Raw genomic sequence first — 271747 nt, 5'->3', positions numbered from 1 at the left:
GCTTCCCCCTCACCTCCCCCCATCCCCCCAGGTTGAAGCTGGTTCCTTCCTCCTCCCTCTAAGGCACGTGTGGGGCGGGGCCGGGCGGGGGAGAGCTGGCAGGTGGGTCAGCACCACAGTGCGAGAATTTGTGGGGAGGACCTTAGAGTTCCCCCTTCAAACACAGGCAGGGGTGAGGGGTGGGCTGAGAAAGTTACTCATCTTTCAGCCTCTTCCTGATCTGTGTGGCCAAGGAGAGGTCTGTGCTAGGAGAGACTGGAAAATCCCCAGCCTTGGTTCCCCCCTCAGCAACCCCAGTTACATTAGGCCTGGCTGGGTCACCACTCTTGCAGGTCCTGTGGGACCAACGTTTTCTCAACCCCATCCTACCTTCACCCAGGGGTGTCAGCGACACCCCCTCCTCCTTTCTTTCCCCCCACCCCAACTCACTTGCTGCTCTGCAGGGAGTTCTTACATCTGGTTTCCTCCACCAGGCTGGACTCCACCCCCAAGCACTCTCCTAGGCCCTAGGACCTGATGGGTGTGGTGATTCAGCTCTTTGCTGTCCCCTCCCAGTACTTGGGCACCCCATTTGATTGTTCTGCTGGGTCTCAGGAGCCTGGGATTGTTAGATACCACTGACTGCCCCTCCTCCCTTCCAGGGTATCCCACCTGTAAATGGTGAATGGGTGAGAGGGTTTGGAGTTCCAAAGATTTGGAGAATTGGAGTAGATTTTGAAGCATTGGGAGGGGGTGGGGGGTCTCAGAAGGGGCCATGGCTGAGCTGCTTATAGGTTTGTTTTGTTCTGGATTTTTTTTTTTTTTTTTTTTTTTTTTTTCAGAACTGGGAAGCTCCAGACCTGATTTAAAGAGATAGGCTCCCGAGAAGGGAGCATTCCTTGCCTTGACATGAATTATTCAGGCCGGAGAGGCTGACACTTGATCCACAGGCCATTCTGGTATCAGCAGAGCTGGTTGGGATGGAGGCTCCACCCTCCCCCCCATAGGAATCAGTTAGTCTTTCTCCTGAATTAGGGACAGTTGTTGGATTGACTTCTTCCCTGAGGTTATATTTAACAGATTGGCCAACAGATCAATACCACTTAAGGAGAAGAGGCAGACCCTGCGGTGGCTGGGTCCCAGGCAAAGACCAACAACATCAAGGACCAGGTCTGTTGATGCTGGCGTGGGGGGTGGGAGCTCCCCTCCCCCTTCCATCTCTCTCCCCATTCCCATAATCGCTCCCAGCTTTTAGCAGATGAGAACAAGAAGTTGCATGTGCAGGATTGGACATGTCTATAAGATGTACACACATGTGTACTTGTACATGTAGAAGCAAGTTTGACACATGAACAGCCCAAGGTACATCCACATGTGAGGAAATACAGACTCATGCTTACTTGAGTGTGCATACACATGTATAGGAAGGTGTGCACAAGCTTGCACATGGTTGCAGGCAGGCTCAGATAAAACTCATGCGAGTACATGCAAGCTCATTCATACATGTAACATACATACATGTTAACATAGATTTGAGTACATCCTGGTATGTGTCCATACATTCATAAGCACATACACACTTGAATATTCATTTTTCTGTTATGTAGGTTCCTGGGTACATTCTCTGAGGGGTAAGCTTACAGACCCATGCATGCAAGCACATGCATCCAGAGATTGGACAACACACCCTGAGCCCATTCCTGCCCTCCACCATGCCCTCGGTCTGTATAAGTAACAGGCTGAGATGTCTTTTCTCATATGGGCACAGGTGCTCAAACAGCCATTGGGGCTGTGCCCTCAGCTACTGTACTCCCGCCACTCCTGGCCCATATCAACGCTAAGCCCTAGCTCTGACATCTCCCTGGTGAGAGGCACTGGCTCTTCTTCCTATTGTGTTTCCAGTACAGGAACTAGCACCAGTGAGTGTGCAGTAACTGTAGGTGGGTGGATGGAAGGATGGATGGAAAGGTCTCTGCTTCCCTGTCCCACTGCATAGAACCCTTTCTGCCTCCAGCCTCTGAGGAATTACAAACCAACTGCCAAGGCCAGAGCCCCCTCTCTAGGACCCCATGGTGGCTGGTTCCTGGTGTGCTGATGGACTCCTTGAGAAGGGGCTGTAGGACAGCAGGCAGCCTTAGGGGGGAAAGGGGGAGCTAGACATCTCAATTGAAGATGGAGGCCCAGAGAGAACCTAGAAACATCAGGTACCAGAGAATAAAGCAATGACCATGTTTCATAAGTGGGGAGTCTGAGGCCAGAGGGCCAGGGACTTGCCTCAAAGCCAGTGGCTGTCTGGGCTTAGCCTAGGACCTGGCCCCAGGCTCCTTGCCCAGGCCTTTGTCCAAGGTATTGGCCGCATCTTTGCGGGACCAGTGCAACAGGGAATCTCATCCTGCCCCCAGGAAACTGAAGCCGGCTACAGACGCCAGGATGGGTATGGTGTGACCTTGGACCTCTCTCCGCCTCTGTCAACTTCTGGAAAGTAGATGGGCTTCTGAATTCCTATCCTTCTTAGTCTTCTCAGAGCTGTTGTGACAATGTGAATGGAAAGTGATTTGCAACAAGAAAAGCCTTATCAACCAGGGCCCGGGGGCCTTGTCTCCTCTGTGACAGGACATGGCATTGTCCTTTTCTGGGACTAATTAGCTCCCATGTCATTTTGCCCTGTTTCGTCTTCCTTCTGCCCCCAGCATAGCAAATTCATGATAGGTGGTAAAAGGAATGAATCTCTACTTGCAGTCTCTGTGAATGTCCCTACCCAACCTCCTCCTCCCCTCCCCTCTCCTCTTTATGCAGGTGTTCCCCTTTTCTGTTCAAGTTTCCCTGGAACCAAGTCTGTGAGCTATTTTGGGGTCTCTCTTCTCTGGAGGAACTTCTCTGTCCATGTTGCCATGCATTCAGCACGCAGTAGGTGTTCAATAAATGTAAATCCAATTGTGTCTGGGGCTGTATTCATTCTCTGATGTATCCGGTGGAAGTATCTTAGCTCATACATTTTTCCCCACTTGGGGTGCTCTCTCCCCTTGACTCTCTTCCTTCAGCACAGCCCAGTCAGAGCTCAGCTTGGGTTCTGTCCCCTCCAGGAAGCCTTCATGGCTTCCTTTTCTCTCCTTTGAATTTCACTTGCAGTCAGAGGGCTGACGATCCTCTGAGCCCCCTGACTGTCAGCAACTGAGCTCAGGACTGGTCTGGTCTCCTGTGGTGTCATCTCAGAGCTCAGCATGGAGAACGGACCAATGGATGAAATAATGATTTAAAAATCTCTTGCTGATCCTGAGACAGGCAAGATGAGGAGCCCCCATCTACACTTCACACAGCCTCCCAGAAAGGTGAAGTGCTTTCCCCAAGGTTGCACAGCTGACCCAAGCCTGACAGTAGCTCGGGTTTCCTGCTCATCTTCTATGCTGCAGCCCTCCCAATCCTAGGCTCTCTCTCTGTAGAGTGTGACTAGGTTAGATCCCAGGGGACCCTGTGGGCAAAGAGTTCAAGCGTTCAGGGTTTCCTTAGGACTCAGCAAATGAGTCATCCCAGCCCCACCCAAGCAGAGTGACTGCCCTTTGCAGGTTGAGAATCCCCCCATGTCAGCTTCACTGGACCTAGTTCTTGAATTTATTACCACACTAGGCTCCAGAGCCCCTCTCTGAGCCTTCCAAGGCACGCTCCTCTCCAAAGGCCTTGCCCTCTGTAAGGTCCACTGAGCCTTGGCAGGGAGCCTGCAGAGGTTTGGCAATTTCCCTGAGGTCACCCACCAGGCAGTCCCTTCCCCACCTGCCTCCAGCTCCATTTGTCCATCAGAGGTGTCTCAGTGTTCCAGAAGTCTTTAGGCAAGTCTGCCTTCCCAGATCTCAGTTTCCCTGTCTGCAAAAAATGTGTGCGTGTAGACAGGATGATCTTGGAGGGCTTTCAGTGCTGTGCCCCTTGACCTTTTAGGGATGCGGGTCATGGAAGGGAAGGTAATACTGTGATTTGCCCAAGTTGGTGAGCCCACCTTGATGTGTGACCTTGAACTTGGCCCCATCCCAACTATATAGTGCTGGTGTGTGACCTTGAACTTGGCTCCATCCCAGCTATATAGTGCTGTAGCATAGTCTGGTGGGGGAGGACGGTCTTCCTAGCAGCCTGTGATATCTAGGGCCCCTTTATCTTGGCAGACTCCCTTTTCGTCTGTTCCCCCCTTCCTCTGAGGCAAGTGGAGGAGCAGCTGGGCAGGGCTGACATGACGAAGCTCAGTCATTAGGTAGTGGGGGAGGCCCCAGGTTCTCTCCTCTACTGTAGCTTCTGCACTGGCAGGGAGGGGAAAACTCCACTACAGGCTTTGCTGTTCCCATTTTTCACTCCCCTTCCCCCCACCGCCCCCCCCCCCCACTGACTATGAGACACAGGAAAATCCATAGGCCCAAGATTCATTTTCTCCATTGAGTCAGCAGAGGCCACGCTCTGCTTTTGAGGGGCCAGCAACTGGCTTTTAAATAACTCTCTGATATTTAATACCCTCCTCCTCCACTCTGCAGCCTGGGCCTCTGGGGAAAGGCTAGAATAAATGAGCTGGATGAGTCCTCTCAAAGTCGTAAGTGTTCCTGCCTCCACCTCAACCCACCCTCCCCCACCCAGACTCCCAGGCCATTGGGGAAAACCTGATTCTTTATTAGCCTTGCACTGTGCTTTACAGTTTTTAAGTGGTGTCCCAGTCTGGGTTTGTTACCCCCAGGTTAGAATTGAAACCTGAAGTTTAGAGAAGGGAAGTGACCCCATTTTGCTTTTGGTCTTGGTCTACTAGTGGCTGGCTGTGTGACTGTGAGCAGGTTCATGTCCTTCTCTGGGCTTCTAATCCCTTCACTGTGCTACAAGGTGGTTCAGCCGGTGAGTTGCTGCTGGTCCCTCTAGCTGTAAAGTTTTCATGAGTTGCTGCCCTGACCTAGGTCTCCTCTCACGGAACTACTTTTTGCCTCCACACTCTTCTTCCTGGGGAAGCTGAAAGGCAGAGCAGACTTAGGCTCAAGGCCAGCCAGGGTTCCGGTATAAACTCAGTTGAGTCAGGGGCAGGAGTTGGTAGGGGGAAGGGGAAGGAGCAGGGTTGGGTGTTTTCCTCTCCTCCCCTCCCCTCCCTTCCCATTTCCTTTCCTCCCCTTTTCTTCCTATGTTTTGCAGGTAGAGGTTAGGACAGGTCAAGGGCAGTAGCCTATTTAAATCTTGATGTCCTTAAAGCTCAAGGTCTCTTCAGCTATAGATGCACTTCGAGGAGGTGAGAGCTAAACTCTCTAAGCTGCACCAGGTTCGGGCTCCTGATAATGGAAGTTAGTGAGACAGTTCTCCTGGCTTCACCACTGTTCTGTGTCATTCGGAAAATAGGAATTGATACCTCTGTTGGTTGTAAGAGTGATGCTTGGGGGCCACCCCAAATTAATGATGCAACAAGCCTATTTTATAGGTTTTCTGATTCCCAGTTTGGTGCTCATGCCACTGCCTTGCCGTATGCAGGAAGTTGGGGGCTGAGGAATGGGAATGGGAGAGGCAAATGGGTTCTTGCTTAGATCTAGGAGTGACCTTAGTTTGTTTGGCTTCCTTGTTAACTCGGGTCCTCATGATCCTCCTCAGCTACTCCAAGCCTTCTACTTCTAGAATTATAGGATCTTGGAATCAAAGCACTGAATTATAAGAACCACAGAGTTTGAAGGCCATAGAACCATGGTCTGTTTGAATCAGAATGTAAGACTCTTATGGTGGTAAATGAAACACTTAGAACTTGTGGAAGGTTGTTATATTAATGTTCCCCTGCAATGAATCCTGCCTATTTCTATCTATACTTTTATGATGTCCCTTCCCACACTGACTAGTTTGGCCAGTTGAACTCCTTTGGCTATTGAGACATCGTGATGCAAGCAGAGGATTTAAAAGTGCTTGTGCATTGGGGCTTTCCTTCTCCTGGTCCCCTGAGATCTCCATGTGTAGATACCCAGGCAAGCTTCTTAGGGGAAGAAACCAGAAATGAGCCACCCCAGCTGAAGCCCTCTAGACCAACTGGCTCCCAAGTGATCTTCCAGCCAGCTGCCTGAGTGACCCTAGAGAAGACCAGGAGAACTATCCAGCTGACCCAAGCCCAAAATTGCTGACTCACAGAATTGTGAACAAATAAAGTCGATGCTGTTTTAAGTCATTATGTTTTGGAGGGGGGTGGTTTGTTACACAGCAGTAAATAACTGACTCAGAGGCTTAGAATTAGAATTGTAGAGTCTTAGTCACAGATTCCATATACCCCTACAAGCATGTATCTTGGTTCCTGGCAGCAGAGACTGGAATCTTTGATGTAGTAACTGAGGACTAGAAGGGCCCTGACACCTCTAACCAGTGAGACCCACTCCTTTTCTTTATCGACCGACGGGGAGACCAGTTGACCCGCTCACCCTCTTACAACCTGGAGCCTTCCCTCCACCCACAAGGTCTTTTATTCTTTGGCATTTTGTTCATTCTGTCACAAGGTCTTCTTGTCCTACCCCTGGGCTGGCTTCTCAATCCCTTCCCTCTGCTTTAGGAAGCTGTCTCATGCTGATCTGCTTGTTTTGGTCTTGGGGGCTAAATGTGTATGTGGTGGAAACTCGTCTTGGTATTTATCCCAGTGCCTGGTACAGTGTGAGTTAATGAACATGTATGTCCTGAAGAAAACTACCACCACTACCACCAACCTTCTCTCCTTTCCCTGCTGTGTCCCCTTACTACAGTGTTCCTGGATCTGTCCACGGTGCTGAATGTCTTTATCCTTCTTGCCACTGCCTGCCTCAGAATGGCTACTTCTAGAAGGTAAGAATCATTTCTGTGTCCTAGAATTAAATTTCTCAATCAATGCCCACCTCTGTCTCCGTCCCTCCCTCTCCCTCCTTCCCTGTCTTCCTCTCCTTACCTCTGTCCCTCCTCTCTCCATCTCCTCCTCCCTGCCCAACCCCATCACTCATACAGATCATTAGGCTGCAGTATTTAATGAAAACTAATATGTGGTGATGTATACTAATTAGGATTAGGTTAAGTGGTATGCATCAGAATGCCCAAAAACAAGGGTCTCTTAAAGGATAAAAAAATAAAAGTTCATTTTTCATTAAAAAAAAGTCCAGATGTAGACAGTCCAGAGTCTGAATGGTTTCTCCACATTCATGAGAACCAACACTCCTTCTAGCCCCCCACTCTGCCTTCCCTAGGGTATAGTCCTCATTCTTTGGTACAAAATGGCTGCTAGAGCACCAGCCATCACATCAGATAGCAAGTGGAGACAGAAGATAAATAAGGGGGCCACTTCCCTTACTTTTATCCAGCACTTTCACTTACATGGCCACATGTAACTAGCTTCAAAGAGCATGGTAAATAAGTCTTTTAACTTGGAGGCAATGTGCCCAGCAAAAGGTTGTAGTCATTACTATTGAAAACAAAGGAAAAATAGCTATTAAAAAGTAACTGGATATCTCTGACAGTGGTATTGATGGCGACAGTGACTGTGGCATCCTAGTTGTGGTGTTGACGGTGGTAATGCAACGGTAATGGTGGTGGTAATGGTAGTAGAAGGGGTGATAATGGTGATGGCGGTCATGATAATAGTGATGGTGATGAACAAAGAGATAATGGCGAGGATGGTGATAATAAAGCTGGTGGCCAATATAAGCTTTGGTCCAGGAACACAGACTCACTCAAGCATCAGCCTGGCCCAGGAGAATACCAGAAGATGGACCCAAGAGACTGCAAGGCATCTGGAGCTTGGAGTCTGCTCCAAGCCACAGGGGCACTGCTACTTTTCAGTGCATCAGCCGTGAACCTCTTGCCTTCTTAAGGCCAAGTCACCCCCGAGCAAAGCATGAATCAGATTCCTCCCATTTAGGCTGGAAATAACTCTGGAATGAAAACTTAAGGCCTCAGGGAAATGAAGCAGCAAGAGTGATACTGGACTTTCATTTATTAGACAATAAACACTGATGGAATTTGTTGTTGCAGTCAGAGTTGGCTTTGCTGTGAAGTACACAGGGAAACACGTGGATATGTAGTCTCAAAAACAGGAATAAACGGTTCCAAGGACAGACATACAGAGAGAGTTACAGATTTGCAGAAAGAAACAGCCCATAGTCCTGGAGACGCACAGACACATTTAGTATCCTAAGGAGGCACGAGGCCGACCCCTCTCCCCAGAGACACAGGCCGTCCAGCCATCTTATTCCATGGGACAACTTTCATTTTACCCCTGGGTCCCTTGCACTGAAGGTACCAGGGACCAGAAGTGACCTTGATGAGGGGGCTCAGAGCTCAGCAGCCAATCAGAGAAGGAAACAGTGTGACCTTTGATACCCATCCCACCTGCAGTGAGGTTGCGCCGGTGTTCCAAGGCCTGCCCCAGGCCGGCCCAGGTTCTGTGGCTGAAGGTGACCAGAGCAGTGGGACTTGGGTTGGAGGGGGTGTGTCCTCCAGGATGTCTCCCCCAGGGGCCCAAGGACACACCTGGAAGCCATTAGCAGAGGAGCCATCAGGCAGCAGGCTCTGGCTCCAGGTGAGAAGGCGTGATGAAAACATGTGGCAGCCTCCTGCCCGCTGGAGATGGAGGGCGGAGGACACCTTGGCCTGAGTAATTCCAGCATCACTCCCCTGGCACCCACCTAGAACGTAAAGGTCACCACAGGCTTTGGTTCTCAAGACGGTTGGTGAGCCCACCTCCTGAACCTTTGACACCATATTTCTTGACCATTCACGGTGACACTTCTCTTCTAGGAAGCCTTCCTAATGACTCCTCTGCCCTCTGCCTCCTTTGTCTCTTTCTCTGCTTCTGCTCAGGGCTCCTCCATGACATCCCCTGACCTGCCTACCCTTTCCACTGATGTGTGATTCCTTATAAGTGGCAGCCCTGCCTGGCTCTAGCTACTGTGGCCCTTCTCCTCTCCGTCCACTGGGAGCAGCTTTACTTCACCGTGGTTTCCGTTGTTTCTTAGTGATTGAAGATGTTCAGGTCCCACCTTGGGTCTTGGCCCCATTTGCTGCTAATCCCTGGCCCTGGGACTCCTGACTCACTCATTTCCCATCTCTGGTGTGCTGGAGCTCCCAGCTCATGAAGGAGCCTACAGAGAGCCCTGCTCTTTGCAGTTAGACCATCTATTACCACGAGACTAGGCCCCCAAAACTGGAGGTTCTTGCCACCCCAGAGCCGCTTCTGCCTTTCTAGTCTTACGTTGGTCTTTTATCAGGATGGTCTAGTGCTGGTTTCCCCCAGTAGGTCAGGTTCTAAGTCCCTAGATTTCCCTAACTGTGTCCCAAAATGATAGAGAAAGTGTTCAGCTTCAGGTGCGCTGGGTAGCTTCCCCCAGCTCTATAAGGGCACAATATCCCTGGGGATCTTTAGGAGCTCGTCACTCTCTGGAAGTCTGTGGGTGGGCAGGAAGACCTTGAAAGCTGGCCAGAACACTGATTCCTGGACGCCCCACATATTCCTGGACTTAAGACAGGAACCTCAGGACAGATGGGTGGACAGCAGCCTGCAGAGTTCCCTGTTGGGCCAACCCCAAAGTCTGTGCCTCAGCAGCTCCCATGACACACCCAGGATAAACAGCTCTCACCCCTCCTTAGTGCATTGCCTGCCTATGGTGGGGGCTTCAGCTTGGCTCTGCCAGTATGTCCCCAGCACTGCCCTGGGAAAGGAAAAAAGAAGCCAGTTGGAAGTTCAGAAAAGGAAAGGCTAAAAAGGAGCCCACAATCGGCCCTAATTAGCCACTGGGAGAGTGAAAAGGAGGTCAGAGGCCTGAGTCTACTTCTGAAAGAAAGCACCTGGCAGGCAGAGGCATGGATGGTCTGTACCCCCACACTACACAGCACGGGGCTTGGCCCCACGCAAGCCCATCCAACCCTGGCTCTTAGGACCCCCAGCTGGGGAAGGTCTCGACATCTACACACCTACCCGTAGAACTGTCATGGCCCACTCCTCTGAAAGAAGCAGCTGGCTATGGGGAAAGAGGGAGGGAGACGGGAGGGAGGGAGGGAGGGAAGGCATTCAGACATGAGTGAGCATCCACTGTATGCAGTGCGCTGAGTTGAGAGGTTTACATACATGATTGTATTTAATTTTCACAGTGGTCCTGAAATGGAGGTACTTTGGCCTCAAGTTTTAAATAAAGAAGTGGACCCTCAGGTTAAGTAGTTGACCCAAGATCACACAGCTTAAAAGGGGCCGAGTGGAGAGTCCAGCTTAGGCCTGTGCTCGGCAGCCTGTGCTCTTGGTGCTATAAAATGAGTGCTTGGAGGGCAGAGCCCTCGCCTGCATCATCTCCTATGCCCCAGTGCTCGGCCCGGGGAGGGGCAGGCACGTGGCAAGTGCAGAGAAGAGCTGTTGTACTCAACAGGCAGGACAGGCTGAACCAGGGAAGGACATAAAAAGGCGGGGAGGGAGGGATGTTGGAGGCAGTACAGAGACAGATCACTTCCATCCCCTGGGACATCATGCAGGGGACCCCTGGGGCAGCTTTCCTGGGGCTGAGGACAGTGCCGGACTGAACACAGCTTGTGCCTGGCCATGGGGGAGGCAGGGGAGGAAGAAGTGAGGGAACAGTGCATTTCTCTTTCCCTCTTTGCCACTCCTCCTACCCTCCCGCCCACCCCAGATGGTTAAGCTGAAGCAGAAAACAAAATGAAGAACCTTTAGCCCCTGCTGGAGCCAAGCCACCTCTGCTTAGCTCGGGCAGATCACCAGCAGACCAGCTGGGCCAGGGCCAGGCTGTGGTCCAGAGCGGGCTGGGGGGCATTGAGGAGAGGATACACTAGGCCTCAGGGCAGGGCCACTGTGGGCACAGCACCTTTCCATGCAGGCTGAATGTTCTGGCAGCGGCTGAATGTTCCTAACAGAGGGGAGGGGCAGCAGGATGGGGAGACGGAAGAGGACCCTCCTTTGGCCCCGCCTGTGAGCACCCCAGCAGTAACTGGGGAGTAGGAGAGAACACATATTGGGTGAGGCAGACCTCACATAGCTGCTGTCTTTGCAGCTCTTTACAGCTGTCTTCACGGCTTTACATCCTCAAAGGTAGTGCCTCTCAGTCCTGATTTTAAAGATGAGGAAACTGAGGCCCAGAGAGGGTAAGTAACTTGTCCAAGGCCACAGCGTGAGTAGGAGGAGGGCTGAGATTCCACCCCCAGCCGTTTGGCTCCAGGCCTGCTTTTAATCATCATCATCTCCTGAGAGGAACAGCAGAAGCTTGCCTGTCTGCACCCACCAGCAATTAGGGGCCCCTCGGTATTGTGAAAAATGTCAGTGGAGTGTGTCTGATTAGGCTCATCAGTGCCCAGCATGGGACACATGTGTTTTTAAGATGGATCACCATTATCCTTGGCTGAAGAATTGCGTGGGGTTTTCTAATTACAAATTATTCCTGCTGGATTTCATTATGCTCCCTCTTGTCTGGCTTTTTATGTTCTCCATCTTACAAAACTTTGAAAATCATAGTTGGCTAAGCTTATTTTCTTGGTCTTAAAATATACAGCTAAGCTTTTATTAAGGCACAATGTTGTTATATTTTTAACAAGTGAATGTTTGACTCAATATTACAAGAAGGCAGCGATTATTTGAAATTCACCATTCTACATTTATAACAAGTCGAAAGAGCAGGATGGAAATTTACCTTCCTGTAGAAAACCTTCATTCATTTGGAAGGCAGATTTCCACCTCCCTGTGGTAGAGGGAGGTTCTCATTTAAGTGTTTTGCACTGCTTTCAGCCAACGGCCAACTGTTGTAGGCAAGTGGCCTGTGTTAGATCATTTCTAAGTGAGACTTTTCACTGAAGACTAAAAATTCTTCAGACTTAACAGCATTAACAAAGACAGAAAAAGAATGGCTTGTATCATTGAAAAAAGAAGACGAAAATGCAGTGCTCACCAGGACCCAGCAGAAGTTTACTTAAAGGAAGTCAGGCTAATCTCCCCTCTCTCCTCCTTTGGGAGACCCTGAGTGATGAATCAGGGGTCTGTCAGAGTCCTAAGAATCTTGATTTCAAAAAGGCATTTGGGACATCTCCCAAGGTGTTTTTATGGCAAGACAAGGGGCGGGATCAAATAGTGATACTCTAGGGGAATCCCTAGCTGCTTGGACAGCTGGTGGAGGAAAATTGATTAGTGGATCAATGGCAGTCTGGAGGGCAGACTGTAGCCCTGCCCATGGCTTAGTCTTCCGTGCTGACATGCTTGGTCTGATGTATTTTTGAAGGACTTAGATGAAACCAAATAAAACGTGTATCAGATCTGCAGGCAGAAGGGTGACGATGTCAGGTGGCAGGACTGGGTTTCAAAATGATTTGGATTGACTTGATATGTAGGTGACAGCCATAGGTTCAAGTTCATGGAAGTAAATGCTAGGTTCCTATTAGGGCTCAAAGGTTGGGGTGGGGAGAGGGAAAGGAATTATTGAGCACATACTGTGCTCACATACTGTGCCATAACTTTTGCATAAGGTAGCTCACTTAGTTATGAAAACTCTCGAAGGAGGACATTGCTCTCATTTTTTTAAACATTTTAAACATTTTATAAAATTTTTTTTTTCAACGTTTATTTATTTTTGGGACAGAGAGAGGCAGAGCATGAACGGGGGAGGGGCAGAGAGAGAGGGAGACACAGAATCGGAAACAGGCTCCAGGCTCCGAGCCATCAGCCCAGAGCCTGACGCGGGGCTCGAACTCCCGGACCGCGAGATCGTGACCTGGCTGAAGTCGGACGCTTAACCGACTGTGCCACCCAGGCGCCCCTAAACATTTTAAACATTTCTTAAGTTTATTTATTTTGAGAGCGAGAGAGTGTGAGAGTGCCACCGGGAGAGGGACAGAAAGAGAGAGAATCCCAAGCAGGCTCCATGCTGTCAGCGCAGAGCCTGATGTGGGCCTTGAACTCAGGAACTGGGAGATCATGGCCTGAGCCGAAGTTAAGAATCCAATGCTTAACTGACTGAGCCACCCAGGTGCCCCTGTTCTCGTTTTATAGGGGAAGAAACTGAGGCCCCGAGAGGTTGAGCGTTTGCTTGAGGTCACAGCTAATAAGCAGAGGAGCTGAGGCTGGTCAGACTCATAGGCCCACCTTCTCACAAAATGTCGAAGACAAAGGAGACGGAGCTTAATGGCAATTATGTGCAAAGAAAAGAAAAACACACGTTTATGTGATGTTAGTCCCATATTGTAATGCTGAGCCTTTTCTGAGCCTCTCTTTTGGGGCCACCCTGGACCCGGGCTTGGGGCGCAGAGGAAAAAACATGTCCCTCCTAAGCAAGTAGAGCTGTTAGGGGAGGAGAACCCAACACAACAACAGGCAAATTGGTAGCGCCGGGTGTCTTCCATGCCACGGGAGCCCTGGGAAAACGGGACTCCTGCTTCAGGGAGTCCTGGCACACTGCACAGAGGAGGCAGTACCTGGCCTGAGGCCTGAGGATGACTGGCTTGTCTGGGAGCCCAGGGAGCACATGGCTTGCAGGTCCAGATGGAGTGTACCAGTCTGGGCACTTCATTTCTTTCATCCTTCAGCTCTGAGCCCCACTGTAAGGCCCAGGAAGAATCTGGGCTGAGGAGATGGGGAGGTTTGCCCATTCTCCACCCCCAGCTCCCAGACCAGGAATGGAAGAAGAGAGCAGGAGGGGAGCGGGAGATCTGGAAGGCATCTGGGAGCCAGAGTCAGGGCTTTCCCTCTGGGAACACTGGGAGGTTCTGGGACCTTGGGCTCCAAACCTGCCGGTTACTTTGTAACCATAGGCTATCTCCACAGCTGTTCCTTCAAGGGCCAGAGATTGGTGCTCAGGGCCAGGGAACGTGCAAAGAACAGATGTCCTGGGTGTCATTTGGAAGAGAAAAGGAGGGCAACCCAAGTCTTTGAACCCATGGGGCATCCATGTGAATAGCACGTGCAGAGGCCTGAGGTCAGGGGACAAGGCTTGATGGGCCAGAGATGGGAGGGCAGGAGATGGAGGAGGGGGGTTGCTGAGATACAGTTGGCGAGGTCTGCAAAGGCCAGGCCTTGCAGATCTTGTCAAGATTTTAACCTTTATCCCAAAGGCAAGGAGAAGCCACTGAAGGCTTTTAAGTGGAGAGGTGATCTTTCAGGATCTTTCAGGATCTTTCCTTTCAGGAAAGATCACTGTCACTTTGTGATTGGAGGGGGCTGACTGCGAGAAGACAAATGAGGTGCTTGGGGTACAGGTGGGTGACAACAGCACTGGAGCTGGGTGATAGTGTGGAGGCAGGAGGGGTGGTAGGCTTGTCACTCGGGGCCTGGTGACCAGATAGTGAGGCAGAGGAGGGATGGCTCCAGGATGTCTGGCCTGTGGATGATGGGACCATCCATTGTGAGCAGAAAGACCAGGAAAGGGGTGGGCAGAGAGCGTGAATTCGGCCTTGGTGCTGATGAATTAGAGATACTGAGGCATCCAAGTGGAGATGTTGAATGGACAGTGGGATATTTGTCTGGAGTTCAGGAGCTGTGTCAGGGCTGGAAATGCGAAGCTGGCATTGTCAGTATTTAGGTGGAATTGAAGCTGCCTGCTTACTGAGAGCCCCCATGGGTCCGTTGTCTGCTCTGAGAGGCAGACCCCCCCCACCCAACCCTGCCCCAAAGCTAGCTCAGGACTGCCTCTGGGCTTCCACCGCTTTTCCCTGCAGCGTTTGGTCGTGTCTGTCTCCCCACTTCAACGGCAAGCTCCATGAGGGCAGGAACCAGATGTATCTCTGCATCCCCATCAGCACAGATCCTGGCATAGAGGAGGGATCAGTGGCAATTTGATAGTTGATGCATGAAGCAGCTCTCAGAGGAATAGACTGCCATAGAAGGGAATGAGCTTCCTGCCCCAGAAGGCACATGAGCAGGGGTTCTATGGGGCTGTGGGGAGTAAGGGAGATTCCTATACCCAGCAGGTGTCCTCTGGGGACCCTCTCTGCCCTGGATTCTAGCTTCCCAGGACCTGAGTCATTTCCCCTAGGGAGTAAGGAGTGTCATTTCCTCTTATCCCTGAGTCCAGAGTTTGGGCTGGGACTCTCTGTGGTTTCCTCCTCCTCTGGAGAGGTTTCTGGAGGCTGTGCTGACCTCAGCAGGTGCTCCCCTCCCCCACGAGCCTCTCAAATCTGGAGCTCCACCCAAGCGTAGATGCCTTGCTGGGGTTTGCAGAAGCTGCTGAGGTAGCTTTGGCCTCGGCTGCTAGGACTGGCCGCCTGCCCTGCCCAGGCTCCTCGACCTCAGCCTTGGCCTGAGCCCTCCTCCCTCCCTAGCCACCTCTGCTCTACCCCACTGCATTCTTTACTGCAGCAGCTTGGTCACTGCAAGAGCCAGAGTGGGTCTTAGCCTGGAGATCCTGGGAGCTTTATAGGAAGGAGGCATACCTGGAACCTGGAGGAAAGGGAACAGATTAGTTAAGAAGCTGGGAAGGGAGGGGTGCCTGGGTGGCTCAGTCGATTGAGCGTCCAACTTCGGCTCAGGTCATGATCTCACGGTCCGTGAGTTCGAGCCCCGCGTCGGGCTCTGTGCTGACAGCTCAGAGCCTGGAGCCTGCTTCCGATTCTGTGTCTCCCTCTCTCTCTGACCCTCCCCCATTCATGCTCTGTCTCTCTCTGTCTCAAAAATAAATCAACATTAAAAAAAAATTAAAAAAAAAAAAAAAAGAAGCTGGGAAGGGAGTGGGAAGGGGGGGGGTCTGGAAAGGGGCTAAGGAGACACAGAATGTCTCCATTGCTTTGGAGCACCTTTAAGAGTATCTGGCTCCCTCATTTGGCTCCCTCATTTCTCAGAGAGAAACTGAGGTGCAGGGGAGGCAGGTGGAAAGACTCCTCGTGGGGGAGATTGGAGTGGAGGATGCATCGGGCATAAGGAAGCTCCATATGATTGGGGAGGTGGAGAAGGGGAGGGAGCAGAGGGCCCTGGAGGCCAGGGAAGGCCATGGTAGTTGACTGTTCCACCTGGAGTAGGTGTTGGAAAGGTATGGGAGTCCTGGGACAGAACTTTCTGGAGTCAAGGCTGGCTGAGACTGATTTCCTCCTGTATGAGAATCAGCCCTGCTCTCCTGTCTTTTCTTCCCATCTCACTGGGAACTTCTGTAAAATAAGGACCCCCTCTTCCATCTGATTGAGACATTCCTAAGGTAGGGAATAGTCTGGAGGCTCCCTGAGATTGGAGGACTGCCTCCCTCACCAGACTGGGGCCAGGACAGGACTGAACATCCATCCTCTGTCCATCCACAGCACTGGGAGCTGGAGCAGTGCAGGGAAGAGAGGGGACTGGGGGCTTGCCCCTCAGATACGGAGACGCAGAAGGCACCTCAGAGGGGCTTAAATTTGACACAACTGACCAGCACTGCCCCATTCAGAGAGGAGAAGGTGAACCTTAAAGCCTGTGAGATGAGAGATAAAACCAACAGAGAGAATTTCAGCTCCGGGGGCTAAGTCCTTACCTTACAGCGTAGCAGGGCCTGATAAGGTACATGTTGTTAGAAGAGGTGGGAATGTTGAGTTATTCCCACCCTGGCTTGGAGCGCTCAGCCTGAGATGACTGTGGTGACCGTGGTCCATGCCAGCTGGGCTAGCTCTGGCAGCAGACACTGCAGGGGACTGCCAGGCTGCCCCAGAAAACCCAGAACTACGTTGACTTCCAAACAACTACAGGACAGGACTACAGGAACTTAAAGAACCAAAGCACGGCCTTGCCATCTCTTTGTTAATATAATTTTATGCCTGTTTTTTTTCAAAGTTATTTTGCTTTTTTTTCCCAGAGTGTGCTCACTATAGAAAATTTGAAAAATGGAAGGTAAAAATAAACACACCTATGATCCCACTATCCAGAGACATTTTTGACAAATTTCCTTCCCGTCTTTTTTCTAAGCGTATGTTCTCCATAATTGTGTTAACACTGCTCTAATCTTTAAAACTTTTACTTTTATTTTTTTCTTATGATTATTAAGGGGAAGCATGCTGTTAGTTTAAATCTTTTTTTAATGTTTATTTGCTCTTGAAAGAGAGAGAGAAACAGAGCATGAACGGGGGAGGGGCAGAGAGCGAGGGAGACAGAATCCAAAGCAGGCTCCAGGCTCTGAGCTGTCAGCACAGAGCCTGATGTGGGGTGAGATCATGACCTGAGTCCAAGTCGGACCCTTAACCTACTGAGCCACCGAGGCGCCCCTAGCATGCTCTTAGTTAAAAAAAAAAAAAAAAAGTATAGGAAAACATGAAAAAGGAGGAAAAAAAAAAAAACTACTCAATAATCCCATTATCCCATCAATCATTTTGTGAAGACATTGGAGTATTTACTTCTTGACATTTTTCTGTGCCCCCACATGTTTTTGTTTTTGTTTTTGTTTTTGTTTTTGTTTTACATGTTAGGAGCCATAAGTATAGCGATTGGTTTACAGTTTGGGAGACAGCATGATGTCTTTATAACAACAACAAAAACCCACCTGTATTCAAATCCTGGCTCTATCACTCATTAGCTGAGTGGCTTTGGAAGTTACTTTCACCTCTAAAACCTTAGTTTCCTCGGCTATCAAATGAGATCAACCATTATCCAGTTAGAGAATTGCCTTGCAGATCTGTGTATATGAAACATCTGGCAGTGCATCCCATACTCAGTGAGTCCTCAATAAAAATGTAGTGGACACTTGTCACATTTTTTGCTGCCTAAAACGAATCCATTTTTATATTTTGAATGAATTCCCCAGGAGGTGAAGCCTTTGGGAACTAGGACCCCACCTCCCATTTCAAAGCCGAAGGGGGCCAGATAACTCTCCCACTGTCACCCCCTGGCAGTTTGGCCAGCCATTCCTGGCTCAGGACTTCGATGTGACAGTTAGTGAGGCTGGGAGGAAGATTCATTAGAATATATCTGTGCTCATGCCATGCAGCAGTGCAACATCTGGAGGTGTAGTGCTGTGGAGATGTTCAAAGGCCATGCCAGTAGAGGTGTTGGGACCAGCTGTTCCTATTGTATGACCTTGGCTGTGAATTCAGGTGCCCACTCTTTTGATTCTCCAGCTTTCTCATCCACTCTGAGATGCCCAGTGGAACTGCTAATAATTTTTTTCTGTTTTGCTTCATGTGAGTCCATTGCTGTTGCTTGCGACCACAAAGGTTAGTTCCTAGATCTTTCAACAGTGAAATAAATTTCAGGCACTGGCTTTAACTACCAGCCAAAGTTTTAACGCAGACAATTCCTGGATATGCTAGAAGTGTTGGGCTTACTGTTGGCCCTTTGGACAATGAACAGGGTGATCCTAGATCTGTGCCTCACTGCTCAGCCCAGAGCCTGCCTGGAGAGAGGAGTTACTCAGAGCTGCTGAAGGCAAGAATGAAGGAAAGGAGGGATTGCTACATGCCCGCTTCCTACAGGCAGCGTGTGTGTGGTTCACTTGGATTCCTAAGGCTCTTTGGACCTCCACTGCTTTATCCTGTGACTTAAGCAGCCTGAAACCTTTGCAGCTCATTTTCTTCCCCTCCAGACCTGGGTTTCCCGTAGGATGGCATGTTGGAGGTAAAAACCCTGGCTGTGTCCTTCCAGTCCAACCTCCTGAACATTTCTTAATCCATACCTTAGCTCCGTCTGCAGGATATCATCTCAGCCCACCCTTATGGGGCCCTTACTCACCATTGGGCTGGTCTTCAGGAGGCCAGTTAGGTATCAGGAGCAGGCCCCCAGGGGCCAGCTCAAATTTAACCAGTAAGACTGCTTGTCTGGGTATCTTAGGCAAGGGGCTGCAGGCAGGCCCAGCCCACAAGTGGAACTCCAGAGATATCAGCCAGGCCTGAATGACACCTGGAGCCTGGCATACTGTCAGTGTTTAGGAAGCGTGGATTGATCAGAGACTCTGGGATTATTGCTTCTGTCCTTTCTTGGCATGCCATCGGCAGTGAGACCTGGACCTGGCTATCTCTCCTGCCTCATCTCCCCCATTCCTGCCTTATGCTGTAGGCTCCATCCACATCAACTAGTTCCCTGAGTGTATGCCAAGCTGTCTCACTGCCGTGCCTTTGTACATGCTGTTCCCTCTACCCAAGGCCCTCCCTTAACCAGGTCAGCCTGAAGAACTCCCACTAATCCATCCTTCTTATCAGGCACACTGAATGCAAGTATTGCCTCCTCTAGGGAGCTTTCTGGAACTGACCCTGGGAGGCCTCCCTCACTGTGCCCCCTCTGGACCCTGCCCCTGCAGTCCTCTGTTATACTGCTTGGCACAGAGTGTTGCAGGTATATGTCTTCCTCAGAAGGCAACACTTATGAGGGAACTGGACTTGTTTCTCTCTGTACCTTCAGTGCCTAGCCAGGATCTGGCACAGAGGGAAATCCAGGACGTGTTTGTTTCCTTTCTACACACCCCCACTGCCTTGGAGGTAGGAGATGCGGTGGGAGAGGCTGCAGGACCTTAAATGCCAGCTAAGGAGAGAGGCGTGGTCAGATTTTCACTGTTGAATGATTCTAGTGGCTGGGACCCCTCTCATTTGGGGTAAGAAGAGTAATTTTTCAATTTGGCTCTCTCTCAGCCCAGAAAACAGGGGGTTAGTTCTCAGCAGGAACACGAAAGATGGGCCTTTACCTGGGGTCATCACTCCTTCTTTCCCTGGACCCCCTTGCCCTTTCTGCATTCACTTTTAACTCTTGAAGTCTCTCCCCAAAGGCCTGGGGTCTAGGACCCACACCCACTACTCAAGGGCCAAGTGCAAACCCCAATCCCCTGTTATGTAAGTGAATTATCCTCTGTTCCCAACCAGCGCCAGCCAGATCTCCTCCTCCTAATTGATTTAATCTTCTCATACCAGAGAGTTGGGCGGGGCTGGGGAGACAGCACTGATCAGAAGCCAACACGTCAGTGACGTAGGCTCATTAATTACAGGGAATCTAGGTCATGGATTGGCTCTGCGTGGCTCTGATCCTCCCCCTCCCCAGTCATTTGGGTCTCTGAAAGGACATTTTCACCTCCTCCTCATTTCTCAAACCCAGTCCTACAGGGACAGAAAGTTGAGGGTCCCATAAGCACTACCTTTCTCTCAAATCTCCCCAAACTCTCAGCTCTGGCCAGCATTCCAATCTGAGCACAGGGCACAGCCTAACATAATTTATTGAGAAATGAAGAGATGAACAGATGATATAATTTGGGGGTGGGAAGAGACCTTGGCGTTGCCTTTTTAAAAAAATTTTTTAACGTTTATTCATTTTTTGAGAGACAAAAGAAAGAGTGTGAGTGGGGGAGGGGCAGAGAAAGAGGGAGACACAGAATGGGAAGCAAGCTCCAGGCTCTGAGCTGTCAGCATAGAGCCCAACATGAGGCCTGAAGTCACAGACCATGAGATGATGACCTGAGTCAAAGTCAGATGCTTAACCAACTGAGCCACCCAGGTGCCCCGGCGTTATCTTTATTTACTTTCTACACCAAGCAAATCTTCACTTTGCAGCTTCTCTGATAGCGGATGTCCAGATCTTACTTGTGTACCCCCAGCGATGGGGGGCTCACTCCCCTGAGATAGCCCTTCCCTTGTATGATGGCCTTTCTCAAATGGGGCTGAGACATCAGCCTTGTGACTTCTGAGACCCAGCTTTGCCTCTGGGGCTACAGGGCCTGCCCCAGAACAGACAGCCAGATCCTGAGACACGGTGATTGCTCTTCTTCAGGCTGAACACTCCTGGCTGTTTCACTAGTTCTTTATTTGGTAGACTTTACATATTACTCCCCACTGTATCTCTTCTGTGGACAAGGCATGGAGATCATCATCTCCCCAGATGCACAGAGCAGAACAAAGACTTCAGGACAGTGTGAACAGGTCAGGGCAGGACTGTCACCTTTTCTGATGTTGATATTAGATTTCCATTGATAGAGCCTGAAATTGATGGAAATCTTTTGAGGCTGGATAGCACACTTTTGACTCAGCTTACACACAGAGTCAGCAAATCCCCATCATCATTTTTTTTTCTGACATTAGCAATGGAAAGTCTCCGTGAAAATGATCTTTGTGATAATTAGGAACATCTCCATGTTTCTTTCCCATAATTCTTAACATCCACCCTGACATTTCTCATACAATCATGCAATTATCCATCTACCCATTCACCCACACTACTATCTATATATTCATCCATCCATTCACCAACCTCACTCTCTGCCTACATACTGTTCTACTCAGCTGCCCATAGATTCATTCATGCACTCATTCACCCGTCCATCCACCTACCTACGAACCAGCTCATTTACCCATTTATACATTTCTATCCACCTGTCTGATCATCTACTTAACTGTTCATCCATCCATTCACCATCTACCAATATAAACCTCCTATCCATCCACACATCCATCTCTTCATCTACTCCCTCTCCCAGTCACTCATACATCTATATTCATCATCCATCTGTCCATCCACCCAGTACTTACTGGGGCTCTATTATATTTTAAATCTGTGTTGAGCATTCTGAGTGATTCAAAACTGAGTAAAATACAGGTGCTCATTCTTTGGGAGCAGTTAAAGCAGATGATGATGAGTACTGTAAAACAGGAACAATGAAAATGCTTTGGGGATTCAGAGGAGGGAGAAGGGGTATCTGGATAAGGCTATGGATATCTTCTTGCCAGGGTAAACTTTCGGGTTGGGCCTTAGTAGAACAACAGTATGTGGACATACATAAATGCATTGGAAGTAATTCCAAGTAAAAGAAGCAGCATATCAAAGATACAGAGAACAGAATTCATGTCTTACTCCTTATGCCCCAACTAAAGTACCAAATACAGAGCTGGGCACACTTTAGTAACCTGATACATATGCAGTGATTCATATTGTTCCTTCTCTGACAGGGATACCCCCAGTAGTTAATCAAGAGTTTAGTCTTTCTCTTTAAGAGGATTCTACAGTTGCCTTGCTGGATGGCCTTGGAGAAGTAACAAAGCCTCCATGGGATTCTCTGAGTTTGGAGTTGAATTTCTGTCTCTATCAGGTGGTCCTTTCCCCCTAATTTTAACTATTTCTACTATGTCCTCTGCTCTCTTCAGAGACATCAGCATTTCCACATACCTTAAATTTTATTTTCTTTTGTTGGCACCAATAATCTCAACCCCACCCCTCTTCAGCTGCCTCAGCCACATCCCCAGGCAAGAAATTCTGTAATATGGAGGAAGGGAGAAGTTCTGTGTAAAGGAAATAGCACTGAAGTAGAAGCCAGGAGTCATGAATTCAAAACCAGCTTTGCCACGAGCTTGCTTTGTGACCTTAGGCAAGCCTCTTTCCCTCTGTTTTAATCCTCCCCATAGAATCTAAGCACTGAACATAGCATTTGAGATCCTCTCATCCAATATCCTCATCTTATAAATGGAAAAAACAGGCTCATAAAGAGCATGTGACTTGTTCTAGATCCTATCTGGATTAGTGGCAAGGCCAGAACAAACTTAAGATTTCCTGACTTTTGGCTCAAGGTTTTCTTTACCCAACCACAATTTTTCAGTCTCCAGTCACAGCCCCTGTATATCTCAGGAAGAGCTTCCTCTCCCACTTCCATTCCCCAGGAAAGAACGTGTATCTTCAAATGTTTTGACTGTGTATTATTGACGCATGCCTGGGTGGGGGCTGGAAAGGCACTATTTAAGAGCAAGTATTCCCAGCCTGACGGAGTTAATTATGTTCATCAGGAAGAGAGAAGAGAAAGGAACAATGCGCTCTGCTTATCTACTGGGCTTTAATCAAATTGAGAAACGAGGAAATCCATCACCCAGAGGCTAAGGGAGTTGGAGAGCTTGGCTTCCGCTGGCTCTGAGAACTGTAATGGGTTGGGCGCTGTCCAAGGTGCTGACATCTTCACTTACTGCTTTGAGTTGCTAGGAGAGGCAGAGGGACAGCAGCTTTTAGAAGATGGACCAGGATAGAGTAAGAAAAGGTCTGGACCTGCTGGGGACAGGCTTGAGTTCCTATTCTGTCTTCTGAATCTTCCCTTTTCCATTTATTTGTTTATCATCTTTAGGAAAAATATCTCTTATGGCTAGAGTCCTCGGCTGGGATTGAAGAAATAGGAAGAGAGGGAAGAGCCCTAGACGCTTTGCTGTCAGGGAGATGGACCCCAGTATGAGGGTGGAAGCCCTTTCTTGGCCTTGAGGACTTTCCCATATTAAAGGGAGATGTGAGTTTGCTTTTATAAAATCCTCAGTCCAATGATAGTTATGAACTACCTTTGAGAATTTGTTAAAGTGGTGGAGAAACATCACTGTGTCTTTAACTCTAACTCAAGTATGATATAAGGGAGGCATGGACCATGTCTACATGGAGCCTCCAGTCTTATGAGGAAGACCTGGTCTTCCTCTGGAAAGTCTCAGTTCAGCTGAGGAGACATGTTCTTGATTTAGAGGGAACCCTCAGTTATAATCAGGGAGACGATGGACAGAGACATTAAAATGTGCACAATAACCTACCAAAGAACTCAGATCTTCACACTTCTGATTGAGGTTTTTGGTGCTAGATATTTTGTGTTAATAAAGGAAAATTTGCTGGTAGAGGTGAGCTTGAGCTGAACTTAAAGGAAAGCAAGAGACTTGGGTCTCTAAATCTTAGGCCTCCTGAGAGTCATGACCATGCCTTCTCCTTCCCTTATATCCCCTTTAGAGTAAGCACAAGTCTTGACATGGAGCGGATCCTTGTTCAATGTATAATTGCCAGCAGATAGAGAGTGAATGTACTTCCTCAGTGTTTGGGGAGATAGCAGAGTGAGGATGGTATAGAGATCAAGGAGGAGGGTTGGTTGGAATGAAGAGCCCGAGGCTAGGGTGGGGGGATAGTGGTGGAGTGATAAGATGGACATAGGGAGTAGCCCAATGTATGTCCTGGTCACTGAAGTACAGCATTTGGAACAACTCCTTCATATTTCTCGAGCTTCTGAGAGACACTTTATTGAATCTTGGACTGTTAAAACTAGAGACTATTAAGGTACAAAATCATAGACTGCTCAGCTTCTAGAGCCACATGACCATGGATAGTTGGAATATTAAAACCGTACCAACTTAGCAGGGCAGAACACAGTGTGTTGAAGTTATAGAAATACTATAGGATACTAGAGCCAAAGAACCAAAAGTCCATATTAGGGAATATTAAAATCCAAGAATCTCAGTGTCAAAAGGGAAAAGAAACCCCAGTTTATCGACTCCCACTATTTTATCAGTTATGGTGCTGAGAGTATTCTAGTATATTTTCCCATTTAATTTCTACTATAAGGTTTAAGCCATTTATTCCCATACCTACTCAATGGAGTACTTCTGTCAAAAGTTTATCAAACATATACTTGCATAAGTTTCATGACAGGGGAGTCATTATCTGTGTGCATACCTCTACTCCCTGCTGAATGGCAGATAGAAAGTTCTCTCTTATGTAAGCTGCACTCTCTTCCTGTAGTGTCCCCACATTGGTCCAGTTCACGTCCTCTGAGCTACACTGAGAAAGTCTAATCTCCCACTCACATGACAGCTTTTCATATGGCTAAAGACAGTCTTTATTTCTTTCTTCTCTAGGATAAGCTGGTTTGTTCATCATGTAGCTAGAAATGGGACAGCAAATCAAAGAATATCTGAGCTGGAAAGGCCCTTAGAGGTCATTTTGTCCAGAGACTTCCTTTTACCGCTGGGTGGTAGAGCATCATGGTCAGGAGCCTCGGTTTTAGAGAGAGATGAGCCTGAATTCAGAATCCAGAGATCCAGCACTAATTTCGTGTGTAACCTTGGGTAAATTACATAATATGTCTGGATCTCAGTCTCCTTATCCATAAAATAGAGAGAATAATAATATTGACACACTATAGTTGATGTGAGCATTGAATGAGATAATGCAAGGGAAGCTCTTAGCGGAGTGCTTGGCACAGAGTAAGCAGTCAATAAATATTAGCTATAATTATTGGAGGTCCAGAGGGGCAGGGACTTGCTCAAGATCACAGGGCAACTCAGAGGCAGAGCTAGGGTTAGACCAAGGCCGCCTGCCTCCAAGGCCAAGTCACTTTACCATTTACATTTCCACTCTATCTGCCTTGGGAAGAGGAAATAACTCCAGAGGGAATTGGAATACTTTGCTCACTGAATCAGTTAGAATGCAAGTAAGAGAATACCTGATTTAGAGGCTTAAACCTTTTGTTTCCTTAACAAGGAGAGGGGGGGAAGGTAGGTCCAGGTTTGTCTGGTGACTCAACCATGTTTAATGATCAAGGCTTTTCCAATTCGAAGCTCTGAGAGGGACTCCTCTGTGATCACAAAATGGCTGATATGGCACCAAGCACCATGTCCTCCCAAGCAGGAAGAAAGGGAATGGGAGCATAAAAGTTCTTCTTCTCTCATGCCTGTGTCATCCAGGAGGAGATTTTTCCAAGCGGATCATCCCCTTACATCTTATTGACCAAAATGAAGCCACATGTCTACTCTTAGCCTACTCACTGGTGAAGAGGAAGGCATTTCCATGAATGGTTTGGATTATCCCTGTGGCTAGGTACCTTGCTACTAAAACAAGGAAAGGGAATTGGCTATAGGAAGGCAACCAGTAGTTCTTGCCATACTTAACTCTGTCTCCTCTCTGGATTGGCCTCTCCTGTCCCTTTCACCTCTGCTAGGGATCCTGCCCTGGTTTCCACCCTTGTCCAGCACACCCTCTTCTACCACATAATTGAGCATCACCCAATTCAAGTCTACTTTGCCAAGCTCTTTCATCTGTTCATGTTCAAGTCTTGTTGTCCCACGCAGTCTGTGAGCATTGGGAAACTAACAGCAGCTACTAATGAATAATTGTGTGCCAGACACTCCTCTGGCCACTTGTAACCAGCTTCCAATGGCTGGTTCCAATGCTCCATATCTGCTGGTGTTTACAACTTTTGTGTTCCCCTCCCACATTGTACCAGGGTTAGTCTGTGTGACCAATAGAATATGAAAAAGTTATGGCATATCACTTCCAAGATTGTATTAGAAAAGACACCATGGCTTCCATCTTGGTAGCACACATTCTCTTGGATCATTCATTCCAGGGGAAGTTAGCCACCATGGCAAGAGTACCCTTATGGAGAGGCTTGCGTAAAAACTAAACCCTTTGACCAACTGCCAGCAAAAAATGGTTGCCTGACAACAACCACAGAGTGAGACTGGAAGTGGATCCCTGTTAAGCCTTCTGATGACTGCAGCCCTGGCTGACACTTGACTGCAACCTCATGAGAGATCCCGAGCCACAATCTCACAGTCAGTCCACTTCTGGGTTCTCAATCCTCAGAAATTGTGTGAGATAATAAACATGCGTCATTTTAAGCTGCTTCTGGGTTTTAAATCCTCAGAAATTGTGTGAGATAATAAATATGTGTTATTTTAAGCTGCTAAGTTTTGGGGTAGTTTCTTACTCAGCAGTAGTTAACTGCTGTAGTGCTATATTGTCACATTACACCCTCACAACAACCCTGAAAGGTGGAGTTTGTGTCTTCCATAGTGTGTGTGTGTGTGTGTGTGTGTGTGAGAGAGAGAGAGAGAGAGAGAGGGAGGGAGGGAGGGAGAGAGGGAGAGAGAGACAGAAAGAGAGAGAGAGAGACAGACAGCAAGCATATGCATACACAGAGGGAGAGTGAGAGAGAATCTTAAGCAGGCTCCATGCCCAGCACAGAGCCCAATGCGGGATTCCATCCTACAACTGCAAGATCATGACCTGAGTCCAAATCAAGAATTGGATACTTAACTGACTGAGTCACCCAGGTGCCCCATTCCTTCCATTTTTAAGATTAGAAAACCAATGCTGAGTGCAGTGACCCCTCACACCTGGAAAGTGGCACAGCTGGAATTTGCCCTCATGTTTATTGGATTCCAGAGCAGAGGGAGAACCTGGTTCTGTTTTCTCAGCTGGAATGTCTGCAGGGTGAAGTTTAAGGAACAGAACAGGAGGAGGAGGTCTCTCTGATGTGTCTCCTCTCATTTTTTTTTTTTATTCCATCACATTAGTTAGCAGCCACTACATCATCTAGTGTGTATTTGTGATTCTGTGGCAAGAAGTTTTATTAGAACAAACAGTGGAATTTTGAGAGGCTCTTGAGTAACCTTGGACAAATGTTTGTGCTTTTCTAGGCCTTAGTTTATTTGTCCACTATATGGGAAATATAACCCTTGTCCCACATGCCTCACCAGGAAACCGTGAAGATCAAGTGTGAAGGGATTTTGTAAAATGTGAAGTGTTGTTGAGTATGGAAAGGTCTGCTTTGAGTACAGAGCACCCCTGACCCAGGGCCCTCCCAGTCCCACACAGCTACCTCTGCACAGGTGGCCAGCGCTCCCCCTCTTCTCTCCCACCTGAGTTTTGCTTCCAGAGACAGAATATTGAGAGAAGTTTAAGGCCCCGATTCACTTCTTTAGCCTCATCCCTCACCATGACCCCTCTCTTAGGCCACACTGCAGCCATGCTGAACTAGTGGAAATTCCCCAAGCCTGCCAGGAGCTTTCTGTATGCTGAGACTTTATCTGTGCCCTTTCTTTTCCCTGGACACCGTTCCCAGCTTCTCCACCTGGTGTGTTCCTACTCATCTTTCAAGGCTCAGCTTAGATGTCCCCACTTCTAGGATGCCTCTCTTGACCCGGTTCAGGACCTCCTAATTCTCCCCTTGATTAGCGCACCAGCCTCCTGCCTGAGCTCTTGGCCTCCAGCTTCCCTTTACCACTCAAAGCCCCCATGGTGCAGCCAGCAGCCTTTCTAAAACACAAATCTTGTCATGTCACTCCACTTAAAATAACCAGTCAATGGAATTATCCATCAATCAATGCTTCAAGGGCTTCTCCTTGCCCTCCGGAAGATATCCAAAGCCTTCTGCTGGAACTCAAGGCTTAGTCCCCAGTGGTGTCTCCAGCCTCAGCTCTCCTGTCTCTCCTGATTGCCCCACCCAGCACAGTACACCCCTGCCACATTGCTCTTGTGTCATATCTCAGACGCACCTTGCTCTCTCATGTCTCCCTATCTTTGTGCATCCCAGTGTTTCTCATGCCCAATCCCTTCATCTTACCTGGGGACTTCCTGCCTAATCTCCTAAACCAGCTCTGATCTAACCTGTTCTGGAAGACTTTCCTGATGGCCCCAGGAAGAGTTTGTGGCTTCCTCTTCTTTATTCCCTATATGACTACTCATGCTTTTGTCACTGTGTGTCAGCTTGTCTGCTTACACTAGGAGTTTGCTGTATCTGACACGTGACTGTGTCCCCAGCAGTGCCAGCACAGGTGCATAGAGCAGCCATGTAGGATTTGTTGGTCGGGTGGGTGGTTGAACAAACAAACGAATGAATGAATGGTGAATGAATCCATCCTTGAACCATCACTTCTTGGTCAGCCCCAGAACTACTGTTTCCCAGGGTAAGCCCATTTTATAGCAAAAGGGGCAGCAGGGGAAGGGACTGCTCTAGAAGGGAGAAAGAAAATCAATAAAAATGTAAATCTAGTTGAGAAAAGCTGTCCCAGGCTGGCTGTGGGGAGAGATAAGGCTGGGCAGGCTGAGCCCTGGCTGACAGTGGAAGAGAGATTAGGGGACAAACAGAGCTGCAGCCAGGGCAGTGTGTCTCCCTCCTTGGTGGCTCCTCCCTCTGTCTTCACCTCGATCCTGCCCCCATGTTCTATGTGTGCCTTAAATTCTTTCAGGGACAGGAGAAGGAAACGTACAAATATTGGTCATCAGGTGCACTGCCTGTATGTTATTATTTGGTTTTCACAACTTTTGGGAGACAGGAAAGAGGAAGGATCAGCCTCACAAGTGAAGAAACAGATGCAGAGAAGTTAAATCACTTGTTCAGGGTCACATTGTGAGTAAGTGGCAGTCAGGATTTGAACCCAAAGCTCACTGACTCTAAAACTGTTCTTTTCACTCCACTCCACCAGAGGTCTACAGCCAGACTTCAGATGGTCCCCAGCCTCTGAAATCAGATGCACAAGTGTTTATATGACTGTGTGCAATTTTAATGGAGATGTATCTTTTTATCAGTGTCTTTAAGGTGGTTGTCATCCACCCTCCATTACCTCTACCAGGCTTTCTCTGTAGAGGTGGTGGCCTTTGAGTTGAGTCTGGAAGATTGGGTAGGACTTCATGAGGTGGTATGGAAAGCCAAGCAGTGGGGTGGGGATGAAGCAGGCCTACTAGGTAGCGGGAAGTGCCCGTGTTGGGGAATGTTAGGGGGAAAGAATTCAACGTGGCCAAAGAATGTCAAAGGTGCTGTGGGTTCTTGCTCTTCATTTATTTGCACTCCAATCATGGCTCCTGGCTCCCAGCTCGAGAGAGGCATCTGCCTGACCTGCAACTTTCCAGGGTGGGTCTGCCAAAGGGCCTCTAGGCCAGGCATCAAGATGTTCGTTCTGGTCCCAGGAGAAACTGCTAGATTTTACCACCAGTTGACTCGAGCATGGAGACTTTAATGACTTCTCCCAACTTCTAACGGCAGGGTGAGAAGAAAGTGAGTTCACAGATGCAATAGCTTGTGGCTCCTCATTGGCCAGAGGCCATAAGAGCATGGCTCCCTGGAATTCATCAGTCCCTGGGAACCCCTCCAGCCCTGACCTGTTCCACCCCTGGCTCTCAGCCCCATGTCTCTCTTGCGATGACTCCTGGAGTCTCCTCACCCTGACCAGCCTGGGAGATTTTAAACACAAGGACCTCATTTTCTCCTTCAAAGCTGAGCTTGACCCAGAGGCAGATTCAGCATGAAGCTAATGCTGCTTGAGTATCCGGGTCTCTCTCTAGGCCCAGGAAGGGGCCTCTGCAATGTGTTCAGGTTGTCATATCCTTGGGAAATCTGCAAAAGTAAGATGCTTTAACCACAGCAGTTAAGATTGCTAGTTCCTTTTACTCCAGCTACTCGTGTCCCAGTTTCTCTTTATGTGAGGTGGTTGGAGGGGCCATGGGCATTTCTGGGATCTGGATAAGGGGCAGTTGAATTGGGGATCACCTTAATTTGGGCTCATTGGGATATATTTATGTGATTCTCAGTCCCCTCTGTATATAGATAAATCATTGCTAGCTACCTCTGTATAGAGAATGGCCTCTAAGAATCTTCCTCCTCACTGTCCAACTCAGCATTGTGACATCAAGATATCATATCCAGAGGTCATCTCATAGCATGAATGTGTTTTATGCTACCTGGCCCTGGAAGTACATGGGCACTAGAGAAGAAACAGGTTTGCAGTGACAGAACCAGAAGCGAGGCTGCAGAAATTCCTTCCAATCGTCAGGGGGGAAAATGTATTTTAGAGGTGTGCACGAGAGTTAGTAAAAAGTATGCTATTTTCCTGAATTGTGTGATGTATTTTTTTTACTTCTTTTCTCATTATAGGTAAATTTTCACTCTTTCTTACCAATTTTGTGTTCTTTTTTCTTTTAAAGAGGGCTCCCCAAAGTTTATAAGCTTCGATTTGCACAAAACCCTGGCTTCACCATTTATGTTCTGTCTGATCTTGGCAAGTTGCTTAATTTTTCTGAACTGTTTCCTTTTCTGTAAAACGTGAATGACAATTTGGACAGGTGAAGCCTCACAAACTTCATGACCTGATCCCATTTCTGAAACCATGACTAGAGGAAGTAACCCAGTCAAATGAAAATTAGACCAGAATATACAGACAGGGAAAGATGTCATATATAAGAAATAATAGTGAATAATGAATCCGGTAAAACTTAAATCTAAATAGCTGGAAGTAATGTGGTTGTTGCAAACTCTAATGCAGTTTGTAAGAAAGGAATTTTGTAATAGAAGAGACATTATGCAAGAACAAATTTAATAATAAGCTGTATCTATAACTCCAAATTATTTCTGCAAAACCTGGGAAAAGGAATATAAAACGTAAACAGCCTCCTCTTGTTGGAGGAGAATTTGAAATTCTTGGCATTGATAACAGGCTCAGATAGATGTTAAACATTTAAAGATACCAGCCAATAGAATCAAAATGGGAGTGAGAACTTCTGTACCTTCCCCTTCGTCTTTCACATGGGAGAGCCTCAAAGCCCTGCCACAGGGAGATGCTCAGAGGGTCAGAGCTGCATTGCCCTCCTGCCCCCCACCTGCCTCCCAGCTTCTCCCCTGCCTCCAGCACAGGGCTTGGGAAGCTGCTGCTGACAGATCTGCCTCTTGCCTCCCAAGCAGCAGGTCCCAGCCAGGTCAGGTATGTGGTGGCAACAGAATGGGCTGGAGTAGATGGGGGAAACTCTCTCCCCCTCTCAGGGAGATAACCAGGCCAGATAAGACTAGCCATAAAACAAGACAAGGCCACTGAAGATAAGGACCAGTTGGTTCAGACACAAGCATTCCACAGACCTGCTCATTACATAGAGCCTGACATTAACAAGTCCCAGCATTCTAGGCCTGCGCCTTACAAAGAACAGGTGCTTACACCAACTCAGGCATCACAGAGAACCAGATGTTACCCCCCAAAACATGGTTATCACAGAACCAGGCATCTATACAGCCCCAGGCCACAAAGAGTTAGGCACCAGGAAGGAAATGTTGAAATTAGGATCTAGTCACAAAAGTAACAGTGACTTTGGTGGGCCCTGGTCAGAGTGAAATCTTGGCAATGCATAAGTACCAGTGAATGTGTGCAGAGTGTGTTTGGTCTTTGAAGTCAGAAAATGCCCAAGTGTGGGACCTGGGTCTCCCTCCCCACTGGAGCCCTGAAGGCAGAGACTAGGCCACACCCAGACTGTGGTTCCCTGAGGGCAAGGACTGGGACTTCCTGAGTCCAGAGAGCGAGCCTCCGCCTCAGCTAACTCCCCAGGGGCCCTCACACCAGGTTTGCTGGAGGCCCCGACCAGCCTGGATGTCTTGTGAGGCCCGCTCCCTCCCTAGTAGGTCCCGCTCAGAGTTCAGGGCTCTGCCTCCAGGGGGCGCCAAATGGACACTTCTTGCCGGAGGCTGTCCTGGCCCCACCTCCAGGCTGAGTGGGGCTGGAGATGAGACTCGAGTCCATACTGACCACACAGATGGTCATAGCTGGAAGAGGCCTGAAAGCTGGCAAGTCCATTTCCACCTGACAGAGGTGGTGGCTGAGGCCCAGAGAGGGTGCTCCTGGTGAGTGGCAAAGCTAGACTAGGACCAGGTGTGCAGGGCAGCCTGGCCTACTGTTGTCTACTTCTGTATCTTAGGACCTGGGAGAAAGATATGCAGTCCTTCCACCAGGAAAGCCTGGTCAGGTCAGCCTGTCTGGCTGGGGGAGGAAGGGGGAAGACCATCTTGCGTTAGAAGTGGCCAACACACCAAAACCCTAGACAACTCTTTGGTTCAGATGAGTCACAAAAGCCCAGAGAGGGTCAAACTTGCTCAAAGTTACATAGCAAGTTAGCAGAGGAGTCTGAATTAGAAAATGGGGTTCCTGACACCCAATATTGGGCAAAGAGCCCAGAGGAGGTATTCCCAGTGGCAGCCACTCTGGGACCAGCTCACGCTCTGAATTCCTCAGGCTTCTTTTCTGGCCCTGACACTAATGGCTGCTGTTGCTGTAGGCCAGGGATGGATACGGTGACCTGGGTCCTCTCCTCTTTGTCCTGCTGCCTTAGGATGGCCAAAATCAAGGCAAAGCAGGCCAGGGAGCCTGTCTTGAAGAAGAACTGGAGGCCGACAAACCTGGAAAAGAGCAAGGGACCTGTCAACTCAGGACCTCCCTTGTCTAGGGCTTGGATGGCCTTGGCCTGGGGCAGAGTAGGGTCAGCAATCATCACCCATTGTGTGATCAGAGACATTGAGACCTTGCGGGTGGAAAAGAGGCTTCCAGCCCCAGGGCAATGGACCCTATCACCATGGCCTTGGTTGGGGAGATGGGGAAGCCCCTGGAATTAGCCCCTTCCCTGGAAAAGGGGGAGATGCTCTGCAGAAGGAGTCCTGAACAGGGAGGCAGAAGCCTGGGCATCCTCCCTGCCCTGTCCCCAGCTGGCTTATAGCCTGGGACAGTCCTCTCTGTCTAAGGGCTCAGGGGGCCTGATAGTTGCAACTTGGGATCACCCCACCGGCCACAAGAGGATTCCCTCTCCACTCTTTCCCTAACTCACCAAAGCTCTTATTTGATCTTTCTTCCTATAGAATGGGCACTAGTCAGTCCCAGCCCACAGGAGCCATGCCCTCCTCAGAGCTGGAAGTGACCAACTCCCTGCTCCCAGCCCTGTTAGCGAGTCCCCTTCAACCGCCTATCCCATCCCAGCAGCTCTCTGCCTTCAGGTTTCTTTGGGTTCCCCATTGCACAGATGGGAAGACTGAGTTCCAGAAAAGACAGGTCTCCCAATGAAAGAGACAGAGCTGGGCTGGATCCCAAGCCTCCTGTGTCCTAAATTGGCCTTCTCCCAACCCCACCTCAACTCCCCATCTTTCTCACAGCTGGGCTGCTCCCCTAATCCTCCCCCATGGTCCGCCACGGTGACACATGTTCCTGCACAGACCATGGTTAGACCATTTGAGTTTGAGGCCCAGCTTTGTGTGTTATCAGTTGTGTGACCTTGGGCTACTTTAATGGGTCACTTTCCTCATCCAGAAGAGTGGGGGGACAGTGGCCAGCTCACAGGACTGGTGAGCTCAGTACTGGATATAGCACCTGCTGCCTAGCAGGGGGATATCAATGGGCCTCTCGTCCCTGCTGCTGTCCCAGCTGAGACCCCAAGAGTATTTCCAGCAGCCTCCCCATGGGGGCCCCTGGCACCCCCCACCTCAGGTCTCACCGGTTTCGGAGCAGGTCGTGGTCATAGTAGCGACAAACGGCCCGCCGCCCACAGCTCTGGGCCCAGTACACACAGGTGGTGTCGATGGCGCTGCCGTGGATCACTGGGCTGGGCATCCAGGCTGGAGGAGGACATGCTCAGGGGACAACAGGCCTGGCATCCTGCATTACCCAACCCCCCTACTCCCTGGCATATGCAACCCCCCCAGAGCCACTGGGGCCTCTTGTCCCATAAGTCTTTGGCCCTCAAGCCCACCCCTCACCATGGTGTGAGATGCTGACTCCCTGGATGGCCCTCTAGCTGCTTGCACACCCACCTCCAGGGTACCAGGTCCAGTTTGCCCAATGAGCCTGTGAACCCTAAGGTCAGGAACTGGGTCCCACTCATCCCTGTGCCACAGGCCCAGCACACAGTGGGTGTCTAAGGGTCCCAGGAAAGTTCTTTACCCAAAACTCTCAGGAGCATGAACTGGATCCCCACAGCCAGCGTCTTGTCTTCTTTCTTCACTCCCCTAAGAAGCAGAAACACGGTGACATGAGGATTGAGAGGGTCTCGGCCCTCAAGGGGCTCTCACCATCCCCTGCTCTCTCACCACCCAGGGGCCAGCCTTCCCCCAGTCTGAAGGTCTGTGGGTTTGGGGTTGGGTGGGCTCAGGTTCCATATTCCATTTCCCTTCAACCTGTCGAGCCCAGCACCCAGTTCCAGGCACCCCCACTGGCCATCAGGGTCCTGTGCTGGCCTCCCTGTGTTCCTGGCCACAGACACCTCCCCTCTCCCTACCCCTGGGCCCACCAGATTCCTCTCTCCTCCTACACTTGGCAAAGCCAGCCAGACATGGCTTCCAACTTCCCCAAGTGCCGGGAAGCCCCAGCCTAGTTTGCCCTGGAAATCACTGGCTCCTCCTTTGTAGTAATACCAGCAGCTGGTGTTTTGGGAGTGCTCCCTATGAGCTCATTTTGTACTGCAACCCCCGCCTCACCCCCATGAGGTCGTTTATGCCATCAGGCCCATTTTACAGATAAGGAAACTGATGAATGTTTAGACAGGTTGACTTGGCCAAGACCTCACAGCTGGTGGGCGTCAGGGGGTCAGAATCTGTGAGGGGCGCCTGGGTGGCTCAGTCGGTTAAGCGTCCGACTTCGGCTCAGGTCATGATCTCACGGTCCGTGATTTCGAGCGTCGCGTCAGGCTCTGTGCTGACAGCTCAGAGCCTGGAGCCTGTTTCAGATTCTGTGTCTCCCTCTCTCTCTGACCCTCCCCCGTTCATGCTCTGTCTCTCCCTGTCTCAAAAATAAATAAACGTTAAAAAAAAAAAAAAAAAAAAAAAAAAAAGAATCTGTGAGCACACCGCCTGCCGTAACTCTTCTTAAACGGGCTGCCTTGCCGGAGCATCTGATTCCTCTACCTTCTCTCTTTTGGCCAGGCTGCTTTACAGATCTACATGTCTTGTCGTGTTTATGAGGGTCTCCATCCCCCTTCTAATTTTCTAGGAAACAGATGGGGAACCAAAATAATCCCAACATGATGAAAATTTAGAATTGTCCTGCTCTGAGGTCCCCTTATTCCAGCCCCCACCCTAGGAATGCCGACTTTGGCCTTAGGTAACAATTTGTCGGTCCCAGCAGGCACCCTCAGGACAAAGGCCAGAAAGAACATGAACCAAGAAGCAGTGCTCTGCGTGGGCTGGGTCCACAGTGGACACACAAGTGCTTATTGACTTGAAGGCTCATGAGCCACAACTTACAGGGCTTGGTTTTCTGGATGTACCTCCTGTGGCCCACTCATCACAGGTAGGGTGGGGGCGGGGAGTCGGGGGACACTCCACTTTCTCCTTGCTGTGACTGGGTGGCCAGGGCAGGGCCTTAGGTGTGGCCTCCCATCCCCTGAGGCAAGTGAGGACCTGGGCTCTGGTGCTGGCACCAGTACTATTCCGCCCAGCGGCTGTGACAAGACCTGGGGCTGACATCTGACTCTCTCTGAGCCTCGGTTTTCCTATCTGTAAATGGGGAGGAAACTTCACTTTAGCAGGTTGCCGTGAGGACGAAGACGGGGCAGCGAGAGCCTGGCCTGTTGCGGGGGGCCCAGCACACCCGAGTGGCCTCCTTCTTGGAACCCCTCCCTCAGGATTCCTTGTCCTGCCTAGGGTTAAGGACTTCTTGGTATCCACCAGGTGTGGCCTGCCCCCACTTTCACCTTAGGATGAGCATGAAGGAGGGTGTGTGGGTGAGACTGGCCAGTGCCGCACCCAGGCTGACCAGGAACATGAAGGGCAGCACCAGGTGGCTGCAGGCGGAGTCGCAGGAGCCCGCGGGCACAGGGCCTCCCCCTACCACGCAGCTGCAGTTGGCGTAGAAAACCTAGGGTGGGGAGGGGGCAGAGAAAAGCCTTCAGGAGCCTCCAAGGGCAAACAGCTGGCCCAGGCCCCAGAAGGCCCCAGAAGGCCCCAGAAGGCCCCAGAAGGCCCCAAGGGCACGAGCCAGCTGGGGTGGAGCTGGCTGGAGGCTGGGATTTCTGACCCCTGCAGCCAAGCACGACCCTGGACACGCATGGTTCACACACACATGGGCTGAGGCTGCCGGGAGAGGGAAGTGGTGAACAGAAAAGAGAGAGGGGCCTGGAAGAGCATCAGCCCCACCACACCACACTCACACATTCACACACACTCACATACACCCACACTCACACAATCATACACATACACACCACACACTCTCTCTCCCACACACCACAGTCCCACAACATACACTCACACACCCACCCACACACATACATCCACACTCACCCAGTCACATACACACATGCACATGTGCACACACGCTCTTTCTTTCACCTGGTAATGCCAGAGTGTTCCAAATTCCCGACTGGCTGCACAAGGAATCAAAGTAACAGAGTGTTTTGGGGAAGGAACTCGGATTTTCCAGCTCAGGGTTCCTCTTCCAGGGCACTGGGTTCCAGACTAGACTCTCAAGAAAATGGAGATTTCTTCTCTCCAAAAGGATGGAGAGATGCAGGCAGCACAGTGGGCATCCTGGCTCAGCACGTGAAGGGCAAGGAAGGCTTCTTGGAAGAGGGGCGTTGGATTTGGGTCTTGAGGAATGAATAGGAGTTTTCCGAGAGGAAAACTGAAATGAGCAGAGGGAAGGTCAAATGCAAAATCCCATGAAAGTGGAAGGAAAGAACCTAGCAAATCTTTCAGTGAGCCTGGAGCAGAGCGTGCACGCAGGAGAGGGCAGAGGGGAGGCGCTCCAGGATTGCGTTGGGAAGACAAGGTGAACAGCTTGGGACACAAAAGAGGAACCTGGACTGCTGTTTCCAGAAACACAGTGCACCAGCACCCTGCCAATCATACTGCCAACAACTTAAAATGCTGGATGAAGTATTGAAAACATTGTCTTGAGTGCATCCATGAGCTGGCAGAAAGTGAAAAACTCGGGTTAGTACTAAGAGCCTGGAATCCAGGGAGGTGAGCAGAATCCGGAAATAAGCTTTGGCCGCGATATGTTTGCGGAACTTGTACTAGGGAGTACAGCTTTCTGAGGTCTGGGGGCTTCAGGGCCAGAGGATAAATCTTAGCCCTCCCTCCTGCCAGGGTGAAGTCTACTAGGAGACCCCCAGAAAACTGGGACCCCTCCAGAGGCTGAGGTCTGAGTAAAAGCTGACTCCTTTTCAAACTGTAAGGAATGGCCCCTAGGCTGGCCCAAGGGTGTGTCTGACTGTAGCTCAAATTCCCACCCCCTACCGTGGCCTGGAAAACTTCCAGCCTAGGATTCTTTCAGAAGTGGTCTAGACTGCCAGTCCCCTCAGGCGCCTCACAGGAGCAAAGCAAGCCAGGAAGCCTAGGCTTCTCTTCCCCATAGATCAGAGTTTCTGACCGGGTGCCCCAGGGACCCTCGGGCTCTGCTGGGAGACAGGTGTGCAGGGATGGGTCCCATCAGCCCTTGAGGGGGTCTGGTCGGCCTGGGGCAGCCTCTCACCTTCAACCCTGGCGGCCTCAGACACTTCCCATTGTGGAAAGGGTTGGGAGGCCCTGAGCTGGACCCTGGGAGCCTTGGGAAGATTGTAAGCTTGGAAGGGACAAGACCTGACAGTACAAAAGCTGCTCTGGCCCCTGGGAGGGGACGGCCCGGGGAGGGGGAGGGTGGGGGGCACGAAGACAGGCCAAGATGCCCAATGTGGAGAGAGTGGTAGGGAGGCAGGAGGAGGGGGCGGGGAATACAGAAAAGGGTTTTGATTTGAGAGATATTTAATAGATAAAATTAGGGCAAGGCAAAATGAGGAAGAGAGAGGCCTGGGATTCAGGCTTGGGTAACTGGGTGCTCTTTCCATTGCCTCGCAGAGCGCCTGCACACGCTAAGGCTGAGCACACACCATTTGGACCTTTGCCTACAGGCTAAGCAGCCCACCCGGTTCAATGGAAGGACAGGTAAGGAGAGAAATATGCGAAGGCAAGATTACTGGAAGAGAAATCACCTGCCCCCGTGCCTTTTCTGGGGAGCAGAAGATTGCAGGGGTGGACACAAAGTGAGAGGCCTTTCTCTTGGGGTTTTCCCAGCCCTCATTCACATTCATCTAATTCTGGCAGGAAGTTCTTCCTATGGATGACTTCAGTCTCTCCAGCTGCCTCTGATTCTCACTCCCCAGGGGGATTCAGCCTTACCCCCTGAGCCCCAGATCCCACCAAGCACCCACCTCTTTCCATCTTTCTCCTGGTCCTTTACGTGTTCATAAATGGTTACTGAGTGCAGCCATGCTGGGCGCTGACTGACCCAGCCCTGAGCCCATGAGCTCACCATCGACCTGGAGAGGCAGGCCAGAGACTATTCCAGGCCAGGGCGACAGTTCCTGATGCTGACCAGGGCCCAGCTGCACCTTCCCCCCAATACTATACCCAGACACAACCTCTGAGGATGCTCTGGGGAGGGGGCTGGGCTGGGAGGCCAGAACCCTGGGTTTTAATCCCAGCTCTGGCACTAAGTCTTTGGGCAATGCCGAATCCTTCCCTGGGCCTCCATTTCTCATCTGTATAATGGACATAGCAGGAGTGTGTATCACCAAGTGCTTAAAATGTCCCAGCCACTAGGCACGCTAAGTGCTTTTTGTAGGTTATGTCAATATGGCTCTTCACTTGCTATTCAATGAATTCAGCTGAGGCAAGCATTTGGCACAGTGGCTAGTATACAGTGGGTACTCATTATGATCACCTACATTTTATAGACCAGGAAACTGAGGCACAGATCAAATAATTTGCCTAAGGTAACAGAGCCAGTTATAGGTAGAATAGGGATTTGAACTGGGTGGCCTGGCCTTAGTGCTCAGGGGCCCATATCCACAAACGTTTACTGTTCTCTTGGGGATCTTGCCTCAGCTGGCAGGGCCTGGGGTCCTCTGGAAGGGTCTTAGGGAGATCAAACCCGGCAAGAACAGTGAGTGCTAAGGAGGCCCAAGGCCTGGGATTATGATTATTGCAAATACGGTTTGGTTTGCACAGCCCAAGTGGCTCCTGTTGGTTCTGAAACCCCATTGACCAGGTGCTTTACTCTGCACTAGCCGTGGGGTCCAGGTCTCTCTACCTGGAGGAACGTTGGGCTTAGATGCTGATACCCAGCAGGATGCAAAGGCAGGGGTTCCGCATGACAAAGGTGGGGAGCCCTGGAGAGAGGGACATGGTGTCCTAATGACCAGCCTGACACTGTACCCCCCCCAGCACCTCCCCCCCCCCACACATACACACATGTTAATCTACAGCCTGGGGGCCTGAGGAAGGCTGATATTATCCTCATTTGTCATTGGGGGGGACTGAGGAGAAAGGGAAAGAGGAGTGGCTAGTCTCGATGACCTTTTTAAGGTTCACAGAGTGCACGCTGCTGATTATTCTGCCCTCTCTTCCCTGCTGGGAGTCCCTTGAGGGTAAGGCCTCTTGCCTCTGGGTCTTCAGTCCCCAGCACAGGGCCTGGCACAGAGGAGGGATTCTGCGAAGGTTTGTTGACTGACTTGTTGACCGACCGGGCTCACTGTGCCAGCCTCCCCACCGTCTCCCTGTCTCCTAGCCTGCACTCTGCTCACCTTCCTCCACACTGTGGTCTCAAGTGTGATCAGACACAGATCAGACCCTGTCACTTGCCTGCTTAAAACCTATCCAAGGCTCCCCATCACTCTCTTGATACGGTCCCTACTGGTGGCCTGGCATTCAAGGTTCTTCTTTGCCTGGGCCTCGCTTTCCCTCTTTGAAACCTTATGCTTCTGTTCCAATAAGTTCTTTGCAGTTTCTTGAAACGCTGTGTGCGTGTGCCATGTGCACGTGCTCGCTCTCAGACTCTGCTTCTGCTGCTCCCCCTGCCTGGAAAGCCCTTTCTTAGTTTGCTCACTCATCCTTGAAGATCCAGCTCAAAGGCCACTTCCCAGAAAGCCTTCCAGGACCCTTCCAGGCAGGATGTATCTTCTTCTATCCTTGTCTGTACTTGTGGGGACCCTTTGTCCTGCCTACCACCAGCCCTGGAATTCCTGACTTGTTTCCTTTTGCCTCTCCCCTGCACAGACAGCTGGAGCCAGATCTGGTTCACCCCTGTGCTCTGGGGCCTGGCCCATGGCTGGGCCCAGACTGGCGATAAAAGTTTATTGTGAGAATAATGTTCTACATCGGCCAACAGAAGGAGACAGACTGGCCAACAGATAGACGGAAAAGCCACAGAATGAGAATGTTCAAAGATGGAGAGTGTGATGGGTGCACAAAGACAGGGAGGGGCGGAGAGCCCCAGGGAGGCAGAGGGAGCCGTCAGAGGCCGGACCCACCTGGCTTTTGTCCAGAGCCTCCTGGACCACCCGGCTTGTGCAGCCTGCCTGGCAGGGTGTGAGGTACTCCACATGGGTGCTGGGGTCGCAGATAGGGTTAAAGTCGTCTAATGGACAGGAGCAATTCCCTCTGCAGGCTGGAAACTGTTCTAGTCCAGGCAAGTTGCTGGGGGGAGAGAAAGCCGGCAGAGTTAGCCTGGCTTCCTGGCCGCCTCACCCCTTGTAGCCCAGCTCCCCACCCCAAGAGCAATGCCCCCATGTTTCAACTCCACACAGAGATTTGTTCACTGTCAGGGCTGTTCCATGAAGGTGCAGTGGTGGGCACCTTGCAATGGAGATGTGCAAGCAGGGAGATGAACTAGAAGCTGCGGGAGGCCTCCCAATGGGAGAAGCAGGGAGCACAGTCGGATGGAGGCCTCTGAGACCCCTTCTAGCCCCAACAGCCTACAAGCCTTTGAATTTTTGCAAGCATCTCCACTCTTCAGTGGCCCTTCTTTAGGGAGCACAAGATAAACTCATCCCAGAATTTAGTCTCAGATGAAAAGTGCTTTTTTCTTGATGAGCTGGATTGCTTCCTCTTCTTAGAAAATTCGAGTTATGTGTGTTGGGACCAGTCAGGGCACCTGACTAGCTGCAGGATCACTGACCTGTCCCTGCCTCTCACTGGGCCTCAGTGTCTCCCTTAGCTCAGCTGGGGACCCCCTCCCATCGCCATCCTGTAGTTTCACAACCTCTCAGCTCACATCACTACCCTGTTCAGTGTGGCTACTGCAGGACTTAGTCCTGCCAATTCCCTCTGGAGGGCCTGCCCCCAAGTCCCAGGAGTGCCCCCACTCTAGTCAGCTGGGGCAACATGGGGTGGACAGGGGCAGGAGATCAGAAGAGAGGATGAGTTCAAGGGGTAAGTCACCCTGGGAGAGGTGCAGAGGGGGCCCCTGGGACTCAGAATGTGACCTGACTTCATAACTAAGAGGGAGAAAACCTGCCAGGGAGCCTATGGCCAGGCTACAGAGGAGGCCAGAGTGGCCAGCTGAGGGTCCTGTGGACTTAGGGTGGGTATGGACAGAGTGGCAGGCCTGGCCAGCTTTGTGCCATCCCGGTTCCCTGGAGAAGAGGCCCAGCAGGGGCAGGGGAAGTGAGTAGGACAACTGTTGAGTCAGCCAGCCTGTAGCCAGAGTTGGGAGTGGGGTGGGAGAGCATAGGGGCAGAGGTGAGTTCTACTCCTTCTCCTTCCCTCAGAGGAGTCTCCCCCCAACAGTGTGTGTGGGGGGGGGGTAGAGATCATCTCTCCCTCCTTTTCTGCCAGGCAGCGGAGGGAATGGGCTGGCACTGCTGGAACTGAAGCTGCACCAGGGGACTCCATCCAGGGGCAGACCCTCGTCAGGAAGGCCGAGTGGATGAGAGCTGGGGGCTCTTCCTCGGCCCCTTGCTCCTGTGGGGAGAGCCCTGGCATCAGGCTCGGCCCCTCCCAGCTGGACAGCCCTGGGTGGGTGACTTCACCTCTCTGAGCCTCTCTATCCTCATCTGTGAAATGGGGATAATGGTAGGACCCATCTCAGAGATCCTGTGACGATTCAATGAGACAGAATATGGGAAGAACTGGGCAGGACGCTGGGAGCACGGGAGACCCTCAGTTCTTGGCGGCTGTAAGTATCATTAGTTGGGCTGGAATATGAGAAATTCTCCTTAATTTGCTCAGTTTGTCCCAAAAGGCTTCTTCACTGAATTAGAGCCCAAAGCTCAGTTGAGTGAATTGCACAAAGAGGAGAACACAGTGAGATGAGATGTCAGAGTCAAGGTAAGAGGCAGAAGGGAAGGGAAATTGGCATGTGTGCTAGGTGACTTTTTTCCATTTCCTTTTTGCAAAACTGGTGCTAAAATATCTATTTGCTCTTTACAAATCATTTAAAGGCTCTGGCTCGCTCCTCAAACAGGGGACTTTAGAGGGCCTGGCTAAAGCTCCACCAGCAATGCCTTGAACAAGGGCTCTGCAGACAGGAGGCAGCAGAGTCGCCTCAATGGGAAAAGAAGGGAGAAGGAAGGAGGGGAAGGGAAAGGGAGATGGGGGAGAGGTTTTATTGTGGGACCAGGGACAGAGGGAAGAGCTGAGCATTTCTGGGCCCTGAGCTGTGCCTCCTGCAGGTGGGGAGAGCTGGCATGTGGGTGGAGAGAGGAAGTGCCCAGAGAGAGGCGGGCACGGAGACAACTGGGGAATTCTAGCTGCATCTTGGGCCAGCCTGAGCCTGGAGCAGTTCCCGGGAAAAGTGAAATCATTCTGAAGAGGCAGCAATGTATCTTCCAACATCCTCTCGAAGACAGACCCCACTGGGAGAGGGCATTTGCCTGAGGCAGGGTGGGGGGACAAAGAGATGGAGAAGGGAGATAGGCATCAGAGGCTTTCCTCCTGGTACTGCCCAGATGTGGAAAAAGAACTCTATAAAGGTTTAAGGTCGTGGGACAACAGAATTTTTGTTGCCAGGCTCTAAAAACCCCAAATCTTTGAGGTCTGTAAGCCAAATCTTTCCTAGAGCTTAAGCCCCTTCTGCAGCATCCATGATACATGGCTTCCAGCCCTCTGCTCACCCCCTCTCTCTATACTCCTGCCCCCCCTCCCCCAGGGATGGAGAGTATGCAGGCTCCCAGGCCAGCCTTTCTTCTGGCCAGAAACTAAGTGTTCCTTAGGCTGAGCTGGGTCCTGCTCTCTGACGTGGCCTCTGTCTCACCTCCCCTTGGCTCACAGGGCTTGGCCACTCTGGAGATGCCATCCCCACGAGTGGCTTTGCCCTGCCTTGGCTTCCATCTTTCCGCAGACCCAAACTGTCCTGTCTGTGATGTTCCCTGCCCCTTCTAGTGATGTCTGACACCTTCACCGGAGACCCGGAGACAGAAGTCCCACTGCTCTGAAGGTAGGTGGGGAGGGGAGGAGAAGGTGCTGGTGGAAAGTGAGATTTGAGGTAGATGGGTCCCCTAATTCATCTGGCCTTGTCTTGGCCCCCTCCCTGACACGTCTCCCCGCCTGCTTATGCTCACGCGCTCTCACACACACTCACCCAGGCTCGTGGGTGACGCCTGCAATCCGGTGGGTAGGGCAGCCCATGAAAAAGAGGGGCAGGCTGAGAAGTAGGCAGAACAGCGCCCCCAGCAGGCAGAGGGCTCCACAGCGCATGGGGCCCAGGTGGAGGCGCTTGACCAGCATGCCCCCCACCACGATGCCTATAATGGCCGATGGGATGGTGAGGCCGCCTATGAGCAGGTTGGCGTAGGACGCTGTGACGGAAAACTGGCGCTCCAGGAACTTGGGCAAGAAGGTGGCCATGCCTGCCACCATGGATGACATGCACACCTGAGACAGGACCACCAGCAGGAAGATGGGGTGGCGCAGGGTCCGCAGCAGCACCCTGGGGAACACTGTTGGGGAAGTGGGGAGAAGGTCAGAGTGGGCAGGCCAGCCATTCTTTCATTTCTGTCCCATCCTGCCCTGTTCAGTTTAGACAGATCTATTCCTTCCATCCCATCTCATTTAATTCTACTGCATTCGCTTCTATCCCATTACAATGGACTCCTGTCCGTTTAATTCTATTCTGCTTTTGAAACTGTTTCATTACATTCCATTGAGTTAGATTGCACACTATTTAATCATGCTTCTTTCCGTTTGATTCTATCCAAACTTTGATTCCATGTAGTTCTATTTGATTCTAGTTCATTCATCTCATCCCACCTCATTCCATTTCTACCCATTCACATCGTAGTTTTCCCACTTAGTCCTTTTCATCCTGTCCTGCTCTAGCTCTTTCCAAGCCAACCTGGCCCTTCGTCTTCCCTCTGGTGTCCCCAGCACAAAACAGAAATAGTTTATATTTCTCCATAGCACTTTACCTAACATACCACATGTTTCACTCACTCAGCCATTTTCTAGTCGCTCCACTAGAATATAAACTTCTTTTAGAGCAGGGGAGATTTTTGACTGTTATGTTATTTGCTGAATCTCCAGAGCCTGGGGCATAGCAGACGCTCAATAAATATTTATGGAATAAATGAGGGAATGAACAAATGGACAAACAGGCCCATATATGATCAACTATCAAGATGCTGGAGCAGGACCAAGACCTCCAGAGAAGGTGAACACTGAGCAGGCTCAGTGCTGGGTGGCTTCTCAAGGCAGGACAGGGGTAGGGCCTGAAGAATGGGTCTGAAGGAAAAGGAATCCCTATAGGGACGCAGCAGGGACAAAGGCACGGAGAAAGGCATAGAAGTGACGGGTCTGGCTTTGACGACCTCCCCGGTCTCCTTTTAGCTCCTAAACTGATGTCCAGCATACAGGTTTCCTCACTGCAGATCTGCTAACCCAAAGGGCATGTAACATGGGGTAAGTCTGAAAGAGCTTCAGGGCCTTCATCAGCTGGGGCAGCCAGGGTGACAGCCAAGAATGCTTCCTGTTCTAACATGCGCAACTCTCTCTCCACTAACATCAAAAGAGAAAAGACGTGTTTCTGCCCGCAGGAGGGGAGGTGGAAGTTAACTGGAGGCGTAGGGGAGAGAGGAGGAAAGGCCTTTCCAAGATCAGAGGAGCAAACCACCTGGCAGTCGGGACTGGTAGGGAAAGACAGCCATGGGGCTCTTCTGGGCCAAGTGGGGGGTCCCTTTTGTTCCTGCAGTGGCAGGACCAGGGCCTCTGTCACTTGAGATCTCCATCTGTCCTTAGAGCATGGCCAGAGCCCAGTCAGCTGGCCCTCTGGCCCTCTGGCCCTCTGGGCCAGGCCAGGAACTGTTTCCTTAGGCGCCAGAAAATAAAGACAAATAGTCTAGGCAGGGTGGGTAGGAGCTGGGGCTGTGGAATCCCCCTTCCTTGTCCCAGGCCTGCTTCCTGTCCTGAGTCCCTGCCATGCAGCGCATTCAGCCAGCACTTGGAATGAGAAGGTATCACATGTGGCCTTTACCCCAGACAGCTGCTCTGGCCTCCTTCCCTCCCATGAGCTACCCTGGCCAGGACTGGCCTCATTGTACAGACGGGTACCATAGAACTCACCCAAGTTCCCCTAGAGAGGCTGGGCCATGGCCAGGAGTTTCCAGAGGTTTCCTAACTCCGAATGTAAAGGTCATTCTGTCTGCTATTACCTCCCCTGCCTCTCCCACATTCCTGTGCCCCTCTGGTTGCCTGACTCCAGAGGTCTGTCTCCTTGTTTCTATCCCATTCTCCTGTGCTAATCATTGCAGTGCACTTTGTACCCATTCTCTATCTCTCTTCAACATCTTCAGCCTATCCCTACAACAGATGGAAAATTCCTAGAGGCAGGGCTATGCCTTTCACTTAGATAGGGGTACCTAAAGGGGAACTCCAGGGGCACCTCCATTAGGTAGCTACCTCCCTTAGCTTAGTACAGTGTCTCCTCTATCACATAAGCTAGGGCTTCTCCCCATTCAGAGACCATGTCTTTCTTATCAGACAGGAGCCTCTCACAGCTCAGAGGCCATGTCTTCCCTCACTTTAGGGACTATGTTTCTTCCATTTGTCAAGGGCCTCCCTTAACTCAACAATAGTATCTCTCCCATCAGACAGGGGCCTCCTCCAGCACAGAGGCCACCTCTCCTCCATTAGACAAAGCATTTTCTCCCTCCATTCAGGGTCTATGTATCCTCCATTAGACAGCAACCCCCCCCCCCACCCCCCCAGCACAGAGATTGTGTCTCTCTCATTGAATAGGATCTCTCCCAGCACAGGGACTATGTTTCCCCCAGACAAGGACCTTCTCTAACTCAGGGACTGTTTTCCCCTAAGAGTTTAGGCCTCCTGCAGCTAAGGGCCATGATTCATCCTCCCTCTGGCTCCCCCATGGTCCCATGTGGTCAAGGCCAAACCTCAGGTCCCCAGAAATCAGCAGTAAAACTTAGAAGTCAAGCTTGCTGACCAACTTCAGGGCCTATGGCTAGCCCTGCCTCAGTCTCCTCTAGGCTCATGGAGAAGCTGAAACAGCCAGAGACTATCTGCCCAGGACACCCGCTCCAGGATCCAATTTCAGTGATTGGCCCCAGCTTCCCTCTGGGCAGAAGCCAAAGCAGTGATTAATAAACTCTCCTATGGAGAGTGTGCTGGGGCCTTCCAGCAGCTGTGGGTGATCTGAGGTTAGGAAGTCAAAGCCCCTCCTGTCTCTAGGTCCAGCCCCCTCCCCCCCCCCCCCCACCCACATTCCCTGGGGATACTGAAGAACTGGGGGCTGGATTACTGGCATCCCAACAACAAGTCTTAGGACACACTTCCAAGAATTGGGCCTAATTTACTTCCTGTTTCAAAAGTCCTCAGTGGGGGCAGGGATGGGTGTTGAAGCAAACCCTGTGGTTATCACCCTCCTAAACCATAGGCAGCTCACCTTACTGTCCCAGGACATGGTCAGAATAATAGCAATAGGGCACGGGTGGTAATCGAAATAATAATTGCACCTTATATAAGTAAAGTTGTTTTTTTTTTTTTATATTATACAAAAGGCTTTCCATTCATCACCCCATTTGCTTCTCCTAATAGTCCTTGAGAGAAGCAGAGCAAGGATTATTGGCCCTGAGGGTTCAGAGAGCTGAGAGGAGGGAGAGCCAGGCTTGTTGGGGGAAGGAGAGGAGTAGCACTTGAGCTTGACCTAGAGGGACAAGGGAGATTTTGATAGATAGCAATAAAAACTGATGTTCCAGCCAGAGGGGATCATATAAGCAAAGACTTACAGGAGCGTATGGTGCTCATGAGGGGCCTGTAGGTGTGAAAGATAAATCAAGAAGGGCAGGAAGGGGCTGGGTCCCGTGCAGCCTCAAATGCCCCTCTGGTCCCCCTTCCCCATATCCTGGCCTGAGCTCTCTTACCTTTGATAAACTGGATCACAGTCAGGTCTGGTGCAATCTGGACTAGGCCATCCTGCTTCTCTAGAGGTTCCCGCAGACTCTGCTCAGAGGGAGAATCTTCACCCTGGAAGACACACAACCCAGGCAGTCAGCTGGATGCCAGACATTCTGCCCAGATATGCCTGTGGGTGTGGAAACACTCTGAAAGAGAAGAGGGTATGGGGCTGTCACCTCATCGGGAGCAATAGGGGCCAGCAGTGTTCCATTTGTTCTTGGCTCCGAACAGGCCAGAATGGATTGTTGCTGATGCCTGCTGGCTGGGGGTGAGACCTCTCTGGTGCCTCAACACCCTGTAAGACCTCAGGACCTTTGCTTCACCTTGGTGGGGGAACCCTAAGAAAGGCTGAAGTTGGGTGTCTTGCTAATCCAGCAAGATGGGCATTCAGAGTAGAAGGTAAGTTGATTTGAAGAGAAAATAACGATCTTACATATACATGTACGTCCAAGTCAAACCTTGTTCAGGGTCTCTCCTCTGCTGGGCTCTGAGCTCTGCAAGAGCTCAGGGATCATCTTTATCTTATTCTCTGTTGAAACCTTGGTGCCTAGCATAGGGCCTGAGGTAAAATAGTGGGCATCTGATAAATATCCATGAAAAGAAGAAACGCAACAGATGTCTCTAACAGGCAACGGGTGCGGCCAATGCTGGCCTCTTGGAAGAAAAATGAGATCAAAAGGAGATGCTAATGTGATGCAGGCAAGCTTGTACACTGCTCAGAAGTGGGTTCAGTTTGGTTCGGAATAGGGCAAAACGTCCACACTGAGTACCCCAGGGGCCTAGCAGAATGGGGGTTCCAGGATATGCCAGGCCACCAGTATGTGGGCTCCTGCTCCATCCTCCCTGGGACCTGCAAAGGAAGGGGTCTTACACTTCACACCTGAGCAAAGAAGCTGCGAAGTGAGGTAACTTGCTCAACATTGCACAGAACTATGATCTGAGCTCAAGCTTACCTGAGTAGAAAACTCATGCTTTATCCACTAAGCCCTGTGAGTTGGAGGCCCTGATGCAAGACAGGCAGAATTGGGAGGCACCTTTGTGGTGTTATGTGGAGGGGCCTGAGAGCCCACACTTTGGGTCTTACCCACTCTGGGTAAGTTACCGGGGGTCTGTTATTCATTTATACCTTCGAGTTGTGCTGACACAGCAGCCACCGGCCATGTGTGGTCCCTGAGCACCAGGATTGTGTCTTGTCCAAACTGAGATGTGCCATGAATACCAAATACAGGCTGCATTTCAAAGACTTCGTATGAAAAAGATGGGAAAATACCTCATCATTAGTTTTTTTCATATTTATGATGTGCTAAAATGAGAATATTTTAGATATAGTGGGTTAACTTAATTATTAAAATTAATGTCTTTAACTTTCGAATGTGCTGCCAGAACATTTAGAATTACATATGTGGTTCACATAATATTTCTTTTGGACACACTGTCTTCAAGAAAATCAGGGAATCTCCTTACGCCTTTCTTAGTCCTAGCTAAGCTATGGAGGGCGGTGCAGGAAGGTCCTGGGACCCCAGGGAGGGGTACTAGGCCTGGGGTACTTCCCAGAAACAGAAGCAGGAGGGGCTAAGGTAAACTATTAACTTCCCAGCATTTCTTATCAGGGATGGAAGGACAGGCTCGACCTTTGGACGAGACAGAACCTTGGACAGGCAGAACCTTGTGAGTTCCTTGTTTTCATGTAAACAGTAAAGTCAACCACAGTGTCTGCATGTACAACCCTATATGGTCTACCCAGCACTTTCACATCCACTGTGTCATCTGATTCCCGTAGCAGTCTGGTGAAGGGGTTATTACCGCACCTATTTCACAGAAAAGGAAACTGAGGCCCCAGAAAGGGAAGTGTCACCTAGGGAGCAATGGGCAGAGCAGGTTCTCAAATGTGGGTCCTATAGTACCACACTGTCTCATGCTGTGAAAAAGAGCATGGGGTTTGGAGACAAGAGGGGAGGGGCAGACCTTCAGGAGCCGGGAGGCCAGGGAAGGCATCCAGGAGAAGTGAGGTTTGAGATTTGTGGACTGGAAGGAAGAGGTTATTTGAAGCAAGGACATAGTCTAGCAGGAGTGTGGCTGGGGGAAGGGGTCTCTCAGTGCAGAAAGTGATGGGGAAGTCATCCTGACTATGGGTAAGAGTTGCTGGGGCAGGAGCTGGGCGGTTGGGAGGGCCATGCTAAGGGACTTTACTTGGGCCTTATCTGGTAGGTACTGGGAGCACTGACCTAGCTCCAGTCCTATGTTCTCCACAAGTTCCTGCCTCTCTCTCCAGATCTGTTCGGAGGACTCCTGACTAAGAGCCAGCTCCTGAAACCGAAAGCCTTGTGATTTGGAGTTGGACACATCTGGTTGTGGTTTGCCCAGGTCAGCAGGTTAGAACTTCCCCTCTCGGGGCCGTGTGTTGACTGCTGCAAGCCTGCGGGACACCGGACACCATGTGTGGTCCCCCACATGAAAGGACCCTGTCTGCCGGGCCTCCAGGGAGTCATCCTCAGAGGAAGCTGGGTTCCTGGAAAGCTCTATGTGGAGCTGTGACCCCACGGAGCCACGCTGACCCTGGCAGGTGATGCCCTCAGCTTCCATCACAGGTGGCCACGGCAAGCGGCCACAGGGAATGGGGTTATCTGCTAGACTTCCTACCTGCTGCGGGAGGGAGGTCGTGTTTCTAGCAGAGTGCCTAGAGATCTGAACTTCACAGAAGATTGTGACATGCTTCGGGCTTTCTCGTATTGAGATCCGTGCAACAGGCCATGCCTCTCTTTTCCCTTTGACTACCAGAAAGCTCAGAACCAAATACGTGGTTCAGTTATAACAATTGACTTCATCTTTGTGGTCCATGCACCTATGTTTCTCTCTCTCATTCTGACAAACTTTTGCTGCTGTTTCTATTTTCCCACTTCTTGGTCTCGGCTGAGTGATTCAGCCCAGGTCCTGCAATGCTCTTCCTGGGTCTGAATCCCAGCGCCACCATTCACTAGCCATGTGGTCGGGTTATTTAATCTTTCTGTAACTCGGCACCTCAGGTGTTAAATGGGGGTAATAGCTGCATCTACTTCATGGGTGGATTACAAGGATTAAATGAGATAATACATACCAAGGGCTTAGAACAATGCATGGTACAGAGTAGGCAATAGATGTCAGCCTAATTCCCCACTCTTTTATTAGCACTGTACGTGAATTTGGTGCGAGCTGTAAGAAGAATATTAGGGAAAAAAAAGATAATTTTTCCATTATTTTTCAAAACTCTAAAGAGCTGGCTGGAGCAGAGAAAGATACTAAGAACAAGCATTCCTGGTTGTCAGGCATTGAACAACCCACTTCACACTTTGTTTCATTCTTACAAAACCCCCAAGATGTGAACGTTGTGATTATACCCATTTTATGGATTTCAGAATTGTAAGTGCAGAGGCAGGATTCATACCCAGGCTGGTTTGGTACAGACACCATATGTCTAACTCCTGTTGCTGGCCTCCCGCTAGGCCGGCACTCAGACACCTCAGGCACCAAGGAAACTCTTGGGCCAGATCAGCTTCCAGTCAGCTCTCTTCTTTAGCCTCAGTCTCCTCGGCAGTCAAACGGAGGTACTGGACTAGATCGGTGTTTTGAAAACTGGGTTTTTAGCAGCAAAACCCTTTCCCCAATTGAAACCTCACTCCAAAGACTGGTATCAAAACACATAAAAGTAGAATCTGTCTGATTGAAGTGTGTGTGTGTGTGTGTGTGTGTGTGTGTGTGTGTGTATGCACGCGTGCGTGTGCACGTGTGTGTTCAGGGAGGTGGAAGGCCCTTAGTTCTACTGCGGACACCTCTCTTCAATCTCCATATGGTGGCACCCTTGGGGTTCTCCCTATGGTGGCACCTTTGGGGCTCTGTTGAAACCACTCAAGCAGGTCATCCCAAAGTGCCTTCCAGCCCCAGTGTTTGAGGAAGTTCTGATCTACACCAGGCCATGAAGAGGGGAGGACTCACTTTAGCCCTTTGGGGCCAAGGACTCACTTCAGCCCTTTGGGGCCAAGACCTGGCCTTATATAGACTGGTGCAAGGTGGGGTGGTACTGGTCCAGCTCTGGGAACAACCTTGACCCTCTCTGGGCCTGAATCCCTCCATCTGTAAGATAGAGTGGGGGTTGAACTGGATGATCACACAAGACCGTCTACTTTAGAGAGTTGAGGAGGGGTGGGGGGGGGTGGGTAGTCACAAGGCCTGGGTTGCTAGGGACATGAGCCAGCCTAGGCTGCTGGCAGTTACTGCAAGGGAGAGGTACCAGGCATAAGAGAGACACAAGTCACCTTGGACCTCACAAGGGCTGTAAAATGAGCACAAAGTCCAAAGGGAACAGAAGCCTCCAGCTGGCCGTAAGTCCTAGGCTTTAAGGGCCATTGCCACTGCCCACTCCTGTCCCCATCCTTGACCATTCTCCCAAAGAAGCACATCAGGTTAACAATTGGGAGGAAACATATTTCACAGACTCCTAGGCCCAAATTGTAACCATGTAGAAATATGAATTTTTGGAGTCACAGACCATATGAGGCATAGAATCTTAGAATAATAGAACACAAGTACTTGAGAATCTTTACTAGAAATACAAAATTTAGAACTTTATAATATTAGAATCCCAGACTCTGAGAGACAGCCTAGAATGACAGACATGGAGACTCCTGGAAAATTGGAACCGAGAGAAGGTGACAGAAGCCAGCGGTGCTCAGAGGCTGGGCAGGGACAGGGGATCTCGAAGGATGAGGTCTTTGTCAGCCCCTTGCCTAGACCCAAGGGTAGGCACTAAGAGGGACCTGAGGGTGTGGAGGGCAAAGGAGTGTTGCTGATTGAATGGGGTCCTAATGGGACCGGATGACTTGCTGGGGAGCCCCTGAGAGGCCATTTCTACTCCACAGGCTCTAGAGAGCCATCTGCCAGGAGTCCTGGGGCTTGACTTAGAGACTGTCTGGTTATAGACAGGGTGACTGTGGCTTGCAGAAAGGTAAGACCTGCCCTGGTTCACTTTGAGAAGGATGTCTGGTAGCCACCAGGAAGCCACAGACACATGGGCAGAATCAAAGGCAGGAAAGCAGAGCTTTTGCCCCTTCACGTCCGTGTAGCCTCCCCCACCTACCATCTTATAGTCTTCTCTGTGGAGACTGTTCATGCTCCCCTCCCTGTAGGCAGAGAACTCTAAGCACCGACCCTGGAGAAACCTGAGCTGTCAGTCAGTCTGTCTGAGTCTGGCCTTCCTTCATTACCTGAGAGCTTCTTGGGGCAGAGGCTGTGGACGGCACCGTTTTCTCCCACAGGGAAAGGGCTCATGTACTGCTCCAGAGATAGGGAGCCATTTAGAGAAGACGTCCTTGAATCTGGTAAACCCTTGTCCAATCTTCTGCCCGTTTTAGAGATAAGGAGACTGAGGTCAGAGACCTTCGCCGGGTCACACGACCCTTATATTACATACCATGACACCACCTTTAAAAACTGCATTTACTATAGGAGGGTATTTAGGGGACCCCTGAGCCTGGGAGAAGATGCTTGAAGGGATGTGAGAAATAGCCTCCCTTCACTTTTCCCCCTGCCTGTTCCCGCTGTCTACAGAAGCTACACTTCCCATGTCTGTGGGCCTGGACTTTCTGGCTGCCAGTTCTGCCTAATTGGGCCCTTCCTCTTCGTCCATCTACCTCCTCTTCAGTGGCCTGAGTGGGCTGGGCCAGTCTGAGTAACTGCGAGCAGAGCTGGCCAAGGCAGCTTCAAGGAGGCGGGGGAACAATTCCTCCCACATCAATATTTATTGCCTGAGAGCGGCTGGAAGCAGATCATCATGTTCTCAGCCTTCGGTTCTTTTTTAAGAACCTCTCACCCCCTTCCTTCCTCACTCCCCATCCCCAATGTGCTGACAGAATGAATCCAGACAGCCAGACAGGTTCACAGCCGGGGAGCCAGGGTTTCAAAGCATCACAGAGATGCAGCTCTGAAAACCCAAATCCCTGCATCACAGCAGCTTCAACTCCAAAAACTGTGCCTTCTTAGACTTCGAGGCACACAGAATATTGCTCCAGGAATCCAACCTCAGTGTCTTCCATGACAGAACAGAATGGGGAAGTGACTGGCTCAAGGTCACACAACTGACACATGCCTCACCCTTGCTTCTCCCACAGATGCCACCCCATGGCTCAAGTGGTTGTTCTCTGCTCAGATTTAAGGCCCAACTTGGAGACTGCCCATAACCAAAAACCCAGGTTCTTCTCTTTCTCTATGACTACCCCTACTTCTAAGAACTCACCTCCAAGTTCTAGGAATCCTTACCTCGTTCAAATTCTGACCTGAGCTAGGCAGAACCAGTAAGTGCCATCTGTGATTTCAAGCTGCCTTCTTCCCATGATACTGGTCCCTCTGCAGGGCCTGCCTTCCCCTGCCTCCAAGCCCAGCATCAGCCCAGCCCTGCACTATCCTGGATGCCCCATAGCAAAGCAGCATCGGGGCCCAAGCAGTCTGCCTCCTGGGAGGCTCCTGGACTCCTCCCTTTGGCCTGCCTCACTGCCAATGCACCGGTTCCCACCTGGACCACAGCCATGGCTGCTGCATCAGTCTCCCCACCCCCAGCCACGCCCACACACTTCCTCTGTCCCTTTCTCAGCTTAGAACCTAGTGATAGAGCCACGGGACCCCTGTTTACCCTCCTTTCAGGGCTGCCTGCTGCTCTTGAAGGTGGCAGGCAAGGCCTTTCCTGTTCTGGCCCCTATTGGCTGTTCTAATATCAATTCTCGTTGGTGTCCCATGTATATACCCTCTGATCCAGTGGTGGTGGTGAGGGTGGTGCTGGTGGGGGCAGAGGGAGATGTGTCATGAGGGTCATAGAACAGCCAAGTTTGGGGTCAGACAGACTTGGGCTCAAATTCTAGCCTTTCTAGGTGAAGACATTTTCAGCCCTCTCTCCAAGGCCCAAACTTTCTTGCTCACATCACAGCAAGCATATTCAAATGCACCGACCTGCCTCATGAAATAGAATTATTCTTGTTGCAAAATATTCAACAGTCTTTTTTACAGATCATCTCTTTGAAATTAGAACTACATAGCAACAAATAATTTATGATTGTGATTTCTCCACAATTACTAATAAGAAATATATAAACATAAATAAGCAAATATATATATGTGTGTGTATATATATATATATATATATATATATATATATATACCTGACACAGAGCTCCTAAAACTCTTGTAAATAAGAGTGCTTAGGAGAATCTTCTAATAGTCTTTGACCCCAGTTCCTGACATGGAGCCCTAAGATCTGTATAATTTCCTAAGTGCTGGGAGCATCTATCACCAAGCTCCTAAATCCCTTGGAATTTCCTGGATGAGAGGAACATCTTTTGTTCTAATGAGATGACTCTCAGTGGGCTCCTGGATGGGAAGTGGTCACCAGAAAGACCAAACCATGATTATAAGCTTAGAACTTTCAGGCCCTCCACCCCCACCCCCAATTCTTCAGGGAGGGGAGAGGGGCTGGTAATGGAGTTAAGGACAATCATGTCTATATGGAGAAAGCCCCCACAAAATCCTAATAGTATGGGGTTTGAAGTTGGTGAACACATCCACGTGCCAGGAGTGTGACACACCCCAACTCCACTAGGGACAGAAGCTCCTGCATTGGGGACCCTCCCAGACCCTGCCCTATGTAATCTCATCTGGCTGTTCAGCAATGCCCTTTATCATATCCCTTGTTACATAATTAGCTGGTAAATGTAAGTCCTTTCCTGAGTTCTGTGAGCTGTTAGTCTAGAAAATCATGGAATCCAAGAAGGGGGCTGTGGGAACCTGATTTGCAGCCAAGTAGGACAGAAGTTGTGGGTAACCAGGGGGTGAGCCTATTGTCTGCAAATGAAGTGGGACTTCAACTGTGAGTCTGAGCCCTAACCTGTGGGATCAGATGCTACCTCCAGGTAGACAGTGTCAGGGTTGAGTGGGACACCTTGTGGGTATCGCCGAGAATTGATCGGCATGAAGAACTCCACACATTTGGTCACAGAAACGTTGTGTGTGTGAGAACTTGGGAAACAAGAAAATCAAATGTACAGATTTTCAGAATGTCATGAAATGTGTGTGAGTATTAAAGAAAACCTGATCAAGCTGACATTACTTGTATATTGAACTTTTATGAAACGTTTCTATTTCGTCATTTTCTTTTGTACTTTGGAGCCAATGTATTGTTTTTAGGGCCTCGTGTGTTGGTGAGTCTGTGGAAAACAGGGAGACCCCCCGACCAGTCATCTGATCTGCCCAGTGGGTCTCTTCTGAGGAAAGACCACCTGCCCCACAGCCAAGCAGGGGTTTCAGCGAGATGTCCTCTAGCACCTCATGGCCTGTTACTTATCTATGAATCTCTGTCCCCACTAGGCCATGCCTATTTTAAGGGTAGAGGCCATGTGCTGAGCTCCAGTGTCGGCCTGACATCTGGCCTAGAGGAGGCACTCAATGTGTGTTTGTCCCCTCACTGCTTCTAAAAAGGCCAGATTCATTTCAACAGCTGAACTCTTTGACCTACTGTGTCCACACCTAGAACGCCCTTCTCTAGGCTCCCACCATCCTTCAAAGTCCAGCTCAATTTCCACCCCTTCAGAGAAGTCTTCTCAGGCCCTCCCACCCATTCTCCCCTCCCCCTAGCTCTCAATATTGCTCCGGCACAGCACAGTTAGAACTCACAAAAACCATGAAGTGATGAGCAAAGAGGTGGAAAGTGTAATGTTTAGAGACAGGGCATGGGATCAGAGAGGCTGGGGTTCTCATCCCAGTGATGCCCTCAGTGGCCTTGTGGCCTTGGGAAGGTCATTTCCTCCTCTGGCCCCTAATCTCCTCAGCTGTGGAAGGGGCCAGACATACTCATTGTGTGGGGCTGTAGGCAGATGCTGTGGAGCCTGGACAGGAATGGATTTGCAAGTTGTGAAGTGCAGTGCCGGGGAGGGATGAAGTTTAAGGTTACAAAGGAGAACAAGTGGGTGGGGCTGGAGCCTGGACTAGGGTGGGGATGTGAAGGGGGCTTACTTTGCTAACAGGTGAGTCTGAGACCGTCAAGACCTTTCGCCAAAAGCGAAGTTCATGCTTCTCCTTGGGCATCTCCCTGGGGAAGAAGAAGTAGGGGATGGCAGCCAGGGCCACCGCACCAGCAGAGATGAGGAAGCCCAGCCACCAGGCACCCACCCATCGGGGGTCCTTTGAGGTCAGGCTGATACCACCTGAAAGAGAAGACCATAGTGATGTTAGGATCAGGATCCCACCATCGTGGGACTGGCTTCTGAGACGTGAGGTGACTTGGACCAAGAGTCAGGGGACCTGGGCTTGAGTGGTGGCTTTGCCAGTTACATCGCATCTGACCTTGACCCTTCTTGGACCTCAGCTTTTTCAACTACCCAGGCATTGGGTGTAGTGGTCGATGTTATGGACCTTGGAAATGGACCGTTGAGTCTGAATTCCTATTACTAACATAACAACCTTGGGCAAATTACTTAACGTTTTTGTGCCTCAGTGTCTTCCTCTGTAAAATACAGACAGTAGTACCTATATCACAGGTGATGAATCACAGAAACGGACTCATGTAAAGCATTTAGAATAGTGCCAGCACAGAGTATGTGCTGTATAGGAGTTTGCTCATCTTCCTCATCTTACTGTTACTGTTGTGATTTATTATCATTATTATTATTATTATTATTATTATTATTATTGTTATGGTCAGGGCTACTCCTGTGCTTCTCAGCACAAGATTCTCATCAAAATCACCAGAGTGCTTGTCAAAAATACCCAAGGCCAACTTAAAACTACCACGGGGTGGGGTGGGAAGGTGACCCAGGAGTCTTACCTTTAACAAGTTCCCCAGGTGTAATCAGGACTAGACTATTCCAGATGTGCCTCCTGGCTGGAACGCCCACATCCCCCATCCAAGCCCTGACCTCAAGGCTGAGTCAGATACCTCCTCCTTCAATTGCTATAGCATCCGCAAACACTTTATAAAGACACAGATGCATAATGACACCAACCCCATGAGCGGGGCTGGTTCCCAGGTGATTGGTCCTGAGCTTACCTGGCCAGGGGCCAGAGTACACAACTGGCACTCAGCAAATGTATCTGTAAAGCTGGGAATGAAGTTGGTTTTTGCACTAAATCCCTCCTCCACCTATTATTTCCCCTGCTTCTGTGCCAGCCTGGTGAGCGTCAGCACACGTATCTCCCTGACTCCTCCGCTTCTCACACACCCAGCTGTGCCTGCAGCAGACACGCCACACCCACCCCTGAAATCCCCCATAGAGAAAGTGTAGGGAGGTCAGTCCACAGGAACACCATATCTGCCTGTGAAGGTGCCACATCTGCCAGGATGATGTCAACAGAGCCAGAAAACACACACCGCCCTTCCCTGGCATTGGGACGTGTCTGGGAAACCTAAGGACAATAACCAGAGCTCACGCTTGGCTCCTGGGCCCAGCTTTCTAGAAGAGAGGAAGGTGGGGCAGGACTATTCCTAGCGAGACCTGTTCAGAGCTGCCCAGACCTGTCCTGGAGGCACCCTTGTGCAAAAACCAGAGAACAAGAAGCAGCATCTGCGTGTCCATTCATTCATACGTGTGTGACCTTGAGCTTTCTAGAGCTTGCTGAAAATCTCCAGGTGAGGGATGGGACTTCTGAGTAGCAGGAGGTAGAAGGCATAGGTTGGGGCTTAGAGCTGCTTAGATGTGACAATCAGGCAGCTGAGATGCTGCAGTAGTAACCTGTTCTAAAAGGAATCTTCTCCTATTCCCTGTAGGGTGCCAGAGCACGGGGACCCCCACCACTGCCCTCTCCTGGTGCCTTCAGGCCAAGCTTCCATCCTACTCCTCGGCCCACCCCAGCTACTACCTGGAGTAGTGACTGAGGTTCCCTAAATGGTGCCCTCGGCACAGGTTTCCAGACCCTTAAGTGGTCAGAACTAGAAGGGTCCTTAGAGGTCAACCCAGTAAGTTTCCATCTGAGGTAGGCCCAAGGTAACTGAGTCCTGCTCCAGAACTTCTCTCCTGCGTGCTTCTCCATTCCCCTGTCTGATGGCGCTTTACAGCTTATCTTCAGCTTTCATTGGATTCTGATTGCAGCTCTGGGAGGTGGACAGGACAGAGAGTATCTCAAAGATGAAGAAGCTGAGGCTCAGAGAGGTTAAGAGGCATGTCCAAGGTCAGTGAGGTTGCTGGGATTTGAACCTGAGTCCCCTGGCTCATTGTCTCCTATTAGACCAGCAATCCATAAGCTAGCTAGCATCTGTGTGCCCCCAGGGACAACTGTGCGCTCCTGAGGCTCACCTTCTGGCATCCGGTCGATGTCTACATAAAGGCGCAGCATGAGACCGCCCAGCCCATAGGCCATGCCTGGCCCCATCATGGTTACTGCAAACAGGATCCCTGCAACACAAAGGCTGGGTTAGTCTTCTCTGGCCCTGGCTTCCCTCAGCAGATCAGTGCCCACCCAGTCTCTAATAGGCAAGAGCAGTTGGTTAGGCCCAGGAAACTCTGGGTCTTCTCTGGACCTTTACTGGTCACATGGAGCAGAGGTCAGGGACTCATGCCCAGCCCCTATCTGGGCCTCTCATCCCCCTTCCTCTGAGCCTGGCCCTCCCTCAGACCCCGGTTCTCACCAAGGTAGAGGGGCGAATTGCTGTTGTGGGCAAAATCATCGATGTAGGAGATGCCGAAGGGCTGAATGGGCACACTGCCCACGCCGAGCAGGGTCTGTGCCGTGAACATTATCCCCACCACAGCCAGATGTTGGGTCTCCGTGTAGCTTGAGCAGCTGCTGTTGGAGGGAGCTGGGGTTGGGTCTGGGACCAAGGTTTTGGACTGGCACAGAGAAGCCTCAAAATCCTGTGGCATGTCCACTAAGAGATGATAAACAAATATTATGGCAATAGCTAAGACTTACAGAGCATGCACCAGATGCAAGGTAGCATTTTAAGTGATGTGTGTATAAATCATTTGACTCCCTCCCCCAACAAACCTAGAGGATGGTTGCCCTCATTACTCCCATTGTACAGATGAGGAAACTGATGCTCAGGCAGCAACTGGCAAAGGCAGAGCTGAGATTGGAACCCAGGAAGCTCAACTTAGAGTCTATGTCCTAAAACAACCCTATGCCACCTTTTCGAGCAGAGGTATATAGAAATACCATGGCGACCATGGCTCTTGGGTAGGGAGGAGCTGTCAAAGGAAGTAGAATTTGAACAAGGCCAAGAAGAACAAACAAGATTTTCCAGAAAGAGAAGGTGGAAGGGGTGTTCCAGGGAGAGGTCACAGCATATGCAAACCCAGGGGCTTGAGAAATTCAGCATGGCTGGCTCACAGAGGGTGAGGGGCAAAGCCAGGGCTGAGGGCAGGGCTGGGCAGGGGAGGGATGCTGGGCCTGGACTGTGGAGGGCTCTAGTGCCCTTGGCCTTCATTTTGGGTGGGCTCAGTGTCAGCTCAGGACACAGATGCAGAGTTCAGTAAAGGGGAATTTCTTAATTTAGTACCAGACAGTTGTTCCCTGTAGCTCACCAATATTTGGTGAGCAAACTTAAAGAGACCCTCATGCTATTATTGTCCCAAATGTGGGTGTAGAAGTGGCTTTCTCTCTGTGGCAGGCCCAGCCCTTTATAGAAGCCAGGACTCTGAGAAAAAGCCACGTGAACCAGGGTCAAGGACCCTGACCTTCAACCAAGGTTACCTGGGTAGAAGACTGGGAGACTTTGACAAGAGGCCCTCAGCCCATCTGGGCCTCAGTTTCCTCATCTGTCAAAAGAGTCTCCTAGAATGGAAATTCTACAGAAACTCAGAAGCACAATAATTCAGTGGCTCAGGGACTCTAGAGCCAAGCTACCTGGACATGTCACGGCTCCACTAGCTGTGGGCCTTCGGGAAATCCCTGTCTCTGAACATTGGTTTCCTTATCTGTAAAACGGGCTACTGAGAGAATACCTGCTATAAGGCTGTAAATGTTAAGAGTGGTGAGTGGTGCCCACACACAGCACCTACTAGCCATTAAATGTGATGATTGTCATAGAGCCCTGTCTTCTTTGGCCACCCCTAGTAACGCTAGTGCCTATCAGGGGGCCTGGCACATAAGTATTAAAAATAAATTAAGGGGAGAAGGAGAGGGAAGATGGCGGCGTAGGAGGACGCTGGGCTCACCGCGCGTCCTGCTGATCACTTAGATTCCACCTACACCTGCCTAAATAACCCAGAAAACCGCCAGAGGATTAGCAGAACGGAGTCGCCGGAGCCAAGCGCAGACGAGAGGCCCACGGAAGAGGGTAGGAAGGGCGGCGAGGCGGTGCGCGCGCTCCACGGACTGGCGGGAGGGAGCCGGGGCGGAGGGGCGGCTCGCCGGCCAAGCAGAGCCCCCGAGTCTGGCTTGCAAAAAGCGGAGGGGACTGACGGACTGTGTTCCGACAGCAAGCGCAACTTAGCGGCTGGGAGGTCATAAGTTAACAGCTCTGCTCAGAAAGCGGGAAGGCTGGAGGACAAAGGGAAGGAGAGCTGCTGAGCCCCCTGACGACAGAGTTCAGTTTGGTGGGGAACAAAGGCGCTCGCCAGCGCCATCTCCCCCGCCCATCCCCCAGCCAAAATCCCAAAGAGAACCAGTTCCTGCCAGGGAACTTGCTCGCTCCGCGCAAACACCCAACTCTGCGCTTCTGCGGAGCCAAACCTCCGGCAGCGGATCTGACTCCCTCCTGCTGCCACAGGGCCTCTCCTGAAGTGGATCACCTAAGGAGAAGCAAGCTAAGCCTGCCCCTCCTGCCCCTGTGCACCTTGCCTACCCACCCCAGCTAAGACGCCAGATCCCCAGCATCACAAGCCTGGCAGTGTGCAAGTAGCCCAGACAGGCCACCCCACCCCACAGTGAATCCCGCCCCTAGGAAAGGGGAAGAGAAGGCACACACCAGTCTGACTGTGGACACAGCGGTGGGCTGGGGGCAGACATCAGGTCTGACTGCGGCTCCACCCACCAACTCCAGTTATACACCACAGCACAGGGGAAGTACCCTGCAGGTCCTCACCACGCCAGGGACTATCCAAAATGACCAAGCGGAAGAATTCCCCTCAGAAGAATCTCCAGGAAATAACAACAGCTAATGAGCTGATCAAAAAGGATTTAAATAATATAACAGAAAGTGAATTTAGAATAAGAGTCATAAAATTAATCGCTGGGCTTGAAAACAGTATAGCTGACAGCAGAGAATCTCTTGCTACAGAGATCAAGGGACTAAGGAACAGTCACGAGGAGCTGAAAAACGCTTTAAACGAAATGCATAACAAAATGGAAACCACCACGGCTCGGATTGAAGAGGCAGAGGAGAGAATAGGTGAACTAGAAGATAAAGTTATGGAAAAAGAGGAAGCTGAGAAAAAGAGAGATAAAAAAATCCAGGAGTATGAGGGGAAAATTAGAGAACTAAGTGATACACTAAAAAGAAATAATATACGCATAATTGGTATCCCAGAGGAGGAAGAGAGAGGGAAAGTTGCTGAAGGGGTACTTGAAGAAATAATAGCTGAGAACTTCCCTGAACTGGGGAAGGAAAAAGGCATTGAAATCCAAGAGGCACAGAGAACTCCCTTCAGACGTAACTTGAATCGATCTTCTGCACGACATATCATAGTGAAACTGGCAAAATACAAGGATAAAGAGAAAATTCTGAAAGCAGCAAGGGGTAAACGTGCCCTCACATATAAAGGGAGACCTATAAGACTCGTGACTGATCTCTCTTTTGAAACTTGGCAGGCCAGAAAGAATTGGCACGAGATTTTCAGTGTGCTAGACAGAAAAAATATGCAGCCGAGAATCCTTTATCCAGCAAGTCTGTCATTTAGAATAGAAGGAGAGATAAAGGTCTTCCCAAACAAACAAAAACTGAAGGAATTTGTCACCACTAAACCAGCCCTCCAAGAGATCCTAAGGGGGACCCTGTGAGACAAAGTACCAGAGACATCACTACAAGCATAAAACATACAGACATCACAATGACTCTAAACCCATATCTTTCTATAATAACACTGAATGTAAATGGATTCAATGCCCCAACCAAAAGACATAGGGTATCAGAATGGATAAAAAAACAAGACCCATCTATTTGCTGTCTACAAGAGACTCATTTTAGACCTGAGGACACCTTTAGATTGAGAGTGAGGGGATGGAGAACTATTTATCATGCTACTGGAAGCCAAAAGAAAGCTGGAGTAGCCATCCTTATATCAGACAAACTAGACTTTAAATTAAAGGCTGTAACAAGAGATGAAGAAGGACGTTATATAATAGTGACAGGGTCTATCCATCAGGAAGAACTAACAATTATAAATGTCTATGCGCCGAATACCAGAGCGCCCAAATATATAAAACAATTACTCATAAACATAAGCAACCTTATTGATAAGAATGTGGTAATTGCAGAGGACTTTAACACCCCACTTACAGAAATGGATAGATCATCTAGACACACGGTCAATAAAGAAACAAGGGCCCTGAATGAGACATTGGATCAGATGGACTTGACAGATATATTTAGAACTCTGCATCCCAAAGCAACAGAATATACTTTCTTCTCGAGTGCACATGGGACATTCTCCAAGATAGATCATATACTGGGTCACAAAACAGCCCTTCATAAGTTTACAAGAATTGAAATCATACCATGCATACTTTCAGACCACAATGCTATGAAGCTTGAAATCAACCACAGAAAAAAGTCTGGAAAACCTCCAAAAGCATGGAGGTTAAAGAACACCCTACTAACGAATGAGTGGGTCAACCAGGCAATTAGAGAAGAAATTAAAAAATATATGGAAACAAACGAAAATGAAAATACAACAATCCAAACGCTTTGGGACGCAGCGAAGGCAGTCCTGAGAGGAAAATACATTGCAATCCAGGCCTATCTCAAGAAACAAGAAAAATCCCAAATACAAAATCTAACAGCACACCTAAAGGAAATAGAAGCAGAACAGCAAAGGCAGCCTAAACCCAGCAGAAGAAGAGAAATAATAAAGATCAGAGCAGAAATAAACAATATAGAATCTAAAAAAACTGTAGAGCAGATCAACGAAACCAAGAGTTGGTTTTTTGAAAAAATAAACAAAATTGACAAACCTCTAGCCAGGCTTCTCAAAAAGAAAAGGGAGATGACCCAAATAGATAAAATCATGAATGAAAATGGAATTATTACAACCAATCCCTCAGAGATACAAACAATTATCAGGGAATACTATGAAAAATTATATGCCAACAAATTGGACAACCTGGAAGAAATGGACAAATTCCTGAACACCCACACTCTTCCAAAACTCAATCAGGAGGAAATAGAAAGCTTGAACAGACCCATCACCAGCGAAGAAATTGAATCGGTTATCAAAAATCTCCCAACAAATAAGAGTCCAGGACCAGATGGCTTCCCAGGGGAGTTCTACCAGACGTTTAAAGCAGAGATAATACCTATCCTTCTCAAGCTATTCCAAGAAATAGAAAGTGAAGGAAAACTTCCAGACTCATTCTATGAAGCCAGTATTACTTTGATTCCTAAACCAGACAGAGACCCAGTAAAAAAAGAGAACTACAGGCCAATATCCCTGATGAATATGGATGCAAAAATTCTCAATAAGATACTAGCAAATCGAATTCAACGGCATATAAAAAGGATTATTCACCATGATCAAGTGGGATTCATTCCTGGGATGCAGGGCTGGTTCAACATTCGCAAATCAATCAACGTGATACATCACATTAACAAAAAAAAAGAGAAGAACCATATGATCCTGTCAATCGATGCAGAAAAGGCCTTTGACAAAATCCAGCACCCTTTCTTAATAAAAACCCTTGAGAAAGTCGGGATAGAAGGAACATACTTAAAGATCATAAAAGCCATTTATGAAAAGCCCACAGCAAACATCATCCTCAACGGGGAAAAACTGAGAGCTTTTTCCCTGAGATCAGGAACACGACAGGGATGCCCACTCTCACCGCTGTTGTTTAACATAGTGCTGGAAGTTCTAGCATCAGCAATCAGACAACAAAAGGAAATCAAAGGCATCAAAATTGGCAAAGATGAAGTCAAGCTTTCACTTTTTGCAGATGACATGATATTATACATGGAAAATCCGATAGACTCCACCAAAAGTCTGCTAGAACTGATACATGAATTCAGCAAAGTTGCAGGATACAAAATCAATGTACAGAAATCAGTTGCATTCTTATACACTAACAATGAAGCAACAGAAAGACAAATAAAGAAACTGATCCCATTCACAATTGCACCAAGAAGCATAAAATACCTAGGAATAAATCTAACCAAAGATGTAAAGGATCTGTATGCTGAAAACTATAGAAAGCTTATGAAGGTAATTGAAGAAGATTTAAAGAAATGGAAAGACATTCCCTGCTCATGGATTGGAAGAATAAATATTGTCAAAATGTCAATACTACCCAAAGCTATCTACACATTCAATGCAATCCCAATCAAAATTGCACCAGCATTCTTCTCGAAACTAGAACAAGCAATCCTAAAATTCATATGGAACCACAAAAGGCCCCGAATAGCCAAAGTAATTTTGAAGAAGAAGACCAAAGCAGGAGGCATCACAATCCCAGACTTTAGCCTCTACTACAAAGCTGTCATCATCAAGACAGCATGGTATTGGCACAAAAACAGACACATAGACCAATGGAACAGAATAGAAACCCCAGAACTAGACCCACAAACGTATGGCCAACTCATCTTTGACAAAGCAGGAAAGAACATCCAATGGAAAAAAGACAGTCTCTTTAACAAATGGTGCTGGGAGAACTGGACAGCAACATGCAGAAGGTTGAAACTAGACCACTTTCTCACACCATTCACAAAAATAAACTCAAAATGGATAAAGGACCTGAATGTGAGACAGGAAACCATCAAAACCTTAGAGGAGAAAGCAGGAAAAGACCTCTCTGACCTCAGCCGTAGCAATCTCTTACTCGACACATCCCCAAAGGCAAGGGAATTAAAAGCAAAAGTGAATTACTGGGACCTTATGAAGATGAAAAGCTTCTGCACAGCAAAGGAAACAACCAACAAAACTAAAAGGCAACCAACGGAATGGGAAAAGATATTTGCAAATGACATATCGGACAAAGGGCTAGTATCCAAAATCTATAAAGAGCTCACCAAACTCCACACCCGAAAAGCAAATAACCCAGTGAAGAAATGGGCAGAAAACATGAATAGACACTTCTCTAAAGAAGACATCCGGATGGCCAACAGGCACATGAAAAGATGTTCAGCGTCGCTCCTTATCAGGGAAATACAAATCAAAACCACACTCAGGTATCACCTCATGCCAGTCAGAGTGGCCAAAATGAACAAATCAGGAGACTAGAGATGCTGGAGAGGATGTGGAGAAATGGGAACCCTCTTGCACTGTTGGTGGGAGTGCAAATTGGTGCAGCCGCTCTGGAAAGCAGTGTGGAGGTTCCTCAGAAAATTAAAAATAGACCTACCCTATGACCCAGCAATAGCACTGCTAGGAATTTATCCAAGGGACACAGGAGTACTGATGCATAGGGGCACTTGTACCCCAATGTTCATAGCAGCACTCTCAACAATAGCCAAATGATGGAAAGAGCCTAAATGTCCATCAACTGATGAATGGATAAAGAAATTGTGGTTTATAGACACAATGGAATACTACGTGGCAATGAGAAAAAATGAAATATGGCCTTTTGTAGCAACGTGGATGGAACTGGAGAGTGTGATGCTAAGTGAAATAAGCCATACAGAGAAAGACAGATACCATATGGTTTCACTCTTATGTGGATCCTGAGAAACTTAACAGGAACCCATGGGGGAGGGGAAGGAAAAAAAAAAAAAAGAGGTTAGAGTGGGAGAGAGCCAAAGCATAAGAGACTGTTGAGAACTGAGAACAAACTAAGGGTTGATGGGGGGTGGGAGGGAGGAGAGGGTGGGTGATGGGCATTGAGGAGGGCACCTTTTGGGATGAGCACTGGGTGTTGTATGGAAACCAATTTGACAATAAATTTCATATATAAATAAAAAAATAAATAAAAAAAATAAAAATAAATTAATTAATGTTGGGTGAAGAATGAGTGAATGAAATAGCCTGGAATACCAGAGCAGGAGGGGGCTCAGAGGTCACTGAGCCTAGTCTCTCATCGAAGACTGAGGCTCAGGCAGGAGAAGGCTTTACTCAGGGTTTCACAGGGCTCCTGTGGCAGAGGGGTATTGTATGGCAGGGAGGATGAAGAAGAACGTGTATGACCCTGTACAGAAAAAGCTCTGTGAAAGTGGAAATTCTGGACACAGAAATTTTTTTTTTCAGCCTTCCAATCAAGCCTCTTGACCGCTTTCCACTCAGGCCTAGATAACAGCTCTGAGCTCTTCATGCACGCTATCTACTTCTCTACTTCCCTTGCCATTGCCCTTGTGGTTCCTTCCACTCGAAATGCCCTCCTTCCCCCACACTGCAGTCCACTCAGGGCTCTAGTGGCTCTCTCTGGCTGACTCCCAAGGAGTTGGACTCTTTCCTAGGGCTGGTGCTACAGAGTGGGAGCCCCAGGATGTGAGCTGATGAGAAGGCAGGGGAGGGAGGGAGGGAGGAAGAATGCTCTTTGAGACACTCCTCCCCTGGAAGCCTTCCATGATGCTAGGCTGGGGCATGGGCTCCTTCAGTCCCTGTGCTTCCCTTCTCACACAAGGGACACACTGTAGGGTTTTTCTTTGCCCGTCTCCTGTCCCAGACTGGGAACCCCCTGGAGGCAATACTGAGTCCCCTGAGAGGGCCTGACACAAAGTCTGCAGCACGAAGGGTTTCTTGGGTGGATCACTGGATGGATGGATGGATGGATGATGGATAGATGGATAGATGGATAGATGGAAGGGTGGATAGATGGGTGGGTAGTTAGATGGGTGAATGGATCGAAGGGTAGATAGATGGGTGAATGGATTGATAGGTAGATAGATGGGTGAATGGATTGATGGGTAGATGGGTGAAGGGATCGATGGGTAAATACATGGGTGGATGGGAGAGAGAAGGAATAAAGCTCAGGCTTCTTAGGTTGTTCTCCAAGGGATGGGCATCTATCTGTTCAATAGGCCCTCAACAAAATCTCACTGGGCTAAACAGGGGCTTCACTACTCCTCTCTAAAATTCTTTCATTTTTTAATTTGTTCATTCACTCATTCATTCTTTCATTAACATCTTGGCTTCTTGTGAGGACTAAATAAGTGCATGAAGGGGCGCCTGGGTGGCGCAGTCAGTTAAGCGTCCGACTTCAGCCAGGTCACGATCTCGCGGTCCGTGAGTTCGAGCCCCGCGTCAGGCTCTGGGCTGATGGCTCAGAGCCTGGAGCCTGTTTCCGATTCTGTGTCTCCCTCTCTCTCTGCCCCTCCCCCGTTCATGCTCTGTCTCTCTCTGTCCCAAAAATAAATAAACGTTGAAAAAAAAAATTTAAAATAAATGCATGAATACACCTAAATACTCAGAACAGTGTCTGGTACACCATAAGTGGTATGTGACACCGTTATTACTATTTCGCAAACATTTCCCGAGGACTTACTACGTGCCAGGCCCTGACGGAGGCTGTGTTGTAATTCACCCCACCTCAAAAATACAGTGACATACAAGCAGGCCCTCACTAAGAGATGACCAGAGGGTTTCAGCCCTCCATCCCAAGACAACCCCACTCTCCAGGACTGCCAGAAGGACCCACCCGGACTGGGACTGAGAGAGTGGAGAGGAACAGAAAATGCCCGTTCTGACCAACAGGCCTGGGGATGGGCCCTGGTGCATGGTAATGTGGCTCCTCACGTACATCTCCAGCCCAGCCCTTCCTGGTCTTACCGGGGCTGGCACGGTCGTGGCGGTATGGCTCCGAGATGAAGTGTGGGAGACTCATGAGCAGGCCTGCCAGGGCCACAAGGACAGCCCCATAGCCGATCAGTCGGGGCCGGTGGACTCGGCTGCCAAAGTAGCTCACAAACACAATCAGGGCTGTGTTTCCCACCTGCCGAGGGATGAGGGGACCCATTCGAATGGAGCAGAGCTGCCAGAGGCCAGCACCACCCTCACTTCTGTCACCAATCTGGGGTTCCCATCCGAATAAAGGACTAGCTGGCTGAATGAGAATCATCTGGGCCCCTCTTATGCAGATTCTGGGTCCCCCTAGGAGGGTCCCCACTGTCCCATTAGGGGAGAGAAATGAGGGCAGAGCGGACAAGGCTAGCAGTTCAATTTCATTCTGGAAAATGGGTTGGACCCCATGTTAGAACACGGAAGAGGGGGGACAGTTAAGGAAAGGGTTGTTAAGTTTCTGGGATATCACAATTGAGGCAAACAAATAAAATCTAAAGCCAGAGGACTAAGAATTTCTTGGAATTTCAAGCCTTAGAATAAAAAACTTAGGATGTGGGCACTGGAGGGGACTTGAGAGCTTGCAGCGATGGGGCAGGCTCTACGACCAGAAGCTGAAATGTGCTGACCATTGCTTTTTGGCTGTGACACTCGCCCTGAGCCCCAGGCTCCTCGCTGCTGGTGGGGGGGGGGGGGGGGCGGTGCTGAGGCAGTATCTGCAAGAGAGTTGGTAGGTGGACCAAGTCTGAGAAGGTAGCCACTCTCCATTTTATAGACAGGACACTGAGGCTCTGGGGGGTTGGGGGGGCGGGGTGAGTGGTGGAGTGGCTTCCCTAAGGTCCCAGAGCTAGGTAGTGACCTTTCCTTCCCACCTCTGACATCTGGAGGTGGGGTCTGAGAGATATCTGAGGGTGCCGTGTAGTCGGCAGGCCTTGGGTTGAATGTGACACATCACCCCAGGGGGAGACAACTGCACAGAAATCTGCTGTGGGGAGGGGAGAAAGGGTACTGTGGACAGTGGCCCTTCTCTGAGGTGGAAAACATCTGGTGGAGGGGGGGGCTGGGGCACAGCTGGACCCTGATCTCTAAATCCCCCCAAAGTAGCTTGTCCCCTCCTCATCGCTTGGCTGTCGGCCCCAGACTTGTGGATCTCTGGGCAACTCTGAGGAGACACTCATCCCATGATATGGCTCCCTTCCCCCACCACCCACTGGTCCACAGTTCTGCCTTTGATCTAATTTAAATCTCTCCCTCTACTATTGAAGTGACTTCCTCTGAGTCCTTCCTGGGACAGGCAACAGCCAGGTCCCTGGAAAGGTAAAGGAACCAAAGGGAGAGTGGGTGGACACGGGAATTCTGACTAGCTCTAAAATACCCCATACCCCCCGTTAGAGTGCCCCTGAGGGCAGGACTGCCAGTGCTCTGACGCTACAGGGAGGCAGAGGTCAGTTTCTCTACCGGAACATGAGGAAGGAGCTGGCTGAGGAGAAAATCTTAGGGGAGGAAGCTGTAATGGGGTCGCCTGTGGGCACCAGGAGGGGAAGGGCCTATGTCAGGGTGGTGAGAGAGGAGGATGAGGAGGCCAGGTGAGAGTCGCCCTCAACGCCCACCCCTGTGACTGCTCCAGGGCCAGTACCTCATTGAAGGCAGCCAGCAGCCCTGAGGTCTGACTGGAGAGGCCGAAGCGCTTCTCCACTGTGGAGATGGAGCTCTTGAGGTAGCCGGAGATCATGAGCTGTGCCAGCTGCAGCAGGCTGTGGCACAGGACGAAGAACTGCCGGAGGGGCCAAGGCGGTGGCAGCCGGCGGGGCAGCAGGGAGACAGGTGGGGATGCAGTTAGAGAGGGTGGTGGTTGGGAGACAGAGACGGAGTTGGGGGAAGGGAGGAGCAAGGAATAAAGATGGGGAAATAGAGTCAGAGGAGATAGACACACAGGAGAGAGAGAGAGTAAGGGTGGGAGGGCCAAGAACAAGAGGGGCGAGAGAAAGAGAGAGAGAGTTATTGGAGTAGCCCATGGCTTCTCACACAGGCCTAAAAACTACACAAGCTGTCCTGGGTGCACCTCAGACCCACATGACTGAGAGTAGGGTCTTTGTGGGGCCAAGAATGATGGGAGTCACTCTGACCCTCAGAGCCCACCTGGGCTAGACTGGACCGTCCTCCCTATTCCACCACCCTGTCGCCTTTCTCCAGGAAGTTCTCCCGGATCCTTCCCTGCTCACTCCACCTGGTTCTCCCCTTAGAGCTCCTCTGGGAGACCATGTGCACACACCGAATCCCCAAACTGCCCACCCCACCCAACTCCACCCTAAACGTCTGGCCTCCCTCCTGGTGAACTGGCAGTATTCCCAGGAGAAGGAAAACTTGCTTCAAAGAAGGGTGTTTATTCCAGAGCTTAAAAACAGTCTCTCTGTTCCTGAGTCTTGGTTTCCTCTTGCACACAGCAAGGACAACATCCCTGCCACTCAGGGTGACTGTGAGGACTAAACAAGACGTCACTCGGCACAGGCCCCGGCACCCAGGGGTCACTTGCATTTTTAGGGCTGCCCTTGGTGGAGCCAGAGCTCCCCGATATTCATACAGATAGAATCTCTGGGGTCCCTCTCTTTCCTTGCAGGGACATGGGGAGGCAAGGAGACTGGTGCCCCACTGCCTCCGGGGCAGCCCTTGTTTCTTCTCAGGAAGGAGGGAACACATGCCCAAAACTAAGCTAAATGCTTTGGTAGATTGTCCCTTTGATTCTCACAGCCACCCATTCTACAGACGAGGAAACTGAGACTCAGAGAAAAGCAGCAGCTTGCTTGGAGTTACACGGCCTTCTTTGCCAGGTCCGGACACCCCTGCTCCTGGCAGGCCCTGAGAGATACCTTGATGCTATAGAACACACTTCGTTGCAAGTCCTGAGAGTTTGGGCTGGCCTTGCCTTCAGGTATGTCTTCTGTGCTCATCATGGCCTTGGTGTCCTTGTCTGACATCCGGGGCTCCTCACCCACTGGACCTGTGGGACAGACATCCAGGAGGTGAGGGTAGAGATGGAATCCCAGAGGATGTCCCTGACTCAGGTCGCCCAAGGTATTCCAGGCGTTGGTGAGAATCTGAGAGTCTGAGCACCTTCAGCCTCCCTGAGTCCCAGTGATGGGAGGGCCCTTCCTAAGAGGGTATGTGCCCCACGTGCCCATGCTGGCCAGATCCTAACAGGAACCACCTATCTCACAGTGACTTCATTCCTTTCCCAGCATAAACCTTCCTTCTAGGGAGGCATTGCTGGCCACACTACATAAGTTTCAAGCAAGGTCTCCAGGAGTAAGAATGTGCAGACTTAGACCCCCTTGGGCCTGCAGCTGTGAGGCATTGGTGCTCATAGAGGCTGAGCGGCTGTGGGTCTGTCTGGCTCGGTGTGGGATCACAGGTTCAGGGTCAGGTGCAGGGTCAAGGCTTGGTCCACGGTCAGGTAAAGGCTTTTCCTGGGAGTAGTTCAAAACAGTTACCAACACCCCCACAGGGCACTACCCTGCATGTAATCATAGAGCTAACTAGCCCAATCTCTAACTCATGAATCAAACCATATTGCTAGTTGGTGCAGAAATGGCCCTCAGAGGTCATCCCATTTAACTACCTCCCTCACCCTGGACAAACTGAACTCCCCAAGTGTTGTGATGACTCAGGAAGCAGAGCTATGGTTAGAACCTGGACCCTTGGCCCCATCAGGCATGTCTGGGTTTTTCCACGGAAACCGGTAACATGTCAGCATTTTACTCACTGCAGTGAGAGGAAAGCTGAACCCCCACAAGGGCATCTCCTGGGGCCTCCTGACGTTCTTTTGTTTTGTTTTTTAATTTTTTAATGTTTATTTATTTTTGAGAGAGAGAGAGTGCAAGCAGGGGAGGGGCAGAGAGAGGGAGACACAGAATCTGAAGCAGGCTCCAGGCTCTGAGCTGTCAGCACAGAGCCCGACGCAGGGCTCTGACCCACAAACCATGAGATCATGACCTGAGCCCAGGCGCCCCTCCTGATGTTTAATCTCAGTGAGGAGCTTGAAGTCCAGCCTTGGGAAACTCCATGCCTCCACCTAGATGGAAACCCCCACCACCTTGGCCTTCCTCCTTTCTTGGGGCCCCACTTCCTGCGGAAGCCTCCTCCATTGTTTCTTATGTTTCTCAACCTGGCAGGAGTTTCCCCTCATTCAACAAGCTCCTTCTAGAGTCTGGAAATGGACTCAGGACACCTCTGACCCAGGTAGGGGGGTAGGGACTCTCCATCTCCAGACCCAGAAGGCAGAATCAGGGAGGGGCTACAGAGGCCTGGAAGCACCACAGCCAAGGGTTTGTGCTCCTCACACGAGGTACCTGAGAGCCTGAGGAATTTCTTTTTAATTGGGATATAACTCATATACCATAAAACTCACCCTTTTAAAGTACACAATTCAGTGCTTTTTGGTATATTCAAAAAGCTATACATCATCACCACTAATTCCAGAACGTTTTCATCATCCCGATAAAGAACCACATACCTGTTAGCAGTCCTGCCTCCCCTCCAGCTCCTGGCAACCACTAATCTATTTTCTGGCTCTCTGGGTTTGCCTATTCTGGATATTTCATATAAATTCATATACACAAAATAGTACAATATGTAATTATTTTGCGCCTTGCTGCTTTCACGTAGCGTAATGTGTAAGGTGCCTCCATGTTGTTGCACTTATGAGTACCTCCTTTCTTTTTATGGCTGGACAACATTCTATTTTGTGGATGTAAATCGCATTTTGTTTATCCATTCATCTGTTGAAGGACATCTGGATTGTATCAGGTGTTGTGAACATTCATATATCGTACACATTTTTGTGTCAACATGTGTTCTCAGTTCCCTTGGGTATGTAGCCAGGAGCGGAATTCCTGGGTCATGTGGCAACTCTGTTCAACTTTTTAAGAAACTACCAAACTGTTTTCCGAAGTGACTGCGCTGTTTTATACTCCCACCCTCAGCATAGGATGGTTCTAATTTCTCCACATCCTTGTTAAGACTTACTATCATGTCTCTTTGAGGATAGCCATCGTAGTGGGCATGAAGTGATATCTTGTATGGTTTTGATTAACATTTCCCTAATGACTAATGATGTTGAGTCTTTTCACTTACTTCTTGGCCATTTGTTTATCTTCTTTGGAGAAATGTCTATTCAGATAGCTTGAGGAATTTGAGGAAATGAAAGTGTGTGTGGCTGGGGAGGAGTCCCGATGGGGGATGTAAGTATTCAGAGGAAACAAGGAGATATTGAAACAAAAGTGACACCTGACCGGGAGGAGATAAGGGGCTGGCCCAGTGAAGCGGGGGTGGGATGGGCTCTGCGGAGGTCACCGAGGAGAAAAGGAGGTGAGGGGCTCCAGGTGAACTTGCCCAGAGGAGGCTGATAGGACGTTTGCAAGCCCTGGTTCCACTCCCCAGCATAGACGGTCACCTACTACAGCAGAGATTCTGGGCTACACACTTTACATGCAACTCAGCCTTCACATGCATGCAAACCTCTCCATAGCTCTGTGCCTTTGGTGCTTTCGTTATCTCTGTATCTGACGAGGACAGAGGCTCAGCAGTAGCTAGCTCTGCTGATTAATGCTGGTGCAGGGACTCAAGCCCAGGTGTTAACCTCAACATCACTCCATGTTCCTTGCACAGTATGGATGAGGGGGAGATGCTCTTCTCTGTCTGAGCCCAACCAAGCCTAACCAGGCCACCAGGCCAGTGCCCACCCAATAACATCAAGGGGTCAGGCCAGCCAGATGATGAGGCTGGAGCTGAGTTGGGGGGCGGGCAGAAGTCGCTGACCAGGAGCCCCAGCTCTGAAAGAAGTCCAGGATATGGATGAGGGAGGGGGACAGAAGATCAGTGGACCAGCTTAGAATGTTCCACCTTCCTGTGGTCTAGTAGAGGGAAGCTGTGGCCCCTGGGATCTGAAAGCAGCCACCAGTTAGTGCGCAGGGTGGTCAGTTGATCACTGAACACTGAACGGGGCTGGTCAGGCAGGTAGCCAGACCTCTCCAAGCTCTTCCTGTGGGCTGAGGCCTCTGAATGAGCTGGCAGGAAACAGTCCAACTCTGTGAATAAGGACAAAGCTCCACTCGACAGGAGGATCCTGAGACCAGGAAAGTAGGTCCTCATCATGTGATATCTCTGAGGACCTTCCCATCCGGTGAAAACTTTGTCAGGGGTCATCCCTGACAGAAGAGCGGGCAGCTGTGGAGTTGAACCTGGGCTGGGACTGGGTATCCTGTGGGAATGAGGGGAGAGGCAGGAAGTCAGGCTCCAGGAAAAAATTGGAGTCTGTTTCTCTCCCAGGTGAGCAACCAGGTTTGGGGGCTTTAGGTAGGCCAGGTGGTTCCCAGGGCTGGAGCCCACGCCCCTAGAGTGGCAGGCAAGGGGTCTGTGTGTCTGTCAGTTGGTTACATGGCTGGCCACGCACAGGCCAACTCATGTCCACCAGCTGGTAAGTCATTGGTCTGGCTGTCTCTCAGAAGACTTGTCTGTTCAGACAAGCTAAACTAGCTAGCTAGCCAGTCAGACAGTCACCTTGAATGTCTGTCAGAGACCTTCAGTTCACTGAAGGATAAACTCTGAATGTCTGCAAGGCAGAGGCAGAGCCTCTGGGCTCTGGCCTGGGGTCTCGCTGCCCCCTCCATGACAAGAGTCAGTATTCTTCACACCAGCTGGATCCATGGTGATGGGGACGAAGGTTTCAGAGAGTAGCCTGACAGAGAGGACTACTTTTCTCTGCCTGTTCTTTGCTGGAAAGGCTCAAAGTCTGGCCTCCTCCAGCCACCTCCCAGCTGCAAAAAAGAAAATTCCAGGCAGGTGTGGGGCTGAGTGTAGGTTTCAAAGTCCTCAGACCTAGGCTCGAACCCCAGCTCTGCCACCGGCAGCTGTGTGAGCCTGGACATGCCCTTTCATCTCAGAGGAAACATCTGAGCAGTTTCCTCATCTAAGTGAGGCATCTAGGGGGGCTGGCTCAGGCCTGGGATACAGTAGGCCCCACTGAGGACGATTGCCCTCCCCTCTCCTTATAACCTTCAAGTGCTTCCGAGGCCACAAGGTCAAACTGAACCCATTCCCTTCCATGTGCACCTGACCCCTCCAAGTTAACACCTCCTTCTTCCATCCCTAGATTGTCTCTCCCTTTCATCCAGGCCCCAATTTACCACAAGACCTGAGGACCTGAACCCCTTCCCTCCATGCACGCTCACTGGCTTTAGAAGCAATTGCCCAGGTTTCAATCCCCACTGGCTGCAATCCTGCTGTGTGGTTTTGGACCAGTGGCCCCTTTGCTTTCTCATCTGTGACAGGGCCTGTAATCCCTACATCCCAGTACACAAAGCACCCACCGACAATCAGATCCTTCTACCCCATGTTTAGCCTGGACACTGAAAGCCTGGAACCACATCTTATGGTCTGCACTAACTTCACCTTGCAATTCCACTGTCTTCATTAGCGTTTTTTCTTCTTACTCTTCCCAGACTGACCAGCTCAAGCAAATGGCTTGATTGTTCATTACAGGAACTTCCTGAAAGACTGCTCGACTGTTCAAGGGAAACCATCAACAGAGTGTGTGCCTCTGATTCTTTGAATCTCTGTGCACAAAATCCTTATCTTCTGTTTCCACCAACAAACTGTTGTATCATGATTCTTACCCAATCCCAGTCAAGGCTCCCTCTTCCACCTCCCTCCCCATACTAAAGGACCTGCCTTAAAACAAACTTTCAATTCTCAACAAATATTGACCTTGCCTCCCCACTCTGAATCGTGCCAAAGCTTTGAGAAGTGGTATTATCCCTTATCATGGTAAACTTGGTCTTACCAACAGGTTATGTCAGTAATATGTGGGGAGCCAGCATGGATACAATACATAGCAGATGTTCAGTAAATGTTGTTTTATTCCCCATCAGGCAGCCAGTCTTTCCGTTAGCTGTCTATCCTGACACAAACTCCCAACAGGCCTCCATACTTGCTTTGTGACTGCAAGGAACATTACCACATCTGGAACTTGAAAATTCAGAAAAAGTTCAACCCAGGAAGGCTGGAAAGTTGGGAGGCTGGGAGACTCAGCTCTCTGGCTCACCCTAATCCTCTACAAGAAGGGACTTAGAGGAGCTTGTCTGAGGGGCTATCACAGACCAAGCAATACTATGTGCTGTGCTTGGCTAGGCTGGGCTCCCTCACCAATCCTCCAGACAACCCTTTGAGACAGCTGTTGTGACCCCATGATATAGAAGAGGAAACTGAGGCACAGAGGGAAAGCAACTTACCCAGAGTCCTGGGGCTGGTAAATGGGAAAGCCTGGACCAGAACCTGGATCTATCTGACTCCTGGGCCCCCAACAGCAACCATAATGAGGGAAGGGGGACATGTGGGGATCTAAGTCCTATACTCTGGGGGACCTAAGTATGGTGGGAGTTCAGGACTCACCACCAAGGCCCAGAATTGAACTTTCAGGAGGGATCTGCTGAGAAATGTGACAGTTCCCACATCCTGAGAACTAAGGGGGGGTGGGGTCAGGGCAATGACTCTTTCTCTCAAGAAAGAGCCTGTCTCCAGCAGAGAGAGCAAGATCAAAGATCACTTAGACCCAGTATGGCCTTGGGCCAGCAAGTAGACTTCACTGAGCCTCTGCAAGATAGGAATACTAAACCTTGTCTCTGAAGCCTGTGTGAGGGTCACACAGGATAACACCCTTTGTCAATATCAGGATGTCCCACAAGTAGCAATTTCGTCAGCCTCTGCCCCAAACTCACTAGGGAATCTATTTCCAGGTGTGGTCACCAGGCCCCAGAATAACTCATACTCCTTCCTGTGGGAGACTCAGCCCTGGTGTCACTCTCTCACCTCCTTCTGATCCCTGAAGCAATACAGACCCCTCTGGATGCCTCCCTCTGCCATTTCTTGTCCTCTCCCCAACCCATCTCACCAGCTGCATTCAAACGTCTTTTTTTTTTCCTAATAACTTCCCTGTGCAAGAGAACGAAAGTTCTCTCCTCCACACTCTTTGCCAAAGCCACCAAAGGAACTAGCAGAGATAGAGTATAGGGCAGAGTTTACAATGGGGAGGCCCTGGCCAAAGGCCCATGTACAGTTGTGTGGGCTGTGCACCACAAAGGGAATGGTGCCCTCTGGAGTGGCGCGGCACATGGCAGTCCTGCCTGGGGGGTACATCTGACTTCTAGACATTTTGGGGGGCTTGCACAATGCTTGCTTTCTCAGTGTTTTTAAGCTGGTTGCCAACATTTAAAAACAGGAAACTTGGCATAAACTCCAGGTTTTTTTGCTTCTTTTTGAAAGATTAGCGGATCTGGCAATACTGGGCCCACATTCTCATATGCCAACACTCAGCTGGTCCAAGCTTCTGGGCCTGCATGTGGCAATTTGCCCTGTTGGAGTCTCTTTGGGGGGGGGGGTGACTGTCTGGTCTGTTTGATGGACCCTCTTCACCTGCTTGTGACTTCACAGCAACACTGGGCCTGGGGAGTCTACTGGACAGGAAGCCAGGGCTAGGTTAACACTTTGAGGAATGAGGAAACAGGACCAGAGAGTGCTATGATTTGCCCAGGGTCACCATATGGGAAGAACTGGTCTCTGCTGGTTCTAGATGTCACAACGAAGATTTATTCCACACATCCTGACAGCAACGTGAGGCAGGCCTCTGGGGACCCAGAGGCCAGAAGCCCCAGTCCCTGTCCTCAGGGAGCTCCCAGTGTATGTATGGGGTGGGGGGAGGGAGGCAGACATCTAACACAGAATCACAGTGAAATGTGCTCACTGATGTGATACAAGGAGTTTCAAGCCTACAGAAACAGAGCAGAGGCCCCAGCCTAGACTGCAAGTTTCTGGAAAGCTTCCTAAAGGAAGAAACATCAGAGAAAAGGGCAGAAGTATCAAAGCACAAAGAATGCTCAGGGAACAAACAGTCTGACAAAGCTGGAGCCCCGGTGCCAAGGTTGAGGGGGTGAGACTAGAGCGCTTGGAGGAGCCAGACTTGACAAGCCTTGAATGCCAGACTGTAGGGCTGGGCTTTGTTCTGAGCCCAAGGATGAGGTCCGATTTGGCCTCCTGGGAAGACCTCCATGTCTCTGCGGGGAAAGTGGAGAAGTCAGGTGGTGGGCAGGGATTAGGGCAAAGGCAGGGGTGGGGTCCAGAGCAGCAAGGGACTCTGGGGCCTGGGTCAGGTAGTGGCAGTGGGAATGGAGAGTAACAAGCCAAGGTACCACAGTGGGAAGTAGGATGGGCAGGGCTTCTTGGAAAATCAGCTATGGGGGTTGCAGGAGGCTGAGAAATCCTGGGGGCAGGGGTGGAGTGGGGACAGGCACAGCTCTGCATCTGGACATGCCAACATTGAAGGCCAGGATTATAGGGTGGTACTGAGTGGTGAGCTCAGCCTTGGCCATGGTGAGCTTGGGGTGGCCAGGGGGCACCAAGGGAGAAATGCCTAGGAGGCCACGGGCTCCAGGAGAGCCCATGAGGGGATATGGGCTGGAGCCAGATCTCTGGCTGTCTGGAGACATGAGTGGAGAGAAGGTAACAGAAACCACAAGTGGGCAACTTGCCCAGTAAGAGTGAGACGCCTCTGCCATGTGCCCCATCTGAAGAGAACAGAGCGAAAGAGAAACCCGCCCTGGAACTGTGGTCAGATGCCAAGGTCAGGGGAGGGGACAGTGTTCCAAAGGCGCCAAGATGTTTTTGGAAAATCCACCAGCCTCCAGCACTAATGCACACACAGCCCCCACAGCCCAAGCCTGGGAAGGGAAATATCTCCCGCGGCAAGTATTGGGCAATCTGTCCCTCATAACAATGGCAGACAGCTCTCTCTGGAAGTGCTGGGGTAGAAGGAGGCCAGTGTGGCCAACCCCTGCGTCGAGCCCTTCTTACCTCCTTGCTTTGTATTCCCTCGGCTTGCTGGTCCTCCTTGCCTAGCTCCTACAGCCCATACCAGCTGTCTTTCCTTCCATAAAACCCCTTCCTGGGCCAATTCCCTAAGCCCTTGCTCTGGGCCACAGGGCTGGTCAGTCTCCTGCACTACTTATGTCCCCCTGATTAAGCAGTGAACTCCCTAGGGCAGAGCTTGTCCCGTCCTGTGTCCCGAGGGATCATGTCAAGTGCCTGCTGAAACCCTCTGGGTCAGAAGACTTTGGATTCAAATATTTGCTTTGCTACATTGTAGCTATGTGACCTAGGGCAGTTTATGTAACCCCTGTAAGCCTCATTTTCCTTCTCTGGAAGCGAGAGAAGAGTGCCCGTCTCGTGGCGTATTTGTAGGACTGAAGGAAAATGCTGTGCCGGGTACACTGCAGTCCTCAACAACAGTTAGCCCCCTCCTCCTTTCCCACCCCATCCGCAACATGTGAGTACAGATACCTCAGCCTCAAGAGGGCAAGGCCCCCAGGAACTGTTCCCGCTTCATCTACCCACCCCTAGCGAACATTATTCTCTGGCCCCGTAGATGCTTGCCCTTCCCCAAATTCATCCTGTTCTTTTCACCCCTCAGCCTTTGCACGTACTGTACCCTCAGCCTGGAGTGTCCTTCCTCCCCAGCAAACCACTTCTTATCTTTCAAGACCTGGCTCAGCTTCAAAACATGGTTGTTGAATTCAGCTAAGCTGGGTGAGGGCGAAGGGAAGGCCAGGGCCTGGAGAGGAGGGGCCCAGGTTAGGGTGGGGGTGGAGTGGGCCCCCTTAGTGCTCCAGTTCCCAGCATGGCCTGGTGGGCTCCTGGAGGAGGAAGAGTCAAAGCCACGAAGGGCTTGGCTGCCATCTTTGGGAAATTCCTGCTAGCAGGACTTTGGGTGGTCTGTTGGGAGGACAATAGCATGCTTGATGTCCAGCTACTGCAAGCCTTCCAGCTGTTGCTTCTTGAAGGAGATCCGTGCAGGGTGGGGGAGGAGGCCAAGCACTTTCTGGTGGTTTCCAAGCTGGGTCAGGCACTCTGTGCTGGGACTTTCTGTTTCCAGTTCTGGCCCTGGCTATCCTATCTGAACCCAAGATGACCTTAAAAATAATGAGGAGGGCCTGGGGGGAGGGCGAGCCTTGAGCCCACAGGGAATTCAGGTCAGTCTCCTTCAGCTTAAAACACTGAGCATGAGGCTCAGAGACAGGTAGCCACTGACTTTGGCCATGCTCGGTCCCCTAACCGTGAGTCCCAGCTCATTTCTCCATGCTTGCATTTACTCCTTGGAGCCCTATCATACCCAACCTCACTCCATATCATGAGTCTCCTGTCCTCAAGGAGAGTAGGCTTTCACAACAGGTTGGAGGGAAGGAAGGAATGTCATGGGGGGAGGCATGGAGTGAAGGAGGACAGTCTATGTACCGTGACTTTCCCAATGCCCCGCCTCTGCCCAGCCTGTGCTCAGATCTGGGCCCTCAAGAAGGGAATCAAATGTGGCCCCACCTCCAGGGAGCCCCCAGTCTGGTGGGACTGACATTGTTCTCCATTGTTTCCAGCATTAGTGCTTAGGGCTCTGGGCTGTAGCAAATGAGGGGTGGCTGGAACCAAGTTTATGTCTTTACTTCTTCTTGATCCCCAGGGTACAGCTGAAGTTCAATTTGGCACCCTGGAAATAGCCAGGCTCCCTTAACACTGATGGGGAGATCTCTTCCCCTACAGAGAGGCCCTTGCTGCACTGCTCCTTGCAGACACAGAAGATTGAGCTTCTCAGTACAGGAAGAGACCAAACGACCACCTTGGCCAACCCCCTCCATCTACTGCACAGAGACAGTGGGTCTCAGAAAGCAGACTGGGCATTGAATGCTTGGCACCCAATTGTAGGCTCTAGGCTAGTTTGACATCTGGTTCACAGCTACCTGAGATCTGGCCCAGTAGGCAAGGCCTAGCCTGGGATGAAATAATCATCCCCAACCCTGCCTACTCCCCAGTCACTAGCACAGAGAATAGTTTGCTTTGTCTGGAACCAGTGGAGAAATGCCCAAGTGGGTGGAGTCTCACTAGTGTGGGGTCTGTGGAAGGGAGGTGGGAGCCCTGAGGGTAATGGCAGAGAAAGGAAAGAGCTTTGGCATCAAGACAACCTGGGTTCTGGCCCCCACTCTGCTGCTCCTTTGGTGGGTGACCTTGGGTGAGTCACTTGCCCTCTCTGAGCATCTGTTTCCTCAACTATCAGAAAGGTTGAGAGATTATCACTTCATTCTCATAAAGCCAGTGATACAGAGTTCAAATTTTAACCCAGGACTGCTGGTTCTTTCCCTTGCCCTACCTGTCTGCCCTAGATTGGCTCACTTTGAACCCAGGGGGGTTCAAAAGCAACAGAAACAATATTAGGAACAAGAAAAGATGAACCTCAAAAAAGAAAAGTGAAACAGCATATATGAGAAAGGTTACTTCCAGCTGGGAGAATTGGTCTGGAAGGCTTCCTGGAGGAGTTGGCATTTGGAGAGTTGGCAAATTTGAAGGAGGAAAATAGCAAATTTCACCAGAATGGGTGAAGAAAAATGGACAAATACCTTCCTGGTGGAGGTAAAAGCTGAGCAAAGGGGCAGAAGTAGGAAAGTGGCTTCTCTGAAACCACAAAATGGGAATGGCCTTGGAAGATCATTTTCTCCAACTCCTCCCCCACAGATGGGGAAGCTCTGCATGTTGCCTAAGGACATGTGGTGAGTTGGTGGTGGGGCTAGGCCAAGAGCCAGATCTGACCCTGACTGCTCTTTGTGTGTCAGCCCCTGGCTGGTAGAGCTGCCTCCCTCCCTCAGGAAAGCTGGTCCCTGCTCTTTTCCCAGGATCCAGGCTTTGTACCCAGCCCCACCTGAATTCCCACATCCCTCAGAGTGCCCTCAGACCAGAAAGAGAGCATGGAGGAAGACTAGCCTCTCAGCTTAAGTTAGAGCTCGGGAAGCAAGACTTTTGGTGGCCCAGTGGGTAGATGCTGGGGTCAGCCTCTACTGTATGTGTGGGATGTGGGGGCAGCTAGAGAATATTCCAGAACTGAGCCCTGCAGGGGTCAGAATAACAGTGGGGCAGGGGGCAAGCGCAGTACAGCCAAAGTCTCTAGTTTCTTCCCATACCTATAAGATCACCAACCCTCCCATCCTGCCATGAGCCAAGGCTGAGGGGGAATTTGGTTTGTCAGTGACCCATCTCCAAACCAATCCGTCCAACTCTGATCTCACTGTCATCTCTCCTGTGAGGTCCCTAGAGGAAGCATCCATCCCACCCTTCCTGCCATGCCATGGTCCCCAGGTGCGTCAGCTTGCCCACAAAGCCCTTACTGTCGCGTGCACGAGACAGGGAGCAAGTTCAGTCTTGCCTGAGTGGGGGTGAGGCTAACACAGCTGGAGGAGGACAGACAGCTAGAAAGAGGCCAGAAGTGATCACCACAGGGCAGCCAGCCCGGAGGGCCACCCCGTCTGAAGAACCCTTTGTTTCCTCCTCCTCCTTTGCCTGCCCAAGAAATGCTCAACTGGGTGCTCTGTTCACAGAACCGCCACCGTCTCCACGTGGTGCTTCAGTCACACTCCAGGCTTGGCTCTGCAGGTCCCTCTCTGAACCTGTTTCTCTTCTCTGCTGATCTTTCAGATTCTTCGTGGCAGGTCTCCTGTCTCTCTCCTGTCTCTGTCTCTGGTTCTCTCTCCCACATGATCTCTGCTTCTCTTCATTTCTCCCTGTCTCTTCTGCAGCCAGCTCTCTGGGGCTGACCTCCCTCCCTTTCCCTGCATGCTCCTGCAGACACCTGCTGGTCTTTGTCTTCTCCTCTGTCCTGTCGCCCTTCTGTCCCAGCCTTTGTCTGACTGCATATCTCTGGACTTGCTCTGTCTCTGACTACACTTTTATCTGTGTTTTTCTCTGCTTTGTCTGTATCTCTGCTTACTTCAGAGGGAGAACAGGGCTCAGCTCGGTGAGGGGCTCAGTGGCCTGAATTTGCACCGCCCTTTCAACATCCTTGTGTCATCAGGGAGCATAGGCTGGGTTCCCTGCCTCCAGCTGAGCAAACAGTATCCCTTCCTGCCCCTTTGGTTATTCACTCATTCATTCAATACACTTTCACTATATCTCCTTATGTCTGGCTCTGCATGGGGAACGCCAAGCCCCCCATCCCACCCGACTTCACCCCAGTTTACCCATTTTGGCTCTACAACCTCCTCACCCTCCACACTGGGAACATAGCCCCCAGACTCCCTCCCAATGCCCCTTCCTTACGTCATCTAGACTTACCTATCCTGGGTCCCATGATTTTTGGGGTGCAGTGAATTCCAGCCCGTATTTCAATTTCAAGAGTGGAGCTGAGCAGGAGAGAGGGAGTGAGACCTTATCGGGAGGCCCCCGGAGACAGCAGTCGCGAGCCACTTCTAGAAGGGAGGCGCTAATGTGGAGACTCCAGGCACCAGGCTGATGCCGCCTGGGCCACACTGGACCGCAGCCACCTCTTCCAAGATGGGTTAGGAATTCCTGCAAAACTTGACCCCACTCTCCAAGTGCCTGCCTCATGCAGCCACTTGTTCCTTCTGTCTCTGTCTCTCTGAATTCCTCTGATTCCTGGCTGGGACAGCCCAGGGCCAGAGTTCTGTGGGAGGCTGGGTTTGTTTAGATCCAGCCCTACTGATGGGAGGAGGCTGCTCTGTCGCCTCCCCTCAGCCTCATGCCTCAGCATTCCCCTGGATATTTTCACTTCCTCTGTTAGCAGGAGAGAGATGGCAGGGAGAGGGAATTTCAATGATCCCCATGCCCTGGGATCATTCAGTCCCGATTCTCCAGTCTCTTCTTATACTCCCATTCTCAGTCTGTCCCTGACCAAGCTCTTGTCCCTCCCTCACAGAAATTTTGTCACCCTCCATGAGCCCCATCTAGAGCCCTTGTTCTCCCCCACTGGCCCCCTTCCTGGAATCCCTGTCTCCCGCAAGATCTCATCCCCTCTCACCAAACCCCCATCTCCTCTCTGAGCTCTGAGGATCCAGAGCCAAGAGGAAGTCCATTCACCAGGAATCACAATGGCTAGCCCACCTTGGGGAACTCATGGTAGCAGCTCCATAAAGTACAGGCATCTTGGTGGAGGGGGTTGGGGAGCAGAAGGGTAAACATGACATTTCCAGAGTTTTCTGGACTGAAGGCTGAAGATGGAGACCTTGGAGCCAGACAGACCTGGGCCTCTTTCTCAGTCCTGTCATTCACTGGCCGTGTGGCCTCAGGCAGGTTTCTGCACCTCTCTGAGTGTCATTTCCCTCATCCATAAAGAAGGGACAGCTGGCCCCTCACTTGTAGGGGCTGTGCAAGTTCAGTGAGTGAGAAAAAAAAAAAGACCTGAAGGTCTGGAGCTCAGAGAAGGAAGCCAGGGCTCAGAACAGGACAGCAAGAGAAAACATACCTGTTTGCCTTTTCCAGCTAGTTCAGCATTCTCACACATGAGACCCCATTAGGTCCTCCTATTGACCTCATAGGCCAAGCATTTATTCTCCCATTTTACAGATGAGGCATTGAGTCTCAGCAACTGCCCAGATACCACCCAGCTAGTAGGTGGTGGGGCCATGCATTGAAATAGGCTTTTTCCTCTACCCAGGCAGCATTTTCTGAGGAAGACCTCTGGGTTTCCCCAAATCCAAGATACAGAAGTGAACTTGAGCCAATTCCAGGAATAGGGTCTTGGCATGAAATGGGGATGGAGGTTTGGAATCCAAGTTTTAGGGTGCAATGATAGAGAAATAGACATCAGTCCCACTTGGCTCTGGGGGCTATATGAAGGAGCTAGTGGGAAGTGGGGAGTATTTGAAATAATCAATGTGCATCCTGACACAGAGTGGCGCTCAATAGGTACTTGTGGCATGACTGAGTCTTTAAGAAACCAGAAATGTGAATGCATGACCACTATACTGGGAAAGGTCAATAGTTGACTCAGATTGATATAAAGACCAGGCCCCGTTCAGCTTGAGGCTCCTGCTTGAGAAAACCAATTGGGTCTATTTCTCTAAATCCTTCAGACTGAAAGCGCTGTGAGTCCTCACAGAGACCAGCAGAGGTGCCACCTTCAGATTCCAAACTGCAGGTGCATAGTTAAGAAAGAGAAGGTCCCTTTAGACTTTCTGGAAGCTCAGGTGCCTCCATGTTGGTTTCAGAGGTTTGAAAAACTTCTATACATGGATTGGTCTGGGAATATGCTGGGACCAGCTTGGCAGGCTACATTCATGTCATCAATCTTTGAGTGAGACAATGTACAACACACAACACCCCACAAGGCATGGAACATACAGGAACCTCAGACATGAGTGTTCTTCATTCATCACTTCAGCCTGCACAGGCTGACGCAGTCTGGTCCAAGAATATTCCTGAACTCAGTTTGGAATTGGAGCAAGGGTCAGGTACCCAGGAGCTTCTCAGAGGTAGGCTAACAGGTCTTCAGATGGCTCTTGGGCTAATCCTGCAGTGAGGCCCCATTGTGGGTGGTCCCAGCTTGTTCAGCCAACCTGGTTGGCACCCCAGCTTTACTACTTGCCAGCCATGGGGTTTGCTGAGCCCTGTGCATTTTACAGAGCCCCATGGTGTGTGTAGATGGCAACACCATCTGTGGATTCCCACAGTTTGCAAAACTTGTTGCCTTTTTTAGAGTCCCATGCTGTTGGCATAGCCCAGCACAGTTTGCAGAGCTCTGAGGCTTCTGGGGCCCCATGATGTGTGCACAGTCCTATGTCTCATGCCAAGCCTGATGCTGTTTCACAAACCCTGGGCTGTTTGCAGAACCCAGGCCTTTCCCTTCTTTAAGCCAACCCATGTTGGAGGTTTGCAAACCCAGAAAAATAGAGCACACTTCATTTTATATAACTATCTGACTTTGGGTGTAAGGGAATAGTCCTGAGTCCTCGACTGGAGACTCCAGTTCCAGTCCCAGCTCTGTCACTAATTAGCTATGGGACTTGCAGCAAGTCCTTTCCCCTTTCTGGGTCTCAGTCTTCTCCTATGTTAAATGGAGATCGTGACATCCAACCATCCCCCTTTGGGACTGTTATTAATATCAGTGTGAGAATGTCCAGAAGATGGGGGGCAGGGGTGGGAAGGGGAAGGATAGCCAGTGCCTCCTTCCTGAAAAAGGCTCCAAACTGCTATTTCAGCACCTCTGCTCCCACTTCCCTTCTGGCCTGGCAGCCAGGGAGCGGATGTCTATAAATGAGCCCTTGGCTGGGCAGACAAGTGAGGACCTCAGTCAGAGTCTCAGCCTTTCCTGCCCCTGGACGCTGCCTGGAGTCAAAACCCAAGCTACACAGACATGCTCCCATGCATGGCTCATTTAATCTGCCCAAGGAAGGCTGTGTCATACTTATCTCACCACGAAGACCCTGACACTCAGAGAGTCCATGTGATTTGCCCAGAGTTACAAGTCAAATATACAGCCTGGGCTGGGATCAGAGCCAAGGACGGCAAGGATGGACGCATGGTGCTTAGAAGGTCAGAGTGGGAAGAAACTGGGACCTCATTTAATCTATCCCTTTCCTTTTTCAGACTGGGAGACTGAGGCCTGGTGAGATGACAAGGAAGTCACTCACTCTCCTTAGGCCTCAGTTTCTCTTTCTGGTGGATGAGAAACAGACCCCTTCCTGCCAACAGTTCAGGATCTTATCCCTCTTTGTTGGCACAGCTCTTAGATCAGAACATAGGAAATTCCCCAATCATCTGAGGAGAAGGATAGGCCTACAGACAGGTGGGTACTTGGTCTCTGGCCATGCAGCCCCACCGGCCCTGGCTCAGCACAGCCAGCTTTGCACAGCCCATGCTGTGGGCTCTTTACAGCTTACACCACCCTGGAGGTTCCTCCCCGGGAAGACTTTTTGCCCCAACAACAACCTTCCCTGGGTCCAATTGCATCCACCTCCCACCAGGTTCCCCCTTCAGCCTGGCGAGAATACTATGCTAGAAACTCTGCATCCCTCCCTGAAAGTGGCAGCCCCAAGCCCCAGAAAGAGCATGAGCTTGGCCATCAGATAGTTCAAAACTGACCCAGTAAGAAGATTTCAAAGACTCAGTTTCCTTATCTGAGATAACAGGAAACCTCCAGGCAAATCTGCAATAAACCCAACCATCTCACCCTCTCTTCAACTTGGTACATGCATAGCCTCCCTATCCCAGCAGACTATAAACTCTCCCAAGACCTGGCTGGGTGACCAGGGCTGTCATAAGGCTCAGATGAGCTAATGGATGGATTAGCACTTGCTAAGTTCTAAGAGCTGAGCAGACGAGAGCCATTATTAATATGGTGACGATGGTAATGGGATGACTCTTGTAATTCTGGAAACAGAGGATGAGGAGGAAGTAAATCATGGCAGGTGCGTGCCAGGTCAGTCTGACCTGACTGACAAACCCCATGGGAATAAATCACCGAGAAGGCCCCCTGAGGTGGGAGGGAACTGCAGGGCAAAATTGGGGTGCAGGCAGGCAGGCTGGGTGACCATTGTGAGCAGCTATGGGCGCTGTGGGGTGGTGCCCTCTCACAGGCTCTAGACCAGGCACTGGCTGGCCCGTGGCTCCTAGCCCTGGTTCTGCCACTAACACACTTCCATTGGTCAGATCCCATTTCCTGCCTGTCCCCAGTTTCCTTAGTATAAAATGGTGGTGGAGGGATAAAAAGAAGGGTCTCACTCCCCACTCTTGTCTTTGGGGAAGAACCACGTGAGTTTATCGATGTATCACTGTTTTTGTAAAGTGTCAAGTGTGGGGCATGAGGGATTACGGTTATTAATAATTTGGCTCCTGGAAAAAAGGACGTGGGGGAAGGGTGCAGCCAAGGCTGGGAGGAGAGACAGAGGGGAGCCAGCATCTGCCCCCCACTGCAGGTAGTTTGAAGCAAGGGCCAACTCTCAGAAGGCTTTGCAACACTGCCCCCTGGGGACCAGAGAGGAGGCTGCGCCCTGAGCTTTTCCTCCCAGAGACTCCAGTCAGGGAAAGGGAGTGGAAGGACGGCTGTCAGAGGAGGCTGAAGTGGGCAGGCCAGGAGGAGCCCAGTGAGAGCAGTCACAGCTTGCTTCTGCCTCTCTCCCTCCCCTCCACAACTTTCTATTTTGCTTCACAAGTCTTTCAAACTGGCCCACTTCGTCCCATTCCTCTGTCCCCACCCTAGTTCAGACCACCAACAGCTCTTGGCTGGGCCCTGCCCTAGCTTCCTCCCCACCTCCAGCCCCTCCTCCTAAAAGCCTGAGGGATCTTTCCAATCCTTAAATCTAATGCTATCCCTCCCTGCTTAAAACCCTGCCCTGCCCTGCTCTCCCCAGCGGCCCTCAGGATAAACCCATCTTTCCCAGCCTGATGGCCAGTGCCCCAGTCTCTCTGTAGTCTTCGGCCAGGTCAGTATCTCTACTTGCAGATGAGACAAAATGGCAAATGGTCAAGAACAAGGCCTTGGGGCAGGACTTCAGGGTGTGACTCCTAGCTTCTCTACTTGGTAGCTGTGTTACTTAATTCTTTGCTTGTTTGTAAGTTGTTTTGTATCATGGTAAAATACACATAGCGTAAGATTTACCATTGTTACCACTGTAAGTGTACAATCCAGTGGCATTAAGTACGTTCACATTTTGGGGCAGCCACCACCACTACCCGTCTCCACAACTTTTTCATCTCCCCAGACTGAAACTCCCTATCCTTGTGTGACTTTATGCCTCTGTTTTCTCATCTGTAGGATGGGACTAATAAGGGGATGTCTTTGCACAGGGCCTGGTAGGTGGGTAATAGGTACTCAGTCAACATTACTTGTTATTTTATCCTCTTGAGGCAACTGCTCTGGAAAGTACATGCAGCAGCACCGCATGGGTTATCTACAGAAACCCAAGGGCCCATTACTCCCCAGGATTCATTTCTGTGACTCGGGCAGAGTTTACGCCAGCTGCCAGGGAAGCATGCCGCATGCTTCATCTAGGAAGATGAGTCACTTCCTCCCTGATGGGGTTGTAAGCCTGCAGATAGGGAAGACAGGAAGCAGAGCAGCACAGGCAGCTGATCTCTGCCAGGCTGGCCCTCCGCAGATGCTCCGGTGAGAATTGCTGGGGCAAATAGAATTCTGTCTGGCATTAGGGCCCAGTCTGGGCCAGGGCAGGACTCCCAACTTGCCTCTGTTCTAACTCTCAGGAGCAGCTGGAACAGGCTAGCTGGTTCCATCAGTGCTGTTTATTTGGAGCATTGTCAGTTTGCATTTTGTTCAATTCTCTCCTTCTCACGTTCCACCCCAAACACACCTACTTCTCCCACTCGGCATACACTCTTCCTAGATTTGCTCACTCTGACTGTTCTGGCACTCATGCCTAGAACACTCTCACTAGCAAAGTGGTGCTGTACTTATTTAAAGGCCTGCCCTTCTTTTTGTCCTCTGGGTGAAACACACATGAGTCTTACTGGAAGAAGGGAGAGACCAGGCCTGAGATGTCCCAAATAGAGCAGACCGGGTCTCTGGCAAGGGCGGGGTGAATCTCTCTACCAAATCTGAGCAGGGCCCAGAATCAGAGCCCAGGACCACAGAATCTCTTCCTCGAGGGTCCTTAGGCTGGGGACTCCTGTCTCTTGAGTTAAAAACATCAACCGTCTTCCAGAAATAGCCACAAGGGAAGGAAGTTCAGCATAAGCAAACCAATCCAGTCTTTGGAGCCACGTAGGCCTGAGCTCTGCCCACAGCTAGCTATGTGGCCCTGGGTGGCTACTTCATTTTTCTAAGCCTCAGTTTCCCCAACTATACAACTGATATAATAAATATGGCTGGTATTCATTACATGCCAAACACTGTTCTAAGTTCTTTACATGCATTGACTCAGCTAATGTTCCCAATCACCCATTATAACCCCCACTTTACAGATGAGGAATCTGAGGCACCGAGACATTAGAGACTCGCCCACAGCTGCTAAGAGGCAGAACCAGTATTTAACCTATACAGTCTGACTCCAGATTTTGTGTCCTGAATCATGGCACTTAACTATGTCAGAGAGCTAGTTTGAGGACTCAGTCATCTGTCTACCTGTCCTTAAGCCGTGGGGTTGAATAGAGTTGAGTACTGAGTTAAGCACCTTTGACAGGGGTCCAGGCCTATTCTACTGATGACCATCTGAATGAGTTTGGGTGTGTCACTTTCCTCCTCAAATCTCAGGTTTCCCTTTCACAGCAGAAAGGGCTTAAATTCCAGCAGATTCCTAGATTCTGTTCCTCCTGATGTCCACCTGTTTCTGGGGGTCACCCAGGTACCTCCAGCTCAGCAAGAGCTCATCATTGGCTTGGAGACTTGCGCCTGCCAGGCCCCTGTTAAGCGCCCAGTCTCATTGGAGTCAGGCCCATCCCTGACTCCCTCCCCACAGCAAGTCTCTGCCCTCATATTCTTGTCTCCTTCTCCCCAACCACCTTAGCTGACTCCACTCCTAATTCCTCCAGACTCTTGCAGTCCCTTTGCTCTTCTGTGATTCCAGTTTCTCTGTTCTAATTCATTCCCCCCATTCTCCCAGAGTCATCTCTAAACCCCAATCTCATGGCACCCAGCCTTGCTCCTCAGAGCAAAGTTTATTTTTTAGCCTAAAATTGATGTTTGTCATTTCGTACCTACAACCTACCTTACCAGCCTCCCCACCTGCAATGGTCCCCTGCCCAGAGCTTACCAGACACACTTACGTCTTGGTACTTGTACATGTGCAGTGCCCCCCTGGACAAATGTCCTTCCTCCCTTTGTTGCAGGATTAGCACTCACCCTTCAAGGACCACTGCCAACCGCCACCCCCCCGGCCCCAAGTGTTCCTTCTGACTCTTCCAGGAAGAAAATGGACAAGGTCAGAATCATATCCTAGTTCTCTACACAGACCTTGGTCTGTGAGCATTGAACAGCCTGGCCATACCCTCAGGGAGGTTTCCACAGCCAGTGCTTCTGCCTCCAGCCTTCCAAGGTGAAAAACCTTAGAAGAGAAGACATCCAGGGGAGTGGCCTCTCTGTGGCTATGGTGGTGATGGCAATAGAAAACTTCCTCACAGCCCTTCAGCTTGCAAAATACTCTCACCTAGAGTATCTCGCTAGACTTTCACTGCAGCCACTGTTGCTGGTGCTTTTACTGGTGCTCCCCATTCCCTCAGGGGAGACAGAGGCAAAGAGACCGTGAAGTCATTTGCCCAAGTGGAGTGATAAGTGAAAGAGCTAGGGTTTGAACCCCCAAAGCTGGTGCCACCCTGCCTCCTGGTGGCAGGAGGATGGTGACAGGGATGAGAATGCTAGAGGCCCCACCCACGTGGGCCCTGATTCTGGACTCTCTTCCCTGGAACTCCATGGCCTCCTGCCCACAGCTGGAAAGGCAGCCTAGGCTCTCCCTGAATGTATTTATAACTTCCCTTTCCCCCTTGGCACCTTCCTTTTCCAGCCTCTCGAGTCTGTCAGAGCGTTGTGTCAGTGAGGGGGAAGAGCGGTAGGGGCGAGACAGAGAGACAGAGCGTCATGGGCTTTCCGGGGTGAGGTGGCACAGGCAGCTGGCCTCTGCTTGGGTGGGAACTTCAGAGGGCCAGGTTGTTTTCTCTTCTGAGCTCAGAAAAGCTCCTGAGATGCACAGGGTCCTCCTGGAGACATATCTGGACCTCCGCCCTTTCTAAGGAGCAAGAGGCCTGGACTGTGAGAGTTACCAGCCTTCCCACGGCCCCAGGTGAGAGGCCAGGCAAGAGGGACAGGGCTTGTGCGATTTGGGTGGAAAATGCTTATGACAACAGCTCGCACCATTCACCTCTTCTCAACCCGCACCGCACGAACACAGAGCTTGCACTCTAGAGATACTTACTCAATGAGCAAACCCCCATTTTACACAAGAGGAAACTCAGTCTCAAGAAGCTAAATGCCAGGCTTGAGCCCAATCAGTCTGGCACCAAGATCTGAGCACAGACCTCTATAAGAGGCTCCAGCTCCCATTGCGTGGAGAACAAACTCCCCACAGCCCCTACAGCTTCACAAAATTTTCCCACCACTCTTGTCTGAAATCAGACTCCCCCCCCCTACCGACACTGCTAAATCTGCAAACTGGCTTTTACCCCCTTCTTTTTTTAACCACCACCTCCCACCTTCCCAACTCCCCCACCACACCTGACTCACCAGGAGTCCAGACCTTGGACCCTGAAGCTCCTCTTCTCCTCTGTTGACCATCCTTCCCTGTCCCATTTTTTTTCCCTCCTCTCCCTCTCTACTGGCTTATTTCCACCAACAAATGCTGGGAAATCTGCTCAAATATCTCCAATTAAAAAATACAAAATCCTCCATGACCCCTCATTGCCCTCCAACCACATGCTTCTCTTCACAGCCAAACATCTTGAAAATGCTGTCTATCCCTCTCTGCACTTACTCAGTCCCCAACCTTCCACACCCACGGTTCCCCTGGGCCTGTTCATTCCAACGTCACCAGCAGCCTCTTCCTCGCTGGGCCCCTGGACAGTCTCTACTTCTCATCCTTTGGTCCCATCAGCGGCTTTACTGCTGCTGGCCACATGTGCCCTTTGGAACTCCTCTGTGATATCACTGTGGCTTCATGTTCTCTGGGCATTTTTTTCTCAGCAACTTTTACAGATTTTTCTTGTTCTTCTGCCCCTGTCTCATGCTGGTTTCTTCCAAGGTTCTGTCCCCCTCACTTCACACTCTCCTTAGCTCCATAAAACAAAGGCCTCCTCCGGTCCTTGTCCGCAACTCAGCTCTTTCCTGGGCTCCAGGCTTAATCCCTCAAATATTTGCTGGACATCTCCACTTGAATGTCTCATTGGCTCTTCAAATGCAACATGTCCAAAACCAAACTCATTATCTTCCTCCAAAACTATCTTCCCACCTGCACTGCCCACCACCATGTCCCATGTCTCAACATCACCACTATCTGCCTTGTCACCCAAGCCAGAATGCTTGGATTCTTCCATGCACAGTTATCAAATTTTGGCCATTCAGTCCCTTGATGGTTTCTCTAATCCTTGGAGATGGATAGAATTCTAACAGTGACTCACTGTCAGCCCAGAGGAGAGACAAGAGCAGGTTTAGTTACTTAACCTTTCTGAGCTTTCTCATCTATAAAGCCAGGGTAATGAAAACCAACACTCAGATGAACTGCGATGAAGCATGTGACCACCCAGGCACATCATTAACACAAGTTAGCACTCAGGAACATCAGCGGTTTCTGCCATCAGGAATGCTGTTACTTCTCCCCATTCCTTTTCTCATCAATCAGCTCCCCAGCTGGCCTCCCTGCCTCTAGCCACTCTAGACAGCTAGTATCTGCTCTCCACCTGGCAGTGGGGGTGATCTTTCTGGAACAGGCAGCTGACTGGTAGTCCCCTGCCTGAAAACTGGCCCTGGCTCTCCAGTGTCTCATGCTGAGTTCTTATTCTGTGGTCTGGAATTTGAGCTCTTCTCTCTCTGGCCCCTGCCAACTTTTGTAGCTTCACTTTTTGAGATTCCCAGTCTTCCCCTCTGTACTGCACCCCAAATTCTCTTCTATCTGCCCCTCAAACACACCTCTGCTTTTTCAGCCCTTCCTGACTTTGTCTCTGCCTCATTGGCCTGAAGGGCTCTCTTCACCTGCTTATAATTCACAACCAGCCCAAAAGATGTGTTCCATGATACAAGCCTGCTTTGTTCCCTCCTCTGAGCCCTCCAACTCTATAGTAGTATACATCACACTGGATATGATTGCTTGTCAGTGTTGCCATTGACTACCCCCACTAGACTGTGTCGATTCACTGTGGTCAGGCAGCCAGAACACAGCCAACTTCATTCAATATGGAATGAGTGGTGATCCTCAGTTCTCTTTATTTTTAAAATGATCAGCATAGGTAGCCAGGCCTAGTTAATCCAGAGGAATGCAAGAGCCCTGGGAGCTGGAGGAAATGAAATCACAGAGGGCTTCCTGGAGGAAGTTGGACTGAGTTATAAAGTGTCTGACAAAGAGCAAGATTGAGCAAGAGAGGGCAGGTGAGTGTGAAAGAGTGAAGATCTTGGAAACTGAGTGGCTTCCTGCTGTCACACTTGTTTCTCTAGCTTCAAAACACTCAAGGCCCTACCCCCATCCCCTGGCCACTAGCACAGGACTGGTTTCACATTTACATAGAGAGTTTTCACAAATTTTTCCTCATTTGTGTGGTTGGTTGGCTCAGAGACTAGTCTGAGAGTTAGCAAATGTAAGACCTCAGATCCCCCCTTTGCCCTGGGCTTGCTGTGTGACTTGGAAAACCCCTTTCACCTCTGATCCCCAGTTTCCTCATCCATCACACAGGGATACGAGTTATTGGTGAATAGCTGGGAAAATGTCCACAGACCACACAGTTCTGAGCCCCGGTGAAGACAGTTACTCTTGTTGTTCTCATATCAGCAAAGCCCAGTGGTGGCTACTAATTAGCCACTTGGGAGTCTCCAGAAAAACCTTACTCAGGGCCCCAGCAGAGTGGGATCTCAAGGGGGAGAGCCTCCAGAAGGCTAGTGATGGGCAGGGCTGGGAGGTTTAATGGGACCAGGACCAGCCCCACATGGTTCTCTCCATCAAGGCAGCGCTGACCTGGGGAGAGAAGGGGGCAGCTGAAGTGGCCTGGGTTGCAGGAGAACTGGGCCACCCTGCAGAGATCTCAGGTATGAAGGCCACAAAGGAAGAGTCCAGAGCTGGTCAGAGCCCAAGAAGGGACAAGGTTTTAAGAGGTCAGGCTTTAGGCGGGCAGGCAGGTAGAGACTCTCACCCTATTATGAGAAGGGCTCTAAGAGAAGGGAGATGGGTTAAAATCTTTCTGCCCCAATTTATAGCATTCTGGATGGGCTGGTTCTGATTTGCTAACTGTGCGATTTTAGCCAGGTCATAGCCCCTCTCTGGGCCTCTCCCTCACTATCAGCAACAATAAGGGAACAGGATCATAAGGTCTCCATAAAGCCAAGTGTTGTCTGATTCTGCAGGAATGCTGGAGAGAAAGCCTTGAGGTTGTGGGTGTCGACAGCCATGCTCCAGTGTCTGTCTGTGGAAACACCGGGAAGCAAGATGGGTCCCACTGAGAGGCTGGTTTTGTAGGAGATGAGTCAGAGCCAATCTCCAGCCCTAAGGAACTCCCAATGAGGGAAACAAGAATGACAATTCCCGGAATGATGTTGGCCTCCAGACAGGGGAGCTTCAGTGCCTCTCCCAAAGTAGAGAGGCAAGGTGGCCCCTGAGTGGCTCAGGGCTCTGTTAAGCATCCAACTCTTGGTTTTGGCTCAGGTAATGATCTCATGGTTCGTGAGTTCGAGCCCCACATTGGGCTCCACACTGACAGTGCAGAGCCTGCTTGAGATTTTCTCTCTCCCTCTTTCTCTGTCCCTCCCCTGCTCACTCTTTCAGTCTCTCTCAAAATAAATAAATAAACTTTAAAAAAAAAAAAAAAGGTGGAGAGGCAAGGAGCCAGGAATATGGCTTCCAGTACAGCTCTGCCTTCAACCCTTGTGCGACCTTGAGCAAGCCACTCCTTTTTATTTGAAATATTGGGAGAAATGGGGATTGGACTATATTGCTTGCTTTTAAGTGCGCTTCTGTCTCTGATGTTCTGTGGTTGCCCAGCAAACCTCGTATGACCAGCTTACATGGGCCTAGTCAGTGGAGGGGATAGCCTCTCAGAATTGTGGCAACTTTGAGGGAAATATGGTTTGTATCAATCTAAATGCTAAAATAAAAGAAAATAGAAAACCCTGTGGACTAGTCCATTGTGGGAAAAAGTGGAGTTTGACTCAGGTTTACCCTTTCATTCATTAATTCATTCATTAAAAAATATTTGTTTTGGGTGCCTGGGTGGTTCAGTCACTTAAGCGTCCGACTTCGATTTCGGCTCACATCATGATCTCATGGTCCATGAGTTCAAGCCCTTATCAGGCTCTGCGCTGACAGTTTGGAGACTGCTTGGGATTCTCTCTCTCTCCCTCTCTGCCCTTACCCTGCACATGCTCTCTCTCTCTCTCTCTCTCTCAAAATAAATAATTAAAAAAATATATCTTTGTTGAGGTTTTCTGAGGAGCTGGTTTTACCAGGCACGAGGTGTATAACTTTTCTGCTCAGGACACGGGGCTTGGCTGCCATGACCTTTTCCATGCAGATGTGTGCCCAGCCCATCTCTTCCTTAAGTCATGACTTGAAAAGAGCATTTTTCTAGCCACGTAGAGCCTCTGTTTGGTAACCAGTCCATCTGAAACTGTTAGAAAATGCCCTCAAAAGAAAATAGAAGTTTAGAGCTGTCTCTGACATCAACCTAAGAAATGGAGAGAGGAAAAATAAACCTTTAGCCTGATTTTCCCCTAGGTGGAAAGCAGTTTCCCAATTCTCCAGCTGTCCTGGCTTTGCTGAGCCAAGTCCAAGGCCAGAGCCAGGAGGCCTGCTTCACAGGACTAACTCTGGCACCAACCTGCTGTTGACCTGGGACTGTTTCCCATCCCATTCCCGCCCGATTCTTCCTTTGTGAAGAAAGGATCAGGGACTCACCTATCTGCAGTGCCATTTCCACTCTTACATATTCTGTGACCTCAGGAGGGTTTTGTTAAAAGAGAAGGAAGCTGGAGGCGGTCTGGGAAAACAGAGTGGAACTGCTCAAGTGGCGGTTGGGGCAGAGAAGCAGTGATTTGAATGTCGGCGTAACCTGGCCCTGGATCATTTAGTCCAGGTAAAGGGCGAACCAACACTTCCCTCAGCTCAGTTCTGGGGGTTGCAAAGTCTCACTTGGGTCTTGGGTGGCCAGAGTTGTGTGGGACCTTATTCAACAGCTTCCAGAGAGCACAGTCACTGAAGAGTGCTCACTCGGCCATCTCTCCTCTCCGGGTTCTGAGTCTTCTCAATTCTCTGCAGCGCCCTCTGCAGCGCCCACTGCACAAGAAAGGAAGGCTCGGGTTATTTTGATTGGGATGGCATTTGAATGTGTAGATTGCTGTGGATAGTATCCGCATTTTATCAATATTTGTTCTTCCAATCCACAAACACAGAATGTTTTCCATTTCTTTGTGTTTTCTTCAATTTCTTTCATAAGATTTCTATAGTTTTCAGCAAACAGATCTTTTACCTCTTTGGTTAGTTTATTCATAGGTATTTTATGGGTTTTGGCACAATTATAAATGGGATCGATTCCTTGATATCATTTTCTGTTGCTTCGTTATTGGTGTATAGAAATGCAACTGATTTTTGTACATTGATTTTATATCCTGCGACTTTGCTGAATTCATGGATCAGTTCTAGCAGTTTTTTGGTGGAGTCTTTTGGGTTTTCCATGTAGAGTATCATGTCATCTGTGAAGAGTGAGAGTTTGACTTCTTTGCCAGTTTGGATGCCTTTTATTTCATTTTGTTGTCTGACTGCTGAGGCTAGGACTTCCAACATTATGTTGAACACAGTGGTGAGAGTGGACATTCCTGCCACCTTGCTGATCTTAGGGGGAAAGCTCTCAGTTTTTCCCCACTGAGGATGGTATTAGCTGTGGGTCTTTCATATATGGCTTTTATGATGTTGAGATATGATCCTTCTTTCCCGACTTTCTTGAGGGTTTTTTTTTTTTTTAATCAAGAAAGGATGCTGCATTTTGTCAAATGCTTTTTGTGCATCTATTGACAAGATCATATGGTTCTTATCTTTTCTTCTATTAATGTGGCGTATCACGTTGATTAATTTGTGAATATTGAAACAACCCTGCAGCCCAGGAATGAATCCCACTTGAATAATTCTTTCAATGTATTGTTGAATTCGACTTGCTAGTATCTTGTTGAGAATTTTTGCATCCACTTTCATCAGGGATATTTGCCTGTAATTCTCCTTTTTAGTGGGGTCTTTGTCTGGTTTTGTAAACAAGGTAATTCTGGCTTCATAGAATGAGTTTGGAAGCTTTCTTTCCATTCCTATCAAAATAACACCAGCATTCTTCAGAGCTAGAACAAACAGTCCTAAAATTTGTATGGAACCACGAAAGACCCTGAGTAGCCACAGTAATGTTGAAAAAGAAAACCAAAGCTGGAGGCATCACAATCCCAGACTTTAACCTGTATTACAAAGCTGTAGTCATCAAGACAGTATAGTGTTGGTACAAAAACAGACATATATCAGTGGAACAGAATAGACAACCCAGAAATGGACCCACAAATATATGGTCAACTAATCTTTGACAAGGTAGGAAAGAGGATCCAATGGAAAAAACTCTCTTTAGCAAATGGTGCTGGGAGAACTGGACAGCAACATGCAGAAGAATGAACCCAGACCACCTTCTTACACCATACACAAAAATAAATTCAAAATGGATAAAATACCTAAATGTGAGACAGGAAACCATCAAAATCCTACAGGAGAAAACAGGCAGCAACCTCTTTGACTTCAGCCACAGCAACTTCATACTTGACATGTCTCCAGAGGCAAGTGAAATAAAAGCAAAAATGAACTATGGGGATCTCATCAAGATAAAAAATCTTCTGCACAGCAAAGGAAACAATCAAAAAAACTAAAAGGCAATGGATGGAATTGGAGAAGATATTTGCAAATGACATATTGGATAAAGGGTTAGTATTCAATCTATAAAGAACTTACCAAACTCAACACCAAACTCAACACCCAAAAAACAAATAATTCAGTGAAGAAATGATAGACACTTTTACAAATAAGACATTCAGATGGCTAACGGACACAAGAAAGATGCTCAACATTATTCGTCATCAGGGAAACACAAATAAAACCACAATGAGATATCACCTCACACCTGTCAGAATGGCTAAAATTAGGAAACTCAGGAAAGAACAAATGTTGGTGAGGATGTGGAGAAAGGGGAACCCTCTTGCACTGTTGGTGGGAATGCAAAATGGTGCAGCCACCCTGGAAAACAGTATGGAGGTTATAAAAAAATTAAAAATAGAACTACCCTACAACCCAGCAATTGCACTACTAGGAATTTACCCAAAGGACACAAAAATGCTAATTCAAAGGGGCACATGCACCCCCAATGTTTATAGCAGTGCTATCAAGAATAGCCAAATTATAGAAAAGCCCAAATTTCCATCAACTGATGACTGGATAAAGAAATGTGGTATATATACATATACAATGGAGTATTACTCAGCAATAAAAAAAAATGAAATCTTACTTGTTGCAACAATGTGGATGAAACTAGAGTGTATTATGCTAAGCAAAAGAAGTCAGTCAGAGAAAGATAAATATTATATGATTTCACTCATTTGTGGAATTTAAGAAACAAAACAAATGAATATAGGGGAAGGGAAGGCAAAGTAAGATAAAAACAGAGTGAGGCAAACCATAAAAGACTCTTAAATACAGAGAACAAACTGAGGGCTGCTGGAGGGAGGTGGTGGGGTGGGTTAAACTGGTGACAGGCATTAAGGAGGGCACTTTTCAGGATGAGAACTGGGTGTCATATGTAAGAGATAAATCACTGAGTTCTACACCTGAAGCCAAGACAATACTGTATGTTAACTAACTTGAAAATAAATTAATAAAAAATAAGTAAATAAATAAGTAGAATTTTGTAACTTAAAAGAAAAAAAAAGAAAGAAAGGAAGGGTCGGGGTTACTGGGCATAAAATACTTAAGCAGTAACAACACCTGTCAAGCTACAGCAGCTAGGAAGAGGGAAGACATATGGAAGTTCCCTGGAGTCTGTTTTTTTTCCCACTGGGGGAGAATTCATCTCCAACTCAGATTCCATTCGGAAAATGACTCCTTCGACCAAAGGCACATACAGTACCTCTACCCTTGTGGGGTAACCAACATTTGATTTGCTGTGGATGGAGCTATTTCCTGGGACATGAGAATTTCAGTGCTAACACGAGGAAGTTCTGGGAAAATCAGTTCTTGTTGCTCCATGGAAAGACAGGTCACAGGTACCCAGTTTGGAGACAGACAGAGGCCCACAGCCCCAGCTACACAGAAAGGGCAACTGTTCCTGAGTTAGGCAGACAGCAGTCTGTAGTGCTCCGTGGAGCAAGCAGCCCTCCCAACGATATCACAGTAAGATATCATAGAAAGGGAGTCCTCAAGCAAATGGAAGCGTAGAAACAAGGGACACTGATTCAAGAGACAACGTCCCAATCCAGATGGTGTGAGATGAGAATGGGGTGGGACGTGGGGTGTAGAAGAGGAATTGAATCCAGAGCTATATAGAAATGGTTCTCTCAGTGTCTCTGAAGAAGGCTTCCCACCAGTCTCATAGAGCTTATGAGTTGAAAGCCTTTATCAGAATCCACTGACAACCCTTAGGCTCAGAGGTATGTAAGTAGGGTCAAGGGAACCTTAGAGTAAGGTATGTAGGTTTTTACCACAGACTTTAGCTTCGTTGTTCTCTCTGTCTCTCTTTTCATATGTTTTATTTTATTTCTGAGGGAGAGAGAGAGAGCAAAAGCAGGGGAGGGGCAGAGAGTGAGGAGGCGAGGAGAGGATCCCAAGCAGGCTCCACACTAACAACAGGGAACCTGATACAGGACTCCAACTCACCAACCATGAGATCACAACCTGAGCCAAAGTCAGATGCTCAAGTGACTGAGTCACCCAGGCCCTTGCTTTGTCATTATCAACCAGTGATCCCATTGTCCTTACGAGGTCTCAGGTTAAAGAACTCCACCAGGAACTGCTATGTAGATATCTCTGGACCGGATGGGCTTGTGACAAATGACTGCACTCAAGACTCTAGTGCTGACAGCAAAATCCAATGAGGGGCTCATCCACATTTCATACCCAGAATATTCCTTCACCCACGGTGGCAGGAGGTAGGCTACCACACAAGACAGCCTTAAAGGAGCTACTGAACTAACAAAGTAGCTACTTGATTTTTAATTGACATTTGAACTGAAATGGATGCTTCCCAAGACTTATTCTCTTGGATGGAATATGTCTGCCCATGAAACTCCACAATCTGATTGATGTGATTCACTTATGTTACTTTTTTTTTTTTTTTAAGAACCAATGGATCTAGGGTTAGAAGGCTGCATAAAAGTTTTGTAATCTAGCTCTTACCCAGATATTAAAACCTCTCTGTATCATTTCAGCCAAAAAGCCCCCAGCCTGCATACCTCTAGTTATATGGAATCTACTAATTTTCAGGCCAAATTTGTACCTAATGGGATAGTTCTAACTGTAAGAAACTTATTCCATGTGTGGGGCTGAACTCTGGGATCCTGGAGCTACTAACACTAGCACTAGTTCTTGGTAAGCATGGCTGCCCTTTAACAGCCCTTCAGGTGTTTGTATCCACTTTTCTTCCCCCAGACAGGACCAGCTCTTTCAAGCATTGCTCATTAGACACCTCATCATTATGGGCATCTTAGATGTGAAATGAAATTCTAGACTCAAAGAAACTATTGGGATTGAGATCTATGGTTGAAAAGGGAAAGATGAATGTTCTAGCTAATGTTTCCCTGATTGTTCTGGTTTCCAGATATGTGCTGATGGAAGCCATCTGTAATGGATCAGAGAACTACTCACTGGTCTTCTACCTGGTAGGCATCCTGTCTCTGCATGAATCTTTCTTCCTCCCTGTCTTCTTGATTTTCCTCTTAATTTACCTGCTCATCCTGCTGGGAAATGCCTGATCCTGTTGGCTGTGGTGGCAGAGCCCAGCCTCCACAAGCCCATGTACTTCTTCCTGATCAGCTCTGAGCCTTGGACATTCTACTGCAACCGTCGTCCCCAAAATGTCATCCTTATTCTTACTTGGGGACCACTTCCTCAGCTTCCCTGCCTGCTTCCTGCAGATGTACCTCTTCCATAGCTTCTCCTGCTCAGAAGCCTTCATCCTGGTGGTCATGGCCTATGACCGCTATGTGGCTGTCTGCCACCCACTGCACTACCCTGTCCTCATGACTCCACAGACCAATGCTGCACTGGCAGCCTGTGCCTGGCTCACTGCCCTCCTCCTGCCCACCCCAGTGGTGGTGCAGACTTCCCACATGGCTTTTGACAACACTGCTCACATCTATCACTGCTTCTGTGACCATCTGGCTGTGGTCCAGGCCTCCTGCTCGGACACCATGCCTCATGGGCTTCTGTATCGCCATGGCAGTATCCTTCCTGCCCCTTGTCCTGGTGCTTCTCTCCTATGCCCACATCCTGGCCTCGGTGCTTCACATCAGCTCCCGAGAAGGATGCTCAGAAGTCTTCTCCACCTACAGCTCCCACCTCCTGGTGGTTGGCACCTACTACTTATCCATTGCCATAGCCTATGTGGCCTACAGCGCTAACCTGCCACTCGACTTCCACATCATGGGCAATGTGGTATATGCTATTCTCACACCTGTCCTCAACCCTCTCATCTATGCGCTGAGGAACAAGGATGTCAAAGCAGCCATCACCAGAATGGCATGTCCCCGGGACCCAGGGCATTGGAGGGACCCTTGATTCTTAGATGTAGTTAATTTTGTTCCCAGGATACCGGTGTGCTAAAAATAAATTATGTCATCAAAAATGTTTTTTGAAGGGAAGAGTGCCTTAGAGTAGGGCCCAAAATATACCATTGAGACTTCCATTTCCATTAATGATATATTGGCTATGAAATCAACCCTTCTGTGGAAAGAAAAAGGTCAGATAAAACAGAAGAAGTATTTTCTTAAAAGTATCAAAATTATCACCTTCTTAACACGCTGGGCAGTGAGTCAGTCTCATAAAAGTATCAAATAGATTTTTTAATATAATAATGCTAAACTAGTAATAAATATGAGAACACAGAAAAGTTAGTTATTAAGACATGAGTAGAATGTAGATCAATAGAACAGAATAGAGAGCCCAGAATCAGACCCTTAAATATATGAACATGACACAGCAGAGTGGTGTGAAAGATGGACATATAATAAATGGTATTAATACCATCAGGTATCCACATGAAATTTGTCCCTTACCTCAAGCAAGCATTAAATAATCATTAAATATCTAAATATGAAAGGCAAAACTATAAAAATATATAGAAGAGTATAGCTCTCATCTTGGGATGGGGAGGTATTTCTCTTTTTTTTAATGTTTTTATTTTTATTATTTTTGAGAGAGAGAGAGAGAGTGCGAGCAGCGGGGGAGCAGAGAGAGAGGGAGAGAGGGAGACACAGAATCCAAAGCAGGCTCCAGGCTCTGAGCTGTCAGCACAGAGCCCAGTGAGGGGCTTAAACTAATGAACTGTGAGATCATGACCCGAGCCAAAGTCAAACGCTTAACTGACTGAGCCACCCAGGCGCCCCAGGGAGGTATTTCTTAAGCAAGATTTTTCAAAAACTCTAGACCCAGGGAAAAAAAATGATAAATTTGACTGCTTTTAAAATGTAGAATTTCTGTTCATCAAAAGGCACCAAAGAGAGAGTGGAATGCTGAGCTCCAGAACAGAAAAAGTTATTTGCAATGCATATCACCAAGGAAAGGACCCAGGATTCATCCAGAATACAGAGAGAATTAATTCAGGTCAATTTTTAGAAATAGTCAAGTCATAAGGAAAATTAGCAAGATGCTTCACAATCAGGTGACCAGTAAATCTAAGAAAACACACTCAACCTAGTAGTAACAGGAGAAGTGCAAATTACAACAACAAATAGTTACCACTAGAAAACCCATCAGATGGGTTAAAATGTCCAAGTCTGACAATATCCAATATAGGGAGCATATGGGTTGATGGAACCCTCACACTTTGATAGTGGGAGTGTTCATAAGTACAACCACTTTGGAAAACACTTCGTCACTGTCTTATCATGTTGAAGATCCACATACTTTATTATCTGGCATGGCAGCATTTCTATAACTTGTAAAATTTTCCTAAGATGTAACACTGGATGCCAATAAAATATGGCATACATATGAACTACGTATATGCACGACAACATGTGGAATCTCACAAAGTGTTGAGCAAAAAAATTATGACTCAAAAAGATATATATGATATGATGCCACTTATATAAAGTTTAAAGACAGGCAAGGCTAAACTACATTTTTTTATATTAAATATAATTCATTGTCGAATTGGTTTCCATACAACACCCAATGCTCATCCCAAGAGGTGCTCTCCTCAATGTCCATCACCCACTTTTCCCTCTCCCCAACCCCCCCTCAACCCTCAGTTTGTTCTCAGTATTTAAGAGTCTCTTATGGTTTGTCTCCCTCCCTCTCTGTAACTTTTTTTTCCCCCTTCCCCTCCCCATGGTCTTCTGTTAAGTTTCTGAGGATTCACATGAGTGAAAACATTTGGTATCTTAAACTACATTTTTTTATAAATACATACAGATGGCATACATTGTGAAGAGAAGGCATATTTCTTATAAAAATGAAAAGTGGGGTTCTTTTTTTTTTAATTTTTTTAATCTTTATTTACTTTTGAGAGAGAGAGAGAGAGACAAACAGCATGAACAGGGGAGGGGCAGAGAGAGAGGGAGACACAGAATCTGAAGCAGACTCCCAGCTCTGAGCTGTCAGCACAGAGCCCGAAGCGGGGCTTGAACTCACCGACCGTAAGATCACGACCTGAGCTGACGTCAGATGCTTAACCGAGCCACCCAGGCGCCCCTGGGGTTCTTTTTTAAAAAATTATCTTGTTTATTTATTTGTTTAAGCTTACTTATTTTGTGAGAGAGAATGTGCAAGCACGGGAGGGGCAGAGAGAGGATCCCAAGCAAGCTCCTTGCTACCAGCACAGAGCCCGACCCAGCCAAGAGCTCCACGCAGGGCTCGAACTTACAAACCACGAGATCATGACCTGAGCTGAAACCAAGAGTCAGATGGGCTTAACCGAATGAGCCACTCAGGTGCCCCAGGGTTATTTCTGTAAGAGAGGGAGAGGGTTGTAATCAAGGAGGAGCACCTGGGGCCTTATGAGGTGTTGCCAATGTTTCATTCTCCCATGGATGGTGATGACATGGTGTTTACTTTACAATTAAACTGTATATTAGACTTTGTATATGTTTGTTCTATGTGAATATTGTATTTTATAATAAACTCTTACAAGGCATCATTCCATTGGGCAGAGGCTGCCAAAGTATTTCTCAAAGTTCACTCCAAGTCTTTCCGTGGGTATGGTGACTTGAGGTGGTTTTCACATTCACAGTAAGCATCAAGCTGCTGAATACAATTTTCCCCATTTGTCCATTCACTTAAGAAAATTTTAATTGGCAGGGTGCCTGGGTGGCTCAGTTGGTTAAGCATCCGACTTTGGCTCAGGTCATGATCTCACAGTTCGTGAGTTCGAGCCCCATGTCAGGATCTGTGCTCACAGCTCAGAGCCTGGAGCCTGCCTCAGATTCTGTGTCTCCCTCTCTCTCTGCCTCATCCCTACTTATGCTCTGTCTTCTCTCTGTCTTAAAAATAAATAAAACATTAAAAAAAATTTTTTTTTAAAGAAAATTTTAATTAGCCTTTGGAAGGTGCTAGACCATGCTAATAGAAGCTAGAGATGCAGAGAGAAATCAGGACAGTCGCTGCCCTCAATTTGTTTACCATATCTAGTGAGGAAGACAGACAAGGGCAGAAATAGCACAGTGTGGTTTGGGAGTCCTCATGGAGTTAACAACATGGTGGATGTGGACTGATTGAACGGAAGCCCTGAGCTGCTCCCATCAGAGAAAGAGAGGTCTCATTCTAGAGCTGGCCAGGAGGCTGTGTGGCATGCCGGTTGCTTCTGTCATGGGGTGTTGATTTTTAGCTTGGACCCCCTCAGTCAAGAAACGGAGTTCACAATCAAACCCAAAAGACTTTGCCACTCAGTTTTCTTCAGGAATCACACAGGTCAAAAAAAAAGTCTCTGGAATGGGCAGAACCACAGCGCCCCCCAAAAAGGCAGGAAGGAAGACTATTCTCAGAAAAGTGAGTGGCACAGACAGTGACATTTTTGTTGCATGTGTTAAAGGGAAGAAAACCTTCCTTAGAAAATTGTGATAAAGATGCAGCATGTGATTTAGGCAAGGGCATTAACAGAGAGTGAGAATTTCAGTAAATAGCAAATAGTAAATAGTAAATAAGCAAAGAGTCTTTAATAGACTTTTAAAGTCACAATGATAAAAATTTTAAGTCAAAATTATGAAACAAGGCATCGTTAGTGAATTCTCCCCTCCATTTCTACTCCCTCCATCTGTTTGCATGCCCTTTACATAAATTGTTTTTATTCATATTTTTTCTTTCTCATTTTAATAGAAGCAAATCTGTATGCTTACACACATATGTATAATATATAAATATGGCTATATTATCTCTTCCTTAGGGAAATAGTAGCATTAGCATACTATAAGACCGTTCTGCACTTTGATTTTGAAACTTTAATCAACAGTTTGCAGAGATGAAGTTTTTATTCAAGGTAAGCAAAAAAATGGGTGGTGAGAGAGGGAGGGGGCATTGCTGGAGTGACCAGCTTTACGTAGGAACATGAAGAATTAGTCCATGGGAATAGGTGGGAAGACAAACTGTGGGCATGGATGCTGGCAGGTGGGCGGGTGTGCAAAGGGACTCTATGCATTTCCTTCCTGTTTGCTGGAGGGACAATGGGAAGAGGTATTGTGGATCATGGAGAGAAGAGAAGGTTTGAAAAAGTCATCTGGAAGAGGAGAGGAGGGAACAAACCAGGGACATATTGAATGACCTGTCAGAATCAAGGTCTGTGGAGCCCTTTTACATTAAGCTCAGATAAGGTACACCTACATCAGGAAAATACTTTCTTAAAATCCACCTCACTTTTTCCTAAGGGTGCAGGGCTCATCCTGAGTCAGGGTATGTATGACTGATATCCCAATGTTATGGATTCTTCCCAGTGGAGTTTTTCTGTTTTTGTTTTTGGTTTTTTTTTTTTTTTAACATTTATTTATTTTTGAGACAGAGAGAGAGAGAGAGCATGAACGGGGGAGGGTCAGAGAGAGAGGGAGACACAGAATCGGAAACAGGCTCCAGGCTCTGAGCCATCAGCCCAGAGCCTGACGCGGGGCTCGAACTCACGGACCGCGAGATCGTGACCTGAGCTGAAGTCGGACGCTCAACCGACTGAGCCACCCAGGCGCCCCTGTTTTTGTTTTTTTTTTAACCAATCATTAGGATAATTACATAGGCCAATTTGTTTTACAGGCAGCAACGATTTGATTTTTTTAAAAATCTGATCGTTTATCTGTCCTCACCAATGGCTACCTATGCTTCTTGTCAAGATAATAAAATCCGTCAGCTAAAAGACATAAGGTCATTTATATAGTAACTATATATGTCATGAGTGTACTATGTGCTATATTGTATATCTCAATGTTACAGGGAGAAGAAGGAAGAAAAAACACTAAAAAATGAATTCTAAGATTTCAAAAGCTAGTTTAAATCACTTCTAAACTCAATTACAAGGTTAAGCTCTAAAGCTGGCTCCACTTATCAGTTACACATGGTGAAAATACTTAGGTAGTCATGAGATTATGACTCCATTATAAGAACGATATTTATGGTAATACCATTTCCTCTGCATTAATTCCATATATTCTTGATGGTAAGTAAAATGCTCCTAGTATGCTAAATTCTTATTTGGGGCTGTTTATATTTCCAGCAGCGTGGTTCAGTTTAATCTCTTTTATCTTCCTCTTATGTGTTCTTCAAATATATTCTGAGAATTGTCTGTGCTACCTTGTCTAGTTTCAACTTTGAAGCCGTCATTATTTCTAAACTAGATTTTTTGGTTCCAAGCCCTATGTGTTTTAAATAACCTGCCCATTTTTTTCTGTGCTATCTTTAAAATAATAAACTCTATCACTGAACGCTACTTCCACAAATATTTGGAAATTAAAGAGCACACCCCTGAATAACCAATGGGTCAAGAAAGAAATCACGAGGAAAATTGGAAAATATCTTGAGCTAAGTAAAATGAAAACACAGCATACAAAAATCATAGGATGTAGCTAAAACAAGTGCTTTGAGGAAAATGTAGAACTGGAAATGCTCATTAGAAAAAGAATAAAAATTTCAAATTAATAGCCTATTTTTTTCAAGTTTTTATTTTAATTCCAGTTAGTTAACACATAGTGTAGTATTAGTTTTGGGAGTAGAATATAGTGATTCATCACTTACATACAACACCCGGTGCTCATCCCAACAAGTGCCATCCTTAATCCCCATCACCCATTTCAACCAATAGTTAATAGCCTAATTTTTAACTTTAAGAACTTATAAAAGAGGGGCACCTGGGTGGCTCCATCCGTTAAGCATCCGACTTTGGCTCAGGTTATGATCTTGCCGTCTGTGGGTTCGAGCCCCGCATCAGGCTCTGTGCTGACAGCTCAGAGCCTGGAGCCTGCTTCGAATTCTGTGTTCCCGTCTCTCTCTGCACCTTCCCTGCTCTCTCTCTCTCTCCAAAATAAATAAACATAAAAAATTTTAAAAAAAGAACTTAGAAAAGCAAACTAAATTCAAAGCAAGCAGTAGGCAGAAGATAACAATATAGATTAGAGTGGAAATAAATGAAAAGAGAATGGAAAGAACAAAACTAAAATTTGTTCTTTGAATACATCAACACAATTGACACACATTTAGGTAGAGTGACTAAGAAAAAAGAGAGAAGATCCCCAATTACCAAAATAAAAAATGAGAGAACATTACTATGAACCAAAGAGAAATAATTACAAAATGTTAAAGGAAGAGACCACCACGCCAACTCAGAAACAAAAGGCTGAACCTAATCATTAGCTTAAGCATGGGAATGCTATCATTCATGGCACAGTCTCGTTTGGAGCAACATGGCGAGCTGATCTTACACAGGGTTGTGGACAACACGGAGATTAGAGGCTGCTGGACCTTCAGGGGTGCCAGCATCGAGGGAATGGTTTGCATGTAGTGGTGGAAGTGTGGTTTGCTGGAGTGAAGCTGTTGCTGGGTGGCTGATTTTTCAACTGGCTGGCTTTCAGGAGCTTGCATGCTGGTGGGAAGCAGTCATTAAACAATACAACAGGTTTATGGGGTGCCTGGGTGGCGCAGTCGGTTAAGCGCCCGACTTCAGCCAGGTCACTATCTCGCGGTCCGTGAGTTCGAGCCCCGCATCGGGCTCTGGGCTGATGGCTCGGAGCCTGGAGCCTGTTTCCGATTCTGTGTCTCCCTCTCTCTCTGCCCCTGCCCCGTTCATGCTCTGTCTCTCTCTGTCCCCAAAATAAAATAAACGTTGAAAAAAAAAATACAACAGGTTTAAAACAAGTTCTGAGGACTATGTGTTACCATGGCTATAGAACAGCCTGTCATTTCCTAGAAGCCTGAGAACACTTTTCTTCTCAGAGGTAATGAAGTAAATCATATTTTATCCCGTGATGTTATACTAGTAAGTCTTAAAATGTTGGCTTTTTACAAAGAAATCCCAGCCAACAGTTTGGCTCTCCTGTTTTGGGCTCACTTTTGTAAGTAAAACAAAAGAAAATTGGGAACCTAAAAGGAAGCTAAGTCTTGGTTTTTGTTTGTTTTCTCCTACCTACTGCAGTTCTACTGACCGTTGGGCTCCATGTGACCGCTTTCCTCCAAGAAATCACGCCCCTTCGTTAGTTTCATCGGGGACATCCTGGAAAGCCCTTAGTCCTTCTCATGCTGCCAAAAGCTGGCTCTGGGTGGTTTTTTGTTTTGTTTTGTACAGACCTGGTTAAAAAAAAATTTTTTTTGAAGTATAGTTAACACACAATGTTATAACATAGTGATTTGGCAAAGTCTACACGTTATGCTATGCTCCCAAGTGCAGCTACCATCTGTCGCTATACAACACTACCATGGTTCTGGGTGTTTGTTAAGGAGCTCTGTAATGTCTGAACAAAACAGAACAGAACAAAAGAATCCACCTAACAGTCCGGTGGTTCTGCGGGATTCTTTGCCTTTAACTTAAGAGTGGTTAGATCTTCTCCTCCAGAAAAACCTTCAGCATTTACCTTTATGGCACTGAAGCAAAGATCCACATATACAAATTTATCCCAAACCAAAATTCCTCTCTTCAGTTGGAAGGAGAAGATCTGGAGAGGACAAAATAGCACAAAAAGTTCTGGTTTGTTATTCAAAGAAATTTCCAAAACCATCTTCAGTCCCATTGTGACATTGGTTATATCAGAAGGGGCTGTAGCCTCTGCTGTATCATTCTTTTGGTTTCCATCAAGCTGCCAATGGCTTAGTAATCTTGCGTCCTGCAGTTGTGTATCTACAGTCGACATCTATTATGCAGGTCCTTTCTGTGGGCTGAAATGAATCGCTCGTGCATGGTCTTCCTCTGTTCTGGGCAGCAGCATCAGGCGCAGCAAGGTCATCTCAGTCATTTCTGAGGTTCGTGGTCTCGAAGCCTCTATGTTTGAAACCGGGACAGTCCCTGCACATGCACACCCTATTATTATTCCATTTTAAAATGTGCTTGCTGCTTGGCCCAGAAGTTCTACTTCTAAGGATCTGAGACAAATATCTGGGTGCCCATCCCCCAGATTCATGTTAAAAGGACATTAATAATAATATTGTTCATAATAGCAATAATTGTGCACAACCTAGATGTTCGTTGGCAGAGAAATGAACAGTCTATGTCATATCCATATTATGAAATACCAAACATCAGATAAAAAGAATGAAGTATGTCAGATGGAAAGGTTCCAAAACTTAGTAATTTGGAATATAAATGATGCCATCAAGAGCAAAATGATTCTATTTATGTTAAAAGAAAAACAAAACAACCCCCTCCCCCCAAAAGAAAAACAAAACAACTCGCCCCCCCCCCCCCATGCTTAGAAAAGATCTGGAAGGAACACACCAAATCATTACCTCTGGGGAGGGGAGGGGAGAGGAAATATGAGGAAGGGCTGGTGTGAAGAAAACATTCACTTTTTACTCCATAAATAAATCTCCATATTGATTAAGATATTTTACAATAGGATCTATTTATTACTTGTGAAATTTTAAAAAAATGTTTAAATTTTATACAGATTAGTAAAAGAATGACAAGAGTCAGAAACTGAGAGCAATGGAGCTAAAGGAAGGAATCTGAAAGACTGAGGTACAAAGGGTTGGCCTGGCACTGGCTGGGGCTAGGGCACAGACCCCCACCTCACATTCTTCCCACAGAACCCCCAAGATCCTCATTGCGCCCGAGGAGTAGTGTGCTCCAATCACACAACAGGGTTTTACTATTTTGGTTGGTCAAAATCTCAGCTCTCACTTACTGGTTTACTGTGTGGGAGGCACTGAGCTAAGTACCGAAAGCTTCCCAGAAGCCTGTGGGTTAGGCAGCATTTTTATATACCCTTTTCACAGGAAAGGAAGTAAAGGCCCAGTGAGGCTAAGGGATTTGTTCAAGGTGACATCACTGGAAAGAACTCAGGTGTCAGCCATTAATTGATGTGCTGCTGAACCACTCAACAGGAATTGGGTCCAAATCCCAGCTCTACCAGCTGTCACTCCTGTGACCTTGGGCTAGTAAGTCACTTCACTTCTCTAGATCTGTTTCCTCAAACGTCTGATAGTAGGGACAATCCTGGCTCTGCTTGTCTTCCCTGGCTGTTGTGAGGCCTGATGGAAAAACAAGAATTAAACTGTTCCGTTGCTGATAAAGTTCTGGGACCCATGAGGGTTGTTAATGATGTTGTTTCCATTACCTGCAAAGCCCAGGGCCAAGTCCCCTGCTCCACCGAGGAAGTTGTTCCCAGCTGGCGGGCGTGGGGTCTCTTAGAGGGAACAAACTTGAGGGAGGGGCCCCAGCAGGCCCTGACTCCAGGGTTTAATGGGCCATGCGTGGCCCAGCTCCTACCTGGCTCTTCCCCCAGGGCCAAGTGTGATGACTACACAGAAGACACCAAGCACCAAGGTGGATCAGCCTTGAAGGTGAGCTGAGCCGGGGATGGAGTGTCCAGAAGCAGGCAAAGGGTGGGGTGAACGGACAGCCTCAGAGTGGCCAGGGATGTGTACAACCACAGTGAGGAGCCCAGGGACATGTACTGATGGGTGAACATCAGGATCCCAGTGTGCACACATGGTCTGTGTGGCCCTGGGCTAGACACCCTGATGGGACAAGCAGGGTTATGCAGTCACAAGCAAGAGGCTGATGATCTCGTAAGAGAGCTTCTCACAGAGAGGCAAGGTCGATGACAGTGAAGGAAATGGAAATATTTAGTGAGGCATCTGTAACACTATGAGTCACAGAGGAGGGAATTACAGTGCAGAGAGAGAAAGTGGAAAGTGCTGAAGCCAAAACTGAAACCCAGGACTTTCTAACTCCAGTTAATGAACACAAACTCTGTCATGCACACATACCCTGCTCCTCGGCTATGGGAATGACAGAGGATACTGGAAATATTGTGAGAGGATGGTGTGGCTTCGGGAGTTGTAGTGAAGCACAATGACACAATGGCTGTAAAGATCAAACATGCCACAGGGCCCTTGCTTTCCTTCCTTAGAGGCTGGCGGCACGAGATGGCCATTCTGACCCCTCACTGGGCCAAACACAGAGGGCACACACCAAAATGCTAGCTGAGCTGGAGGAGACCATCTCTTCCAAAGCCCTCCTTTTACAGGTGGGAAAACTGAGGATTGAGGGTCCAAAGTCACAGCAGGCTTGTGCAGAGCTGGTCCAGGAGCCAGCACTCTTGGTTGCCAGACAGGGCTCAGTCCTTTGCAGCAGGCTGGCTCCAGAACTCCTTCTGCTCTCCCCCTCCCCAGCCCTGACCTCAGACTGACCCTCAGTTTCTCCTTTGTTCAAGGGGCATAACCACTCCCTGGCAGGCCTGGAGGATGAGAGGAGAGGGTGTTTGTGAAGTGCAGCATCACATTGGACATTCCAGTAATAGGTTTTTCTGTCCTTCTCTGTCCCCTGCCAGCACTGTAACTCGTGGCCCACAGATAATCCCGACCAAGGAAATGTCCCCCAACAATACCTTTGGTGCCCTTAAGCACTGAAAACACCCCTGTGATATATATTCAAAATAAGTCCCTCAATCTAAACTACAAAATAAAAGTAAGGAAGTCCAGAAAGTTCCTGATTATTACCATGATGCTACACCAGTGTTTTTGAAAACTATCAAATACTAAATTCTGTCAAAAACCTTTTTCAGCGCTCCTATCTAGTTCGCACCTAAGCACATGTTTGTTTGTTTGTTTTTAATGTTTATTTATTTTTGAGACAGAGAGAGACAGAGCATGAATGGGGGAGGGGCAGAGAGAGAGCGAGACACAGAATCGGAAGCAGGCTCCAGGCTCCGAGCCATCAGCACAGAGTCCGACGCGGGGCTCGAAATCACAGACCGGACCGTCAGACCGGACCGTGAGAATGTGACCTGAGTCGAAGTCGGACGCTTAACCGACTGAGCCACCCAGGCGCCCCCCCAAGCACCTGTTTTATCTGTTGCATGGATGCACTCTGACAAAATGAAAGTTTAGGGAAGTGCTTCAGTGCCTTTGGGGTGACCAAATAAATCACTTGGTTGGTCTTGCCTCTGGCCCCAGTCTGGAGGGCAGGCAGAGCTTCTGCTGAGGCTCCAGGTGATAATCCGCCCCTCCCCCACCCAATAGTCTAGTTCTGGTTCTGTCACCCACTTACTGTGTAGCCTTGGGCAAATCACAGCCCGTTTCTGACTCTCCCTTTTGTGTGCCCTCTGTGTATAAGAAAAGGGTTAAACTAAAACTATTTAATTGCTAACGACCCCTTCTTTCCGGTTGTCTGATTCAGCAAGCAACAGAAGGCCTACTGGGAAAGCTGCCTTCTGGCTCCTGTCTCTGGAGCACTGAGCTCCTGGTAAGGGTGGGGTTCACTTTTCAATAGAAACAATCAGGCTCCATGACAGCCCTCCCAGGGCTGCCAGTCTGATGGAGCCATGGACACACAAAGTAGACAGAGACAACCCAGTATGATCGTAGTGATGACAAAGGAAGGCACAGTAACTGTGAAAGCCCAGAAAAGAGGGCCCGAGACAGCCAAGCCCAGCCAACCCTCTTGGAAGAGGGAATATTTGAGCTAAGTTAGGCAGAAAAACAAGGCAAGAGCAAGGATTTGCCATTTGACCAAAGTAAGAAGAAATAAGGCTGCAAGAAGATAGACTTTGGATGGCAGGCTAGGGAGTCATCTTTCCTCAGGAAAAATCCTTAGGAACACTGGATAGGAGCCAGAAAACTGGGTTCAAGACCCATCTTTGCTGTGAACTTGTTGGTTGACCTTGAGAAGACACTTTGTTACTCGACTTCAGACTCTGAATTCATCCTCCCTACCCCCACATTGTTGAATAAAAGTGGGACAGAGGAGGAATGACAGGGGTACAAATAGATTTATGGCTCTGAACTTGAGCACCTCAAACCACAATTCAGCTTAACTCAGTGATAATCAATCCAAAGTCAATTCCTCTGAGCTATAACATCATGTAGGAAAATGCAGTTGGCATCAATTTGGGTGTGAGGAAAACCTGGTGAGTGGCTCAGACAGGTTGTGTCTGGTTGTCTGGTCAGCTGAGAATTAACTTTTTAGTTGGGGGCAGCAGGTTTGCTTTCCTGGCTGGGTACTGGGGCACTGACCTTCAGCACACTTTTTTATCTTTCAAGGAAGCATTCATAATGGAGTGGTTTGTTCCATGCATCTTTCAGAAAGACGTTTATTCAGCCTTCACTCCCTAATGAGGAACCAGGCCACCCATCACACTTAAGAGACACTTAAGAACAAACTGAAATTTCTGATTGTTGCTGACAATTTCAGCTTAGAAATGGAGAAGAAAAGAGAAAACCTTTTTCCCAATCTCTTCCCACATGAACACTTAAGCTTCCAGATGATCTAGAGAAAGAGCCTGTGTCTGGAAGTCAGAGGCCTGGGTTCTGGTCCTAGCTCTGTGGCTGACTGATCCCATGTGATCTTGGGTAAGCCCTTGACCTTCTTGTCTATAAAGAAGAAAGCTGGCTGGACATTTCCAGGTTTGGTATTTTTATGATTTAATGACATAAGAGAGGTTTTGTCACAAATAAGAGAAACCGCACAGTTCTGGGAAAATCAGGGAGGGAGTAGTTTTAGAATCATCAGAGTTGATAAAGCAATGATATAAACGTGACCATGGATTTGCTCATGGGTCGTTTATTCAGAGGGACATCCCAATGTATGAGAGGAGTCATTAGATCCCCTCAGTTGAAGATCTCCAATTCTGTGGGTGCTTGGAAGCACACATCCCCCCTTGCTTGATGAAGGGAGCCTCTGGGGTAGGGACTTATGCCTTTGGCACTGTCACAAGAATACAGTGTTCTTCTCTGCAGCAGTGGCTCCTAAGACCCTAAGTTTCTAGTTTACTGTAATACCGCCTTAGCTGGAGCTAGGGAAGCCTACAGGCTAGTAGACATGAAGTGACTCATCAGGAACATCTGCTCTGCAGCAGTACCAGCTAGGAGGGAGGGAAAAAATCATATTACACAGGAATGTTGTCCAATCTCTGGTTCTGCCGTTGGTTAGAGTATACCTGTAACTTTGACTCCTATCAGGAAGTGACTCCAACAAAAGGCATCCTCTGCCATTCCTTTCATTGAAGGAGGACAAAAAGCTATACCTTGTTTATTCAAGGTATAACTCAGGTATAATAAAGCCTACAAATATTAGGTACAGATATAGGTCTAGCTGTAAATATAGATAAAGATATAGACATCATAGACATCCACAGATATTGGTATAGATACATAGATATATAGATATAGATATAGATAGATCAGCTAAAGATATGGCACATTTCCAGCAACCCAGAAGATTCCCTTGTGCCCAGCCCAGTCAAATAAATCCCTCCACAGAATTTAGTCACTGTTAGGACTTATATCACCATAGATTAATTTTTTTCTATCTTTGTTCTTCAACTAAATACAATATGTAGTCTTTTGGATATGGTCTCTCTCATTCGAAACTGGACTGTGAGCTTCACACATCTTGTTGCATGTAACAATAGTTCATCCTTTTTCCTTGCTATGCAATATGGATGAATATACCATAATTTGTCCATTCTACTGATAATGGACATTTGGGTTGTTTCCATTTGGGGATTATAAGTAAAAGCTGTAATGAACATTTTTTATCAAAGCAGAATTCACCAATCATAAAATTCATGACTTTAACCCTTTGAAAGTGTGCAATTCAATGGCTTTCCATGCATTTACAGTGTTGTTCAGCAGTTACCACCATCTAACTCCAGTAGCTTTTCATCACTCCTCAAATAAACCCCGTATCCATTAAGCAGTTACTTCCCATTCTCTCCTTCCCTAGTCCCTGGGGATCACTAATCTTTCTGCCTCTGTAGATTTGTCTATTCTGGACATTTCATCCAAATGGAATCATACAATATGTGACTTTTTTTATCTGACTTCTTTCACTTAACATAATATTTTCAGAGATTACCCACATTGTAGCATGGATTAGTGTTCCATTCCATTTTTGAATAATATTCCATTGCATGAATATACTGCATTGTGTTTATCCATTCATTAGCTAATGGGCATTTAGGATGTTCTGCTTTTTGGCTATTATAAATAATGCTACTATGAATATTCATGTATAAGTCTTTGTGTGACATATGTTTTTAATTCTTCTGGGTTTATATTTAGAACAATGCACATTTTTATACATGTATCTTGGTGGACACAAGCAGTCCTATCTCTTGGCTTTGTGTCCATATGTGTAATTCCTGGGTCACAGGTTTTAGAAGGTTTACCGAACAGCTATCCAAAGTGGTTGTATCATCTGCATACTCATGAGCAATGTATTGGAGTACCCCTTGCTCCGTACCTCACCAACACTTGGCAATCCTTTTCACTTTAGCCTTTCTGGTGAGTATGTAATGGTATCATTTTATTTTAATTTACATTTCTATGACGAAAAATAATGTTGAGCACTCTTTATATACTTTTTGGTCATTTGGATGTTCTCTTTTGTGAAATGCCTATTCAAGTCTGTTGCTCCTTTTCCTGAAGGGTCATCTATCTTTTTTTCTTAATTTATGGAAAGCTTTTATATGGATATATGCTGGATACACATTCTTTGATATATGTATTAAAAATATGGAAATATCTTCTCCAAGTCTGTGTCTTACCTCCTCATCTCTTCATGTTGTATTTTGAAATTGAGGTAAAATTTACACAGAAGGTAATTCACAGATCTTAAGTGTATGACTCAATAAGTTTTCATAAGCATAAACACCCATGTGACCACCACTCCACTCAATACAGAAATGTAGAACATTTCCATCACAACAGGAAGCATACTTTTGCCTATAACTTGCCAATCCTCACCTCCATAGACAACCACTGTTTTGATTTATAACACTATAAATTAGTTTTGCCTGTCCATAAATTTAATATTAATTAAATCATATAGTATATATTCTTTTATCTTTCTCTGGGCTTTACTTTTGATATTTTCTACTGATCTATTTTCCAGGTTTCTAATCCTATCCTCTTCTGTGTCTTCTTGATTGTTGGTCACATTTTCCTGCCTTTTTGCATGTCTAACAATTTTTTTATTATGGGATGAACATGTTTATAATAGGTTCATAGAGGCCCTCAATGATATCTTTCACCAGATCAAATTTTCCCTTGCTTTTATTTATTTATTTTAATTTTTTAAATGTTTATTTTCTGAGAGAGACAGAGTGTGAGTGGGAGAGAGACAGAAGAGAGAGAGGGAGACACAGAATCTAAGCAGGCTCCAGGCTCCGAGATGTCAGCACAGAGCCTGACACAGGGCTTGAACTCATGAACTGTGAAATCATGACCTGAGCTGAAGTCAGCTGCTTAACTGACTGAGCCACCCAGGCACCCCTCTCCCTTTGTTAGGAAACAGGGTAAGGGCTGATCACCTTGAGCTAATCAAGGCTTGAATTAGGCTTGGTTTTAGTTTTCATAAGATTTAGTCTAACTTTGGTTCTCCTGGGCCTTGGGTTGATAGCTTGGCTGGTCTCTGTCTCCTCAGCCCTTAAAGATTGTGGAAGATCTGTTCCTATCCTTTGGAGGTTTTGAACTTATGTCTTTAGCAAGCTTACCACCCACCTTCTCAACACACACACACACACACACACACACACACACACACACACACACAAACACACAGCTTCAAAAATTTTGAAAATGTTTTAAGGTAAGACTATTGTATATTTAAGGGAGGGTCTTTCTCTCTAACCTCTTAAGCATTGTGAGATTTGTCTTTTAGAAGCCTTCAGTCTAGCTTCCTAGCCTCTTTTGTATGGCCCCCAAATTCAGAAGCTGTCCCACAGGGAAAACTTGTTATGCATTTAGAGAGTGCTTTACATTTCCAATATGTTTTGCAAATCCTTTTTGATTGCCAAAAAGCATTGCTGAGCTTTCCTTCTCTCATCTGCGTCCCTCTGCCTGGGCCAAGTCCAAGCTGCACAATGGTCCCCAGATCAAATATTCCCAGAGAAGAAAAGAGCTGGCGATTGGCCGTTCACTTGGAGGGCCCTCCTCCCTGGAGTTCTATTCATCTCGTCCTTATTGTAGCCATGTTTCTCTAACTTATTATTTTTAAAAAAGTGTGATTTGTGTAATTTATCCAGGTTTTCCTAGTTGTTGCAGCACAAGTGTTGGGCTTTCACGACCTATTATATCCTATACAGGAGTAGAGGTCCAGACACATAGCTAAAGAGGTATATGGAAGAACCACTGGTCAAGGCATACAAGCAAGAAATAGGTTTAATAAGTATGTGAGCAGCAGCATGTTGCAGAAAGCTTGGAGAAAGCAGCCTTTACAAAGCAAAATGGTAGAACTTTGAGTGAGTGCAAAAGAAGAAACACAAGCTTAAGGACTTGATTTGGGAGATCTGACATCCCAAACCAAACAACATGGAACCTAAGATGAAGGTCAGAAGAAATCTTTCCAAGTACTTTTCACAATTATGATTCAATAATCAACTGTTTAGATCCGACTTTCCCAGTAAAATGTAAACTCTAAGAAGGTAGGAATTTTGCCTGCCTTCTATACTTTCACCACTGTATCACCTGAACATAAGCGTAATGATTTCCATTTGGTAGGTTATTAGTTAAGTAGTAATTAATATTTGTCCAAAGAATAAAGGTAGGAATTTTGGATTCACATGGTAGAAATCAACACCACAGCCTACCATCAGTCTTCTAGAGTTGGTTGTAAATAATTGTGATTATATTAACTATATATATATATATGTGTATATATATATATATATATATATATATATATATATATACATTTATATTAACATTATAAAATCTCATTCCAGAATCCTTTGTTTCTATGATTTCCAGATATTCCATTGTCCAGATGTTCCAGCTGCCTATCCCCCAGAAATCCAGATCTGCCTTACTATGGAGGCCACAACTTGTAATGGATCAGTGGATGGATCACCAGTCTTCTATCTGGTGGGAATCCCCTCTTTGCCAGAGACCTTCTTCCTCCCTATGTTTTTTATTTTCCTCCTCTTCTATCTTCTCATCCTTATGGGAAATGCCCTGATCCTGGTGGCTGTGGTGGCAGAGCCCAGCCTCCACAAGCCCATGTACTTCTTCCTGATCAATCTCTCTACTCTGGACATTCTCTTCACCACAACCACTGTCCCCAAGATGCTGTCCTTATTCCTGCTTGGAGACCACTTCCTCAGCTTCCCTGCTTGCTTATTGCAAATGTACCTCTTCCAAGGCTTCACATGTTCAGAAGCCTTCATCTTGGTGGTCATGGCCTATGACCGCTATGTGGCTATCTGCCGCCCACTGCACTACCCTGTCCACATGACCCCACAGACCAATGCTTCACTGGCAGCCTGTGCCTGGCTTACCGCCCTCCTCCTGCCCATCCCAGCAGTAGTCAAGACCTCCCAGATGGCATATAACAACATTGCTCAGATCTACCATTGTTTCTGTGATCATTTAGCTCTGGTTCAGGCTTCCTGCTCTGACACCATGCCCCAGACCCTCATGGGCTTCTGTATTGCTATGGTGGTATCCTTCCTGCCCCTTCTCCTGGTGCTTCTTTCCTATGCCCACATCCTGGCCTTGGTGCTTCGCATCAGCTCCCAAGAAGGACGCTCAAAAGCCTTCTCCACCTGCAGCTCCCACCTCCTGGTGGTGGGCACCTACTATTCATCCATCGCCATAGCCTATGTGGCCTACAGGGCTGACTTGCCGCTCGACTTCCACATCATGGGCAACGTAGCATATTCTATTCTCACACCAATCCTCAACCCTCTCATTTACACTCTGAGAAACAAGGATGTCAAGGCAGCCATTACGAAAATCACATCTCTCAAGACTCAGTCCGGGATAAGAGCCCTTGAGCTTTAGATGCAGCTAATTCTGCCCTCAGGACACCAAATAACTATGCCCAGAACAGATTAGGAACTCCGTAAATACTGCTGAATAAATAAATTAATGCATACAGAATAGTAAAAGAGAATGAAACTGAACAGACACTTCCAACAGGCAAAGTCAGGTAGACAAGATGATCCATCCATGGATTTCAGTCAAACTTTTAATGAAAATAAAGTCTAACCATTGGAATAAAGTGCTGAGTCCTTCAGGACTGTTAATGATGCTCTTCTTATTATCAGCAAAGTCTACGAACAAATCCTACCCTCCCTCATATATGTTCTAAGAGATGCCAGGGAATTGATCTCTGCAGGGTGGTGGGTACAGTGCCAACAGGAGTACCATCTTGAGGGGAAGCATCCCAGGAGACCTGCCTAGAAGCAAAAAGCTGAGGGTTTAGTGGACCATGGCTCACCTCCCAACAAGGCCTTGTATGGAGACACCGCAGGAGCACCAGTGTGGACCAGGTTTAACAGGTGAGTAGGGCTAGGGATAAAGTGCTCCAAGACAGGCAGAGAATGCTGGGGTAGGGAAACAGGGTAGGTAGTCCAGAGCCTATAAAGGAGGACCAGGGATCAAGAAGACACTAGACACAGGCAACCAGGATCCAGGTTGACTGTGCACATGTAGTCTGTGGGAACTTGGACCACATATCCTGGCGGAGCTGGGCAAGGGGGTGCACTTAATGGGTGGGATTCAAATAATCTTGACCAAGGCTTTCCCACAGGAAAGCAAGGCTGATGATAGCAGCTACCACTGGACACACTAGCAAGCCCTGAGTCCTACGTGTTCTAGGCTTGTGTAAATGATGTCTGAGCGTTCTTTCTGTAAGCATCACAACAACCCAGGAGGTCACAGGTGAGGAAAATGAGCTCTAGGAAGGGGAAGTGACTTGCCTAAGGTCACACTGCTAGAAATAAGAGCAAGGATTGGAATCAGGTCCTTTCTGACTCACACCTGACCACTAAGGTCCATGTGATAAGATGAAGGGAAAGAACCCAGCTGGCAACAGGTGCTCATGAGGCAAGATAGTCCCTGATCTCTCCCTTTGGGGCATGGGCCATTGTGCCATCTGATCAGCCAACCACAGAAGGGACCCTCAGAAGAGGGCTCATGGAATTGGAAACCCCCCAGAGATATTTTCCTCCAAAGCTGTCACTGTCCAGATGAGAAAACCAAGGCTCAGGGGCCCAAAGTCATAGCAGGCGGGTGGCAGAGCTGGTCCAGGAGCCAGCACTCTTGGTTGCCAGGTAGGGCTCAGTTTTTTGCAGCAGGCTGGCTCCAGAACACCTTCTGCTCTCACCCTCCCCAGCCATGGCCTTGAATGGACTCTCAGATTCTTGCTGGCTGAAGGGCATAGCCACTCCCTGGCAGGCTTGGATGATGAGAGGAGAAGATATACGTGAATGTGGCATCAGGTTATGTGTTCCAGTGACTGATTTTTTTGTCCTTCTCTGTAACTGGCTGGCGGACAATGCAGAAAGGGAGCACCTGCCAGGGCAAGTTCTGTGCCCTGCCTGAGAAACAGCAACTTTTGGGCCCTGAGCACACGACTGCAACACTCAGATATACTGTGCAATTCAGAGTAAAACAAGGACCCTAACCTGTAACTTAAGTGTAAGAGGGTCCAGTCAAACTTGGATATTTCCTAGGATGGGCTAGTTGAACGATGCTTTGAAATACCAAAAGTGAAATTCTTTCAGAAATGATTATTGGTGCCCCTGCTGGTGCCAGGTGGTGGCCCAGCACCTGCCTGGTGTGTGTATTGGACAGTCCAGCTCCGCGTGGCAGTGAGAAGCCACGTGCCACCTGTCCTCCCAGGTCATAGCATCTGTGCTTCCATTTGCACAGCGGTGGAGCAGAGGAGGGAAGAGAAAACAGCTGGAGTTAATGGCCCCTTAGGACCCCTTTGGCCTTGGCTCTCTGTGTTCCTACCTCTCTGATGCCCTACTCTGCCTCATCTGGGACTGTCAGCCACAGCTGCCTGAGGACAAAGGTGCCCAGGGCAATGCGGTTTACATCCATTTGGGTCTGAGAAAATCCCAGTGGGCTATCATCTCAGGATGGGGTTAGATATCAAGGGATAGCCCTCTCAATTTGGGACAAAGAATTTTCACTCTTTTGCTAGATCCTTGGGTCTGACTTCTGGAACATTTCAAAGGTGGCTTTGAATTGACAGATACCAGGTCTTGATTTAGCACTCATCATATAGAACTCAGATAAAAATTTGAAATATAGAGTGCTTGGGTGGTTCAGTTGGTTAAGCGTCGCGATCAGGTCATGATCTCACAGTTCATGGGTTTGAGCCCTGCATCAAGCTCTCTGCTGTTAGCTCAGGAGCCTGCTTCGGATCCCCTGTCCCCCTCTTTCTGCCTCTCCCTCACTTGCATGCTCTTTCTCTCTTTCTCTCTCTCAAAAATAAAGTAAACATTTAAAAATATGAAATATATTGGGGCGCCTGGGTGGCGCAGTCGGTTAAGCGTCCGACTTCGGCCAGGTCACGATCTCGCGGTCCGTGAGTTCGAGCCCCGCATCAGGCTCTGGGCTGATGGCTCAGAGCCTGGAGCCTGTTTCCGATTCTGTGTCTCCCTCTCTCTCTGCTCCTCCCCCGTTCATGCTCTGTCTCTCTCTGTCCCAAAAATAAATAAACGTTGAAAAAAAAATTTTTTAAAAATATGAAATATAGATTTATCTGTTATCAATGAAAAAAAAAACAAAAAGGGAAATAGAAAACCTTAGTCCTAGTATTTTTCTCCCTCTGAAAAGTTGAACTTCTGGATCTCAGGAAACAAGGCATAGAAGAAAGAGCCCTGTTTTGGGAAACAAAGGCCTGAGCTCTGGTGGGGCCTTTGCAACTTGCCTGTGGCACCTGGGAAAGCCCCTGCCCTTTCTGTGCTCAGTCTCTGGCCTGTGGGGGGAAGTGGTGGGACTTGAAAATAAAAGTGTTTTTTCCAGTTTTTATATTGGTGGTCTTACGCATGAGAGGTGTTTTAAGAAGAGGGGCATCTGGGTGGTTCAGTCGGTTAAGCGTCTTCGCTTCAGCTCAGGTCATGATCTCATGGTTCAAGAGTTTGAGCCCCACGTCGTCAGACTCTGTGCTAACAGCTCAGAGCCTGGAGCCTGCTTCAGATTCTGTGTCTCCCTGTCTCTCTGCCCCTCCTCTGCTCATGCTCTGTCTCTCTCTGTCCCTCAAAAAATAAATAAACATTAAAGAGGTGTTTTAAGAAGAGAGAGAATTTAGAAGTGACTCCAGAAAAATCATGGGGACACCACTCATGGAGTCACCAGGATCAACCAGACAGGAATACCAGTTATCAACATGGATTTCTCAGGGTCGCTTAGTCCAAAGTGGAGGGTGAATCAGTATTTCTTTTAGCTCAACCCCCCAGATCTGTGGCTTGAAAACATTCCCTTCTGATTCCTCTGAAAGGGATTCTTTTTTCCTTTGAGGTGCTACTGCAAACCAGTTTCTCTTTATGGACAATGCCTCCCAGGGCACATGACAACTTCTGCCCAGGCACGAGTCAGCCTGCTGGGTGGGGGGCGGGGGGCAGGGGGCATGCAATGGTTAAACAGGAGCACCTGCTGAGCTGAGGCAGCCAGTGGGAAGGTAAGTTCAATGGAGTCACACAGATATTGTCTTGGATTCTTTGTTGCTGCCCAATTGCGGGAGAATCCACTATCTGTTCCGACTCAGGAATGATTCTTCCCATCAAGAGCATTTTCAGCATTTCCCTTCACTGTAACCTAACAAAGAGCCCCACACCCAGAGACAGGATATGGAGACAGGCAGAACCACTGCACCAAGCGGCTGAGAGAGAAAGGAGTGATTCCCTGGTTAGTAATTATGGTGGGAAGACAGCATGTTGCTATAAACCTTGGAGAAATCAGTTCTCCCTAGCAACTTGGTAACAAAGATGTCACTTTTTATTTTTAATTAATTAATTAATTAATTAAACAGTTTATTTATTTATTTTGCAGGAGAGAGAGGGAGAGAGAGAGAGAGAGAGAGAGAGAAAGGGAGGGGAGGGGTAGAGAGAGAGAGAGAGAGAGAGAGAGAGAGAGACAGAATCCCAAGCAGGCTTAGCACAGAGCCTGACTCAGGACTTGATCCCACGAATCATGAGATCATGACCTGAGCTGAAATCACGAGTCAGATGCTCAGCCAACTGAGTCATGCAGGTGCCCCAAAGATGTTACTTTTTAAAAACTTAAAGCAAATGCTGGGGCACCTGGGTGGCCCAGTTGGTTAAGTGTCTGACTTCGGCTCAGGTCAGGATCTCATGGTTTGTGAGTTTGAGCCCCACGTGGGGCTCTGTGCTGACAGCTCAGAGTCTGGAGCCTGCTTCGAATTCTGTCTCTCCCTCTCTCTCTGCCCCTCCCCCACTTGTGCTTGCTCTCTCTCTCTCTCTCTCTCTCTCTCTCTCTCTCAGAAAAAAATAAACAATAAAATAAACATTAAAAAAGCAAATGCCAAAAGAAAAAGGAGCTTAGGGACATGGTTTAAGAGATCTGTTATCCCCAAAAAGGATGATATGGGACATGGGAAAGAGAACCAGTTCTTCCATAACACTTAACCCAACTACAATTAAATTATGTGATTCAGGGGTGCCTGGGTGGCTCAGTGGATTAAGCATCCAACTTCAGCTCAGGTCGTGATCTCATGGTCTGTGAGTTTGAGCCCTGAGTCAGGCTCTGTGTCAACAGCTCAGAGCCTGGAGCCTGCTTCGGATTCTGTGTCTCCATCTCTCTCTGCCCCTCCCCTTCTCTCTCTCTCTCTCTCTCTCTCGCTCTTCCCCTCAAAAATAAATAAACATTAAATAATTGTGTGATTCATTGCTTAATGTCTCTACCACTAGAATTAGCTCTATGACATTGGAGACTGTCTCTGTCTTATTCAACTGTCTACTATATACCCAGCATGTAACACACGGTTTTGTATATTGTAGATATTTTTCCATACTTTACTATAAAAGAAAAGAGGGTTTCCTTAATTATATAGTAACCATCACATAATTATCATTCCAGAATCACTGATTGTTCTGGTTTCCAGATATGCCTGGTTCCCAGATGTTTCCCCTACCCACTTTCTTGGCATCCAGATTAACCCACCATGGAGACTAGAGCCTATAATGGATCAGAGGACTCCTCAACCATCTTCTACCTGGTGGGAATTCCGTCTCTACCCAAATCTTTCTTTCTTCCTATCTTCTTTGTCTTTCTCCTACTCTACTTACTCATCCTGCTGGGAAATGCCCTGATCCTGGTGGCTGTGGTGGCAGAGCCCAGCCTCCACATGCCCATGTACTTCTTCCTGATCAATCTCTCAGCCTTGCACATCCTTTTCACCACCATCTCCAAGATACTGTCCCTCCTCTTACTGGGGGACTGCTTCCTCAGCTTCCCTGCCTGCTTCCTGCAGATGTACCTCTTCCATAGCTTCTCCTGCTCAGAAGCCTTCATCCTGGTGGTCATGGCCTATGACCGCTATGTGGCTGTCTGCCACCCACTCCACTACCCTGTCCTCATGACTCCACAGACCAATGCTGCACTGGCAGCCTGTGCCTGGCTCACTGCCCTCCTCCTGGCCAACCCAGCAGTGGTGCAGACTTCCCACATGGCTTTTGACAACACTGCTCACATCTATCACTGCTTCTGTGACCACCTGGCTGTGGTCCAGGCCTCTTGCTCGGACACCATGCCTCATGGGCTTCTGTATCGCCATGGCAGTATCCTTCCTGCCCCTTGTCCTGGTGCTTCTCTCCTATGCCCACGTCCTGGCCTCAGTGCTTCACATCAGCTCCCGAGAAGGACGCTCAGAAGTCTTCTCCACCTACAGCTCCCACCTCCTGGTGGTTGGCACCTACTGCTTATCCATTGCCATAGCCTATGTGGCCTACAGCGCTAACCTGCCACTCGACTTCCACATCATGGGCAATGTGGTATATGCTATTCTCACACCTGTCCTCAACCCTCTCATCTATGCTGAGGAACAAGGATGTCAAAGCAGCCATCACCAGAACGGAATGTCCCCAGGACCCAAAGAATGTTGGGGAACCCTGATTCTACTCACAAATGTCAATAACAATAGAGGGAAAAGTAGACAATTCAGGTAGCCAGATAGAACAATAATTCTCAAAATACAGTCCTAATTGTTCCTCCTCCGTTGTAATAATATAATGATTTTCTTTCCTTAATTCACAGATAAAATGTATAGGCTTTTTCTATTCAATTAAAAATTTTTTTAAATGTTAATTTATTTTTGAGAGAGAGAGAGAGAGAGAGAGAGAGAGGTGGAGCATGGGTGGGGTTAGAGAGAGGGAGACACAGAATCTGAAGCAGGCTCCAGGCTCTGATCTGCTAGCACAGAGCCCAAAGCAGGGCTTGAACTCATGAACTGCGAGATCATGACCTGAGCCAAAGTTGGACGCTTAACTGACTGAGCCACCGAGGCACCCTTAGATTTTTCTACTCAATTTTTATGTTGTGAGTCCCAATCTCATAAGACTATGAAAATAATTGTGGTCACATTTCCATTAGTTCAAACAATTTTGAATCTCAGAGATTTCAAGCATTTGACTAGCAAGAACTTCAGTCTTTCCCCTTGTATCTCTTTCTATCTATTCATATTTCTAGCTTTCCCCGGGACTGCTGACAGATAGTGTGAATCAGCCTTGCCCTCTCTGCTGTGGTAGCAACTTAGAAAGCCCCTTCAAGGAGAAAGTCTGAACCTGCTACCTTCTCAATCTTTGTTGCCTGAAAGTTCACTGCTGCTACAAATATTTTAACACGAGTCACACAAGAAGTTTACCTCTGGTATGTAGACATTCCTGTCAGAAAAGTAGAGTGTGTCCTTCCTCTAGCTGATGCTAAAGCAAGGGTATTCCTTCCCAGACCTGTGTGAGCATCAAAGCATGACAGTCCTTTTATTTCTCAGCCGTTCCACAACAATGGGGAGCTAAGTAGAGAAGTGTGACTTATTGTTAGTATGCTGTGTCCACGACCTTTACTCTTTCTCAAAATACAGTCCCATGTCTCCTCTTTCTGGCCTTAGCAGCCAGTCCAGGCTCCTCATTTCCTTCCCCTATGTCAAATTGTCTCACAAAGACCTGCCAGGCTTGTCCAGCCAGGGACATGCAGACCATACAGTGAAAGTGTCTGGGGGACCCAGGTGACAGATACCCTCATCTCTGGCTCATCACAGATATTCTTGTTCCAGTTTCCAGGATTCAAGTTTCTGACACTCATGGCACCAACTTTAACCATTTTCCTGTTGCATAAAACCCAGTGCAGCTGGGAATTCAATTGGTGATGCAGGTCAGCAAAGGGTATGGTTTGTTCCTGGACTCTGCATTTGGCAGTCTTGGAGATCCTGCTACAGTCAGAAAGGGTTTTCAGTCTCCTGTTTCAGTCTTCAGTTTCCTGGCCCTGGGCAACTGGATTCAGGGCTCACATTCTTCTATTCAAACTGTGTTCAATCTGCAGCGCTTCTTTCCCTCAGTCCTTGAACTTGGTGTCCAGATTTCCTTGGGACCGCCATCCTCGAGGTATAAAAAAGACAACTTAGTAAGTTGCCTTGCCTCTGAGTTCCGTAAGCTCTTAGAATTTAACCTAAGGACATGGAAAGGATTTTTTTCCCCTCCTTATTCCACTACCGCCTGGTAAACAACTCCACAAGTATCACCACATCACTACTGAAGTTCTGTCTTGTGTGACTGCTCTTCTCGTACCAAATTCAGTTTAAATTCAGTGCTTTGGTTTCCTGTGTCCCTGGAAGAGCCTCATGACATCTTGTCATCTTCACTTCCCCTCCTAGATGGAACAATGAATGAATCACACAGGGGGTGGGTCAAGATGCTACAGAATCCTAGGCTAGTTCTACCCCACTCACTCTGTCCCTGTGGTTCCTCCTAAACATCTTTCAGGAGTAGACATGAAACAATAACAATAACAATACCAATGTTTTCCACCTGTAGCCTCACCTGCCACGTGGCACAATCTCTGTATCTCCCAATTAAAACAATAGTTTCAACTTAAGTGCAACAAAGGGCACTATCAAGAAAGGGGAAAGACAATGCCCAGAATGGAAGAAAATTTTTGCAAAGCATATATTTGACAAGGGAGTAGTATCAGGAATATATAAAGAACTCTTACAACTTAACAAAAATGAGCAACACAATTCAAAGATGGGCCAAGTAATTAAACAGGCATTTCTCCAAGAAGATATATAAATAGCAAATAAGCCCATGGAAAAACACTCAACATCACTAGTTATTAGGGAAACTGCAAATCAAAACCAAAATGAGAAACCACTTCACACAAATTAGGATGGGTATTATTTAAACACACACACACACACACACACACACACACACACACACACACACAGAAAATGGCAAATGTTTGTGAGGATGTGGAAAGATTGGAACCTACGTGCATTGCTGGTGGCTCATGAATATAAAAGCCTAGCCTAGGGTCTGGCCCCTACTGAATGCTCAGTGTAGGACAATACTACAAAGGTGAGGGGGATTTCTGCAATGATGATAATGCACTTCATACAGTGCAACACTAAATTCCTGCTCATAGATGCTGAAAACTGTTCTGTGATTATCTTTGCACTTGTACTTTTCCTGTAAGTGGACAGGGTGCCTCTGAGACCTGGTCTCCCCCAGAGGGACCCAGCCCAGCACAGGATGGATGGGCCTCCCACTAATACATAGACACATACCTACCTTTCCTCTCCCAACCTTCCAGATGCCCTAATTGGCCTCCAGAGGGGAAACGGATCTCATTGTAGGGCCCTAATTAATCCCTAGGAATTCGGTTCCCCACATTCTCCTCTTGTTCCACTCCAACTCCCCAGTTATTTTTTCCAGACAGGAAAGGAACTTTGCAGACTCCCTGAGGAAAGAGAAGCCTTGGGACGTGATCACATGTGTGGTCTGGACTGACTATTGTAATAAGGCCCTAGGAGACCCTGACTTATCAAAGCAGACCCTGAACTTGGAAAGTGAATGGTAAGGACCTCTTCCCCTCCCCTGTTCTGGATGCATGCCCACGCCCACTTTGCCCCACGTTAAAGGCATTTGTGTTGTTGCCAGGCTCCCCATGGGCATCTCTGCTCATACTGCTCTTTCCGTCCCACGGTTCTGGAGGCAGGGTCTGCCTGGCAGGTTGTCACTGCTGGAGGTCTTGCCCTGACAAGATCTACTTCTATCATGTACTTCTGCTCGTCCTTCAAGGCCCAGAGCTAATGCTCTTCAGTAAAGTTTTAGCCCAGTGCCAGACCACTTGGCCCTCCCTGAGGCACCCAGGGTTTGTGGCTCCTGGCAGAGCTCTTAGTGCTGAGGGCCTGGAGCAGAGCTGGTTGTGTGCTTCTGACCACAGCCCCAGGTCCATAAGTGAGTAGACAGATGCTGCATCTGAGGCAGAGGAGGCCTCCGACTTAGTTTTGTCTTACCATCATCTTTAGTCCAAAACGGATGTTCTGCATTGTGTTTGTAGCTGTTACTTACAAATGGCTTCTGTAGTCAAATAAAATGAGGAAACAAGACATAAAGACTTCTTTAAGTGCAGGACTCCTCAGAGCCTTTACTATGTTCATATCCACTGTGAATCTCTGAGAAGGTTATGAGGCTGCAGCAGTTCCTACACTTTTTAGACTACAGACCTTGTTGACTCCTGAGCATCTGATGGGACCAGTACTCTGTTGAATCACTCGTGAAGATTCTAACATAGATTACAATTCACATTGTAGGAAAATCATTTCAGAGCCTCACCCTGTACCATATGCCAAAATAAACCCTAGGTGAGTTAAAGAATTGAGTGCAAAAATGAAACCATAAAAACTAAAGAAAATGCAGGCAAGGGCTGTGGATTCCCAGAGCCTGGTACGGAGCCTCACCCAGAGGGCTCTGTGATTATCTGTGGAATGAACGCGGGGTTTATGGTGTCACTGACAGACATGCTATGAAAGTAACATGTGATTTTGGGTCTTAAATAGGCTGTTTCAGTTGCTAGATTGATGAGGATTCATTTGGGCCATATTCCTCCTATGAAATTACATCTAGGAAACTAATAACCTCACACCTGGAAAAGCTCCCTTATGGCACCACTTAATGTGACCATCACATTGAGCCTGCATTAAATAGCCTTTCATCCAAAACAGTGCCTTCAGCCCTGAGACAATGGTCCCCTGAAATATGGAAAGGGACCTGTACTCTCTCAGCCTTTCCCCTAGTAGACCAGTCTTTCTCATCAGGACTCATTCCTGAACAGGGCCCTGTGGGTCTGAGAAACAACCCAATAGAATGTGTATCCTAAGCTCAGGTCTGGCCACCACCACCCCTCGGCACCACATGTCCTCTTGCCAATTCTACCCCTCTGGCATCCTTCCCTCCATTTCCATCCACCACCACTCCAATGATTTAGCCTCATCTTCTCTCCCTTCAAGAGTTGCTGTCTCTTGTCTCCAGGCCTATGAGCTGCAAGGGCGAGGACCAAGTGTCCCTGCCATCCAGCCAAGGAGCTCATTTTACTGAATGGGTGGCTACAACTGGTAGAAAAAGTCTTAACCAGAGATGGACATGATATTGGAACAGCTGGGGCAGGAAGCTGAGCCCCTTCGAGTGTCCAAGTACTCACCACCCCATGCCACAGGGCAGGAACATGGCATGCTGGGTGATCGCCTGAGGCCCTATATTCTAGTGTCAGATCTGGTCCTAACATTCTGGGGCAACTGGGCAATCCTACCCTACCTAACCTGTGCCTCAGTCAAGTAAAGCATTGAGACCTGCAACCCCTGATGTGACAGAGCCATCAGGGGGCCCAATGAGAAACTCAGTCAACAAGAGCCTCCCCATCCTTGATGCTTTTCTGCTGAGCTCACCCTAACCACTAAGGGAGAGGTGGGTTGGCCAGGATGTCCCTTTCACCCAATCCCCCAGAGTGTTTTGTCTCTTTCCCAGTTCTGCTCCCCACCCCAGACGGCAGGCACTGGAGGAGCCCTAGCCCTGGCTCTACACTGACTTGCTATGTGGTCACTGCCCCTTTCTGGGCCTCTGTTTCTCCATCTGTACAAAGGGGGATTATAGGAGGTCACCTCTGGGCCCCCCTGTGGCTCAGACATTCTCTGGTTGTCAGCAGCAAGAGGGAGAAGTGGCAGTGTCATTCACACCTCAGGCTGTAGGGACTCCGTGGAACAGGTCACCTGTGGGGCTTGGAACTCCAGAAGCTCTGGAGAGGCTGGAGCAGGGGCCAGTTGGGGAAGGCCTGGTGTCAGAACTGAAGAGAAAGTAGGGGAAAGGTCTGGAAGAACAGTTTGAGCAAAGGCACCGAAGAGACAAGTGAAGAGGTCAGCCTTAAAGGTGCAGATAGGTGGGGGACAGGAGGATAAGATGGGGCCAGGTCATGGAGGATCCCAAATGTCAAGGAAGCTGAAGAAGGGTTTGGCACAGGGTTAGATATGTGCTTTAGAAAGGTTATTCTGACCAGAGTATGGAGAAGGGTGGGCAGGAACTGGGACATCAGCAAAGAGGTTCCTGCATTGGTCCGGGAGAAAAAGGAAGTACTTTTTCTTCATTCCTTACTCTTTTTATTACTATGAGGTGAGGTAGTAGCCACATTAGGAGGAGGGAGGGTGGATTGGGACACTTAGAGGGAGAGATGGCAGAACTTAGTCACTGACTGGCCCTGGACTCAGAGACCTTAGTTAACTCATTGATCACATATAGAAGCAGATAGGGAAAATGAGACCTGAGGATGGTCAAAGCCCTGCTGATAGTCACATAGCAAGATAGTGGTGAGACTGGTCTAGAACTCAGGCATCTTGGCCCCCAGCCCCAAACCCTTTCTCCACAAAAAAATAGAGGTAGGGCTACACAGGTTTCACAGAGCCTTGAATGCCAAGCCTGGGAATTTGGACCATTCCCACAAGCATTTGGGAGCCAAGGCTGATTCTTACCACTTGGCAACATTTCCTATTTCTTTGCTTTCCCACAACAGGGAGCCTTCCAGTGCTGTTGCGAAAATGCATGACTTGGCTACTTGTAGGTCACTCCAAACCCCTGAGTCTTCACATGGAAGACAGAGGCATCCCCTTGTCTTTACTAGGAGAAAGCACAAAGCCCAACAAGTAGAGATTCACCTAAAGCCACACAGCAAGTTAGTAGCCTGGATTTCCCCAAATCCCAGGGCAGTTCTTCCATTCTCTGGTAATGAAATGCAGAAGCCTGAAATGATGGGCCCAGAGAAGGAAGGGTCTGACCCAAGGTCATCCCAACTAGGTGGCAGAAACAGGCCCTAGAGCAGGGGCGAGAACCCCCCCCAACCCTCCCCACCTCCCCAGCCTACCCCCCCAGGGCAGCTAGCCAGTGGCCTCCCCCTTCTCACCCCTCCCCTCCATAGCTGCAATCCCGTGAGGATGTCTATGTCCTGACTCCCTCCCTCAGCCATCATTGTGCCCCCATCTGTCTTGCCGGGGGCCAATTCTGGGACATCTCCAGGCTGCCTTCAATTATGAGCCAATAAATATGAGATGTGCTGTGTGAGAGCTGCTGCTTGGGCCGCCAGCCCCACCCCCTGCACCCCTGCCAGCCTCTGCGCCAAGGAAGATTGGATTTTGTGCTGTTCATTTTTTATCTCTAGTCCATGTCGGATGGGGAGATACAGGACGTGGGCTGTAGATAATTTTATCCTTCGCCACTTATCAGGATCGGGTGCAGCACCGAGATGGGGTGTGTGATGTCCTCAGGTCGCCTGCTGCCCTCACGTGGGGAGGTCCCCCACCCAAGCCACCAGCCCTGGGCTTCTCTCTGCTGGGGCAAAGTGACTGTTGTAGTGCAGAGTCCTGGGAAGGAAGACAAGGGACCGAGGTTCAAGCCTGGGCCCTGCTGCTGACCCACTATGTGACCTTGGGCAAGTGTCTGAAGACATTCTGTGAGGCCCTTCTCTATGGCAGGCCCTGTGCAGGCAAGCAGGGGCCACAGAGCAGAATCAGACCTGACCCCTGCCTTCCAGGAGCAGGCAGTCAACTCCAAGTAAAACAGACATTCCCATGGAAGGGTGGGAGGCATTGGCACTGGGCATGAAGGGTAAGAATGTGTCAAGCAGGGAGTGTGGAAAGGGAGGGGCAGAAGACATTTGGGCAGAAGCAGAAGGAACTAGTTGAATAAAACATGGCAGAAGGGGGTGAGTAACCAATGTGTGCTCAGAGGCCTGTGAGTGTGGATGGGACACGGTATAGATGGAATAGGGGACCAGAAGAGTTTTAAGCAGGTACATGTCATGATCAGATCTGCATTTTAGAAAAATCTCTACACCTATTGTCAGAAAAGCAGATTTGGGGGTGGTGATGGAGAATGAAGGCAGGGAGTTCTGTGACGAAGCTGATGAGATCAGTGGTCCAGGAGAGAGAAGACAAGGCCCTAGATTAGAGCAATAATGTGAATCCAGAAATGACAATAATCACTACCATCGTTCTGATGAATCCTGCCAGTAAGTGTTACTACGGGATGGGCACAGCGTAAGTATTTACATCAGCGTTTCTAATCCTCAAAACAACTCTTCAAAGTCGGCTATTATCCCCATTTTGTAGGTTAGGAAATTAAGCCTTGGGTAAATTAAGAGTCACGTAGCCAGGATGTGGCAGAGGCAGGATTTCAACCCAGGTCTGTTCAACCCTAAAGCCCCATACTCTTTCAACTGTGCTCTACAGTTTCCAGAGAGTCAAAGAGAGCATAGGATCCATCTGATTTCTGTAGCTGTTTGGATGTGGAAAGCAAAGGACAGGACTCATGGAGGCTAGGCATGCTTCTGGCCAAGGAGTGGCTGACAAAAGGGTAGTCATAGTTGTGTGAGTGGATTAGGTCATTAGAGGGCGTGTATACAATGAAGGGAAGATCAAGGCTGGAACTTAGGAGAATTCCGGTCCTTAGAGGATGAGCAGCAGGAAGATAGATAAGGAATCAGTGTGGTGCAAAGTGATGTCAGCCCCTGAGGAATGGAATTGCTTCAAGGAGCAAATGATTGGTAAAATGAGGCTAAAAACTGGGCTTGGGATGGGCAGACAGCAGTGCAGCAGAGAAGCTCCATACAGCAGTCATTGGGAACCTTAGCAATGGAGTCTTCATGGACACATGTTACTGAATGGTTTAGAGGTCTATACACATCCTACCCAGGACTCTGAATTCTCTCTCTGTATTAGGCCCGGGGACATCTTTTGAGGCTGGCACACTAGCGACTCCTATCCAACTTTTCCCAGAAATCCTGAGCCAGATGATGAAAGGAAAGCTTTAGGAAGAGAGACAGAGGGGTGCCTGGGTGGCTCAGTGGGTTGAGCATCTGACTTCTGCTCAGGTCATGATCTTGAGGTTGACGAGTTCAAGCCCTGTGCTGGGCTCTGTGCTGACAGCTCAGAGCCTGGACCCTGCTTTGGATTCTGTGTCTCCCTCTCTCTCTCTGCCCCTCACCCACTCAAGCTCTGTCTCTCTCTGTCTCAAAGTAAATACACATTAAAAAAATATATTAAAAAAAAAAAAAAAGAATCAGACGCTTAACCAACTGAGCCACCCAGGTCACCCAAAAAAGTTTTTTTTAAAAAAGAAGAGAGACAGAGGAGAGATGTGAAGGAAAGAAGAAAGATTATAGGAGGAAGAGCTGAGAAATGGATTATAAAGATTATAGGAGGAACAGCTGAGAAATGCCTAAAGACCATTAGGGAGGTATGATAACAGCAAAACCACCAAGAAGAAAAGGAGACTTATCTTGACTGTTTTCCAATAATCATAGTTACCAAGAAAGAAGCCATATGAGCCAAGAAGAGTAAGAACTGCATGTATGCAGTAAAATGGGACAGTGCGAGTATTGGTCTGTTGCCTCTATGCTTGGATGCCATGTTGGCGGCTCTGACATTAGAGCACATGTGAGCAGACGGCAGAACTCCCGCGTGATGGAGAAGACTCGGCCCAAGTGCCATCATCAGATGGGTTTTACCAAAGTCTTCAGTGTTTGCCTTTGCTCCTGTCTTTAATTTTGAGGACGACTTTGTTGTAGAAGTACTAGATCTGTAACACATTTTACAATTTGCATGTTTGATTGATGGTTTCTTTCAGCTGTTGATGGGTACACATTTTTTCCTCTGGAAAGGTGAGGGCACCGTCTCCCTATGCTTAGGGAAGAGTGGGAGGAGGGTAAGTCAGTTTGAAGAGGGCTGAGGAAGTGTGGACAGCAGGTGGAGAAACTCCAGAAAATGGGCTGTGATGACCAGGAGAGAAAGAGGAGTATCTACAGCAGAACCAGGGATGGGGGAGTTGCTGGCATGGGAAAGTCGCAAACATGTTGAGTACTTAAGGAGGAGATAGAGAACTTAAAGGTGTCTGGGGGACCGAAGGGTGGTGATTGATAGAAACTTCTGGAGGAAACAGGCAGAAAATGGGCTCCAGGGCCTTGAACTGCAGTGGGGGCAGCTCTATGGCTACTATGCTATAGCAAAGGGTCAAGAGCTTGGGGTCCCCAGTGAGAAGTCCTAGCTGTAAAACCTGACTCCACCAGAATGATGTGACTGTGGTTAAGTTACTTAACATGATGCAGAAGTATCAGGTCCTTGTTTTGGACACAGGGATATTGACAGAGCCTATCCCATAGAGTTATAATGAAGGTCCAATGAACTGGTACATGCAAAGTGCTTAGATCAGTGCCTGGCACATATAAAGTGCTTGATAAAAGTTAGCTGTTAGTAGTCAGTAAAAACTAGCTGTTAGCTAACTCATCTTGTAAAGCCAGAGAGAAGGTGGGAAATACCGAGTGGCCTATGGAAATGCCACTTGGAAGGGATTCATGATGCTGAGCTCACACCAACAGCTTGCCTCATGGCTTCACTTCCTCTCATCATGACAAACCACAGTATTTCCATCTGGATAAAGCTTTGACCCAAGGGGAACTCTGAAGGGTTCATCACACAAATGGGTAGAGCACCGAGCACAGGGCCAGGCATGTAGAGGTGCTCAATGAATACTTCTAGTTGTCACCTACTCCCTTCCCAGTTACATAGGCCTTGGCAGGAGGTCTGGGAAAGAGGGCAGAACTGGGGTCTGGAACTTTAAGCAGAAGAAGGTTTGCTGGGATGTGGGGTGGGGAGTGCGGGGCACCGAAAATGCTCTGGATGGGACAATCACCCCATCCCAAGTCCAGGCTGGCCGGGAGAGGAGGAGAGGGAGGTCAAGAAAAGTTGCAGGGGTGAGGGAATCCAAGGTTGGAGGCCTCCATGAGGGTGAAGGCAAAGGGAAGGGGCCAGGAGAAAGGTCTGTGGTGTGAGGGGGATTTCTGAGCTTCAAACGCTTCCAAGTACCTACCATGTGCCAGGCACCCTGTGGGGCCCTTTGTACGCATCCAACCTCAACCCTCATCTGCTGTACCCACACCACAGATCTATGAGGGCCTTGTGACCTCCTGATCACGGCCAGATTCCCTCTGTCATGCATATGAATTGGGAAGGGTGGGAGCATCTGGCAGTAAGAAGTAAAGACTCCAAGGTGGACCAGAGGGAGAAACCATGGAGTTGGTTGTAGACATGAAAGGTCACGTGCAAGCAAAAGTTGGACACAGCTAGCTGGGTTAGTGGGAGAGCTAGAGTTAGAATACAAGAGCATTCTTCCTCCAGAGCCCACTCCTTCTGCCCCAAGTGAACCAGGGCTGCTTCTCTTCATCCCCAGCTCTTACCCTCAGACCCTGTTGCTCCTGAGAGAGGGGGATGATAAATCCTTGAAAGCTCAGCCATAGCCCTATTAAGTGGGAGCAGAATCAGATACCAACAAGAGGCTCTCCTAGCTGCAAGAGGTGGTTGGACTCAGGACTGATCCATTCATTCCCCAAACGTGCCTTCCCCTCAGGGTCTCTTCTTAGGATCCCCCAACTCCTAGTCCCTCTTGGGTATCCCCATCCCACTGGGGACCCTTGATGTTCATGCAGAAAGTGCCCACAGTGGCTGGGCACCAAGGTTTAGGGCTCTGGGGGGATAAGAAGGGGCATGCAGGACCCAGACAGTGGGGAAAAGGGCCAGACCTGAGCAGTGAGGGTGAGCATAAAAGCTTCCCCAGAGTGGGTCCCGGGTCTACAGAGGGCTTAATAATCTCCTTGGATCCTCACAACTTCCTAGTAAAGTCAGCACCATCCTCCCTATTTTACAGCTAGGGAAACTGAGGCTCAAAGATATTGCCACCTTTCCAAGGCTACAAAGCCAGAAAGTGACAAAGTTGGAATTACCCCTCTGACCTCCTGACTCCAAGCCCAGGCTCTTCCTGCTGCTATAGCTGCTGGTCCTTCCCAGGAATAGGCTTCCTCCCAAGGAGCTCCCACCCCACTCTGCCATGAAACATGGAATGGCTATTCTCTGGGCCAGTGGTCTCCCTCTCTGGGTATCAGCTGAGTGGGGAGGGGTCCACCGGCTTGCTGAGGTCTGGCTGCCTACTCTTGCAGGGGGTTACAGATAACCACCACCAGGCCAGGCGTCATCCCAGCCACTCCCCCTCCTCCCTAATAATTAATCTCCAGCCAGCAGTCCCAGCTGCAGTGCTTTCATCATCCAATTACCGGAGCTGCTGGCACAATAAATCTTGGTCACACAAATGCAGGCAAATCTGCAGCTATTTTCATGGCCATTACTGTGCATAGGACATCAAGACTCAGGTCATTTGCCTTTCTGATGTGGAGTCCTGCCCCCACTTCTTCCCATCTTCTCCGTCTTTGTCATTTCTCATTGGGAGATGCCCCCCATCCCCCTTCACTGCAGATCCCCCCTAAGCACACATCCTCCCTTCCCCTCCCCTATCTGTAAGCAGAGGGGTCAAGATGGGAAGACTCTGTGTGACCTTGGCCAAGGCAGTTCACCTCTCGGAGCTTCTATTTCTTCACCTGTGAAACCAGAAATGACATTACTGACCTCATAGGGTTTTGTGAAAAACGAACATCCCAACTTTGGTACATACGTCACTGGTGGCACATAGGTGTTTGTCGGTGGTTTCTGCTAATTTTCTTTAATAGCTACATATTTATTTTAGGGTGTATTAGGAAAAAATAAAACATATCAAACCTTTGATTTCATGAGTACTATTACTTAGGAGATAGTGAAATTAGGCATGTACACAAAATATGCTAAAGAAAAATATTAAGAATACACGGATTTAGCAAAAATCACTGAGGAGGCATGAAAATGAGAGAAGCATGGAAACCCTGAAGTCACAGCTGTGTGGTGTTGCATCCATAAATCTTTGTTCCGTTCCCCTTCCTCCCACTTCCTGCACGGAGGAATGTGGGGACTACAGAGGGAGGTGACACATCCTGCTCTGAGAGATGACGCAACCTAATATGGGGGGGGGTCACCTCAGGACCCCTCACTCACAGGAGAAACCTACCCCAGGCCTGCTCCACACAGGCCCTGTGATGGGTGCTGACAGCACAGAACTCAAACGGCAGGTCCCTGCCTTCGTGGAGCCCCCAGTCTCCCTCACTTCAAAACTAAACCTTTTCAGTGTTTGCAAAGGTAACTGCCATGACCTTTCCTTGACAGGATGTAGAGCAGGACTTCCCCTGAGGTCTCAGACTTGTGGGATTGCAGAGGAGGCACCCAGCTGAAGACAGGAGGCTCTAAGACCACACTCCGTGGAGACTGTAAAGAGACTGTAAAGAGACACATGGAGGACTTAGGAGGGAAAACGGAGTTGGGGGGTGGGGGACATCAGTGTAGCCCTGTGAGGAGTGCTCTGTTCCTGTGGAGAAGTTACTGTCATGATGGAGAATGGGGACTATTCCAGAGCTCCTCAGGGTAACTGGGCCTGCCTGCTAGAGGTGAACCTCCCTCCCTTACCCAGGCAGGAAGCTTGCTGATCTGGGAACCCACAGGCCCACCTTGGGACTGCCACCGAGCAGCACAGAGACTGGAACGAAGTTTCTGGTAGAGTGATCCTGTGGCAGGAATCCCACTGAGCGGGGGAAGGTGGTGTTCCAGGTAGGATTCAGAGGACCCCCTCCTAGTTCTTTCTGACTGTAGGCAGGCATGGAAGAAGATCACAGAAGTTCCCATGTTCCACACAAAGAGCACACAGGTTGGAATAGGGCATGTATACGTTGGGCTGTACAGACTGCCTTAAGCCAAGTAAGGGCGACCCCACCTACAGAAGAGACTGGGCCTTGGACCTCTGGCAGAGTCAAAGGACAACTCAACTGCCACCACTGAGCGAGGCCTTGACAACACAGGGGGTAGACAAGTGCCAAGGAAATCATGGCCACTATCTCTCAGCTAACAACAGACAGGTCATCAGGTTCATCAGTCTCAAATGGAACTGGAGTGAGGCGGATCCTGTGCTCAGGCACACACACAGGACGTCCTTCTCTGGAAAGCCATGGCCCCTCTCAGGCATCAGTTTCCCCTTGGGAACAACAGGTACTAAGTGGTGCTTGAGAGCAGTTTTGACAGACCAGGAAGAGACTGCTGGGATTGCCAACCACAGGCTTGTGGTTGCCTGTAGCCCACGGCAAGTTGGGGGAAGATTGCCACCTGGTGGACGATGTTGGCAGTGCCACAGGGCTTCAGGTGAAACCCTGGTCTGAGAGCACTCAGGCTGAGGTGAGCCTGACTTTGTATGACCTTGGGCAAATCACTGCCACTCCCTGAGCCTCACTTTTCTCATCTAAATGTGGGGTAGTGATGCCAGTCTCACAGGGCCATGGGGATCATTAAACTAAACAATTGCACTGATGTACCTGTCTTGGGCAGGGCCTCAGTAAAGGTTTGACCACCTGGATCTTGTTCCAGCAGGACTTTGAGCAAGTGTCAGGCCCAGGAGACCAGGAGAAGGTGAGGCAAACTCACAGAGATCCCTGCTCCTCAACTTTCTCTCTTGGCCCCCACTCAGGATTGTCATTCTGTGCGTGGGGAACTGTTCTCAACCCAAACCTGGATAGTTCCTGCCTGGGGTTACCAAAGTGCAAGAAAAGTGGGCTGCTGACTCCAGAGAGTCTCTGGACCAGAAAACCTGGTTCCAGCCTCAGTTCCATCACTTGCTCTGTGACCTTCAACACCGTACCTGCGCAAGTCTAAGCTTCTATTTCTTCTTTTATACAAAGCAGGTAATCTCTCCCACCCCAGAGGAGTGGAGAAGACTGACTGGACAGCCTGACAGGACATGGTGGGGGCTACTGCCTTCACCAGCACCAACCCTCCCAGTTGCCAGTAGCCAGGCTTCCTCCGTGGGTCAGCATGGTTCCCTCAATACAAGGGGGATGCCTTACAGCTCTAGACTCTCTGACAAACTGCCTCAGGCCCACTGGCACCACCCAGAGATGAATACAAGAGGGGAACAAGGCAGGGATGGAGAGGCCAAGCTTGCCCATCCCTGTCCCATTGCATCACATAGACACACTCTGAATCCTCTCAACAACCTGAGGTTCATGTTATTGTGCCCACTTTACAGAGAGGAAATGCAGGTTCAACAAGTTTAATGAATTGCCCAAGGTCTCACACAGCTAGTTTAAACAAAACAGAACAAAAAGAAGGAAGAAAGGAAGGAAGAGGGAAGGAGTGAGAGCTAAAAAAAGAAAGAAGACTAAGAGCCTTTACTGCTGCTCCAAGCTTCCTCTTGATTCCCGGCACAGCCCTAATTTCCTATCATTTTGCTCTGTTCCGTAAGTTTCTATTCAATGAGTTACATTCTCCTAAATGTCATTTAAGTGTTACCCTCCCTCCCGCCAAGTCCTTTCACAAAGTCTTTTACTAATCCTTACCCACAGGCCAGAGGTCCCACTGCCAAGTACACAGGCCCCTTTTGAGAATTGTCTGGATACAGAGCAACCATATCCCAGGCCCAGGTCACCCTCTCTCAGACATGGCAAGGAGGAGAGGCAACTCTTGGTCCCAGCACCTCCCAGAGATGCCAGGTATGGGCTCCTCAGTCCAGAGATCTGAGGAAGTCATTCTTATCCTCAGACACCCAAACCCAGGGGTTTCTATGGTCTACCCAGTACTAATTAGAAAAAAGGCATTTGCTGCCTTACCGGTACATGGCTTGGGGAGCTCCATGCTGGTGGATTTGGGGCCCCACTTGCCTCCTGGCCAGGCACTTTTGTATGATACATGAAAAGCAGCAGCCTTGCCCAAACATATCACCTACCTGAGCTCCTGAACCTGGAACTCGTCTGTCCCTAGCTGGTGGGATCAGCCTCAGCTCCTGAGAATGTATAAGTGTTTCTGCAGCCTGACCTTTTTGTCAGGCTCCATAGGGTTCAGGGAGGTCTGATGAGGGAGGATCTGCCCTACCTTCTGACTTTGGGCTTAATATGAAGGCCTGTCTCCTCCACTCACAATTTTGGAAGCACTGGGTTACTCACTGGCCTGGAAAGCAAACATGGAACCCTACCCGCGAGCCCCACCCCTATCCTCCTGAGTGTTATAAGGAAACTTACTTTCCAGCAAGAGGAGACCTTCCCATGAGAGATGGAAGGCAGTTGCCACACCTGACTCTGGCTTCAAGATTCGGGTTCTGCTTTAGGTCTTCTCTCACTGATTCCTGCTACCATCACGCTGACCTTGGGAGAGAGCATCATTCTCAACTTTCAAGGCTCCAGGCCAAATGCGCTCACCCAAGCATCTCTCAATGCTTGACAACACAGCAGATGACAGTCTTCGGATCAGGCTCTAGGAAAGGTTTTCCAGTAACAACATAGACCATGGAGCAAACCTGGATTACTGGAATGACAAAGAAGGTGTTCCTCAGCCCCAGCCTAGGATCTTCTTAATAGTACCTCCTTGAATACAGGGTTCACTATAACTTGGGCTACCAGGGACCATCTTCTGGGTCATTTATATGCCATCAAGTCTCAAACCAAAGGAGTGAGGTCAGGAAAGGTGAGGGTGTCATATCCTAATATCCACCTCTGAGTTCTCAATTTTGGAGGATTCAGTGTGGAATGGCCATTCATTCATTCAACAGATTTTTATTGAGTACTATGCCAGGGGATGGAATAATATGGTGAACAAATGGACATCATACCCTCCCCTCAAAGCTCATACCTGCTCATAGGACTCGGCCTTAACCCAAACTCCATGGCCTATAACCATCTTTCAGTTTCAATACAGAAATCTCAGCTTCAAATCAGGCACATAGAGTAGCAAAAAGGGCACTAGAACTTCCTGACCATTTTCCAGTGTCTCAATCCAAAGAGATCTGGGACTAAGGCCCTTGAGGGGAAGGAGCTAAGGAGAGGTTATCAGGAGACAATAAGGAGGACCTTTGCCTATGGCCACACACAGCATGGCCACCTAGGACAGAAAATGGCCATCTATACCACACATAGGGTCATTACTGTCTGCTTGATGGGTACCATGTAGCCCTATTCTCTTATCCCCTGAATTTCACATTGGACCCTCATACTAATAGAGTTCAGCAAGCTCTAGCTTGGCAACTCTCCAGGCTTAATTGTGACCCTCACTCTCACCTCTGCATGTATAACAAGTTCGTCTTCACAGAGCTGAGTCCTCAGCCACCCAACTAATGCAAGGCCTCTTTTTCTACTTCTTCCCCAGTACTCGGCTAAGTATAGGAATCTTGAAAATCTGCTTTACAGATGGAAAAAGCACCCTGTGCCAGCAGGCCTAGGTCTGTGCCCAAGCTCTGGTGTCACCTTTAATCTCCATGAGACTTGGCAAGAAAATCAATAGGAATCCCAGGAAATTATCATGCCATGGGAAAGCTAAATTCCTGACCCAGGAAAAATACAGCTCACTGGCAGGCTAAAGAACCAAGTTAGACACTATTTGGGAAATAAAACTTGGCTCCACATGGACATTAGTAGCATTGTATGTTCCTCCTACATCATGGAGCTGGTAAGGGTGTGAGTAGGAGGCAGGTGGGACAATGGATGGAGAGGTGAGTACTGAAACAGGTTATCAAAGAGTAGTCTGTGGGCCTGCAGCATTACTTGGGAGCTTGTTATAAATACAAATTCTCAGGCCCAATCCCAGACCTACCAAATTAGATTCTTGGGGTGGGGGCAGGAGCCTTTTTTAACTTCTCCAGGTGATTCATATGCACACATAAGCTTGAAAAATACTGCTACCACACTGTGCACACTGGATGGGCTAATATGATTACTACAGGGAAAAATTACAATAATCATGACAGATCCTACTTTTTGAATATCTGCTATATGCCAGGCACTTTTTAAATTTTTATCTAAGTTTAAATACATTTTCTCACTTAACCCTCACAACAACCCTATGAGATACTTTTATTATCCTAGTTTTTACAGAGGAAATTATAGTTATCTGCCCAATCATTTAAACTTTCCAAGGCTCAGTTTCCTTGTCTGTAGGCTGGGGACAATAATGTCTTGCTTCCCTGGTGGTTGTGAGGATGAGAGACAATGTATGGAGGACCATCTACATGGCCTGATGGGCTCAGACCTGGCCACTGGGTACGGCTCCAGGGACTGGCCCACAGTGGGGAAAGGCAGAAGTAGAGTTGCTATCTCGAACTGGTGGCTCAATTGGAGACCAGCCCGGTGCCTACTGGCCCGGACCCTTCTCATTCAGCACTAAATCAGCTTCACCTGATCAAATTCTGTTTACCCCTCGAGAGAATCCATGCTCTCACTCTGATTCTATTCCTAATTGATGACAGCACAATCTACATTTAGAATGACTGTGCATTGTGGGAGGCAGCTGTTTTGCTGAAGTTTGGAGGTCCTAGAAAATAATCTCCAGCTAGATCTGGGCTTCCAAGCAAAGAAACTAATGCATTTCTCTCTTGGGTGAAATAAAAGGGGAAGACCTTTGGTCTGAGAAGCCACTTTAGTGCAAATGTGAGACGTGTCATTATTACAGGAATCATCATCACCAGCCTCTTACCAGCTGCTGAATGCCCACCATGTTCCAAGGAATTAAGAGGCACTATCCCTACCTCACATCAACGGCAAGGTAAGCATCACCCACAGTTCTGCCACTTATTTGCCGTATGACAAAAATACTGGTTTGGAATCAGATCTGACTTCATCATCTACAGGTGTGTGACTTTGGAACACATCATGTAACCTTGTTGAGTCTCAACGTTTCCATCTCTAAAATGGGTTGTTGAATTAAATGAGAGGATGTATGTATAACTCAACCCACACTAGGCACTTTACAAATGCTATTCCCCTTCCACACTTCTTTTCCTATAGTCTTGCCATGGCTGGCACTTTGGTGGGCACAGAAAACAAAGATGACTCAGCCCAAGTCCCTTCCTACTTGGGTTGAGATTTCCCTCTTCTATACACAGGCTGGATCATTCCTCGCAGAAAGGGAACAAAAGATCTGGGGCAAAATCAGATGGTTGGGCAAAATCATGGGCCTACATTTTGCTAAGGACATGAGAGAGGTGAGGCAAGATGGCTGTCCAGCCTTGAAGTGCCCTCCTCAGTGGACCCTGCCTTCTTCTGCTCCCTTCCATCCATCACCTTCATTTTCAGCATTTGACTTTCAAATGTTGCCAATGCTGATGGATAAGGGAGATCAACGGGTGAATCGTAACTTATCCTCTATTTACATGACACAGCACTGGTTCCTAAACCCTTTTGAGGATTCACTACCTCATCAGACCCACATAACTCTCAGTGAGTGCTAGGGCAAGAAGTATGCTCCTGCTATATAGCTGAATAAATTGATTTCCAGAGAGGGCCAGTGGTTGGCACAAAGTTGCCCAACAGGTCAGTGGTAAGCTCTAGGACAAAGACCCTGGACTCTTGACCCCTCCTAGCCTAGTCCTTCCTGCATTTTATCCCAAGGTCTCTCCTGGTAATGTACCCTTTAGACAATGCTGTTAACTTGAGTAGACTGCAGTGAAAGTTAATGAAGTTCTGCTCCAGGTAGTGGTTAACAGGTTGTGGTACCAAGTAATCCAATTTTCTGTGAGGATGGGCATTCATATTCTTTCACTTGCAAGCTGTATACACTCAACTCAAACTAGCTTCAGAGATAAATAAAATCAAAATCAAAATTAAAACAAAACAAAACAAAACACTGGGGGCTTATTAGGTCCCATAACAGGGAGAAGTCTAGTAGATACCATTAGGACAGTTTCTGCCTGGCTCCATTCTTTCAGGCTTCTCCTGTGTTCAGGTATTCTCCACCCACTGAGGAGAAGCCAGCTGTCTGTGATTCCGGGCCTCCAACCTCACATGTAAATGCTCCCAGTGGAAATAGTACTTGTCTTAAATGGTACTCGTTTCCCTTTGGATATGCTATTACTAAATAGCTAGGAAGGTGTGTGGGGGTGAGGAGGGGAACCTGATGAAGTCATTAAAACTCTGGGGAGGTTTAAAAATTAGAACTCCCCAAAGGTGTAACCATAATAGTAACCGACAAAGTTAAATCTATGGCATCAGCTCTTCTGTACTCCATTTTGGGATAAGGGAATCTTTTACAATCACTGGACTTATTTATGTTTTATATACTATTTATGGTGCTTGAAATGCTCAAAAGGATCAGCTGTACTAAATTTGTAACTGATATGTCTGTTGAAGGCAGTTTAAACAAATTTGTTATTGTTTAGATATTCAAGAGGCATTCAATGTTTTAGTGAATACGAGTTTGAAAAATTGAGTGCTGAAGTTCATGGAGTAGCGCGTATTCCTCTCAAGCGCAAAGGTCCCCAGACGTTAAGCAATCTAACAAAACACACAAAAATAAAATCGATCATTGGATTTTAAAAAATGTATCAATAACTATTATAAAACTATTTGTAAGGGGTAAATTAGCAGTTCTCTACATTTATTCTTTCAACATTATGACTCTGTGTTATGATGAAAGAGATGCCCATTTAAAACTTTTTCAATGGTCTATTTGTTTTAGAAAGCAGAGTACAAAGTTAAGTATGAGTCATGAGTTAAGGTTATCACCCCACTTCACTGAGGTATTTGTGGCCTCACCAGCTACAATTTGGTATTAAAAATCTCAGGGTTTTTTGCAAAAAGACGTAAGATGTGCAGTGACCAGCACCGGGGCTGGTGTCAGATGGGGTGATTCTGTGTATCCCAGTTCCCTCACTTAATCACTTAGTAGTTACTGTGTAATACACAATCTAACCAGTTATGGTAATCTCTGCCCTGTTTCCCCCCACCCCTGCAATAGGCAAGTAACTATGTTCCAGTGACAATGTGTACAATACAAAGATAATTTTTTTTGTATTTTTTTAAGGTTTATCTATTTATTTTTGAGACAGACAGGGTAAGCGGGGGGGGGGGGGGACGGGGGGAGGAGAGAGAGAGAGAGAGAGAGAGAGAGAGAGAGAATCTCAAGCAGGCTCTGCACTGCCAGCACAGAGCCCAATGCGGAGCTCAAACCCACAAAACTGTGAGATCATGACCTGAGCCAAAACCAGGAGTCGGACGCTTAACCGACTCAGTCACCCAGGCACCCCAAGTACAAAGATTATTAGTAAAGCTTTCTGAAAGTAAAAGTCCTTAGGAAAAGCAAGAAAAGTCCTTAGGAAAAGTCAAATCCATTTTTCAAAAGAAGTTGGGTACAAATTAGACAGAAGTATTAGGATAATCATCTCACTGTTCGACAACAACAAAACAAACAGCAGTCATCGGAATTAGGCTCTTTATTCATGTTCTTTGTTTCAGAGTCCTGGTAGTTTCTATGGTACAGAGGGCACTTCTGGCACTTGGTATCACGGAGCCAAGACATGCTCAGACCACACTGAACCAGAGCACCCCCCTCTGACAGGCAGTTATAGACACTCCAATCAGGGACAGAAGGGAAATACCACTGAAATGACAACCCCAAGTCAAGGCTTAGCTTCAGTCTTAGGCTGTCATCCTGGGACATCCGGGATGACCTGGAAGCAAGCCAGAATAGAGAAGACTAATTTAGTGAGTGCTCAGCAAGTTTAGAACACTATCCAATCTACAGGGGATACAGTATGCTTCTCCCTATGGGGGAGCTTGCCCTGGCCTTGTCTCTTAGCTCCAGAAGGCCAAGGATCTTTGACTCATTTATTCGTTCAGTGAAACTTTTACTGCTGTCTGTTCTGTGCCAGGCTCTGTGACAGGCCCCGTGCCGGGTGCAGAGGACAGAGAGAAGAATCGGACACAGTCCTTACCTTCAGGGAATTCAGAATATAATAGAAAAAGCATATATTTATAAAGCAACCATTGTGATTCAAGGTAAAAAGGACAGAGGGAGGATTCATAGAGACTTGGCCCTCAAGGAATTCAGAGCCTCGCAGAGGCCTACAGGGCACAACAACAGAAATACATGGCAAGCTGTGGTGATGACCAAAGGGAGGCTTCCACTGTGCACTCTGGCAGCACAGGAGAGGATGGCATGACATCTACTGACTAATGCAGTGGGGAAAACTCACAGCCTACTGAAGAAGCCTGAGCAGCCTAATTTGGCTGAAATGGAAGCACTGAATCCTACTACCCTGGAGAGGAGGCTGCGCAGCCTTAGGCTGACCTCTATGGGTCCCTCGGGCTACCCAACAGACAGGGTGCCATGTCTCTGATCTGTGGCTGCAGTTGCATGATATCCCATGGATACGAGGGGGGGATTGGTGACCAGGAGAAACAGGTCCAAATATAGCATCCAAATAATGAGGGCCTGAAGTACATAATAGTGGCCTAGGAGTGAGGGCATCCGGAGTTGGGGAGCATGAGCAGCACCAGCAGGTTGAAGGGATCGGAAGATGATCTGGGTACAGATCAGCAGCAGGAGGTCTCTACCTATGCTTTCCTGCACTCCCAGACATGGGCCATGTGTGCTGGATGGATCCATTCTAAGGGTCCCAAGACAGGGGGGGAACATCTACAGGCAAAGGACCACAGCCTCTCTAGTCCTCTCTTCACACTTCTAGCTTAGAGGCCTCCAGTCTGCTGTCCTCTTTCCTTCACAGCTGCCATCACCTGCCCAATATTTTTCATTCTACCAACCTGAAAGGGCTAGAAATGGGCTTAGTTAGGATACCAGTATCATGGCATTGGACCCAGGGCCCCGAAGGCTTGGGTAATTGGCACAGAGTTGGAGTGCCTCCAGCTGTTTTTGTTAGTCACGTGGAACATGGACAAGTTGAGCCAGCTTAAAGTTACAGGGCTGGGCAGGAACTTATCTGTAGCCTAAACTGTGGGCCCATGCAGGCCTCCTTCCCTTTCCATACGTGTTGGAAACAGCTCCAGCCTGTTATCATTTCTTCTTCACAGAGGCCTCCACCTACACCATCTCTCCAGCCTCTGTCTCTATCTGTGCCACATTCTCTCTTCCTTAAGGTGCCAGGACTCCTCCCCTGCTGCTCTTTTGCTTCAGAGCCACCACTGCCCACTCTGTTCCTCTCCCTAATCCTCATTCTGGATTACTTCTGTAATTGGATTACAAATGTCGGATTACTCAACCCTCTTTTCTTGCTATTCCTGAAATATACACACAGGCCCTTTGCCTATGAGGAGTTTCACTGCTAATCACTAAGGAGAAGCAAACATGAAGCAAAGGGGAAGGAGAAAGGGAAGGGCAATTCAGAGATGGAGAAGACATCCAATGAGTGCTGGTACTGGACGGCTGTGGTCCACACTGGCATGTGACTGAGGTCCCTCCTTGGATGGTTCCAAAGAAGTCTTGATATTTTCATTTTCTCCATCCCTTAGACCTTGTTGGAGAACGGAGCCACCCCCCTGTTCCCATCTATTTGGGGATGGTGTTCAGGAAAGCTTTGCAGAACAGGAAGTTTCTACTACTACTCAGGAGAGGGTTGCCCTTCCCCAGCTCCTCCCTATACCAGCAGCTCTGTCACCCCCTCCACTGCCATCTCGACAGAGGTCTTCTCTGACAGTGGGATTCATATGAAGGAGAGATAAGTATTCATTACCCCACCCAACAACTGGCAGCCCTACATGCCAGACAAAATGTAGACACACTTTAGCAGGCGATGAAGAGCCACAAATAATTTTCAACCAGGGAATGTCAATAGGAAGCACCTTACATTATGCAAGGCTCTCAAGAATATTTAGGTAAATGTACAAATGAGTGAATGAATGATCATAACTGTGTGCTGGGAGAATAACTTTGACAAATGGCTGAGAGGCTAAGGGAATTTTAAGAAGTCACTCTAAGCCATGGACTTAAGCCATATGCAGGAGTAGGTGAAGTTAATCTCTGCTTTCATCCTGCACGACTCTTCCTGCACTAGGCTATGCTCCAAGACTAACACTTGCTCTCTGGGCCATTACTCAGCACCAAATATAGTTCTCTGATACAAGGTATTTTTCTCCTAAAATAGGGAGGAAAACCAAGTATCTCATGATAGAATTTCTGTTACAATAATAGGCTATGGGGAAAGAATCTAAAATAAGAACAACCAATCTGGTATCATCTGAGAGACCCACCACTGGCAAAGTTTAGCCCCAAACCTATCAGACAAAGAGGCAGCCCTACTCCACAAACAGTATTTGTAGCAGGTCCAAAAAAACAGGCCTGATTCAGAGGTCTGAGGTCCAGAGACCTTCCTAATGGTCTTCCTAAAGACATCCTCCGTGGGTAAAGAAGTGGCTAGGCCAGAACAACATTCTGAGAAAAATGGGCCTGGGGGAAACCCAGAAGCCTGGTCAAGCCCTGGGACAGATGACTCCAAGCACAATGAAGATGCAACTAAGACAATGACATCAAGAGCTACCATCACCTCAACTTAAAGCCCAACATCTACAAACTAGCTGCCTTGATCTTCTTGAATTTTCTCCCACTTCTAGCCCCATAAACTGTGAGCTCCTTGAGGGCAGAGACCATGGGAAGTTCTGTCCAATGCTTTAAAGTCCTAATCCATGTCCTTTTCTCATCAGGAACCATCCTAGTAAATGAACTTCAGGTTCATCTTCCATAAAAGTAATGCCATCAGAAACAATATGTGCACCTGGGTGGCTCAGTTCGTTGAATAACTGACTTTGGCTCAGGTCATGATCTCACAGTTTGTGAGTTCGAGCCCCGCGTTGGCCTCTGTGCTGACAGCTCAGAGCCTGAAGCCTGCTTCAGATTCTGTGTCTCCCTCTCAATCTGCTCCTTCCCTGCTCATGCTCTGTGTGTGTGTGTGTGTGTGTGTGTGTGTGTGTGTGTGTGTGTGTGTGTGTGTGTCTCTCTCAATAATAAATAAATGTTAAAAAAAAAATTTAAAAAAATATGTGCCATTATCAAGGGCCACTGGCATTGAGCTTATCATTTTCTCCTTAGGGAGTAAGCATTCCAGATAAGGAAGGAAGATTGAACACAGCTGCAAAGCTGGAGAAGGTAGGTGACCTCATGATCCTACTGTTTTGCCCAATTCCTCTAGGACGGAGAACCTATAGAGTTCTAAACATGATTAAAAGGGTGTGTGTGTGTGTGTTTGTTATTAAGAACAGAACAAAACATCCAGATCTTCCTTCATGCCAGAACACCTGCTTGTAGCCTCACACCTGGATGAGTGGTGAGTCATTGGAAATGATGAGCCCTCTGACTTCCCTTTTGAGATCAGAGTCTGCTACGGAGCCAGAATTTGCTGATCATGGAGCATGCAGACACTCTGTCTTTCCTAGAAATGAGAAGAAGAAAAATCCCAGAACCAATCCTCTCATTTTACAAATGGAGACCTGACGCCCAGAGAGTTCAGGTGATATGTTCAACATCCCTCAGCAAGACAGTTGGCACAACCAGGACCACATCATGGTTTCCCAACTCATAGTTCTTTCCACTGTAGTAGCTATGGAAAAATTTTCATTTTGCTCCCTGGAGGAGAAGGAAATAAGGTAGGGAGCACAATATTAAGTTTTTGGATTCTCTGTAGGCTTCAATAACTTCTGTTAACCTGGCCTCCATTATCCTGGCTGTGGTTGCCTTCTGTGGTTTCTTTCCATGGAAAATTGGGTCCTAAGTCAGTTTTTAGCTTTCAATTGGCTCAGGGTTCTTATCAGGGCTGGTGAAGTCCCCATGCACATGGCTCAGGATCTCTCGGTTTGTAAACAGGCGGAAGGCAATCTGCTCACACTCTCGCTTGGTCCCACATTCAAACAGACACCCAAACAAGCCCTCCTTTTCCAAAGCAGCCAAATCAGAGTAGCCACAGGGCCCGCAGTGCAAGATCCAGGGGTGGGACCAGCAGGCAGCATCCAAGGGGGTCTGATTGAGGTAGATGCCTAAGTTGACCCTCCGCTTCTTAGAGGTTGGGTGTGAGTACAAGAGCCATGATTCAGACAGTGTTCCAGCTTCTTGCTCTAGCCTCAGTGATCTGTCCAGTAGAGGGCTCTGCTGAATGGTAGAAGCATCTTTGCCATTAGGGTCCTGGCACCCACGTAAGATCTCCGGGGGCCGGAAACTCACCACACTGCCTTGGCAGCCATGCGGGGGCTCACAGAGCTGTCGGCTCAGGGCTAGTCTCTGAAAGCATTCACCACGGTCATCGCTGAAAGCCTCTGCCCGGCACCTGTTTGGTGTCCGGGCACTGCAATACAGCACGGGGTTGCCACCCCTCCCAGTCACCTCTGCCACTTCGCACTCCACTGTTGCCATGGGCTGAATGAGCCTGCCGTGGTGCCATGTGGCCCCTAGGTCATCACTGTAGATCATCAGGGAATGAGGCTTGGCTTTACATGGTAGCCGGAAGCAAAAGAACCAGTAAGGGATGTAGTAGGCATATGCAGGGATGACCAGCCTCCCCGACTGTAGCTGGATGCCATGACCTGGGCCCACAGCGAATGTGGCCCAACGCTTCACCTCTGCACCAATAACCTCTTCAGTCAAGTCCCTCACCTCGCTCCATGAACAGCCAGTGTCTCGACTGCAGATGAAGCAGAGGCGGGCTGCATTCCTGCCTGACATGACCTGCTGACGCTCGGTGACATGGCCTCGCACACAGATGAAGAATAGGTATACACAGCCGCTTTTCTGCTCCCACACAGGACAGGGGTTCATGGTCCGATGCCCAGGTAATGTGGCTTCCATCAGTGGCTTCAAAGGTCCCCACTAGACAAGGGGAAGGGGGAGAGAGCAGGAGTGAGAGACTAATAGGAATACATGAGGCTCATTAAAAGCATTAGTCTTTTTCAGTGATAAGAAAGAAATGATATTAAAATCTATGAAATCATGAAGGCTCAAGTATTCACTAAATTCTCAAACATTACAGGATGATTTATAAGGCTGGGAAGAGGCAATGCTAGATATTGTATAAGCTGTCCCCTCTGTCTAGAACACTTCCTCACTTTGTCTAGATGTCCAATTCACCCTCCAAACTCAAAAGTCCCCTCCTTTGTAAAGCTTTCTATGAACTTCCTCTGCTCCCCTCCTCTCACCAAAGCAACTGGTAGCTTCCTCTTTGTACACACAGAAGAGTTATAGAACTTATTATATAATAATCATCCTTTTTGTGTGACTGGCTCCCTTCCTAGATTATGAGTCTTTTGAGGAGTACCCAGCACATGATAGGAGCTAAACAAATATTTTTTAAAAGAAAGAAAAACCAAGAAAAGTAGAAGGAAGTAGGAAAAAAAAAGAAAAAGAAAAGAAATGAAGAAAAGTAAAGCAAAGTGGACAAATATGAAATTTAGGCAAATAAAGGGAAATTTAAAACAAAGAGTTTTTCCTTCCTCTACTATCCTGGGGAGGCAATTCATAACACTGGCATTAAAAACTCAAGCATGGAGTCAGAGATACCTAGTTCAAACCAGCCTTCATCACTCATTGTGTGACCTCAGGCAAGTTACTTGAACTTACTTTACCTCAAATTCTTTATCAATGAAGTGGAAAATGTAACAACATGCTCACACAGGAGTTGCTGTAAGGCTAAAATGAGATAATGCCTACTCAGACATATTACAAAGAAAGGTCTAATCTCCTTAATAGATTTTTTAAACTGTATTATAAATTGGTAAAAAAAAAAAAAAAAATTCCAGAAACCCATCTGAAATGGGCAAAGAGGAAGACCAGACAACTCACAGAAAGAGGAAAAAACAACAAAAACATGTGCAACCTCACACATAAAACAGAAAAGCAAATTAAAATTAAAATTGATGTAGTACCTTTCATCTAACAAACTGGCAACGGCATAAACTTTGACAATATTCTGTTGGCAAAAATGTGAAGAAACAGGTACTCTCTTATATGGACCAAAGTGTAAAATGCTTCAACATTTATGTAGGGCATATCAAAATTCCAGATGCATTCATCCTTTCCCAGCATGCCTAATTCTGGGAATTTATCCTAAGGTATATCTGCTCATCAAATTAAGTATATACAAGATTACTCACTGTGGCATTGCTTGGAAAAGCAAAATATCATGAACCCAAATATTCATCAACAAGGGACTGGTTACATGAACACACAATGCAAGAGATGAAAAAAGAAAAAGGAAGGCCTCTATACCTTGAGATGGAAAGATCTCCCTAACATATTGTTAAATGAACAAAGCAAAGTACAGACCAGTGCATGCAGCATGCTACTTTTTGCATCAGAAATATGGAGGAAAAGGACTTCCTGTAACAGCGAACTAGGTAATTTGAACCAACATTTCCATTGAGACTGGAGATGACAGATAAAATATTAAGACAAAAACATCTGGCTAAAAGCATCAGGGAGGAAACAAGACAATGAGGAATTATAGGCCAAGAACTGAGAGAAGTTCATTCAGAGAGGTTGGCCTGGTATTTCAAGTCCTTTTTCCTCTCAGGGTATCTCTGCTAATTCTCAAAGAGATAACTGAAAAGCTGAGAAGCTGAACAATTTGTTTGACAGCCTTATGGGGCTAGAAGGACAAAAATTTGGGGCCCTGGTAACCCCCCGTGCTTTAAGATGGAACTTTAAAGAGCTAAATGCAGAGCAAGGGTGAAACTGAAGTAGACTAGCCTTCACAACCACCACTCTAGAAAACTGGCTGGCATTATCTCCTGAAGGGGAACATAAACATACCCTATGATCCAGTAATGACATTTCTAGGCATAAGTCCAGCAAAAATGCATGCACGTATTAGCAAAAACATGTACAAGAATATTCAGAGAAGCCTGTACACAACAGTTCAGATAAACCTCAAAAATACTGAACAAAAGAAGCCAAACATAAAGAATAAAGATTAAAAACAAGCAAAACTAAACTCCAGAGCTATAAATAAGGATAGTAATTATCTCTGGGAAAGAGAGGGGGGATAAGAGAAGGTTCTGAGGTACTGGTAGTATTCTATTTCTTGAGGTAAGTGATGAGTCCACAAGTGTTGGCTTTGTCAGTTCACAGAGCAGACATCCATGTTTTGTACATTTGACATTTATGTTATGTTTTCTACATATGTGTTACCACTCCACGTTATAAACATTTTAAAGAGGAGTATTGGGGCGCCTGGGAAATCTTGTCACACACTACAACACAAATGAACTTTCAGGACATTATGCTCAGTGAAATAAGCCAATCACAAAAAAAACACACCTACTGTATGATTCCACTTACACGAGGTATCCAAAGTATCTAAAAACTCATAAAAACAAGGAAGAATGGTGGTAGCTAGCAGATGGGGCAGGGGGAAATGAGGGTTGTCCAAAGAGTATAAAGCAGCAGTCTCGATGAAAACGTTGCAGAGATTTGTTGCACCACAATGTGCCTATAGTTAACAAAACTGCAATGTACACTTAAAATGGTTAAGATGGAAAATTTAGGTATATCCTACTACGATTAAAAATTTTTAAATGTTTATTTATTTTTGAGAGGGAGAGAGACAGAGTGTGAGCGGAGGACGGGCAGAGAGAGAAAGGGAGACACAGAATCTGACACAAGTTCCAGGCTCCTAGCTGTCAGCACACAGCCCGATGCAGGGCTCGAACTCACAAACCATGAGGTCATGACCTGAGCCGAACTCGGACACTTAATGACTGAGCCACCCAGGAGCCTCTATCCTACTACAATTTAAAAAAATTTGGGGGGGGGGCACCTGGGTGGCTCAGTCGGTTGGGCATCCAACTTCGGCCCAGGTCATGATCTCGCGGTCCATGTTTAAATAAACATTAAAAATTTTTTAAATAAAAAATATATATAATGTATTTTTTTTAAACCAGCAAACGTGAAAAAGATTAAGAGGTTTTAGCTGATGGTCTACTTAACATTAGTCAACTGTATTATGCAGCTGCCAAAAAAACAAATGCTACTTTATGTATTAAAAGACTGCATTAAAAGGATAAAAAACAGGATAGCCACCTCATTGCTGAGCTGGTCAGTCTATCCTTGGAGCCCTAAATTCAAAGGACCATTCTTTGAAAAAGGACACTGACATTCCAAATCAAATCCCAAAGACAGTAATCACAGCTTTCAAGGGCCCAGAAACGAAATCAAGACTGTGGTCTTAAGAGCCACTAAAAGAATGAAGCTGGCAAGCACCCAAATCAAAAGACTCAGAATGTATGAATACTGCTTTCAGGTACATCAAAGAGCATTCTCTGGAAAAGGGACTTTCTATTATGTATAGATCGGATGTCCCAGAAGCTGGAACAAGACCAATGGGTAATTATAGAGAAGTACAGGTTGTCTCACTCCAAAAACAAAAGTTAACAGTTGCCACAGGATTAAGTTCCTCATCTGAGGAGTTGTGTAAGCAGATCCTTTATAGAAGATGACTAATGTTGAATTCCTACTATGCAATTGCTATTATTAATTACATTTTATAGATGATGAAACAGAGAAGAGTCAAACGTCCCAGGTCACATGGCCAATAAATGGTAGGTCTTGCCTGACTCCAAAGCCATGTTCTTAACCCCTAAGATATTAGTAGCTACCAAGGGAATACAGAAGATCTCTTTACTGGGAAAGAAGCTAGGCTGATGATTCTTCTAACTTCAAGATTCTACAGACAGATAAATCAGAGAATGGAACAGATAAAATACAGAGAAGGGAGAATGAGTTCAAGTGGACACATCTGTGAACGTTTCTGAGGTTACACAACAAGCATGGTCCAGTAAAAAGTGCTCAACAGCCTAACTGTTTGCAATAGAAAGCAGGGCAACACGACCGCAGGCAATGCCTGTCCTGGAGGGAATAAAAAACTAGAACTCCAAGGTAGGCTGCCCCGCTGGGCCTCTCTGGAGGCCAATGATACAAGCAGCAGTGTGGTCCTAGGAAGCAGCCATGAGGAAGGCTCATGACAAGATGGGTGAAAGAGCAGGGACTGAAAGTTCCCTAAAGTAAAAATCATTCCCACAAGGAGATGTGAGCAAGTCATACAGAGCAGAGACAGGGGTTGCTGGCAAGGCCCACATTCAGCAGAAAAGCATTTGCGCTGTAATAGCAAAAAAAGAAAGAAGAAAAAAAAAAAGTCATCCCTATAGAGGTAATGTTTTCATGGTGATATCTCCATGAGTAGAAAACCAGCAGGATTAGAGTGCCTATTATAAAGATATATATGTTTGTTTACAAAAGGCTCTCAAATCCATGGTCTCATCTGATCCTCACTTCAACCAGCTCTGCAAGAGAAAAGAAAAACGGGATCTGAAATAACCCTATACTCACAGGCCCAATGAAATAACCCTATACTCACAGGCCCAAGGGCAGCAATCATTCTTTGCTCTCGAAAAATGCAGTAAAAATGTGCTACTTAGGGGCAAGGGCTCCATCCCCACCTCTGCTGCTTAGTAGGTGTGTGTCTGAGGCAAACCACTTTTTTTTTTTTAATTTTTTTTTTTAACATTTATTTATTTTTGAGACAGGAAGAGACAGCTCATGAATGGGGGAGGGTCAGAGAGAGGGAGACACAGAATCTGAAACAGGCTCCAGGCTCTGAGCTGTCAGCACAGAGCCCGATGCAGGGCTCGAACTCATGGACCGTGAGATCATGACCTGAGCCGAAGTCGGCCGCTTAACCGACTGAGCCACCCAGGCGCCCCTGAGGCAAACCACTTTTAATCCCATTTCCTCCTTTACGATGGGGATAGTATGCACCTCACATAAACCATGCAGAAGGGGGAGGATTGTTGTTATCCTTGCCCCCACCATCTGCTAGTTGTCTTGAACAAGCTACCTATCTCTTGGAATACCAGGATCCCTGATCAGAAAACTGGACTAACGATGCTTCCTTCCTTCCCTGGATGACTTATAAGAACAAAAGAAAATGTGAATGAAAAACACACCACATGTTAGCTGAATTTGAATGAACCGTGGAGGCCTCTGGAATCAGAGATGGAATTTAAAGCCTGTTTCTGCTGTTTTATTACAGCTATGTGACTGTGAGCAAAGTGGCAACCTCTCTGAGCTTCAGTTTCCTCATCTGCAAAATGTGACTGACAACCGTGCCTATGTCACAACAGAGTGGTTATCGAGAATCTAATGTGCACCTAGCACACAGGAAGTACTCAGTAAGTGAGAGCCGTTGCTTTTACTGTTTCTTTTTTTCTTCCTCATCTCCCACGCAGGGTCCTTCCAGCACAGATGGGAAAGGGCACAGGCCCTGAAGTGCTCTAAGCAATGTGGAGAGAGATTGAGGCTGAGAGCCAGATCTGGGATGAGGAGTCACCTGTACCGAGTGCCCAGTCCTCAACCCTCGCCTCAGCACCAGGTGGAGAGCATCCTCATCCCTGCTCGTGGAGCGCTTCTCTGCAAAGGCCAGGAAGGTGTGGGTGGGGGGGATGTAGAGCAGGGCTGGGATCCGGTAGGTGATCCCTCTCTTGTCTTCCTGCTGGAACAGAGGGCTGCTGAAGGAGCACGATGTCACTTCTTCCATGACCTCTGCAAGGATAGGAGGCAGCTAAATGTGGGGCCATACCCAAATGCTGGCCTGTGCACAAGTTCTGCTCTATCATTCTATTTCTGAAGATCACACACAGGGAGGCACGGATGTACTCAAATGTTTACTTTTTTGTCCAAAGGTAACACCATGGTCTCAATAGCACAAAGCAAGCAATACGCATGCTCATTGAACAAATCTATCCTCCACACTCTGGGGAAATCCTATGCAGCCTGTGTCAAGTATGTCTTTACAGAGATTCTACATGGGCTGCTGCCAAGCATCCAGGGGTATTACCAGCCTGGGTGGTTTCCCATGTCAAATGGAGATTTTAGGCCATTCAGATAATATAAATATAAATCCAAATCCATATGAGGAAAAGCCTGTGGTTAAGAACTCTCTGGGGAAACTTTCCCCCTCTATTAGAGCCTAGGATAAGAGGCAATCTTTATCATCTCTCTGTGTCAGCAAAAAGAATTCTTTTTACCTAGTCCACCATACCAGCAGGTGCAGACTTTCAAGGGACCTAGTTTCACGCAGCGATCTTAGTTCCGCTACACCATGTGGGCCCACAGTTTCATTCACTGCAACAGCAGGTCTACTAAAGCCCAAACTTCTAGGTAAGTGAGAGCAGCAAACATCCAGGGCAACTGAGGTCAGGTTACAGGGCTAACTAGTCTGGTTTTCAGTTTACTCTTGGCTTCTAGGTCCCTGGGGATTTCTCTTACTTTCTTGCAATTTCAGCTATAAAGGACTTTATTATATTTTGTCTACAATGTTACAGGTTAGCTAGCCTGTCATAATGCTGAAAATGTAAGTCTGCAGGTACACTTCTCAAAGAAATCAGGGGTTCTACTTCTCAGAGGCCCAAAAAGGGAATCAAGCCAGACAGAAGCAGGCTTAGAATTTTTTTATCTTTCACTATCTGTCATTCAAACCCTTTCATATAAATCACTTGTAAAAATTATCAGACTATAAAAATGAGGCCCAGAAGGCCTTATTCATTTATTTAGTAAATATTTCTGGGTGCCCACTCCAAGTCAGGCCAAAAGGTAGGTGCTGAGGCGACAAAAAGGAATCAGAAGTCCCTGCCCACATCCAAGTGAGGGAGACAGACATACAGGGACAATTACAGTATCATGCAATAAGTGCCACATTAGAGGTCAACATGATAGCGTGTAGGAAAACAGAAAAAGGATCTGTCTAGATCAGGGCAGTGGAGGGTTTCTGGAGAGAAAAAAACTGAGTCAAGTGAACTCCTGCCTCATATCCTTATGCTCTGTGCCTAGAACATTCTTGTTTCACATAACCACAGAGTTCACTCCCTAAACTCCTTCAGCCCTGTTCCAATGTCATCTAATCTATGAGGTCTTTCCTGACAACTCCCCTGCCCCTCTCTATCCCCTCTCTGCTCTCTTCTCCATGCCACTTATCATCCAGATTATACTTGTTTAATATATACTACACAACAGAAGCTCCATAAAGGGCAGGGATGAGTCTGTTCTATTCACCACTACACCATTATACCTAGAACCATGCCTGGTAATTGATAGGTACTTGACGAATTATCTGTTGAATGACTGAATGAATGAGTGAGCTGGATCTTAAAGGATGAATAGCGAGTCAGCCAACTGAAGGGTGAAAAGGGCAGAGGGGGTGAATGTGAAAAGCCTACAAATGATAGAAAACAGTGAGCTGTGGGGACTGTTGATAGTGCAGTATGACTAGAACAAAGTGCAGAAGTGGGACTGAAGGGGTCAGCAGAATCCAGGTCCTGGGAGGCCTTGCTACCTTATTAGGGTGTTTATCCCACAGAGAGGGAGCCACTCAAGAGTTTTTGGCAGAGGAATGGCATGATCAAGTATGCATTTTAGATCAATCTCCCAGGTAGCCTGTGGGCAATAAACTGAAAGAAAAAGTTGCACTGCTTTTGGCCACAGGTGCCTAGTGTCAATCAAGACAAACTTATCCAAAGGCATACCAATGATTCACTTGGTCACTTGTTTCTAACTTAAAGAAGAACCGTGACTCACTATCATGAGAGGAATGGGGAGTTAGCCTCCGGAGTCCAGAAGAAAAGCCTCCTCCCCTCACTCCCAATTCTGTGCTCTCAGTAGCAGAATTGAAAAGCAAGTGGGAATTGTCTTCTTCACAAAGTACTAGAGCACACCTCTCTCTCCTCAACTCAGGCTCTCCTGCCAGAGAAGGTCAGGCTCTCCTAAGTAAAGATCTGTCCTTGAGCCAAGCTGGCATGATGGTTAAGAACATAGGATTAGGACCCCACTAGGACTACCTGACTTTGGGCATGTTATTTAACTTTCCTAATGTTTCAGGATCCTCATATATAAAATTCAGTAGAGTTGCTGAGAGAATTAAGCTAAAAATTAAAGTGACTGTTACAGAGCCCATGCCATAGTATGAGCTCAATATATGGCAGTTATTTTTAGACTGTCAATCACTACATATTCTACAGTTGACTGTTGGACAACACAGGGATTAAGGGTGCTGACCCCAACTCTGGGGGGTATAAACTTTGTGTATCACTTTTGACTCCCCTCAAAACTACGAATAGCCTACTGTTGACTGGAAGCCTTACCAATAACATAAATAATTAACACATATTTTGTATGTATAGATGTATTATATACTGTATTCTTACAATAATGTTAGAGAAAAGAAAATGTTAAGAAAATCACAAGTTATAGAAAACACATTTATAGTACTGTACTATATTTAAAAAATGCTTCTTTAAGTGAAACTGCAATTCTAAGCTGTGTTGTTCAAGGATCAAGGGTAGTCTTATTCCTTGAAACCTGTGGATGGTGATGATGATGATGATGATGGTAACAGTTACAACTCTTTCTTAAAAGTATTTAAATCCGTCTACGCCTCTGGGAAAGATTGTATTTAAACTCTCATGCGCCCACACATTAATTACAAGTGAATACCACACTATTAATGATCAGTTAACACATGATTATTAGTTCACACCCATGAATTCCCTGGGTGATAACAATAAAGCAAAGAATAGGCATGGAGTGGGGAGGAGCAACTAGGAAAAAGGAGAGGGAGAGGTAGTGGGGACAGCACCAAAGCGGAAGCACAGCTTGTCATATGGGGCTCGATTCACATCCCATCTATACTTCTGTGTGACCTGGTGCTAGTCACTTAATCTCTCTAGGTCTTGGGACTCCTATGCTTGTAAAATGTAGATAATACCTATATAAGATGACCAATATGAAGAACTACTCAAAAGTGCTTTATAAACTTTAAAGCACTATATAAGTAAAAATATTAAAACTTTCGATGTCTTCACAATTTCACTTATGGCACTGATGACTCTGGCATTGAAACCCAAACTTTAACACAAACCATATACTGGGAACTAAGGATAGAGAAGGATTAGATACAGTTCTGCTTTGGTGTCGTTCATGTTAGCAGAGAACTCAAGCTATTAATTGCTACTCCATATAATCCTCCCTGCTCTCTTACTGGGAGAGAGTATAGTGTAGCCTGGACTTTGAAGTGTAATGTGCTTTGACACTTACTAGCAAGTCATTTTATCTCTGAGTCTCTTTTTTCTGACTTGTAATGAGGATAATGCCACCTATTTCTCAGCATAAAAGAACAACGTAATTCCAAAGACTCCAGTTAATTCAGTGCAGCAGGCAGCCATCAGTGAACCCCAGAAAGAGGCCTCCCTAACTCATTTATTTATTCTTAACAATTAATATTTAAAAAGCACCCATCCTTTGTCAGGCCTGTTGAGATCCAGCACTCCAAATCCCTCTCATTGTACACATGGGAAAACTCAGGCCCTCGGAGGGGAATAAGCTTATATTAGGCCACCTAAGTTAGTAGCAGCAAGCCTGGACCAAGATTCAGGTCTCCTAAGTTGCAGCTCGGGACTCTCTACAACCCATACAACCCTTTCTGGTAAGGGCTGCCCCTGGCTTGGTTCCCTTTCATCTCTAAAATGGTAATTCTACGGTTTAGGTTTGGCTTCGTTGGAAGGAAAACAAAAATAGACTAGCCAAGAATACTCTCTGGCCATGTCTGAATTCCTGGCCCACTGGAGGGCTCTGACTCAATATTCCCCTCAGACTGGATTTCCTAAGCCCAGGCGGTGCCACCGAGCCTGTCCCCACACTCAGAGTGCCCCACTTTTCGGGGATCTCGGCAATGTCGCAGTCCCGCTCACCTTCACGGGACCCCGGCTCCTCCATCTCTCTTGGAGCAGAGCTGGGCGCCGGGCAGCTCTCAGGTCTCGGACACCGAAGCGCGGGAGAATGAACCACGCAGGGGGAGAGAGAGAGAGAGACTGCGGAAGACACGGAAGCAACACGAAAACTGAAAAAAAAAAAAAAAAAGGACGACACGGCCACGGAGAGAAGGAAACACCGACAGACCCGGACGTCCAGACTACCCAGCCGGGAAGCAAAGGCGGGGACGCGCGAAGGCGGCAGCTGGCCGGCGGTTGGACCCGCAGTTGGCCGCTGCTCAGAGTCGGCTCCGCCCCCATGGGACGGGCGCAGGCGAGGCCCCGCCCCCTCGCTGCCCCGCCGCCACAGTCCTTTCTCTCCCGCGCCCCTAGCCCAGTCCCAGACACCGTGTGGACCTGCCCCTTGCTCTCCCCGACCACCACCAGCTCCAGCTTAGCCCCGAGATTGGCTTTGGCTCAGGCCCTGGGCCTACCTCTGCTCCCGTGGGCCGGGCAGCAACCTGGCTCCGCCCCCCACCCTTCCATTTCCTCCCCTTCATCCCTCCCCTCAGACCCCTTGCCCCACGCTCGTATCTATTGGTTGCCTGTCAGCTCATAGGTATCACCGCCTAAAATTTCCCCGAACAGCCTGGGAGTCCAGCAAAGGTTCCGGCCCGCAAGAAAGAACTCCACAAAAAGAACCAGAGATCCAGCGCATTAGACGAACCCCTCCCCCCTAAAAAAATTAAAATTATATGTTATTTTATACGTGTGTACATGATTATATGTTGACAAAATAATAGTATTATAATCCATTGAATAAAAACCCATGAGTTCATATTGACATAATTCTATAGAATTCCAATTAATAAATGTGGACTCTGCTCAGACGATTTGAACACAATATAGCTTATTCTGAACACCTGCTTTTCTTCTGAGTCTGGAATTTTGGTACATGCCAGGCAGAGGGTGCAGACATACCAGTCCCCAGATTCCCTAGGCAGAAACATGGTGCACATGCTGCATTTTCCTTGCTGGGGGAAAGTGTGCTTAGTTGCAACCCCTCAGGAGAAGGAGAGAGCATACGAAATACACATGGATTCCTTCAGACTCCACTTGTGTCTTTTTCTCTTATGATTCAATGTGTCTTTACTACATTGCTGTAATAAAGTTGCTGTGAGTGCAACTATTAGGCTGAGTCCCATGAGTCCTTCTAGTGAGTCTATGAACCTAGGGGTGGTCTTGGGAACCCTTAACCAAATACCATATATAGTTTTAAAACTTGTAAAACAATACCATATAGTGTTGAAGAAAATGCATAGGAATAATAAATACTAAATTCAGGGGAGTAGTTACTTCTGAGAGTGCAGGGAGTAGGACATGATTAAGGATACCCAAGGGACTAATTTTTTAAGGTGGTTCATTTTATTATTCTGTAAACCTTATTATTTGTCTAAAACATTTGTTTTTAAAGATTGGCTCCCACAAAGTCCTAGGGCTCTTCACCCAGACTTCTCCAAACTCACAATCACCAATTCTGTAGATCAATCACCAAGTCAATTTTAGAAAAATATCTAAAGCTAATGCCAGATTTCTGTCAATTCTTTGGTGGTCTTGGTCTTATGCCTGAGACAGTGAGTTGCAATCTCTATATTTGGAGGCGATAAGATCTTGGCTCAAATCCAGACTTCCCACTCCCTACCTCAGTGACCTTGGCAAGTTATTTAACTCCTGTGCCTCAGTTTTCTCATCTGTAAAATGGGCACTCTTGGCACTCATCCTCATTCATGGCTCAAATGAAACAAGTTTCACTTCCTGTAACCTCCTAGGCCTCCATGTTAAAATAGTTACTCCTCTTCCAACCATCACAGTACCTTACACATCACTTCTGATGAATTTTGTTTGCCACTCTATTGGCCACCCTGATTAATCTGACAGAAATGGGACTTAATCCATCCTAAAAGGATAGTATCAACAAAACTCCAAGCAACAGGATGAGACCAATCTACAAAACTGACCTTACCCATACCCAAGGGCCAGGGCTCAACTAGGTAGAAAAACAAACAACATAAAAAAACAAACAAACAAAAACAAAACAAGAAAACCAACCAACCATAAGCCATCAAGGTCTGCTTTAGAAAGCTGGGTGCCATTCTCTTATATCTGTATTGACCTTAAACCCAGCCTGAGGCATTAATCTGGGTACAGAGAATGTATTAGTGTTTGCAGACTCTACCTGGGCCCACAAGGAAGTCAAGGGCAATTCTATCATCCATAACCACATTGGCCAGTGAACTGAGGCTCACCCAAATGCCTTCCAGGGCTGAGGTGGTATCATTGTTGCCTTCAGCTAAAGTCAGGGATGAATTTCATATCAACATTTCAAACAGGATGACCCTCAAGATAGGATAACTTCTTGCAGAACGTGCATAAATAAATCAGCCAACCCTCCGGGAAGTTCCCCTATGTAACCAAAGGCAGCTTCATCTTGGAGGAATCTCTACAGTCATCTGAGGGCTACATGATCTAATGGTGGTTCTTCTTTAAACACTTGAAGGTTGCTTATGACCCTCCCTACGGAACAAGGCACGATGTTTTCAGGGAGGGGGCAAGTTAATGCCTGACTTCCACATAGAAGGTATAGTCCTGAGGTCATATGTGATACCCCTGTTTACAATTGTTGGGACCTCCTAACTGGGACCTATTATCAATTAGGGGACACAGGTTGACAGTGTCACTAATGAGGCCTCCTGATACCTGGTAGGCTTCAGAGTCCCCATCCACTTAAGTATGATTGAAACCAGGCCTTATTTTTGGAAAGACAGTCTGATGGCAGTTGGCCCAAACTGTCCCATATGTCCACACCAACAGTGAGGTGGACCCCATAAGGAAACAGCAATAGCTACAAGAATGGGGGTGACGGAGACATGTAGAGGTTGTGCATTTTACAGAGAGGAATAGGAGCTGCAAGTGCACCTGATGTTTCCGATAAGACTTCTCAGTAGGTTAAAGGGAATGACTATCAAATTGTGGTCAGAGCCATCTAGTGGGGGATGTCAAACCAAGTAGTCAGTCAAGTTTATGGAGTTTGCAACAGCTTGGTAGAATTGTACTAGGCCATTTTCCTTTCAGAGAAAGGCTCTAGAGGTGACTCTTTTTCCAAATGTCATGATCTAGGACCATGTCAAACCAACCAGAGAATCCAAGTGCCTGAAACAGAATTCAATGAGAACCAGAATTCAATGTGACTAGGCTGCCACCTGGAAGTTGTAGTAACAAGGTGGGCCTGGGGATGCTGTTAGGGCAAATATAACATCATGCCTAACAATGGTCAGGGCTGAAAACAGAATTTTTAGGATAAATCTACACAACACTCTCCAATCCCTCTCATTTTGATCATTACACCATAAGCAGCTATGAGAGTTAATTTTATGCATCGCTTTGACTGGGACACGGGGTCCCCAGATATTTGATTAAGCATTATTCTGGGTATGTCTGAGGATGTTCCTTGATCAGATTACCATTTGACTCAGTAGATCCAGTAAAGCAAACTGCCCTGTCAAAAATAGGTGGGTTTCATCCAATCTGTTGGAAACCTGAATAGGACAAAAGTTGGGGTAAAGGAGAATTCACTCTATCTGCCTGTCTTCAAGCCAGGAAATGAGCCTTTTTTTTCTGGAGAATCTTAATACTGCAGTAAAGACAAAGTGACCACTTTCTGGGGACAGCCACATTCAGTGGCCAAACTGCTTTACAAAGGTGTATTGACCAGGACAAGGTAAGTGAAGTAGTCAGAAATCTTGTGACTGTAGGCTGTTTTTTCAGTAGGCTGTCCCAACATTCAACAATAGTCGATACCTGTGGATGGAGGAGTGGAAAGTCAATCAAATACTTTGATTATCAGCCCTCTGCTGTTGAGTGGTTTTCACAATAAAGAGTCACCACTGTCAGAATGTATGTGGTCAAGGAAAACAAAATCATGAGACAGATTAGTTTCAAGATCAAAACAGGGTAGAGTTGGCTGATTGACTAGAACAGCAACACTGTAACCTGAAAAGGTATCCTGTTGAAGCACTATTGGTAACCTCAAGAGGGAACCAAAGGCCTGACAGAGTTAGTCAGCCAGAAGTGGATGGAGGTCATGCCTGGGCTATGTGGCTTCACTCATGGCTAGACTAGCAGGACTTTTTTTTTCTTTTTTTAATGTTTATTTATTTTGACAGAGAGAGAGACAGAGCATGAGCAGGGGAGGGGCAGAGACAGAGACATAGAATCCTAAGCAGGCTCCAGGCTCTGAGCTGTCAGCACAGAGCCTGACGCGGGGCTTGAACTCAAAGACTGCGAGATCATGACCTGAGCTGAAGTCGGAGGCTCAACCGACTGAGCCACCCAGGTGCCCCTAGACTAACAGGACTTTTAACAGGAGTCACAAACCTGGCATGTAGTGGTAGCCTCTGCACCAGAAGCATAAAACTTTTACTCTGTGCCCAGGCTATGACGGTGCATGTAATGTCATATCTGGTATGATGATGGATACAGGCAATGATGGTGGCAATCTGAGTGGTTACAGGCTCCGTCAGCAATTTGATTCCAGTTGGTCTTCAGTGAATAAGCCCCCACTGTGAGCATCTACATGAGTGATCCAGACAGTTCAACTAATAGCTGCAATTCATTTTTAGTTTGTGGCCCCCAAGAGTGTCTTTAATCTGACAGTCTATGTCTGCCAAGTGATAGACCATAGCCCGAGTCAGTAAAAATATAACATGTTTGGTCTCTAAGGAATGCTTAGGATGAGGGTCATAGCCTTCAATTCAGCCCATTGTGCTGACCAGCCTTTACTGTAGTCAGTTTCCAGAAACATCACTTGACATCGACAGCTCTTAACTTAGCTGGACCATAAGTGAACCAGGCTCAGGCATCTGACTGGGAAAGTCTCTGTAATCAAGGGCCCTTTTGAGCCAGTGGCTTTGCTTCAGGCAGCTGAGTCTTGGAATACAGTCTTTCCAAAGGAGTGGGTATCACTTTTTCAAGTAAAACTAAGATGGGCAGCGGCTGCATCCCCAAAAAGCATCATTTCCATTTGACTAGGGAAGGCTGCTGGGCTTTTTGTTAATTTCAAGTTTGAGTTCGTGTAACCCAAAGTGGGGATGTTAGGCCAGGTACCAGGCTTCTACAGGTTGGACGTCATTTCAACAATAGCTCAGTAGTAGCCTCCCAGCTGTCCAACTTTTTCAAAGGGTGTACTTGGTGCCTGCAAAGGATACGTGGCACTGCTATATTAGGAAATGGGCTGAATACTCCAGCAGTCACCAAGTTCTCACCTAACTAAAGCTGTTGATTTTCCTTTCTCACCTCTTAGGATTCTGTATTTTGTTATGCTACTCAAGAGGAAACAGGAATCACTTCTCTATAAGCAGTAGTCCCTGAATGGGAGACTTGCAAACTTTCACACTTCAATTTAATGTATAATTGCTGTCAATAACACATTACTGTGAAAGCCATACAACAGTAACACTGAGCCAGTGTAGAGGCTCCCCTACAGTTATTTAGTTTTCCTTTCCTACTACAGACTTTGCCCAAACCCTGCCAGGTGAAGTCAAGCACTCCCCCACTCCCCCCACCAACTACAGGGACTCAGACCAAGCAATCTGAGACCGATATTGCAAGGCACAGCCACAACCACCAAGAAATCATGTTCCAACCCAAGAGTTCGAGGAAGTCACAGGAGTAGGAGAGGCTAGCCTGCAGGGGGCAGCTGGGTCAGCAGGAAGGTCTTTTCTCTGACTCCTGCTCTGGGGTCAGTGCTGCCTTTTCCCTAGTGTACCTCTTGGCTCTGAGGAGCACCTAGGGTTCAGGGGCTATTTTTTTGTTTGCCCACCTTGCATACTACCATGGATCTGCCCCACAGTCCTTGGTACTTCTGACCATTCCTGTGCCCAGGGCTCCCTGTGCCCATGGGACCAAGTAGGATGGTGACTTAGATGCTTATATTCAGTAGAGTTGTTAAAAGGGAGTCCCTCTCCTCCTCAAAGATCCCGAACATAAATAGCTTCTTTCCTTAAAACAAAGGGAGAAAAGGATCAGGGGTTATAGAGACTGGCCTTGTGTCAGTAAACAAGGTCATGTATTTACTTTCACTTCAAATGGCTACCTGCTTGGTCATAACAAACTCCTAATATATTTGGTCCATTCAAACTCTGTATCTTTATTGCCATTTATTTCACCTTCGGGAAACCCTCTACTCATCAGCCACAGCCATAGAGCCTTCAGCTGGGGCCACAGGCTTACTGCCTTGTTGTCAAAACATTCTTTCCTCCTCCTGTCCAGAAAAGAGTGAACAACAACCTAAGTACCATTTGGGCAATGTGTTTCAATCCTACCTCTTGCTGTTTTGCTTCAAAAATTTCATTAACAGGTGGGACAGTGAAGGACCCTTACCCACTTGCTCAGCAGTATTTCCTACCAGACCCCAGGTTATTTTCTCACATCCTCTCACCCGACCCATGTCCTTTCTCTTGTAGAAAGTCATGGCTACCTGTATCCTGTCCTTGTTACCCAAACTGTCAGAGTAGCCTATGAAAGGGCTACAATTTTATCCTACTTGCAACTAACAGGTTAGCCTACTATTTTATCATGGATACTGGTAGAAGACATGAGACTCCCAGATCAAACCCAAAGAACTTTTACACTTACAGGAAGCAACGTGAGCAGGTTTGTGCTAGTTCTTCAAGTCCCCCTCCCCAACAAAAGTGACTTGGGGTAGGTCTAGATGGATGGATGCCTACACATGCAGGGGGATGTGTCACAGGAAAAGAACCCTGAGCTTGGGAGATTCAACATTTTTATAGTGCAAAGTAGGGAAGAGACATTACTTCAATTCTCAAGATTGCTTACTGCCAGAACACGAAGATATGCCCCAGGAAGTGGTCAGGGTCTTACATTCACATGAAGTGAGAACATGCAGGGGTGCTCAGGGTTATGGTAGATTGCTTCTCCTAACAGTTCTTCATTCTCTAGTGGGTCCCCTTTAACAGCATTATAAGCCAAATCCAGGGAACTAAGAGCTTGAATACTACTCAATATTCATCAATGGTTTCCCATTGTCACAGGGTTTGACACAGGGAACTCTTCCCAAAGGGCCAAAGCTCCCTCACAGCAGTCAAGACCCCCTGCAAAAAGTTCCCAGTCCTTTACTGTGGTCTCTGAACAGATCTAAGCTTGGCCTGATAAATTGTAGGAGGGGTTTGGCTGTTAAGACAACTCAACAGTTGCCATTCTTCCTTAATAGGCATTCTGTATCCGAATCCCTTCTCTCCCAAGCAAACTAGCTGAAGTTTAGAAAATTCACCTGGTTTCTGCCCACAGAAGGGATTTCCCTCTTTTCATGCTCCTGTAGGGGTGTGTCTGTAACTGCTGTCTGAAAGGAGGAACCTGCTGCCCACTCATGATGAATATTAGTGTCACTAGTTATAATAGGGTGGAGAGCCAAGGCTGCCAGATTAGTGAGGAAATCCATTAATGGTGGGATTCACCGACTGGAAAGTAAGCAACAACCAGGGCACCTTCTGAGCAACTACCTGCCTCTGAACCTACTTTCCCAGTACTCAGAGCTTGCAACCATCTTCTCCAACCCTATTTCTAACAGGGAATAATGTATTTAAATGTATTTATGGATTTCCGGAGAAGACAAGATAGCAGAACAGCATGAAAGTTTTTTTTGTGTCTCGTGTCCGTGAAATACAGCCAGATCAACACTAAACCATCTTGCACACCTAGAAAACTGATTTGAGGATGAACACAACAATCTGCGCAACATGAACCACAAAATTAAGCAGGTACACAGTGCGGACAGGTGAACTGGGGAGGAGAGAGGCCGCAAAGGGCAGGGAGCTGTTTTTGCTTGAGGACAGAGAAGATGGGGGGGGGGGGCAGGGAGTATGAGAAAAGCACCCTCCCCCCAAAGCAGCTAGAGAGAAAGTGGAAAAGTGGAAACAGCCGCAGGGACTTAACTAAAAAAGGGAGAAAGGAGAGGGTTTAAATTCCATTAAGGCTCTATAAACAGGGGGAGCAGAGTCTGAAACTCCACAGCTCTATACCTGGTGGTGCTCTGGTGGGAAGGGCGAATCTCCAGGAGAATAGCATCCGGGAGGTCCACGGGCCACACAGAGAGAAGCAGTTCCATTGCTGGAAGGACATTTGGTAGAGACTGTGTGGCCGGCTGGTCGCAGCAGACCCCAGAGAACACCCACATTCGCTGGTGCTGGAACAAGGTCGTTAAGGGTGAAACCTGGTACCAGATGTATGTTGTGATTTCCCATAATCCCTGAAACGCTGGTGCTATATGATCGTGTTAACTTTTTCTGGGGCAGGCTGGCACCCAGTTGCAGTCTCCGGGCATCGGCAGCAGCACAATCCTGCGAATATTCCTGGGTGTGGCCGGCACTGGCCATTGCTCGGTGAGACCCTCTCCCAAAGGATCTGAGCGGGTCAAAGCCACAGTCCCTCAGAATTGAGGGGTTAGGAAATACAGCCGCATCTGAGGTAAAACCCAGGAGAGGTGCCTCCTGGCAAACTGAAGGCTTGGTCACAGACAGTGTAAAAGCAGGGAGTGGACAGAAGCCGGAGACAAAGGACGGGTGTGCGATTGCTGGTTGGGGAGAGCACAGAGTTCCCGCACTTGAGACTGAATAGCTGGGCGACGCCATTTTCACTCCTCCCGCGCATGCGCATACCCACCTACAAGCACCATAACAATGCACCCAGTAAGGTAAGCAGTGCCATCTAGTAGAGAATGGAGCCGTTTAAACTAAGCCCCGCCCAACTGGGCCAACCTCACTTTTCAGGAACAACACAAATCTCGCCCCCTGCTTAGTTTATGGACTATAAAGTGCTTCATAGTTTGACCTGTAGGGGAAAACGATGTAGTTTCAATCGTATTTCAGTCTGTTCACTGGTACATCTATTCAAATTTTTTTTTCTTTTTCATGAATACAGAAAGAGAAATTATTTTTATTTTCAGTTTTTATTAAAAATATTCTTCCTTATTATTTTCTACTATATTTTTTACTTTTTTTTATATTTTTCAAATTCTATTTTACTTCCATCATTTCATTTCACGGTATTCATTTTCTCAAATTTTCAAATGTTTTTTCTTTTTTATCCCTTTTTTCCCCTAATCTATTAAACTCCTTTCAAGAACCAGACCACAACACACCTAGGATCTATATTATTTATTTGATTTTGTGTGTGTGTTGTTTTTAATTTTTTAATTTTTTTTTACCTTACCAATTCCTTTTCTTCAAAATGACTAAACGAAGGCATTCAATCCAAAAGAAAGAGCAGGAAGAAATGACAGCTAGGAACTTAATCAACACAGATACAAGCAAGATGTCTGAACCAGAATTTAGAATCATGATAATAAGAATACTAGCTGGGGTCAAAAACAGATTAGAATCCTTCTCTGCAGAGATAAAAGAAGTAAACGCTAGTCAGGATGAAATAAAAAATGCAATAACTGAGCTGCAATCTCGAATGGATGCCACAGCAGTAAGGATATGAGGCAGAGCAGTGAATCAGCATTATAGAGGACAAACTTAGGAAGAATGAAGCAGAAAAAAAGGGAGAGACTAAGACAAAAGACCACAATTTAAAAATTAATCAGTGACTCATTAAAAAGGAACAACATAAAAATCATAGGTGTCCCAGAAGATGAAGAAAGAGAAAAGGGGTAGAAGGGTTATATAAGCAAATCAGAGGCAAACTTTCCTAACCTGGGGAAAGACACAGACATCAAAACCCAGGAAGCACAGAGGACTCCCATTAGATTCAACAAAAACCGACCATCAACAAGGCATATCATAGTCAAGTTCACAAAACACTCAGGCGAGGAAAGAATCATGAAAGCAGCAAGGGGAAAAAAGCCCTTAACCTACAAGGGAAGACAGATCAGGTTTGCAGCAGACCTATCCACAGAAACTTGGCAGGCCAGAAAGGAGTGGCAGGATATATTCAATGTGCTGAACTGGAAAAATATGCAGCCAAGAATTCTTTATCCAGCCAGCAAGGATGTTATTCAAAATAGAAGGAGAGATTAAAAGTTTCCCAAACAAAAATTAAAGAGGTTTATGACCACTAAACCAGCCCTGCAAGAAATTTTAAGAGGGACTCTCTGAGAGGAAAAAAGATTAAAAAAAAAAAAAAAAAAAAGATCAAAAGCAACACAGACTAGAAAGGACCAGAGAACACCACCAGAAACTCCAACTCTACAAGCAACATAATGGCAATAAATTCGTATCTTTCAGTACTCACTCTAAACGTCAATGGACTAACAGCTCCAATCAAAAGACATAGGGTAACAGAATGGATAAGAAAACAAGATCCATCTATATGCTGTTTACAAGAGACCCACTTTAGACCTAAAGACACCTTCAGATTGAAAGTAAGGGGACGGAGAACCATCTATTATGCTAATGGTTGACAAAAGAAAGGTGTAGTAGCCATACTTGTATCCTTGATACTTGTATCAGACAATCTAGACTTTAAAATAAAGACTGTAACAAGAGATGAAGAAGGGCATTATATCATAATTAAGGGGTCTATTCACCAAGAAGACCTAACAAGTGTAAATATTTGTGTTCCAAATGTGGAAGCACCCAAATATATAAATCAATTAACCACAAACATAAAGAAACTCATTCATAATACCACCATAATAGTAGGGGACTTCAACACCCCACTTACAGCAATGGACAGATCATCTAAACAGAAAATCAACAAAGAAACAATGGCTTTGAATGACACACTGGACTGGATGGACTTAACAGATGTATTCAGAACATTCCATCCTAAAGCAGCGGAATATACATTCTTCTCCAGTACACATGGAATGTTCTCCAGAATAGATCACATAATGGCACACAAATTAGCCCTCAACAAGTACAAAACGACTGAGATCATACCGTGCATATTTTCAGACCACAATGCTATGAAACTCGAAATCAACCACAAGAAAAAACGTGGAAAGGTAACAAATACTTGGAGACTGAAGAACATCCTACTAAAGAATGAATAGGCTAACCAAGCAGTTAAAGAGGAAATTAAAAACTACATGGAAGCTGATGAAAATAACACCACAGCCCAAAACCTCTGGGACACAGCAAAGGCAGTCCTAAGAGAGAAGTATATAGCAATCCATGCCTTCCTAAAGAAGGAAGAAAGGTCTCAGATATACAACCTAAACTTAACACCTTAAAGCTTGGAGCTGGAAAGTAAAGAGCTGGAAAAAGGACAGCAAATAAAACCCAAAAGCAGAAGGTAGGAAATAATAAAGATCAGAGCAGAAATCAATGCTATCAGGGGGAAAAAAAAAAAAAAAGAGATCAATGAAACCAGAAGCTGGTTCTTTGACAGAATTAACAAAATTGATAAACCCCTAGACAGTTTGATCAAAAATAAAAAGGAAAGGACCCAAATAAATAAAATCAAGAATGAAAGAGGAGAGATGACAACCAATACAGCAGAAATACAAATAAGAGGAGAATATTATGAGCAATTATACACCAATAAAATGGGCAATATGGAAGAAATGGACAAATTCCTAGAAACCTTTAAACTACCAAAACTGAAACAGGAAGAAATAGAAAATTTGAACAGACCCATAACCAGTAAAGAAATCGAATTAGTAATCAAAAATCTCCTAAAAGACAAGAGTCCAGGGCCAGATGGATTTCCAGGGATTCTACCAAACATTTAAATAGTTAACATCTATTCTCTTGAAGCTGTTCCAAAAAATAGAAATGCAAGGAAAACTTCCAAGTTCAGTCTATGAAGCCAGCATTACCTTGATTCCAAAACCAGACAAAGACCCCACTAAAAAGGAGAACTACAGACCAATTTCCCTGATGAACATGGATGGAAAAATCCTCAACAAGATATTAGCCAACTGGATCCAACAGTACATTAAAAAAATTATTCACCACGACCAAGTGGGATTTATAGCTGGGATGCAGGGCTGGTTCAATGTCCACAAAACAATCAATGTGATTCACCACATCAATAAAAGAAACGACAAGAACCACATGATCGACTCAATAGATGTAGAGAAAGCATCTGACAAAATACAGCATCGTTTCTTGATAAAAACCCTTACGTAGGGATAGAAGGATCATACCTTGAGATCATAAAAGCCATATATGAAAGACCCAATGCTAATATCATCCTCAGTGGGGAAAAACTGAGAGCTTTCCCCCTAAGGTCAGGAACAAGACAGGGATGTCCATTCTCGCCACTGTTATTCAACATAGTATTGTAAGTCTTAGCCTCAGCAGTCAGACAACACAAAGGAATAAAAGGTATCCAAATCAGCCAGGAGGACGTCACACTTTCACTCTTCGCAGATGACATGATACTCTACATGGAAAACCCAAAAGATTCCAAAAAAAAATTGCTAGAACTGATCCATGAATTCAGCAAAGTGGCAGGATATAAAATCAATGCACAGGAATCAGTTGTATTCCTATACACAAACAATGAAGCAACAGAAAGAGAAATCAAGGAATCGGTCCCATTGACAATTGCACCAAAAACCATAAAATACCTAGGAATAAATCTAACCAAAGAGGTGAGAAATCTATACACTGAAAATTATAGAAAGCTTATGAAAGAAATTGAAGACACAAAAAAATGGAAAAAGATTCCATGCTCCTGGACAGAAAGAACAAATATTGTTAAAATGTCAACATTACCCAAAGCAGTCTACATATTCAATGCAATCCCTATCAAAATAACACCAGCATTCTTCACAGAGCTGGAACAAACAATCCTAAAATTTGTATGGAATCAGAAAAGACCCCGAATAGCCAAAGCAATCTTGAAAAAGAAAACCAAAGTTGGAGGCATCACAATCCTGAACTTCAAGCTGTATTACAAAGTTGTAATCATCAAGACAGTATGGTACTGGCACAAGAACAGACACTCAGATCAATGGAACAGAATACAGAACCTAGGAATGGACCCACAAACGTATGGCCAACTAATCTTTGACAAAGCAGGAAAGAATATCCAGTGGAATAAAGACAGTCCCTTCAGGAAGTGGTGCTGGGAAAACTGGACAGCGACATGCAGAAAAATTAACCTGGACTACTTTCTTACACCATACACAAAAATAAACTCAAAATGGATGAAAGACCTAAATGTAAGACAGGAAGCCATCAAAATCCTAGAGGAGAAAGCAAGCAAAAACCTCTTTGACCTTGGCCGCAGCAACTTCTTACTCAACATATCTCCCAAGGCAAAGGAAATAAAAGCAAAAATGAACTATTGGGACCTCATTAAAAAAAAAAAAAAAAAAAAAAAAAAAAATCTTCTGCACAGTGAAGGAAACAATCAGCAAAACGAAAAGGCAACTGACAGAATGGGAGAAGATATCTGCAAATGACATATCAGATAAAGGGTTAGTATCCAAAATCCATAAAGAACTTAATCAAATCAACACTCAAAAAAACAAATAATCCAGTGAAGAAATGGGCAGCAGACATGAACAGACCCTTCTCCAAAGACATCCAGATGGCCAGCCGACACATGAAAAAATGCTCAACATCACTCACCACCAGGGAAATACAAATCAAAACCACAATGAGATACCACCTCACACCTACCAGAATGGCTAACATTAACAACTAAGGCAACAACAGATGTTGGCGAGGATGCGGAGAAAGAGGATCTCTTTTTTGCCGCTGGTGGGAATGCAAACTGGTGTAGTCACTCTGGAAAACAGTATGGAGGTTCCTCAAAAAATTAAAAATAGAACTACCCTACAACCCAGCAATTGCACTAGTAGGTATTTATCCAAGAGATACAGGTATGCTGTTTCAAAGGGGCATATGCACTCCAATGTTTACGGCAGCACTATCAACAACAGCCAAAGTATAGAAAGAACCCAAATGTCCATTGATGGATGAATGATAAAGGTGATGTGGCATATATATATATATATATGTATATATATGTATATGTATATATATATGTATATGTGTATACACACACATACAATGGAGTATTACTCGACAATCAAAAAGAATGAAATCTTGCCATTTGCAACTACGTGGATGGAACTAGAGGGTATTTTGCTAAAGCAAAATTAGTCAGAGAAAGACAAATATCGTATGACTTCACTCATTATCAGGACTTTAAGATACAAAACAGATGAACATAAGGGAAGGGGAAGCAAAACTAGTATAAAAACAGGGAGGGTGACAAAACATAAGAGACTCTTAAATATAGAGAACAAACAGAGGGTTGCTGGAGGGGTTGTGGGTATACATTTCCAGCTATAAAAGGGGTATAAAAGAGGTATACATTTCCAGCTATAAAATAAGTCACAGGATGTAAAGTACAGCATAGGGAATATAGTTAATATTATAATAACATTGTATGGGTTCAGATGGTGAGCATTGAGCATTTCAGAATGTATGGAAGCATCGAATTACTATGTTGTACACCTGAAACATAAATATTGTATGTCAACCATACTTCAATTTAAAAATAAATAAATAGGGGCGCCTGGGTGGCGCAGTCGGTTAAGCGTCCGACTTCAGCCAGGTCACGATCTCGCGGTCCGGGAGTTCGAGCCCCGCGTCGGGCTCTGGGCTGATGGCTCAGAGCCTGGAGCCTGTTTACGATTCTGTGTCTCCCTCTCTCTCTGCCCCTCCCCCGTTCATGCTCTGTCTCTCTCTGTCCCAAAAAAAAAAAAAAAAAAAAAAAGTTGGAAAAAAAAAAAAACAAATTGGGGGGAAAAATAAATGTATTTATGCATTTCAAGCTCTCATTCTGAATCAGGGGCCATAGATAACACCAGACTGTGAAAAAGATCCAGGGCACAAAAAAAGGTTATGAATCCTTGCAATTATTCTTAAAGTAGTTGTCGATATCAGAAGTCATCTGAGTTGAGCACATGTACCTTTGGGCTGGGTCGTTAAGAATATTCTATTTCATGAGGCTGTCAGCAGCAACAGGATGGATAAGCTCTACAAAGAATATTGTGATTTAGCAGTATTCTCAGATGGTTTCCCTCAGGGAGACAAAGTTTGGGCTAGGGAGAGGAGTGTCTAGCCAGGGGTAAACAGTTGTTGACAGAAAGGGCTCGCAACTTAGGAGGAACCTGGACCCCAAAAAATACCACTGGTGTGTATTCAAAGGAACTCTGCATTTTCTGCCATTCTATCAGGTTGTTCCGAAGCAAAAAGACTGTTTCTAAAACAAAGATATGTAAAAGCATCAAACATTAAATACATGTTAGCAGTTGAAATTTGCAAATAACATTAGATACCTTTCCCCATTCTCCTCAGTCTTCTATATTTTGGAAGATGCAAGTCCATCCTAGGTGGGTGTGGGGAGTTGACAGCCAGGAGGAAAATGTGATGGGGGTCAGCGTTTCCCAGTGGGAGGGGTGCTGCAGACCTACTCAAGAGGGAGAAGAGCAGCCAAGTGGCACTCAAAATGGGCTGGGGTGACCACTGGCTGCTGTAGGTGCTGAAAGCTGGCGAGAGGTGCTCTGCAGCCCCACAAACACACGCTGAGGCTTGAGCCTGTTCAAGTGATGGAAACTGTCATAAAATACCACAAGTGGGGCAGGGGGTGGGAAGAGGGGCTGACCAAGTGCAACACATGGCCGGGCTGCTAACCCACTTCTTTATTTAGAAAATCATACTGCCTCAAATGGTTTCTGGAGTCAGGGAAAAAAATCCTTAAGAGATCCATGCAGCTTATGAAATCTCAAAGTGGGGTTTATGGGCAGATTGAAGGGATTACAGGACTTGCATCTTCATATTCCTAAGAAGTGTTTTCTATGTGGGGCATGTCCGGGGGTAAGGAGCCTAAATCATCTCAAAAGATACTTTTGATCTTTTGATCCAAAACTTCTTTGACAGGGTCAGATACTTCTGAAAGAAGAAACGAGATTTGTTGGAGGTCACAAGTTAGAATAAAGTTGGAAAACAACCCAGGTTTCTGGTCTCTCTCAACTTGAGGACCTACTTTTCCCCCCTCTCCCCTAAACTCACTCCTCCCTTGGAATAGTGAAAAACTAGAAACAAACATATCTTCTAATAGGGAAATAGTTACAATCTTTATACTCTGGTAGATTATGCAACTATTAAAAATGAGTCTGACCTGGGGTGGCTGGCTGGCTCAAGTGGTAGAGCATAGGATTGGTCTTGGGGTCTTGAGTTCAAGCCCCACGTTGGGTTTACTTACAAAAATAAAAATAAAAATTTTAAATAACAAAAAAAAAAATGAGTTTGATCGATATATACTGACAGGGAAAGTGCCTAAGAAATATTAAGTTAAAAAAAAAACAAAAACAAACCCAAGCTACAGGTGGGGGAAGAGAGCAGGAAAAAACAAAAACTGTAGAACATATTTCAACATAATTCAGTTTTTGTAAAAAACAAAACAAAACAAAACAAAATAAGACACGGGTCTGTGATGAAAACAAAAAGGTACACCTGGTATGAGAACTCAAAGGAGTCACTGTGGAGAGGGTTATTCCCTAGGCCCACAAGCCCTGGGACCCTTGTGTCTAACAATAATTCCTTCATTGTAAAAATACAATTATCTAATTATACACTTTCAAGAGCTCCATAGCTGACAGAATAGGACTATCACCTTAAAAAGAAAGTTAAAAAAAAAAAAAAAAAAAAAAGAAAAAAGGAAACTAGAACCTCAGAGAATTACATGACTTACCCAAGGTTTATAAGAGTAAAGAGTATAGAATCCAAGGCTTCAGCTCCCTGTTCAGTGATGTTCCATATTCCCCCCACTGTGTGGCACTATATAGATAGGGCAACATTCCCATAGGAAAATGTGATAAGCGTTAATTTCTTATAAACTGAATATAGTTTTAGGTACTAGGCTCAGCTGGAACTGTACTTTTGTGAGCCAGAGGGACAATATTCCTACAGGTCAAAGGAGTTAGGCAAGTGCTCAGTCTTTTTCCGACTATAGTGGGAAAATACTGGAAAAGATGCCAACTCACAACTCTGGAGCCACACAAACCAGGTTTAAATCCTAGTTCTAATACTAGCTGTGTGACAATTATTCAACTTTTGTGCCTCAGTTTTCTCATCTATAAAATGGGGATAGTAACAGTCCCTACTTCTTGGGACTGCTGTGAGCATTGATGAGTTAATACACGTCAAGTACTTGGAACACTGGCTGGGCACAAAGTACTGTGTCATTACTGTTATCCCTGGAGAGCTAGCAGTTCCTCACCAACAGATTCACACAGGTGTCTGACCAGTAAAACAGCCTAGAAAACAAAAGGAACCTATAGTAGTAAGCCCGTTAACACTTGCTGCTCTGTTCATTCCTTTCATCAAGACTATGACTCCATTTTTTCACATCTTCTTTCCTTTTATTGAAAAAAATTTTAGAAAATGGCAGTTAATAAAGGGCACAAACAAATCGACAGGTACATACTAGTGGAAAACAAGACAATATAAAACTAAAAATGCCACTGGCTTCTTTAATTGGTTAAAAGCACAAAATGTAACAGGCAGAAGGTCTGTTTTAAACAAATTAAAAAGCTGTGGTTTTTTCCCAATTCTCCCCCAAGTCAGATATATACACACCCACAAAAATGGTGTGTGAAGGAAAGCTGTCATACACAAGAAGTTGTATCCTGAATTAAGAGAAATAGCTGTTGAAACAGGAATTAACACAACAAGGTCAGCAATAGGTTAACAATTTTAAAAATTGAGTCTTCAAATGCTGCATGGCACAAAGCTATGTGATATAAAGTACTGCTGGGTAGGAAGAAGTCTGTATGGCTAGCAAAAATGCTTTTCTAGAAAAGCAAATCAAAACAACACGATCAACAGACCTAGGAGGCTAAAGCTAGATATCAGAGCTACAACTTCTCATATCTGAACTAGAAAATCCTATTTATCCAGAATGGACTAAAATTTCAGGACAAAACAGGGACATTTTTAACATATCTTACTTTATCCATTTTAAGTTCTCTGCTTCCTTCTCCCTCATCCCGAAATTCAGCATGATCCAGCAGAAAGATGGCTGCTTTTAAAATTGGCTATTTTATTTTTCTTTCTGTGGCAAGACTGTCGTGGAGCCTGGATATTTCAGGCTCATATGCATCCATGACCAGTGTCCCGCTGTGGTCAAAAAACTTAGCAATGGACTTGGTGAACTCGGCCTCTCGCTGCTGCTTTGTTCTTCCACTGATGAAGGTCAACTTCAGAGTATATTTGTCATCAAACCTAAGCAAAGATAAGAAGTCAAAACCCAAACATAGAGATTCAACTAGTAATACTAGAGCATCAACTGTTTTTGAAGAAAGGACTGAGTCCGCTACTGGTGCTGTAGGTCACACACAGATCTTTAAAAAAAAAAAAAAAAATTCCAGAGGTTCCTAATTGCCTTCAAGATACAAGTTCTGATTCATTGGTATTACCATGTCTGCCTTACTGTACACCTCCTTTACCTTGTCATAGACTGTTCAGTTATACAGACCACTCCTCTTACCTCTGGACTTTGCCCTTATTATGCTAGAAGGGTCTTCCTAGTAGACATTTCTCTCCCATCTCACCGGACTAGTTCCCATTTATTAATATTAGGGCATAAAGTTTTCTGGGAAAGCCTTCCCAAACTGGGTCAGATGTCTCACCTTTGTCATACACTGCACCATCAATCGTCAATTCAACTATTAAGCACCTATCAGATGCAAGGTCTAATGATAGCTTCCATGTGGTCAATGAAATTATCTACTGAAAGGATGTTCGTGTATCTGTGCTCTTCGCTAACCTCAGAGATTCTTGAGGACAAGAATTCTGTCTTATTTGTTTTCTACTCTTAGTTTAGCACTTGGTAGACAATCAAATTTTCATGAATAAATGAAGAACTCGTGTTTTCACAGATGTTCACCAATTCTAGGCTGTTCACAACTCTAGTGCTTGTTCTCTATAATCAATCTAGTTCCAGGTTCTACCTTATTCTAGGACAGAGGGTTATCTTTTACTATATGAATTCTAGAGATTCTTTACCTACACCTTAAGGTACCTTGAGGTCCTCTGCTATATCCACCAATTCAAAAGTGTTAATAAAAATCAACCTCTGGCAGGCTGACATTCCTCCCCTGACCATGATCTAACAGTTTCTGTCTCCATTTAATTAGGGCACATTCAGTAGATTGTCAAGCTGTTATTATCTTTATGGAAGCAACTGCTTAAGCGTGTTTCTGCATGTTTAAAATAGGAAAACTACCACATAATTTTCAAGATCACTGCCATGGTTAAAACAGTACCTATTATTAACCAGTGCTCAAAAAATTATACCTCAATAAATTATTGTCTAAGAAATAACAATTGTTGGTAAGGATGTGAAGAAAAAGGAACACTTGTGGACTGTTGGAGAGAATGTAAATTGGTGCGGCCACTGTGGAAAACAGTATAGAAGTTCCTCAAAAAATTAAAAATAGAATTATCATATGATCTAGTAATTCCACTACTTGGTATTTGCCACCCCACTCCCCCAAATGAAAACACTAATTTGAAATAGCCCTGTATTTGTTGCTGCATTATTTACAAGAGCCAAGATATGCAAGCAGCCCAGGTGTCCATTAACAAATGAATAGATAAGAAAGTCACAAAAAAGGGATGAGATCCTTTCATTCAGGACAGACAATATGGATGGACTTTATGGGTATTATGCTAAATGGAAAAAGAGGAAGACAAATACCACATCATGTCACTTATATGTACAATCTAAACAAAACGAATGAATAAACAAACAAAAAGCAGAATCAGGCCTGTAAATATAGAGAAAAAACTGATGGTTGCCAGAGGGGAGGTAGCTGGGGGATGGGCAAAATACCTGAAGCGGAGTGGGAGATACAGGTTTCCAGTTATGGAATAAGTAACAGGGACAAAAGGCACAGGAGTATAGTCAATGTACTGTGACAGCACTGCATGGTGACAGATGGCAGCTACCCTGGTGAGCTACCTACAGAGCTGTTGAATCACTATGCTGTACACACCTGAAATTAATATAACACCATGTGTCAACCATACTAAAAAAAAAACAAAAAACAAAAAACAAAAAATCTTGGCTAGCCAGTTATTCCCAACCCGAATAGCTGTGAGTGATGGTCTTTAAACTATTTTCAACACCTCAAAATTTTTCTCAAACTCCAGCCAACTGCTGTTAGTTGATTTCCATAATTTGGGACTTTTAGGCCCAGTTTCACTGGCAGTTCCATGGCTTTGACGGTAGGACATGATCCGATGAGTTGTGATCTGATGCACTTTAGAAATAAATACTCATTAATATTTTATTATTATATGTTATATAACTTACATGTAATATGTTAACAATTACATCTAAAATATTTTCAGGAAAATATAAATGTTATTATATAATAATTATGTAATACTTATTCAGTACCAACTAGCAGTTTCAGATGCTAAGGATATACAGCAGTGAACACCACAGACAAAGCTGTGTCTTTTGGGACTTTTACTTTAGCGTATATGAAAGAACCAACAATAAAACAGAAAATATGATGTCCTTTTATTTATTTTTTTTAATTTTTTTTTAACGTTTATTTATTTTTGAGACAGAGAGAGACAGAGCATGAACGGGGGAGGGGCAGAGAGTGAGGGAGACACAGAATAGGAAGCAGGCTCCAGGCTCTGAGCCATCAGCCCAGAGCCCAACGTGGGGCTCGAACTCACAGACCGCGAGATCGTGACCTGAGCTGAAGTCGGACGCTTAACCGACTGAGCCACCCAGGCGCCCCTATGATGTCCTTTTAAATATAGCAGGCAGGAAAAGGGTTCACTAAGCAGATATTTAAGCAGAGCCCTAAAGAAAGGAAGAACAAGTTTTCTGGAAAAAGAATAATCCAGGCAAGGAAACAGCAAATGCAATAGCCCTAAGGCAAGAACATGCCTGGAATGTCTGAAGAACATGATGGAATGAGAGAGGAGAGCCACAGGAAATAAGGGGTATGTGTGCTTATGTGTGGGGTGCAGAGAATAGAGGAGTATAGACTTCTAAGCTGGACTTAGGAGTTTAGCTTTTTCTGAGTGACAGGGTTTTGAACGGAGGATTGAGTTGAAGTGCCTTATGCTCTAAAAAGATCACTCTGCCTGTTGTACTGGAAATAGACTATGAGCAGGGAGAGCAGTTGTGGAGGTCCATGAGGACATTATTACAGTGACCTGAGAGATGAGGGTAGCAGTAGAGATGGCAAGTGATCAGACTGAATATATTTAGAAGACAGAGCTGACAGGATTTGCTGACAGACTATTGGAAAGACTGAGAGAGAGGAGTCAAAATGACTGAGTACTGGCCGGAGTAAATAGGAGGATGGAAGTGCCATTTATTGAGATGGGAAAACTGGAGGTAGAACAGGTTTGGATGAGGGATAGCAGGCTTAGGTTTTGAATATGTTAATTTTGAAATGCTAAATAGGATCCAATGTCAAACAGAAAAGTGGAGTTCAGGATAGGTCTAGGATGAAAATACAGATTTAGAGCTTTTCAGTATAAAGATGGTATTTAAAGTCTTGAAAGTCTAGATAATATTACACTTAGTGAATATAGATAGAGAAGAGGTGCTAGGAACAAGCACTAGTGTGGCATTTCAAATTTAGAGCTGTTCCTTCAAATACTGAAGAATCATAAAAGCGACTAGAAAAGCAGACATTAAGGTATGAAGAAAATTAGGAGATTATGGTATCCTAGAAACCTAGTTAAAAAGCAAGTGTAACAAGGAGTGAGCGATTCACTGTCAAATGCTGATTGAGTACAAGGATGAAAGAGATATAAAGACAAACAGATCCAAGAGATACAGAGAGAAGAAATGGGGAGCAGAGAAATAAGACCATGTGGGGAGAATAAGGAGAACAAAACCAATTTTTTTAGTTGGAAGAAATTACAGCATGTTTGTATGCCACAAGAAATGATCCAGCAGAGAGGGAAACATCATGTAAATGAGAAGGGAGAGAAGCTAGTGGATAAAAGGAGAGGAGGCTTTAGATGGGAACTCCGGAAGAAACAGACTATGATGAGCACCACAAGCAGGTAATGATGGGGGCTTCTGACTGCTTTGATTTTCTCAGCAACAAAAGAATAGGAGGGTAAATATGAGAGAGTAGGATAGGTATGAAGACAGAGGAGAAGGTATAAAAGATGCTTTAGGACAGTGAGAGTAACTGGACTACAGAAATGCCATGGAACCGAAGATGGGTAAGGAGGAAGTAAGACAATGAAAGACAAAAGAGACAGTGAAAAGGTGGGAGGCTCAATGCATTAGAGATGCCAGTGAGGCTGAAGAACCACTGGGACAAGAGAACCAGAAAAATAGGAAGCAATGGTCATAGAGCGGGATACCGAAACTGAAATCACTGAAGGTAATTAGTTACCAGTATCAGCAAGGTTTAGGGTATGTCCAGGGAAGTAAGTGTTTGAGCCATGGTAGAAAACAAGATGATCAGAGGAGAGGCCAGTGAACAGGAATTATCAACTATTTGGATAATGAAATCACCAAGACTACCAAAGGAGCTATGTTAGAGAGAATGCCAATGAGCCAGGAGCTATCTTCTTCTTCTTTTTTTTTTTTTTTGCCAGGAGCTATCTTCAAGGAAAGAGAAGAGAGTCTATATTTAAGTGCAGTGAGAAGGAACAGGGGTGGCATACCTCCTCACCACAGGAAACAATAATGTGGCAGCTGGTAAAAATCAGCAGAGAATGTGGAAAAAAACAACCCTCGTGCACTGCTAGTGGGATTGAAAATGGTGCAGCTATTACAGAAAACAGTCTGCAATTCCTCAAGCAATTAAGAGTTACCGTATGACCCAGCAATTCCTCTCCTAGGTAAGTTACCTGAGAAATGAAAACATTATGTCCACACAAAAACTTGTAGATGGACTGTTTATAGCACCATTATTCACAATAGCCAAAAGGTGGAAACCACTCAAATGTCCATCCACTGATAAATGGATTCACAAAATGTGGTATAGCCATGTAATGGAATATTTGGCATAAAAAGGAATAAAATAGGGGCGCCTGGGTGGCGCAGTCGGTTAAGCGTCCGACTTCAGCCAGGTCACGATCTCGCGGTCCGTGAGTTCGAGCCCCGCGTCAGGCTCTGGGCTGATGGCTCCGAGCCTGGAGCCTGTTTCCGATTCTGTGTCTCCCTCTCTCTCTGCCCCTCCCCCGTTCATGCTCTGTCTCTCTCTGTCCCCAAAATAAATAAACGTTGAAAAAAAAAAAAAAATTAAAAAAAAAAAAAAAAAAAGGAATAAAATATCAACACTTGCTACACCATGGGTGAATCTTGGAAAATTATGCTAAATGAAAGAAGCCAGTCACAAAAGATCATGTATTATATGATTCCACTCACATGAAATATCTGGAACTGAGAAATCTATACAGACAGAAAGCAGATTAATGGTGACTGAAGGCTGAGGGAATTGGTGTGGGGGGGGGCAGGGGAGCAGATAGCTAAAGGGTACAGAGTTTCTTTTTGAGATGATAAAAATGCTCTAAAGTTGGCTGTGGTGATGGTTGCAATATCTAAAAACACACTAGAAACCAATGACCTGTACACTTAAATGTGTGAACTGTACGGCATGTGAACTATATCTCAATAAAGCTGTCAAAAAAATGAGAATGTGTGTATGAATGGGATGAAATGCGTGAATGGAAATAATGAAATCAAGATGCTGCTAGGGTCTAGAATTCTACAACTGTTTTAGGGACCTTACACAAGGTATAGACTTATGATGGCTGAGTTCAAAGGGCAGCTGGGGGCCATGCCAGGAGAACCCAGCTAGAACATCAGAATCACATTCTGCTCCTCCTCATAGGCATTGGCACAAGCCAGTAAGGAGAGGCTGTTTGGTGTTGATGCTATGCTTACCATCATATATATGAATAACCATACTTGTAATCTGAGAGCCTACTATGTGCTAGGAACTGTCCCATGTGTTTTTAGGATAGTGACTAAGAGCGTGAGTTCTGGGCTCAGATATGGGCTGGAATACCAGCTAGAATTTACTTTTGGGCTCTAGGAATTAATTAAACCCTTTGGGTCTGTGTTCTTACCTATAAAATGGGTGGTTCTAAGATTTAAATGAGATAATGCACTTGGCACGATACCCAGTATATGGTTAACGCTTCACCAACGTTTGCTATTTTTATACTTGTTATATGTACCAGCTGGCATCTTCCCAACAACTCTACGAGTCATTCTTGATCCGGTTTTGACTAAAGCTCAAATAGTTTACATGATATACCAAACATCATACAGCTAGAAAGAGATGAGCTAGAACCCAGCTCTGGATACCTAAAAAGACCTCAGGTGTCAGTTGTACTAAGTTATACCCACAGCTGGTCAGGAATTTGGAAAGGTGATTCTCTGAGTTGCCCAGTACACTGCTGCAAAAATTTCTGACTACACAGACTGTAGTCAAGATCACGGAAGATATAGAAGCTAATGGGGCTCTTCAAAGATAATTCACTTCACACTTTTGGCCTTCTTAGTTCTGCATTCTAATTGGCTTCATTTATTGGCCACAAGGAAAGAGACTCATTCTTCATCCTTCTACCAAAGTACTTCCTCCAACAGTTTATCCTCAGAGCACTTCTGTGATAATACAATCTCAGAAGTACAATGTTAGGAAAAATCTAGACCATTCATACCCCTTTCTTCATTTTACACGACTGATACTATGATCTGCATGGAGTAAGCATACAATAAAATAGTCTGTTGAAAATGACTCAACTCCCAGAGAGAATCCGACAGCAGAATTTAATAGTCTTTGAGGATAGTCATACCTTTTGAGACTGGAGGACAGTTGCCAAATATCATCAGGATCCATTCCTGTAGGATCTTTCCTGTGGGCCACAAGAAAGATGCTCTTCTCCTTATATGAGGTATAAATGGTCAGGATCCCCATCATCACAAAATAGGTTCAGATAAAGTTAAGGAAAAATCACAAAAACACACACAAAAGAACACACACATATATACATATATATCTGTGTGTGTGTGTGTTTGTGTATGCATTTTTAGTGTTGGGCACAGGGAAGTCATTACCATTACATATGGAACTGACACAATTATAAAAAATACCATGATCATGTTTACTTTAAACACCAAACAAATGAAATTTTATCACGGTAGTTCTCTTGGGAGGTCATATATTTATAATTATGTTGCTCTCATTATTTAAACCTCTGTTGGAATTCCTTTGGGGATTGTCTCCAGAACCTACAACATATTCTCTGGAACCACCTTAATGGTGAAAAGATTCATACTGGGATGATTTATCTGATTACTGAAAGAAGTCAAGGTGCCAATTCTGGGACTATAATTTGGGATCAATTTGGAGAATACCATTTTTAATCAGGGCCTGCTTTATTAAATGGCTTGCGAGAAAAAAAATTCCCAAAGTACATTTTTTTAGAAGTATTTCAGGGACACCTGGGTGGCTTAGCTGGTTAAGCACCTGACTCTTGATTTTGGCTCAGGTCATGATCTAACAGTCATGAGTTCAAGTCCCATAGTGGGCTCTGCACTGGACGCCGAGCCTGCTTAGGATTCTCTCTCTCCCTCTCTCACTGCCCCTCTCTGGCTTGAGCACACAAGCTTGAGCACTCCTTCTCTCCAGCTTGCGTGCACACAAGCATGAGCTCGCTCTCTCGTTCTCAAAAAAAAAAAAAAAAAAAAATCTTTGTAATTCTGAATCTCTATTGCATATATATGTAACTGAGCAGCATTCAAGCAGACTCCAGTAAGTTCTTCTTAGCACAAGATCACAAAACAACTTCCATTTCAAACCCAGGTCCTCCAGCTCCAGAATAGGATTTAATTCTACTGTTATACAAGCCACACCTCTACTCATGCTCACTAACTCTCAGTCCAGCCCTTCAGCTTCAAGGAAACCTGAATCTCCAAAATCTGATTCTTTCCTTATATCCCGGAATGAGTGTCTTAAAGCAAACTGGGTCTAATGGAAATGCGGTAGGCTAGAAATGAGAAGAACTGGGTCTCACTATAATGTGTGGTTTGCTATTAGGCACTCACACATGGATTATAATGACCTCTACATTAACAAGTAAACAGAATTAAAGATAAAATAACCACACTATATCTAAAATATCAATGATAATTACTACCTACAACTACAGATGCCCATGGCTCATACTGTTAAATTCTAACAGTAGCAGGCCCCAGAATCAAAGTTTGTTTTTTGTAGGGAGCAGGGAGGATGATCAGTAGAGATTCTAATAAACAGTCACTAGAGAACAAACCTGAGCATAAATAAAGGATATGATACGACACACAAAGCCAGAACAGGCTTAGATTCTGGAAAGGGGTGCATATAATCCCAGATCAAAGCCACTATGGCAAAGAAACAGGAGATGGTGCAGATGGTGAGGCGACCGTCAATCAGACCAAAATTCTCCACATACTTGTACTTTTCCAGAAGTACCTAGTAAAAAGAACAAGGAATCAAGCTCACAGAATTGCTTCCTTCCTAGTACCTGTTTTTAGTCTTGATTTCCATGTAAAAGTTATATTAAGGATCATATAAATTACCAAGTAGTTCTCTCCAATCAGGATTTTACCACTCTAAGCAAAAAAGACTCAAGCTGTTCACAATGATCCCAGAGAAAAAGTTCATTAACTTCTCACACATTTTGTTTTTTTTTTTTTTTTAATCCTCAACTTTGCCCATGGGATGAAGGGAAGTTTCTCTTCCCTTTTTAAATAGAGAGATGACCAATCATGAATGAATATCCTATATTCCCCTCAACCCTGTTGGCTCTAGGCTAATTAACCTCAAAAACAATAAACTACCAGCTTTCTGTAATTCAAAAATTAGAGAATTTGACAGAAGCTTGAGGTAGCTAACATTTTAATGCATATTCCCTCATATAACATTAAGGATTTTAGAAACTGCTTTATGGCTCAATTCCTACAACTAAAAACTACGGTCATTCCCAGTCACAAAAGAAAAAGATCCTGCAGATGTGCCATAAGCTATACATATGTTAACAGACTCCCTACCTCAAGAAAATACTTTTTTGGAGCACCTGGGTGGCTCAGTTAAGTTAAGCATCCGGCCTTGGCTCAGGTCATGATCTTGTGGTCTGTGAGTTTGAGCCCCATGTCGGGCTCTGTGCTGACAGCTCAGAGCCTGGAGCCTGCTTCAGATTCTGTGTCTCCCTCGCTCTCCGCCCCTCCCCTGCTTGCACTCTGTCTCCCTCTCTCAAAAATAAACAAACATTAAAAAAAATTAAAAAATTAAAAAAAAAAAAAGAAAATACCTTTTTGGCAGAATCATCCAAAGAATTCTTCACAGCGGATCCATCCCATTTGTCAATTTTTACAGGCTTATCATCAATTTTCCACTGTAAAACAGAAAAGTTGTGCATCACCAGGCATGGCATCTTATTGAAAGTAACACGAACTACTTCCTTAAGTGTTTAAAAAACAACAACACAGGCCCCAAATAGTGTTCACTTTAAAGACTCAAGACAGTAAACTAAGACCTAGTACTTAACTGCAGTTTCAACTCCCCAGAAATATATCCAGTTAATACAGGAATTTCCTGGTCAGCACTAGGAAATTTACTGATAGGCCCCTTCCATTCTCTTAAGGGTGATCTTGCTTAAAACAATGGCTTCTTTGCTAATAATTTCCTTTTTTCCACTCCCTCTCTAGCTTTAAAAATCTTTGTTTCTGTAGCCTTTTGGAGCTTCCCTCTACCTGCTAGATGGAATGCTGCCTGATTCATGAATCGATTAATAAAGCCAATTAGATCTTTAAAATTTATTTGAAGTTTTTACTTAACAAGACCATCTTTCAAGTACATGTAACATTTACTCTTTGTCCTCTGATGTTACACAGCTAAAAGACAAAAAACACTTAAAAATGAAATTGAAGAAGATTAGGTCACTAGAATCAGGTGGTACTCATATGATGTTGCCAATCTTCTATGCTAGAAAGCTCAATCTGGGCTACAGAGACTACAGTGTGAACTCACATATCCCATCCCCATTTCACCCAAATGTGGGAATAGGGAAGAACTCCACTTGTTCATCCTTTCATTCTGTGACCACAAAACTCAGACAATATACACCCATGAACTTCCAGACACTAACAAGATGAGGAACATCTCTTTTAATACATGTTCATCAGCTAACAACTTTTATATTTTACCAGTATGCAGTATGTCTTAACTGCAGGAAAACAGCAAATCCAGTGTAGTCTGTTGGAAAGAACATTTTGAATTAAAAAACAAGTCCTATTATTAGTTAGTTATAGGACTTTGGACAAACTCCACTTCAATTTCTCTCATCTACAGAGGTTTAGAAAGGTTCTCCAATACTGTGCTAGTTAGAAGCAAGTGATTGTCTCACACATTGCTGGTAGAAATTCAAAATGGTATAACACCTACTAAGGCAATTTAGTACCTTGGATTCCACTTCTGGGAAATTGTCCCTATCTGCATACACAGGAAATAATATACAAGGCTACTCACTGAAGCAGCATTTGTAACAACAAAAAGTAACTCAAGTACTCAACTACAGAGGACTGGTTAAACAAACTTGTAGTGTACCCAGATATCTTGAGAAGGTAGAAGGACATGGGTGGGACTGACTCTTTAATGTATGCCTTTTTAATTTTTAAACATGTGAACATTTCATATAGTAAATAAAATTCTCAAATGTAAGTGATTCCATGAACAAAGCTTAAGTGGAACAGGGTGCTACAAATAATCTGATAAACCTGTCTTTTATAGATCACAATGCCCAACTTTAAAAAAAAATTTTTTTTAAGGTTTTTTTTTTTTTTTTAATGTTTATTTACTTTTGAGAGAAAGACAGAGACAGAACATGAGCTGGGGAAGGGCAGAGAGAGAGGGAGACACAGAATCCAAAGCAGGCTCCAGGCTCTGAGCTGTCAGCACAGAGCCCAACGCGATCTCACAAGCTGAGATCATGACCTGAGCCAAAGTCAGATGCTCAACCGGCTGAGCCACCCAGGTGTCCCAGCACGATGCCCAACTCTTAGTTTTTTGTATCAAGCGAACAAATACCGCATTTCATAAAAATTACAAACCAGCAGGCCAATACAAAATTGGAATAGATTTTACAGAAAGAGAAGAGAACTTCATATTTATCTTTCTGATTGAGCACAAGTTCAGACACTGCATATGAGAAATAAGGAGACAGACTAAACATCTATAGAAATATAATACAACAAATTTGTTTTTTAAAACTGTGATCCTATGTACTATTACACAAAAAAGAAAAACTGTTCTGTGAAGTTTGTTGAGAGAAAAAACATGAACTACAACAGCCATACTTCAAGTGATTAAAAGTCAATCAAGGTTTTTTGCCTTTGGTGTCTCATAAAAACAAGAATTTTCTTTGAGAAAATTACTCGTGGCAAATACCATTTTTTTTTTTTAATTTTTTTTTTCAACGTTTATTTTTATTTTTGGGGGGACAGAGAGAGACAGAGCATGAACGGGGGAGGGGCAGAGAGAGAGGGAGACACAGAATCGGAAACAGGTTCCAGGCTCTGAGCCATCAGCCCAGAGCCTGACGCGGGGCTCGAACTCACGGACCGCGAGATCGTGACCTGGCTGAAGTCGGACGCTTAACCGACTGCGCCACCCAGGCGCCCCGTGGCAAATACCATTTTGATAACAGCAAGCAAAAGAAAGAACCTGTACAGCCAGAATTCATAATTAAAATTATTTGTGAAACAAAGTCATTAAAACATTTTGGGGTCATTCCAAAAAGAAAAAATCATATTCTCATAGACACTCAGCTACACATCACTATCTGCAGTACATTAAAGAAACTTGCCTTTACAACTTAGAGGATAATTTCTCAGCAATCTGGGGGGATAAAACACAGAAGCTATTACAGCATGTGCTGAAATAGCCCCAGCTCTACCTCCACTGTCTGGCAGCTAGAAGCAATCTTCAGTAAGTGGCACAGGAACATTTCCACTGACTCACAAAGTTTATGATTTCCAAAGAGATGGGAGCATGACCCATTTTGTGTGCATGAAAACCTTTAGCCTATTCAGAGAAAATAGCATCTCTGCTATAGTACAGAGACACATCTAGGAAAAGGGCAGGAGGGTGGACATTAGATGCTTACTTTTCTGACTTATTTTCTGTCATTCTCAAAAACTGCTCAACTAAAATGTATACTACTCTTCCATTTTTCTCTCTCCTGCTATTCAGAGCATTTTAAGAAACTTTTTTTTCCCTCTCTCTCTTATCTTCTTACACTATAAGGGCAATTGCTTTCCTTTTGTAATAAAAAGACAAAGCAAAGGTTGGTTTCTTTCATATGGGACCTCACAGGATAAATTACCAAGAAAGGTCTGTGCAGAAAAGAGCTAAGATAGGCCTGAGACCGCCATCCTTAGAAAGGCCTGCTTCAAAGGCTGGCCCTTGCTTGGTATTTGGAAAGTTGGCTGGTAAACAGTGACTTACACGGATATAAAACTTTCCCTAAGTGGTAAGAGTGGCTCATTGTGCTTCAGCTGTTTGTATAAATGATGTAGTTTATGCTACACACGAGTTTTCTTTCTAGGAGTCTGGAGTTTTGCCACAGGCTAGGCAGAGGGTGCATACTTAACCAGCTCCCAGTAAAAAACCTGGACACTGAGTTTGTAGTGAGCTTCCTTGGCAGACAACACTCAACACTCCATACGTACTGTCACATCATACTGTTACTGGAGGAATTAAGCACAATTTCTAGGACTCTACTGGGAGAGGGCTCTCAGAATTTTGTACTTGGTTTTCTCCAGACTTCATCCTATGCACCTCTTCCTTTTGCTGAAATAAATCTTGCCCACAAGTAAAACTACATACTCAGTCCTGTGAATCAGTCCTAGTGAATCACTTGAACCAAGTGGACTTAGGGATCCCTGATACAGGCAGTACTGCCAATTAAGATATAGCAATGCTGTAACTTCACACAATTCCTCTTTCCCACACTCCCTCTTGCATGGTACAGTTACATGTATACTGGGCCCAATCAACAATCATAGTCATTGACTTTAAGACCATTGCTATTGTCAATTCCCCTCCTCAGACACTACTTTTATTTCCTTTTGGCTGAATTTTTTTTTTAATATTCATCTCTGTATTGCTTTAAAAATTGTTTACATTCTTATTTCTTAATTTCTCAGTTTTTGGCATTAAATCTATTGACTTCTCACAACAAAAGAGGAAATTGAGCCCTTTCATCCCCTGCCACACTCACATTAATTTTCTCTGCTCCCCCCCGCCCCACCATCTTTTTAATACATCATAGTAGATCACTAGTGATTTGGTCTTACACCTTAATTTTGGCTAGATTATCCAAACTGTACATTATAATCATAAATGCTATTCACAGATGAGTCATGTATTATACTAGGATTACTTTTTCTTTCCTGATAACTTTTTGTTTTCCTTGGAGCTACTGTTGTTTTGGTTGTTGTTTTCAATCAATGTATTTATCATCAATATAGTGATATTTCGAATTCTCACCCAATTGTTTAAATTTCCTGTCAATATGTGCGAAAGTATTCATCATTCTGTGAATTTCATCTTTTTGGAATAATTGGTCTTAGAGCCTCCTGACCTGCTTTGATCTGGGTGGACTGCTTTCCAGGCTTGCTGTATAGCTATCATCCTGGAATTTCCCTTCACCACCACCCTGGGGGTTCCCATAACCTCCTCTTGGGCTGGACCCCCTTTTCTTAGATGCCATGTCTTACTCTCTTCTCAGTTTACTATTCCCTTGATCTGGTGAACACATCCTCTAGTGGGTCCTTGAAAAATGCACACGGGAAATCAATTTTGAGACTACACATCTGAAAACATCCTTTTAGTCTACCTTCACAATTAATACAAATAATTTCTCTTCAAAAAATTTAAAGTTTTATTCCATTGTCTCAAGAGTTTAAGGGACTCCTGAGATTCCTGAGGCCATTCTGATTCCTGATCCTTCATATACAATGTTCTTTCCCTCACAGGAAGTTCTTTATGTTGTGTGTCTAAAAATTTCAGGATGATACCCCTTATGCAGGTCAATTCGCATCCACTGTTAAACTGTTAGTACCACTGATAGGCCTTAAGCAGATTCTCAATATGGAAACCAGTGTCCTTCGGATTAGAAAACTAGCGTCCAGGGATATTAAGCATCACACAGCCAGTAAGTGACAGGCAACTAAATTACTTAGGGCTAACTTATAAACACATGATTCACCATAAAACTGTCCCTTCTTCAGTGATAGAAACTTACTTGTACTTGCCTTAATCTCTGAACTCAACCCCAAGGCAGATTCTGTTTGTGGCCTTCTTCTCAAAGACATACTATATTCAAATCAGAACCTAACTGAATTTAGATTCACTACAGATGTAGGCAAATGCATTCTTTCTTCACTTAATAAGGCAGCCCTTACTATGCAAAGGAGCACAATATAGTGGTTAAAAGATACAGCTTTGGAGTCAGACTACTTGAGTTTTAATTCTCACTTTCCTATTTAATGGATGATACTGGGCAAATAATTTAATCTTTCTCTTAATGTTTATTTTTGCAAGAGCACATAATTTAATCTTTCTATAGCTTTAGTTTGCTCAATTGTAAAATAAAGATAAAAATATCTATTTCACACGTTAGTATGAGGATTAAATACTGTAATTAAAAAAACAGCAAAATGCCTGGTACACACAAGTAGTTATTAAAAATTAGCTACTGTTGTTGCTATTAATTATGCAAAGCTAATATACTGCATCACAGTTAGCTGGATTTATATAACATCCCCCTTACTGGTAACAGGGACTACATGTTTTACATTCTCAGAGTCAGGGACATAACATAGTGTCAACAGCTACTTCTTGAAAAGATGTCTAAACAATCTTATAAAGAAAAAAGGAAAAGATTTCTAAAACGTTAACTTTCAGTTTAAATTTAACAAATGTATACGTGGCTGAAGTAATCTCACTTGGTTCTTATCCACAGAATTTGAGGGAGATATAACCAGAGCTATTACTGAGTGCACAATGTGTCCTATGTATTGTACTAAATGTTTTACATACACCATCTCTTTTAATCCCTAGGATAACGCTACTAAGAACAATTACCATCTGCTATGGACAAATGTTTTTGTCTCTCCCCCACAGATCAGATGCTGAAATTCTAACCCCAATGTGATAGTATTGGGCTGTGGGCCTTTGGGAAGTAATTAGGTCATGCGGGTAGAGCCTTCATGGGAGGGATTAGTGCCCTTACACAAAGACACAAGGGGCGCCTGAATGGCTCAGTCAGTTAAGCGTCCAACTTCGGCTCAGGTCATGATCTCACAGTTCGTGGGTTCAAGCCCTGCATTGGACTCTATGCTAAGAGCTCAGAGTCTGGAGCCTGCTTCGGATTGTTTCTCCCTCTCTCTCTGCCCCTCCCCCGCTCACACTCTGTCTCTCAAAAATGAATGTTTAAAAAAAAAAAACAAAACTTTTTTTTCAAGAACATGAGAGCTTGTTTCTATTCTGGTTTCCACCATGTGAGGATCCGAGAAGGCTGTCCACAAGCAGAAGGGCCTTTATCAGAACCCATGCCGGCACCCTGAACTCAGACTTCCCAGCCTCCAGAATCATGAGATAAAGATTTCAGTTGTTTAAGCTACTCGTTCTATGGCATTTTTGATAAGGCAGCTCAAACTGACTAACATCCTTCTTTTATAGATAACAGTAAGGGTTTTAGAAATTTGCCCAAAGTGACGGGAAGTAGTAAAGCCAGACTCAACGGAATTTTCATGATTTCAAAACCCATTCTCTTTCTCATTATTCCACATTGCTTCCCACAAAGTATAAGGTGCTTCCCACAAAATATAAGGAAAGGAATTATTAGCTATCAAAAACAAAAGAAAAAGGCATAAATCCCTGAAGTGATAGCCGTATAGAGGATCCTGATTCCTACCTAATAAGTTATAGCTAACATAAAAAGAATCTAAAAATGACTTTAATCTTGAATATACCAACAAAACCCACAAAATAGATTTTGAATCTTCCATTTCCCTCCATTTAAAACCAACTGAAATTTAACTGAAAATATAGCTCAAAAAGTCCCATTTAAAATAAATCACTTCCTTGTCAGTACCAACATTAAGAAATAAAAACACTGTTGGACCAGCATACCTATTGCCAGATCTAGACAGCTAACCAGTCCATAGGAAATATGCATTTTTTAAACTTTTTGTTAAAGTGTATTTATTTGGGGGGGGGGGCAGGAGGGGCGGAGAGAGAAAGAGAGAGAATCCCAAGCAGGCTCTGTGCCACTAGTACAGAGCCGAATGTGGGGCTTAATCCCACGAACCACGAGATCATGACGTGAGCTGAAGTAGGGCGCTTACCTGACTGCACCACACAGGCGTCTCAAAAATATACATTTGATGGTTTTGACTAAACATTACAAAGACTCATTTCAGTTACAATTCTCTGCTGCAAATATGAATAAAAAGTTCTACAAAGATACTTCACTGCAGATATGGCATTAAGAACTTCACTTTTCAGGGCGCCTGGGTGGCTCAGTCGGTTGAGTGTCCGACTTCGGCTCAGGTCATGATCTCACGGCTCATAAGTTCAAGCCCCATGTCGGGCTCTGGTGCTGATAGCTCGGAGACTGGAGCCTGCTTTGGATTCTGTGTCTCCCTCCCTCTCTGCCCCTAACCCACTTGCATTCCGTCTCTGTCTCTCTCAAAAGTAAATAAGCATCAAAAAAAAAAAAGAACTTCACTTTTCTAAGGACTCCAGGAGGATATTAAACATAATCTAGGTCTTGAGAATATGTAAATAGTACAGGAAGGTATTTTTTTATTTAACCTATTTAAGGATTACAGGCTTTTCCTGTTCCCCATGCATCTTCTGGCGTTAAAGGCAAAAAAAAGGACAAAATCCTTGGTCATTAAAGGTATGTCCAGCAAAGCAAAATTGTGTTGAGTATTAAATAACATAAACACTTCTATTTTCTTATTTTAATAGCAGTGAAAACAGAAGTAAGTTATGTAGTGATAAAGACCTCCATGGATTGCTTCATGAAGTTCCTTAGCTTCACAAAGGCCAGTACACAAAGCTTGACAAAGGCTCAAAAGATTCCTCGATTCACACTGAAGAGATGAAGGCTACCAGAGATTAGTGCCAATAGAAGGACCTTGCTCTGATTTACAAAGAGCTGAGTATGACTCTAAGAAACACTAACACTTTTTCTCTCCCTTTGTAAGGTCTCTCCCAGTTTAGAAAAGGGATATAGGCTCCAAAGGAGGAAAAGTAGTAGATGAGGCACTTAACAGGGAGTATATATCCTAGATAGTCTTGTTTAGATTACTATGTTAAAGGACTTGGACTTTATTCTGAGACAAACAATTGAGAATACTTTAAGCAGAGGAACAAAATAATCAAATTTCTGTTTTTTAAAGTCATTTTTTAAAATATTTATTTTGAGAGGGAGGGAGGGAGGGAGAGAGAGAGAGGGAGGGCGAAGAGGGAGAGAGGGAGAGAGAATCCCAAACAGGCTCCACACCATTAGAGCAGAGCCCATGCAGCTCAAACTCATGAACCATAAGATCATGACCTGAGCAGAAATCAAGAGTCAGATGCTTAACCTACTGAGCCACCTAGGTGACCCTAAAAGCCATTTCTAGTGGCAACCTGCTAGATGGTCTGGAGAGGACTAACAATGGAGATAAACACATCAGATTCAGATGACTGACTAAGATGCAGGGCCTAAATAAGAGCAACAGCAAAGGGATAAAAGAATTCAGACTTAGGTAACTGAGCTAACGTGATTTTCTAAGAGAAGGTACACAGATGCAAAAAGGAGAAATACCCATTTGTACGTGTTGAGTTTGAAATGTTTAAATTCCAGTTATACTGATTTCAGAATTTTCTAAACCCAAATAAGGAGATTATGAAAACTGACGGTACAGTCAAAAGGCGAGATTACTACATGAGTTGGAAATATGGACCCCCTACCACCCATATGAACACATTTAGCAAAAGATGAAAAGACAGTAAGTTCAAAATAAGAAAAAAATGTTCAATCTGGGGAGAAAATGATGTCTGTCTTGAGAATGTGCACCATCACCTAACTTAGATCCCAACTCGGAAATACCATGATATCTCAAAGAGAGAGATTATAGCTCTTGGCAACATACTTAATTTTCAATTTCAATCTATTTTTTATAAAAATGACCAAGAAATACTGCAAAGAAAATTACTTAATTTTCTTTAATGAGTGGCTTATTAACAGCTGCATTTATCACCGGAGTTAAGTTGGAAGTTAGAAATTACCATGTGTTAATTATGAACATGAACATTAGTGGCAACACCAGAGAAACTGGAAGTAGACTGACTCTGGCTATTTAGTCTAATATGCCTATGAGATATCCATGTGAAGACGGCAAGTAGACAGTTGGACACAGAAGTCTGGGGCTCAGAGGACAGATCCAGGTTGAAAACACAAATGTGGAAGTCATCAACTTACAGATGGTATTTAAGCCATGACACTGGTATCTCCTTGGGATGAGTATAGATAGAGGAGAGGGGTTTGCCAATATTTACGGGTCAGGAAGAAGACAAAACAGTAACAATAATACAGAGGCCAATGAAGGTGGAGGAAAATCAGGGGCAAATAATCTTCTAGAAGCCACATTTAAAAAAAAGAGAAAAGTTCAAGAAAGAAGTGTTCAGTGAGTCAAATAATATGAAAAACTATTAGTGAAATTTGACAAAACAAAGGTCAGAGCAGAGAAACAATGTAGGCAACTGCTAAAAAAAGGGGGGGGGGGGCTGGACAGATGGAGATTGTTAACATCTGTGATATCACTTTTAAATAATTGTGAATGACTGGCTAAGAAAATAGTAATAATTTGAAAACTTTAGAGGATACTCCATAAACACTGTAAAGACAAAAAGAAATGAGTTTTTAAAATTGAGATATAATTCACATACCATAAAACTCACCATTTAAAAATGCACAATTCCAAGAAATGAACTATTGGGACCTCATCAAGATAAAAAGCTTCTGCACAGCAAAGGAAACAATCAACAAAACTAAAAGTCAACCAATGGAAGGGAAGAGGATATTTGCAAATGACAGATCAGTTAAAGGGTTAGTACCCAAAATCTATCTAAGAATTTGTCAAACTCAACACCCAAAAAACAAATAATCCAGTGAAGAAATGGGCAGCAGACATGAATGGACACTTTTCCAAAGACATCCAGGTGGCTAACAGATACATGAAAAGATGCTCAACATCACTCATCATCAGAGAAATACAAATGAAAACCACAATGAGATACCACCTCACACCTGTCAGAATGGCTAAAATGAACAAGTCAGGAAACAATAGATGTTGGCGAGGATGCAGAGAAAGGGGAACCCTTTTGCACTACTGGTGGGAACGAAAACTGGTGTAGCCATTCAGGAAAACAGTATGGAGGTTCCTCAAAAAATTAAAAATAGAACTACCCTATGACCCAGCAACTGCACTACTAGGTATTTATCCAAAGGATACATAAATGCTGATTCGAAGGAACACATACACCCCAATGTTTACAGCAGCACTATCAACAAGAGCCAAATTATGGAAAGAGCCCAATTGTCTATTGACTGATAAAGGGATATATATGTATATATACATAAAGGGATAAAGAAGATATATGTGTGCACACACACATAGGAATATTACTTGGCAATTGAAAAGAATGAAATCTTGCTTTTGCAACAATGTCAATGGAACTAAAGTGTATTATGCTAAGTGAGAACAGTCAGAGAAAGATAAATATCATTATTTCACTCATATGTGGAATTTAAGAAACAAAGCAGATGAACATAGGGGAAGGGAAGGAAAAATAAGATAACAACAGAAAGGGAAGAAAACCATAAGAAACTCTTAAATACACAGAACAAACTGAGGGTTGCTGGAGGGGAGGTGGGTGGGGGTCTGGGCTAAACGGGTGATGGGCATTAAGGAGGGCACTTGTTAGGATGGGCATTGGGTACTATATGAGTGATGAATCACTGGGTTCTGATTCATACGCTGTATGTTAACTTGAATTTAAATAAATTTTTAAAAATAAATAAAATGTAAAAAAAAAAAAAAAAGACAATGTGCAATTCAGTGGTTGTGCAATCATCACCATTAATTCTAGAACATTTTCATCACCTTAAAAAGAAACCCCATAACCACAAGTATTCATTCCCTATCCCCTGCTCCCTACAACCACTAATCTACTTTCTGGGCACTTCGGTTACTTCTACCTCTTGGTTGTTGTGAATAATGCTGCTATGGTAATTCGTGTACGAGTTTTTATTCAGACATATATATTCAGTGCTCTTGAGTTTATACCCAGGAATGGAATATGCTAAGTTATATGGTAATTCTATGTTTAACTTTCTGAGGAACTGATAAACTGTTTTCCAAGGTGGCTGCATCATTTTACATTCCCACCAGAAATGTAGGAGGGTTCCAATTTCTCTACATCCTTGTCAACAATGGTTTTTTCTTTTTTTAATTATTATTATTATAGCCATCTCAGTGGTATCTCACGGTGGTTCTCATTTGCATATCTCTAATGACAAATGATGCTAACCATCTTTTCATGTGTTTACTGGTCATCTGTATATCTTCATATGGAGAAAGGTCATTCAAATCCTTTATTCTTTTAGAAATCAGTTTGTCTTTTTGTTACTGAGTTGTAAAATTTTCTACATAGTCTAGATACTAGGCCCTTATAAGAAATAGGATTTGTAAATATTTTCTCTCATTCTGTGGACTACCTTTTCACTTTCCTGATAGTGTCCCTTGACACAAGAGTTTTTAAGTTTGATGAAGTAAAAAATAATGAGTTTTGAGATATTATTAAAATTCTGCTTCCGGGATGCCTGGGTGGCTCAGTCAGTTACGCATCCAACTCTTGGTTTCGGCACAGGTAATGACCTCATGGTTTGTGGGTTTGAGCTGTCAGCACAGAGTCTGCTTGGGATTCTCTGTCTCCCCCTCTCTCTGCCCCTTCCCTGCTCAAGCTCTCTTTCTCAAAAATAAACATTTAATTAAAAAATAAAGTTTAGTTTGCAAAACAATGTTAAAAAGCCAGCACCTTGTTTCTTTAAACACACACACACAATTACAGCAATGCCATAAAACTATTCATCTTCTTTGTCAGAGGTAGGTCAGGGTCCAGACATGCCACCCAGAAATCTGGCAAGCTAAGATACCATGGAGGACAGCAAAAGGCGATACATGACCTGTCTAAGGACACATGGTTGATATGTAACAAAGCCAAGACTTGAGTGTAGGTCTTCCAACCTCAAAATAGACACTCTTTTCACTACTGCAGTAGTTAGCACATGGTCTGCTCCAGTATGAGAGGCAATGTACCTAAGAAGTAAAGTAAGAGCACTGGATTAAGAACCAGGAAGCCAGGTTTGAGAACTGTAACCAACTCAGTGTGTCAGCTTGGGCAAGTTGCTTCATTTCCCCCTCTTCAACTGTGTCCATGTCTATAAAATGAGGAGACTGGCACAGATAAGCTTCAATGTCTCTTCACTATAAACATTTTAGAGAAACCACTACTGACTAAACAGAACAGTTGGAAACAAAACAAACAAAAAACTCTTCATATATCAGAACCAGAAAGGATTTAAAAAATAATCTAAGATAGTAGTGCTCAACCTGGAAGTAACTACTAAAATGTAGAGGGGTGCCTGGGTGGCTCAGTCGGTTAAGCGTCTGACTTCAGCTCAGGTCATGATCTCGCGGCTGGTGAGTTCAAGCCCCACATCGGGCTCTGTGCTGTGACAGATCAGAGCCTGGAGACTTGTTTCTGATTCTGGGTCTCCCTCTCTCTCTGCCCCTCTTCTGCTTGCGCTCTCTCTCTCTCTAAAATAAATATTAAAAAAATATTAAAATATAGAGGAAATAAATAAGTAAATAAATAAATAGCTATATGTAAAAACATGCAGCTGTCCAGGTCCCACCTCCAGAGAATCTGATTCAGGTCTGGGATGAGGTCCAGAAACCTGTATTTTTAACTAAAACCCCAACGGACTCTGATGTCTTCATATCATGTTAGGAAAAAATAGGAAGCTGAAGCCCAGAGTAACCAGCTAATTAGCAGCAGCTATATATAGACAGATAGATAAGTGCTTACTATATGCCAGATATATAGTGCCAGACACCTTCTAAGGTAAATATTATTATTTTAAAAAAAAAAAATTTTTTTTTTAACGTTTATTTATTTTTGAGACAGAGAGAGACAGAGCATGAATGGGGGAGGGTCAGAGAGAGGGAGACACAGAATCGGAAACAGGCTCCAGGCTCCGAGCTGTCAGCACAGAGCCCGATGCAGGGCTCGAACTCACGGACCGTGAGATTGTGACCTGAGCCGAAGTCGGCCGCTCAACCGACTGAGCCACCCAGGCGCCCCAAAGGTAAATATTATTATTACTCCCACTTTACAGATGAGGAAACTGAGACACAAAGAGATTTATTAACTTGCCAAGAATACATATCTGCTAAGTGGCAGAGCCAAGATTCAAAGCCAGACATACAGCCTGGCTCCAGAGCCTTTGTTCTCAACTACTAAGGTATAAAAGCTGTGCTTTAGGATCAGGATGAACAGTCCAGCCAGGAGACAAAAATTCAGGTATGAAGTTAAAAGGGTCTGAATATAGCTTCTAAAAAACACAGTTTAATACCACATTTTAATAGCCAAAACAATTCATCCAGGAGACAAAAATCCATGGACAAGGCTAAAAGGATTTGGATATAGTTCTGGAAAGCATGGTTTAATACCTATGTCAATTTTAATAGCTAAAACAATTAAGCAAGTAATTTTTCTTTACAGCCTGCTATGTAGAACAAAATGCTTTGATGTATTTTGTGGGCAAAAAAATCTTACTGCAATAATCTAAATTATTCTGTGATAGAAGTTGAAAAATTATATTTGCATACTTATTTTTAAGATCAGGAAGGTAGAATTGCTTTGTTCTCAGTTTCATAGGCACAGAAATTCACATCTGCTTACAGAAAGCTAGAAGCACATTTGCATCTCTTTATTACATTTCTTCACAGGAAGTGCCACTACAGCTGCAGGAAATAAAAATAAAAGCCCTTAAAAAAAAATCAAGACAAATAAAATTAAAGAGGCTATAAGGTAACAGCCTCTCAATCCCACAGAGCAAAAACTTCTTTATTCATTTAGATCCTGCTCCACTGAGAATAACATTTTTCCCCATGTTTCCCTTCCATAGTACCCTCAGTTTTCAGACAATTAGAGGCACCATCTCAAAAGCAGTTTCTGATGATGGAGGGGGCAGATCTGAAGGTTTTTTGTCTGCTAAATTCAATGCTGTAAGTATTTATTCTGCATTGATCACCTCAGAGAACTATAAGAACCTTTCATGGGAAACTGGACAAATACAAATTGGTAGAAAAATACAAGACAGTAGGTCAGGTCATATTAAATGACAGTTTAATTCCCATGTGCAATAAATGCTAGAGAAATTAGAGGAACAACCTGATGTAAAGCTAAAATAAAGTTTTCTGAGAAAAAGCACCTAAACACATCTTGACTTATTTTCTCTCTCCTAGGTCCCTCACTTCTTGGGTTAATTCTGCCGAGTGCTCCTTTGTGAGGCCTTTTATCTACTTCTGCTCAAGTTGGGGTTCTCATCACCTGGTCATTTTCTCTTTACAGCCATTTACAAAGAACATTTACCAAACTGTACAATTTAATATTAACAACAAGCCTATAATACATATGGGAATCCACATTGTTTACAAGGAAATTCAACTTATTGCAACTTATCCAAGGCCATGTGGCCTTTATCATGCTGCACTAGAACTCAAACTTGCCTTTCTTTTTAAATAAACCTTATACGCCAGTAAGGTATAAGGCCTTATCAGAAGACTTTTAATTTCTACTTCAACTTATCTAATTTTCCAAAACCACTGTATATAGTCTCAAAACCTTCAACAGCTTCCTACTCTTGCTCCAAGCAATCCATTTCCTCTTCAATCTGATTCTACCTTCATGTCACTACAGGTCTCTTAGGACAGTCCGCAGTCAACTCACCACCCAAAACATCAGGCACCATCTGCACTATCATTTGCTCAAGGACATTCTTACCTAGTATGCTGTCCTCTCTTCAAAAATAAGGTACTAGCTCCACTCTCAGACATGAACGAGGTCTTCCCCTGGGGCCCTCACCCGCTTATCAAGTAGATCTCAGGGATCGTTCTCTCTTGCATTTGAACTTCTGTAAAAAGCACACATCTGAATACACCAAATACTTTTAATATATTGGGTACCTCCATGTCCTATAATCAGCTATACTGAGTTACATTATTTTTTTTAAGTTTGAGAGAGAGAGAGAGAAGGGGGGGGGAATGAATCCAGGCTCCACACCGTCAGCACAAGCCTGACGTGGAGGCTCAAACTCACAAACTGCGAGATCATAACCTTAATGGAAATCAAGACTTGGACATTTAACCGAGTAAGCCACTCAGACACCCCTGAGTACTTTTTTTTAAAATTTTTTAAATATTTTATTTATTGAGAGAAAGAGAGGCAGAGCATGAACGAGGGAGGGGCACAGCGAGAGAGGGACACAGAATCCGAAGCAGACTCCAGGCTCTGAGCTGTCAGCACAGAGCCCGACGTGGCGCTCGAACTCACCAGCCGTGAGATCATGACCTGAGATGAAGTCAGACGCTCAACCAACGGAGCCACCCAGGCGCCCCCTGCCCCCAGTACTTTCTGACAGAATTCTTTATGTTTTCCTTTGCCATTGAACATATGTATTAGACACTATAGGTCAAAGAGATCATTCATGTATATCACCTCATCTGATTCTCCCCAAAACTGTACTAGTTCAGATGAAGAAAAGTAAGCTTAGTGAGGTTAACTGACTTGTCAGGCCTCATACAGGGTGAAATTAACAAAGCTACTTCAAAGCCTAAATCTTATGATCCTCAAATCCAGGTTCTGCCAATAATGCAATGATGTTGTATACTTTTCAGTAATCGTTACCTTAACAGAAACGCCCGTGAGTAATGTTTGCTGGTAATGATCTAAACAGAGGGAAAACAAGAGCACTCAATGGGACAGGATAAGCATAGGCTGTTGAGATGCTCACCAGCAGAAAGGCAGGATTTGTGTACGAAAATGACTATCAATTCCCAATACTCTCACGTGTCTTGGAGCAATTTACCATCCCAATTCCCAGAACATGTTCTCCTCTCTTAAAAATGGTTAAGACTGGGGTGCCTGGGTGGCTCAGTCGGTTGAGTGTCTGACTTCGGCTCAGGTCATGATCTGTTAGTGAGTTCAAGCCCCATGTTGGGTGGGCTCTGTGCGGACAGCTCAGAGCCTGGATGGAGGCTGCTTCAGATTCTGTGTCTCCCTCTCTCTCTGCTCCTCCCCACTTGTGCTCTGTCTCTCTAAAAAATAAATAAACATTAAAAAAAATTTTTTTTAATTGGTTAAGACTGTGAGAACCATGTGACTCAAAACCAATGACACCTAAAAACAGAAGCAAAAAGACCTGGATCTGAACCCCTCAATATGATCATATATTCATTTCTTAGGCACCCACCATATGTTAGGCACAAGGAATTCCAACAAAAGCTGCTTTCAATTAAAGCAAGAAATCCTATTTACTATATTAAAAGCTCCATACTTAATATTTCTCATCAAACTGGCCCAGGGCCCCCACAATGAGAGAACTGGAAGGGACTAACGCACTTTAGGCTAAGTCCCTCATTTAACAGATGAAGCAACAGGGAGAACAAAGCATTATTTGAAGGTCACACAGCTAATTAGAGGCAGAACCAGTACTCCTTGCAAGTGTTTCTAACAAGATGCTCTGCAAAGGGCAAGAAGGCCCAACAGAGGAGTTTTCCCTTTTTCTTTTCCTTTAAGCCTTTGTTGCTAGGACCGCAGTTAAAAAACAACAACAACAACAAAAAAAATGGATTGGCGGAGAGGGAAAGAGGCAACCTAGAGCATGCAGCAAGTTCACGAATCCGACTCACTGACTGCAATTAGTGGCAGGCATAGGGGTAAAAAGAGGGGGGAGTGGGAAGAAAGCGAGAGAAAAAAAAATCTCAAAGGCTTCCTGTCATCCCAATAAGGGAAGTTCAGTAATAGCAGTACCGTGATAAAACACCCAGAAACTTGAGTAAGCAAAAGGTCAAGAAGCACTTAGAATCTGCAACAACACCCAAGTGTGGTGACCGTGATGGGGAGTTTGGGGACTACTGACTTCGAGTAGCTGCTTTCATTCCTTCGGGCTTCAGATTTCCCACTGAAATGGGCACATCAACTGTGACCCCCCAGCACCTCCGAGGAAAACGATGGCTGCATTGAAATGTGGGAATAATCAAATTATCCCCAAAAGCTGTGGTGGCCAGCGTTAAGGACCAGGCACACTTCCAAGAAGGAAAGAAAACCTGAAGCGAATGAGGCAAGGTTCGAGTTGTGGAGATTGGGCTACAAGCGCCCGTAGGGTTCCCAGGGTGGGCCAGGGGAGAACAACCCGCTGAAAAAGCCACAGAAGAAAAGGGGGGCGGGGATGGGAAGGTGGAATCGCTGCCTCCCGGGCCTCCCCAGGTCTCGGCTGTCCCCCCCAAAGCGGCTCCTCACCTTATCCAACAAGCCACTGCGGCTACTGCCTGTTCCGCAGCTGAGACCACCGCCAGCCCCACTGCTGCCTCCTCCACCACCAGTCCTCCCGCCCTGTGCAGACGCCGCCGCCATCTTGTCTGCTTCAGCGTCTCCCTCCCCTCCTACTTGTCCGAAGCCGATTGGCTGAAGCTGACGGCTTATCGCGCCGCCAAGATCCCATCGGGATCCGTAGTTCGGGGCTGGCTGACGTGCGGTGGCAGCGGAAGTGGCCGCGGGGCTTGCCGGGACTTATAGTAGTTAGAAGTTCCGCCCACCGGTTGCCGCCTACGCGGCCTGCCGCAGAGGCGCGGTTACCAAGGGGTGGAGAAGGTAGTGGTAGGCGCCACCGTGGAGAGGCTCCGAGATTCCCGGGAGGGCCGCGGGCGCGCAGCCCGTCTTGTCCGGACGCGGCCTCCGCGGACGCCTCGGAGGCGGAAGCGACGACGGAGGCAGGTGCGGCTGGAAACTTAGTTTGTGTGAGGGGTTAGAGTCTCCTCTGCTCCAGAAGAGTTTCCAAAGAGGCGGCAGGAACTCTTCCTTCGTCCTTCCTAGCCCCGTTACAGCACTTACTGGTTATTCTCTCTAGTACTGTCCTCTTAGGTGTCAGTAACGTTTTCGTGTTATAGGGAACTCGCATTCGCGGAATATCCACCGTCTGCCAGGCTGTGTACTGTGTGCATTTATTATATCCGTCCTGTCAGGTAGTCCACTAACAGCCCCGTCAGATGAGGAAACTAAGAAACTTACCAAGGCCAAATAGCGTGTATCCGGACCTGGTTTAGAAGCCAGGGGTTTTTGACGTCAAAACGCGTGGTATGTTCCTTCTGCCACTCTACTTTTAATAGTTTTAGGATGTAAGAGTATTCTACGTTTTCTATTCATTTTTGTTAAATAATTTCTATTCACCTTTCTATTCACCTTTTCCATAAATATTTATTGAGAACCAACATTGCTCAGAAGTATACTAAGGGGTACTGGAGGATCAAGACAGACCTGTTCCCTACTCTCTTGGAACGTCTACTCTAGTGACCTAGAGTTATCACATAACGGGATTATATTATACTACGAACTCTTACATTGCATCGCTTGTTTTTGTTTTTATCTCCATTAATCCCTACTAAGTGTCCGAATAATTGAACAAATGCTTACCGAGGGCTTACTATTTAGCAGTCATTGTTTTGGTAACTGGGGATATATTTCTAAATAATGGGCTAAACACCTGTCTTGGTGAAGCTAACATGTGATAATAATTATCACTAAATAATATTAGATGGGATTGCTTCACCTGTGAAGCAATCCAGGAAGATGCTCCTGTAGCTTTTTACTGTTTCTCTTTTACATCTTTTCATTTTTCAAGACCCAGCTCTAATGTCACTTGCCCTGTGAAACCTTTCCTGATCCTTAGTTTTTCCTTCTTTGCAGACAGAATGAAGACCTCCTTGGCATTGTGTTTATAGTTCAGTTTAGTTCAGTAAACACTCATTGCATCCCTTCAATGGGCCAGACCCTGTATGAAGTGCTGGGGATAAAGATATAGGTAGGACCTAGGCCTGGCCTTTGAGGGGCTCACAGCCTGGGATTGGGGGTGTGAGGAGTGGGGAACAGACACGTAAGCAGGCCATTATACTACAGCATGATGGAGTGTTTCCATTAAGAGGTGGGCTGAAGTGGTGGCACAGAGAAGGGTCAATATGAGGAGGGGGAGATACAGTAAAGTTGCCTCTGTGAGCCAGGCAAAGAAGAGGGGCAGATGTGTCATAGGCCAAAAGGATGGAAGGCACATGTATGCAAATGAGCACCATTACTCTGTGTGTGTTGGAGCTGGGAGGCCTTACAATTAGGCTGAGATTAGCTGCTTCAAGTTTGAGATAGAGACCCGAGGTAGCTGAAGCTAACTAAGCAGGTGGCCTCTGAGTCTGGAATTTGGACTTTCTTTTTTCCACCATCCAGGTGAAGTTCATACTTGCTTTAGAGTTACTTTCTAGACAATGTAATGTGGGGATTATGTGCCCTTCCTAGCCCACTAGTTGTAAATCCACACCTCCTTACCCGGTATTCTTCATAGGGAACTGGAATTTCTAGGATTAGTTGTGTCCAGGTCTGTATGCTCTCCACAAGTCTGAGTCTGATTCATCCTTTGTATATGTATGCCAAATATCTTTTCCCAGACAGTGTCTTATCTTCCAACTCTGTTTTTGCAGTTTTTATCATGTATAAATTTATTTTGCATTAGTGATTGTATAAATGATCCTTTCCTTCCTGATTCGTGACTTGCACAACTTATTTAAGCACTCTACCTCCACCCCATCGTCATAAAATTACTCTCTTATTTCGCCTTCCCATCCGTGTTTCTGTCTTTTTGTATTTATGGGATCTTTAGTTTTTTGGTATTTTTTTTAGGCCCCAGCTGAGACACATTTTGGAGCAGAGGGTCACATTAAGATGTAATTAACGAGAAAATACAAGAGGTCTGAATGACAGGCTAAGAAAGAGTATAATATCTATTTTACAGGTGAAGAAACAAAAAAAAAAGGAAGTCAAAGGGTCTTTCCCAAGATCAAAGATCAAGTAAGTACCCTGCAGATCAGAAACAAGGTTCTCATATTTTGTAAGTTACTGGAGTCTTTTCCCAACAGTCATCATCTCTAACATTCCCCAGCCAGCTGTTAACTCATTCATTCATTCACCTATGTAGCAGATAGGCGTGGTGGGTCACAAGAGAGATTACTGAAAGACAGATTGACTCACTATTGATCTTTTTCCATCCATCTATCAATCCATTCATCTTCCCAACACATTTTTAGTGAATACTAGGTTCTGTGCCAGGCTCTGGAATTACATAGGTGAATAAGGTATCATAGGTCCCACGGCAGGTGAGAAGTTGGTAAGGGGAGCAAAAGTTGGTAAAGGGAGCAAAGAAAAGTGATAAGCACTATACTAGAAGTATAAGATGTTGTGTGAACACCTAGGAAGGGCATCCAATCCTTTTTGGAAATTCAGTGCCCTGTGTTGAACCAAAGGAGATACCAACAACACTCATTCCACAGATAATTGTGGAATCTATTATGTGCCAGGTGCTGTGTTAGGTAATGGGAGTAAAGAAATGAACACCATAGGTGTTCTCCTTCCTCTAAAGGAATTTAGAGTATAGCTGGGGATATCAGAAATATGTATAAAAACTCCTGGGCCCTGGGAGTACATCATATTCTTCATTTGGCTCACACGCATTTATTGGGATTTCCTATGAGCATTCCAAAGGTGGAAGAGGAAACAGTGAATTGGTTATGTTTCCAGACGTGGAGGTTCATGGGCCATTGAAGGAACCCCTTCATGATTGTTAGTAACCTTATGAGATAGAAAGGACTCCAGCCATGAAAGAGAGAAGAAATACTCCAGTGTTTAGTCAAAGCAGCAGCTATTTCCCTCTGTAAGGTTCAGTGAAGGCATTGCAGAAAAGGTGGCATCTGGACTGGGTCTAGAAAGAAGCTTTTTAAAAATTTATTACCTCATTTAATTCTTACAATAATTCTCCAAGACACAGGTTTTTATCTTCAGTTACATGTGAGAAATTTGAGATACAAAGAGGTAAAGGTATTGCCTAAGGTCATTCAGCTTAGTGTTAGCAACTAGACTCAGATTTAAGCCTCTGATCTCTAAAATTGTTGCCCTTCTTACTGCATCACTCTACCTTTCATATTTGTCACTTCCCAGAAACATTTTCTCAGGACACCTGATCCTATCTCCTCACTCTGCTCCTTCCTTTTACTGAATTTTGTCCTGGACCCTCCATCTCAGGGACCATATCCTTGCCCAAGCCAGGAATGTACAGGTTCCAAAACCTCCGCTACCCCAAGTTTTCTGAAGCTGTTCCAAGGCAGATCTGGGAATGGCTGGATCTCTTTATTGTTTTTTTTAAGACTTTATTTTTAAGTAATCTCTGTACCCAACATGGGGCTCGAACCTACAACCCTGAGATCAAGTGCCACACTATTGACTGAGCCAGCCAAGTTCCCTGGCTGGCTTTCTTTAAAGAAAAATCTCAAATCTCTTAAGAGCTCAAGGTTTAAGAAATTTGGGTCATTGATTAGAGATTTATTCCTTACAGAAGTAGCATTTGAACTGAATCTTAAATCATGAGATTAACCAGATGAACAAGATGGAGAAGGCTATTTTAGGCCAAAGGAACACAGCTAGGGAAGAACGAATGTGTTTGGAGAATAGAAAATGATTCTATGACAGGGGTGACGCTAATACATATTGTAAGAACTTGTATCTCCTAGAGCTGGGCCACCAATTTGATCTTTTCTAGTAATGTACTCTCTGAAAGAACTTTTAGCCAAAAATCTTGTTCTCAGAAAAATATAAATCTCAACGATTGCAATTAGCATCTTATGTCTAAAAAGCCATCCTCATTTAAAACTGTTCATTGGTAAGCTACTGGTAGAGTTTCCAGAAGTGTTGGGTCTCTGGGAAGGGCTTATCTGGAAGAATCTCCTCCCCAAAGTGCATCAGGACCCCCAGTGATATTTCTTTTTAAATCAAAATACGATGTTTAAATGGCCCATGTATGTTATAAGGCACTTATTTCTGATACAGAAAATAAGGTCATGCTCTGTACAGAAAATGCATTAGCTTGAGAATTGGGAGAAATGAGCTTTGGACCTGTCCTGTCCAAATACTAGTCATTGGCTACAATATGGTACTGAGTATCTGCAATGTTGCTGTCCAAAAAGAGATGTTCTATAAATGTAAAATATGTAAGTGGCTACTAAAAAATTTAAAATCATATATATATATGTATGTGTGTATATATATACATATACATATATATATACACACATACATACACACATGCATATATATACACATATACATACATATATGTGTGTGTGTGTGTGTATGTGTGTGTATATATATATATATATACACACACATACACACACACACACACATATATATAAATTACTTCTATGAGCCTGATGGGCAGGGCTGACCGGAGCTGGAAAGGTTAGGACATGGGACTCCAGGGGCCTTCAAGAGCAGGCTCAAGTTTGCTCAGTGGGAATCCAATGAAGAAGACTGTTTTAGTATTCTAGGTGGGAGATAGTGAAAGGTTTAATAAAAACAGTACAATGAAACAGTCTTCCTGAGCTAGAATTGTCTTGACTCAGTGACCAGTTAATGGAATCCCATCTCACCTAGCATTATTTTTCTCAGACCTCTCTTTCCAAAGCACAGCTTGGGTCATGGTTTTCCCCAGCTCAGATACTGTCCATAGCTCTCAGTTACCTACAAGGGGAAGCCTGAGCTCCTAGCCTGGCACTGAAAGCCTTTGAGAGCAGGCAGCATCCTTTCTGTCCAGCCTTATTGTCCAAAACTCTCAAACACACATCCTTCTCCTTCCTAGGTCAGGTGGTTTCTTTACTGTGCCACAAGTGCCCACTACCATGCATTTGGTCCTGTGGCCCTTTTTGTTTGGAATGCTTATCCTTCTCTCTATTAGCAATCTCAGTTCATCTCTCAAATCCTGTTTATGTGGTTCAAATTTCATTACTTGCACAGCACATCATCTGGCCTAAAATGTGAACTCCCTCTTTCCTGAAGTCTGTTAAAACAAAGAACATTTCTAGTAAGCACTTAAAAGGTACTAGGCACTACCTTTTTTTTTTTTTTTTTTTTTTTAATTTATTCTCAAGTTAACATACAGTGTAGTCTTGGCTTCAGGAGAAGATTCCAGTAATTCATTACTTACACATAACACCCAGTGCTCATGCCAACATAGGCACTACCTTCCTAACTTGATCCTCCCTTCTGTCTGTTAAGGTGGGTGTTATTACTCTCATTTTATGGGTGAGGAAACCGAGGTTCAGAGGGGTACAGTCATAGGGTGAGGAAAGGTAGTCAGGATTTAGACCAAGTCTGTCTGAGCCCAAAGGTGGTCTTTTTAGTGTTCCACTGAGTTAGTGATTTGAACCAAAAAACCCAGGGCCTTGGTCTCCCTCTCTCCCTCTCCATTTGAAGGACCAGTCCATTTTTCTTAAAAAGGGTTGGGGAGGGGATGCCTGGGTAGCTCAGTCAGTTTAGCATTCCACTCTAGATCTCAGCTCAGGTCTGGATCTCAGGGTCATGAATTGGAGCCCCGCATCAAGCGCTATGTTGGGCTCCTTGTTGGGCCTGAAGCCTACTTTAAAAAAAAAAAAGACCAGCCCATTACAGGAGAGGGGCCTTTTGGGTCTCAGAAATAGAGCATATTTCGGGTATGATGGTGCTGGTGGGCTCACAAGCTGTGTTTGGTGAGAGAGCTATGTTGCCCCTTCTCACACTCCCTTACTTTCCTTGCTTGACTCTTAGGGAGATGGCTTCCTCAGGAATCTATAAGCTGGATAACGGGAAGCCTTATTTGAACAACTGCTTTCCAGCCAAAAATCTCCTTCGGATGCCAGAAGAAGGTCAGGTGACTTCTCTAATTGATACTCGGGCTTCAATTGACACCTTTCTCCTACTTCAAAGTGACTCTCATATCGACTCCTTTCTCTCCAACCCAATTTACTCCTCTCCCCTGCTCTACCCAACCTCATCCCTTCCCATCCATTTTCTCTCTGAATTCTCAGGGAGCTTTCTAAGTGCACATCTAACCATAGTGTTCCCTTCTGTTCAGTTACTTCTCATTGCTGGCTTCTTTACCTGATATTCTGTATTCAGAGTCTAACCTTCCCTTATCCTTTGCTACAACCCCATTCCTTTACATATGCCCTATTCTGTAGTGTTTTCTTTTCACATACCTTGTTTTATTTGCCCAGAATGTTCCAGCTATCATTCTAGTTATCCAGACTTTTTCCCATCCCATAAGACCCAGCTCTTCCAGTAAGCTGTGTCTAGCTACTCCAGCCCTCAGTGACCATCCTCTCTTATGAGCGTCTTCTTCTCTGTGTTTATTATTTGTTGAGTAATCATATTCTGCCAAGCTCCTAAATAAAATGGCTAAATAAAATGACTCTGCTAAGTAGTTTTTCACACATTCATCTAGTTAAAAACTCCCATGGGGCAGGGACTCCTCATAACACTGAGCAGAGCCCTACGGATGCAACACTGCCAAGAAGCAGGAGTTGACTAGATTGAATTTGTTACTTTGAAAGGGTAGAGCAAGGGGGAAGTACTCCTTGTTTACTCCAGATGAAATGACTTGCTAGTTATTCTGTATGTGGAATACTGGAAGAACTTTCTCCTCCAATCCGTCCTCCCCACTTCTCTAGAGTGATTTCTTTTTTCATGTAGAGACCATCTTTGGCCACCTACAAACCCTCCTGTGGGGCTCTCAGTATGAGCTCATAATTTTATACCCACACCCCCTTAACACACACAGAGAGATAGATAGAGAAATAAATATAGCCATGTGCATCTGCGTGTGTTAGTACATGTATGTATATTTCCTAGGCTACTGAGAGCAGTGACACCTCAGTTGCAAAGAGTATACCTGCTGCCTAGATCTTGGTTTCTGAATATGATTCTCCAGTAAAAGAGCCGGGGCTCCTCAGAGAAAACATTGTTTCCAGGGCTGGGGCCAGAAAAATACAAATTGTACCTGGAACGTTGTATAGTAATAGAAAGTACAGAAGTGCTCAGAAAAATGAGGAGGGCGTATAAGAAGGACATAGGAGCTAACCTGAAGAAGTTCCCAGTGGCCAAAGCTGGGACAGCCTAAACAACAAAATAAATAAAGGTAGAATTGGGTTGTAAATAAATATGCATGAGCCCATACTGATAAAAATAAATATTTGAATATTTAAATAAGTGTAGGAAAAGGAACAACTCTTCCTACAGTAGAATTTCAGTTAATGTATGAAGAAGGAATGAAGGAAATAGGAAATCACTGTTAAAACATCACAATAATACTTTTTACAGATAAGAAGCTTCTATGGTTGTGTATCAGGATTCTCCAGAGAAATAGAACCAATTGGATATGTATTTATATCCTACTCATTCTGTTTCCATATACATATGTGTATTATGGAATTGGCTTATGAAATTATGCTGGCATAATTATGAATAATATGCTGGCAAGACTGAAATCTGTAGGGAAGATCTGATGCTGAGGTCTTAAGGCAACAGTTTTTCCTCCTTTGGAAAACCTCAGGTTTTGCTTTTAAGTTTTTTCAACTGATTGAGTGAGGCCCATGTACATTATTGAGGATAGTCTCCTTTACTTAAAGTCAACTGATTGCAGATGTTAGCCACATCTACAAAATACGTTGACAGCAACACCTAGATTAGTGTTTGATTGAATAACTGTTTACCATAGCCTAGCCAATTGACATATAAAATCAACCATCACAGATGCTAGAATTAGTGGGTCAAAGTATGGTGAGGAACAGGACATTTGCATAGTCTCAAGGTATCTTTATTAATTACAAAGTGAAAAATAATAACTTCTCAGTAGGGAAGTTGGAACCAACACCCTAACCAAGTGATCAAAATTAACATCACCAGTAATCAGATATATTGATATCATCTGTCATCTGATATCATGCACTGAGAAGGGCACAGCATCACTTCTGTGCTAGTTTTGCCAAAGCACAGAACCTTAGTCTAATTATAGGAAAGCATACAACAAATTCAAATTGAGGGACATTTTTTTTTTTTTAATTTTTTTTTTCAACGTTTATTTATTTTTGGGACAGAGAGAGACAGAGCATGAACGGGGGAGGGGCAGGGAGAGAGGGAGACACAGAATTGGAAACAGGCTCCAGGCTCTGAGCCATCAGCCCAGAGCCCGATGCGGGGCTCGAACTCACAGACTGCGAGATCGTGACCTGGCTGAAGTCGGACGCTTAGCCGACTGCGCCACCCAGGCGCCCCGAGGGACATTCTATAAAATAATTGACCAGTCCTCTTCAAAAGTGTCAAGATCACATAAGAAAAAAAGAAAGACTGAAGAAGTGTCACAGATTGGGAGATTCTAAGGAGACATGACAACTAAATGAAATGTGAGATACCCTGGAAACAGAAAGGGGACATTAGTGAGAAAACTGGCAAAATTCAAAGGAGGCTTTGGATTAGTTACTGATGTACCAGTGTTAATTTTTTGCCTTCAATCATTATGATTATTTAAGATGTTAACATTGGGGGAACTGGGTGAAACCTGTAGAGAAACTATTATTTTCACAACTTTTCTAGAAGTCTTATGTCATCTCAAAATGAAAAAATACAGTGGGGGGAACATTCCCATGGGTACTCTTTGTGCTAAAAGTCTACCCCTTTAAAACTCAAGCTTCTTGGGATACCTGGGTGGTTCAGTTAGTTAAGCGTCCTACTAGGTCATAATCTCCCAGTTCATGAGATCGAGCCCCCTGTCAGTCTCTGTAGTGTCAGAAAGATTCTCTCGCTTGCTGTCTCATAAAGAACAAACAAACAAACAAACAAAAATCAAAAAACCAATCTCCTTATTCTGATCCTCCAGACCTTTTCTGATCTGAGTCTGCTGACCTCCTTAGCCTCATCTCTTTTCCCTCATGTTCATCTTCTACACAGTCTGAGCCTTACTTTCTGGTCATGTTGGGAATTTGGGCACTAACTCACACTGGAGTCTCTGGGAGGGCTATTAGAATAGGACAAAGGTCTATGCCCCAGATGGGGACAACCCTGAGAAATGGATTATCTGGAATGTCAGGCCCAGAGTGGGAGTGGGAGATGGTTCATGGCAGACATAGGGCAGGAGCTGCATCCAAGAGGCAGGTTGAGTCAGGGCAAGCCCCTGAAGCAGGATAGTGGACTATGAGGACAGGGAGTCAATGCTCAGAGGCACTGAGCTGATTCCCACAGCTCTGTGCTGTTCTTCTGCGTGCTCCTGATCTTTTTTGCTTCTGGGTACTTCTTGTGCTCTTCCCTCTGCCCAGGATACCTGTCTTTTCCATTGCCATCTAGTCAACCTTAAACTTACTAGATCTAGCTTTGCCTAGGCTGGTGGCTCGCCTTTCAGTGCTTTTACAGTACCCCTTCTATTATTAAGCTCTTTGAGTCAGGGCCTCTGTCTTACTCATCTCCACAGCCCTAGCTCCTAGCACAATGTTGATGCTCAGAAAAGGTCTGGATGAGTAATTGTGGGTAGGGGTTATGGCTCAGCATTCATTCAGCCATACTCACAATATGGGAAATTCTACGTAGGCCTTGGGAATACTGTGACGAATCAAAGTCTCTGCAGGGCAAAGCAGACAAAAAACAAGCAAACAAAATAATTACAGATTGCAATGAATGCCTTGGAACAAATAAACTGATGTAGGAGGGCACAGATTCTAGAATGTTGTCATGATAGGTGAACTTACTAGTAAACCTCATATTCTTTTTTGCTTACACAAATTTTTGCGTTCTTAACACAGTAAAATGTATTGAGTTTTTTTTAAGTGCCAACTGTCCTATCATTTTCTTTTGGTGTGGAGTCCAATGCAGGGCTTAAACTCACAACCCTGAGATCAGGGCCTAAGCTGAGATCAAGAGTTGAACACGTTAACTGACTGAGCCATCAGGCACCCCAGAACTGTCATCTTCTTATCCTGAACTCCTAATACAACCTTTCCCCTATAATAATGGGATCCAAGATAAAGTCCAGCAAAATGGAGCCTGATGAGTTGACTCCACTCATTTAGCTTTAGCCAAGAGATGAGAGATGGGAGAGTAGCCAGTGTAGGAAAGAATAATCAAGTCTGCTGAGGAGAGTCAGAGAAAGCTTTGTAAAACAGGAAATACTTGGTCTGGGGTCTTAAAAGGAAAATTAGCATTTAGAGACAAAAGTGTGGAGGAAGGAATTGAGGAGGTCATTCCACCTCTTTGAGTCTTAGCCTTTTCATCTGTAAAACGGGGACAGTAACATGTCTTTCAGTGGGGTTTGGGGCCAATTAAATGAGGTGGGTATGCAGACACACCTCACCAGCAGCAGCACAGTATCTGGTGCATATCAGGTAATGTGGAGCTATTTTTGGTTTTGGTATTACAGGTAAATACTCTGTAAGCACACTAGTTGTAGCTTTTAGGGGAGTTTGCTCCTTCTCATTTTTCTGATCTTCTCAACAGGCCGAGGACACTGGTTAGTGGCTCGGAAATGTAACCTCAAGAAGCAGCCCAAGAATGTGCTTGAGGCACCAGCTGAAGGTCAGGAAAGCCAGAAGAAGGTTTCTTTTGAGGTCAGGGGGAAGAAAGGGTCTCTACATGAAAAACAAGAGGATGTTCCTGGACACATACTGGACCAGGCTTTTCTGGTGAGAGTGAATATATCCTGGAGTGGCTGGCAGCATCAGCTGATGACTGTCTTGATGGGAGACAAGGACTTGCCCTGTTCCACTCTGGTACAACTACCCCCAACCCACCCCAAACTATTAGAGTGATCTTGGCTGAGTACAGTCAGGATGATGAAGGGACCCAAAGCTTTCTTTACATGTAAGCTTTCTTTATATCCACCTTGTGAGATAGGTATTATTGTCCCTATTATGTTGTTGCCAGTGTGCAGATGGGAAAACTGAGACCCCAAGAGGTGATATGCCTTGGCCATGGTCCCATAGCTAATAATTAGAACTCTGGTCTATTCATTATTAGAATTACTCAGGATGAGAACTCTGGTCTACTGACTCCAAAGCCTGTGCCTTTATAATATATCAGGTAAAAACTCAATTGAGTTAGAAAGGCAAAGGAGTAGGTCAGGGGAACAGTAAATTGAAAATCCCATTCCTGTACCTGGTAGAGGGTGGAGATTCCCGTTTTCCAGGAATGGGGGGACTGGGGAAATTCCACACTCCACAGACTTTGTCCTTTGGGTTTAGTATCTCACTGAAGTCTAGGGGAGCTGATCAGATAGTACCTAGTACCTGGGGCAGGCTTTACGAAGAAGACCGGGGTGACTGTATTGGAGACCAGCCAGGTAGATCACATCTGCTCTGTGCAATGCCTCGGTGGCTTGGCAAAGAAAGACACATTTGTAAACCAATATTAATATCTAGTCCAGTTTGTCTAACTCCCTATGAAGAACTCTCCAGCATTCTACTCTGTTCTCAGGCTCTACTTATGGTTCTCAACAGGTGGCTTTCTACACAGATCAGATGTTTAAAGAGAGCTTTGAGGAGGAAGCTCTGAGGTTGCATCTCACCTCAAGTGGGTAGTGTAAGCTTTTTGCAGAGTCCCATGGTATTTCCTTCATCACAATGTCCACTTCTCACTGGGGGGTGCGGAGGACTGAAACAACAGTACTGAGGAAGGGCAGAAACGCTTACTATAGTAGTCTTCTTTTCCCTTTTGTTTCTCACGACATATATATTCCCACATTAATCGACATGGTTTGTTACCCATGTTGCTCCTTTATATGGCAGAAGCAATACGGTGTTTTTCAGAGTGATGGGATACCTACCTATCTGCTGGATAGTTTTACTTGAATGTTCCACTGACACCTCATATTGAGCTGTGCCAATCCCCTTACTCCAAGTCCCAAGACATACCCCTTTTCTTTTTACTGTACTGCCTCAGTAATGGCACCAAGCCAGTAACTTGGGGTTAGCTCGACACTTGCCTCTCCCTTACCACCCCACTCCCACCACTACCAAGCCTGGCACTTCTATTAAATAGTTTTAAAATCTTTATTTTCCTAATCACCACTGTCTCTACCCTAATCTGAACAACCATCATTTTTTATTAGATTAATTCAATGACCTCCTAACTAGTTTGAACCAACTAGGATGCTTTTATTTCACATAAAAGAAGCCAGGGGCATTGTTATTCCAGGGTAGGCGAGTTTAGTGTTAAAGGCCCAGATTCCTTCATCTTTCTGCTCTTATTTCCTTAGCATGTTAACTTGTCCTCTTGGGCTGATTGCCTTCATGATCCCAAGATGGCTGCAGCAACTCCAGTCATCACATATAAAGAATGACATCCAGAGGTACAAAAAGGATTGTCACTGTCTTATGTCTATTTTCATAAATAAGAAAGAGCTCCCCAGAACTGGCCTCCCACCCCCAGTAGCCAGTGTCTGTTTCATTGGCTAGACCTATATCATAGGTCCCAACAGTCATTAGTTAGGGGAACATGACCTCCAAGCTTGAATTAGACAGTCAGGACTTATCCTTGGAGCTTGGGCCTAAGGACATATCCACTCAGAGAAGTGTGAATAACTTTGGGATTCTTTAATATGGAAGTAGTAGAGAACTAGCTCTAGGGAAGGTAATTAACAATGTCTGGTGTATTGGTCTCTCATAATCTTTTCTGTGTGTAGTGGACAAAGCTATTTTTATAAAATTGCTGTCAGCTCTTGCAAAAAAAAAAAAGTCTGTTAGCTTTCCACTGACTGTAGAACAAAATCCACACTCCTTTACACAGTCAGTATGGACCCAGGTGATCCAGTGGCTGCCTCCCTTGCCTTGTTGTTTTTCATCCTCTCAAAAGCACCTAGCTGTTTCTTGCCCTGATAGCTTTCACAGGCCTGCCACCCACTTCCATGGGACCAACTCCTACTTACCTTTTGGGTCTCACCTGAAATAGTACTTCCTCAACTAAATATTTCCTCACTTTCATACTGAGGTTAGGGCCTTCCGTTATTGTCTCCTGTAGCATCTTGAATTTCTCCTTTAAAATATTTATCACATTTAGGGGTGCCTGGCTGGCTCAGTCAGTAGAGCATCTGACTCTTGATCTCAGGGTCGTGAGTTCGAGCCCCATGTTGTGTGTAGAAATTACTTAAAATAAATCTGTAAAAAATAAGTGTCACATTTATAAATACTTGCTACTTGGCTTCCATGCTGTTATTAGAATATTCAAAATGCTTAATTCCATGCCTAAACACAATAGATGCTATAACAAAATTATTAACAGAAAAAAGAGTGAAGTTTGGTCAAACAGAAATAGAAGCTCCAATATTGAGATTGTCTTCAAACTTTTTACTTATAAGGAGCAACATATGGTAGTCAAAAGAGCACAGAGTGGATTCAAATCATCTATCACTTACTGCCTGTGGGACCTTAGGCAAGGCATTTTTTCTCTCTTAACCTTATTTCTCTCATTTAAAAAGGAAAATGATCATACTTATGTCAAAGGGTTTAGTTAGGATTAGAAGAAAATGTATTGATATATTTAGCACAATACATGGCTCAAAGTAATGCTTAGTAAATATTTAGTGAATTAAAGAGTGAACAAACGAACAAAGAATAAATTATTATACATGTAGTGAGACTGGTAAAGCCCCAGAAATACAGATTTTTTTTTTTAAAGAATCAGGTAGAAAAAGTGGGGCTCAGAAAAGACAGGGAAGGAACAGAGATGAAGGGATCCTCCTAAGAACGCTATAAAGTCAGTGTGACTATCCCCATCTTGCAGATGGGAAACTTAGAGGTAGAAGGGCTGAGGTGGCAGCTCTGTTCTGAGCAACTCCCAAAGCCCATGCTCTTTGCACTGTACCATGCCGCCTTTCTCAACAGGGGGTCATTTGTTGTTTTGTCCAATTATTAAACTTTGTTGGGGCCTTGAGAGCTGACTCTCTGCACTGTGTTCCAGCTGAAGCACCATTGTGTAAGGAAGCCATCAGACCTGTGCAACATTAACGTGAGCGGCCTGAAGTTCTCCAAGGTAGGGCCAGCCAGCAGAGATGGGATTGAGATGAGCCAGACCTGAGGTGGCTTCTGGCTGTTTGTCCTCTGTACCACCAGAGTCCCTGAGGACTAGGGACTAGGGGGTGGGGAGGGCCAAAGACTCGCTGTGTGGAAACAACATTTAGATACAATCTTTTGCTGTAAGCCATTGGCCCATGTGAGGTGAATTAAAGGAAGCAGCATTGTGGGAGTTGGTTTGAATTTGTCATAGAATTCTGTTGGGGTGACACTGAGTTCCCATCAGAAAAAATTTCTCTTAAGTTTCAATGCCAGGAGTGGTAATGGTTCTCCCAAGATGCTGGTTTGTTCTTACACACACTGTGACTCATGTAATGAATCATGTTTCTTTCTTTAAATTGGCTGATAGGTAGCCTGGAGCCACATTTGTGGCCCCCATTAGCCAATGTTTTTGCAATTATGGCAAATGTTTTTGGTTTGTAGGCCTTCCATGGCATATGACAAGCAATTGGTGGTATAATACTATACAGAAATTAAAATAAATAAATAAGTAATGGGGCACCTGGGTGGCTCAGTCGGTTGAGCATCCGACTTCGGCTCAGGTCATGATCTCACAGCTTGTGGGTTCGAGCCCCACATCGGGCAATGTGCTGACAGCTCGGAGCCTGGACCCTGCTTTGGACTCTGTGTTTTCCTCTCTCTCTGCACCTAACCCACTCTCATTCTGTCTCTGTCTCTCTCAAAAATAAACATACATTAAAAAAAAATTAAAATAAGTAAATAAAATAAATCTCAAAAGAACTATGTGTATCAACACAAGTAAATCTCAAAAACATAGTGTTGAGTGAAAAAGGCAGGTTGCAGAATGACACCTACAGTATGATTTGCGTATAACATAGTGTTTTAAAACATGTAAATAATACTATATATGGTTTATGGGTACACATATATAGAATACAAGTATGAAACAAGTATGAGAATGATAATCACCAGTTTAGGATAGCTGTTATCTGTGAGAGAAGGAGAAGGATACAGTTGGGGAAGGATATGGGGATGGAGGGAGGGCATGGCCAACTCTATAGTATTTCATTTCTTTAAGGAAAATTGAAGCAAAGGCCATAAAATCTCCATATTTATTAAAGGGGGATAGTGGTTACAGGGGTCTTCAGAGTTTCATTCTCTAAACTTTTCTGTACATTTGAACTATTTCATAATAGAAAAAAAAGAAGCAGAAAAGTCATTCTGGCCCTCAGCAAGTGGGTGCTCTTTGCTAAGAATATAGCTTATCCCTGTAGGTCTTTGCTCCTTCTGATAGCAGTTCCGGAGCTTTGGCAAGGCCTCCAGGCAGGGAACAAATCTTGTGTTCTTTTGAAATGCTTTCCCACAGGCTAAGGAAAAGGACTTCAAGCATTTTCACTCGGTGATTTACATCAATGCCTCAGAAAACCTGCTGCCTTTAGGTAAGCTTTTTTTCCTGAAAACTATCTTCTGCATCTTAGCCAGCACAGCCAGTCGCTTGTGTTAGAACTTCCCTGTCAGTCCATCCATGACTGGCTGCTCATCTCTTTTTTGGAGTGTGATAGGCTGGGTTCTGGAGAACCCCTGGACTGGGATTTCAACCTAGAGCTGGCACTACCTCCTTCAGAGCGTTTCTCTGTGAGCTGGTGCTTCTCTTCCTGTAAATGGAGATAATTCCTTTCCTTTCTTCCTCCCCAAGGTAGGATGCCTTGTAGGGTGAGATGAGACAGGTATATAAAAATGCTTTTAAGCTTATAAGAATTCCTATAGGAGCATAAAGGCTTCTTGTTTAGTCAGCAAGTCCATAGCGACCCCTGCTGGGTGTCAGGACTATGTGAGTGCTTGGCTTTTAGAAATGAATGGGTCCAGTTCTGTTCTGGTGAGCTTAGTTTGTTGGGAAAAATTGGTTCAAACACAGTTATAGCAGGATATGGTAAGTGCAGTAATAGAGGGAATCAGAAAATAATATGCAAGCATATAAGCAAGACATCAACCCAGACCAGAGTGTCAGGAGAAACTTCTGAGGAAGGGGGCACTGAGCAGAGAGACCTAAAAAATGAACAGGAGCACCTCAGGAATCAGAAGGTATTTCAGGCCAATGGAGCAGACGTGGGACAGCAGTGCCTGATCAGGACCCTGCAGAGGCTTTGTATGTTTGCAAGGCATGTGAGTAGGGCAAAATGGATTCTGGAAAGCTTGGCAGGGACTAGAGTATCAAGAGCCCTGAGTTGTTGCTAATCCTGCAGGCAGAAGAGAGCCTTGAAACGCTTGTAAGTAGAGAGGCTCAGTGGTAGCCATGAGGAAAGTAAATGATAAGAAGACAGGGACCAGAAAATCTGGGAGATGATTTCATTTTTTCCAGGGGAGGGGTGGGGAGGCCTGAGCTAGGCAGTTGGGGTAAGGAGGATTGCAAGAGAGATTCAGGAGAGGTAGAAATAACAGGATTTGGTAGCTACTGGGCATATGGAAAGAGGAAGGAACCAAAGGGTTCACTGAGACAGAGAACACTAGAGGAGAGTCAAGTTTAGGGGAAAATATGGTGAGGTCAGTTTTTAATGGTTGAATGTGAAGGATGTTTTTAAAGAAGCATGTGACACAGTCTCTGCCCTTGAGGAAACAGGGCGGTCTATCAGGAACATGGGCTTGAAATACAAAGGCCAACAGGCCTATGAAAAGATGCTCAACCTCACTAATAATTAACAGCATCACAATCCTATATTTTGCCTATCAAATATTGGCAAAAATGAGGACTGATTGATGACAGCCAGCATTGATGGGGACATGGATACTTTCATATTCACTGGCAGAAGTGTAATAAATTGGGGCAACATCTTTGGAAGACAGTTTGGCAGTGTCAAAGTAGTCATTGCCTTTAATCAAGTAGTTTCACTTTCAGGAATTTATCCTACAGAAACAAACTTGTACAAGGATGTTCATTGGAAACATCCTGAAATACCTACCAAGCAGTCTTTTTCTTAGGCTCTACTGAACATTCTGACTCACAAGACCCCACTTGACATCAGAAGGCTCTAAGTCATTCCATGCAGTGTCCCAGCAGCACAGCGTCTGTAGGTGCTCTTCGGTGCACTCCTCACAGCAGTTCATGTAGCAGTCTGTACCTCCATTCACGGGCCGTTCTCTGTAGCCCCCTGCTCAGGTCCAAGGTCCAAGAGAATAAGACTCTTCATTGGGTAGATGTAGGAGCCACTCTAGATTAGCAGCCTCATTCCCCACAAGAGCAAATAGCTATTGTAATACTCCATAGACATGGCTCCTAGAGTTCTTGCAAAGGACATGACTAATGATGGGAATCACCACACATCCAAAGCCCAAAGTTATGATGCCGCCTTCAGATGTTTATAGTTCATTTCTAGTTTCTCCTAGTCCAGATGTGATTTACCAGTCTGGCATCATTTTTACCACAATAATATTGCCTAACTATGTTACCATACCATTTGTTTCAGGTTACCAGGGAACAGGGCAAGAAAGTTAACCCAAAGTCCAATTCTCATACAGAAAGGGAAAAGTGTTCTTATTTTTTGTCCAGATAGCCTAAAGGCTATCGATAAGGGAATGGTTAAATAAATTAAGGTATGTCTATAATATGAAACATAATTCAGACATATGCAGATCTACCTGTTTTGACCTGGAACAATCTTTAAGCCATATCATTAAGCAAGTCACAATGTGTATGGTATGATTCTATTTGTGTAACAAGGTGTGTGTGTTTCACTGTACACATGAGAAAAATTCTGGAGTATTATACATGAAACTTTCAATGGTTATCTCTGGGTGTTGAGATTCAAGGGAACTTTTGTTCTTCTGTATTTTTAAACTTTTTTTGGTAGGCATGTTTTACTTTTATAATAAGAAATGACAAAGATAATTTTTAAGTGGGCTTTGGAGTTAGACATTAGATTCAATTCTTGGCCCTTTTATTTCCCAGCGATTCCATTCTAGCAAATCACTTAGCCTAGCCAAGCTTCGATTTCCTCGGCAGTAGAATGAGAGTAGTAATCCCTATTGTTCAGTGTTGTTAGAGATTTAAAGGACATATGTACAAAGCACCTGACTGCAAACCTGGCCTAACCCAGTGAGAACCCAGTAAATGACCACTGTTAACTCTGTCTTAAGGTCTTAAGGTCCTTCACAAGTAGCTGATTTTCTCTTTCTCCTGTAGAGGCATTTCATACATTTCCAGCCTTAAAGGAACTGGAGCTCGCACTTAATGGAATCAAAACCATCTACGTGAAATATGGAGACTTTAAGTTCTTGGAAGTAAGTTGGAGGTAGGGAGTTTTTGGTGCCCACCTGTTTCCTTGTAAGGAATGGGTGTAGAGGTCTCTACTGATTATAACTGGTGGGAAGGAGCTCTCTGGGCCTTTACAGCCAGACCCTTGCTTGACAGTAGTCCTCTGGTGAGGGTGGTAGGGTTGGTGGTGGTGATGAGGGTAGTGGTAGTGGCAGCAGTGATACATAGGTGACACTGTATCATACCAATGGCCATTGTACATGGTCTGGGAAAATAAATGCCAAACATCATGTCAAAGGAGTCTGTGCAAAAAAAAAAAACGAGTTTAAATAGAATACTATTGGAAGTAGAGTTTGAGGGGAGGTCTGGATCCAGTGGCAGCTAAAGAGCCTTGGAGGTTAAGTGCTAGACATAGCAGATTGGACCAGCTGAACTAGAGGCATTATGGACTGAATCCAGAGACCCATCCTGGTCTGAATGAACCAGATTGGCTCCAGTGGGCTCCGATAAAGAGGCTAAAGGCCTAGTTCATAGGCCCAGAGGGACTGTGAAATAAAACATGAATTCTATGAGCTCTACAGTATACTCTTGACATTTGTACATCCATAGCTGTTCTCTAAATCTCAGATTCAAAATTACAGTAAAATTTGTTGGTATTCTTGTCGTTATCCTAAATTAAGTTTCCCGTAGTGATGTATTTTCTATGCATGTTCTCATACTTCAAGTTAATCACCTCTTCAACTTCCATGAAAACTTTAGGGCCATTTTCCACAAAGAAACAAAGCTTATGTCACTACCTCAGAGGCACTGCATGCATGGAGATTAGAGAACCACAGAATTGGAGCAAGGTGTGGGATTGGGCATCTGGCCAGGCTGATTCACTGAATAATGGACTCTTCCCCACATGTTGGCCTTATAGTAGAAGTGTTTCAGATTCAAATCTCAGCCGAATGTCTGTATGTCATAAACCTTGGGGTTGACCCCAAAGAGTTAATAACTTAAATTATTTAATGAAGGGTCAGCCACTCTTCACAAAAGCCTCACTTAGTCTTGCTAAAGAGAGAGAGAGAGTCCTTCCACAAGAGTGAATATTTCAGAGTTAATGCCCTTTGTATGCCAAAGTTTTAAAAAGTTTTAACTGCTTGGGATGGCAATCTTCCTAAAATGGATTATATGTCCTTGTGTTCTTAAAACATGCTATACTCAATGTAATGGTACTTTTTCTCCATGGTTTCAAGTCATATTGAGGATAGCAGTGATTTACTATGATTTGTAATAGGAGTGGTCCTAAGAATTGTCCAGGAAGCAGAGCTCTTAAAAGTCCAGTAAAACAGAGTGAGTGTAAATTGATAACAACTGGTGTGATTTTGTGCTGTGTTAAAAAAAAAAAAATTGTATACAATATTTCAGTATAAACAGTGGAAAAGAGATTCCAGATGTTAGAGATAGCCATTAGCCAAACGGGTAGCCATTTCTGTGACGTACAGACCTGGAAGCTTCTTATAACCTTCCATTCTGGGAGTTATTTTACTTTTTAAAAGAGTAGTCATTTGAGTTCCTGTGTGTCATGCATCGTGCCAGGCATCTTGTCTTCCTCACACCCACTATTTCAAACCCCTATTTCAAGTGCCAGTGGGCCATAGGAAGGGGACATGACTATAGGCTCAGACCCCACAGCTGACTAGCTTGGCTCTAATGGTTCACCGTGATTGATTCTTGGATGTCCCACTTCATAGTTTGATACCTTCTGATAAAGATTATTTATCCAGCAGACCCAGCCTTACCCAAGGGAATTTATTTACATAAGAGAGCAGACCAAAGTCAAGATGCTGAATATAAATGAGAAAAGGAAATCTCTTGGCTAATCATTTGTTTCTGTCTCTATGATTTGCAAGGTCTCTCTAAGAAAAAGCATAAAGCTGTCAAAAGTCCTGAATTTGCAGTTCACAGTAATGAATACTTTGAATTGTAATAAAACTTGATGTGACTCAGCAGATGCAGGAGGTTAGGAATCTTCTGTTCTTGTTTGCCAGAAAGGCTGCCACCAGAAGAGTAGAATTCTTCAGCAGTCAATTTCGAAAAACTTAACTTTGCCATGATTTGGTTTTCTACATTCAGGTCTGAAAAAGGCTCAGTTGGAGCCCTGCCCAAAGTCAGGAGACCTTGTTTCTTGTCTTGATTCTGCCACTGCTCTGACATAGTTCCTTGGCCAACTCACTTCCCTTCTCTGGGACTTAAACTCCCCCCTCTATAAATTCTGGGCCAGCTATGAAGTTCTGTGACCTGTGATTCTAAGGCTATTCATTTCTTTGAGCTGCCCTTAATTCTATGGAAAACAAATTTGGACCCAATATTGAATAGCCAAACCAACTAGGACAAGGGTCAGCAAACTTTTTCTGTAGGAGGCCAGACAGTGAATGTTTTAAGGTTTGTGCTCTGTATGGTCATAACTAGTCACAACTAGTTATGTCATAATTAGTTCTGTTATAAAGGAAAGCAGCAATAGATACAATGTAAACAAATGAGCATGGCTGTGCGCCAATAAAACTTTATGATGCTCAAATTTGAATTGCACATAATTTTCACACATTAGTCTTTGATCTTTTTTCAACCATTTAAAAGTATAAAAATTATTCTTAGCCCAGAGGCCCTACAAAACAGACAGCAGGATGGATGTGGCTCAGAGGCGTTAGTTTACCAACCCCTGAGCTACAACACTGATGAAACAGCTCAGTGTGGTTGGAATGGAGAGTGAAGCACAGTAGAGTGTAGTGACAGATGAGCCTGGAGAGGTGGCAGAAGAGAGACCGTGGGAAGCCTTGGAAGCCTTCCTAAGGAGTTTGAAGTATCCGGTGGATGATAGGTAGGGTTGCTGCATGAAGAATCAGTTGGAGGGAACAAGAATGAGAGATATTAAGGAGATAGAATCCATAGGTCTTATTTACTGCGCACATATGGGTACGAGGGAGAGGATTTTCCCCACCTTTACAAACTGTGATTATCCGAGCCAGCTTTCCAAGTCTTCTTCCTCGAAAGCTTCTCACTTTGCCCCTGCCAAGTGGAATCACACCTTTGTGTGAACTCTCAAAACTTGGAATTTGCTGATGGTGGCATGAACTCAGCACTCCTTTGGTGCTTGGTAGCTTTCATGGCCTGCCCAGTCTTATCAAGCCCTCTGTTATACCACAGACTCTAGTCATACCCAAACTGTTTACAGTTCTCAGAACAGGCTAGGCTACCTCTTGCCTCCTGGTTTCTGTACATGCTTCTTGCTGTACTGCATGTCTTTTTGCCCTCAACAATTTGGTGACTACCAACTAGTTTCTGAAGATAACTCAAGCATCACCTGTTCTGTGAAGCTGCTACATCCTTTGGTAGAGCTGACTATTCCTTCCTGTGTGCTTCCATTGGTCTGTGTTCAGACCTCTATCCCAGCAGCATTACTACTTAATAGATACATGTATGTATCTAGCTTTCCAACTAGGTTGTGAGCTAGCAGAAAGAGGACAGAGACTGGTACAAAGCAACCTTTAGTGTAAGGTTCTTGAATGAAAGGATGGTTATAATGATGACAGCCAACATTAACTAAGTTCTTACTATGTGGCAAACTCATGCTAAAGGTTTTATCCACATAATTCCTCATAAGGACTCATTATTAAAGTTTATTTGAGAGAGAGCGAGCGAGCAGGGGAGGGAGCAGAAAGGGAGAAAGAGAATCCCAAGCAGGCTCCACGCTGTCAGTGCAGAGCCTGATGCCGGGCTCCAACTCACGAACTGTGAGATCATGACCTGAGCTGAAATCAAGAGTTGGACACTTAACTGACTGAGCCACACAGGCACCCCAAGGACTCATTATTATTTCTACTTTGTAGATAAGGAAGCTCAGGTTAAGTCATTTGCCCAAATCACACATTTGGGTCAAACTCAGGTCTACAGGGACAATAATTATAACAGTGGAGTCAGACCAAACCCAGTCCTCCTCTGGTAGTGACCTACAGTCAGTTGTTTATATGTCTGACTGTGTAACACTGACATTGTCGACCAAAGACCTTGTTCCTTCACCAGCTGGATAAGATGCTGAAATTGCCCCCATATTTTTCTTTTTCTTTTTCTTTATTTATTTTTTAATATGAAATTTATTGTCAAATTGGTTTCCATACAACACCCAGTGCTCATCCCAACAGGTGCCCTCCTCAATGTCCATCACCCACTTCCCCCTCCCTCACACCCCCCATCAACCCTCAGTTTATTCTCAGGTTTTAAGAGTCTCTTATGGTTTGGCTCCCTCCCTAAGCTTCAAAGGGTATATATGGATGGAAGGGGAGGAGAAGAAGCAGATTTATACATAAGTGCTGAAATGAGTGTCTAGAGAGGCCCAAAAGAGAGAGAAAAAAGACTAGTTGATATCATTTATCCCAACTACCTTTGTTTTTGCACATAGACACTCAGTTTACCGACAGGCCCCTGACCCAATTATTTCATAAGTCTAGGTGGCCTTGGTTGATAATGAGGTGAAAGTTTGGGTCATTGCCCTCATAAGCCAGTTCATTTCAGCTGATTTTTTATATGCACCTACTATGTGCAAGGTCCTATGCTAGATTACAAGGATATAGCAATAGAGGAGCATGGCCCTTGACCTGACAGTTTATGGTCTAGTCCACAACTGTGTGCCAGGACTATGCTAGGTACATCCATGTACCAATATCCCTATTCTTTTTTTTTTTTTTTTTTAAATTTTTTTTTTTCAATGTTTATTTATTTTTGGGACAGAGAGAGACAGAGCATGAACAGGGGAGGGGCAGAGAGAGAGGGAGACACAGAATCGGAAACAGGCTCCAGGCTCTGAGCCATCAGCCCAGAGCCTGACGCGGGACTCGAACTCACGGACCGCGAGATCGTGACCTGGCTGAAGTCGGACGCTTAACCGACTGCGCCACCCAGGCGCCCCCCAATATCCCTATTCTTAAGATGTGTATCCAACTATCAGATACCTGGTTGACTATGAGAAGTACCCCTAGATAAAGCACTTAACGTCAGGGGAGAGAGAGATTCCATCTGGCTGGGGGATTAGGAAAGATTTTATAAGGATGCAGCTTTTGAGTTGCCCTTTTGGGGCTTGGATTCAGACGCATGGGAGAAAGGGCATTCCTGGTTGAGTGAAAAGCTCAAGCAGTTATCTCTAGGTGGGATGATGCAGGGAATGGGAAAGATGTCACTTTGGTCAGCACCACAGGACAAATCAAGATTTGCAGTGGGAGCTAAAGCTAGAAAATAGGCTGGGAAAGGACTATAATAGGCCTTGAATGTTAATCCAGGGAATCAAGAGGGTTTTAGGCTTGTGAGTGATGGGGCTGCCCAGAAGGTTAAAAAAAAAAAAAGTAGTTAGCTCCCACCTCACATGTGAGCATCGTTGTCATGCATAGTGCTTCTACTCTCCCATCTTTTATCTTTGTACCATAGTTCCTGGACCTTTCCTTTAACAGCCTGACTGCAGAGGCCATTTGTGATCTGGGGATTCTGCCACACCTCCGTGTCCTGCTCCTCACAGGCAATGGGCTCACTTCCCTGCCACTCAATTTGGCTGTCACAGAACAGTAAGTTCTACATTCTAAGGTCCATGCCACGTGTTCCCTCATGAACCTTTGGGTGCAAGTTATGCAAAGAAATAGCCCAGAGCAGCTCAGAAGTGCTATAAAGACAGGCTGTAAGTGCTCAAAGCAGGGAAAATGCTACTGACTGAAGTTCCTAAGAAAGACAGTCATGGAAGCAGGGACCCAAAGAATGACTAGGCCTCAGATGGGTGGCCTCACACTCTTCTATGCTATTAGGAGACGTTTAGGTATCTAACAAGTCCCTTTCCCTACCTCTGATTGGTCATGGGTAAATTGTGGACATTGCTCTTGCCAGACTTTTCCCCTTCACAAACCTACTATGCTTTGTATGTTACCATTTTGCACCTTTGTTCAGTCCATGCTTTCTGACCAGAATGTACCAGTCCTTTCTCTGTTCGTAATAATGCCATATACATAGTGCTTACTATGTGCCAGACATGGTTCTCAGCACATATACATATTAACTCATTTGATCCTCACAACAATCCTATGAAATAGGTGTCCTATTATTATCCCTCTTTTATAGATGAGGAAATTGAGGCACAGATATGTTAAATAACTGCTAATAAGTGGCTGAGTCAGAATTTAAGCATGGTCTAGAGACCATGCTTATGGCCATTATGTTCTTTTCTTATGTAGATTCTGCATGTATTCCAAGGGTCTGCTCAGGCCCTCCTCCTTTCCTTACCAGAAGGCTTCCCTGACTGTTTTAGACCATACTTCTTCCTCCCTTCTCTAAGTGTCTGTTGAATTTAATGTTTTCCTTCTTACTTTAGAACTTAGTACATTCTATTGTGACTTACACCTCATAAATATACATAAATATATGTATAATAGATAAATGGATGATATACATATAGTCTCCCAAATAGATTGTGAGCACTGTGAGGGCAGAGGCCCTGTCTTACTTATCTTTGATCTGAAGCATCTGGATGATGATCTAGTGCTTTTGCACAAGAAGGTATTCAGTGGATGTTAACCAATTCAGAGATGGTGAAGGTGAAAGTCAGGGTGATAATGTTTATTGTGATGGTAGATGTGATGGAGATTACAGAGATGAAAGTGGTTGGTTAGTTTCTCAAGGGGTTAGGACAATGATAGTGATCATTATATTAGGGATTTCATTAGGCTCCTTTTGTTTGCAAGTGACAGAAATCAACTCAAACTAGCTTAAACAAAAAGGGAATTTATTGGCTCATGTACCTGTAAGTCCTAAGGTGAGTGCTGGATTCACTTATGGCTGGATACAGGTGTGATCTTTTTTTCCCTTAGTGTTGGCTTCATCTTAACCAGTTTTTCTTTATGACCAGACACGTATCAGTCAGGAATATAAAAACCACTTGAGGTATTGCAAATGGAGAGTAGTTCATTGTTTTTAGTGGGGAGAGATAATAGGTGGCATTTCATTATGGAAAATTCCAAACACACATAGAAGCAGACTCAATGGCAAAATGAACCTCCATTTACCCATCACCCAGCAATTATTGTCTGACAGTTCTGAGGTCATAGCCAATCATGTTTCACCTATATCCCCACCACACCCAACCTTAGATTATTCTTAAGAAAAATCTCAAATGTATCCAGCCATAAATGAATATAGCAGATTCATGTGGTTTCATCTGTAAATAATCCAGTGTACAGTTCTAAAAGATAAGGACGCTTGAAAAAAACCAATCAGAGTACCTTTATTACACCTAAATATTAGCAATAATAAATGGAGGGAATTGGTTACATAGGTGGTGGAAGGGCTGGAAGAGCACAATGGAGAAGAGGGGTATGGAAAGAGCAAAAAGGAAGAAGGTTGATACTCAAGAGATCAGAAGCTGTTCACACTGCTGGACTGGGGCCTACAAGCCTATCCCTGCTGCTGGGCTTTAATTTTTTTTTCAATGTTTGTTTATTTTTGAGAGAGAGAGAGAATATGAGTGGGGGAAGGGGCAGAGAGAGAGAGAGAGAGACAGAATCCAAAGCAGGCTCCAGGCTCTGTGCTGTCAGCACAGAGCCTGACATGACCTGAGCTGAAGTCGGGCACTTAACCGACCGAGCCACCCAGGCGCCCCATCCTTGCTGCTGGGCTTTTAGGTCTAAAAGTTGTAAAAGTGCTATAGTTGTAGATCTGCTGCAGATGTGCTGCCTCAGTCAGGGCTGGAACCTCTGCCAGCACAGATGTTGCTGTTAGAACCACCTGTTGTTGTACTGCTGCTACCAGCAAGCTGTCAGGAACCAAATAAGATAGTTGCTGTTCCACCTGTTTTGGTCTTCCAGTCTCACCAATCCCTCCCTTGGCAGTATCTCACTGGAAGCCAGTTGGGAAGGTGACCTGGGAAGCGTAGTTTAAGGGTGGCTCTGGCCCCTTACAATACATAGCAGAACACAGAGGAAAGGAATAAAGGTTAAGAGCAAATAGGTAGATGACTGGTGTCACCCACCCCTTGGAAACCCAACATCTACTCTCCTCCTTCTCTCCAAATTTAATTTTCATATAACAGTAGCAACCACAGTATACCTTCAGCTTACATGAAGGAATTTTTTTCCTCTTAGTGAGGACACTTTTACCCTCTTCTCTAAAAGGATGAGACATAGTTCCATCACTCACCATATCCATCTCTGGATGATATTACTCTGTCTTCTAAAGCAGTCACAGTGCCACCTGAATATTTTATAACCTAAAAACTAAGCTGCAGAGTCATTCACCACTATCAATTTATACACATGCACACACACGCACGCACGTATGCACACATGCACGCACACACATGCACACACACAGCAAGCTAGAAAGAAAATATACACATTTGCTATAATGTTCTTTTCTTAATTGGTCAGGAGGCCATAGTACATATTTATGAATCCTTATTCCATCACCTATTTAATGTCCCCTTCTTCCTTATCCAGCATCTTGGCTGTTTGGACTCTTTAACTGGTGTAGTATCCCAAACATTCATTCCTGAAGGATCAAAGTTATTAATGCTTTTTTATTGGGTTGTAGTCTTCTATTAATGCTTTTTAAAATTGTGGTAACATACATATAACATAAAATTTACCATCCTAACCATTTTCAAATGTGCAGTGGTGTTCACTTAAGTATGTTCACATCATTGTCCTATCCCCACCACCATCTGTCTTCAAAACTCTTTTCATCTTGCGGAAATTCCATTTACTTTGACTAATGGAGAGGACACTTCCAAGAGGAACACCTTGTAACTCCCTCTATTCTAATCATATTCTGTCCTCATGGTATAACAGCGATCATACCTACTTTTGATAATCAGTATCAATCACTCAGCCAATATAGTAAACTCCTTGTTTCCTGCCTGTTGGTTTAGTGGAATGAGGAACCCAAGTGGCCAGCAGCAATCTCAGCTTCTAGTTAAGAGAAACTGTTCTTTGTGTCCCTGTAAAAGCATTCCTCCCTAGGCAACTAAGATTCTACTTGCAGGAATGGAGGCAACAATTCTGGAAGTGGATAACTGTAAGAGGATCTGTTCTCATTTCCTTCCATTAATTGCTAGATCCTATGTTCTAGTTATGAAAAAAAAATAGCATCATTATTGGTTGCTGGTTTATATGATACTCCTTCCTGTAAGTCAGAGTGCCCACTTCACAGGGGGTGGTCTCCTAGCTGGTGCAATCAATGAGTTGTTAAAAAAAAAAAACAAAAAACCTATTTTACCTTTTAGATCAGCTACTTCTACATCATGAGGTACATGGTAAAAAAGTGAATTACATGTTTACAAACTCATTATTGTACTCATTTGCTATCACATGTGTTCCATGGTTAGAAGCAATTGTATGTGAGGCACCAGGATAATGAATAAGACATTCTGTAATTCTCCAGATGGTGATGCTAGAAGAATATTGTCAGGGAATGCAAATCCGTGTCCAAAGTACGTATTTATTCCAGTAAACAAAACAAATTACTGCTCCTTTTATGAAGGAAGGTGCCCACAGTCATCTTTCCACTAGATGGCTGGCTAATTCTTTCAGAAATGGTGCCATGTTAGGGGCTTAACATTGGCTTCTGCTGTTGGCATCTTAGGTACTCAGCAGGGATGATGACCAGATCTGCTTTGGTGAGGGGATGTGTGTAGCCTCCATGCCTGTGCTAAGGGCATTTTGCAAGTACTAGGGTATCCAAGGAGAGAGACCCAACTGACTTTGTGAAATGGGTCATCTTGTCCACTTGATCATTGAGTCTCCTCTGAGTGGATCATCTTTGGGAAACATTAACATGGGATACAAATAATCCTCAAACTCTCTGTCCATTCTGAGAGGCCCGTTCACATAATTGCCCCTTAGACCTCTCTGTCAGCAGTTTCACAGTATTTTTTCCAAGCTTTGACTATTCAGCTAAACCATCAGCCACTGCCCATGAATCAGCATAAACCAAGCAAATAGATATATTGCCCTAAGTTTTACCTCTTGGGAGGGTTCCTCTTCCCCTGTCTTTCAGAGACACCCCCCTGTAAAGTTGTAATACTGCAATAGTCTTTCTTTAGTGTCAGAATGTCATGCACAATCATTTGTAAACCCAGCTGGGGGCTCTCTCCTACATTAACTGCTCATAGACTCTTAGTTGTGGGTTGATGGAGAGGTAATAGTACAGCAGGAGTAGGCATCATTGGAACCAAAGCCATATTCATTCACGCAATTTTTCCAGACTTGCTTGAGCCGGATCTCACATATTACTTCACTTGATGAGGCAATTCTGTGACACATTCAGTTCATGATGAGCCACTCAGGTCACATGGCCACTCAGTGTTCCTGTGACCAGGTGTTCAGTCTTTACCAACATGGGGCAGTAAGGCAGAAACTGTTTTTCAAAAGGAAAATAGTTGTTCACAGAATCGGCATAACTTTGCTCAAAAATGATTCTGCAGTTGACACCTATAAAAGGCTCCATTCGGGGCGCCTGGGTGGCGCAGTCGGTTAAGCGTCCGACTTCAGCCAGGTCATGATCTCGCAGTCCGTGAGTTCGAGCCCCGCGTCAGGCTCTGGGCTGATGGCTCGGAGCCTGGAGCCTGTTTCCGATTCTGTGTCTCCCTCTCTCTCTGCCCCTCCCCCGTTCATGCTCTGTCTCTCTCTGTCCCAAAAATAAATAAACGTTGAAAAAAAATTAAAAAAATAAATAAAAATAAAAATAAAAGGCTCCATTCATAGAGAGGCCACATAACTTCTCATCCAAACCAGGATATATTTGAGAGGGAAAAGGAACACTATTAATTATTTTGGGATAACAGGTGAAAACTCAAACTGTCCTTGAAAACCAGGATGTAACCCTGTACTGTATAGCACACCTTTTTGCCTTAGACACTTAGAGCATAGTTGGACCTATTGAGTCATATTGCCCAATGCCATTGGCCAAGGACATAATGCCCAGAGAACAATTCATGCAGTTGGACCTGTTGCAGAGCCTTGTTTTGCTCTGAGCCTCACACAAAACTGGCATCCTCATGGGATACTCAGTAAGGGTTAGATTGGCACAGATGTTTTATGCATCACTTCCAAAGTCCGAAAAGGTCAACAAAGCTTTGTGCCTTTTTCATAAGTAACAGGTGGTGCAAGGTGAAGGATTATGTCTTTCACATTGGAGGTATATCCCAACATGTTCCAGATACCTGGACAACAAGAAAATTAATGAAGGTAGTAGTTCCTTGAATTGGAGGTGGGGGTTCCCTCCATCCTTTGACACACATGCATCTTACTAAATCATCTAGAGTATTTGCAACTTACTGCCCATCAGGTCCAATCAACATGATGTTTTGTGGAATACCAAAATAGATTGGTGGTAGATGTAATAGATTATGGTAAACATAAAGAGTTGATGTTGCCCTGGGAGAAGAGGACAAAGATGTACTGTTATCCCAGTCAGACAAAAGCAGACTGTTTCTGGTAGTTCTTGTTGTTTGGTAAGGAGAAGGCAATATTTGATAGGTCCTTAGCTGAATCCCAAGCACCAGGGGCTGTGGTGATGTGCTACAGTAAGAAGAGTCCACATGTGGAACAGCAGCTAAAATTGGAGTCACCACTTGATTAAGCCTGCAGTAAGCTATAGTCATTCTTCATGACCTGTCTTCTACATAAGACAAACAAGTTTAACAGGAATATCATAAGACTCAGTATCCTTTTACCTTTCTTGTCTTTAGTGATGACAGTAATCTCTGTAGTTACCTCAGGGATGTGGAATAACTTTAGGTTTACTGTTCTAGAAGCAAAATTCCTCAGGCTTCAATCTGTCCCTGCCTTATATAATAGCTCTCACTTTGTTGGTCAGTAAACAAATGTGGTTATTCTGTTGGTTGCTTAGTATGTCTATTCTAATTATACATTCAAAAAATAACTATATATTCAGGAACTGGGGAGATAACCACCATGTAAGTTGATGACTTCACTGGGTTCATTCACAGGCTAAATTTCCATTCTTCCACCTGACCTTTGTAATCCCCTACTTTGAATGATAGACCACCATGCCTTTCATATCCCCAGATATTAACACCAATTTGCAGATATTGTCTGGTAATCCTTGAAAGGCCTAATTTAGGACTGTCAGAATTTTCTGCAGTGTTGATAGTGTTCTATATCTGCATTGTTCAATATGGTAGCCACTAGTCATGTTGAGTACTTGAAATGTGATCATTGTGACTGAAAAACTGAATTTTTACTTTTATCTAAGTCTAATTAGTTTTAATTTAAAGGTAAATAATCAGGAAACTGTATGAGACGCCGTGACCTCTGGGCAACTCAAATAATTTTTTTCTCACCAACTCTAGACTTTTTTTATATATATAATTCATGCTTAATTATCTGAAGCTAGTCTTCAGTCTCTGCAAGGACCACACTGTTTCTAGTTCACACTTCCTCCTAGGATTTAGTCCTTCAATGTCCTAATTTAAGGTAGGGGCAGTTTATCAGGGCTTCCCTTCTGTGGCATACCCTGGAATCTAATTTTTGGCCTCTAGACTAGCATAGTTGTTAGAATCTCTGCTCAGCATCTCAACCTCTCTGCCACTTCTGGAGTCAGCAGATAGCCCTAGGGAAAAAGAGACCCCAAATTTTACAAGATCCCCTTTGAGTTTCCTTCTTTTTCCAAATCCGAGCCCCCTAAATCTTCACAGGTTGTTAGTTCCCACATGCCTTAAAGAAATTTGTTTTGTTTTGTTTTTTTTAAGTAGGCTCCATGTTCAACATGGGGCTTGAACTCACAACCCTGAGATCAAGAGTCACATGCTCTACTAACTGAGCCAGCCAGACATCCCAATTGTTTTTAATATATATATTTTGTCTGGATTTTCTAGTTCATACTCAAGGGATAGTTGGCCTACATGAGTTAGTCTGCGATACCGTAAACCTTTCCATTTATTTTGGCCAGGTGCCTAGGAACACTCAGTATGAAACCATTTTATTTAAAAAAAAATTTTTTTTTTCCAACGTTTATTTATTTTTGGGACAGAGAGAGACAGAGCATGAATGGGGGAGGGGCAGAGAGAGAGGGAGACACAGAATCGGAAACAGGCTCCAGGCTCTGAGCCATCAGCCCAGAGCCTGACGCGGGGCTCTGGGCTCACGGACCACGAGATCGTGACCTGGCTGAAGTCGGACGCTTAACCGACTGAGCCACCCAGGCGCCCCAGTATGAAACCATTTTAAACTTGGGGTGCCTGGGTGGCGCAGTCGGTTAAGCGTCCGACTTCAGCCAGGTCACGATCTCGCGGTCCGGGAGTTCGAGCCCCGCGTCAGGCTCTGGGCTGATGGCTCAGAGCCTGGAGCCTGTTTCCGATTCTGTGTCTCCCTCTCTCTCTGCCCCTCCCCCGTTCATGCTCTGTCTCTCTCTGTCCCAAAAATAAATAAACGTTGAAAAAAAAAAATTTAAACTAAACTAAACTAGCTGGATATTCTCTGAACCACTCTGATGATACAAATTTGGGCTGTAATTTTGCAAGAGGACCAGTCTGCCCTCCCCTTTCCTTTCTTTTCACCCCAAGGCAGTTTTCTTCTAGCTGTGGGATGAGGGGCATGGGTTTAGTGCTAGTTCCCTCTCTCCTGAGGATATATCTCTTTAGGATCCTACATTTGTGTAGGGGGTCTCCAATTACATGCCCCACCTTCTGTTTTGACAAGATCAGCAAGTGTCCTCAAGGCAAACATGGCTTCTTGTGCTTGGTTTCTGTCTCGACTTTTATATTTTGGTACTACTACTTTACTGTCTTCACATCTCTTATGTGTTTTTAAATGATGAATCTTTTGGGGCGCCTGGGTGGCTCAGGCTCAGGTCATGATCTTGCAGTTTATGAGTTCGAACCCCGCATAGGGCTCTGTGCCTGGAGCCTGCTTGGAGCCTGCTTCAGATTCTATGTCTCCCTCTCTCTGCCCTTCCCCCTTCATGCTGTCTTTGTCTCTCTTTCTCTCTCTCTTAAAGAATAAACAAACATTTAAAAATTAAAAAAAAATAAATGAATCTTTTTCTTTTTGTTTTATTCATCATTTTAGTTGTTTTCAGTGGGACGCCTTGTTGCATACAGTAAGGCAAGTCTCCACCACTGTGTCCTTCTATTTCTTTATAAGATGGGTAAAATAAATGCACTCCTACTTACATCAGGATATCAATTGAAATAATTGTGCTTTGAAAGCTATGAGGCTCCAAACAAGTATTACTGTTATTTTCTTCCCATTTGTCTTCCCACACTCAAAATGCTCTTTGGATTCCTCTTCTTCTGCCAGCCTCTTAAATGTTGATCATCCCCAGTTTTCTACTTCAACCCACTGTTTTTATTAATCTTTATAATCTTGATAGTTTCATCCCTCCCAAGTCTTCTTTATTTCTCTACTTCACATCCATCTTCTGAATTATGAGCCCATATCTTTTACTTATTATATCAAAGTCATCATGCATATGCCCATGCCAAGATCTCCTCCCATGTCCCTGGCCTCAGTGATGAGCACTGCTCTCCATCAGCAGTGCAGTTGTCTGAGTGAGAAACGTGGGCATCAGCCTGAGTTCTTCCCTCCCTCACATCCACTCAGTCACCAGATGCTGTGAATTGTACTTTCTAAATGTTTCTCAAACTTGGCCATTTCTGTTGTCCTCCTGTTCAGTTTCACTGCAGCAAATCAGCACAGCCCATGCTACTTGGGATACAGCTAAGGATCTGTCAAATGTTTCTTTCTCTTGATCACCTCCCAACACACCCACCTTACCATCAGCCAGAGGGATGTTCCTAAAATGCACATCTGATTCGATCACTGCTCTACTTGAAGTCCTTCAGCAGCTTCCCAGTGTTCTAAAGATAAACTCCATTAACATTGATCACAAGGCTTTTCATGACCTGACTCTGCTTCTCCATCCTTTCTCTTGACTTTTTTCCATTTCACCATATACCTCATTTATTTTGGACTATTTGTGTCTCCATTCACACTTCATCTCTGTCTGGGTGAGTTAGGGGCATATCTGACCCACTCGCATCATTAGCCTGTCCTATTACATGTTTTGATTGACATCTGAGACTTTGGCTCTCCCATTAAGCCTGTTCCTTTTCCCCCTTGGACCATACGTGTCATCTCTCTCAGGCTTGACCAGCACGGGGCAAAGGGGGATGGTTACCTCCTTTTTTCTAAGCACTATTTTCCTAAAAATGCCTAAAAGAGCACCAGATCTTTAGCAGCCACATCATAAGTCCTCTTTTACACAAGCGAGTTGTGAAGCCATGTCTCTCTCATCCTGGGTTGCACTGTGGGTTTTCTGTATCATAGGAGCTGATCTGACATTTTAATGGGCATTACAACTTGCTAAATTTCATCTGTTTTACTGCAGCTCTTGGTCCAGTCTGTTCTGCAATATTTTTGGCTTAATCAGAAGTCTTACAATGTAAAGTAAAAGAAATCCTCTTTCATCATGTAGATAGGGGAACTGACCAGGACCAGAGATGCTGGACACCAGGTAGAAGTCACCCAGCAAGCAAAGCAGCAGCAGCACCAGAGCCACAGCCTAGGGCTGCTGGTCCCCATTCCCATGCTTCCTTAATATGGCACACAAATTCCCATTCCTGAATCCAATCACTGGGGCATACTCTTAGCTTCTAAAAAAATTAAGTCAAACTGTTGTATTTTAAATGGTATTAAATTCCTTTTGGCAAGAGAAGGTATAATAAAAATAGCACCACTCTGAACAGCTGGAAACTTCAGCCTCTCCATACTGATAGACTCCTGCCACTTCAAAGAGCTCTTCTACCAAAACTGCCATGAGAAGGACTCCATTGGAGAGCCTGACACTTTCCTCTGCAGCCTCGCTTCTTGTCCTCCTTACCCACCTACTGACTGCCCCCCTATTTTAAGACATCAGTATTAGAGACAAAATTAGGCTTTTCTATGTTATAATTAGGGTACAGCTTTTAAAAGGCAAAACACGATAACTTGTCACAAAAGACAGGACAGAGCTACCTCCTTCATTATGGAATGTAAGAGGAATTTTTCGAAGGCTTATTTTGTAGCTGTTTCACATCTCACTGGAGTGAAAAAGATTGGCCAATTAATTATAAATCAACAGCTGCTGTGCACCCTCCTGTAATTGCTCTCAGGTAGAGATCAAAAATTTAGTGCATGAAAGTTGGTCTTTTCAGGAGAAGAAAAGAATCACCTGTGACCTTCAAATACCATGAATTAAAGGCTTCTTTCATCCTTTGTTGAGTGTATTGAGTGTTTAATTTGGGTATATGGAGAGGAAGGAGTTGGAGGGAGAATTGAAAACATGATTTGAGTCATCTGTGTTTGTGTACTTAAAAAGGGGCACCTGGTTGGTTCAGTTGGTAGAGCATGGAACTCTTGATCTTGGGGTTATAGGTTTGAACCCCACATTGGGTGTAGAGATTACCTAAAAATATAAAATCTTTTTTTTAAGTTGGAAAAAAATAAAAAAGAATTACATAAGTCTTATCCATCTAGAGGCACAAATGAGGCCACATTAACGGTAGTACCTAAAATGCCCTGACTTCCTGCCCTGCCTGTGTGATTCAGGATCTCAGCCCATTAAATTCCACTCTCAGGTGTTTCTGGGTCTCCTCAGAGAGTTTGAGTTTAAAAAGAGACTTCTCAACTCCTTACTGATATGTGCTTTTTATTAAGTTGCTTTAGAAGAGAGCCTCACTGCAGCCAGCCTACCTTACCCCACATGGACCAAAGCTGTGGTCCATGCCAAGGGGTTTGTCTTCTGGTGATCCCATAGTTACCAATCCTTAGGGTGACACAGCATACCCAGGAGTCTGACCTGACCCAAATTTGTGCAGTATTCTTTCTTCAGAATGTTTTCCCCCAACCTGGGCATGCCTTATTCACTCTGGTATTTTCCATGAGCATTACTAGTGCATCCCATCCTGCCCCAGTCAGGTCTCACTGAGTCCATCTGTGGATGTGTGCAACCTTTCTCCATACAGAAGACTGTATGTGTGAGTAGGATTTGGGGAAGGGGTCAGTTGGGGAGGGAATTACACCTTCCAGTCCCTCTCTACAGGGACCTCTGTGGGACACTAAAGAGGGTTCCCAAGGTGGTTATATCTCTTGATTGATTTCCTGTTCTCCATCTCCATTCCTATTCTCATTCCTACTTCTTGGGGATGGTGGAGTTTGTTCCCTGCCCTTGCTCATTACCCAGGATCCTTGCACTTACAGGGAGGCATCTGTAATGTCACTGACGAACAAGAGGTACATCCTGAGGTTCCCAGTGCTGGAGACACTGATGCTGGATGACAACAAGCTCTCCAGCCCCAATTGCTTTGCCAGCCTGGCCGGGCTCAGAAGGTAAAGCCACACTCCTCTCTCTGAAGGACCCCCTACCACTGCCAACCTGGCCCACACCCTGAGTGTTGCTTTGGAATCCAAAAGGCCTGAGTTGAAATCCCAGTTCCACTACTTACCTCTGCTGTGTGGTCACAGATAATCCATTTCTCCCCTCTGAGCTTTAGCTCAGCCATAAAAGTGGGGCATCAGTAGGACATTTCTGATCAAGTGACTAGATTAGAAGTGGCAAAGAGAAGGGAGGATAAAAAGAGATATTACCAGAGATAGAGTCCTGACCCCTGAGAGAGGAGACAGAAAAAACAAAACAAAACAAAACCAGAATCAGAAAGATAAGAATTAACTGCTATATTCTACCTATTTGAATAATGAAAATACTGGCATTTATTTATTATTATTATTTTTTAAATGCTGGCATTTAAATGGTTAAGCTTTAGATCCCTGGAAAATTTATTTTGGAGTCAGTTACCATTTACTGCATGCTACTTTGTGTAGAGCCATTTACATTGTCTAATTAAACTTCACTGGAGCCTTGAAAGTTATTAACTATCATCCCCATTTTAGAGATAGGGATATTGAGTCCAGAGAGGGTAAGTCACTGGCTCCAGGTCACACAAGGAGTAAGGGTCCAAGCGTGAGTTCATGTTCTTTCCCTAAAGTTGCTAGGTAAATGCTCCTGAGGTATCATTACTGCTGTGATTCTGTATTCACTTTCTTTAATTAAAGACTGAAGAAATTAAGCCTGGACCAAAACAGGATTTTCCGGATCCCGTACCTACAGCAGGTTCAGCTCCAAGACGGGTCAGGGGACTGGGCTAGAGGCAGGGGGAGTCCCCAGAAAGTGCCCCAATCCATGCTGCAGCCCAAGTCGTGGATGTTTGAGGCCTCAGATGAACAACCGGATTATACTGTACTGCCCATGAAAAAGGATGTTGACCGGACAGGTGAGTGGTGCCCCTTATTCCAGAGACTCTAGCCCCATGGTGGGAATAAGCTACCAACAGTTTATTTTGAAAATCTGTGACTCCTTGAGGAGCTGCTGCACTGAAGCTGCTGGGCCTGGGGAGGTGGAGGTATCCCATGAATTATTTCAATGGCTTCCTAACTGATTCTCCATTAAGGTGTTTTTAAAATCCAATTAAAAGTAAATTTTTAAAAATCTCAAATAACAAGGGGCACCTGGGTGGCTCACTTGGCTAAGCGTCCAACTCTTGATTTCAGCTCAGGTCATTATCTCAGGGTTGTGAGATCAAGCCCTGCATCAGCACAGAGCCTGCTTAAGATTCTCTCTCTCCCCCCTCTCTGCCCCTCCCCTGCTTGCTTGCATGCATGCATGCATTCTCTCTCTCTGAAATAAAATTTTAAAAAATCTCTAATAACAAGAAACTCCGAAGTTAGGCTTTCCAGAGATGGCTAATTCTGGGGTACATTGATGTTCTCAAGAGATTCAGGTTCTTTCCATCCTCTTTGCTGCCATCCTTGGCCTGCTTGTTTATCTTTGTAGGTTGATTCCAATTGAGGTCTCAAGATCACTACCACAGGGCCAAGAATCATGTCCAAATGGCAATACTAGAGGCAGAAAAGAAAAGGAATGTCACCTTTATTATAAACCAAAATCTCTTTAATGCATGAGTATATTTCTGGATTATATATTCTGTTCTATTGATCTATTACTGTGCCAATACCACAGTGGGTTTTTTAAATATTTATTTTAAATTGAGAAGTAACCAACATAAAGTAAAAATATAGAAATACTGTATAGATCTTGAATTTTACATGTATATCTCCTTTTAACCACCACCCATATTACAATATAGAGCATTTCCAGCATCCCATTTTGACTTCTATCACCAAAGATAGGTTTGGCTTGATTTGAAATTTATGAATATGGAATTATACAGCATGTGCTCTTTGTGTCTGATTTATTTCACTCAACATTATGTCTGTCAGATTCGTTCATGTTGTTGCATATATTGGTAGTTCACTATTTTTCATTTCTCGTATTTTTTCCAAGTTATTTACCCTTTTTACTGTTAATAGACATTTTGGTTATTTTGAGTTTGAGGCTATTATGGATAAAACTACTATAACTTTTATATCTTTTGGTAGGCTTAAGCACCCATTGTCTGTTGAGTATATACCCAGGAATGGAATTCAAAAGTATGTTTAACATTACTTAGTACTTCTAAGTATTTTTCCAATGCAGTTGTACCAGTTTTAATCCCCATATTAATGTAAGAGAATTTCACTTCCAGTTACTCCATATCCACACAAACACTTGGTAATGTCAGTCTTTTTAATTCTACCTATTTGGGGTAGGTAGGTAGTAGTTTCTTATTGTGGCTTTAATTTGCATTATTTAATGATTTTTTTTCTTTTTTTTCTTTTAAAGACAGTGAGTGAGCTTGAGCAAGGTAAAAGAGCAGAGAGAGAGAGAGAGAGAGAGAGAGAGAGAGAGAGAGGAGAGAGAGAGAGAGAGAGAGAGAGAGAGAGAGAGAGAGAGAGAATCTTAAGCAGGCTCCACACTCAGCGTGGAGACCAACGTGGGGATTGATCCTGTGACCCTGGGATCATGACATGAGCTGGAACTGACTGAGCAACCCAGGCACCCCAACAAGTTTTGTTTTAATTCTTGGTGTTTTCAGTGTCCACCCAGACACCCCTAGTTTGCATTTCTTAAGTGACTAATGATCTTACGTACCTTTCATATGTTTATGGGTCACTTTGACCCATATCTTCTTTTGGCAGTGCCTAATAAAGTCTTTGCCTGTATTTAAATTGGGTTATATTTTTCTTGTTGGGTTATATTTTTCTTTTCTTGTTGATTTGCTTGAGTTCTTTATATATGCTGGATACAAGTTCTTTGTAGACCTAAATATTAGAAAAATATTTTCCCAGTCAGTATGTAGCCTCCTTTTTCATGTTTCTAATGGTGAATTTTGATGAATAAAAGTTCTTTATTTTAATGAAGTTCAGTTCAATCTTTAATGGTTAGTTCTTTTTGTTTCCTTTTCAAGAATTTTTTATCTGTCTGAAACCATTAAGATATTTTCCTATATTTTCTTCTGGAAGCTTGATTATTTTAGTTTTTACATTTTGGTCTATGATCTGTCTAGAAGTTTTGTATATGATGTGAAGTAGAGTCAGTTTACTTTTTTAGATGGATATCTAATTGACTCAACAGCACTTATTGAAAAGACTATATCCTTTTCCCCACTGAGTTGTAAGAGAGGTTTTATGGTAAGGCAGGGTCTGTATGTGTTTAAAGTGCTATAGCTTTTTAATATATTTTGAGAACTGATAGTGAAGTTCTCCAGCTATGTTGTTGCTCTTCAGAATTGCTATAACTATTATAAAGCCTTTGAATTTACATATAAATTTTAGAATCATCTTGTCAGTTTCCACACAATATCCTGCTGGGATTTTGATTAGAATTGTAGTGATCCTATAGACCAATTTGGAGCGAATTTATATTTTTACAATATTGGGCTTTTTAATTTATCAAAGTAATATATCCCACCATGTTTTAGGTCTTTTGAAATTGTTCTCATCAGTGCTTTGTAGTCTCCCCTGGTGAGATCTTGCATATCTTTCGTTAGATTTATTCCTATGTATTTGGTCTTTTTCTATGGTATTGTCATTGGTATTGCTTTTTCATATTACATTTCTGCCTGTTTGTTGCTAGTACATAGAAATTTTGAACTTGTATCCAGTAACCTTTCTAACCGGAGATTATAGGCAGAAGATATATATTCATGCAGAGTGTGCTGTAGCTCATCTTTCTAGATATGTCTCCCCAGGGAATCGCTTTTGAGCAACCATACTTGCAACAATTGCCCATCCTCTTGCTAACTCCTACTTTGTTTCTTGTATAAACTTATCCCCAAATCCTTTCCAGACACTTGTCATAGGAGAAGTTGTTTGGGCCATGTGGTGTTCTACCCCTATTATCGTTTACTTCATTTTCAGGTAAACTTTATTAGTATAATACCATTAATGTGTGGAAGAGGTCCTGTTAGCCAGGGCAGAGGTGAGTTGTGCCTGCACAGGATCCAGTCCAAGAAGATGCTTAGATTTATGGTTGAACTCAGATATTTATTGGCTCATCTCATTCTGATGGTGCCAAGAATGAAATGACTCCACAGCCTCTTCCTTACTACCATGCTGCTGGTTATTCTTAGTATCTCTTCTGGATTCACTGTCTTAATATATTCTGTTTCTACTAACATAACAGGATATTTTCAAATCCTTTGACAGAATATCATTTATATACATTTCTTTCTTCTAACACAGTCTGATCAATACTGACCGCCTGCTCAGTAAGAGCTCTCACATGTTGCAAAGTCAGAAGGAAGGTCAACATGGCTGAAATATAGTGAGTGAGGGGCAGGATAGCAGGAGATAAGATTGGAGAAATAGACAGGAGCCAGATCAGGCAGGACCTCAGAGGCCTGGCCAAGGAATTTGGATTTTATTCTGAGTGCACCTCACTACCCGACAGGTATCACAGCCAGCTCCTCTTCCCAGTTAGCATTAGAGATGTGAACCAATGGGAACCCCTCTGGGGGGACCCCTGCTGTACACAGTGGATGAGAGACCCAGACCCCAGCCTCTCTGGGGGCAATCCGTGTTCTCACCAACCTCTGTTATTTCTCTTTTGTTTCAGAGGTTGTGTTCTCATCTTACCCTGGATTTTCAACCTCTGAGGTAGGAACTGCCTGTTTTATATTTGTGCCCTTGAGTTAGAACATTAATTTTAATACACAAAAGTAAGCTAATAAAGCCATGAGAGACATTTATATATATCACACTGAAGAAGCCCATTCAGTGAACCGATACTTACTGAGTACTTAGTGTGTGCCCGGCACTGTGCTGGTCTAGAAACATATAGTGGTAGACTAGACAGTCCAGTCCCTGGCCTCACACAGCCAACAAGCTCGCTTTCACTGTTCTCAGATGTGTTGAGTAGTAATGGTTGGGGCCTCAGGTGGGCAAGCTGGCATTGAAATGAGGCTGTCACCAAGATGAAGCCTGGTGGCTCCCTAATAAGAGCCCCCAAAAGCTAGACTGATCCTTGCCAAGTATACTACCATCTGGGGTCTAATCCTTGGTGTCATAGGCTTAGATGCTTGATTTTCTTCTGGACAGAAAATTGGTTTTTCTCTCAGGGTTAGACAACTACTAACCAAGCTCATGAGGACTGATGCACTAAATATTGATGGATGCATTTACAATAAGAAGTACAACTATACATTTAGCCAACCTGCATCCTTGAAAGGCAGCTCAGTACATTCACTCCCTCCCCACGGATAAAACTGGGTGAGAAATTATATCAGTTAACAATTGGCATATAACAAACCAGCCCAACAATTACTTTAAACAATAGCAATTTATTCTCACAAATGTTTGGGCTGGTTAGGTGGTTCTGCTGGTTTTTCCAGGGCTCATTCATGCAGCTGGCTGGTTCCCTGGGGCCTGGGTTCATGGACAACTGGTATGGCTTGGCATCTACATGAAGTATTTATTAAGGACTTCTTTACAACATGGTGGCCTTCGGGTTCCAAGAGAGCGAGGATGAATTGCAGGGCTCTGAAATTCAAACGGTAGCACTTCTGCCACATTCTGTTAGTCAAAGTAAGTCATAGGAATGACAGTGCAGCACAATTCTGTCTGGAGGTAGCACAGACCCCACAAATTAAGGGCACAGTGCCCAACAGGACTGCCCTTACTTCAGATGCTAGCTGCAAGTGAGCTATTCACACTTACAACAAACTGGCTACAAATTCTGGAGTTCCCATGGCCTTTACAGGCTCAATAACTTAGTAGAACAACTCTTAGAACTCAGGAAAGCCCTATCTTTATGATTACAGTTTTACTATAAAGGGTATAAATGAGTACCAGCCAAATGAAAAGACACATAATGTGAGGTCTAGGAGGGTCCCAGAAAATGGAAATTCCCAAGCCCTATCACTGGTTTTTGTTTTGCTCTCACCCGTGACTTACCTGTCCCACTCAGTACAATTTAGAGCCTAGGAGGGCACAAAACACTTGACCCCAAGTAGGTGCTCTGCTAATGTTCACTGAATGAAAAAGTAAAATTTGAGTGACTTGCTCAAGATTACACAGTGATTAATGGAGCTTAGAACAGAATCTAGTTCACTTGAACTCAGTTATTAGCCCAGCATCTACCCTGTCATTTCCTTTGGTCCCATCCAACTTAAGGAATCAGTGAGTGATTTGTAAGCATGGTTGACCCAGTAACTTCCATTTTCTGCTTAATGAAACATGTTGATCCTGAGGCAGGCTGGGCTGTACTGAGAAACCATGACTCTGCAAGTGACCCAGATGCAACAGGCCACATTCAGGCCCGGAGGCCTGCTTGAAGTCCTCCAGGACTTAGCTATTGATTTGTCCTGGAATGAAGAGCCTCCACAGTAGGATGTGAGCTAGCCCAACAGGCTCAGGTTACTCCTGCTCTCCATCTCCCCACTAGGAAAAGTCTACTTTAAAATATTGGGGTATCTGGGTGGCTCAGCCAGTTGAGCATCCGACTTCGGCTCAGGTCATGATCTCACAGTCCGTGGGTTCAAGCCCTGTGTCGGACTCTGTGCTGACAGCCCAGAGCCTGGAGCCTGCTTCGGATTCTCTGTCTCCCTCTCTCTCTGCCTCTGCCCTGGTTATGCTCTGTCTTTGTCTCTCTCTCTCTCTTTCTCAAAAATAAATAAACGTTAAAAATTTAAAAAAAAATAATAAAATGCAAGCACCTGTCCTTTTGCCATTTGCAGAAATTTTAGCCCAACTGTAGAGAAGGGCCATTTCAGAATAAGCTGCCAAAGGGCAGAAAGTGAGAGGTAGGGGCAAAAAACCTCTAAGCCTACACCACTGCTGTATTGTCATTTGGCCTCATAGAACTTGAAACTGGAACTTTGGGGGCCAGAGAATCAGCTCATCATGTGACCTCAGAGAACTTGAAGCCAGAACTCTGGGCCCTTGGTAACATCTCCCGTTGTGACCCTAGATGCCTCTTTTGGCCAACCCTCTCTAGAATGTCTTGGCAGCATTCAGCTTCTTATCTTTGGGACATTTTGACATAGACCTTTTTTTCCTTCTAAGGAAACCAAGGTATGTGCACTTCCTCCCATATTCAAGATTCTTCCCGTGAAGTCACTGAAGGCCAGAAACCAGACGCTGGCCCCGCCCTTTCCAGAGCTGAGGTACCTTAGCCTGGCCTACAACAAGGTGACTCTCTGCTCTCTGCTTATTTCTTCAGGGGCACAGATGGGAGGATGGGATGCGATCTGCTCTGGCCTGAAGGCCAGCCTTAGAGTTCCCTGCATTACAGATATGTGAGCTCAGGAATTCTCAGGGTGGGAGAAGTGGAGAGTGTAGGCCAAGGCAGAAGTCCATCCATTCAGTCCCAGATATTTATCTAATACCACATGCCAGGCTCTATGCTAGATACTAGGTATACAGCAGCTCAAAGAAAGATTGGGCCGCTTGCCTTTTGGAGCTTGTCACCCATAGGGAAGACTGATATAGCACAAATAGTCTCAGTATAAGCATGCATAGTGAAGAAATTCAAAGTGCTATGAAGTATATGACAGGGGTAGTCTAACCTAGTATTTGGGATCAGGGAAGGTTCTTGGGAGAGCGGTGCTTTATCAGTTTAATGAGGTGAAGTGTGAGGAGGAGTGAAGTGAGAAATATTCTAGCTTATAGGAACAGCAGATGTAAAGTCCATGGGACACATTTAACATGTTTCTCCTGCATGTTTTATGGTAACATATTTTTCCAATATCCATGTTCTGTTTGACTTCTGTAAACCCCACCAACTGAGCTCTACTCAAGTCTGAAGTGTAGGCAACTTTGAAGAAACTCTGCTTACACTCCTTCTAAGGCAAGCAGTTGGTACAGCCAAATTCTTCAAGTGTTTCTTCCTAAGAGTTTTATAATTTTAGCTTTGAAATTCAGGTCTTTGATTCATTTTGAGTTAATCTTGAGATGTGGTGTGAGATAGGGGTCAAACCTCATTCTTTTGTATGTGGATATGTAGTTTCCTCAGCACCATTTATTGAAAAGACTATTCTTTCTCCATTGAATGGTCTTCTCACCCTTGTCAAAAATCAGTGGCCCATAGATGTATTATGGGTCCCCTCTCATTCTTGAAATTGGTCATTTGTGTCTTTTATTGATCCAAAATAGTTAGAAGTTATCCCTTTTTTTGACTTAAAAAAAAACCAGCTGCTGGTTTCACTGGATTTCTCTACTTATCTCTTTTCCCATTTCATTAATTTCTGCTCATAACTTGATTTCTGCCCTATTCACATGAGTTTAGTTTGCTCCTCTTTTTTGTTTACCTCTATAGTGTAATTTTAGATAATTGATTTAGACCTTTTTCTTCTTTTTAATACAAGCATGTAAAGCTATAAAATTCTTCTCTAAGCACTGCATCCTACAAATGGTAATTTGTGTTTTTATTTTCATTTTGTTAAACTTTTTCACTTTTTGTTTTGATTTCTTTATTTACCCATTGGTTTAGATAAGTGAGATGCTTAATTTCCAAATATATGGAGATCTTCTAGATGTCTCATATTTATTATTTCTAATTTAATTCTGTTGTGGTCAGATAACATAACCTGCAAGATTTCATTCTTCTGACATCTATGGAAACTTGTTGTGTGTCCCATCCTATATGCATGTTCTCTATGCACTTAAAAAAAATGTGTATTCTGCACTTTGGGGGATAGTGTTCTATAAATATCAATTACATTAAGGTGGTTGGTAGTATCACTGAGATCATTTCTGTACTATTGTCTCTTCATTTTATCAGTTATCGAGAACAGCATGTTAAAATCTCCAGTTAGATTGTGGATCTGTTTATTTCTCTCCTTAATTCTGTCAGTTTTTGCTTCATGTATTTTGAAGTTTTACTATCACGTACATAAACATTTAGAATTTTTATCTCTACCTGACGTGTCGATCCTTTTATTATTATGACTTGTCTCCCTGTGCCTTGAACAAAATTTCTTGTCTTGTTGTTTTGTCTGATTTTAACATGGATACACAGCTTTCTTAATGCTTGCTAATTTCATAGTCTCTTTCTATCCTTTTACTTTCAACCTCCTTATAGCTTTGTATTTCCAGTCCATGTCTTTGGGACAGCATATAGTTGGGTCTTGCTGGGAGGCCAGAGTGTTTTTCTCTGTGTTCCTATTCTGTACTCAGCTCACAGCCTTCCCTGTGCTCCTACACTTCACATGGATTATCTCCACACTTGTGTTCCTCTCACCCAGCAGGAGACTGCTTGTGCTGGTTACTTAGTGCTTGCTCTTCTGGTGGTTGAGGGCCAAGGGGAGGGTCCAGTCCCAGTCTTAAGAGGATGCTGGGTTCCTGTGTCTGTAGGATGGACCTTCTTAGCGATCCAGTCCCCTGCAAGCAGTCGGAGACCTCTCAGGTCATGGGCCCAGGTTGGTTTCCTGCCTCAATCTCAGAACAGCGGGTTTTAATTTTTTCCCTCCCCCAGATGTAGGACCCTGGGCCCAACAGGTTTTTCTGACCTTCCTCAGAAACTTAAGGCCTTTGTTCACCAGGCAGAGGGTTGGCTGCCTTTCTGACCTTGGCAGCCGCTCTCTTCCTCCAGGCCCACACCCTGGAGACGGCTCTCTCCAGTCTCATTCCCTGGGTCCAGTCTTTTGCGTACAAACAGCCATGAATTCTCCTTCTGTCTGTAGCTCTCAGAAGTTCTACTCTAGCCCACACTTAGCCTTTAGTGGGCCATTAAAATGGTGAGCTGATTTCTTCCCAATTGCTTGTATAGCACTTGCCATCTCTTCCTCCCGTGTTCTGCCACATGTGAGCCAGTCCTGTGTCCCATCTCTCCTTGGAGGTGCTTGTCTTTCCTTAGGTTTCAGGCCACGTGATTGCCCTGAGACCTTAGCTCTCTGGTAGATGCAAGAAAGTTATGATGTTATAGGCTATTCTGTCTTTTTTCTTGTTGTTAAGGAGAGGAGCAATACATGCATACATTTTCTACATGCTCACTTGAGTTTTAAATTATATTTTTCTTTATAATAATTATCACCTAGCATATTATATATCTTTTTCTTTATTACCAGTTGTCTACTGCCAGAATGTAGGTTTGTTTGAGAGCCAGGACTTTGTTTTGCTTACAACTATATCCTCATCATCTAGAATAGCACCTGATACATGATAGTTACTCAGTAAGTTTGATAAATGAATGATGTTTTGATCATGTCAAGGAATACTCATGCTACCTGTGTTGAAATTAATATTCAATTTATTACAGTTACAAATTTTAAAACCAGTTCTGCATTCAAACAGAACTTAAACATCTAGAATATCCACTCAGTAATCTAGTAAGTTTTGTGCCAAAAGTAAAGCAATCACTTTAACTCAACCTTTAACTAATATTTCCTTAGTTCATAAATTTGACAGATTAAGCTCTATTTGCCTTAACCCAATGAAATTGGATAGAAACTTTAAGTTGTCCCTGGAGCCCGAGTTTATTTTCAGGGGCATTCAACTCACCTTGTGGGGATAGGCTAGCTATCCTATCTGGTGGCCAAATTCTTCTCACTATATCAGCCAGAATCCCAAACCCATATCTTTTAGCTGGGACTCAATTTCACAGAAAATATGACATACATGCCTTGGGTATCTTTCAGCTTTCTACCAGTTTTAATTATAACTTTCTTCAACTTTTTAGTCACCTTATTTGGATAGGTGGAATTTTGCATCCTGACAAAATTCAATTTAATTTTCCCTCCCCCATTCTGTTGTGACTGCTTCTTGACCACCTGTTTTGCATATAAGAGACTCTGTACCCACTTTAGCCACCATTTTATAGTTATTTATGAACACATATTAGGCTTCTTTGTAGCTTCATCCCCCTTTCCCTCCTTCTCTAGAGTCTAGATAAGAAGTCAGCAAGTGTTTTCTACAAAGGGCCAGATAAATATAATACTCTGTCCCAACTACTCAACTCTGTCCTTGTAGAACAAAGGCAGTATGTAAATGGATTTTTTTTTTAAGTTTATGTATTGTCAAGTTAGCTAACATACAGTGAAGTCTTGGCTTCAGGAGTAGATTTCCATGATTCATCACTTGTATACAACACCCAGGACTCATCCCAGCAAGTGCCCTCCTCAATGCTCATCACCCATTTTCTGCACTCCTCAACCTCCAACCCCCATCAATCCTCAGTTTGTTCTCTGTATTTAAGAATCTCTTATGGTTTGCCTTCCTCTCTGTTTGTATCTTAATTTTCCTTCCCTTTCCCTATGGTAATCTGTTAAGTTTCTCAAATTCCACATATGAGTGAAATCAAATGATATCTGTCATTCTCTGAATGACTTATTTCACTTAGCTTAATACCCTACAGTTCCATCCAGATTGTTGTAAATGGCAAGATTTCGTTCTTTTTCATCACTGAGTAGTATTCCATTTGAGCTCTTTCCATAATTTGGCTATTGTTGATAGTGCTGCTGTAAACATTGGGGTACATGCACCCCTACGAAATCATCACTCCTGAATTCTTTGGATAAATTCCTAGTAGTGCTATTGCTGGGCCATAAGGTAGGTAGTTCTATTTTTATTTTTTTGAGGAACCTTCACAGTGTTTTCCAGAGTAGCTGCACCAGTTTGCATTCCCACCAACAGTGCAAGATGGTTCCCCTTTCTCCACATCCTCACCAATCTCTGTTGTTTCCTGAGTTCATTTTAGTCTCTCTACCAGCATGAGGTGGTATCCTAGTGTGGTTTTGATTTGTATTTCTCTGATGATGAGTGATGTTGAGCATCTTTTCATGTATCTGTTAGCCATCTGGATGTCGTCTTTGGAAAAGTGTCTATTCATGTCTTCTGCCCATTTCTTCACTGGCTTATTTGTTTTTCGGGTATTGAGTTTGGTAAGTTCTTTGTAGATTTTGGGTACTAACCCTTTATCAAATATGTAATTTGAAAATATCTTCTCCTATTCCATTAGTTGCCTTTTAGTTTTGTTGATTGTTTCCTTCGCCATACAGAAGCTTTTTATCTTGATGAGGTCCCAATAGTTCATTTTTGCTTTTGTTTCCCTTGCCTCTGGAGACATGTCAAATAAGAAGTTGCTAAAAAAAAAAAAAAAAAAAAAAAGTTGCTGTGGCTGAAGTCAAAGAGGTTGTTGCCTGTTATCTCCTGTAGGATTTTGATGGTTTCCTGTCTCACATTTAGGTCTTTCATTTGTTTTGAATCTATTTTTGTGTATGGTGTAAGAAAGTGGTCCAGGTTCATTTTTCTGCATGTTGCTGTCCAATTCTCCCACCACTATTTGCTAAAGAGACTGTCTTTTTTCCATTGGATACTCTTTCCTGCTTTGTCAAAGATTAGTTGGCAATATATTTGTGGGTCCATTTTTGGGTTCTCTATTCTATTCCATTGATCTGTGTGTCTGTTTTTGTGCCAATACCATACTGTCTTGATGATTATAGTTTTGTAACACAGGCTAAAGTCTGGGATTGTGATGCCTCCAGCTTTGGTTTTCTTTTTCAACGTACATAACTTTGGCTATTTGGGGTCTTTTATGGTTCCGTACAAATTTTAGGATTATTTGTTCTAGCTTTGAGAAGAATGCTGGTGCTGTTTGTTGGGATTGTATTGAATGTGTAGATTGCTTTGGGTAGTATCGACACTTTAACAATATTTGTTCTTCCAATTCATGAGCATGGAATATTTTTCCATTTCTTTGTGTCTTCTTCAATTTATTCCATAAGTTTTCCATAGTTTTCAGCATACAGATCTTTTACCTCTTTGGTTAGGTTTATTCCTAGGTATTTCATATATTTTAGAGCGACTGTAAATGGAATCGATTCCTTGATTTCTCTTTCTGTTGCTTTGTTATTGGTGTACAGGAATGCAACCGATTTCTATGCATTGATTTTATATCCTGCACCTTTGCTGAATTCATATACCAGTTCAAGAAGTTTTTTGGTGGAGTCTTTTCAGGTTTTCCACGTAGAGTATCATGTCATCTGCAAAGAGTGAATTTGACCTCTTTGCCAATTTGGATGCCTTTTATTTCTTTGTGTTGTCTGATTGCTGAGGCTAGGGCTTCCAATACTGTGTTAAACAAAACAATAGTGGGGAGAGTGGACATCCCTGTCATGTTCCTGATTTCAGGGGGAAAGCTCTCAGTTTTCCCCACTGAGGAAGGTATTAGCTGTGTGCCTTTCATATATGGCTTTTATGATGTTATATTCCTTCTATCCTGACTTTCTTGAGGGTTTTTATTAAGAAAGGATGCTATATTTTGTCAAATACTTTTTCTGCATCTATTGACAGGATCATATGGTTCTTATTCTTTCTTCTATTAATGTGATGTATCACATTGATTGATTTGCAAATATTAAACCAGCCCTGCAGCCCAGGAATGAATCCCACTTGATCATGGTGAATGACTCCTTTAATGTACTGTTGAATTTGATTTGCTAGTTCATGTTGAGAATTTTTACATCCATATTCATCAGGGATATTGGCCTGTAATTCTCCTTTTTAGTGGGGTCTTTGTCTGGTTTGGGAGTCAAGGCAATGCTGACTTCATAGAATGAGTCTGGAAGCTTTCCTTCTGTTTCTATTTTTTGGAAACACCTTGAGTAGAATAGGTATTAACTCTGCTTTAAATGTCTGGTAAAATTCCCCTGGGAAGCCATCCTGCCCAAGATTCTTAATTTGTTGGGAGGTTTTTGATAATCCATTCAATTTCTTTGCTGGTCATGGGCCTGTTCAAATTTTCTGTTTCTTCCCTTTTGAGTTTTGGTAGTGTGTGGGTGTCTAGGAATTTGTCCATTTCTTCCAGATTTTCAAATTTGTTGGCATATAATTTTTAATAGTATTCTCTAATAATTGTATTTCTCTAGTGTTGGTTATGATCTTTCCTCTTTCATTCGTGATTTTTATCTATTTGGGTCCTCTCTCTTTTCTTTTTGAGAGGTCTGGCTAGGCATTTATCAATTTTATTCTTTCAAAAAACCAGTTCTAAGATTCATTCATCTGTTCTGGGTTGTTTGTTTGTTTGATTTTGGATTCTGTCTTGTTTATTTCTGCTCTAGTCTTTATTATTTCTCTTCTGCTGGCTTTGGGCTTTCTTTGCTGCTCCTTTCTATTCTAGTTCCTTTAGGTGTAAGGTTGGGTGGTGTATTTGGGGCCTTTCTTGCTTCTTGAGATAGGCCTGAATTACAATGTATTTTCCTCTTAGAACTGCCTTTACTTCATCCCAAAGGGTTTGGTCTGTCATGTTTTCATTTTCATTTCTTCCATATATTTTCTAATTTCTTCTTTAATTTCCTGGTTGACCCATGCATTCTTTAGTAGGATGTTCTTTAACCTCCATGTATTTGGGGGCTTTCCAGATTTTCCTTGTGGTTGATTTCAAGTTTCATAGTGTTGTGATCTGAAAATATGCATGGTATGATCTCAATCCTTTTTTATTTTGTGACCCAGTATGTGATCTTTTTGGAGAATGTTCCATGTGCACTCAAGAAGAATGTGTATTCTGCTTTTGGATGAAAAGTTCTAACTATATCTGTTAAGTCCATCTGGTCCAATGTGTCATTCAGTCCATTGTTGTAAGTGGAGCATTAAACTCCCCTACAATCATGGTATTAATGTCTATACATTTACTTATGTTTGTGATTAACTGATGTATATATTTGGGTGCTTTCACATTGGGGGCATAAACATTTACAATTGTTAGCTCTTCTTGATGGATATCCCCCTTAATTATGATAGAATGCCCTTCTTCATCTCTTATTACAGTCTTTGTTTTAAAATCCAGCTTGTCTGACAGAAGTATGGCTACTCTGGTTTTCTTTGCTGTCCAGTAGCATGATAGATTGTTCTCCATCCCCTCACTTTCAATCTGCAGCTGTCCTCAGGTCTATAATGAGTCTTTTGTAGTCAGCATATAGATGAATCTTGTTTTTTGTTTGTTTGTTTGTTTTTTGTTTGTTTTAATTCATTCTGATACCCTGTGTCTTTTGATTGGGGCATTTAGTTCATCTACATTCAGAGTGATTAATTGAAAGATACGGATTTCGTGTCATTATGTTATCTGTAGATTTCATGCTTGTGGTGATGTCTCTGGTGCTTTGTAGTCTTTGCTACTTTTTGCTCACAGAGTCCCTCTTAGGATCTCCTGCAGGGCTGGTTTAGTGGACACAAACTCCTTTAGTTTTTGTTTGTCTGGAAAAGCCTTTATGTTTCCTTCTATTCTGAATGATAGCCTTGCTGGATAAAGGATTCTTGGCTGAATATTTTTCCTGTTCAAAGCACTGAATATTTTCTGCCACTCCCTTCTGGCCTACCAAGTTTCGTGGACAGGTCTACTACTATCCTTATGTGTCTATCCTTGTAGGATAAGGCCCATTTGTCCCTCACTGCTTTCAGAATTCTCTCTTTATCTTTGTATTTTATTATTTTCACTATGATACATTGTGGTGTTGACCTGTTGTTGATTTTGAAGGGAGTTCTCTGTGCCTCTTGGAGTTGGATGCCTGTTTCCTTCCCCAGATTAGGGAAGTTCTCAGCTATAATTTGCTCAAATAAGCCTTCTGCCCCTTTCTCTCTTCTTCTTCTGGAACTCCTATGATATGGATATATTTTGTTTCAACGAATCACTTAGGTCTCTAATTCTCCCCTCATGGTCCAATAATTTCCTTTTCCCTCTTTTTTTCAGCTTGATCATTTTCCGTAACTTTATCTTCTGTTTCACCTATTCTCTCCTCTGCTTCTTCCATCCTTGCTGTCACTGCATCTAGTTTATTTTGCATCTCATTTACAACATTTCTTAATTCATCATGACTATTTCTTAGGTCTTTGAGCTCTGCAGCAATACATTCTCTGCTGTCTTCTATGCTTTTTTCAAGGAGCATGACAGTGTTCTGATGAAACTTTATTAAACAGATTGGGGGGAGACAGATTTGGCCCACAGGTGTTATCTGCTGACCTTGGTTTTTGTATAGCCTTCAAGCTAAGGCTGATTCTTATATTTTTAAATGGTTGAAAAAAATCGAAAGAAGGATAATACTTCATGACATATTAAAATTACATGAAATCCAAATTTCATAGTCCATAACTAAAGTTTTATTGGAAAAGAGCCACCACACTTATTTATGAGTTGTCTCTGGCTGTTTTTGTGCTACAACAGCACAGTTGAGTAGTTGCAACTGACATGTTAAGGCCTGTAAAGCCTGAAACATTTACTCTCTGGTCCTTGACAGAAAAGGTTTGCCACGTCCTGGTCTAGATCTAGATGACCAAATGTTAGAGTTGCTTAAGGCCTACTCCTTGTCCCTTCTCTTTTAATCACTCTGTACTCTCTCCCTAGGGATGGCTTCACGTACCCACAGGGCCAATTAACAGTGGCTCACAAATTTATAATTCCAGTACAGACCCCTTGTACCCTATGTACTCTAGACTAGGGTATTCGTTGCCTACCTGAATCTCTACTGGGAGGTCTGAAAGGTACCTCCATAGTACACATATCCAAGTGAATTAATGAGCTTCAAATTTGAGTTTCTTTCCTTGCCCCGTATCTTGGAGAATAGCTTCATCATGCATGTGGCTCACTCAAGCCAAAATGTGGCTGTCATCCTTGATATTTCTCTCTCCTCTACATCCCTCCTCACCATGCATATCTAACCTGTTACCAACTCTTGTCATATTTAGGTCCTCATATTTCTGAAAATCCACATATTAGGTTCTCAAAGACCAAGATCTTTCTAGCTTTTGTCTGACCCCTATTTGCATGTCCAGCCTCATTTTCTGTCTGCTCTTAATCACACTGGCCTTCTTTATATCCCTCTAACAGGCTTTCCTCCTCCTTGCTGTGAGGCCTCTCACACATTGCTCTCTGCATGGAGCACTTCCTCTCTGTGTTAGGTAGAACACGTACCATGAGCTGCTGCAACAAACTTTAAATTCTCAATGACTTCACACAGTAAAAGTCTATTTCTTTCATAAAATCCATTGTAGGTATCCCAGATGGGCTGGTGGCCTCCCAGGTCTTTCGGAGACCCAGGTCCCTTCTGGCTATGGTTCTGTAATCCCATAGGGCCTTAAGAGGATTTCATTGGCTCCTCTGCATCTGGTGGATAGATGGCTGAGCAGAGGAGGGGAATGAGAAATGTAGAGGATCACATAGGAGGTTTCAAATGGGCTCTGCCCAGAAATGATCCCTTCTACCCAGGTTGCATCAGCTAGAATAGAGTCCTGTGACCACATCTAGCTGCCTAGGAGGCTAGAAGACAGTCTAGCTGTGTGCCCAGAAAGTAGAGGAAACTGTTTTGGTTAATACAGAGGATTCTGTGCCGTACAGTCTGTTCTCCACTGCACTCACAAATTTCCCCCTCCCCATACTTTGGATCTCAGGGAAGCCTTCCCTGTTTCCCTGATTGGAACAAATCACCTGAGGACTTCACACACCCTCTCTTGTGGCACTAATCACAGCTTCAGAACTATCCTCTTTAGTGTTATTACTTCTTCAGTGAGTGTTTCCCACCAGGCAGTGCTTCCTGAGGACAGGAGTTCTAGCCGTTTTGCTCATTTCCAACCCAGTGCTTGGCATATGGAGGCATTCAGTAATACTTATTGATTGGATGAACACAAATGAAAGAATAAATAAAGTGGGGCTCCAGAGAAAGATAAACTGAAGGGCCCTCTCTCTCGCAGCCCTCAGGCCTTAATTGTCTTCCATAGGTCCTGAGTCTGACCTTAGATACCCAGGCATCTGAAAGGCCACTGCCCGACTCTTGGCCCCTCTGATACTGTTCTGTTGCTAATAGACACCCTCCCTAAGGATGTTCCAGCCACTCTGCTCAACAAAGGTTGAGTATTTTTTGCCCTTCAGAGGCCGGCCTTGTGGGGATAGAGCAGCGTTTGGGCCACAGACAGCCATGAAGTCTTCCTTACTGGCTCTGCTTCTCCTTTAGATGAATGGGTCCCCCTGACTGCCTGCCCCCTGTCCCTCCCCAGATCAGTGTCCAGGACAGGCCTTAACGAAAGACATCATCAAGAATGCTATCAACAGACTGAGGTGTGTACAGGTTGCACTGAGGAAGGTGAAGTGTCAGATTGTATCCTGAAGTCAGAGTCAATGCCCTGCCAACCTTCCAGAGTCCTTGTGAGACAAGTGCTATATGTGTTTGTCCCTGTTTTGTCACCAACATCTTCATTACTTGGTCTGGGCTACATTTCTGGTGTGGAGAAAGGAAAACAGTTCTTAACTTTCAAACAAGAAACTGTGATGTGGAATTTTGGACAGGGGTGGGGCAGGGTCCTCTGGGTGTGAGCAGGTGACGTCGTAGGGACAGACGCTGCCCGGAACTGAGTCCGAGCACAGCAGCATAACTAAGCTGGCTCCACCTCAGCCCTAGCAAGCATGCGGCCTACAGTGTGGGGACTGGCAGCACCTGGGCAGAGGGGGGGCAGTGTCGACCTGAAGCTTTTCCCTACCTTCCTCACAGATCGCGAAGGAAGATGCCATCCTGCCGGTAGCTCTCTTCCCATCTCTCTGCGAGCTCATCTTTCATAACAACCCTCTGGTGGCGCATACACGAGGTATGGTACCTGCAAGGCTGCGCCCCCGTCCTGGTGCCCAGGGGCAGCATGGGCACCCCTTAGCCCCACCTCATCAATGTCCAGCCCTGGGTTCTTTGGAGATGGAGAGAAGCACAGATACTGCCGAGCACCTGCTTCTGTACCAGCTTACCTGACAGCAGCCCTGTGTGGCAGGCATCACTGTCCCCGTGCACAGTGAAGGAAGCTGAGGATCCAGGAGGTTCATAACCTAATCAAAGTCCCACAGCAATAAAGAGGCAGAGCAGGGAATGGAATACAGAATTATCTAGATCCTGTGTGAGATCTTTAAGTAACACCCTGCTTTGTAGAGCAGTTCTGCTGTGACCTCATTTCCTACTTCCCAGTTGGGGAGGGGTACAGGGCCCTCCCACCCAGAGCATCCTGGATATACTGGGTGCTGCATTAGCAGCTGCATCTTGTTGGCACTTTAGAATCCTGGGTCCTGGAGTGACACCAGCAGAGTTCTCATCCTTGCTTTTCACTATCCTTGTTATCTTGGGCAAATTTCTTAACCTGTCTGTGCCTCAGTTTCCTCACGTATTGAATGCGAATAATATAGGTACCTACCTCCTGTGGTTGGTCTGAAAATGAAGTAAGTTAATACATGTCCAGCAGTTTGAACAGTGCTGGACACCTAAGAAGCTCCCAGTAAATATCCTCTAATAGTAATCTCACTTCCCCATCGTGGCTCCAGGGGTCCCTCCATTGCTGAAAACCTTCCTCCAGGAGCACCTGGGGATCCACTTGATTCGAAGGAAGATAGTAAAGGCTAAGCATCATATTTTGATGCCTCGGAAGGACTCTCGGAAGGTAAGCTTCCAGGGCAGGACTGCCAAGCCCAGAGGAAGTGGAGCCTATTTTAATGCATGCAAATTGACCTGGGGAGGGAGAACCCATTCCCACTCATGGATTCCTTCCCTTAGGTCTGTAGTAGTGGCATTGTCTTCTTTCCATGTCTGTTACATACAGACGCATCTAGGGTCACAGGGACCCAGGTGTCAGAGTAGGTAGAAGCTACTATGTGAATGTCATGGAGTCCTACCCCATGAAGAAGGAGCTGTGGAGAAGTGAGGGAGAAATCAGTCTGAAGACCCAGGGATAAGCCTGGTTTCGTCACTTTCCACAGCCACCTGAACTTGGGCAAGAGCTTCACTCTCTGAGCTTCATCTTCTCAACTCTAAGCCTCTCTGAGCTGCTGAGAGGACTGGATGAAGCAACAGTTACAAAAATATGTTATGAGGTGCCTGGCTGGTTCAGTTGGTAAAGCATAAAACTAAGAGTTGTGAGTTCAAGCCCCAAGTTGGGTGTAGAGATTACTTAAAAATAAAATCTTCAAAAATAAATGTTATAACCCCCCAAGCCACTATCCATGCAAGTAGTAGCCACCTGTAGGAGTCATGGATGGCTGTGCCAAGCCTAGAATACGCATCTTGTGCCTCTGCCTCTGGAAGCATTTCCTTACGTTGAGAGCAGTCCGCTCCCATAGCCAGTGGTCTTAGACTTGCCTTCTGGGATGCCATAAAGTAAGTCATTTCCCTCGCTCATCTGAAGAATTGCAGAAATTTCTGTGAAATGCTTCCCCTCCTGAACTTTAGCCTTCCTGTAGCTCTAAAAGCTGAATTGGGCATTGCTGGTCCCCACAGTTAAATAGTTATTCCCTTTCCACCCCCTCTGCAGCTTCTGTCCAGCCCTAGACCAGCGCCAAATTACAAGCCAGAAATAGAAATTCAAAAGGTTTCCATCATATTCTTCTTGTTTGTTGCCTCCTCTAAGGATCGGACTACCTAGTTCCCATCAGCCAGCAGAGTGAGCCAGATGCTAACTTTATAATCCTCATCCCCCAAGATGATTGGCTTTTGCCAATTAAGGAAGCTGAGAATTTCAATAGGAAAGAAGTTATTTCCTTAGTTCTGAACCCTGAGAGAGACTTGCCTTGCGAAACTTCATTTAAGGTATGGGAACCAGCATCCTAAAAGGGGCCTGGTGCTGCTGCCTACCAGAAAGTGCAGGACCATCTCCCACAGGCTTTCCTAGGAGTCCCTGAGGAAGGTCAGGTGCACTGTGTTAAACCTTGATCAGAACAATGAGGCTATTGAGAGCCAGAGTGATATGATAAGGGATGCAGAATGAAGCCCAGAGCCCAGTATGGAAATCAGGTAGTCCGGGCTCTGCCATCAAATAATTCTGTGACCTTGGACAAGGCATTTTACCTCTCTGAGCCCTAGTTTCCTCTTTTATAAAATAAAGATAATTATTTACTGGGTAGTTTGAGGTGTAAATAAAGCAACATCCGTCATGTATAGGGCACATTGTAGATGCCCAGTTAGTGTGATTTCACTCCCTCCCTCCCCCTAGGAGCCCTCACCCAGTCCTCTGATCACTGTACCAAATGGCCTTAGGCTTATGAGGTCCAGGAGGAGAGACTCTGATTAGGAAGCAAAACAATCCAGCCTTTCTCCCATGACAGGTGAAAACCCAAGTTCCAAAGGTGCCAAAGCAGCCTCTGATTCTTCATCACCTATCCGTGCCCACAATCAAGTCTCCCTCAAAGGAGATGCCAGAGTCTGAGGCAGCGCCAACTAAAGAGCTGTCCACCACCAGAAGCAGTCCTCTGGAGCCAGAGATGCCCATCGAGGGCCTGGAGGGCCTTTCCCTGTCCCACCGGCCCTTTGTGCCACTGCCTCCCATCTGCTCTGACTCTATTGTGCATAGTGAAGAGACCATGTCCCACCAGAGCAACAGACCTGGCCACCTCAGCCCAGAGCACCTGTCAGATGAGGACACCAAGAGCACAGAGTCCATATTCTTGACCCAGGTACCTGGATACCCCTGCCCTTGCCTTGTGCTTAGCTCCCAGAGGCTCCTATACCACCACTGTAGCTGGGTTGCTGCAGGCAGCCGGAAGTAAGCACAGGGCAGGTCTGGAAACCAGAAGGAAGCACCCCTGGCAAGACCTGCAGGCTCGTCTGGGAGACCTGCTGAGCCAAGGCCTCCGGTGGGGGTACCCAAAGGGACAGGTCATGGCCCTGTGGCACAGACAGCATCTGGGGTCTGGCTGGGGCATGGTTCTGACTAATTTCTCAGAAGGGCTTCCTGCTGCCTCTGCCTATCTACATAAGTCATGTCACTTCTGATGCTGTCTCTGAATCCTGGGAATACAGATTGCTGAGATACAGGTCCTCGAGATGTCCTCAGTCTGGTGGGGGTTGGATTGTAGGAACAATGTATTAAGTCGGTGCCAAGACTGAGGAAAACCCAGGGGCTGGGAGCCTGGACGCAAGAGGGATCCTCTGCCCAGACCAGGAGGGCTCCTGAAAGAGGTTCCGACGAGCTGAGCTTTGCAGGCTGAGTAGGCAGTAACAAGGTGCGAACCTGGGCAGGAAGGGTGTTCTGGGCAGAGCAAACAACATGAAGCAGGCTGCAGAGGAAAGAAATTAAAATGGCATGTGCAGAAACCACAAATGGGTCAGTGTCTGGGCAGCAGAAGGGTGACACGTAAGAAAAGGGAAATATGAGGCTGGAGGCATTGGCAGGGCCTCCTTGAACTTTATTATTATACCATTGCCTTTGCTCATCTCCCTACCTCCAGTCTTGCCCTTCCAATCTGCCAGATCTTTCCAAGTGGTACATCCATCTCTTATTCTACAGATGACTTACAGTGACACACAAATTTATACAATATAAAAGTATCTTTATGAACTGTATCAGAACCTTTTAGAACAAAGCAGAGTATAAATAAATATTTTAAAATGAACTTGAGAAAGTTGAATGAAAGGAAAATACAGACAGGAAAGGAAATGAGTCCCAGGATAATTCTGTCACTCTAACCTGCTCATTATGCTCTGCCGCTCTCCTAACAGAGGTATATTGCAAAATGCAATTCTGAGCTTCCTAGGAGCCAAAGTAGGACAATTAACTGTGGGTCACTGTGACTGAAAAGGCTTTATTTTCCTTGTCAAATTGCCCAGGCTGTGACCTCCAGTGCAGTGTTGAATAGAAGTGGCAAGAGCAGACATGTCTTATTCCTGATCTTAAGGGGAAAAGTTTTCAGTCTTTCACCATTAATTCTGATGTTAGTTGTGGGATTTTCATAAATATACTTTATCAGATTGAGGAAGCTTCGTTCTGTTCATAGTTTATCGAGTGTTTTGTTTTTGTTTTTTTAATCACAAAGGGGCATTAGATTTTACCAAATGCTTTTTCTGTGTCTATTGAAATGATTGTGTGGGTTTTGTCCTTTATCTATTGAAATGGTGAATCATATTAATTGATTTCCATTTGCCTAACCCTTGTAAACCAGGGGTAAATACCACTTGATCATGGCATATAGTTCTTTTTTATATGTTGCCAATTTGGGTTGCTAGTATTTTTTGAAGATTTTTGTGTTACATTCATAGGAATGTTGGTTTCTATCGTCCTTTTGTGATGTCTTTCCTTAGTTTTGGTTTTGGGGTAATATTGACCTCAGAGAATGAGCTGGGAGTATTCCCCTTTCTCCTAATTTTTGTAAGAGTTTGTGAAGGATTGGTGTTAATTCTTTAAATGTTTGGCACAGGAGCGCCTGGGTGGCTCGGTCGGTTAAGTGTCCAGTTCTTGATTTTGGCTCAGGTCACGATCCCAGGGTCATGGGATGGAGCCCTGTGTCAGGCTCTGAGTGGAGATTCTCTCTCTCCCTCTATGCTTCCCTCATTCGTGTGCGCACTCTCTCTCTCTCTCTCAAATTAAAAAAAACAAACAAATGTTTGGTAGAATTCACTAGTGAAGACATCTGGTCCTTGGCTTTTCTTTGTGGTAATCGTTTCAATTACTAATTCAGTCTCTACTTGTTACAGGTCTGTTCAGATTTTCTATTTTTCAGCCACAGGCTTTAATGAAGGGCATAAACTATATCCCAACATTAAATACAGGTTTCATTAATATGTTTCTTATAAAACCAGTAGGTTAGGCTAAAAATGGGAGTTCAGATAATGTTCCCTCACTCCCTTAAAACTCTTTTGTGGTTTGCCATAGTGAGGATAAAGAAAATATAAACAAAAACAAGGGGCACCTGGGTGGCTCAGTCACGTAAGCATACGACTTTGGCTCAGGTCATGATCTCATGGTTCCTGGGTTTGAGCCCCACATCAGCCTCTCTGCTGTCAGCATGGAACCTGCTTCAGATTCTCTGTCCCCTCTCTCCCCTGCTTGCAAGCTCTCTCTCTAGAAATATTTTTTAAAAATAGAAAAAACAAACCCCCTCAGTTTGGCTTTTAAAAGTCCTTCCTGATCCGAGGCCTGCTTATTGCTCCAGTTGCCCGTCTCTTCACAGTAACCCCAACAATACCAATATGGAGCTCCCCCAAATACACCTTACAGCGTCTTATCTGTGGGTCTCGGCCCCCGCTATTCCTTGCCTACAACAGCCCTTTCTCCTCATCACCTGTAGCTCACCCCTCTCCCCACCCTGCCTGGGGATGGCTCTCCTGCTTCTTCAAGACTTAGCGCAGGTTAAGGCATCTCTTCTTCCAGGGAGCTTCCCAGTCACCTCCCACCCCAGACGGGGTTAGGGCTTCCTGTGGGCTCCCCCAGAACCTTTGTGCTCCATTCTCCTACTGCACTTACCAAGGTGCATGATCATTGCCTGCTTTCGTATCTGCCCGCTCTCACCCCAGTCTTGGTTCTTGCCCTTAATGGGGCCCAGCATGGGGACTCGCACAGAGCTAATGCTGGCGTCTGTTAATGGAATGAATGAGTACGTTTTTCTTTTGGTCACAGGTGAGTGGGTTGCCTTCCTCCATCCACCAGAAGGATGATTCAGCCGTGAAGGAGGAAGAGCAAAGACCACCCCGCACAGCCCCCAGAGAGGTAAAGAGGGCTTGGAGGAAGCTCCCATCTGCCTCCCTCCCCAGCAAGTATCGTGGCTATGAGGAGCTGCTGACAGCCAAGCCTGATCCAGCCTTTATTGAGCCAAAGGGTATGTGAGGAGAATGGCTCCAGGGCAAGGGGCCCTCTCTGCAGCCTGGAGCAAGTTGGGGCAAAGCTAATGCTTCATTTCAGGACTGGGATGCTGTCCTCTCCGTGTCTGTCAAAGGGCCCCTGAGGATATCCTGGTTTGGAGCCTTACATATCAAGACCCCTGGCCTGGGCCTTCATTGGATTTTCAGGAGCCACAGCTCTTCCAATTCCAGCCAGTCCAGGCCCAGCTGCTCTGGTTGGAGAAGTGTCTCCAGGAAGGGTTTGATGAACAGACACCCAGACTGGCCAGAGTCCTGAGTCCCAAATTGAACATCCAAAATCCTCTCTATGTGACTTGAGGCAAGGGGGTAGTGCTCCCTCGGAGCCCCTTATTTCACACTGATGTGTTAGTAGTATTTGTGCTCCCAGAGGAACTAGCACTTGACTGTGTGCTCTCTTGGGTGCCAGTCCCTATGGCATAACCCACTGTGTTTAACGACGTTATGTCAGGGTCATTCCTTCTCTCCATGCCAGTGCTACTTTTCCATGAGGATCTGTGCACACAGGGGACAGTTATTCAGGGAATGGATGATGGAGGTCCGGGCACTGCAGATCAGGGAGAGATGAAGCAGTGTGTTCTTGGGGCCTTTCCAATCCTTCCACCCAGGGCTGCTGTGAGACTGGGGAATGAAGAAGTTGGAGGAGGCATTCAATAGGTGGAGGAGGAGTGCCTTGACCCAACCATGCCTTTTTGCCTTAGGAATCCAGAAGAACACACAGGCCCTGCAGTACGTGCTGAAGCACCCGCTGCTGTTCCGCTCCTCCAAGCCCAGGCTTGACACTCTTCAGAAACGCTACGTTCCCAAGGAGAAACGGGTAAATGCGTAACCACCACCTTGTTGTGTGTGCCAGTGGCTCCTCAGGACCCCCAGTTAGAGACGTGGCTGTCACCTCAGGACATTCTGAGGGCTGTGCTTTCCCAGTGCCCCCAGGTGCCCTCCTGCTTGTTGCTGCATCTGCATGAGGGGATGAGGCCAGGAGAGGCGGAGCACTGGACTGTGGTGACACGTTCCTCTTACCTTATGTTAGGCCCAGAGGATCCCCATTCCACCCCCACGGAAGACTCGAGCCCAGCTGTTGGATGACATTCTCATTCGCATGCGGGATCCCCGGAATATTACAGAGGCTCCACTAGGTATAGCTGTGCCCACCCGGTCCCCATCCTCAGTGGCCAGAAGTTTACTCATCTGCTGGTGGGAGGCAGCCGGCATGGACATGTCAGAGCCGGAAGGGCCCTTAGCATCTGCCCTGGCCCTTCCCCATGTGCAGATGGAGAAGCTGGGGCCTGGAGTCACACAGCACGTTACAGGCCAGAACTAAGGCTTGAGGTAGAATTCAGAGGAGACGCCACTGGCTGCCTAATGCCCCAAGCTGGGGAGGCCATTTTCAGTCCCCGTAGCATCCTCCTCTCACACCGTCCCATTCTCTGGGGTGGGGGGGCTCTGGACGCAGTCCCCACTGCTTCGGGCTAGCTGGGACCCAGAGCGAGTTTGGTGTCCCTCTGGCTTCTCTCCCTGCAGGAGCTGTCCTGCGCCAGCGGACTGAGCAGAGGCTGGTGAACCAGAAGCAATACCTGGAGGCCAAGAGGCTGCTGAAGGAGTTTCGGGCACGCTACCGGCAGCTGGTGCGCTGCTCACTGCGGACAGTGTTCAGGGCCACAGCGCCACCCCCAGGCCACCCAGCACTGAGCGAGGGCCAGCCTAGGTTTGGCCGCTTCCTCAAGTTCATGGATGAGTTCTGCCAGGGTCCCACGGCCAGTGACTCAAAAGACTAAGGTCTGCGCACGGGGCAGTGCCCAGCCTGTGCCCCATACCCTCCCTGAGGGCTCCGCACCCTGGACCGCGCCTTGGGGCTGGGTGCGCCGGGTGCAGGCCTCAAACCTTGACTTGGCCTCGCTCGCCGGCCACAGAGAGTGGGGAACTAACTGGTGAGGACCTCCCCTCCCCGGGCCAGGCAGGACCCAGCGCCTGGCCCAGCAGCAATAAAGAGTGGGTGCACAGAGCAAGGTAGTCCACGTGCTTTCTTGTAGATGGCCAGGCTGCCACGCTGGAGGAGCACCCGGCTGACACACGCATCCTTTAGGAAACCTGCCTGAGTCGCACATCTCCAACAGAGCTGCGATCGGCACTGGGCTGAAAAAACAAGGGGGCTGATGGAACAGAGCAGCAGCACGGACTCTGAGGCTCAGAGAAGTTAACTAACCCATCCACAGCCAACAAAGTGTATGTGTGTTGCTGGGGTAGGGGGCAAAACTGAGGCCTCCAGGCCCCAGAAAAGGTGCTTTTTTTTATGGGGCAGCTTTTTTCAATTTTGAGGGCAAATGGAGAGGAAGGGGAAGAGGGTTGGGAATTCCCTTATTGGATGGTCATGGCCAAAAAGTTGGGACAGGCTGAGGGCAGGACTTACATGGAATTCCTAAGGTCCTCTCATCCAGGACACAAGCTGAAGTCCCATATGCAAACACCGTGGCTCTAAAACAGATCCTGCAAAGTCAGCCTGGGCTCACAGTAAGTAAACTGGTTCTGGCCACAGCAGCCTGTGGGGCTGCCCCATTCTTCTGAGTGCCCAGGAGTCCCCATCTGCTCCACAGGTGGATCTAGCGAAGGCCACTGGCACTGAACTCCAGAGATGTGCATTTGGGAATGGACACCGAGTGTGACTGGTCTCCTGAGCAGCCTTCGCTGCTAAGGCTACTCTCCTGAGGGTACCTACAGTTCAGACCTGGGGAGCAGGCATGTAGGTCCCAGGGTCCAGGAATTGGTGGCATGAGGATTAAGGCTACTCAGCAAGGCACAAACTCCTACAACTTCAGTTGCAGGTAAGGTGATTATTGAGATCTAATCTTGTCTTGCCGCCACAGGTCTGACAGATGCGTGGTGGACTGTCTGCTGTATTGTGACTGTGAGACTCTGTTAGGACACAGAAATAGCTTTACTATCATACTTGGCCACATAGTCTCACTCACACACGTGGCCAGTTACACAATTACACCTAGCTGTGGTCACACCAGATGCATACATCCGCGTTCACGAAAGTCACACGGTCACGTACACATATCTAGTTACAGAGGGTGTTACGTCACACTTGACACAGGCACCTGGACAGATACATGTAATACAGGGTCACCCACGGTGGCACTCACCTGCAGAGTGTGTTGCTAACTCGCTGCCTTAGGTCTCCTGGGGCCCAAATCCCCTTCCCCTAATGTTAGGAAGGAGACTCTACCCCAACATTTACACTGTAAGCCTTGCTAGGTTCCAGTTCTAGAGAAACGGATTGCATCTTTCAGCCAGAAACACTATCAAACCACAGGCCCTCAGGCTTGAAAGGCTCCTAGGAACGTCCTACCCAGCCTCAAGACAGGAAGCATCTTGCGGGCCCCCTAACAGATTGTTCAGCTCCTTCCTGCACCCCTAGTGATGGGGAACTCACTCCCTCCAAAGGCTGTCGCTTCCTTTGTTGGGAAAGCTATCTGACAGTTCTAACCACTGAGCTAAGCTGTGTGCCGAAGTCCCCCGGGGCTCCTAGCTCTAATTTTTAGCCAGGCATATATCTGCTCTCTCTGCCCAGCCAGGCCAGAGCCCTTCACCAATGTGAGAGCATCCTGAAGAGGCTTCACCTATCCAGGTCAAACGCTCGTGAACTGTTTTTCCACATAGGATACCATCTGAATAAATTAGTTGCCTCTCCTAGTGCCTGTTTTAGGTATGAGAGGCAGCGTATCACACTGTCTGCTCAGCCTCCTGTGCAGGTGAATTGCTGCACCTCTGGAAGCCATACAATCGTCTACCAGTTGTGTCCAAGTAAGCAGACTTCAGTTGCTTGGTTTCCTGAGTTTTGACTTCTTTTGAAGAGATGTGAACTA

At 45.6% G+C, this 271747-nt stretch overlaps 5 protein-coding genes, 3 long non-coding RNA genes and 2 pseudogenes across 26 annotated transcripts; 6 read left to right on the top strand and 4 right to left on the bottom strand.

Annotated features, from left to right (window-relative positions):
- The first annotated feature begins 4849 nt into the window (after window positions 1–4849).
- LOC147576755 (uncharacterized) lies at window positions 4850–26289 on the top strand. The gene is made up of 3 exons (XR_015241084.1): window positions 4850–6416; window positions 6696–6774; window positions 25947–26289. It is a non-coding gene; the product is annotated as an uncharacterized LOC147576755 (long non-coding RNA).
- On the bottom strand, window positions 20608–83673 carry SLCO2B1 (solute carrier organic anion transporter family member 2B1). 8 transcript variants are annotated; one of them, XM_086678325.1, is made up of 16 exons: window positions 83339–83673; window positions 71017–71147; window positions 69786–69923; window positions 68141–68303; window positions 58918–59157; window positions 58586–58684; window positions 56310–56500; window positions 48409–48525; window positions 47249–47351; window positions 43456–43813; window positions 40406–40571; window positions 35810–35973; window positions 34063–34127; window positions 33617–33737; window positions 21983–22069; window positions 20608–21458 (listed from the first exon to the last, which is right to left on the bottom strand). In XM_086678325.1, exons 1-15 carry the CDS (start codon window positions 83352–83354, stop codon window positions 21991–21993), a joined length of 2151 nt encoding a protein of 716 aa, XP_086534451.1. In that variant the 5' UTR covers window positions 83355–83673; the 3' UTR covers window positions 20608–21458; window positions 21983–21990. The 8 variants fall into 8 exon arrangements, with proteins under 8 accessions (XP_086534451.1, XP_086534453.1, XP_086534450.1 ...); XM_086678322.1 differs by lacking the exons at window positions 20608–21458; window positions 21983–22069 and adding exons at window positions 30677–32534; window positions 72660–74405; XM_086678327.1 differs by having other exon boundaries at window positions 20608–28844.
- LOC147576754 (uncharacterized) lies at window positions 37759–50657 on the top strand. Its single transcript, XR_015241085.1, has 4 exons — window positions 37759–38039; window positions 43216–43311; window positions 47514–47681; window positions 49555–50657. It is a non-coding gene; the product is annotated as an uncharacterized LOC147576754 (long non-coding RNA).
- A 17822-nt stretch (window positions 83674–101495) lies between the features above and the next one.
- Window positions 101496–102444, top strand: LOC112865751 (olfactory receptor 2AT4-like; annotated as a pseudogene).
- A 16875-nt stretch (window positions 102445–119319) lies between these two features.
- LOC112865749 (olfactory receptor 2AT4) lies at window positions 119320–120291 on the top strand. Its single transcript, XM_025928822.2, has one exon. The coding sequence runs from the start codon at window positions 119320–119322 to the stop codon at window positions 120289–120291; it is 972 nt and encodes a 323-aa protein (XP_025784607.2).
- A 5137-nt stretch (window positions 120292–125428) lies between these two features.
- Window positions 125429–126378, top strand: LOC112865960 (olfactory receptor 2AT4-like; annotated as a pseudogene).
- Window positions 126379–151025: 24647 nt separating this feature from the next.
- On the bottom strand, window positions 151026–179598 carry NEU3 (neuraminidase 3). Of its 7 annotated transcripts, XM_086678318.1 has the most exons (4): window positions 178137–178262; window positions 170340–170503; window positions 157833–158044; window positions 151026–152320 (listed from the first exon to the last, which is right to left on the bottom strand). In XM_086678318.1, the coding sequence occupies exons 2-4, from the start codon at window positions 170437–170439 to the stop codon at window positions 151241–151243; spliced, it is 1392 nt and encodes a 463-aa protein (XP_086534444.1). In that variant the 5' UTR covers window positions 170440–170503; window positions 178137–178262; the 3' UTR covers window positions 151026–151240. The 7 variants fall into 7 exon arrangements, with proteins under 7 accessions (XP_086534444.1, XP_086534441.1, XP_086534445.1 ...); XM_086678315.1 differs by lacking the exon at window positions 157833–158044 and having other exon boundaries at window positions 178137–179598; XM_086678319.1 differs by lacking the exon at window positions 178137–178262 and having other exon boundaries at window positions 157839–158044; window positions 170340–170566.
- Window positions 179599–179738: 140 nt separating this feature from the next.
- On the bottom strand, window positions 179739–207152 carry SPCS2 (signal peptidase complex subunit 2). The gene is made up of 5 exons (XM_086678320.1): window positions 206996–207152; window positions 189597–189680; window positions 188599–188758; window positions 187098–187233; window positions 179739–180515 (listed from the first exon to the last, which is right to left on the bottom strand). Exons 1-5 carry the CDS (start codon window positions 207107–207109, stop codon window positions 180329–180331), a joined length of 681 nt encoding a protein of 226 aa, XP_086534446.1. The 5' UTR covers window positions 207110–207152; the 3' UTR covers window positions 179739–180328.
- Window positions 207153–207267: 115 nt separating this feature from the next.
- On the top strand, window positions 207268–269883 carry XRRA1 (X-ray radiation resistance associated 1). 6 transcript variants are annotated; one of them, XM_086678308.1, is made up of 20 exons: window positions 207272–207469; window positions 207718–207829; window positions 209529–209584; window positions 213368–213465; window positions 218081–218265; window positions 221537–221608; window positions 222977–223049; window positions 225788–225885; window positions 231320–231453; window positions 243130–243258; window positions 243982–244199; window positions 247922–247962; window positions 250369–250494; window positions 261774–261867; window positions 262583–262698; window positions 264356–264703; window positions 267643–267841; window positions 268583–268698; window positions 268912–269017; window positions 269403–269883. In XM_086678308.1, the coding sequence occupies exons 4-20, from the start codon at window positions 213372–213374 to the stop codon at window positions 269654–269656; spliced, it is 2403 nt and encodes an 800-aa protein (XP_086534434.1). In that variant the 5' UTR covers window positions 207272–207469; window positions 207718–207829; window positions 209529–209584; window positions 213368–213371; the 3' UTR covers window positions 269657–269883. The 6 variants fall into 6 exon arrangements, with proteins under 6 accessions (XP_086534438.1, XP_086534437.1, XP_086534434.1 ...); XM_025928680.2 differs by lacking the exon at window positions 207718–207829; XM_086678312.1 differs by lacking the exons at window positions 207718–207829; window positions 264356–264703 and having other exon boundaries at window positions 207268–207469.
- LOC147576753 (uncharacterized) lies at window positions 248591–250656 on the bottom strand. The gene is made up of 3 exons (XR_015241082.1): window positions 250020–250656; window positions 249259–249335; window positions 248591–248844 (listed from the first exon to the last, which is right to left on the bottom strand). It is a non-coding gene; the product is annotated as an uncharacterized LOC147576753 (long non-coding RNA).
- Window positions 269884–271747: the final 1864 nt, after the last annotated feature.

This window comes from Puma concolor, chromosome D1, assembly GCF_028749965.1.
Source record: "Puma concolor isolate L17-30 chromosome D1, mPumCon1.1.hap2, whole genome shotgun sequence".
NCBI lineage: Eukaryota > Metazoa > Chordata > Mammalia > Carnivora > Felidae > Puma > Puma concolor.
This window is presented reverse-complemented; position numbering and strand designations above follow the sequence as displayed.

Coding starts and splice junctions, on each gene's coding strand:
- SLCO2B1 (XM_086678321.1), bottom strand. Junction 56,501..58,585: donor CATCGACCGGATGCCAGAAG/GTGAGCCTCAGG, acceptor CTTCTCTTTCAG/GTGGTATCAGCCTGACCTCA. Junction 47,352..48,408: donor TGTGTCAGCACAACTCGAAG/GTATAAATGAAT, acceptor TGTGTCTTCCAG/GGTGAAGATTCTCCCTCTGA.
- LOC112865749 (XM_025928822.2), top strand. CDS start 119,320: ATGGAGGCCACAACTTGTAATGGATCAGTGGATGGATCACCAGTCTTC.
- NEU3 (XM_086678314.1), bottom strand. CDS start 170,948: ATGGCGTCGCCCAGCTATTCAGTCTCAAGTGCGGGAACTCTGTGCTCT. Junction 152,321..170,339: donor TCCCACCAGAGCACCACCAG/GTATAGAGCTGT, acceptor CCCCTTGTCTAG/TGGGGACCTTTGAAGCCACT.
- SPCS2 (XM_086678320.1), bottom strand. CDS start 207,109: ATGGCGGCGGCGTCTGCACAGGGCGGGAGGACTGGTGGTGGAGGAGGC. Junction 187,234..188,598: donor TCTGGCTTTGTGTGTCGTAT/CATATCCTTTAT, acceptor ACTTTATCTGAA/CCTATTTTGTGATGATGGGG. Junction 180,516..187,097: donor CTGTCCTCCAGTCTCAAAAG/GTATGACTATCC, acceptor ATCTTTGCTTAG/GTTTGATGACAAATATACTC.
- XRRA1 (XM_025928680.2), top strand. CDS start 213,372: ATGGCTTCCTCAGGAATCTATAAGCTGGATAACGGGAAGCCTTATTTG. Junction 231,454..243,129: donor AATTTGGCTGTCACAGAACA/GTAAGTTCTACA, acceptor TTGCACTTACAG/GGAGGCATCTGTAATGTCAC. Junction 243,259..243,981: donor AGCCTGGCCGGGCTCAGAAG/GTAAAGCCACAC, acceptor CTTTAATTAAAG/ACTGAAGAAATTAAGCCTGG.